The following is a 216,855-nucleotide window of genomic DNA, read 5'->3' as shown; positions in this document are numbered from 1 at the left end:
TCCGGGACGCGGATTGGCGGCGCCGCGTAAGTTCCGGGTTAGGAGGCTCCGCCCCCGGGCCGTGGGCGGGGCACCTGTCAGCGCCTGGCGCCACGCCCCCTTAAAGGGCTCCACACACGGGTTAAGCCCTGCAATATTAACAAGCCAGACCCACCTGACAAAATTGGCAGTTTTTAACCTTTTCTTTTTTAAAACAGATAAAGGGAGGTGCTATGTAGACCTGGAATTCGAAGCCACAACTATCTGGATGCAAGCCCCTTTATAAATTTCGCTTTATTTATAGTACCAGGGATCAAACTCAGGGCTGTTCTAACTCTGAGATACCCCCCCACCCTCTTTTTACTTTTTTTTTAAATTTTGAAACAGAGTCTTGCTAGGTTACTAAGAGTCTCTGTAGGTTGCAGAGGCAGTCCTCCAACCTGTGATCCTCCTGTCTCAGCCTCCCAAGTGTGGGGAGCCATTAAGGCTTTCCCCTAGATTAGTGTCTCTGACTCAGCTGACTGTCCTTCACCCAGAGTCAACAGGTTTGGGGAGAAGACCAGATAGATGGTGATGGCACGAGGGTACTGATTAACCTATCTGTAGTATATGTGTTTTGTATTGGTCTTTATTGTATTCCGGTGATGATAGCACGAGAATGTTGATTGACCTGTAACTGTGTATAAGCACCTCTGGAAAAACAAACCCAGCGTCGGCGTAATAAAGATGAGATTGACCCAGAAGTAGGCGTCAACCCGTAGGAAATATTGACCCAAGAACAGGGGTCGGCAAGTAGAGATAATAGGCTGGCGGCTCCCCCACATTAGAATTAAAAATTCTTCATTCTCACGCCTCTCTTCAGAACCCGTACTTTTGCCGGCTGGCTCCGGCACCCAAGTACTGGGCTTACAGGCCTGGGCCACCATGCCCATAAATTCTGCTTTGTTTTGGAATTGGAGATTAAACTCAGGGGCATGCTAGCTCTGAGCTACACCCTTAACCCCTTATTTTATTGTATTTTGTCATACTGGGGATTGAACTCAGGGGCATTGTACCTCCTACATATACCCCCAGCCCTTTTTATTTTATTTTGTGGGACTAAGGATTGGGCCCAGGAGCATTCTACATCTAAGCTACACCCCCAGCTCTTTTGATCTGTGTTGTTTTGTTTGGAAACAAGGTCTCCCTAAGTTGCTGAGAGCCTCTCTAACTTGCTGAAGTTGACCTCAAACCTAAGATCCTCCTGTCTCCGCCTCCCAAATACTGGGATTACACATGTGCACCACTTTGTGCAGCTCCTTTGTAAGTTCTGAAAGCTGGGGAGTTTGGCAGTGGCTGACCTCTCGAAGAAATACTGAGATGAGGAACAAAGGAGTCAGAACAGTGGAAAAGTAGAAAATGCTTCTTCAGCCGGGCACGGTGGAGCATGCTTGTAATCCCCGTACTTGGGAGGCTGAGACAGGAGGACCACAATGCACAGCCAACTCTAGCTGCTTAGTGAGGCCCTCTGCAACTTAGACCCTGTTTCAAAATAAAGAATAAAAATTAGGGCTGAGGGTGTAGCTCGGAGGCAGAATGCAAAAATGGATCTGCCAGTGTTGCGGGTGGAGGCTGTGGGACGGCACCACAAAGCCATCAAGGAGCTGGCGCCTCTGGGGTTCTCAGGACTTTTCAATTTATTTTATAATGCTTGCTTTAAGGAATCCCAGGCAAATACCTTGTGGGGTTTTTTGTGTGTTCTTGGTGCTGGGAGTAACCCAGGGGTGTTACGCCTCTGAGCTACATCCCCAGCCCTATTTTATTTTTAGTTTGGAACAGGGTCTCACCAGGTTGCTGAGGCTGGCTTCAATTCTGCGATCCTCCTGTCTCAGCCTCCTGATTACAAGTGTGCGCCACCACGCCCGGCTGAGGTTTTTTTTTTATGTATAAACATTATTTCAGAAGAAATGTCAAATTGAATAAATGATTTGAAAGCCCGCAGCCACTCTGTCACAGATGTCTCCTGTTTTACCTCATTCCGTTTTCACAACCATGAGGCCAGTAAGTCCTTTCCTCATGGTCACCTGGTGTGTGTTAGAACTACTTGGGACGGTCTGATTTCAAACTCCCTCTTTCCTCTTCTTACCATTACAGTACAGAGAGGAAAAATGCAAATGAGTACAGGAAGTGCACTGTTCTGAGAATACGAAGATGAGACTAAAAACTGCCCAAGAGATCACTGTGCGCTCCTAAGAAGTGGTGAGTTGTTTTGTTTTTGCTCTATGGGGGAGTGAACTCTGGGGCATTCAACCTTCAAGCCACACCTCCCAGCCCTTTCATTCTTTATTTTGAAACAGGGTCTCACTAAGTTGCAAAGGGCTCACTAAGTTGCTAAGACTGGCCCCTACCCACCACCCTGTGTCAGCCTCCCAAGCGCAGGGATTACAAGAGTGTGCCACCACGCTCAGCTGGAAGTGGTGTTTGATTATATTCCTTTTTTTTTTTTTTTTTTTTTGGTGGTACTGGGGTTCCTGGAAACCCTTCTATCTCCGGCCTACACTCCCAGACCTATTTTAATATTTTTATTTGGAAACAGGGTCTCTTAAGCCAGTGAGGATGGCTTCAGATCTGCAGGATCCTCCCGTCTCCGCCTCCCAAGCGCAGGGATTACAAGCGTGCGCCACCACGCCTGGCATGGTGTTTGAATATATTCTTGAGCTTTACGGAAACCACCAGACTGAAGGGACCGAGAGGGCCCACTAAGCAGAGACCATTCCCTCTTGGAAAGTCCTTGGCTCCCCATCCCCACCACAGATCTGCCTTCTTTAGGGGTGAGAGAGGAGATAAAAGTGGGTTAGGATAGAGAAAAGCTCATTCTGCCTCTTCTCCCCCTCCTCCACATCTAAGCAAACATGCAGCCGGGAGGCCAGCTCCAGCATCACCCACCCTCGCATTCATCTTTCATCCTATTTTATACCTGACTCTCCTGCAGGTACTGAGGACACAACTGAGCACACAGCAAGTCCCTACTACCAAGTTTCCAGTGGGCCTGTGATGACTCCATGCTGGAGAGCACTAGGAAGGGAAGAGGGTCACCACTTTAAATGGGGGGGAGGCAGTCAAGGAAGGCTTCAGAGAGACAATGCCATGAAGGAAAGACCTAGAGGAGATGAGAGAGTAAGGCACAAGAAAATTGGGGGTCGGGGGTACAGAGGCCAGAGGAACTGCGTCTTTCAGAGAAAAACGAACCCTAATGTCAACCCTAATGCCGCGTGTGGTGGTGCACACTTGTAATCCCAGCATTTGGGAGGCTAAGACAGGAGGACTGCAGGTGTGCGGCCAGCCTCAGCTACTTAGTAAGGCCCTTTGCAACTACTCAGTGAGACCCTGTTTCAAAATAGAGAATAAAAAATAGGGCTGGGGGTGTCACTCGGAAATAGTAACAACCCCCTCTGGGGTTCCATCCCCACTACTGAAAAAAAAAAAAAGAATTTTCAACTCTAACTGGGGCGTGATGGCATGCCTATAATTCCAGTATTTAGGAGGCTGAGGTAGAAGGATCGCAGGAGAGGCCATTCTCAACACTTTAGAGGACCCTGTTTCAAAATAAAATATAAAAGCCGGGCGTGGTGGCACATGCTTGTAATCCCAGTACTTGGGAGGCAGGAGGATCACAGGTGTGTGGCCAGCCTCAGCTACTTAGCGAGGCCCTCTGCAATTTAGTGAGATCCTGTTTCAAAATCAAGACTAAAAAATAAGGCTGGAAGTGTAGCTCAGAGATAGAATGCTCCTGGGTTCCATCCCCATTACCGCAAAATCAAAGAATAAAAAGTAAGGCTGGAGGAGGTGTATCTCGGAAGTAATTTGTAGAATGACCCTGAGTTTAATCTCTGGTACCTCAAAGATTTAATATATATATATATATATATATATATATATATATATATATATATATATATATATATATATTTAAAATTAAAGGGCTGGGGTTTAGCTTGGAGGTAGATTGCCCCTAGGCTCAATCCTCAATACAAAAAAAAACCAAAACCCTGCCAACTCTTGAGGACCCTCCTCCCAATTATGGAAACAGGAGTCTCACAACTATGCCCCACAGAGATTGCACAGTACACGTTTTAGCATCAAGAAGCTGTTCCATGGTGGCCCCTGGAGCAGGGACAAGGCGACCTGGACTCAGGGGCGAGGCGGGACAGCTCTGCACGTTTGCGGTTTCCCTCTGCGCACCCTCCAGCCGGCTGGGCTGCAGCCCCAGGGCCTCAGGTGCTGCCTGGGCTGCAGGTTGCCCGGGAAGCAGCTCGGGGTTGCAGGGCGGGACCGAGCCCTTCCCCCGCGGCGAAGTTTCTGTGGCTGCAACGGAAGCAGGAACTTGCTAAGCACAAAACCCGGCTGCGGCGGGGAGCTGCGGAGCGCGTCCCCGCGGGCCTGGCCAGACCCTGGCGCCCATCCGCGGGTCCCGCTGCCCGCGCCAGCGAGCTGTCCTTGCACCCGGAGAGATCGGGGACCCGGGGTCCTCTCGCCGGCAGGTAAAGGCTTCTCGGTCCTCCCCTGCATGGCTCCCAGAGCATCTCACCTGCTCCCTCCCCCCGCCCCCAGCATCCGAGGACCGGGCTGGGCCGTCAGGGCGGCCAGGATCTCTGGGTGTCTGCAGTATCCCAGAGGCTCAGGTGCACCTGCCCGCAATGCACCGGCCTGGCGAGGTCCTAGGGGAGGCGGACGAGCCCAGGGCGCAGCACGCAGGTCCTCCAAGGAGGGAAAACCTCCCATATGTTCTTGTACGCTTTGTTTTTCTTTTTCCTTATTGAACCGGTTAATCGGCTCATCCTGGGTAGGGGGCGGGGAGGGGCGTGCAATTCCAGGCATCCAGATTCTTGGATTAGTGAGATTATGCTGGGAGGGAAATGATTGCCCAGATTTGAATTCATAATGTCCGGATAAGTTTTATTGACTCTAGAGAGACCGCCTGGGGCTTTCTCTCTGGCCCGCCTGTATCCGGAACCCCCAGCCTCAGCAGGAGCCAGCAGCCGACTTCAGACCTTTAGGGCCAAACTAATAAAGTCAAAGACTTAATGAGCGGAGGCTGTAAGCTCAGTGCCAGCCAAAGGCCTAGGTTCTACTCCCAAAACAACAATAAATTTAAGGCAAAAAAAAAAAAAAAAAGAGACAGGAAGCTTAGCCTCCTATGAAATGTACATTTATTTATTTACTTATTTATTTTGCATCCTACCTCCGAGCCTCAACCCCAGCCCTCTTTTTATTCTTTATTTTGAAACAGGGTCTCACTGAATTGCCCAGGGCCTCACAACTTGCTGTGGCTGGTTGCGAACCTGCCATCCTCCTGTCTCAGCTTCCCAAGAACTGGATTACAAGCATGAATCACAATGCCTGGCCACTTTGGTTATTATTATTTCTTTTTTTGGTGGTACTGGGAATGGAACCCAGGGGCACTCTGCCTCCGAGTTACACCCCCAGACCTATTTCATTCTTTTATTTGGAAACAGTCTAAGTTGCAGATGGCTAGCCTCACTAAATTGCTGAGGCTGGCTTTGAACCTGTGATCCTCCTGTCTCAGCTTCCCAAATACTGGGATTACAAGCGTGCGCCACCATGCTTAGCTTGAAATGAACACTTTAGAGCCTCCAGCTGTCCACAGACTATAAAGATGCTCCCTGCTGGGTGTGGTGGCGCACACCTGTAACCCCAGTACTTGGAAGGCTGAGACAGGAGACTGGCAAATTTGAGGACAGCTTCCGCAACCTAGCAAGACCCTGTTTCAAAATAAAAAAGAAGGCCAGGCGTGGTGGCGCATTCTTGTAATCCCAGCATTTGGGAGGCGGAGACCAGAGGATCACGGTTCATGGACAGCCTCAGCTACTTAGCGGGGCCCTCTGCAACTTAGTGAGACCCTGTTTCAAAAATAAAAAGACTAAAAATTAGGGCTGGGAGGTACTGGGGATGGAACCCAGGGACATTCTACCTCCCAGCTACTCAGAGGTAGAATACCCCTGGGTTCCATCCTCAGTTCTGCAAAATATTAAATAAGAGCCAGGTGTGGTGGTGCATGCCAGTGATCATAGTACTTAGGCTGAGACAGGAAGCTCACAAGTTCGAGGCCAGCCTCCACAATTTAGCAAGGCTCTTAACTTAGTGAGACCTTTTTGACAAATTAAAAGAAAGAAGCTGAGCGTGGTGGCGCACGCTTGTAATCCCAGCATTTGGGAGGCTGAGATTTGAGGATCGCAGTTCGTGGCCAGCCTCAGCTACTTAGGCCCTCTGCAACTTAGTGAGACCCTGTTTCAAAATAAAGAATAACAAATAGGGTAGAGGGTGTAGCTCGGAGGTCATTCCATCCCCAGACCCTCAAAAAAAGAGAAAGAAAACAGTGGTAGGGGTGTAGCTCAGAGGAAGAAAGTTCCTGTGTTCAATGTGCAGTGCCACAAGAAAGTGAGGGAAAGAAAGAAAAAGGAAGGAAGGAAGGGGGAGAGAGAAGGGAGGAAAGAAGGAATGAGTGAATTTGGGAAGTCTGTGAACTTATGTGGAAAAAATTTATTATTTCACCAACTGCTAGAGAAAGGTAGCATTTGCTTGGAGGGGAATGCCAGCCAGAGCCACACCGGTACTAGCAGTAACTGTGATTCTTCACCGATGGACATCACAGGTAATTTTAACGTGTTGCATATCGCACATATCTCAAAATAGTACCTAGACCTAAAACCTCTTCAATCATGGCAGTGATTAGATGCACTTTTGTTATTTAATAATCACGAGCATACATCACACAACTGCTTTTAGTTTTACTATAATCAAACATGGAAATAATACTATCTGTTTCATTAGGATTCTTGTAAAGGATTGAAGGGCTTGCTATGTGAAAAGGGCTTAGTGTGGAGACTGGTCTGTAAGAAATAACAAATGTTGATATTTTACTGAACGCAGAAATTGGACACAGCAGCAAGGGAGACGTTAGACTTATATTCTCTCCTGAGACTGGTTTTGTTGGTGGTTTTTTTTTTAACCTTTTTAGTTTTTTGGGGAGGTACTGGGGATGGAACCCAGGGGCACTCTACCTCCAACCTACACCCCCAGCCCTATTTTTTTTTTTCTTTATTTGGAAACAGGGTCTCACCGAGTTGCAAAGGGCCTCAACAAGTAGCTGAAGCTGTCTGCAAACCACATTCCTCCTGTCTCAGCCTCCCAAATGCTGGGATTACAGGCGTGCGCCACCACACCCGGCTACCCTTTTAGATTTTTTTTTACCAACTGAATTTGACAGTTCACACAGGGTTTGGTCTGTGTGCTGTGCAGTTCTATGAGTCTGCACGATGCCATGTCTCCACCATTATGTATCATATAAAATAGTCATGGCCCTAAACACGCCCTGCACTCCGCCTGTTCATCCCCTCCTGGTACCAGTAAACATGACTTCCCCCCCATCTCTGTAGCGTGGCTTTTCTAGAATGTCAGAGATGGAATCTGTCCTGCTGGACTGGCTTGATCTTTCACTTAGCAATGTGCAGGTAACGTACCTTTAGATCTTTCTGTGGCTTGATATTTCATTTCTTTTTGTTGCCAAATCATATTCTGCAAAATAGTTGGATATTACGTTTATATGTTCACCTATTGAGGGAAACTTTCATTTTTATTTATTATTATAATACATTTTGCAGTACTGGGGATGGAACCCAGGGTCATTCTACCACCCAGCTACACCCCCAGCCCTATTTTTTATTCTTTATTTTGAAACAAGGTCTCATTAAGTTGCAAAGGGCCTCACTAAGTAGCTGAGGCTGTCTGCGAACCGCAATCCTCCTCCCTCAGCCTCCCAAATGATGGGATTACAAGCGTGCGCCACTCCAAATAGTATTTGATTTTTTTTTTTTTTTTTTTTGTGGTACTGGGGGTGGAACCCAGAGGCTTTTCTACCTCCGGGCTATGCTCCCAGACCTATTTTATATTTTATTTGGAAACAGGGTCTCACTAAGTTGCTGAGAGCCTCACTAAGTAGCTGAGGTTGGCTTCGAACCTGTGTGATCCTCCTGTCTCAGCCTCCCAAGCGCTGGGATTACAAGTGTGCGCCACCACACCGGCTCCAAATAGTATTTCAGACGTGTGTGTGTGTGTGTGTGTGTGTGTGTGTGTGTGTGTGTAAGATACTAAGGATTGAACTCAGGGCTACATCCCCAGCCCTTTTTTATTTTTATTTTTTACTAATTCATTATTTTTTGTGATACTGGGGACAGAACCCAGGAGTATTCTACCTCTGAATGACACCCCAGTCCTTTTCTTATTTTTTGTTTTTAAAACAGGTTCAGCACCGGGCGTGGTGGCGCACGCTTATAATCCCCGCACTTGGGAGGCAGAGACAGGAGGATCGTGCTGGTTCGGAGCCAGCCTCGCTGGCTTAAGAGACCCTGTTTCCAAATAAAAAAGTTAAAAAATAGGTCTGGGAGGGTAGCCCATGGGAGTGTATCCCAGAGGTAGAAGGGCTTCCAGGAACCCCAGTACCACCAATAAATAAATAAATAAATAAATACGGGTTCAGCAGGGCGTTGTGGCGCACGCTTGTAATCCCCGTGCTTGGGAGGCAGAGACAGGAGGATCGCACAGGTTCGAAGCCAGTCGCGCTGGCGTGAGAGACCCTGTTTCCAAAAATAAAAATAGGTCTGGGAGTGTAGCCCAGAGGAAGAAGGGCTTCCAGGAACCAGTACCACCAAAAAAAAAAAAAAAAAAAAAAAAACCAAAAAACACTGACATCCTCGTGTCTTAGCTTCCCAAGTGCTATTACAGAAGCGTGCTACCATGCCCAGTTCATTTTGTGTGTGTGTGTGTGTGTGTGTGTGTGTGTGTGTGTGTGTGTGTGTATTGGGGTCATGATGATATTCTAATATTGCCTGCCAGCTTTTTGTTTATTTGTTTGGTACTAGGGATTGAATCCAGGGGCATTCTACCTCTGAACTACTCCCCTAGCCCTTTTTAATTTTTTTTTAAAAAAGGGTCTTGTTAAATTCTTAAGGCTGGCTTTGATCCTGTGGCCCTCCTATCTCAGCCTCCCAGATTGGGATTACAGGCATGTGCCACCGTGCCTACCTTACCTGCCAGTTTAATATTTATTTTTCCTAAAACAACCAGCTTTAACAATGGAGTTGGCGTTGTGTGGAGTCAGACTTTTATGGGGTTTTTTGTTTGTTTTTGTTTTTTTGTTTTGTTTTGTTTTTGGTGGTATTGGGGTTCCTGGAAGCCCTTCTACCTCCGGGCTACACTCCCAGACCTATTCTTATAATTTTTTAAATTTGGAAACAGGGTCTCTTCAGCCAGTGCTGCTGGCTTCGAACCTGCACGATCCTCCTGTCTCCGCCTCCCAAGCACCACACTTATTTATTTATTTACAAGTGTGCACCACCACGCCTGACTAAAACTCACCAATATTTTTTTCTTTCTTTCTTTTTTCTTTCTTTCTTTCTTTCTTTTTTTTTTCTTTTTTTTTTTTGGTACTGGGGATTGAAGCCAGGGACATTCTACCTCAGATCTGCATCCCTAGCCCCATTTTATTCCTTATTTTGAAGCAGGGTTTCACTAAGTTATGGAGGGCCTCACGAAGTACCTGAGGCTAGCTCTAAACCTGTGATCTTCCTGACTCTGCCTCCCAAGTACTAGGATTACAAGCGTGCACCACTACACCTGGCTGACCCTGATTATTTTCTCTTTCTGTTCTAGAGAGAAAATCCAATACCTGGACAGCCTTCCTGAAGCCCTGCGTGACCACAGGGGAGAGAGTCGCCTTCACCTTTGAAGACTAAGATCAACCTGAGAGTAAAAATGTTCTCCAGGGTGGACCGGCGCTCAGCCTGCACTATGGCGTTCATTTATATCCTGACGCTGGGGCTGACCCGCGGTCAGAACTGCCTGTCCCAGAGCCTGGGAAATGTCGTCATTGACATCCAGTCATCTCTGCCTAAAGGGCTCAGAGGCAATGAGCCCACACATACGGGAACGCAGGGAGACTGCATCAGTTCCTGCTGCTCCACCAATAACATAGCAGGTAAACAACAAGCCCCACGAAGCTGGTGCGTGCAGCTGAATAGCTCGTCCTGTGACTCTGGTGGATAAAGTCTCAGTCAATACCCTCGCTCCTAGCTGGGCCTGATGGCTCACCCTTGTAATCCCAGTGCTTGGGAGGCGGAGACAGGAGGATTGCGGGTTTGCAGCCAGCCTCCGCTGCTTAGTGAGGCTCTCCACAACTTAGAACTTGTTTCAAAATAAAGAGTTAAAAATGCGCATGGGAGGCGGAGACAGGAGGATCATGCAGGTTTGAAGCCAGCCTCACTGGCTTCAGGGACCCTGTTTCCAAATAAAAATATAAAAAATATGTATCTGGAAGTGTAACCTGGAGGTAGAAGGGTTTCCAGGAATCCCAGTACCACCAAAAAAAAAAAAAAAAAAAAATAGGGCTGGGGGTGTAGCTCAAAGGTAGAATGCCCCCTGGGTTCCATCACCAGAACTAAAAAAATAAAAAATGAGCCCCCTTCAACCTCACCTGAGTTTGTGCTAAGAAGCCTCCTGTTGACAGGCCCCTTGACAGCTCGCAGATGGACACAGGTCCCAAAAGTCAACTTGATCAGAGAAGCTTGGGACTTTCAGCCTCACCCCTGACCTCCAGGGAGAGCCTGGGGGTTGAGTTCAATCACAGTGGCCAATAACTTAATTGACCCTGTAATGACATCTCCATGCAATCCCACACATAATGGGGTTCCAGAGTTTCTGGGTGGGTGAACCTCAATTCTATAGGAACAGAGGCCCTTGCAGTCGGGACCCCTCTGGACCTCATCTTCTATGTCTCCTTATCCACCTATTCATATTTGTTTATTTGTTTGTTTATTATGGTACTGGGGATTGACCCAAGGACCCAAGCACAGTCAATCTGTGAGCTATACTCTCAGCCTTATTTTATTTTATTATTTTTTTTGTGTGTGTGTGGTATTGGGGATGGAGCCCAGAGGCATTCTACCTCTAAGCTACACTCCCAGCCCTATTTTTATTCTTTATTTGGAAACAGGGTCTCACTGAGTTGCAGAGGGCCTCACTAAGTAGCTGAGGCTGTCCGTGAACCCGATCTTCCTGTCCCAGCCTCTCAAATGCTGGGATTACAAGCGTGCACCACCACACCCAGCTTCTTATTTTATTTTTATTTTGAAACAGGTCCTCACTAAGTTGCGGGGACTGGCTGAAAACCTGAAATCCGAGGCCGGGCGTGGTGGCGCACGCTTGTAATCCCCGCGCTTGGGAGGCAGAGACAGGAGGATCGCGCAGGTTCGAAGGCAGCCAGGCGTGCTGGCTTAAGAGACCCTGTTTCCAAATAAAAATGTAAAAATGGGTCTGGGAGTGTAGCCCGGAGGTGGAAGGGCTTCCAGGAACCCCAGTACCACCAAAAAAAAAAAAAAAAAAAAAACCTGAAATCCTCCTATCTCAGTCTCCCAAAGTACTGGGATTCTAGGCGTCCGCCACCACACCTGGTGTCATTTATATCTTTTATATACAGTGTGCACAAACTGACCCGAAGTGTGCGCACGCGCACACACACACACACAGAGACTTGTTTATATCCTTTATAATAAACTGGAACCGTAACTAGAGCACTTGCCTGAGTTCTATGAGGTATACCAGCAAATGATCAAACTTGAAGGGCAGGTTTTGGCAGCCCCTGAATTCGTAACTACATCAGGTGGGATGTTTCTTATAACATAGGGACCGTATACTTGCTACTGGCTTCTAAAAGGATGCAGTCTTGTGGATCTGCGCTGCTCCATGCCAGAGGATAGTGCTAACTCAACGTAGAATCAGAATTGAATGGAACTGAAGCTGGGCATAGTGGCACACACTTGCAATTCCAGGATTTGGGAGGCTGAGACAGGAGGATCACAGGTGGGCAGTGCCCTCTGCAACTTAGTGAGACCCTGATTCAAAACAAAGAATGAAATGGGGCTGGGGTTGTAGCTCGGAGGTACAATAGCACTGTATTTCTTTCTTCCCCCTCTCTCTCCTCCTCCCTCCCTCCCTCCCTCCCTCCTCCTCCTCCTCCTCTTCTTCTTTCCCTCTCCCTCTCCCTCTCCCTCTCCCTCTCTCCCTTTCCCCCCCCCCCTTGCTCATGAAACTGCAGGATGTCTGGTTTTTGTCCAAGAGCCACAGCACTGTTGTGAACGAGATAGCGTACACTTGGAATCAGTAGGAAAAACCCTTCAGTGATTTTGAGTTGAGCAGTGTGTTTTTAGACACTGTTTATGGAAGTAACTTAAAGAAATCGGAGATCCAATGTAGATGTCTACCATTTTTTTCTAAATGTTGATATAAACGTTTATGTGAAATAGAAGCACCTGTAAAGCTGGGCGTGGTGGCGCACGCTTGTAATCCCCGCACTTGGGAGGCTGAGACAGGAGGATCGCACAGGTTCGAAACCAGCCTCGGCTACTTAGTGAGGCTCTCAGCAACTTAGTGAGACCCTGTTTCCAAATAAAATATAAAAAAATAGGTCTGGGAGTATAGCCCGGAGGTAGAAAGCCCCTGGGTTCCACCCCCAGTACCACACACACACACACACAAAAAAAAAAACACCTTTAAATAGGACTGAATGCTCTAAGTGAAGCTTTTTCCTGGCCACCTAAGAAACTGCATTTCTCATTTCCAAGAAATGGGGGTCTGCAGCTTTATTCTGTCAGCAAAAGTGTCATTGGTGCTTTACTGTAAGCAAAGGTACCTGAGATCTGGAGCATTTTCCTCTCTCTCTCTCTCTCTCTTTTCCTTTTAGTAGTAGGAATTGAATCCAGGGACACTGTACCTCTGAGCTACACCCCCAACTCTTTTTATTTTTCATTTTATAACAGGGTCTCCCTAGGTTGCTGAGAGTCGCACTAAATTGCTCAGGCTGGTTTCGAGCCTGAGATCCTCCCGTCTCAGTCTCTCAAGTACTGGGATTACAGGTGTGTGCCACCACGTCTGGCACCCTCACTTACCTCTTTCTTTTTTTTTTTTTTTTTTTTGCGGTACTGGGGAAGGAACCCAGGGTCATTCTACCTCCAAGCTATACCCCCAGCCCTACACTTTATTCTTTATTTTGAAACAGTCTCACTGAGTTGCAGAGGGCCTCACTAAGTAGCCGAGGCTGTCCGGGAGCCGTGATCTTCCCGTCTCAGCCTCGCAAATGCTGGGATGACAGTGTGCGCCACCGCGCCGGGCGGACTCACTCCACTGTGACTCACGTTTATAGCCGGCCCCAGTTCCTTCAGGATATAGGAGATGCATGAAATCATTAGGATTAGAGTCATTTCTGCAGCCTCTGGTAGGAAGTGTAAATATTGCCAAGTCAGTGTATCACTGTATGCATTTTAACAAATGGAAGGCCTATTTCTGGAGAATTAAACGTAAGACTAAGGACTGCCTTTAGAGTTGGGCATGCTGGTGGCATGGTTTTATCCCCTGTACTTGGGAGGCTGGAACAGGAGGCTCACAGGTTCAATACCTGCCTCAGAAATTTAGCAAGACCCTCAGCAACCTAGTGAGACCCTGTTTTAAAAATAAAAAATAAAAAGGGCTGGGGGTAGCCTGGCGTGGTGGCGCACGCTTGTAATCCCAGCATTCGGGAGGCTGAGACCAGAGGATCGCAGTTCCCGGACAGTCTCAGCTACTTAGTGAGGCCCTGTGCAAATTAGTGAGACCCTGTTTCAAAATAAGGAATAAAAAATAGGGCAGGGGCTGTAGCTCGGAGGTCGAATGCCCCTGGGTTTCATCCCCAGACCCGCAAAAAAAAGGGGGGGGGGTTGGGGGTGTAGCTCGGAGGTAGAATGTTGCTGGGTTCCATCCCATCATCACACACACAAAAAACTGTTTTGCCAAAGATCATCTTACCTCAGATTTGTAAACCAGTGTCCTTTAAAATTGCTTTATGCAACCGAGCTAAGGAGAAGGAAATAACTGCGCGGCCAGGAGGCGAGTGCAAGCAGTGAGCGGCTGTGTTTGTGTTGGACTCCAGAATAAAGGCACCCCAGCACTTGGGAGGCTGAGACAGGAGGATCGCGGTTCACAGCCAGCCCCAGCTACTGAGTGAGGCCCTCGAAACTTGGTGAGACCTTGTTTCAAAATAAAGAATAAAAAATAGGGCTGGGGATGGAGCTTGGAGGTAGAAGGCCCCTGGGTTCCATCCCCAGACCCACACAAAAGAAGAAGAAGAAGAAGGAGAAGAAAAAGAAGAAGGAGAAGGAGAAGGAGAAAGAGAAGAACAGAACATTCTTTCTCAAAACCTTGCTTACATAATCTTTCATTGCAGGGGATAAAGCATGTAACTTGATGATCTTCGACACTCGGAAAACAGCGGGACAGCCCAACTGCTACTTATTTTTCTGTCCCAGCGAGGAAGCCTGTCCCCTGAAGCCAGCAGAGGGACTGATGAGCTACAGGATAATCATAGGTAATAAAGGCACCGTTCTTTTTCTATTGTGATTGGAATCAAGGGTACGGTTTCTTTTTTCTTTTCTTTCGTTTTCTTTTTCTTTCTTTTTTGCAGTACTGGAGATTGAACCCAGGGGCATTCTACCTCCGAGCTACACCCCCAGCCCTATTTTTTATTCTTTATCTTGAAACAGGGCCTCACTGAGTTGCAAAGGGCCTCACTAAGTAGCTGAGGCGGGTCGAGAACCTGCAGTCTTCCATCTCAGCCTCCCAAGTACCGGAATTACAAGCAGGTTCCACTACGCCTGGCAAGATATGGTTTCTGTGAAATATTTTCTACCAGAGTCTAAATAAAACTACCAAGCTGGGCACAGGGGTACACACCTGTAACCCCAGCGGCTCGAGAGACTGAGACAAGGGGATTGCAAGTTCCAGGCCAGCCTGGGCAACTTGGAAAGACCCTGTGTCAAAATAAAATTGAAAAAGAGCTGGGTGTAGCTCAGTGGTAAAACACTTGCCTAGCATGCGTGAGGCCCTGGGTTCCATCTCCACAGCAAAACAAAAACAAAAAAAACCATAAGTAAAACTACCAAAAGGATACACAAATACTTTATGATTTGAAGTTCAATTTATTATTAAGTCAAATTTTTTTTCCAAGAAAAGGCCTCTGAGTGATAGTGTTTGTTTTATTTTGGTTTTACCTTCATGTGATTAAAAGGTACACAGGTCCTTTAGGAAACTTTGTGTGTGAGTGGTACTAGGAATTGATGCCAGGACCTGCAATCCTCCTGTCTCAGCCTCCCAAGTACTGGAATCACAGGCAGTGGCCCCTGGGAATGAGTCCTCTTTTTTCTTTTTTCTTTATTTTACACACACACAAAAACCACACAGTTCCTGTGGCAGCCAGCAGGGGGGCATCATAAGCCCAGAGCAGGCTGATAGATCTCTATGAGGCAAAGGGCACCATCGGAGGAGCATCAGGCCCAGGACTGTTAAAATTTATAAGATATGTACGAGTTATGTTCTTAATTCTATTTATGAATCTACCCATGTTGGTGGATTGAGATTATCTCATTAAAAACAAATTGTCTGCTGTGCATGGTGGCTCAGGCTGGTAATCCCAGCATTCAGGAGGCTGAGACAGAAGGATCACGGTTCGCAGCCAGCCTCAGCTACTTAGTGCGGCCCTTTGCAACTCAGACCCGGTTTCAAAATAAAGAATAAATTGCCGGGCGTGGTGGCGCACGCTTGTAATCCCCACGCTTGGGAGGCAGAGACAGGAAGATTGCACAGGTTCGAAGCCAGCCGCACTGACTTAAGAGACCCTGTTTTCAAATTTAAAAAATATTAAAAATAGGTATAAAAAATAGGTCTGGGAGTGTAGCCTGGAGGTAGAAGGGTTCCATCTCCAGTACCACCAAAACAAAAAACCAAATAACAACAACAAAAAAAGAATAAAAAACAGGGCCGGGCATGTAGCTCAGAGGTAAAATGCCCCTGAGTTCCATCCCCAGTACGGTAACAACAACAACAACAACAACAAATTGCCTGCCAGGCGTGGTGGCGCATACTTGTAATCTCAGTACTTGGGAGGCTAAGACAGGAGGATCACGGGTTCACGGACAGCCTCAGCTATTTAGTGAGGCCCTCTACAACTTAGTGAGACGATTTCAAAATAAAATAAGTCTGAGGATGTAGCCTGGAGGTAAAAGTCCCCTGGGTTCCATCTCCAGCACCCCTCATACACACACATATACATTAAAAAAAAAAATTCTAGCACACTGGTGGCTATCTATTGTCCTGGTTACTCAGGAGGCTGAGGCAGGCCAGCATGGGCTATGTGAGGACCCTATCCCAAAATGAAAAGGGCTGTGGTATAGAAAAGTTGTCCAGCATGTGTGCAGCCCTGAGTTCAGTCCCTAGCACTGCAAAAACAAATAATTTGCTTCCTGCTTGGAGTGAAAATTGTTTCAGAAAGCACTTGAACTCTTATTTCCAGCCGTTTTATGTTTTTTTTTAATTTTTATCATATTTATTTATTTATTTATTTATTTATTTATTTATTTATTTATTGGTGGTACTGGGGTTCCTGGAAACCCTTCCACCTCTGGGCTACACTCCCAGACCTATTTTTATATTTTTGTTTGGAAACAGGGTCTCTTAAGCCAGTGAGGCTGGTTTCAAATTTGCGTGATCCTCCTGTCTCTGCCTCCCAAGCGCGGGGATTACAAGCGTGTGCCACCACGCCCGGCCCTTTTTATTTTTTAATTTGAGGCTGGATCTTGCTAATTTGCCCAGGCTGGCCTTGGTCCTCCTGCCTTAGCCTACCCAGTCACTGGGGCTGCAGGTATATACCACCACACCTGGCTGAATTCTTATCTTTTGTGTGTGTGTGTGGCACTGGGATGGAACCCATGGGCATTCTACCTCTGAGCTACATCCCCAGCTCTATTTTTTATTCTTTATTTTGAAACAGGGTCTCACTGAATTGCAAAGGGCCTAAGTAGTAGATGAGGCTGTCTGCGAACCATGATCCTCATGTCTCAGCCTCCCTAATGCTGGGATTACAAGTGTGCGCCACCATGCCCGGCTCATCTTTATTTTTCTTTTTTCTTTTTTGCAGTACTGGGGATTGAACTCAGGTGCATTCTGCCTCTGAGCTATACCCCCCAGCACTATTTTTAATTTATTTTGAAACAGACTCTCACTAAGTTGTAGAGGGCCTCACTAAGTATTTGAGGCTGGCCATGAACCTGTGATCCTCCTGTCTCAGCCTCCCAAGTACTGAGATTACAAGCCTGTGCCACCACGCCTGGCTGAATTCTTATCTTCTGTACCTAGTTAACTAATATTTACAGACTGAAAGTTTGAAAGATGACAGTGGACTTTGTTCATTCTATAAAACCATAACAAGCCAGGTATGGTGGCGCATGCTTGTAATTCCAGCATTTGGGAGGCTGAGACAGGATCATGGTTTGCGGACAGCCTCAGCTACTTAGGCCTTCTGCAATTTAGTGAGACCCTGTTTCAAAATGAGGAATAAAAAACAGGGCTGGAGGTGTAGCTTGGAGGTAGAATGACTCTGGTTTTCATCCTCAGTACCGCAAAAAATAAATAAATAAAAATAAAATAAAACCATCAGCTTCGCATTATTTAATATTTTCTTTTATAGCTTTAAGGTTTGTTATTTCTACCAAGGACAAGAAGAATAGGAGAGTTCAGAGATAGAATCAATTAGCCGGGTGTAGTGGCACATGCTTGTAATCCCAGCACTTGGGAGATTGAAACAGGAGGATCACAGGTTCGAGGACAGCCTCAGTAGCATATCAAGAATCTCAGCAACCTAGTAAGACCCTGTTTCAAAACAAAGAATAAAAAATAGGGCTGGGGGTGTAGCTTGGAGGTAGAACACCCCTGAGTTTGATCCCCAGGACCAAAAAAAAAAAAAAAAAAAGGAAAAGAAAAAAGATAAAGAAATAGAATAAATTTGGAGTCTGTTTGCGAGCTGATGGGCAAGCCCATTTTTGGACTCAGTGACATCTCCTGGAAAACAAAACTCCAAAGGAGTTTGAGAGCACAGGGTTGTTCCTGCTTCTGGTGGTTCCTTTCTGAGACCAAAAGCGGCTCTCCCCAGAGCACAGGGCCGCGGGGAGCCAGCCGGGCAGGGCGGAGGACCTCTGTGGTTCTAGGATCTTTGCCAACAGACAGATCTTATCAAGAAATGGGACTGGCCCTGGCTCTACTTTTGAGCTTGAAAGCTTGAGAAAGAGGACATCTATCATTCTTCTTGATAGCTTTATTTAACTTTTGATATCACATTGCAGGGTGTTTTTTTTGTTTGTTTGTTTGTTTTTGATTTTGCTTTTGGTATTAGGACTGAACTCAACCAGGGGCATTCTATCGCCAAGCTTCACCCCCAGCCCTTTTTATTTTTTTTTAAATTTGAAACCGGGCCTCACTAGTTGTTAAAGGTCTTGCTAACTTGCTAAGGCTGGCCAGGAAACTACAGTTCTCCTAGTACTCAGCCTCCTTAGTACTGGGAGATTATAAGCATATACCATCATGTCTGGCCTAAATAGTATTTATTTATTTACTTGTTTTTACTTTGAACTGAAATATGTTGTCTTTTTATATTTATCTATTTATATATTTATACTTTTTTTTTTTTTGCAATACTGGGGGTGGAACTCAGGGCATTCTACCTCCAAGATATATCCTCAGCCCTATTTTTATTTTTTATTTATTTATTTTTTTTGGTGGTACTAGGGGTGGAACCCAGAGGCTTTCTACCTCCGGGCTATACTCCCAGACCTTTTTATACTTTATTTGGAAACAGGGTCTCACTAAGTTGCTGAAAGCCTCACTCAGTAGCTGAGGCTGGCTTCGAACCCGTGCAATCCTCCTGTCTCAGCCTCCCAAGTACTGGGATTACAGACATGTGCCACCATGCCTGTCTTTTATTTTATTTTTTATTTTGGCGGCATTGAGGATTGAACTCAAGGTCTCAGGCGTGCTAGGCCAAGTGTGCTACCACTGAGCTACCCCAGGCCTCTTCTTTTCCCTCAAATACCTGATCCTCTATAAAGACTTACATGGTGTTTATCTATGTAAACAACAATGCTATAAATGAAATATATTCTGTATTGTTTGAGGAAAAAGAACTTTAGGCATCCTAATTCTGTTTTAGAGTAGAACTCAAATTATGTCTGCCAACTTTCTCTATCAAGATCCAAATAGTATTTTAGAAGCCAGGAATGGTGGCGCACTCCTGTAATCCCAGTACTTGGGAGACTGAAACAGGAGGACCAGAGTTTCAAAGCCAGTCTCAGGAACTTAGTGAGACCCTGTTTCAACATAAAAAATAAAATAGAACTGGGCATGTAGCTCAAAGGTAGAATGTCCGTGGGTTCAATCCCCAGCACCAAAAAAAAAATTTTTTTTAAAGTAAAAAGGGCTGGGAGCTGGGCATGGTGGCACACGCTTGTAATCTCAGTACTTGGGAAACTGAGACAGGAGGATCACAGGTTTGAGGCCAGCCTCAGCAACTCTAGTGAGGCCCTCTGCAACTTAGTGAGACCCTGTTTAAAAACTAAGAAATAGGGCTGGGGCGGTAGCTTGGAGGTAAAATACTCCTGGGTTCCATCCCCCATACTGAAAAACAAAACAAAAAAAAAAGGACCAGTCTGAAGTGTGCGGCTTAGAAAGTAGGTACAAGATGTTAAGTATGCAATTGCCTCTGGATCTGTTAGGAGAGGCTTTCCAACAGGCGCGGGCTGAAGAAAATGAGAGAATGAACCTTAAATGCTAGGAAACTCCTCGGCGTCTTTCCTGGGTTGCCTGCGGTTTTAGACTAAGCAAAATGCTTAGCCCAGCCGCAGAGTAATTCACGTGACTGGTCAGCGCTGTTGTCTTAACCAGCTTTTCCAGTTTGTGGTGGGGAGTGTGTGGCCAGGCTCTCTCAGCAGGAGCAGGAGCAGAGCTGAGACTGGCTCCTCGCCGGCAGGAATCAGGACCCTGTGGCTCTCTGCAGTTGTGTCCTCGGTAAACCATCGCGATTTCAAACATGATTTTGAAACATGATCAGCCGGGCGTGGTGGCGCACGCTTGTCATCCCAGCATTGGGGAGGCTGAGACAGGAGGATCGCGGTTCACAGACAGCCTCAGCTACTTAGTGAGGCTCTCTGCAACTCAGTGAGACCCTGTTTCAAAATAAAGAATAAAAAATAGGGCTGGGGGTGGAGGTCAGAGGTAGAATGCCCCTGGGCTCCATCTTTAGTACCACAGAAAAAATGAAAAAAAGGGGCGGGGGCTGGGCATGTAGCTTGGAAGCAGAGTGGCACTAGGTTCAACCTCCAGGATAAAATATCAAGTATCAGAGGCTAACATGTAGCTCAGAGTCAACATGTGCCAGGGCCTGGGTTTGACCATCAGTACCCATTTGGGGTTGTATAGAACAAGCTGATATGTTGTGCCTTAGCAAAGACTAATTTATTTAGTTATTGCAGAACTAGGGATTAAACCTGGGGCATTTTACCTCCGAGTTACACCCTCAGCCCTACTTTTAATTTTTTTATATTTATTTATTTATTTAGCAGTACTGGGGATGGAACCCAGGGGCATTCTACCTCCGAGCCACACCCCCAGCCCTATTTTTTATTCTTTATTTTGAAACAGGGTCTCACTGAGTTGCAAAGGGCCTCACTAAGTAGCCGAGGCTGTCCGTGAACCACTATCCTCCTGTCTCAGCCTCTCAAATGTTGAGATTACAAGTGTGTGCCACCACACCCAGCTTTTATTTTTTAGTTTGAAACAGGGTCTAAGTTGCAGAGGACCTTACTAGGCAGCTGAGGCTACCCAAGACCCTGAAATCCTCCTGTCTCGGCCTCCCAAGTACTGGGATTACGAGGGTGCACCGCCACCGCCGGCTAGCATGCACATGGTTAAATCTCCTTTGTATTTTCTTTTCAGATGCCCCATCTTCAGCCAGAGCTGACTTGCCACCCCAAGGGTTAGCACAAGAAGGTTCTCCCTTAAACAGCCAGTTTTCGCACACGGTCCTTCCCACTCTCCCTCCTCTGACGGCTCATCCAAAGCCCACAGGCTCCTTGCAGAATGACGCACTTTCGCATAGGACGGGATCTCCAGATCCGCCGCAGGAACTCCTCAAGGGGGACCAAGTGGGTACACGGGTCCCCGTTTATACAGAGAGCTTCCGTTCCCAGAGTTCACAGTTTTCCTCCGAATTAGGAACAGCTCATCCTCTGTCTGCAAACGCAACCACCTCGCCAGCCGCTCTGCACACGCTCGCCACTGCTCCCAAGTCTGCGCTCCTCCCGCACGCCGGTGCCTCAGTGGTCCCCTCGGTCACTTTTCAGCCACGGGCGGGCACCACGGCTCCTCCTGGAAACGCTGTCTCGTCTCAGCGCCCAGCAACCCCCGTTTCTACAAATTGGGTTACAACCCAAGCCAAGACCACAGCAAGAGTCCTGACTACGATCATTCAAGTGTCTCTGGACTCAAAAGGTGCCCCAGAAACGGTGCCTTTTAGAGAAATGTCCACTCTAACGTCCAACACGGAGCCTGTGCATAAGCCTGCCACCCTTTCCTGGTCAAATGTGGAGACTTCAGCTACAAATAAAAGCGCTTCTTGGGACAGCGGGAAGGCCCGCGCCGGCAGTTCGTCCCTGAGCCGTGTTCCAGCACTGCAGCCGGGCCTGCCATTCGAAAAGTGGCTCCTCATGGGGACCTTGCTCTTTGGGGTCCTGTCCCTGATGATCGGCCTCGTCCTCCTGGGAAGGATGTTCTCCGAATTCCTCCGCAGGAAGCGGTACTCGCGACTTGATTATTTGATCAATGGCATCTACGTTGATATCTAAGGACAAGAGTTAGCTTTCGATTCATTTTGTAGCTAGAAGCCTGATGCGCTCGGTTTCTGCTGACTTGCCCGTCCCAACAGGAGGCTGTATTGGGAAGACAGGAAAATGTCCCCAGCCACCTTCTTTTGGTTGTTTTTTGAGGAAGGAAGGCGAAAAGGAACTAAATTAGGTAATTTGAGTGATCTGTTCCTAAAATACCAGCTAAAAGTAAAGCTGTACTTAAAGTAATAGTGTAATTGCCAAATAAATGGGAAAATTTGGTTGGCTTCACCCAAGAAAAAAAGGTTAAGATAGCCAGGCAGAGCCGGGCATGGTGGCGCACGCTTGTAATCCCTGTGCTTGGGAGGCTGAGACAGAAGGATCGGGCAGCCTCAGCTACTTACACCCTCTGCAACTTAGTGAAACGCTGTTTCCAAATAAAATATAGGTCTGGGAGTGTAGCCCAGAGGTAGAAAAGCCCCTGGGTTCCACCCCCAGTACCACAAAAAAAAAAAAAAAAAAAGCCAGGCGTGGTGACATATTCTTGTAATCCCAATACTTGAGAAACTAAGACAGGAGGGTCGTGGTTCGCGGACAGCCTCAGCTACTTAGTGAGGCCCTCCGCAACTTAGACCCTGTTTACAAAATAAAGAATAAAAAATTAAGCTGGGTGTGTAACTTGGCGATAAAATGCCCCTGGGTTCAATCCCCAGAAACACACACACACACACACACACACACACACACACACACACACGCTTAAGAGGGCTAGGTTATCATTTGTTAATATTTCTGGTTCCAGATAAAGTCGACTGTTTATGATATTAGTTTTAATGGATTCACTTTTCCTTTTACATGAATTCCAATAAAACTTATTCCAGATGTATTTTCTTGCAGTTAAATATTCGAATCAATCCTTTGTTTCTCAGAGGAGTTCTTGGAAGTCACAGGTCCAGCTGGAAAGCCGTCAATTTATTCCCACCAGCCAAATGATGCAGTGGCGAAAATATGTGTTCTTAGGAAAAGTGACAGACCCCCTTCCCGTCAAGAGCAGGGGTGCCTTTGGGAGAGTCTTAGCAGAACATCAGCCGACCTGGAGACAGTGATAAGTTCATTCTAATAAATGACAAACTCTACTTGGAGTGTGTGTGTGCGTGTGCGTGTGCGTGTGCGTGTGCGTGTGCGTGTGTGTGTGTGTGTGTGTGTGTGTGTGTGTTTTACTGGAGATTGACCACGGGGAGCATTCTACCTCCAAACTATACATACCTGCAGCCCTTTTTATTTATTTATTTATTTTTAATTTTTGCAGTACTGGGGATGGAACCCAGGGGCATCTTCCTCTGAGCTACACCCCCAAAAGCCCTATTTTTTATTCTTTATTTTGAAACAGGGTCTCACTGAGTTGCAAAGGGCCTCACTAAGTACCCAAGGCTGTCCGCAAATTGTGATCCTCCTGTCTCAGCCTCCCAAATGCTGGGATTACAAGCATGCGCCACCACGCCCAGCTATTTTTTTTTTTTTTTAAACAGGGTCTCACTAAATTGCTGAGGGCCTTGCTAAGTTGCTGCGGCTGGCATCAAACCTGTAATCCTTCTATCTCAGCCTCCCAAGTACTAGGATTACAGGTGTGCACTGCCATACTCACCTCTAAATTATTATTAATAATATTATTTTTGCAGGACTGGGGATGGAACCCAGTGGCATTTTACCTCCAAGCTACACCCCTAGCCCTATTTTTTTTAATTCTTTGTTTTGAAACAGGGTTTTCACTGAGTTGTGGAGAGCCTCGCTAAGTAGCTGAGGCTGGCCATGAACTGTGATCCTCCTGTCTCAGCCTTCCAAGTGCTGGGCTTACAAGCGTGCACCACCACAGCTGGCTTCTAACTTATTTTTTTCCTTTTTTTTTTGGCGGTACTGGGGATGGAACCCAAGGACATTGCACCTCCGAACTACACCCCCAGTTCTATTCTTTAGTCTTTTTATTTTTTGAAAAACAGGGTCTCGCTGATTTGCAAAGGGCCTCCCTAAGTAGCTGAGGCTGTCCACGAACTGCAATCCTCCGGTCTCCGTCTCTCGAATACTGAGATTACGAGTGTGCGCCACCACGCCCGGCTCTAACTTATTTTTTAAGTGTTAACGTTTTTCAAATTTGTACCGATTTTTAACATGTAACGATATTATTTATAAATCTCTATGTAAACTCGACCAGAGATCCATTTTAACTTTATTTGGAGCTGCTTTGGAAACAGAGCACTTAGATTTGTTTTGTTGTCATTTTTATTGGCTGTTGAAAATCTCTGAGAAATGCGTATCAGGGTTTGCCAGAGCCAGGCTTGGTGGTGCAGGCCTGTCATCTCAGCACCTGAGAGACTGAGAAAGGAGGATCCCAGGTTCGAAAATAGCCTCAGCAATATAGTGAGATTGTTGGCAACTTAGCAAGACCCCGTTTCCGAATAAAAAACAAAATAGGGCTGGGGATGTAGCTCAGAGGTAGACTGTCCCTGGGTTCAATCCCCAGCAACACATACGGAAAAAGAGTTTGTCCATTTGGGCATGGTGACATAGCCCTGGAATCCCAGTACTTGGGAGGCTGAGACAGAAGATCACAGGTTCAGAGCCAGAAACTTAGAGCTGTTTTCCAAATAAAAAAATAAAATAGGGCTGGGGGTGTAGCTCAGAGTTAAAATACCTATAGGTCCAATCCCCAGCACCACCACACACACACACACCAAAAAAAAAAAAAAAAACTAGATGTGGTGGTGCACACCTATAATCCTAGTACTCGGGAAGCTGAGACAGGAGGATCACAGGTTCGAGGACAGCCTCAGCAAGTCGTGAGACTTTCATCAACCTGGTAAGATCCTGTTTCCACGTAAAAACAAAGCATGAGGTGTAGTTCCGCGGTAGAATGCCTCTGGGTTCAATCCTCAGTGCCACACACACACACAAAAAAAACCATTTTCCAGACAAGTGAAAGGTGGAGTCACAGAGTCCAGAAGGCCGCCTGGGCCAGTTTGCCATCTCATCCCTCTAGACTTGAGTGGGTATCTGTGAAACAAAAGTTTGGCCCCTTTCAGATATAAACAGGATTTTTAGGGGGGGGGGGGATGGATTTCAGATGAGAAGTTTATGCAGTGAACACTAGAGGGCAGCACTGGTTGACGAGTCAGCAAGGAAAAGTAGAAAACACAGACTCCTCGTTAAAATTAAGGGGTTTTTTTAGCCATGCGTGGGAGGCTGAGACAGGAGGATCATGGTTCGGAGGCCAGCTTTCAGCTACTTAGGCCCTTTGCAATCAGTGAGACCCTGTTTCAAAATAAAGAGTAAATTATAGGGCTGGGGGTGTAGCTCAGAGGTAGAATGCCCCTGGGTTCCATCCCCAGTACTGCAAATAATAATAATAGTGATAAATAAAATTAAACTTTATGTGATACTGGGATTGAACAGAAGGGCATTCTACCACTGAGCTACACCCTTAGCCCTTATTTTTTTATTCTAAAACAGGGTCTCACTAGGTTGCTGAGGGCCTCACTAAGTAGCTGAGGCTGGCTTGGAGCCTGTGCGATCCTCCTGTCTCGGCCTCCCAAGCGCTGGGATTTTCAGTGTGTGCCACCACGCCCGGCTAGAGAGGAGGCTCTAGCATCCGGATGAGAGAGGCTGTTGAGGTGTGTGAGGTAGGGAAACGCCTGGATTGAAGGCCACAGTCACGGGGGGCGGTGGAGAAGCCTGTGCCTATGTGTATACATCCTTTCTCTTTCTGGGATCTCACTATGTTGCCCAGTATGGCCTTGAACTTGGGATGTTCCTGCCTCAGCCTCCTTAGTAGCTGGAATTACAGGTGCACGCCACTGTGGCTGCTTGCTTTCCTTTTTTCTTCCTTCCATTTATTTGCTTGTTTGTTTATTTATTTATTTATTTGTGGTAGGGGGGATTTAACCCAGAGGCATTCTACCTTCGAGCTCACCCCTTCCCTATTTTATTTTTTATTATGAAATGGTGTCTTGCTAGGTTGGTGAGAGTCTCTTTTCTCAGTAAAGCTGTCTTCAAACCTGTGATCGTCCCGTCTTGGCCTTCCAAGTCCTGGGGTGAGGGACGTGCTCCGCCACGCCCGGCTTGGTCCCTCTCTTTTAGATGGGCTTAACAGTGATTAGCCCAGTTAACCGTTTGGGCCGGTGCCCTGAATCATAAACCCTTTCCTGGGTGTATTCATTTCGAGTCACTCCTCCATGCCAGTCTGGTATGGGGCTGTATTTCTATTTTCTGTATTTCTATCTTTTAATAAACTTCTTTAAATCTTAAAAAAAATAAAAAAATAAACCCTTTCCTTAGGGTTATGGGAAGCGAAGGTGAGAGCCTTGAGCAGGTAAGAACACTGGGAAGGTCCCTGTGCTCAAAAACACCCTCTCAGCCAGGCGTGGTGCTGCACACCTGTAATTCCAGTCCTTGGGAGGCTGAGACAGGAGGGTCGCAGGTTTGAGGCCAGGCTCAGTAACTTAGCAAGACCCTGTTTCAAAATTTAAAAGGCTGGGGATGTAGCTAAGTGGTAGAATGCCTTAGTTTCTATTTCTAGTTGTGCGCGCACATGCGCGCATGCACACACACACACACACACACACACACACACACACACACCAAAAATTTAAAAGGCTGGGGGTGTAGCTCAGAGGAATAACACTCCTGGCTTCAATTTCCAGTACCCACACACACACACACAGAATTATAATAAAGGCCTACAGATGTTGGTCTTCTTACCCTCTAGAACTGTAAGAAATCTCCGTTTATTATTATCTCCAGTCTTACCAGGCACAGTGGCACACACATGTAACCTGAGGCCGGAGGATTGCAAGTTTGAGGCCAAACCTGCACAACTTAGTGAGACTCTGTCTCAAAAACAAGCTGGGTGTGGTGGTACATGCCTGCAATCCCAGTACTTGGGAGGCTGAAACAGGAGGATCACAGGTTCAAGTCTAGACTCGGCAATCTGGTAACTTAGCAAGACCCTGTTTAAAAAAAAAAAAAGCTGGGGATACAGCTTAGAGGTAGAGGGCCCCTGGGTTCAAGCCCCAATACCCCCAAAAAATATGTATGTATATGTATATATGTATATATGTATATATGTATATATGTATATATGTATATATGTATATGTATATGTATATATATATATATATGAAGGTATATATCGAGACCAGCCTCATCAATTTAGCAAGACTGTTTTTTGTTTGTTTTAGCTAGTACTGCTAAAAACAAACAAACAAAAAAACAAACCCAAGGGCATTCTATCTCTGAGCTTCACTCTCAGCTCTGTTTTTTATTCTTTATTTTCAAACAGGGTCTCACTAAATTGCAGAGGGCCTCACGTTTCTGAGGCTGCCCATGAATCTGCGATCCTCCTGTCTCAGCCTCCCAAGTACTGCGATGACAAGCGTGCGCCACCACGCCCCCAAGACCCTGTTTCAAAGGAAAAAAAAAAAATCCAAGGATGGTGGTGCACGCCTGTAATCCCAGTACTTGGGAGGCTGAGACAAGACGATTGCAGGTTAAAAATGCCAGCCTCTGCCATTCAGCAAGACCCTGTTTCAGAACAAAAATAAATAAATAAATAAATAAATAAATAAATAAATAAATAAATATAGGACTGGAGGTGTAGTTCACAAGTCAAATGGCCTTGGGGGTTCAATCCCCTGTACCACAAAATAATAAGTAATAAAATCAGGTCAGGAGTGCAGTTCAGAGGTAGACCGCCCCTGGGTTCAATCCCTACTAGCAACTAAGTAAGTAATAAACTCAGGTCAGGAGTGTAGCTCAGAGGTAGAATGTCCCTGGGTTCAATCCCTACTACCACCACCACAAATAAAAATAAAAATAAAGACAGCTATCCTGTCGCAGGAGACTCCAGTCTGCAAAGAATAAAAGCCAGAGGCCGGATGAGGCTAAAGCAGGTCTGTGCACTGAGTGGTGAGGCTCAGGGAGAGCTCTGGATGGGAGCCCCTGGACTTCAGGGAAACAGGGCTTTTATACAGCTGCCACTCAACGTTCAGAAGGGAGGCGTGAGTGGAAAACTCTTTTCCTGGCATAAGCAAGGTGCAGAGGCAGTGCAGCACTGAGCCTGTGCATTTCTCTTCTCCAGCAGCTGGCGTGTCTTATTTTGCGGTTGCGGCTGCTGGGAAGGTCCCCGTTCTGTCCACCACCTTGGGAGGGGGCCGGGAAAGAGGTTTCATTCCCCTGGGTAGTCCCCAGGCTTCCAGCTAAGGGGGTCTTCAAGGACATAGCCAGGCTCCTGTCTAAACCCGACGCCTTACTGCTCCAGCCCATAGATCCCCCGTATGAGGTCCAATGAGGCTCAACAAGGCTCCCCACGACCCAGCCGCACCTGCTTCTCTCCCCCTCATCCCAGGCAAAATTCCTCCCATTCTTCAACGCCAAGATCAAGCAGCATCTCCTCCATAGTCTTCCAGACTGTCCCAGAGGAGCCTCCTGGGTTTCCGGGACAGCTCTTCACTGATACTAGGAGCAAAACACTTCCACGGTCTCTTCCAGCTTAGAGCTGACATGTTACCTTGTTGGCCTGCTCTGAGAAAGACAGCAACATGTCTGCGGGGCCCCCAAGCTCGATAGTGTGCCTGGTCCCCATAGACACTCCATACGCAAGCACGAGTGTGAAAGCTGATCGCTGAAGGCTGTTCCTCTCAGCCACGGGCCCTAACGTGATTCTGCCGCGTGTGCAACAGCTTCTAGACCATGAAGAGGAAAACAAGTCCAAGTTCCTCTTGCAAGCGTGTTTCTGGAGAACGGGGTAAAGTCCAGATGTGTGGTCTCACTGAGCAGATGTACTTTAACTGAGATGGTGTGCAGAGGGATCGGTAGATAAGGAGTTGACTTTGCTGGTTTCTCTGCTAGCAGAGCACGGTCTACTCAGCCCCTGGAAAGGATGAACTGATGGGATAAGTTTTTGTGCTCTTATATTTTTGATTTTTTTTTTCTTTTGTGGTACTGGTGATGGAACCTAGTTTGCAAAAAGAAAGGCTGACTTACTTTTGCTTTTTTTTTTTTTTTTTCCTTTTAGTACTGGAGATTGAACCCAGAGGTATTCTAATTCAAAGCTACACCCCCAGCCCCATTTTTGTGTGTGTGGTACTGGGGAGTGAACCCAGGGGCATTCTACCTCCAAGCTATACCCCCAGCCCTATTTTATTCTTTATTTTGAAACAGGGTCTCACTAAGTTGCACAAGGCCTCACTAAGTAGCTGTGGCTGGCTGCAAACCTGTCTCAGCCTCCTAAGTACTGGGACTACGAGCGTGTACCACCACACCTGGCTCCATTTTATTTTTTAAGCAGGGTCTCTCTAAATTGCTGAGGCTGGCCTTGAACCTAAGATCCTCCTGTCTCAGCCTCCCAGGTACTGGGATTACAGGCATGTGTCACCACGCCTGGCTCTTCTTGTTTTTTTTTAAGGTACTGGGGATGGAACTCAGGGGCATTCTACCTCCGAGCTACACCCCCAGCCCTATTTTTTATTTTTTTATTTTGAAACAGGGTCACACTGAATTGCAGAGGGCCTCACTTAGTAGCTGAGGCTGTCTGCGAACCTCAGTCCTCAGGTCTCAGCCTCCCAGTGCTGGGATTACAAGCGTGCGCCACCATGGCCAGCTCTTTTTACCTTTTTATACGGGTAATTTGTCCTTCTGGCAATGTTGGAAGTGCCTGAGAGATTAGTAACTCCTGTCCCATTTCTTTTTATAGGTTAGAGTCATTTATTGTTTACCACCTGTGGCTAGAGTTTATAACTATTTTTCTCCTCATCTAGTTCTAATTACAGTGCTGTAAAGGATAAGAAAACTACATCTCAGAGAGCGGAAGGACTGGTCCAACCCGGTCCTCCACTTGTCTCCCCTGCGTTTCTGCTGTGACAGGTCCCCTGGCCTGTGTGGTGAAGGCGTGGTCAGCAGAGCCTTTGCTGAGTTTTAGCATCATCGAGACTCCAGGAGCTCCAAGGTCTGAGCTTCTGAGAGTCAGGAGTGGTGGGATGCTTCAAGGTCAGTCCCACGCCGCGGCCTCCTCCTCCTCCTCCTCCTCCTCCTCCTCCTCCTCCTCTCCTCCTCCTCCTCCTCCTTCTCTTTCTCCTCCTTCTCTTTCTCCTCTTCCTCCTCCTCCTCCTTCTCTTTCTCCTCTTCCTCCTCCTCCTCCTTCTCTTTCTCCTCTCCCTCCTCCTCCTCCTTCTCTTTCTCTTCCTCCTCTTCCTCCTTCTCTTCCTCCTCCTCCTTCTCTTTCTCCTCCTCCTCTTCCTCCTCCTTCTCCTCTTCCTCCTCCTCCTCTTCTCCTTTTCTTCTCCTCCTCCTTCTCTTTCTCCTCCTCCTCTTCTTCCTCCTTCTCCTCCTCCTCCTCTTCTCCTCTCTTCTCAACACCAGCCTCCACTGCACACACCCTGAGACCCGTACTTCCCTCAGCAGGTGGAAAGGTCCGGCTCCGTCTGAGCCAGCCAGCAATTCAGACCCTGCTGGTTCTCAGCCCCTGAATGCTTGCTTCGGCTTCATTCACTCCATCAAAAGAAAAAGAAGAGGCAGGAGGAACCCACGTTCCAGACCAGCCTCAGCAACTTAGCAAGACCCTGTCCCAAAATAAAAAAGGGCTAGGAGTATAACTTGGAGGTAAAGTGTCCCTGGCTTCAATCCTGGCACCAAAAAAATAAACAACAAAGGAAGGAAGGAAGGAAGGAAGGAAGGCACAGAGGTGTATTACTGTATACGAGCAACTCAGGAGACTGAGGCAAGAGGACCACAAATTCAATGCTAGCTCAGACAATTTAGCAAGACTCTGTCTCAAAATGAAATAAAAAGGACTGGGGATGTGGCTCAGTGGTAGAACATCCCAGGCTTCAAACCCTAGTACTGCAAAAAAAAGTAGTAGCCGGGCGTGGTGGCGCACGCTTGTAATCCCAGAATTTGGGAGGCTGAGGATTGAGGTTCGCAGATAGCCTCAGCTACTTAGTGAGGCCTTTTGCAACTCAGTGAAACCATCTTCCAAAATAAAGAATATAAGAAATAGGGCTGAGGGTGTAGTTTGGAGGTAGAATACCCCTGGGTTTCATCCTCAGTACCGCAAAAAAAAAAAAGAAAAGAAAAGAAAAGAAAAGAAAAGAAAAGAAAAAAGAAAGAAAGAAAGGAAAGGAAAGAAAAAGAAAGAAAAGAAAAGAAAAAAATAAAATAGGGCTGGGTTGTAGCTCAGAAGTAGAAAGTCCCTGGGTTCAATCCCCAGTAATAAAAAACAAAAACAAAAACAAAACAAAAAAAAAAGATCAGGTGTGGTGGAGCACACCTGTAATTCCAGTACTTGAGAAGCTGAGACAGGAGGATCACGGGCTCTAAGCCACTCTTAGCAATTTAGAAAGACTGTTTCAAAATAAAAACTTTAAAAAAGGGTTCAGGGTAGCTGGGCATGGTGGCGCATGCTTGTAATCCCCGCACTTGGGAGGCTGAGACAGGAGAATCGCACAGGTTCGAAGCCAGCCTCAGCTACTGAGTGAGGCTCTCAGCAACTTAGTGAGACCCTGTTTCCAAATAAAATATAAAATAGGTCTGGGAGTACAGCCCGGAGGTAGAAAAGCCCCTGGGTTCCACCCCCAGTACCACAAAAAAGGGGGTTCAGGGTATAGCTCAGAGGTAGAATGCTCCTGGGCTCAATCCCTAGTACCAAAAAAAAAAAAAAAAAGGAAAGGAAAAAAGAAAGAAAGAAAGAAAGAAAGAAACCAAATGAAGAAACAGGAAAGTATAATGTAGAAGAAACAGAATTCAGAGCTGAGCTGTGTCTAAGTTTACAAGGAAGTGAAAACGAACGGGTGTGCGAGAAGATCCCAGGGGCGCAGAGGAAGCCCAGCAAGCAACTGGGTGTACTCGTCACTAGTTAATGAAACTGTACCTGGTGCTAAGTTTAATAGGCTCAGCCAGCGCCCCCCGAAAAGGCCAGGAGGGCATCCCACAGTGGGTTGGCCAGGTAGAGCGGTACCCAGGCCCAGTCCTGCTGTTACTAAGCCTCCTTTTCCACAGCCCTGGAGAGGAGGGGCCAGGACAGCCGCCTCTGCAGACAGTGAGGGACGGCCGCCCCACCCTCCCAGCAGACAGGGTCTCACATCCAATGGGTGTTTCTTTCTGTCTTTTGTTTTCGTCCTTGTTGTACGGTACTGGGGCTGGAACCCAGGGGCATTCTACTTCCGAGCTATACCCCCAGCCCTATTTTTTATTCTTTATTTTGAAACAGGGTCTCACTGAGTTGCAAAAGGCCTCACTAAGTAGTAGCTGAGGCTGTCTGCGAACCTCGATCCTCCTGTCTCAGCCTCCCAAATGCTGGGATGACAAGCGTGTGCCATCACGCCCACCTTATTCTTTATTTTTGAAAGAGGGTCTCACTAAGTTGCAGAGTCCCTCACTCAGTAGCTGAGGCTGTCCGTGAACCTGTGATCCTCCTGTCTCAGCCGAGATCACAATCCTGTGCCACCAGGCCCGGCTTATTTTTTTATTTTGAAGCAGGGTCTCACTACATTGTTGAGGCTGGTCTCAAACCTGCAATATACTGGGGTTCCACCCCAGTACCATAAATAAGTTAATTAATTAAATAAAATTAGGCTGGGGGCATAGTGAGGTACAGATGGGCTGCTTAGAAGGGGGGTCTTGTGGGATCTGTTTGAGGAGCACATTAGGCCTCGCATGGTCACCCCACTTGCAAAGGGGATGGGGATCCTGGGTTGGTATATATATGCCTCCCAAGTACTGGGATGGCAAGCATGCACCGCCACAGCCGGCAACCCAGGAATTTTAAAATTGGGGGATGAGGGTAACTAAAAGGCTTCTTATCTTTAAAAATAAATGAATAGTGTGGTGGCACATGCCTGTAATTCTAGTACTTGGGAGACTGAGACAGGAGGATCGCAGGTTCCAGGACAGCCTCAGCAAGCAGCAAGACTCTCGTTAACCTAGCAAGATACTGTTTGCAAATAAATAAAACTGTAGCCAGGTGTGGTGGCGCACACTTGTAATCCCAGCATTTGGGAGGCTGAGATAGGAGGATCATGGTTCGTGGACTTAGTGAGGTCCTTTGCAACTCAGTGAGACCCTGTTTCAAAATAAAGAATAAAAAATAGGGCTGGGGGTGTAGGTTGGAGGTAGAATGCCCCTGGGTTCCATTCCGGAAGTAAATAAATAAATAAATAGGGCATGTAGCTTGGAGGTAGAATGTCACTGGGTTCCACCCCAGTACCATAAATAAATTAATTAATTAAATAAAATTAGGCTGGGGGCATAGTTTGAAGGTAGAATGCCTTTGGGCTCAATCCCCAGTATCACATACAAAAAAATAAAAAAATAAAAAGAAAGAAAGAAATAGAAAAAGAAAAAGCTAAAGGAATCCCTGCATTGGAGGGGCGCTGTCCAACACTCTGACTCCCCCGGCCCCTCGCTGGCTGGATTCATGACCTCCCCCTCCCTGCTGGGCAGAGGAAAAGACAAAACTTTTGAGAAAAACAAGTATCTAGCGCTGATGGCGTGTGCTGAACTTTCAAATGTTAAGTGACGGTGAAAAATGTCTTGGCAAAGATACTTGTCCACGAGACTGTGGCTGAACAGTAGAGTTAATGGACCCCATATGTCCCTCCTGAAACCTAGAAAAACAAACCCAAAACAATACTTTCGCGCCTGCCAGGCGGAAATGTGATCCCCTTAATACCTTAATACCGCACAACCCCAGAGTCAAATGCTTTAAAATAGTGCTGATTCCAAAGTGCGGCCCCAGCTCGCTGGATGGATAAACAACAGGCCCCAGAGTTCCTGCCCTTCCTACTTCTGGACAAAACGCTTCCTCGCGTGGTTTCTTCTCCATTTTTCTCCACGCGAAAATGGGGTTGCCAGTGCTTTCGCGGTGTTCATGAAGCGTGCAAAGATCCTCGCGAAAGCCCTTTACAGGTTTTCATAATAACCAATGTTCTCTTATCGTGGCATTGTGATGTGCTGCAGGAGTCTTTCAGGGGCGTGTGGAAACTAGCGGAGACAGCCCAAGCCAGTGCACAGGCTGTTTGCTCCGAGCTGGCTGGCCAGGAGGCCACCTCCAGCTCAGGCTTTTAGTAGGGACTCAAGACAAAAAGGGGCGAGGGGGAGGTTTGTGGAGGGAAAGGCCAGGCTTGGGGCCTCCAGGCTTGGAGGTCTTTGATCCCGGGAGGTGCAGATGGGCTGCCTAGAAGGGGGGGGTCTTGTGGGATCTGTCTGAGTAGCGCATTTGGCCTTGTGTGGTCATTCCCAGTTGGAAAGGGGATGGGGATCCTGGGTTGAAAGCCGGTTTGGCGCCCCCTGCTGGTTGCTGCTCAGAGTGGCGTGCTCGTGGTCCGCTATCTGTATTCAGTCTCTCTATGGGAAATCAAAAGGTGAGGCCGCGCCTGGCGGCACACATCTGTCATGCCAGGGCTGGGGAGGCTAAGACAGGAGGGTCACAGGTTCGAGGACAACTCAGTGAGGCCCTCAGCAAGGGAGCAAGACCCTGTTTCAAAATAAAAAATAAAAAGGGCTAGGGGTGTAGCTCAGAGGCAGAATGCTGCTGGGTTCAATCCCCAGTACAAAGGAAGGGAGGGAGGGAGGAGGGGTCTGACCAAGGGGTTGGGGGACCAGACACTTGCCTAATAGCCCAGAGAGCAATTCGCATTTTGACATCACTTAAAAACTTTTAGAAGGAGCCAATTTATTTGTTCAAGTGTGTGTGTGTGTGTGTGTGTGTGTGTGTGTGTGTGTGTGTGTTACTAGGGATTGAATCCAGAAGCCTGCTAACACTGAGCTACACTCCCAGCCTCCCCACCCACCTTTTTTTAAATTTGAAATAGGATCTCCCTAAATCGCCCCAACTGATCTCAAAATGTCAAACTTATTTTTACTGAACCCAGGGACATTTTACTTCTAAACTATACCCCCCCTATTTATTTATTTATTTATTTATTTATTTATTTATTTATTTTGGTGGTACTGGGGATGAAACCCAGGGGCATTCTAGCTCTGAACTACGCCCCCAACCCTATTTTTTATTTTTTATCTTGAAACAGAGTCTCACTGAGTTGCAAAGAGCCTCACTAACTAGCTAAGGCTGGCGGTGAACCCAGATCCTCCTGTCTCAGTCTCAGGAATGCTGAAATTATAAGTATGCACCACCATGCCTGGCTCCTACTTTTTTTTGTTTTATTTGCGGGAACCCAGGGCATTCAACCTCCAAGCTATACCCCCAGCCCTATTTTTTATTCTTTATTTTGAAACAGAGTCTCACTAAATTGTAGAAGGCCTTGATAAATTGCTGTGGCTGATAGCCGGGCGTGGTGGCGCAGGCTTGTAATCCCAGCATTCGGGAGGCTGAGACATGAGGATTGCAGTTCGCAGCCAGCCTCAGCTACTTGGTGAGGCACTCTGCAACGTAGTGAGACCCTCTTTCAAAATAAAGAATAAAAAATAGGGCTGGGGGTGTACCTTGGAAGTAGAATGCCCCTGGGTTCCATCCCCAGTACTGAAAAATAAAATAAAATGCTATGGCTGGCTGTGAACCTGTGATCCTCCTGCCTCAGCTTTCCAAGTAGTACTGGGATTACAAGTGTGTGCCACCACACCCAGTTAGGTCCAGCCTATCTCAGTGTTGGGTTCTGAGGCTCAGCGGCCTACAGTTAATAAAAGGATCCTTATAAAAGAGGCATTTTAAACTCTACAAAACAGATATTTTAGAAGTGCTGGGCTTGGTGGTGCACACTTGTAGTCCGGGTACTTGGAAGGCTGAGACAGGAGGATCACGGTTCACGGCCAGCCTCAGCTACTTAGTGAGGCCCTTTGCAACTCAGACCCTGCTTGAAAATAAAGAATAAGCCGGGCGTGGTGGCGCACGCTTGTAATCCCCGTGCTTGGGAGGCTGAGACAGGAGGATCGCACAGGTTCAAAGCCAGCCTCAGCTACTGAGTGAGGCTCTCAGCAACTCAGTGAGACCCTGTTTCCAAATAAAGTATAAAATAGGTCTGGAAGTATAGCCCGGAGGTAGAAAGCCCCTGGGTTCCGCCCCCAGTGCCACCAAGAAAGAAAGAAAGAAAGAAAGAAAGAAAGAAAGAAAGAAAGAATAAAAAATAGGGCAGGGGGTATAACTCGGAGGTAGAATGCCCCTGGGTTTCATCCCCAGTACCGAAAGGAAAAAAAAAAGCAGGTTTCCTACAGAGACCCAAAGAGACTCCTGGTGGTCTTATCCACTGAGACTGAAAATGGAGGAGCACAGGTGTGAGAAGGGCTGGACCTTGGTGGAGGATGAGGTGGAAAAGAGAAGGCAGGGTCTAGGATCAGGCAGTCTCCCCTACAGGACACAGGAATTCCCAAGACTCCAGCCTTCTAAGTAACAACACTGCACTTTTCTCAAATGCAACTGACTTAGGGCTCTCTTTTTTTTAGTATTTATTTACCCTTATTACCTAATTGCCATGTACAGATAGGAACTTACCTAGTATGAGTTTATTGTTTGTTTGTGGTACTGGGGATGAAACCCAGGGGAGCTCTACCACTGAGCTACTTCCCCAGAATTTTTGTGTGTGGGGGGGTCTGGGGATGGAAGCCAGGGGCATTCTACCTCCTAGTGACACCCCCAGCCCTATTTTTTATTCTTTAATTTGAAACAGAGTCTCACTGAGTTGCCAAGGGCTGCACTAAGTAACTGAGACTGTCCTCAAATGGCAATTCTCTGGTCTCAGCTTCCAGAATGCTGGGATTACAAGCGTGAGCCACCATGCTCAGCCCCAGTTCATTTATTTATTTATTTATTTATTTATTTATTTATTTATTTTTGTGGTATTGGGGATGGAACCCAGGGGCTTTTCTATCTCCGAGCTATACTCCTAGACCTATTTTATATTTTTATTTGGAAACAGGGTCTCTTAAGCCAGCGTGGCTGGCTTCGAACCTGCGTGATCCTCCTGTCTCCGCCTCCCAAGCACGGGGATTACAAGCGTGCACCACCATGCCCGGCATATTTTTAATAAAGCAATAAATTAATTTACCACACTAACATCACTAATCAAGAGTTTGTAGCCAGGCATAGTGATGCACACCTATAATCCCAGTACTTGGGACGTCAAGGTAGGAGGATCACAGGTTTGAGGTCAGCAGTGCATAGCAATACAGTGAGGCCCTGTTTCAAAATAAAGAAGAAAAACTAGGACTGAAGTGTAGCTCGGAGTTAGAATGCCCCTGGCTTCCATACCCAGTACCTCAGAAAGAAAAAAAAAAAAAACACAAAAAAACCCAATATAATCTGAAAACTTAAAATCCTTGGTGCAGTTTAAAATGGTTATAATTTTGCTTTTCCATACCAGTGCAATTCATTTTCATGTCAAATATATCTTGCTAAATGGCCTGTTTGGAGCCGGTATGGTGGCTTCTAATCCCAGTACTTGGAAGGCTGACACAGGAGGATTGCAGGTTCGTGGCCAGCCTCAGGAATTTAGTGAGGCCTTCCACAATTTAGTGATACCCTGTTTCCGAATAAAAAATAAAATGGGAATGAGGGTGTAGCTCAGAGGTAGGTAGTATGCCCCTGGGACAAATTCCCAGTAACACACACACACACACACACACGCACACACACACACACACACACACACGTCTGTCAGAGAAGTATACATTTTGGCAATGAAGAAAATAATGACTGTTCATTGACTGTTTAGGCAAAATTTTCATTAAAATAAAAATATGCGTATGCTTATTAGGAAAGAAATCGTAATAGGAAAAACAATGGTGATATCCGACCAAGTTAGTTAACAGGGATGAAGGGCCTTCCAGGCCCCACCCACTCCAATGTGAAAATCTGAGGTTCCTTTTTAGACTTTGAAGTATCTGTTAACATCTGCAGACATCCTAAGGGAAATTGGCACAAAATAAATACATACATGCTATTTTTAACTCCACCAGGGGAAAAAAAAAAGGGCAAGGAGAAATTAAATTTCTCAACATGAAACTAGGAACAGAAATGTTTTTTCAGAGTTTACCTAAGCAAAAAGAAAATTAGTCTTTCAACCATTTATAACTATCCCCAAAAGCAACAAAAATGATGATCACTATGAATCTCTAATATATATTCAGGAATATTCTGAGCCTCTCTCTCCTCTCTCCTCTCTCCTCTCTCCCCTCTCCCCTCTCCCCTCTCCCCTCTCCCCTCTCCCCTCTCCCCTCTCCCCTCTCCCCTCTCCCCTCTCCCCTCTCCCCTCTCTCTCTCTCTCTCTCTCTCTCTCTCTCTCTCTTTTCCTTTCTTTCTGTACCAAGGATTAAACCTCCAGGGTATCCTACCTCTGAGCTATACATTAGCCCTATTTTATCTTTTTTAAAAAAAAATTTTAAACATAATCTCAATACATTGCAGATGGCCTCATTAAATTGCCGAGGCTGTCCTTTTACCTGTGATTTGCCTGTGTCAGCCTGCCAAGTACTGAGATTACAAGCGTGCACCACCACACTCAACAAATATTTTTCTTTTTTAACATTAGACTTCAAGAAGCTGGGCATGGTGGTGCATGCTTGTAATCCCAGCATTTGGTAGGCTGAGACAGGAGGATCACAGTTCACAGAAAGCCGCAGATACTACTTAGTGAGGCCTTTTGCAACTCAGTGAGACCCTGTTTCAAAATAAAGAATAAAAATAGGGCTGGGCCAAGCGTGGTGGCGCACACTTGTAATCCCAGCGTTTGGGAAGCTGAGACCGGAGGATCACGGTTAGTGGCCAGCCTCAGCTACTTAGTGAGGCTCCTTGCAATTCAGTGAGACCTGGTTTCAAAATAAAGAATAAAAAATAGGGCTGGGGGTGGAGCTCGGAGGTGGAGCTCGGATGGGGTGGGTTCCATCCCCAGTACTACAAAACAAAACAACATTAGGATTCAAGCTTTGAGAGATTTTTTTTCTTTTCTACCTTTCTTTCTTTCTATCTTTCTCTCTCTCTCTCTCTCTCTCTCTCTCTTTCTTTCTTTCTTTCATACTGGGGATTGAACTCAGGGGCATTCTACTCTGTGCTACAGCCACAGCCAATTTTCTTTTCTTTTCTTCCTTTTTTATTAATTTTTATTTTTCTGTGGTACTGGGGGTCGAGCCCAGGGGCATTCTACCTCTGAGCTATACCCTCAACCTTATTTTTTTATTTTTATTTATTTTTATTATTTATTTATTTATTTTTGGTGGTACTGGGGATGGAACCCTTCTACCTCTGGGTTACACTCCCAGACCTATTTTATATTTTTTATTTAGAAACAGGGTCTCTTAATTTGAACCTGTGCGATCCTCCTGTCTCTGACTCCCAAGCACGGGGATGACAAGCGTGCGCCACCACACCCGGCTATTTTTATTTTTTTGAAGCAGAGTGTCACTAGGTTGATGAATGTCTTAGGACTTGCTGAGACTGTCCTCGAACCTGTGGTCCTCCAGTCTCAGCCTCCCAAGTACTGGGATTATAAGCATGTACCACTGTGCTTGGCTGGGCAATTGCATTTCTAAGAATACCGAGCGGGACATAGATGCTAGAGCTGTGTTGTCGAGAGCGACCTTAGAACAGCCCACTGAGATTAACAGCTTCAGCTGCCCACGCTGAATACACAACATTGGCTGGGTGGGATTTGTCTGCAAGTGGACAAATTCTAAGGCACCTGATATAATCAATAGGGTGTGGTCTTTTTTGTCTTCTCCACCCAGTAATATTTACCCTTCCTTCCTCTAAGCTTTTCACAGGCCCACCTCACTGACCTTTTTTTATGTTTGCTGTACTGAGGATGGAACCCAGGGGCATTCTACCTCCAAGTTACACTTTATTCTTTTTTTTTTTTTTTTTTTTGTTTGGTTGGTATTGGGGTTCCTGGAAGCCCTTCTACCTCTGGGCTACACTCCCAGACCTATTTTTATATTTTTATTTGGAAATAGAGTCTCTCAAGCCAGCGCGACTGGCTTGGAACCTGCGTGATCCTCCTGTCTCCGCCTCCCAAGCGCGGGGATTACGAGCGTGCGCCACCACGCCCGGCCTTATTCTTTATTTTTTTGAAACATGGTCTCACTGAGTCGCAAAGGGCCTCTCTAAGTTGCCAAGGCTGGCTGCAAACTACAACCCTCCTGTCTCCGCCTCCCAAAAGCTGAGGCTACAAGTGTGTGCCACCATGCCTGGTTCTCACCGACCTTCTTCATCCTGTCCCATAACAATTAGCCAGCTTCCACGTTTGATTAACTCTTATCACGCCTTGCTTAGAGTTTCTATACAAGAAAAAGCACTGGCTGTAGGAGGCCAGGAGAATCGTCAAGCTACCTCCTCCCCAGCCGACCCCAAATATTAAATATTAAAATAATCTTGGACCTGGAGTCGTTCACGTGAGGGACCTCAGCAAGCAGCAACATGGCACTGGTCCATCAGTGTGTTATTAGTCGGGGTGCAAGTAACAGGATATCTGTGGTGTTTGGGTCTGGAATATCCCCCCAAAGCTTGTGCACCGAAGACCTGGTCTCCCATACAGCCGTGTCCAGGAGTAGGGCTTTGGGGAAGTGACTGGGCCATGTGGTTTCGGACCTCACCAGTAGGCGAATCCATGGAGAGCTGGATGGTTCCGGGAAAGCGTTGGAAACTGCAGGCAAAGGGGCACGGTCAGAGGAAGTGGGTTGCAGGGGGCATGCTCTTGGGGTCTATACCTTGTCCCCAGCCCCTTCCATGCGGTGGCTCTGTTTCCTGGCTACCATGAGCTAATCAACTTAGCTCTGCCACACCCTTCCGCCAGGATGTCCTGCCTGACCTCAGGCCCGGAGCCATGGAGCCAGCCTGCCTTGGACTGGACCTCTAAAACATGAGCCCGAATACATTCTTTTTTTTCTCTCTTTTGTTCTTTGTCAAGTATCTGGGGCACAGCAACAAAGAGCTGACTAATACAATCCTGATTACAACATCTTAAAGTGCTGGGCGTGGTGGCGCCCGCTTGTAATCCCAGCATTCGGGAGGCTGAGACCGGAGGATCGGGGTTCACAGACAGCCTCGGCTACTTCCTGAGGCCCTTCTGCAACTCAACGAGACCCTGTTTCAAAAATAAAGAATAAGCCGGGTGTGGTGGCACACGCTTGTAATCCCCGCGCTTGGGAGGCAGAGACAGGAGGATCGCGCAGGTTCGAAGCCAGCCACATGCGCTGGCTTAGGAGACCCTGTTTCCAAATAAAAATGTAAAAATAGGTCTGGGAGTGTAGCCCGGAGGTAGAAGGGCTTCCAGAAACCCCAGTACCACAAAATAAATAAATAAAGAAAGAATAAAAAATAGGGCAGAGGGTATAGCTCGGAGGTCGTATGCCCCTGGGTTCCATCCCCAGCACTGTAAAAACAAAACAAAACAAAAACATCTTAAAGTGTTATGCGCCAGAGTGTGGTCCCTAGATCAGCTACACCAGCAGTCCCTTGGAATCTGATAGACAGGCAGACTCTAACCCCTACCCCATCAAGAGTGTTCTGTTTCTGAGAGATGGTCTCACTAAATTGCCCAGGCTGTTCTCAAACTTCCGAATGCAAATGAGTCTCTTGCCTCAGCCTCCACCACCAACCTCGGCCCAGAATGTGCATTTTAACAAGATCTCCAGGTGAGGCACACGTATTTTAAAATTTGGGAGGCACAGGCCGGGCGTGGTGGCGCACGCTTGTAATCCCCGCGCTTGGGAGGCTGAGACAGGAGGATCGCGCAGGTTCGAAGCCAGCCTCAGCTACTTAGTGAGGCTCTCAGCAACTTAGTGAGACCCTGTTTCCAAATAAAATATAAAAAAGGTCTGGGAGTATAGCCCGGAGGTAGAAAGCCTCTGGGTTCCACCCCCAGTACCACAAAAAAAAAAAAAAAAAAAAAAAAAATTGGGAGGCACAACAGAGGGCAAGATGGCGGCCACCGTAAAGGACGTGCATTTCTCAGAAAAGCCCTGGACACTAGATTTTGGTTTAATATCTGATTGGGACAACTTAAGGAGACATTTCCAGCCGGGACTTTCTATCTAGAATACAGGAGAGAGAGTGGAAATCGGCAGAATTAGAAGCAAGATGACACGGAGGCGCATGCCATGCAAGAAAAGTGATTTTTGGAAGAACATCCCAGAAGGGATTAGAGAAAAGACCGCTTCAGCCGCGCGTGCTGGGGACTCTTAACAACATACCTTGTAAGAAAAATGACCCGGGCGTGGTGGAGGGAGAAGCCATGCGTCATGGGAAACTCAGTGCGCCTGGCCAATGCGCACCGCTATGCTACGCTGGGGTCTTGTTGCATTCGAAACAGCAGATCCTGCTCTACGCGGTGAGGCTGTGGGCCTCCGCTCTTGGAGGGGAGATAAAATTCATTGCTGCCGAGTGATCAATCCCACAACCTCTTCAAAACACACATACTGTCTTCTCTTATTAAAAAAATATATATATTGGAGAGGGGCCAAGATGGCATTGGCAGCCAGGATTCAGGAGGTGCAGACAAATCCTATCCAATTCACCTAGAACTTTTGGAAAAAAAAAATCCCCACAAAGGGGGACTGCTCCTACTGCACATGCTCAAGAATTCTGGCCATCATACCATATAAGGAAGGAGCTCAGAGGAGAACCAGGAGGAAGGCGGTGGTGGCTGTGGAGGCTAGTATTTGGGAGAGGCAGAGATTTGATCCAACCCACCCTGATCTTCTAAAGAAATAGTCCCAAAGGTAGAATGCTACTGCCGCGCACGCTCAGGAATTCTGGACAACATGCTGTGTGGGAAAAGTATTTGGGAGAGAATTGAGATGGTGGAGGCAGTGGCAATGGCAGAGGCCAGTATTAAGAAGAGGAAGAGATCTGATTCAATGCACCTCGATCTTTTGAAGAAATCGCCCCAAAGGTAGAATGCTACCACCACACATGCTCAGGAGTTTGGGACAACATGCTGTGTGAATAAGGTGCTCGGAAGAGAACCAAGATGGCTGTGGCAGCAGCAGTGGTGCTCTGTATTTGGTAGAGGCAGAGATGCAATCAAATCCACCTCATAATTTTAAAGAAATATCCTCAAAGGTATACTGCTACTGCTGCACATGCTCGAGAATTCTGGAAAACAAACTGTGTGGGAAAGGTGTTCTGGTTCAGGAGAGAACCGAGATGGCAGTGGCAGCAGCGGCGGTGGTGGTGACCAGAATTCAGAGGGGCAGACAGACCCAGTCCAGTCCACCTTGAACTTTTGAGGAAATCTCCCCAAAAGTAGACTGCTCCTGCCACACATGCTTGAAAATTCTGGACAACATGCTAAGTGGTAAAAGGGTTTAGAGGGTTTCAGAAGGATGGACCGCCACGCTGCGTGTTCTGGGAGTCATCAGCCCTCATGGCCACCACGCTCCTCTGTGCAGAGCAGGAGACCAGGGTGCATGTGGGGCAGAAAAGCCTGCTCTCCGAAGCAAAGCTGTGGACCTCTGCTTTTGGAGGGAACACAGAATTCACTGCCACTAGGTATTTGGGGTCCCATCTTTCACAAAAGACGTGTACTGCTCTCTCATATTTAAAAAAAATTTTTTTTTAATTTGGGAGGCACAAGCTGGGTGCAGTGGCGTACATGATCCTAATACTTGGGAAACAGAGACAGGAAGGTCCCAAGTTGGAGGCCAGCCATAGCAAGTCAGTGAGACTGTCAGTGAGTTAGTGAGACTCTGTATCAAAAAATAAAAATAACTAGGAGTATAGCTTAGAGGTAGAACACCACCACCTTCAAGTCCCCAATATTAAAAAAAAAAAAAGGAGTTTGAGAAGCACTAGTTCAAAATAAAGAAGAGTTCATTATTTCACATAGCAAGAAATCTGAAGATAGGTCATTTTGGTTATCTAGTTACAAAATGAGCTAGCCTAGGACTTTCCAACTCTTTGCTTTGACATCCTCAGTGTGTGTGGCTTTTTATTTCAGGTATAATCTTTCCTGGTAACAAAATAGCTGCCATAGCTCCAAGAATCATCACAGCCTCACAAAAACTATATTCAAGGTCAGAAAAACATGCTCGTGTGTGTGTGTGTGTGTGTGTGTGTGTGTGTGTGTGTGTTTTGTGTATGTGTGTGTGTGTGTGTGTGTGGTACTGGAGATGGAACCCAGGGGCATTCTACCTCTGAGCTACACCCCCAGCCCCCCTTTTTTTTTTTTATTCTTTATTTTGAAACCTTGTCTCACTGAGTTGCAAAGGGCTTCACTAAGTGGCTGAGGCTGTCTTGTGAACTGAGATCCTCCGGTCTCAGCCTCCCAAATGCTGGGATTACAAACGTGGGCCACCACACCCGACTGTGTGTGTATTTTCTAAAGGAGAAAAATATCCCGTAGAAGCAGCTGATTTCTCCTCGGTCTCATTGGCCAGAACAGAGTCATAGACTGTCATCAAACTAATCATTGGCAGTGAGGAACAGGATTACCAAATTGGCTTAAATCAATCATGATTCATTCCCTGGAGCTAGGAAGAGGCCCTTCCTTCTCTGGGCACATCACCAATGGATACCTGAACCAATGAGGATTCCATTAACAGAGGGTACCAATCTGTACTGGATAAGTACTAACTGGGTATGATAGGAGGGATAAAGGAGCATTAGGAAAGAGAAACATGAGGCCTGGGTACATAGCTCAGTGATAGAGAACTTGCTTCACATGCAGGAGGCTCTGGGTTCAAACCCCAGCATGGAGGAGATGGCAGGGACCAAGAGAAACAAAATCAGTTAGTAAAAGTGACTTGTAGGAAGTGAGCCAAACCAAAAGCTTTTCTCACAAATAACCAGGACAAGGATGGAATCTGTGTCCTGCAACAAGTTTAACAAGCAGTGGCTGGACCCGGCGATTGAGTTACAAGTCACCATTATAAATCAGAGTGGCGGGGTGGCGCACGCTTGTAATCCCAGCATTCGGGAGGCTGAGACAGGAGGACTGCAGTTTGTGGACAGCCTCAGCTGCTTAGTGAGGCCCTTTGCAACTCAGTGAGACCGTATTTCAAAATAAAGAATAAAAGGGCTGGGGCTGTAGCTCGGAGGTAGAATGCCCCTAGGTTCCATTCCCAGTATTGCTTAAAAAAAAAAAAAAATCCCTAGTACCACACACACACAGAAAAAAAAATGTACCTTTTGAGGCCACACCTCAAGCCTACTAAATCAGACATTCTAGGGACAGGACTCTGCAATCTGCATGTTAAGCCCTGAGGATCCTTCTGATGCATGATCAAGTTTGAGAATAACTGTGCCAAGTCATTGTTTACACAGTACCTACCTGCATGCCGCCTCTGCAGTGAACTTCTTTTGAATTTTTTAGGCCAGGGAATGTTTCCAGTTTGTTCTCCAGGGTTTCCTCCAGCCAGCTACCCTTGTGGGCTCAGGGAAACTCGGGCTGAGGCCTTTCTAGCCCTGAAGAGGGTGTCAAGAACTCTAGATAAAGCCAGGCATGGTGGCCCATACCTGTAATCCCAGTACTTGGGAGGCTGAGACAGGAGGATCGCACAGGTTTGAAGCCAGCCTCAACTACTTAGTGAGGCTCTCAGCAACTTAGTGAGACCCTGTTTCCAAATAAAATATAAAATAGGTCTTGGAGTGTAGCCCAGAGGTAGAAAGCCTCTGGGTTCCACCCCCAGTACCACAAACACAAAAAAAATCTGTTTCCAGATTAAAAAAAAATTAAAAGGGCCAGGGGTATAACTTGGAGGTAGAATGCCCTGGTTCAATCCTCAGGAAAACACACACACACACACACACACACACACACACACACACACACACACTGTTAGTAACTACTATTACTATTTGGGTAGACTCTAAGGTCTCTAGCAGCTCTGCTTCTCCTGTTCTCCTCCTTCTTCTTCTTCATTTTGGGGATTGAGCCCAGGGCTCGTTTTACCTCTGCAACACACCCACAGCCCTATTTTTTATTCTTTATTTTGAAACAGGGTCTCACAAAGTTGCTGAGGGCCTCGCTAAGTGGCTGAGGCTGTCCGCGAACATGGGATCCTCCTGTCTCAGCCTCCCGAGTGCTAGGATTATCAACTGCTCACTCTTTGAGTTTCCTACCTTGCTGCCAGGAAGGAAACTTCTCTCTGGCCAGAGGTCTGTGGAAGGGAATTGAGAAAAATTCTTACAAAGACCTAGCACTATTTGATCTGCTCGAGAGACTTTGTGACCTGCCTACTATATGCCTGAAATTCTGGTAGGGACTGGGAAAAAAAGATACTTTACAAAGAAGTATAACAACGTGGTAGTGTATGCGTGTAATCCCACTGCTTGGGAGGCTGACACAGGAGGCTCACAGGCTCAAGGCTGGCCTCAGCAACTTAGTAAGAGTCTCAGAAACCTAATGTGACCCTATTTCAAAACAAAAAATAAGCCAGGTGTGGTGGCGCACACTTGTAATCCCAGCACTTGGGAGGATCGCACAGGTTCGAAGCCAGCCTCAGCTACTTAGTGAGGCTCTCAGCAACTCAGTGAGACCCTGTTTCCAAATAAATATAAAATAGGTCTGGGAGTGTAGCCCAGAGGTAGAAAATAAAGAATAAAAAGTAGGGCTGGGGGGGTAGCTTGGAGATAGAATGCCCCTGGGTTTCATCCCCAGCACTGCAAAAAAAAAAAAAAAAAAAAAAAAAAAAAGTCGTTGCTAATATTCAGTTCAGGGTTGATATAGTTGAGTCATGAAGACTGTAATCCTAGCAGTAGATGTATTTATCAGGGTGGTGCTGGGGAGGTGGGTCCGTGGTGCTGCAGCCTTGGCAATTATATATGGTTCCTCTCATCACACTGTCTTTTTCTTATTTCTGGTTCCATGATGTGAAGAACACAGCCCACTCTCTCTCTCTCTCTTCGCCTGCCTCTGGCCGCCATGCCCTGAGATTCACAGTCCCCGACCTCATGTGGACTGAACCTGAAACCGTAAACCTTCTTTCCTTTAAGTTATGTGGTCAGTCTTTAGATTATAGCTGCAAGAGTGCTGACTGGGACACACGGGAAGGCAAAATCAAGTCTCCTGCCTTTTGTGGTCCTACTTTGGGGGAAGGATGAAACCACATATAAAGAAACGCTGTTAAACCGGGTGTGGTGGCTCACGCTTGCAATCCCAGCATTTGGGAGGCTGAGACAGGAGGATCTCGGTTCTTGGACAGCCTTGGCTACTTAGTGAGGCCCTTTGCAACTCAGTGAGACCCTGTTTCAAAATAAAGAATAAAAAATAGGAGTGAGGGTATAGCTTGAAGGTAGAATGCCCCTGGGTTCCATTCCCAGTACCCAAAACAGACAAACAACAAGAACAAAACAAAACCCCACTGTTAAAGAGGCAGAGGGTAAGGACAGGGATGAGAATTGATGCTCAGAGTCCCGCGTTTCTTCTTTCTGGTTACTCATACAACTCTCCAAGCTTTGTCTCCCACATCTGTGAAATGGGATAATACCTACCTCCCTGGTTGGTTTTGATGATCAAACATCTGTGTGCCCGTGAAAAAGCTTGGTAAACTATAAAACACTCTATGAGTATTACTAAGAGGAACCACTGTCACACTCAAAATGTGTCCGGCCTCATCAGTCTGGAAGGTAGTTGTGATTGTGATGGCATCGCATGGCTCCTGCTTTTCAGCAGGACGATGTCATTGCCAGTAACTCCCGGGGCATCACCCAGCTTGGAGGAGCGGCGAGCTGCTGGGGAGGATGGCTAGAAAAGAGGCGATCCAGAATCTTCCTTTTCTTCCTTACCGCCATAAATATTTAAACCAGGTGAAGTGGGATTAAAAAGAATATGAGAAGTGGGGCTTGGTGGTGCAGGCTTTTCGTCCCAGTATTTGGAAGGCTGAGACATGGGGATCGCAGGCTCAAGACCAGCCACAGCAACTTAGTGAGACCTCGCTTTAAAATAAAAGAATAAAGCCGGGCGTGGTGGCGCACACTTGTAATCCCAGCATTGATTACAAGACATGAGGATCGCAGTTCATGGACAGCCTCAGCTACTTAGTAAGGCCCTTTACAACTCAGTGGGACCCTGTTTCAAAATAAAGAATAAAAAAATTAGGCTGGGCGTGGTGGCGCACTCCTGTAATCCCTGCGCTTGGTAGGCTGAGACAGGAGGATCACATGGGTTCGAAGCCAGCCTCAGCTACTTAGTGAGGCTTTCAGCAACTTAGTGAGACCCTGTTTCCAAATAAAATATAAAAAAGGTCTGGAGTATAGGCCAGAGGTAGAAAGCCTCTGGGTTCCACCCCCAGTACCACAAAACAAACAAACAAACAAACAAACAAACAGGGTCTCGCTAAGTTGATAAGAGTGTCACTACTTACTGAGGCTGTCCTTGAACCTGCGATCCTCCTGTCTCAGCCTCTCAAGAGCTGGGATTACAGGCATGTGTCACCATACCCACCTTCTACCACCACCACCACCACCATCATCATCATATTATTATTATTATAATATTATTATTATTATCATCATCATCATTATCATCCTTTTCTTTTTCTTCTTTTAAGACATGGTCTCTTATGTTGTCCAGGCTATCTTGAACTAGCAATCCTCCTTCCTCAGCCTCCTGAGTAGTTTGGGACTACAGGTGTTTAGCACCATGCCTGGCACTTATATTCTGTGTGTGTGTGTGTGTGTGTGGTGTTTGTGTGTAGTACTAAGGATGGGAACCCAGGGGCATTCTCCCTCTGAGCAATATCCCTATCCCTATTTTATTCTTTTTTTTTTTCTTTTTCTTTTTTTGTGGTACTGAGGATGGGACCCAGGGGCGTACTACCCCCAGGCTACACCCCCAGCCCTATTTTTTTTTTTTTTGGTGGTACTGGGGGTGGAACCCAGAGGCTTTCTACCTCCGGGCTATACTCCAGACCTTTTTTATATTTTATTTGGAAACAGGGTCTCACTAAGTTGCTGAGAGCCTCACTAAGTATCTGAGGCTGGCTTTGAACCCGTGCGATCCTCCTGTCTCAGCCTCCCAAGTGCGGGGATTACAAGCGTGCGCCATCACGCCTGGCTGCGAGACCCTGTTTCAAAATAAAAATAAAAAATAGAGCCAGGCATGGTGGCGCACTCTTGTAATCCCAGCATTTGGGAGGCTGAGATGGGGGATTCAGGTTGACAGACAGCCTCAACTACTTAGTGAGGCCCCTTTGCAACTCAGCAACACCCTGTTTCAAAATAAAAAGAATAAGAAATAGGGCTGGGGGTGTTGCTCAGAGGTAGAATGTCCCTAGTACTGCAAAAAAAAAAAAAAAAAATCAGTGTTTTACAATTCAGATTAAGGCTGGAAAAAAAAAGGCACTTGAAGCTGTGTGTTTTTTTTCTGGGAGTGAAAAGTGGAAAAGAAGGGCCTGTCAGGGCAGAACTACATGGAAACTTCAACATCAGAAAACCTCCTTTTCACAGCAGGACAGAAAATAATGTGTACCTTGAGAAAGGCCAAGCATGCTAAGACGCCCTATGCAACTCAGTAAGACCTGGTTTCAAAATAAAGAATAATAATTAAAAAAAATAGTGCAGGGGGTGTAGCTCAGAGGTCAAATGCCCCTGGTTTCCATCCCCAAACTCGCAAAAACAACAACAGCAACAACAACAGGACCTTGAATCTGAGGGGCGGCTCATCCTGCTGCTTTGCTAAGGGTGCAACTTTCAACGTACTTAAATTGGGAAATTTGTTATCAGCTGACTCAGCCAGGTGGGGAAATTCGGTTCACTGGTGTGAAAGATGAAAGAATGAGATTAGGTATTTAAATGCTAGGTGTCCAGCCAGTCTTGTGGATGAATTGCTGTGATCTTGGACGGGGAGAACACAGGGTTAGTTACTCACCAATCTAAAAAAAAGTTAGAGAGTGCTCTGAATTTAAATAACAAAACCTTAGACTTCTAACATGTTTATCTTCCAATTAGCATAAGTACTTTTATTTCGGAAACACTCACAAAGTTAGGCAAAAAAAAAATGTTAAGTACAGTACAAAGAACTCTTTGTCCTCTATCATTTAAGAATGAGGACTGGATGTTCCACCCCCCCCCCAAACATTTTATTTTATTTTAGCTACTACTAAAGATTGAACCCAGGGGCATTCTATCTCAGACCTACCCCCAGCCCTATTTTTTATTCTTAATTTTGAAACAGGGTCTCACTGAGTTGCAGAGGGCCTCACTAAGTAGCTGAGGCTGGCCGCGAACTGTGATCGTCCTGTCTCAACTCCCGAATGCTGGGATTGTAAGTATATGCCACTATGTCGGGCTTTATTTTTCATTTGGAAACTGGGTCTTGCTATGTTGCTGAGGATCTGACTAAGTTGTTCAGGCTGATTGCTTATCTTCCCACATACTGGGATTACAAGCCTGTACCGCCATGCCAGGGCTGGCTGCCATTTTTTATTATTTTATTTTATTTTACTTTTGCAGTACTGGAGATGGAACTCAGGGGCATTGTATCTCTGGGCCATATCCCCAGCCCTATTTTTTTTTACTTTTTATTTTTGAAACAGAGTCTCACTGAGTTGCAAAGGGCCTAAGTAGCTGATGCTGTCCTCGAACCGAGATCCTCCTTGTATCAGCCTCCCAAATGCTGGGATTACAAGTGTGCACCACCATGCCTGGATACCATTTTTAATTCTTCTTTTTTTTTTTTTTTGCAGCTTTATAACTTTTATTTGGCTTTCAGTGGTTAGTTCTCATCTGCGTTGACTGTCTGCAAATTTTTGAAGTTGGTAACGGGAACGTAGGTGACCAAGGTGTAAAGTTTTTTTGGGGGTCTTCATCCTCATTCCGCTTTCTGGACAATCGCACACGAATCCGACATGGAAGGTTCCTGATTCCTTAGGCCCAGAAGCTTTGTTGAGCCCGGTATCAATGCGCACATCTGGAGTCCCCATCTCCTTCTTGGCAAATTTCCGGATCTCCTTGAGTGCCCGAGAGTCACGCTTCTTGAAACCCACTCCGTGGATGCGCTTGTGAATATCGACGGTGTACTCCCACGTCACCACCTCGTTGATGGCTGAATGGCCCTTCTTCTCGCCACCCTTTTTTGCGGGAGCCATTTTGCCAGGCCCAAGTTGGAAAGAAAGCCATTTTTAATTCTGATGCTGACGTTGTTCCTCAGCCAGCCAGTGGAAGTCCCTTCAGGCAGGTTTCTATGAAGTCATTTTTGTTTTGTTTTGTTTTGCAGAGCTGGGATGGAACCCAGGTTCCTGTGCATGACAGGTGAATGCTCTCCCCAGCTATACCCTCCAACCCTTTTTATTCCTTTTCACATATTCCCGTCATTCCTTGAGCCTTCCTTACTCTCTGTCACAATGAAGTGTTCGAGACTCTTCTTTTCCTCTCCTTGCCCCAGATGTGGAATCAGCCATTTTCCCAAGAAGGCCTGCTTACTTTTACAGGGAAATATTACTTAGTCCCCAAGGTTTCCACATAGCTGTCCTCATAGCTCACTACTCCAAGCCCTACTATGGAAGGTGTGCAATTGACTGCCAGCCCGGGTGGGGCCAGGGCTGTGTAGGCCGGCAGTGACTGCGTGGCCCCATGCAGCCCGCTGGGGACACCCGGGTATCCTGCACGGTCGCTGTGCATGGGGTCCCTGCAGGTTGGTGGCTGGTGCGCACACCCCCAGGGTAATAGTGGGTGCGCCCACATCTCCTACATGTGCATTGCACATAGTTTAATATGCAATGATTAAGCAAAGCGTATCACCCATGTGCAATAACTATTCAAAGTGTAACACGCATGTGCACGGCCTACTGAGGTGGGCGTGCACTATTTTTTATACAACCCTCTACAAGGAACTGGGCTGCAAGTTAAGCTGCTGTTTGATGTTTGTTCTCCTCCAGATGGCGACTCTGTGTATTTTCCTCATCCTGGGGATATCACTGCCTACAGCCACAGCTGGCCCCTGATCAGGACCCTGACACCTAACTCCTGTCTCCTGAGTCTCCCACCCTGTTACTTGGAGTTACACTGCCCAAGGGCGATCTCCACTCAGTCCCAGAGCACAGCAGGGGTTCTACGGTAGCCCATTCCAGGGAGACACGGGAATCCTCCAGTGTCTGGGCATCTTTGGCCTAGCTCTCCCTCTGCCTGGCAACTCCATTCTGGGAGCTGAGCTCAGATTCAGGATGTTTCCTAGTCGATCCTGCCTCCCTTCAGCAAATAGCAGGCCTGCATCTCAGTCTGAAGGCTCTGTCTGCCTTCCCTCGCCTCCTGCCGTAATACTTACCTGTCACTGTGTGATAATTGCCCCCCAACTGTAGTGTTTTAAAACAAAAAGAGTGTTATGGTTTCACAGTCCTGACTTGGAGTCTGTCACGGTGTAGTCGTGAGGATGTCCCTCAGCACAGTGGTCCGATGGTTTGATTTAGGCCTTAAAGACCTACTTGCAAGATGGCTCTCTGGGCTATGGGCAGGAGGTCTCATTCCCTCATTATGTAGATCGTTCTATAGGGATTCTTCCTCTTCTGTCTCCTTCCTCCTTCCTTTTTCCTTCCTACCTTCCTTCCTTCCTTCCTGGATTGAATCCGGGGGCATTCTACCTCTGAGCCATACCCCCCAACTCTTTTATTTGGAAACAAGGTCTTGCTAAGTGGCTGAGGGTCTCACTAAATTGCTGAGGCTGGCCTTGAACTTGTGGTCCTCCTGCTTTAGCCTCCCAAGTACTGGGATTACTGGCTCGAGGCACTACACCTAGCTTTCTTTTTTTTTCTCTACAGATATTTATTTTATTTTTTGTGGTGCTGAGGATTGAGCTCAGTGGTAGCGTACACGCTAAGCAAGCACTCTACCACTGAGCTACACTCCTAGCCATCTTTATATTTTGAAACAGTGTTTTGCTAAATTGCTGCAGCTGGCTTCGAACCTGTTATCCTCCTCTATCTCGGCCTCCCAAGTACTGGGATTACAGGTGTGCACCACCATGGCCCACTGATTTTGATAGGCTTTGCTAGCTAGTTATCAGTGTCCTGAGTAGGAAGACATCCCTAGAATTCTCATTGACTTTGGCACCAATATATTGCCCTGATTCTTGTTAACTCCCTTTTCCAATAGATAGAAACCCAGATTCCATCATCTTTAATACAACTACTGATTACCTTACTCCTCTGTATGTAACCAATATTCTAACTCTGCCACTCTCCTCTCCCTTGCACGGACATCTTCTCTCTACATTCTGGCTCTGATTCCTTATTCCAGGCTACACTCTACCATTCATGTCCTTGCATCCTAGTAGGGGCTAAAATCAGAACTTTAACATGAAGTATTTTCACTTACTGCTGTGTGTGTGTGTGTGTGTGTGTGTGTGTGTGTGTGTGTGTGTGTGTATTCCTGGGGATTGAACCCATGGATACTCTACCACTGAGCTATAATCCCAGCCCTAATTTTTTTTTTTGGCACTGGGGATAGAACCCAAGGGCATTCTACCTCCAAGCTACACTTCCAGTCCTGTTTTTAATTCTTTATTTTGAAACAGGCCTCACTGAGTTGCAAAGGGCCTCAGTAAGTAGCTGAGGCTGTCCTTGAACTGTAATACTCCTGTCTCAGCCTCCCAAATGCTGGGATTACAAGGGTGCGCCACCATGCCAGGCCCCCGAGCCCTATTTTTTATTCTGTATTTTGAAACAGGTTCTCACTAAGTTGCAGAGGGCCTCACTATAGCTGAGGCTGGCTCTGAACCTGTGATCCTCTTGTCTCAGCCTCCCAAGTACTGGGATTACAAGCGTAGGCCGTCATGCCCGGCTCCACTACATCCTTTCTTGATTCAGCACATTGACTTTACTTTTCACTTATTAAGAAAGTAAAGGCCATCAAATCTTGTCTCTACTATCCCTTCCCCCTAAACAAAACAAAAAAAAAAAACTATTGATAGCTGCCAGAGGATAATTTAGGTTTTGTGGCACATACTGTCAGGGAAGGGGATATTTTATTTTATTTTATTTATTTATTTTTTATTTATTTATTTATTTTTTGTTTTGGTGGTACTGGGGTTCCTGGAAGCCCTTCTACCTCCGAGTTACACTCCCAGACCTATTTTATACTTTTTTATTTTTGGAAACAGGGTCTCTTACGCCAGTGCGGCTGGCTTCGAACCTGCGCGATCCTCCTGTCTCCGCCTCCCAAGCGCAGGGATTACAAGCGTGCGCCACCACGCCCAGCTTAGGGAAGGGGATATTTTAAAGAAAATAAATAATGATAATTTTAAAAAAACCCTGACTTTTGTAAATTTTGTAAAACTCATGACCAGGCTGAATTATTGCCAAGGACCCTCCCAAGGCCTCTGAAAGGAGTCTGAACAAGGGGTGAAGGGAGGGGGCTGAGGATCAAGTATCTCCTCCCAGCCCCAGGCCTGCTCCTCTCCTCACCGGGGGAGTCCTCCCTGCTCCCCCCCCTCCCCTCCTCCTCCCTGCTCCCCCCCTCCCTCCCCTCCTCCTCCCTGCTCCCCCCTCCCTCCCCTCCTCCTCCCTGCTCCCCCCCTCCCTCCCCTCCTCCTCCCTAGGCCAATCCCCTGCCAGGTTTCAGATCCCCCATAAAATCTCGAGTCCACTTTTCTTTCCTCTTTCTTCATTGGATCACTCGCTTCAGGTTCTAAATATGATCCTGCTCCTCTCAGAAAAACATGGGTAAGCAATCAACCAAGTCAACTCCCAGACTCCTCCAGCCCCAAATTCCTTTCCAGACAGCCACTTGCTTTTTCCTTTAGCAACAAGATTTTTGGAAAAGACTACTGTCCTCCCTTCCCGTTTCCTCTCCATTTCTCAACGTCAATTCATTGCTGACTTAAAAAAAAATACACACACACACACACATTGTACTGGGGATTAAACCCTCCAATTCTACACCCCCAGAAGGATTTCATATTTTATTTGGAAACCGGGTTTCACTAGGTTGCTGAGAGCCTCGCTAAATTGCTGAGGCTGGCTTTGAACTTGTGATCCTCCTGTCTCAGCCTCCAGCCTCCCAAGTAGTGATATTACAAACGTGTGCCACCACAGCGGCTAACAACAACAATAATGGCAAATACAGTGTTTTGTGAAATTTGCTGAGACGTTCTGAAAAGAATCATTAAGACTTAGAACTTCCAAAAGGATTGTTAATTCCAGCACTTTAAGAAGACAATCTGGTTCGCGGACAGCCTCAGCTAATTAGTGAGGCCCTCTGCAACTCAGTGAGACCCGGTTTCAGAATAAAGAATAAAAAATAGGGCAGAGGGTGTAGCTCGGAGGTAGAATGCCCCTGGGTTCCATTCCCAGTACCGAAAAAAAAAAAAAAGACAATATTAACAATATATTAATAATATAATGTATCTTAATAACAGTATTATATAATAAATAATGATAATAATTACTTGGAATTTGGTATTGAATCTAAGGGTATTCTACCTGAGCTCCCCTCTCAGCTCAATGTTATTTTTGGTTTTGAAGCAGGGTCTGGCTAGGTTGCGGACAGTCTCGTCTTGCTATGCTGCTGAGGCTGGCCTTGCTGGAGCCTGCGATCCTCCTGTCTCGGCCTCCCAAGTACTGGGATCACAGGCGTAAGACACCGTCTACGTCCCCTAGTGACTAGGCCTCCTCCTGTGGCAGCGCTGACAAGCAGTTTTCCACCCGTCTCTTTTTGGTCTCTTTCCCTAGCTCTCTTCTGCCTCTAGATACTGTACACCCCGTGCTTCTGCCTTGGCTCATTTTCCTAGTTGCAGGAAACGTTCTTCTTAGGTAAGTGCATGGTCCCAACGGTTTATTTACTTTTGCATTCCTGGGGATAGAACCTAGGGCCTCCTGCATGCCAGGCAAGGCCTGTACCACCGGAGCTACATCCACGTCCTTCCGGGTAGATTCTCAATCCCAGCCCACCGCTGGCCCTAAGGGCGACTTCACTGCCATGAGGAAAGGCTCCCTTCCTTAATTAAGATGTCCTGCGGCCATTGACAGAACCCTGTGGTAATGGCTATTCGGTAGTCTGTAAGATACCACTGAGTCGTGTGGTGTAACATCCCCAGCTTCATTCGTGTTTTGTTTCGTCCTAACTCACAACATCTATATTAAATCTGCCCGCTGTCAAGTTCCAACAGGATGTTTTAAAGTGCGTCCACCCCGTTGCGGTGGTGCACGCTTGTAATCCCAGTACTCAGGAGGCGGAGACAGGAGGATGACAGTGGTTTTTTTTTTTTTTTTTTTTTTGGTGGTACTGAGGGTGGAACCCAGGGGCTTTTCTACCTCCGGGCTATACTCCCAGACCTATTTTTATACTTTATTTGGAAACAGGGTCTCACTAAATTGCTGAGAGCCTCACTAAGTAACTGAGGCCGGCTTTGAACCTGTGCGATCCTCCTGTCTCAGCCTCCCAAGCGCGGGGATTACAAGTGTGTGCCACCAACCTGGCAGGATTACAGTTTTGAGGACAGCCTCAGCAAGTAGTGAGACTCTCATCAATTTAACAAGACCCTGTTTCAAAATAAAAATAAAAATTGGGCTAGGAGTATAGCTCAGAGGTAGAATGCCTCTGGGTTCAATTGCCAGTTACCACAAACAATCAAAAAACTGTAACTAAAATGCATGTATATCTATCTGGGCTTGGAGGCATACACCTGTAATCTCAGTATTTGGGAGGCTGAGATAGGAAAATTGCAGGTTCGAGGCCAGTCTCAGGAACTTAGTGAGACCCTGCTTCCAAATTAAAAAAAAAAAAGTTAAAAGGGCTGGGCGGCCAGGCGTGGTGGCGCATGCTTATGATCTCAGCATTCAGGAGGCTGAGACTGTAGGACCACCATTCGCAGACAGCCTTGGCTACTTAATGAAGCCCTCCGCAACTTAGCAAGACCCTGTTTCAAAAATAAAGAATAAAAAATAGGGCAGGGGTTGTAGCTCGGAAGTCAAATGCCGCTGGGTTCCATCCCCAGACCCACAAAAATAAAGCAAACAAACAAACAAACAAACAAAAAAACCCAAGGGCTGGGGGTAGCCGGGCCGGGCATGGTGGCGCACCCTTGTAATCCCAGTACTTAGGAGGCTGAGCCAGGGGGAGGATGGCAGGTTTGGGCCAGCCTTGAGGAAGATCACAGGTTTGGGCCAGCCTCAGCTACTTAGTGCCCTCTGCAACTTAATGAGACCTTATTTCAAGATAAAAAAAAATAAAATAGGGCTGGAGGGGTAGCTCGGAGGTACAATGCCTCTGGGTTCAACCTCCAGCACCAAAAAGAAAAAAAGGGGGGGGTTGGGGATCTAGCTTGGAGATAGAATGCCCTTGGGTTCAGCCCCTAGCATCAAAAATAGATGTATAAATAAATAAATAAACAAACAAAATAGTCGGGTATTGTGGCATACCCTTGTAATCCTAGCATTCAGGGGGCTGAGACAGGAGGATCGTGGTTCATGGACGGCCTCAACTACTTACTGAGACCCTTGCAACTCTGTGAGACCCTGTTTCAAAATGAAGAATTAAAGCCGGGCGTGGTGGCGCACGCTTGTAATCCCCGCGCTTGGGAGGCTGAGACAGGAGGATCGCGCAGGTTCGAAGCTAGCCCCGCGCGCTGGCTTAGGAGACCCTGTTTCCAAATAAAAATGCAAAAATAGGTTTGGGAGTGTAGCCCGGAGGTAGAAGGGCTTCCAGGAACCCCAGTACCACCAAAAAAAAAAAAAAAAAAAAAAAAAAAAAAAAGAAGAATTAAAAATAAAATATAGCCGGGCGTGGTGGCGCACGCTTGTTAACCCCCCCCCCCCACTTGGGAGGCAGAGACAGGAGGATTGCGCAGGTTCAAAGCCAGCCGCGCTGACTTAAGAGACCCTGTTTCCAAATAAAAATATAAAAATAGGTCTGGGAGTATAGTCCGGATGTAGAAGGGTTTCCAGGAGCCCCAGTACCACCAAAAATAAATAAATAAATAAAATAAAATAAAATATAGGCCTGGGGTTGTAGCTTGAAGGTAGAATGCCCCTGGGTTCCATCCCCAATACTGCAAAAATAAAAAAAAAAATGCATTACATTTTCATTCTTTTTTCTTTTTGGCAGGGCTGGGGATTGACCCCATTAAGCATGTGACTGCTATACCACTGATCATAGCCCCTAGCCCCCACTTTCACTTTTTCGAGCTTTGTGGGGAGCCATTAAGGCCTTCCCCTAGATTAGTGTCTCTGACTCAGCTGACTGTCCTTCGCCCAGAGTCAACAAGGTTTGGGGAGAAGATCAGGTGGTGATGGCACGAGGGTACTGATTAACCTATCTGTAGTTTATGTGTTTTGTATTGGTCTTTATTGTATTCTGGTGGTGGTAAAACGAGGATTTTGATTGACCTGTGACTGTATAAATACCTCCGGAAAAACAAACCCAGCGTCGGCGCAATAAAGATGAGATTGACCCAGAAGTAGGCGTCGGCCAGGAGCGTCGGCGCGATAGAGAATACTGACCCAGGCATAGTCGTCGACCCATAGGAAATATTGACCCACAAACAGGGGTCCGCCAGTAGGGATAGTGGCTGGCGGCTCCCCCACGTTAGAATTAAAAATTCTTGATCCTCACACCTCTCTCCAGAACCGGTAGTTTTGCTGGCTGGCTCCGGCAGAGCTTAACTAACTGTAAACATTTTCTTAGGTTTTTGCACAATCCTCTGGATTGGACTAGCTGCGTCCTGCTCTTCACCACCGGGCGTGGCTTTGGGTAAGTCATTGAGCCTCTCAGGTTCTTGCTCATTTTCCTCCCTCTTTGCAACGAATATAGTAAGTAGCAAAATTCATCTCTAGATTAGGTAGCTTTGAGTGTCAACTCTGATCGTGGATCAGGCAGTCTCCAACATCAGGATGATATATATGTATATTTTTTTGGTGGGCTACATTCCCAGACCTATTTTATATTTTATTTGGAAACAGGGTCTCTTAAACCAGCGCGGCTGACTTCGAACCTGTGCAATCCTCCTGTCTCCGCCTCCCAAGCCAGGGATTACAAGCGTGAGCCACCATGCCCGGCATCAGTGCGATATTTTATTTTTTGTGATACTGGGGACTCAATTCAGGGGCCTCCTACCTCTGGGCTACACCCCCAGACCTACTTTACTTTTCATTTAGGAAAAGGGTCTTGCTAAATTGCTGAGAGCCTAAGTTGCTGAGGCTGGCTTCGAACCTGCAATCCTCCCATCTCAGCCCCCCAAGCGCTGGAATTACAAGCCTGTGCCACCAGGCTGGTGGTGTTATTTATCCTGAAACAGGGACTAAGTTGCTGAGGGCCTCCCTAAGTTGTTGAGGCTGCCTGCGACCTTTCAGCCTCCCAAGCACTGGGATTACAAGCTTGTGCCACCTGGACGGCGTTCTTTATCTTGAAAGAGGGTCTAAGTTGCTGAGGGCCTAAGTTGTTGAGGCTGCCTGCGAGCTTGCAATTCCTGGCTCAGGCTCCCGGCTCTGGGATTACAGGTGTGTGACATCTTTGTAGAAACTGCGCTCCCATGCCCATCTGCCTGCAGGTAAGGGCGGTGACAGCTGAGCCGACTGCACCTGATGGCTCCATTACGGTTAACTGCTAAGTGCCTCAGCCTACCCTGAAGGCTACCAGGTGATTTCAGCGGGCATCTCGGCCATTACTCCTGAATGCCCAGTGCAGCTGGAGCGGCAGAGCCTGTGCAGAGTCTTAGACGCTGGAAAATTCTTCTTTCTCAGGCAGAGAATTGATCATCAAAGCACGCCAAACACTGTAATAGCCTTGTAAAAAATCCCCAGGATAGTCTAGTCCAAATGTCCCTTCGTTTTGTGCTAGGGCTGCTGACGCTTTATATCTTGGAATTTTATCTGCCAGTTTAGAAACCTTGAGTATTTTCTCCGGTTGAATTCTGGAAGCTGGTCTGTGTTGGGAAGTAGGAGAAAATAAAGGTCTGTTTTGAGTTAGGAATCCGGACATCCTTCACCTGATCCACGTCCCAAGCTAGAGTTAGCAGCATTTTTATTTTTTATTTTTAAAGAAAGAAGCCCGGTGCGGGCATGGTGACGCATGCTTGTAATCCCAGCATTTGGGAGGCTGAGACAGGAGGATCCCGGCTCACGGGGCAGCTTCAGCTACTTAGTGGGGCCCTTTGCAAATCAGCGAGCTCCTGTTTCAAAATAAAGAATAAAAAATAGTGCTGGGGGGTGCAGCTCGGGGGCAGAATGCCCCTGGGTTTCATCCCTGGTGTTGAAAAAAAAAAAAAAAAAGAGAGAGAGAGAGAGAGATTGGTAAATATATGCCAAGAGTGGTGGTGCGTGCCTGTAATCCCAATACCTTGGGAGACTGAGCCAGGAAGTCCGCAGGTTCGAGACCAGCCTCAGAGACTTAGCAAGCCCCTGGGTCAAATACAAAAAGATGAGGGCATACAGCTCGGAGGTATATCCCCCAAAACCCAAGAGTACTGAGCCCGGGGGTTCCATCTCCAGCATAAATATCCTCGCTTTACACATCTCTAGCAAAATGCCGAAACCGATGTCCAGCCCCAGAGACGAGGCCCCGCGCGCGCGACCCGCCGCCGGGCACCCGGCCCGCCTGCGTGGACGCGGAGCCCCACAAAGCGCGGGCAGGCGGCGACCGAGCGGGGCCGGGCAGAACCGAGCGGGGCCGAGCAGAACCGAGCGGGGCCGAGCAGAACCGAGCGGGGCCGAGCAGAACCGAGCGGGGCCGAGCAGAACCGAGTAGAACCGAGCGGGGCCGAGCGGGGCCGACGAAAGTAGTCCCGGCCACGCGGCGTCGTGCTTCCGACGTCGCCGCGCTCCCTCCGCCGGGGCCCGGCCGGCCAAAGAGTCCCTCAGGAATGCGCCCGGGGGCGACGCGGCCCCCGCCGCCGGGCCCGGCCGGTGCGGGCCCTGGGCTCGGGCTCGCGGAGCGGCGGCCGGGCGCGGCGGCCCGGGGGCGCGGCGGCCCGCGGTCGGCGGGGCGGGGCGCGCGGCGCGGAGGGAGCCCGCCGCCGGGGCGCGCTGCGGCCGGGCCGAGGCCGGAGGAGGCGCTGCCGGGGGCGGCGGCGGCGCGATGGGAGCGGGCGGCGGCGGGGCGGGCGGCGCGCGGCCGGGACGCGCCCCTTCCTTTCTCCTCGCGCCGGGGAGCATGAGCGCGCAGACCCGCCGCCGCGGCGGCCGCCCGGGCCCCTCGCCGTGCGCTGCGCGGGCGCCTCGCCGCTGAGCCGGGGCGCCGGCCGGGAAGATGGGCGCCGTGCTGCGCAGCCTGCTGGCCTGCAGCTTCTGCGCGCTGCTGCGAGGTGAGGGCCGGGGCGCGGGAGGCCTGCGGCGGGGGGCGGGAGGGCCCCGCGCCCCCGGCCCGGGCTCGGGCGCCCCGCGTCTCCGTGGGTGCGGGCTTTAAGGACTGGGCGCCCGGGGTGCCGACGCGCGGGCCCGCGCCCTCCGGCCCCGCACCTCTGGCTTTATTTTCTCTCCCCTCCGTGTGGCTCTGTCGGCAAACTTTTAAAACCCACCTACTCTTTTTTATTGGTTTAATTTTTTCCCTTCCCCACCCCCAGTCCCGGTTACAGCGAGTCACTTGGCTTCCGTTTTGGGGGGTGAGGTCCCCCGGGGAGAGCACGGTGGGGAAGGGACTCCGAGGTCAGAGGTCGAGGCGCCCGGCCTCGGGGACCCCGGGGGGCTGCGGCCCCCGGGAGGACGCGCACGCTGCCCTCGCCTCCCGCCGTCTCCAGGGCTCGCCCCTATTTTCGGAGCGTGCAAGTGTACAGTTGGCAGCGCGTCGGGAAGTCATCCTTGTGTGGCGAGCAGTCCAGGCTGGGAACGAAATTATCATTTGCTGTGCACTCCCGGGGACTGCTTGGCACTTTGGTAAATAACACAGACCGCCCCGGGTAATTTGCTCTCCGGGAACCGCTGACATGCAGTGGCCCTGGGATGTTTTGATGGGACCGCAAAGGTGGCGCCTGTGCGGTGACTTTTTATTTTGTGACAGGTCACAAAGGCTTTTGGCTCGCTGGCCACATCGTTGGTAGGGCTTCTTGAGTTGATGAGTGTTGAGGCTGAGACGAGACTGTCGTCGAGCTTTTGCTAGCAGGGGAATTTAAGTGCCACTTGGAGCAGGGGCGTGCAGTTTTTTGGTGTCCTTAATTTCATTTGTGCTGTCAGTTCTTTTTAGGTCTGAGGCCTCTTGAGTCGCTGGAGATTTTTAGCTAGTTAACAAGTTCAACTTCTGTTAAGTCCTCCAGATCTTACCAAGTTTGCAGAACATAATAGTAGCCTTGTGGTATAAATGTGACAGGTGTTTCATTTCTGTGTGTAAATGTTTTTTTTTTTTTTAAGGTGGGATTATTTTCTGTGGGTACTCTTCGGCACCATTATTATGTTTGCATATTCTGTTATAATTAATAATTAGGACTCATCGTAAGCATATTCCAAACTAATCCCATATGTAAACACCAGAAAGATAGTGCTTGCTTAGTTTTCATGGTAGAGAACCTAATATACAGTATTATGTACATGAGAGATTTAATAAGTATATGCTTATTATAGTATACTCCAGTGAAGTATTTTGCTATAGCTGTAAGAAAGTTATATATGACATAAGAATATGTTTTTAAGAAAGAGGTTGGTAGAGTTAACAAATGTGAGAGTCAGGAGATTGCTTAGTGTCTTGGGGAAATCTAAACTTGTAACCTGCTTGTTTCTGGTAGTTCTTGGAGGGGAAAGGTGTGATATAAATGCTTGGTTTAATTAATTTGTTTAGTGGTACCCGGACGGACTCCAGGAGCATTCTACCTCCCAGCTACACCCCCAGCCTTATTTTATTCTTTTGTTTTAAAAAAAAACAACAGGGTCTCACTAAGTTGTGGAGGGCCTTACTAAGTTGCTGAGGTTGACTGTGAACCTGCTATTCTCCAGTCTCAGCCTCTCACGTACTGAGATTTCAAGCATTATCTTGCAGCCTGGCTGTTTGTTTTACACCAGGTTTGAGCCGAGTTAGTTTGTATCTTGAGTTCAGAGAAGTTGCATTTGGAATAATATATTTTAAAGTATATTATGTAACAAGAAGTGGGAGAGTTAATAGTTTGTCTCATTTCTACTATCAAAGGTTTCAAAAGTGAAGTCCTTTTATTTATTTTTTCTTCTCCTTGTATGGGGGGGGGTGAACCTGGGGACAGCATTTCCACACGACACCCCCAGCCCTATTTTATTTTATTTTATTTTATTTGGAAATGGTCTCGCTAAGTTACTAAGGATCTTTCTAAGCTGCAGAGACTAGTTTCAAACCAGCTACTCTCCTGTCTGATCCTTCCAAGAACTCCCAGTGGAGTTATTTTAAATGTAGCATAATTATAGCCAGGCTTGGTGGCACAGGTTTGTAATCTCAGCATTTGGGAGGCTGAGACCGGAAGGATCCCGGTTCGTGGACATCCTTAGCTACTTAGAGGCCATTCACAACTCAGTGAGACCCTGTTTCAGAAAATAAAATCACACACACACACCACTAAAAAATAGGGCGGGGGGTTGTAGGTCGGAGGTAGAATGCCCAGGTGTTCCAACACCAGTACCGCAAAAAAAAAAAAAGCATAATTATAAGGTGGTATTTCTATTTGACAGTACTTAGCTCTTAGTATATATCCTTAGAACTAAAACTGGGTTTTGACGTAAGAAATGTGATTTATTTGTTGTATGAAGGCCATTCTCTGAAGAGTTGGAGCTTTAACCTTGGGTGTGTTTTGTGTGTAAGTTGAGAAGACCTGTTTTCCTGTTGCCGTGCTTACTCAGTAACTGAGAGCCAGGGGATACTGTCATGATCCAGTCTGCATCTCTTTCAGCAAGTGAGAAGATAGAATGGAAAAATTGAACTTCAACACCAAAGTCTTGGACTTAAAGCCCAAGCCTTACTACTTCAACTCGCAGGGTGGCACATGCCTGTAATCCATACTTGGGAGGGGAGACGGGAATCTCAGGTTCAAGGCCAGTCCCAGCAACTTGATGGGATCCCTTTTGCAGCTTAAGGAGGTCCAGATTCACCTCAAAATACACATACACATGTTCTCACGGGTGGTACTGGAGACTGAACTCGGGTGTTCTACCTCTATACACCCAGTTCTACTTTACTTGTTGTTGTTGTTGTTGTTGTTGTTGTTGTTGTTGTTGTGCTGGAGATTGAATTTAGTAGTCTTCTACCTCTGAGGTACATCCCCAGCCCTATTTTATTTTTCATTTTGAAACAGGGCTAAGTTGAGGTTGGTAGTGAACCAGTGACCCTCCTGTCTCAGCCTCTGTAGTACTGGGATCACAAGCGTGCACCTTTCCAATACATTCAGTAATTTGAACATATTGGAAAAACAAGTAACATAGGTTGTAGTGCTACATCACCTGTGGGTATCTGGGAAATTAATTTTCATTGTGGAAGTTTTACTGCAAGCTGACATTTGGAGACCATTGTAAAGAGAAGTGCTAAGCTGGGTACCGTGTTACATACCTGTAATCTCCTACTTAGGAGGATGAGATGCGAATATTGCAGGTTCAAGGCTAGTATGCCATAACAAGACCCTGTTTAAAAAAAATAGTAATAAAGCGGGGTGTGATGGTACAGGCTTGTAATCCCAGTACTTGGGAGGCTGAGAAAGGAGGATTTCAGGTTCTCAACCAGCCTCAGTTAACAATTTGTGAGGCTCTCCGCAACTTAGTGAGTCCCTGTTTCAAAATAAAGAATAAAAAATCAAACTGGGAGTGGAGCTCTGAGGTAGAATGCCCCTTGGTCAATCCCGTGTGTGTGTGTGTGTGTGTGTGTGTGTGTGTGTGTGTGTGTGTGTCTGTCTGTCTGTCTCTCTCTCACACACACACACACACACACACACACTCCACAAACAAAAATGGCTTGTAGCTCAGAGGTGAAATGCCTTTGGGTTCATTCCTCAGTGCCCCCTCCCACATTTATTTTAAAATACAATTTTTCTGTAAGTATGTAAATACAAGGAAGGCACTGTTTTTTTTCTTCTTCTCCCTCAAACTGTTATTTGTGGCAGTGACTACATCCCCCAAAGGTTCAAACTGTTCAGACATGAGGTTAGAAAATATTAAAATGTGCTTAGGCTCTATTTGGTTAAAATTGCTGGTACTTTGATGCTATGATGTTATTAGCTATAATATAACTTGCTAGTTTTAGTTTCTGTGACACTTTGGCCCATAGAAGGGCTACATGTAAGTGCTTATATATTTTGGAACTAATTTCAGGAGGAGATTGGGGAATGCAAGATGACATATTTTTAGGAAAAATACTTTGTTATGTAAATTATTGATACCAGGCCTAAAGCTGTTGGTTAGATTTTCAAAAGAATAAAAAGGCAGAGATGAACATGATTAGCAAGTCGTTTTCCCCCCCTAGTTACCAAAATAAATGGTATTTTTCTCAATTTGATGTTTGACTAGGAGGCCTTTTCTGTGTTGGCCGTGGTCAGCCATTGTTTTAACAATATTGGACCCAGACAACACCAGGTGGATTTAAGTGTGTCCATACATCCAGTTTAAAACACCCATGGTCTCAGCCTCCCAAGCACTGGATTACAAGCATGTGCCCCAGGCCCAGCTTAGACTGTAGTTTATTAACTCAGTGTTCTTGAGCTATGACTTATACACCATAAAAACCCATTCTAAAGTCTTCAGTTCAGTCGTTTTTAGTAAACTCAAAGTTGTATAGCTGTTCCCACTATTTTATTTCAGAACATTGGGAGAAAGGCCTGACTAAACTTTGGTCAAGTCAACAGTAAGTAATGGGCAGCTGTGCTGAGCATTTGTCAGTTCCCACGTTGCTTAGTATAAAACCTGTTAGAGCTGGGGATTGCCCACCCCTGTGACCCCAGTGCTTCCAGAGCTGAGGCAGGAGGATCGCAAATTCGAGGTCAGCTTTGGGAAACATAGCAAGACTCTGTTAATAAATAAGGCTGAGGGTATAGAGCGCTCCCAAACAATACAAAGTATCCTAATAACGAAAACAAAGCCTTGTTATTATTAGAAATAGAACAAGTCATTGTGCATTTGGTCTTAGATTTGGCCTGAATGTTTATGTAGGTATAGGAAGAATAGTGATCTACTATATAGGCCTTTACATTTGCTTTGCTGAAAGTGTTTTAAGGACTCTGATTGGACCTTTTTTTTGGTGGTACTGGGGAATTGAACCCAGGTACATTTTACCTCTGAGCTACACTCCAGCCCTTTATTGTTTATTTATTTATTTATTTTTTTAAACTTGCAGTACTGGGGATTGAACCCAGGTACATTTTACCTCTGAGCTATACCCCCAGCCCTTTATTTATTTTTTAATTTTGTAGTACTGGGAACTGAAATCAGGGGCATGCTACCTCTGAGCTGTACCCCCAACCCTTTTTTTAATTTATTTTGAAAGAGGGTCTCGTGGAGTTATGGAGGGCCTCTCTTAAGTATCTGAGACTGGCCTCCAACCTGTAATCCTCTTGTTTCAGCCTCCCTAGTCCTGGGATTACAAGCATATGCCACCATGCCTGGTTCCTTTATTGTTTTGAAACAGGTCTTGCTAGGTTACTGAGAGTCTCACTAAGTTGCTGAGGCTGGTCTTAAACCTGCTATCCTCCTGTTTTAGCCTCCCAAGTACTAGATTACATGTGTGTACCGCCTTAGGTCAAGAATTTACTGGCAGGTTTCATTTCCATTATCTATAGGTTTGGGTTACTACTTGTTCTGGTGAGGTTTCCAAGATATTTTAGGGTTTCTGGGCCTGCCAAAACTGACCATTTTTAATTCCTCTGTGAGGCTGGGAACTCTATACTCCAGTTACCAGGACAAGTTTCCCAAGAGGGCTATAGGCATGGCTCATAAAGTCAGCTGTAGCTTCATAAAACTGCCTGGTTGTATCTGGTTAAGCGAGGAGCACTTGCAATGTGGCCTCCAGTAAAGTGTTCATTGCATGGCAAGTGTTTCCAGCTAGATGGCGGGCTTAGTGAACCAACCATGTTGCCGTGAAACAAGAGTATTTAAGAAGAGTTTTGCTGGATGTGGTGGTGCACACCCAGTACTTAGGCTGAGACAGGAGGAACACAGGTGCTAGGCTACCTCAGCAACCTAGCAAGACCCGCTGGGGTGTAGCTCAGAGGTAGAATGCCTCTGTGTTCAATTTCCAGGAACTCCCCTCACCCAAAGAAAAAGTTTTTGAATTCTGGAGAAGACAAGGAAAATGTTTCTCTTAACAAAAGCATAGTCTTGTAATACTGTTGAGTATAGATTGCTTAAGAGAAGAAAAAGGAATTTTTTAATAAAAAATCCAAAAAATACAAATGAAAGCATTAGTGATATTTTAAACAAAACCCATAAGCATCCTTCACCAATTTATTCAGTCCTATCTGTTTTTCTCAGTCGTATGAACCCATTAACTTCTCTGCTAGCTTTTTGGAAACCCTGACTCAGTCTGCTTGCGTGGCCTCAGTGTTATTTAAGCGCTGCCATCAGAAGCCTGTGCCCAAGAGTACCTGGCATAGTTCTTTTTCAACAGTACTTTTTTGTTGAAGATAAGCATTCTACCTCTAACCTACCTTCCCAGCCTTTTATTTTTATTTTTTATTTTTTATTTTTTTAGTGGTATTGGGGGTGGAACCCAGGGGCTCTTCTACCTCCGGGCCATACTCCCAGACCTATTTTATATTTTATTTGGAAACAGTCTCGCTAAGTTGCTGATCCTCATTCAGTAGCTGAGGCTGGCTTTGAACCTGTGTGATCCTCCTGTCTCAGCCTCCCAAGAGCTGGGATTATAAACTGCGCCACCACACCCGGCTCAGCCTTTTAAAATTTTGAAACAGGGCTTCCCTGAATTGCTGAGGCTGGACTATAATCCTTCTCTCAGCCTCCCCAAAACTGGGATAATAGGTGTGTGTCGGTGCATCCGGCTCGCCATTTGCTTTTGACTAGGAAACTGGGTTTAGCTTGGGTAAAAGGGAGTTTCATGGTGTACCTACAGATGAATGGAGTTCACATTCCTTACTCCATTTGGCAGACATAATGTGAAGGTTGCACTTCTGTAAGTGTTCTAACATTGTGCATGTGTGGTGTGGGAGAGATAATGTCCTGGGGATTGAACCCAGGGGCAGTCTACCTCTGAGCTAGCCTCCAACCCTTTTTATTTTCAATTTTGAAACAAGGTCCCGCTGAGTTGAGGGTCTGGCTCAAACCTGGGGTGCACCTGTCTCAGCTTCCCAAGTACTGGCATCACAGGCATGTGCCACCCTGCCTGGAGGGCCTGGAGCTACTACATTCTGCAGGGGAGAGGACATTTCCATTATGGAAAGTTCTGTGGGACAGCTATACTCTGGATTTTAGTGCTATTTGATATTAGAAGAGTATACGTCATAAGCTTGAAATAGATTTTTTTTTTTTTGTGGTACTGGGGATGGCACCCAGAGGCATTCTACCTTCGAGTTACACCCCCAGCCTTATTTTTTATTCTTCATTTTGAAACAGGGTCTCACCGAGTTGCAGAGGACCTTAATAAGTAGTATCTGAGGTTGGCCATGAACCCGGATCCTCCTGTCTCAGCTTCCCAAATGCTGGGATTACAAACATGTGCCATCACGCCTGGCTAATAGATATTAAAAACTCATAAAAGCCATATAATTTATGCTATTTTAATCCTGGTAACTTTAATTTTCTCAGTTAAATGTTATTTAAGATAGGCTTTATATTTAGTTTTGGTAGTAGGTCTGTTCATAGGTCATTCTAATAATGTAGAACAGAATTAACTAGTTATGTTAAACTCTAGCTCTGCTAGACTTTTTAAGATATGCAATGCATTGCATTTATGTAAAGTGTAAATTTTAATTTTTTGGGGGGGCTACTGAGGATTGAACCCAGGGGCATTCTACCTCTGAGCTATATTCTTAGCCCTATATTTTATTCTTTATTTTGAAACAGGGTCTCACTAAGTTGAAGAGGGCCTCACTAAGTAGCTGAGGCCAGCCTCGAACAATCCTCCTGTTTCAGCCTCCCAAGACCTGAGATTACGAGCTTGTACCACCAAGCCCGGCTCAGAATTTAATGTTTTGACAAATATATACCCCTGGAAAAATCACCATAATTTAAATAACATATTATCCACAAATGTTTCCTACTACCCCTTTGTAACCCCTACCTCCTGTTCTTTTCCACCCCTTCACCTCAAGACAGCCATTGATCTGCTTTTTGTCATAATAGATTAATTTGCATTTTGTATAATATTATATAGATGTGAGTTTCACAATATATAATCTCTTCTTGGCCTGGCTTTTTTTACTCTGTTGAGATTAATCTGGATTTTTTTTTGTGGGGGGCTGGTCTGGGGATGAAGCGCTGAGCTACACCCCCCCCCCATGTTAAAGTGACTTTGCATGGCAGTGGTGCTGCATGAGCATTCCAGAAGTTCTATATTCTTGCTCATTCTTGGTATGGCTAAGCTTTTAAATTTTTATCTCAGACTGTTTTTATAAGAAAAGACTTTCCCAGTGGAATTAATGTCTTCTATTATGTTTGCACTTAAAGTGCTACAAAAGCTGGGCGTGGTGGCACACACTTGTAATCCCAGCATTCCGTTCATGGCCAGCCTCAGCTACTTAGTGAGGCCCTCTGCAACTCAGTGAGACCCTGTTTCAAAATAAAGAATGAAAAATAGGGCTGGGGTGTAGCTTGGAGGTTGAATGCCCCTGGGTTCCATCCCCAGACGCCCCCCCCCCAAAAAAAAAGTGCTATAAAAATAATATATTGTGTGTGAAAAGATTTTGGGCATTGCCCTATTGGTCTGTTTACCGTTTTCTTATTTTTGGTAGTATTTGCTTACTAATGCTGATTTGAAACCCAGCTTATAAGAACCATTGCATTTCTTTCTTTTTAACTTTTTCTTTTTTGCTCCAGCGGCCCCTTTGTTGCTTTATGCAAACCGACGGGACTTGCGGTTGGTGGATGCTACGAATGGCAAGGAGAACGCCACGGTCGTGGTGGGAGGCCTGGAGGATGCTGCCGCGGTGGACTTTGTGTTTGGTCACGGCCTGATCTACTGGAGTGATGTCAGCGAAGAAGCCATTAAACGCACGGAATTTAACAAAACTGAGAGTGTACAGAATGTTGTTGTTTCTGGACTATTGTCCCCTGATGGGCTGGCATGTGATTGGCTTGGAGAAAAATTATACTGGACAGATTCGGAAACTAACCGGATTGAAGTCTCGAATTTAGATGGATCTTTACGGAAAGTTCTATTTTGGCAAGAGTTAGATCAGCCCAGAGCTATCGCTTTGGATCCTTCCAGTGGGTAAGTTTCTGGGTGCTGTCCGAAGGTCATGGCATTTCCTTTTCTTGGTTTTTCCTCACTACCAAGCTAAAGAAAGATAAAACAGGAATTTTGATTCTTCAGGCTTCTTTGCCAAGTAGTCTTTCTGTCCGCTTGTTGGGGACCAAACCCAGCACTCACGCCCGCTAGGTAAGTGTGTTACCACAGCTGTATGCCCAGCCCTGTTGAGTCAGGTGCTCTGTAGCTTTGTGTTCCTAATAGCCATGTTCATAGTTGTTTTTCTCCTGCACTTAGTTTTTGTGATTATGAGAGGGTGACTAGAGGGGAGAACAGGAATTGTGACCTAACAAGAGTAGCAGTTGGGTAGTTTTTTTGTGTGTGGTCTGGGGATAGAACCCAGGGGCATTTTACTTTTGAGCTACACTCCCAGCCCAGTTTTATTTTTATTTTGAAACAGGGTCTTGCTAGTTTGATATGAGAGTGACTACTTGCTCAGACTATCCTCGAACCTGTGGTCCTCTCGTCCTATTCTTCCAAGTACTGGGATTAGAGGCATGCATCACCATGCCCAGCTGTAGTTGGTAGTATTTTAAAACAGGGTTAAAAATTCTACATCTTATAACTTCATTATATACACAGTAATTTTGCAGTTGTGGGGTATTTATATTAAACTTGAAATGTTATTTGTCAGTATTGGTTTTTTTTTTTTTTGTTTTTTTTTTTTTGGTGGTACTGGGGTTCCTGGAAGCCCTTCTACCTCCGGGCTACACTCCCAGACCTATTTTATATTTTTGAAACAGGATCTCTTACGCCAGCGCGGCTGGCTTTGAACCTGCGCGATCCTCTTTTCTCCGCCTCCCAAGCGAGGGGATTACAAGCGTGCGCCACCACGCCTGGCTATTTGTCAGTATTGAATAAGAATTTCAGTTACTAAATAACTTCTATTTCTTGCCAACTAAACATGCATTCTCAGGTTTTTTCCTACAGATAAAGGAAACTTAAAACTTTGGATAGCCGGGCGTGGTGGCGCATGCTTGTAATCCCCTCGCTTGGGAGGCGGAGACAGGAGGATCGCGCAGGTTCAAAGCCAGCCGCGCTGGCTTAAGAGACCCTGTTTCCAAATAAAAAAGTATAAAAATAGATCTGGGAGTGTAGCCCAGAGGTAGAAGGGTTTCCAGGAACTTCCCCTAATACCACACACACACACAAGAAACTTTGGATAAGTCCCATTACAAGGTGTGAACTGTTCCCTCAGTCTTACTACATACCATTTGTGTGTGTGTGTGTGGTCTGGGAGTGGAACCCAGAGGCATTCTACCTCCGGGTTATACCCCCAGCCCTATTTTTTTTGGTGGTACTGGGGTTCCTGGAAGCCCTTCTACTTCCGGGCTACACTCCCAGACCTATTTTATATTTGGAAACAGGGTCTCTTAAGCCAGCGCGACTGGCTTCGAACCTGCCTGATCCTCCTGTCTCCGCATCCCAAGTGCGGGGATTACAAGTGTGTGCCACCACGCCTGGCCAGCCCTATTTTTTATTACTTACTTTGAAACAGGGCCTCGCCGAGTTGTGGAGGGCCTCACTGAGTATCTGAGACTGGCCCCAAACCTGCGATCCTCCCCTCCCAGCCTCCCAAGTACTGGGATGACAAGTGTGCGCCACCACGCTTGGCTCTACATGCCATATCTTTATTGAAAAATTGTCATTTCATCTGTCATGGCCAAGGATAGGTAACTAAATATGGAACCAGAAATGACCAAGTAATACTTGGTTAAAGTCTAAAGATAAGCAACGATTATTGTAATATGCTTTTCCTTCTCTGTTAAATATGCTGGAATGCTTTAGGGCTCATTTCATTTATAGGACGTAGTAGATTAATTGTATGTAATAAAGTAGAACTAGGGGAGGATGAAAGAAAAGTTTGTACGTGTCTCTTCGTGTGGGTATTAGTCCTGAGTTGGTGACAAAATCAGGGTGTCATGTAGAAGAATGAGATGGGTTTGATTGTAGTAGACAAGAAAGGAGATAATACATTGAAATTTTAGGGTTAATGTTCTGGAAAGCACAAATATATGTATTTTTAGAGTGTTTGTGGAAGTCAGATGGTGCTCTTAAAGCGCCAGGAGCTGCTGTAGAGGCTGCGGTGGTGGGGGAGCACTGGGGTGTGAGGGGGCGGTGTCGGGTTGCATGTATGGTAGAATTTACCAGGCACTTTTAGGATATTTTTGAGAAATGGAGTCTTTTGCCAGCAGCTCACGGGTTTGAGGGGTGCTGAAGTGTTCCTGAGGTTACTGCTTTGTAGAACACAGAAGGCTGGTGCTTTCATTGGTCAGTAGGGAAGAATACTGTGGTGAAAAGATATTTTTTCTGCTTTTTGACAAATTCAGTCTTATCACTGTAAAGGTAATGAAATATACTAATTTCTATTAAATAAGTGGTTGGCATATTCCGCTGTGGCATTATGTGTTCTGGTTAGCAAGAAAGGGGGTGTGTCTTTAAAGATTTACTTCTATTTGAGGACAGAAAACTTAGACAGCTTATTTTTCTTCAAAACTTGTTTGTTTGCATTATGTCATATGTGTCATCAGGAGGGAAATACTGTTAAAGTAGAAGGCAGCGGGTGTGGTGGCGCACACTTGTAATCCCAGGAGTTGGGGGTCTGAGACAGGAGAATCACAGTTTTGCACCAGCCTCAGCAACTCAGTGAGGCCAGCTGTGACTTAGTGAGGCACTGTCTCAAAAAGAATAAAATGGGGCTTGGAGGTAGACTGCCTCAGGGTTCAATCCTCAGCACCACACACACACACACACAAGATAAATAAAAAAAAGAGGGCCCACCGAGCTCTTAGGGAGGATGCCATGATTACTACAACCCGTGGCTTGAAGGCGTGATTATTTTTATAACTTTGTAGCTGCCTCTTGATCATTTTGTAAGGGATTATAATTGATAGTGCTTATTAGCATACTGTATATGCAGTATTTTACATATGCACACAACTCTCGTATATGCAGGATCTAGTAATTTCATAATCAAATTGATCATTACCCATTTTGGTCCTGAAGGCGAATAAGCTTAGCCGGGCGTGGTGGCGCACGCTTGTAATCCCAGTACATGGGAGGCTGAGACAGGAGGATAGCAGGTTCAAAGCCAGCCTCAGCTACTTAGTGAGACCCTGTTTCCAAATAAAATATATATAAAAATAGGTCTGGGAGTGTAGCCCGGAGGTGGAAAGCACCTGGGTTCCATCCCCAGTACGACCAAAAAAAAAAAAAAGCTTTACTGCTTGGTCTGGTAAATGTCTGCGAAGGTTAAGCTTGCCAGCCAGATGCAGTGGTGCTCAGCTAATCTCAGTACTTGGGAGGCTGAAACAGGAAGGTCCCCAGCACTGCAGAGGGTAGTGTCAAGAACTTAATGACATCTCAGCAGTTTATCAAGATCCTGTTTCAAGATAAAAAATAAAATAGGGTTAGTGCTGTAGCTTGAAGGTACAGTGCCTTTGGGTTTAATCCCAGAACTTTAAAAAAAAAAAAAAAGGAGGAAAGAAACTATTGCCATAGAATTAGAATGTACATTAGAGACTTTATTTTATTCATGTTCCTTAGTATTAAATGTGAGATTCACTAGAGACTCTGCTGGTATAAAAGATGATTGGAAGCATTAGTAATGATGTGCTTTGTAGTTAGTCATAGTGTTGGTTAGCTTCTAAAAGTGGTTTAGTGAAGAATACCTCTTTTTTCTTAGGCCTAAAAGTTTGATCAAACACTGAGTGAAATATCTTATTTTTTTATATCTTTAGTTGCCTTTAACAGTTCTCAAAATTTCTTTTGATTCTTGGGAAGTTATTTTGAGTCTATGGTAGGGAGTATATTTGGAATTATATTTTAGACTTATGCATTTACATATATGTTCTATCAAACTCTGTTAATGATTGTAGATTGTGGTTTCAGTAAAAATTATAAGGAGGGTGTAACCATTTGTCCAAAGGAGCAACAATTTCCTGATTTGCTTTTTTGAGGGAAATAAGTTTGCTTTTTAGACAAAGTACATGAAAACAGTGCTAAGGAAAGATGTAGATTTTTAATTTATTAAGAATTCCAAGACCCTGGGCTGTGAAGTTCAGAACAGCTGGCTGAGCTCCCACGTCAGTTTACGGAAAAGGAGAGCTGTGGAATGAGGGGCATGGTGTGCACCCTGGGAGCTGGTGCCCACAGCGCTGTGCTTTTGGCCTGCACTGAAAGAAGATTTATTGCTCTCTCCGAATTTGGCCTCTATTAGTCTGATTTTTTTCTTCTTATAATGACTGGCAATTGAAAATGTATATGAAAATTGTTCTAAAAATTAACAATTGTAGTTACAGTAAGCAATGTTACTTTGTTTTAATGAGTAAAGATAATTCTGTGTGGCGGTCCCAATGATAAAGTTCCTCAACCTGATTCCATAATTACTATGTTTATCCTGGTGATGTTGGGAACCTATTTCAGCCACAAATCTGTAAGTAGTTCAGGGACTTTTTGTTGAGAATCCTTTCCTATTCTAAGTCATTTACACAGAACACACACACATACACACAATTTATTTTTTGTCGTACTGGGGGTTGAACCCAGAGGCATTCTATCTCTGAGCCACACCTCCAGACCTAATTTTTATTTATTTTGAAACAGGGTCTCATAAGTTAGGCCTTACTAAGTTGCTGAGGCTGGCCTTGAACCTGCTGTCCTCCTGTCAGACTCCCAAGTACTGGGATTACAAGGGTGCACTACCACGTTTGGCTCCAAGTGATACATATTTTGTTTTATTTACTTATTTTTTTGGTGGTACTGGGGTTCCTGGAAGCCCTTCTACCTCTGGGCTACACTCCCAGACCTATTTTATATTTTTGAAACAGGGTCTCTTACGCCAGTGCGGCTGGCTTCGAACCTACGCAGTCCTCCTGTCTTCGCCTCCCAAGCGCGGGGATTACAAGCGTGTGCCACCATGCCCGGCGTGATATATATTTTAAAGATAACATTTTTTATCATTAAGTATAATTTTCTTTTTTTGGTACTGGAGATGGAACCCAGAAGCATTCTAATTTTGGGCTATACCTCCAGCCCTATATTTATTTGGAAACAGTATCACTATATAGTTTTTAATATATTTTGAGATAGGATCTTGCTAAATTGCTCTAGGCTGGCCTTAAACCTGGGATCCTCTTTCTTAAGTCTTTGGAATAGCTAGGATCGCAGATATGGGTCACCACACCCAGCTGTCATTATTCTTGAAATAATAATTAGTTGACTATAGAATTCTAGGTGATAGTTATTTTCACTTAGTCCTTTGAGGGTGTATGCCTTTAATTGTTATTAGAAGTCTGCTATTTTCTAATTATTGTTGCTTTGTTAATGTCTTTCCCTGATTGCTTTTAAGAGCATCCCTTGATTTTTGTTATTTTGTGGCTTTTTCTATTTTCTGTCTAGGTAGGGGTATATTCTTTTTTTCTGATTAGAACTCATATTTGAGCTGGGCGTGGTGGCGCACGCTTGTAATCCCAGCATTTGGGAGGCTGAGACCGGAGGATCATGGTTCGCGGACAGCCTCAGCTACTTAGTGAGGCCCTCTGTAACTCCGTGAGATCCGGTTTCAAAATAAAGAATACAAAATAGGGCGGGGGGGGGGTGCCTCAGAGGTTGAATGCCCGTGGGTTCCATCCCCAGACCCACAAAACAAAAGCAAAAACAAAACCCTCATATTTGTAGAATCTAAGCATTTTTGTTAAATCTTGAAAATCATCCTTTTTAATATTTTTGTGTTTTATTCTGTTTTATGTGTGTTGGACCTTTAATTCCCTGTTTCTTCACTCTTCATCTTAATCTTCATATCTTCTCTTTCTTTCTGGGCTACTTTCTGATTAATTCTTTACCTGCCTTTTGAATAACAGTTCTTTTTTTCAGTTGAACCTGTTTTGCAGAGTTTTCTTTTCGGTACTGAGGATGGAACCCAGGGGCATTCTACCTCTGAGCTATACCTCTAGCCTTCACTAAGTTCCCGAGAGCCTTGCTAAATTGCTGAGGCTGGCCTTGAACCTGTGATTCTCCTGTTTTAGCCTTCCAAGTACTGGGATTAAGGACATGCACTGCCCCACCTGGCTTCAGCCTCTTGGTTTTTTAATCTTAAAGTATAACATATGGTAAAACTTGCAGATCTTAAGTATTCTGTTCCAGCTGGGTGTGGTGGTGTATGCCTGTAATCCCAGTACTTGGGAGACTGAGATGTAAGGATTGCAGGTTTGAGGCCAGCCTCAGTAAGTACGAGACTCAGTCATTTAGCAAAACCCTATCTCAAAACTAAAGAGCCGGGGTGTGTCTTCAAGGTGGAATGCCCCAGTTCAATCCTCAGCATCGCCCCCCTCACCGTGTTGTGGTGTTTGGGTTTTGACAAATTAATATACTCATGTTATTATCCTGTTCAAGCAGAGGTCACTTTTTTATGTTTAGTGTTTAAGTGAGGAGTTTCTGTACTACGTAGATGGAGTCGACTCAAATCCTAAGACCCATGTGAGGGTGACCTGGTGGCTACAAAGTCTCTGGTGATTTTTCATATTCTACCTTTTTACATCCTGGGCCAAGACAGAAAAGCTTCCTTTGCCTGTGGGCAAAATTTTCTGCCCCCATTATATTTTGGGAGTCTGTGCTTTGTGCAGAAATCCTTTACCTATTTATTTTTGTGGTACTGGAGATTGTGTTCAGGGTTTCACTTATGCTACGAAAGCACGTTACCCGTCGGGTACATTCCCAGTGTTTTTAAAAATATTTATTTGCAGAAGTCTGAGTTGCTCAGGCTGGCCTCAGATCTGCTCTCCTCCTGCCTTAGGTCCCTGGAGTAGCTGGGTTAGAGATGTGCCACTGTGCAAGAGCCTTCTGCCACAGTCCTGTGTGCCAAGGCGGAGCCTTCTTTCCTGCTTGGCCACTGAAACAAATCCCTCAGTTTTTGAGGTCAGAAAATTCTACAGGCTTGCGATAGCATCGGATCCAGAGTGAGCTGCTTTTACTCTTGCTCGCTTTTGATCTCTGGAGATTTCTCCTACTTTATAGATACCTCAGCTCTCTGAAGAGGTGTTTATATTTTATTTTGTGTATGTATGTAAGAAGAATTAAAAGTTAAACTAGTAGTTCTAGGTGTTTTATAAAAGAGGTGAGTTTCTTTTTTTTTTTTTTTTTTTTTTTTTTTACCAAATTACTAGAAACAGTTTTTTTCTTTTGTGGTAATGGAGATTGAACCTAGGGGTGTTCTGCCTCCAAGCTATATCCCCAGCCTTTTTATGTATTTAGTTTTTTTTAAAGTTTATTTTTATTGGTGCATTGTAATCATATATCACATTGGAATACAAGACTTGAGAGGATATACAAGCACACATCATCCAGTTAGCCCTCATCCAGCCCCCATCCCATTCCCTCCCCCTCCCTCCATCCCATGCTTGTTTGGTGATTAACTTTGATACATTTTATGTACCTCCTGAGTTTTAAAGAGGCCCCATCCTCCCCTATTCCGTACCCTCTGATTGGTCACCTTAATTGCTTCACTATAGGGCCCTTTCTATAGCTCGACCTCTTCCTAGTGCCCCTTTCCTCCTAGTTATTGCTGATTAGGGGAAGCATATGGTTTTTATTTTCTGTGATATTGCTCTGTGCATGCCGCATTGCAAGTACCAGTCCCACTCTTGACGGCCCCAGTACTGGCCTGGCTACCCGGTGGACTGATCCAGACCTCACTGGCTCAAGCAGTGGCCTTGCCTCATGGGAGGCCCTGATTCTGGCCTCCCCGGCCCCCACACCGGTCTAACCCTTCAGCTGCTCCGATCCCGGCCTCGGTGGCCCCAGCACCAGCCTAGCCTCAAGGCAGGCGCCGTCCCAGCTTCGCTGACCCTGGCACCTGCCTAACCCCTCGACAGACTCCTCTCCTGGCCTTGGAGGCCCCAGCACCAGCCTTGCCTCACGGTAGGCTCCGATCCCGGCCTCGCTGGCCCTGGCACCGGCCTAACCCCTCGGCAGGCTCCGATCTCGGCCTCAGAGGCCCCAGCACCGGCCTTGCCTCACGGCAGGCTCCGATTCCAGCCTCGCTGGCCCTAGATTGAACCTAGGGGTGTTCTGCCTCCGAGCTATGTCCCCAGCCTTTTTATTTATTTAGTTTTTTTATGTGTTTAGTTGAAACAGTGTCTTGCTAGGTTGCTGAGAGTCTCATTAAGTTGCTGAGACTGGTCTTGAGCTTGCAATCCTCCTGTCTCAGCCTCCCAAGTATTGGAATTACAGGCGTGGGCCACTAGGCCCTGCTAGAAATAGAAATTCTTATTTTATGTTTTAAATTTTCTGTTCTTGCTAGGAATACAGGTATATGGTACTTGATCATGGTGCATTCTGTGTGTGTATGTGTTTTACTGGGGATCGAACCCAGCGACATTTTACTTTTGAGCTACACTCTTGTTTTTATTTTTTATTTTGAAACAAGGTCTCACTAAGTTCCTCAGATCTGTAATTCTTTTGTCTCAGCCTCCCAAGTTCTGAGATTACAGCTGTGTACTACCATGTCTGGCTGGGCATGTTGCATCTTACTAATATGTCTGTAAATGATTTCTCTTAAATATAGGTAGGGTTATTTAATGTCAGGGATCAGAGTGAGTTATAATCTAATATAGATCTGGTTCACTTCATTTTTATGACTTGATTCTAAATATTGTCTAAATTACCTAAGTTACCCTTCGAATTATATCTTGTAAAGGTCAAAAATTTAGATTTATCGAAATTGAATATTTTCATTATGGGAAACTGGGTTCAGATTCAGTGTAAGTACCAAATTAGGAACTTGTGAAGATTTTGAAAAGGTATTATTTTATCCTTAATCATGGTATGATACATTTTGTATTATAATAAATTTGTCTGAAATAAATTTGTATGCCGGGTGTGGTGGCGCACGCTTGTAATCCCAGTACTTGGGAGGCTGAGATGGGAGGATCACAGGTTTCTCAGCTACTTAGGCTCTTGGCAACTTAGTGAGACTCTGTTTGAAAATAAAGAATAAAACTAATAGGGCTTGGGGTGTAGCCCGAGGGTAGAATGCCCAGTGCCACAGTAAATACATACGTACGTACATACATACATACGTACGTATATCGTGGCTGGTGTCTTGTCTGATTATCAGTTTGAAATATTTTTACTTTCCTGGCATAAGAAATGTCGATGTTTTCAAAACTGAATAAGTGCTTGTTTTAATTCCCTCTCAGTTGAAATAGGGCCTTTTGCCCCTCATTCTATTTCAAAATTATTCTTCAGAAAGCATTACAAATGAATATCAGACCAGACACAAGCACTAAAATTACATTCGTATGGACACTAGTGAGCAGCTTGTCACAGCCTGGTGCTGGTTTTTATGGCTTTTGATGAGTAACAGATGTGCATACTGTTGCAAAGTGGAGTTGTAACCACACGTATTTAATTCTTCGCTATCAACTAAATATGTTTATCTTCTCTTAATTCAAAGACAGAGTAGAACCCATGGAGGCCAAAATAAATTGAGGGCCAAGTAGACTACATAATTGGAGAGTCAGTAATAATTGTCTGCTCAGAGACACTTATTTAAATTTATTTATTTTTTTGATACTTGAGATGGAACCCAGAGCCATTCTACCTCCAAGCTACATCCCCAGCCTGATTTTATTTGTTATTTGGAAACAGGGTCTCACTAGGTTGAGAGCCTCTCTAAATAACTGAGGCAGGCGTTGAACCTGTGAGCTTCCTGTTGTAGCCTCCCAAGTGCCGGAATCACAGGTATGGGCCACCACGCTCTGCTGAGACATTTCTCTTGTATCTATTGCCTGGCTTTTGAGAAACCAGGGGAGATATTTATTATATACCCTGAGAGTTTCCCAAAGCATGCTAAAATGGGCTTTTAAATATGTTACTGATAAAAAGCTCTTGTAAAATATATATTTTTTTCTTCTAAATCTGGAGTTTGAACCCAGGGTTGCTCTGTCATCAAGCTGCATATCCTACCCATTCTTTATTTCACGTGTGTGTGTGTGTGGGGGGGGGGTCCTGGGGATGGAACCCAGGGGCATTCTACCTTTGAGCTACACCCCCAGCCCTATTTTTTATTTTTTATTTTCAAACAGGGTCTCACTAAGTTGTGGATGGCCTCACTAAGTAGCTGAGGCTGGTCATAAACCCGGACCCTCCTGTCTCAGCCTCCCAAATACTGGGATTACAAGTGTGTGCCACCATGCCTGGCTCCCGTTTTTCACTTTTGAGGCAGGGTCTCCCTTAGTTGCCAAGGCTGCCCTTGAACTTGTGAACCTCCTGCCTGGACCTCTTGAGTTGCTGAGATTATAGGTGTGTGCACAACATCAAAATATATTACTCAACTAGTTGGATTTAGTAACTTTATTAAGTACTTGTAGATATCTATAAGTTTTTAAGGTAGGTTAACTTTTTTTAAAATTTATTTTTATTTTTATGTGGAACATATTGAAAATGGCATACATTCAGACTGTGCTTGGTGCCCCCCCACTTCCCTATACCCCCCTCCCCAACAGTGAGTATCCAGGTCAATCATGCTATATTTATATTTTTACACAAATTCAGATGTAGCTCCTTCATTAATCACTCTCAGCCCTCTTCCTCTCCCCTCGTTTGTTCTAGCTTTGGTGAGGTTTCTCCTCCATTGTCTGAGTCCTCTGGGATCCCTTATGCTCCCTAGTTTGGGCATGTTAGAGAAAACATAAGTCCCTTCTGTTTCTGTGCTTGGCTGAAGGTAGGTTAACTTTGAAAACAAACAGCCGGGCGTGGTGGCGCACGCTTGTAATCCACGCGCTTGGGAGGCAGAGACAGGAGGATCGCGCAGGTTCGAAGCCAGCCGCGAGCGCTGACTTAGGAGACCCTGTTTCCAAATTAAAAAAAAAAAAAAAAAAAAAGGTAAAAATAGGTCTGGGAGTGTAGCCCGGTGGTAGAAGGGCTTCCAGGAACCCTAGTACCACAAAAAAAAAAAAAAAAAAGAAAGAAAGAAAACAAACAAACGAAAAACAACCAGGTTTACTCCTTCATCTCTCATACCAATTTTTACTTTTGGAATGATGTCAAAACAAAATGGTGAGGTACTCAGGGAGCCTGCTTGTCCAATTTTTAAATGGGAAGTTTTCAAGTCTTAGTGTCAAGTTCTTCATTTTAATAATAGAAATGTTTATGCCATATCCTAGCAGAGGATTTGAGCATGTTTACTCTGGAAATTTTCTTTTTTCCCCTGTAGTGGGAAGTTTCTGTTCTGTTTAGCCATCTGATGTTTTCCTTTCCAGTAGCTGATCTCTAGATACAAAGTTTACAACTTCCTTTTTTAAGGGGTAGCTTGTTTTAAAAGTAACAGCCTCTGAATAATTGCTCCTTATTGAGCCTTATACGTATGTCAGTCAAGCTTTCAGCAGGTGTCCTTTACGTGGCAGCCTGATTTTCTCAAATCCTCCGTACTGTATGTTGCCAGCGGTCTTCCCTCTCCTCTGTTATGCATATAGCGGGCTTGACATTCATTGCCCCATGATGCTTTCAGTGGGCAGCTGAACTCTGGCTATGTAATGTTTCTGGAAATTTTGAAGATGTACAATTATTTTGAAAATGACAAAACTCTTATGAAATCCAATTCTGTTTATTTTTGGTGGTACTGGGGATGGGACCCAGGGGGCATTCCTTCTTGGAGCCCCAGCCCATTTAAAAATTTTTTTTTTAATATTTTGAAACAGAGTCTCACTGAGTTGCAAAGGGGTTTTATTAAGTAGTAGCTGAGGCTGTCTGCAAACAGATCCTCTTGTCTCAGCCACCCAAATGCTGGGATTACAAGTGTGCACCACCACGCCCGGCTCTATTTTGTTTTTACGTTACCTTTATGACACAGTGTTGTGAAAAATTGACAAGTTACTTTGCTGCAAATTTTTAAAGCTCTTTGGTAAACTTGTATTTTTTTTCTTGGCCACACAATCTGATTCAGAGAGGATGTTTAGTTCTGTGCCTAGAAGGGGGTTGAATCTGTATTTACAGGGTACTGTGTAGTGTGTCTAGATTACACGTATCTGAGGGCTTACCATGCAGTCTTGCTTGGCACTGCACTTGCACTAAAGGGTATAAATAGGTGTTCACTTGATGGTGTTGAAATACTGTTAATTCAACTTTGTCTCTCTTCTGGCCCGGATAGTCATCAAGTAATGATCACTAGCCAGGTGTAGTGGCAAATGCCTATAATTCAGTACTCAGGGGGCCTCCTCAACTTAGTGAGACCCTGTTTAAAATAGGGCTGAGGTGTAGCTCCTAGGTAGAATGCCCCTGGGGTCAACCCCCAACACACACACACACACACACACACACACACACACACACACACACACACACATCGGCATCCAAGGTACAGAGTAGGAGGCCAGGTTGCTTTAACCCACAGGGGATGTTGTCTGTTGTCTCTTCTCTTGGGCTTTCCTTTCTGCTCATGCTGGCTTAGGTTGGCAAATTGGACTTCCCGGGGAAATGGTGTTACCGTCCGTCCTCTGCGCTGCTCTCTGGTGGCTCAGTAGTCTGTGGTCCTTGGATCAGCGTCCATCTGCGTCCTTGAATGCTGTGAGTGCCTTGGCTCTCTTGGCATGTTGCCATTTATCTGCTTTCTCTGGAAAAGGACAAAATCTCATAAGATGGATCCTCAGACTGAGTAGTGGGTAGAAACAGAGTGTGGTTACTGTGAGAGCCAAGCAAAGAACTCATTCTGCTATACAGCCCAGCAGATCGGAGACCCTCCTCCTCTCAGGCTGTTTCTTTTCCTGTCCTTCTGTTGAATACATAGTTTAGCTGTCCTTGGGGAAGTGCATGAACAATGAGAATTTGCCACCAATTTTATTGACCACTAAAAAGGAGTTCTAAAAGCTTTACAGAACAGCAAACTGAAGCAAACAGGGCCTTGACTTTTAAAAAGTAAAGACTATTTTAGAGCAGTTGGAGGTTCATAGCAAGGCTGAGTGGAACAGAATATTTCTAATTCCTGCCTTCTGCCCTTATGTCATTTTTCTTATACACAAGTTATAATCATTGAATACATCATTGTCATTAATTGTTTTATTCACTTATTCCTTCTTAATGGTTCCTTTTTCTTTGTGGATCCAATTTCTGACCTATATTCTTTCCTTCTAAAGAAGTACTTTTAACATTTCTTACAGGGCAGATCTACTGGGCAACAAATTTTCTCAAATTTTGTTCTTTGAGAAAGTATTTCTCCTTCCCTTTTTTTTTTTTTTTTTTTTGTGATACTGGGGATTGAACCCAGGTGCAGTCTACCTCTGAGCTATGTCTTTAGCCCTATTTTTTATTTTTTATTTTTGTAAAAGGGTCTCACTAAGTTGTGAAAGATTTCACTAAGTAACAGGCTGGCAGCAAACCTGCGATCCTCCTGTCTCATCCTCCCGAGCACTGAGATTAAAAGCATGTGCCAGCTGAGGGGGTGTGGGAGTAGGGAAGAGGGAAATTCCCTAATGTACATGATATGCATTCACAAACATATCAAAGTGAATCACAGCGCCAACATGAGGAGGGAGGCAGTGGGGTGGGAACTGGGCAAGGGCTAGCCAGTGCTGTGTGCACGTAGGCCTCTGCCACTTGTACTCCGTTAAGATGTATGACTGCAGTGCACCAAAAAAATAAAAAAATAAAAAATAAAGATACCGAGGGGAAAAACGTGTGCTACTGCACTTGGCATTTGTTTTCATTTTTAATTATTTTTTTGTGACACTGGAGATTGAACCCAGGGACATTCTGCTTCTGAGCTACACCAACCAGCCTTATTTTATTTTATTTTAAAACAGGGTCCCACTAAATTGTTGGGGGCCTACAAGTACTGTGATTACAAGCGTGCACCACTACACCTGGGTTCTCTTTCACTTTTGAAGGATACTTTTGCAGGGTAGAGAATTTGACTTTTTTTTCCGGAATTTTAAAATATTTCATGCTCTTCTTTCTTGCATGGTTTCTAAGCAGGAGTTGAATGTGATTCTTACCTTTGCATCTGTGTACGTAAGATATTTTTCCATCGCCGGGCGTGGTGGCGCACGCTTGTAATCCCCGCGCTTGGGAGGCAGAGACATGAGGATCGCGCAGGTTCTAAGCCAGCCGCGCGCGCTGGCTTTGGAGACCCTGTTTCCAAATAAAAATGTAAAAATAGGTCTGGGAGTGTAGCCCGGAGGTAGAAGGGCTTCCAAGAACCCCAGTACCAAAAAAAAAAAAAAAAAAAAAGATATTTTTCCTGACTTCTTTAAGATTTTTCTTTGAATTTCTGCGGTTTAAGTATGATGTACCAAGACAGTTTTTTTCTTTTTCTTTTTTTTGTGGTATTGGGGATGGAACCCAGGGGCATTCTACCTCTGAGCTACACCCCCCAGCCCTATTTCTTATTCTTTCTACCTCCAAGCTACATCCCCAGCAGTATTTATTCTTTATTTTGAAACAGAGTTACAAAGGACGTTACTAAGTGGTAGCTGAGGCTGTCTGCTGGACCCCAGTCCTCTTGTTTCAGCCTCCCAATGCTGGGATTACAAGTGTGAGCCACCATGCCCGGCTCATAGTTTTTTCCTTGTTGTTGTTTTGTTTTTACATATTATTGGCTTGGTAGTCTTTGAACTTTCTGGGTCCGTGGGGGTCTGTGGTTTGGTATCTGACATTAGTTTTTGAGAAATTCTAAGTCATTGCTTCAAATATTTCTCTTTTCTCTTTTGGTAATTCCATTGTGTATATTTAAACCTGTAGTAGTTGTCTCACCATTCTTAGATGTTCTGTTCCATTTTTCTTTCCAGTCTTCTATTTTCTTTCTAGCTTTGGAAATTTCAATGAACATATTTTCAAGCTTAGAGATTCTATCCATAGTAAAGTCCATTCTATTAATGAAGCCATCAAAGGCATTCTTCATTTCTGTTCAGCGTTTTTTTTTTATCTTTAGCAGTTCTTTATTTTTTCTTAGAATTTTCATCTCTTGTTTATATTATCAATCTGTTCTTACATGCTTTTTTTTTTCCTAGTAGTGACCTTAGCTTATTAATCATAATTGTTTTGAATTTTTGGTCTCGTTGCAGTGTCTGCTATATCTGAATTTGATTTGGAAGCTTGCTCTGTCTCTTCACCCCCCCCCCCACTTAGTATGTCTTATGTTTTGGTGAAGAATGTATGTGATATACTCATTAAAATGGACAGTGGCGTGGAAGTCTTTACTAATGGAGTAGTATTGGGAAAGGGACAGCCTGCAGGACTATTTCTCAGCCTTTTACGGAGCCTGGGCTGTAAGCTTCGCAAGTGCTTCTAACTTTTCCCCCGCCCTCTTATGTGGTACAAGACGGTTAGAGAAGACTGGAGTTAGTTCTCTTCCTACACATGAAAGGCTTGAATTTACTGAGTTGGGTATTTTCCTATTTATAGGTCAGTGAGGCTCTGATAAAACCTCAGTAGAGGCTGGTATGGAGGCGCATGCTTGTAATACCAGTACCTGGGAGGATTGGATCACAGGACAGCCTCAGCAAGTAAAGAGACCTTCATCAACCTAGTGAGACCCTGTTTCAAAAAAAAAAAAAACAACAAAAAAACATAGGATTGGGGGCATATTTTAGAGCTAGAATGCCCTTGGGCTCAATCCCCAGTACCAACAAAACAAAACCCCCCCAAAAAAACTCAAATAACAACAAAACTCAATAGGTTAGGCTCTGGTAAATCATCTTGAGGTCAGGCCTTGATTAAGAATACACTACTGTGGCATATTTTAAAAAGGTTTATTTCCTCTCCCTCTGCTTGAAGCATTGGGGACTTTTCTTCTATCTTTACTAGAACTCCTGGAGGTAAATCTCTCTCACACACATCCCTTTCTGGAGTTTTAAGCTTTCAAATTGGTTCATACTAAGCCTTCATATTAAGCCTCCACTTCACCAATTTTGGTTTAAATTTTTCTAGCCCAATGCTCATTGCTCTGGAGGGTTCCACTCTGGTAAATTATGATTCTCTGCCTCATGTTTTGGGGGCAGAGGTTTGCTCTATAACCTTACTTCTCTGATGGATCTAAGATAGCTTTTTATTTGCCATTAGTCTGTTGACTTCTAAATGCTGATGAGGAAAGTGAATCATAAAATCAAAAAATCAGAATACATAAAACATGGGTGAAGAACAGTACTGTATGTAGGACGTGGAAGAGTCTTACCTAGTGTGGTCTGTCAGGGATTTTCAGCATATTCAGGGCAGGCATCCAGGGCGCAGCCTGTAGCTTCTTACCTTACTTGTATCCTTAGCTTAGCCCTCAGGTTGGTTCTGTTATTATTTTAAACTGCTTGCTTATGGTAAGCTGGTACTATTCAGTGGTTTAGACTGATGTTGCTTAAAAATACTTGTAAGTAAATCCACAGGATCCCAGTTTCCACATAGGAAGGTCAAAGTGGAGGTGACAGCAGTGTAACAGAATCATAGCTGCTGATTTAAGGTTTCACTAATTTATTACTCCTAGACAGGTAAGTGGCACCTCAGAACTTGGTTGTAAAATAAGGATATGCCGTCTCTCTTATGTAACTCGGACATAGGAAACGTAGGTAACTCTGACAGAAAGCCCAATCATGATCAGATAACTGTCATTAATCTGGAAGTGAGGTGTTCTGAAATTAATTTCCTGGAAATTGTGAAAAGATGTTATGTTTATGGAAATAAGCCTGCAAATATGTAGACTTGGGTTTTTTGTTAGAATTGAAGACTTTGAAAGCATGTATGTTTGTCTGAAGAATAGATGGTAAAATTATTTGTTATATATGTAGAGGATAGAAACCTAAAAATGCACGTTGCACAGTTGTCAAAACCTGTAGACTGTAGCGGAAAGAATCAACCCTGATGAATAAAAATAAAACCATTCAGGAGGTTGAAGGACCCCAGGATGGCAGCAGGCCAAGGCAAGTCTTCATTGCCTCAGAGGCGATCAGGCCGCCTCCCTGAAGGTGGGAAGGTGTTGGCCTACGCAGCTCTGGAATGCACAGCTGCGTAGCGAGAGGGCGGGCCTGCGCCTGCTCTCCAGTTGCAGCTGTCCAGTTGGAACAGCGCTTCCGTGGAGTCACAGCAACAATTCTGATGCCTTCCGTAATACACACCAGACTTAAGCAATCAAGTAAAAGGGTGGCAAGTGGAGGGAAGCCACAGGTGAGCTAGGAGAGGCGGCTAGCACTGTGTTTGGTGGGTTAGAATTGGAAGGAGGTGTTATGTCAGCAGTATTCATCTAAGTGAGACTTTCCTATAGAAGTTACCAGATCACCAGGAGCTGGCCAGCTTCCCTTTGGGACTGTTGTGCACAGTGTCTGTCCATGCCACTCCCAGATGCACTGGTTTCCTTGTTTCTCCTTCTGTAAGAAGTCCTTGAAAATTAACCGCCTGGGTTAGATTGTAAGAACACCTCACTTCTCCAGCTGATAGAGAACACTGTAGTGGCCTTGGTGTTGGGGGTTAAAAGGCTGAGCAGCTGCCTGCTAGCGTGCATGCACCCTCTGTGCAGAAGTAAATTGTATTGCCGGATTACTTTAATTTCATGCGTTTTTATTTGTGATTTCTCTCAAATTTGTTTCTAAATAAACAAGCAAAAAAGCCTCAGTCCTGGAATTAACACATTAAAAAAAACTAGATAATAATAGTAGGAGAGTGTATTATAATTAATACCATCAGCGTGTCATTTAAGAAATAGATTTGTTAGTTTTTTGGGTTTTTTTGTTTTTTGTTTTTGGTACTGGGGATGGAACCCAGTGGCATTCTATCTTTTCAAGCTATACCCCCAGCCCTATTTTTTTTTTTATTCTTTATTTTGAAACAGGGTCTCACTGAATTGCAGAGGGCCTCACTAAATAGCTGAGGCTGCTTGTGAACCTTGATCCTCATGTCTTAGCCTCCCAGATGCTGGGATTACAAGCGTGCGCCACCACACCTAGTTGATTTGTTAGATTTGAGAGCCAACGCTCAAACCTATGTATTACCAGCTCTGTTGAATGACCTCCAGTATGAAAGAGATTTGTATTTATACAAAAATATAAATCTCTTGGTCCTGGAGTGATTGTATTTTGCAGTATTTGCAGATTTTATCTAAATTACACTGAGTATATGTCATGCATTTTTCTCTTCCCTTATTTCTCCTGAGAAACACCGCAACCGTTTTCAGCATAGCTTATATTTGTACCTGATTTTCAGTTAAACAGTTGGTGGCAAGACTGGCAGTGTGGTCATTTCCAAGATGTTCCGAGAGGTTCTGATAAGTGACCACCACATACATACACATAAAGGTCTAGGGAATATTAGGCCTTTTTGTTTTCTAATGAAACGAAAGATTTCAATGAAATACTTAGATATTGCGGAAAAGCCTTGGGACATCTTTAGTTTTCTTTGCTAATAGCATGCAGAATTACTACATTGTCTGTTGGCAATTGACTGGTGTTTTGGTATTGGACTGTGTCATCTGTAATTTTGGGTTCAGAAAATAAAGTTAAATATGATTGAGATTTAATTGGTGGTTTTTCTGAATTGACCTAGGAGCAATTTGCCAAATGCTTTATAGACCTCTCCTAAAAATGTTCCTTAATGTTTTTAGCACTTTATGTTCTTTATTCTGTTTTTACAATGTAGATTTTGATTCTGTAGCACTAGGGTGGAGCTTGAGGTTTTGCTGAGGCCTTTGCAGGGCGGTGGCTGCGTTGGCAGATGTCTTCTATAAGGCTCAAGTCATGAATATTTTAGCCTTGGCCGGCCACGGAGTCCTTACTGCATGCTTCTCTTCTTTCCTTTCCCTTCTCTCCTTCCTTCTTGGAGCCATATAAGACAGGGCATGGGCTAGATGGAACCTACTGGTCCTTGCCTATCTCTGAGAGAAAGGATGTTTGCGGGTAGATATTGATACAAATAAAAATTATACACCGGGTGGTGGCATGCGTGTAATCCCAGCATTCGGGAGACAGACTGGAGGATGGTGGTTTGCAGACAGCCTTAGCTACTCAGTGAGGCCCTCTGCAATTTAGTGAGACCTTGTTTCAAAAGAAAGAATAAAAAATAGGGCAGGGGGTATAGTTTGGAGGTCAAATACCCTTGGGTTCCATCCCCAGACCTGCCAAAAAAAAAAAAAAATCTACAATTGGTTTTCATACGATTTTTTTTTTTTTTTTTTTTTTTTTTTTTTTTTTTTGGTGGAACTGGGGATTGAACTCAGGGCCATTCTGCCTCTGAGCTATGCCTTCAGACCTTTTTATGGTTTGTTTAGAACTGGGGTCTGGCTAGGTTGCTGAATCTGGCCTTGAACCTGTGACCCTCCTGTCTCAGTCTCCCAAGAACTAGGATTACAGGCATGTGCACAGCACCTGATTGAATTTCTTTTATTGGAAGATTTTATTTTTTTATTATTATTTATTATTATTATTATTTTGTGTGTGTGTGTGTGGGGGGGTACTGGAGTTCCTGGAAACCCTTCTACCTCCGGGCTACACTCCCAGACCTATTTTTATATTTTTATTTGGAAACAGGGTCTCTTAAGCCAGCGCGGCTGGCTTTGAACCTGCGCGATTCTCCTGCCTCTGCCTCCCAAGCACAGGGATTACAAGCGTGCGCCACCACGCCCGGCTTATTGGAAGATTTTAAACTATAGATTTAATTTCTTTAATAGATTTGGAACTGCATTTATATTTGCTCTGAGTTTTGTAGTATGTATATTATTTATCCATTGATTGATTGTGATAGTGAGGACATTCTACCTCTGAGCTACACTTTCATTGAGTCAGTTCTTACTCGGATCCACAGGTGCCAGGTCCCCTTTGGTTAGTAAATGGATAAGAACGATATTAACAGGAGGTGAGGCGGGGGAAGGGGTAGGCCAAAAGTGTACTGGTATTGGGAAGAGAGTTTAAAAAGTATTAATGTGTCAATACTGGGAAAGATGTCCAATCTTAAAATATGTCTTCTTTACTAAGAAAGCCAGGGTTAAGCTAACATGTCCTTGCATTCCTAAGAACAATTTAACACATTTTGGGGGAGAAGACGAAAGGTAAAAGCCTGTGTCTGGAGATAGAGATGCCTCCCTCTCAGGCCATAAATCTGGGCCTGTGTTTGGAGACAGAGATGTCTCCCCCTGTAGGCCATAAATTCGGCTGGAGAGATAACAGAAGCAGAGCCGGGGCTGGCGATAAGGTGTAACATGATCTCCAAAAATCAAAGGGACCTGCTGGACTTAGACAATATAAAAATTCAGGAAACTGGAATTTGTTGGCATTTTCGTTCGAATTGCCCCCCTGTGTCTGCTCTGGCACAGGGCTGTGACTATCTCTATATTTCTATCTCTTAATAAACTTCTTTAAATCTGCAGCAGCTGTCCAAGCAATGAATACTTATTCTTAGCTTAGGACAAGAATCCACGGTTTTTCTGTTTGTCTCTGTGTGTCTGGTGGTGGGGGGGATTATTTCACACCACACACCTTTCCCCCCCAACCTATCCCCTGCAACAAAAAGAGGAAAAGTGTCAGCTTTGAAACAGGCCATCTGTCATCAGCTCTCCTCATTGCACTTTTAATATTTTTGCGATCTTTCATTTCTGACTTTAATAACTTGTGGATTCTCGTTAGACTGTCTTTGTCTTGGTGAATCTAGTTGGTGCTTTATCAGTTTTATAGGTTTTTTCAGTGTGTTCTCTATTCATTCTTATTGTCACTGGCTTTCTTTTCTCTTTGTCTTTGCTCTTTTAGATTGTTAGGATAGAAGACTAGAGTCCCGCCCCCCCCCTACCCTATACATATTTTTACTTAGATTTAAACCAGTAATTGTGAACTTCTGATATTCCCTTTCTCAATGTATAAAGCTTATGCAAGGCTAATTGAGAAGGAATTCATTTGGGCATTGCTGCTTTTAAGGTTTTGCACTTCCTAGGGGCTGAGTACCACCCTGGGCTAATGTTTAGCCAGTGTTTTGGGCCAGCTGGTTAATGAATTAAACACATTAACACCGTCTGTACCAGAACAAAGGCTGTGGATAAACAGGTGCTGCACATCACATTCCTCTATCTTGGTTTTAAATCTTGTCTGACTGTGGGACAGGACCACCACGGGGACAAAGGGCAGATGCACTGGGAGCCTTGGCTCAGGGCCTGAGGCAGACCCAGAGGCTTGGCGGCCACCCCGCCAGCGGCAGCTTTGCGTTGCTGCGGTCAGGGCGCCCTGTGTGTGTTCTGAACAGCTGCAGTGCTTATCTTTAGCACAGGGCAGAAAGCGTGTGTTGAGTACGCTGAAAGCCAGTCGACATTCCCACTCCTGCGAGTAACCAATGAGATGAGCTCCCTTCTTTCGTGCTGATGTCGTCGTTGGAGCTGTGTCTCCCTTTCAGAAATGGGAGCCCGGTAAAATCCTCGCTCACATGTTTGTGTGCCTGCTTGGATGGATTTCATTTCTATCTTCATTGGGTCAAAAGATCAGTGTCCGGCACCAGATGCCTTAGGATTCCTTGAGGGGACTTTTGAAAAACGTTGATTCTGGGTCCCAGCTCAGAACAGTTTAATCAGAATTTCTAATAAAAGAATCCAAGTTATTGATATTTTTAATGTTTCTTAGTTTAACCTCAAGTGCCACCAAGGCTGACAATTTTCTCTCACCCCCATTGCTTCAGATCAAACCCAGGGTTGAACCAGGCAAGTCCTTTACCACTGCTTTACCGCCAGCCCTCTGTGTAGGGGTTTGGTGTTCAGAGAAGGGAGGGTGCACAATCAAGAACCATTGTGTTCAAGATAACTTAATTGTCTATACTAATCTAGTTTCTTAGTTTTTAAGAACATTGACTGTCTCATGGTCATTGTGTATGTATGGGTGTGTGTGTGTGTGTGTGTGTGTGTGTGTGTGTGTGTGTGTGTGTTACTGGGAATTGTACCCAGGGACATTCTACCCCTGATACCACCAGCCCAATTTTCTTTTTTGTTTTGAAATTAGGGGCTCACTAGGTTGCTGAACGTCTTGCTACATTGCTGAGGCTGTCCTTGAACCTGTTATTCTCCTGTCTTGACCTCCTAATACTGGGATTACAGGTGTGTGTCACCATGCTTCTCTGGTTATTGGGTCTTGAAGTCATGAATGCATGAATAAAGCAAACAATCTGTGTTTTTCTGTTTGTTTTTTGCTGTACTGGGACCCAGGGGGCATTCTACCTCTGAGCGACACCTCCAGCCCTATTTTTTTTAATTCTTTATTTTGAAATGGGGTCTTACTGAGTTGTAGAGGGCTTCACTAAGTATCTGAGAACTGTGATCCTCCTGTCTCAGCCTCCCGAATGCTGGAATTACAAGTGTGTGCCACCACACCCAGCTTGTTCTTTTTTTTTTTCTTTTTTGGTGGTACTGGGGTTCCTGGAAGCCCTTCTACCTCTGGGCTACACTCCCATGGGCTACACTCCTAGACCTATTTTTTAACTTTTTTATGTGGAAACAGGGTCTCTTAAGCCAGCGCGGCTGGCTCCGAACCAGCGTGATCCTCCTGTCACAGCCTCCCAAGCGCAGGATTACAAGCGTGCGCCACCACGCCCGGCTTGTTCTTTTTTTTTTAATACTCCATTGTTTCATTGATTATGGCAGCATAAATATCAAATTTTAATGTGTTGACTTTTTCATCTTCCATAAATTGTTTTTTTTTTTAAATCAGTTTTTATGAAGAAACGGTTTCAGAGACTGTTGAGAAGTCAGGGTCAGCATGTGATTTGGCGAAGCATGGTGGCACACACCTGTAATCCCAGTATTTAGGAGGTCAAGACAGGAGAATAACAGGTCAAGGACAGCCTCAGCAATAGGACGTCCTATAATGAGATGAGTAACTGTTGATGGTGGGAGGAGCTGAGAGACGTGAAACAGGACATTTGTAAGAAGAAAGGGAATTCTAAAGTGTGTATAGCTGGGCATGGTGGTGCACGCTTGTAATCCCAGCATTTGGGAGGCTGAGACAGAAGGATCGTGATTCGCGGACAGCCTCAGCTACTTAGTGAAGGCCTCCGCAATTTAGTGAGACCCCGTTTCAAAATAAAGAATAAAAAACAGGGCAGGGAGTGTAGCTCGGAGGTCAAATGCCCTGGGTTCCACCCCCAGACCTGCAAAAAAAAAAAAAAAAAAAGTGTGTATTTGGCATTTGGTTCTAAGGCTGTTCGTTATTCATAGTTCTAAGCAACAGAAATCTCATTAATCACCATGAGGCTTGTGGTTAAAGGGGATGTTGGGTTATTCATAGAATATCCTAACTCGAAGAAGCAGTGAGCTTGAGTCTACAGCCAGGAACAAGGCCACATACACCCCGGAGCTGGCCGTGGTGGCACTCACCACTGCTGTCACTCTCCGACACGAGGTGACAGACGCCCCTCAGGCCGCTCAGTGACCCTTCAAAAGTGAGTCGCAGACTTGGTGTGGCAGCGCGCTTGTGATCCTAATATTTGGGAAGCTGAAACAGGAGGATTGCGGGTTCTTGGCCAGGTTTAGCAACTTTGTGAGGCTCTTCACAACTTAGTGAGACCCTTTCAAAATAAAAAAGGTAAAATAGGGTTAAGGGTGTAGCTCAGAGGTAGAAGAATTCCCCTGGGTTCAGTCCCTAGTACCCCCCCCCCCCCACACACACACACGACAGAGGGATTAATTAATTGGACAAGCTACTGAACAAGCTGTTGCCTTCAGTCACCCTGGATGAACTGCTGGTGGTGCTTGCCAATACTTTTCTTCCTGTTTTTGAAACAGGGTCTCAGTAAGTTGTGCAGAGCCTCGCTAAATTGCTGAGGCTGGCTGTGGACCTGTGATCCTTCTGTCTCAGCCTCCTGGATACTGGCATTACAAGCATGCACCACATGCTCAGCTTCTATAGCTTTCTAAGAAATTAGATATAATGCACCTATATAAAAACCACTTTTGGTTGTATATAATTCAGTGCTTTTTTTTTTTAAAGTATACGTAAAACCTGGCAAATCATTGCCGCTATTGAATATCAGAATATTTTCATCACCCCCCAAAAGAAATTCCTTACCCATTAACAGACTGTTCCCACTGTCTCCTCCTTCTAGGTCCTGGCAGCCATTAATCAGCTTTTTGCCATGAATTCTGGATGTTGCCTTTAAGTGCATACTTATGTATCCTTTGTGCCTGGTTTTAGTTATTATGTCTTCAAGATTCATTCATGCTGTAGAATTTTGGGGGGCAGTGTGAGGATTGCACCCAGAGCCTCATGCATACTAGGCAAGCGCTGAGCCACCATGCCACTTCCCCAGCCCTGACGCATGGTTAAGTATGTCATTCCTTTAGAAGCCAAGCGATATATTTCATTGTATAGAAATGCCCTGTTTTGTGTATCTGTTCACCGGTTGATTCATGTCATTTATACTTTTTGGCTACCACGAACAATTTTGCTGTGAACATTCGTGTCCACATTTCGTGTAGACATATGGTTTTGATCTTGTGTGCATACCTAGGAGTAGGATTGCTTGGTCATATGGTAACTTTGTTTAGCTTTTGGATGAACTGCCAGACTGTTTTCTAAAGTTGATATGTCACCTTATAATTCCAGCTCCAGTGTAGAAAGCTTGGTTTTCTGCTTCTTGCAGGACTTTTGATTGTCTTTTTACTTCTTTAATTATAACAGTCTTGGTGGGTATGTACTGTGCTATTGTAGTTTTGGTTGACATTTTCCTACTGACTAATGGTGAGCATATTGTTTGGCTGTAAATTTTCTTTGGTGAAATACCTAATCTTGCTCATTTTAACATTGGGCTGTCTTTTTTTTATCCCCCCCTCCTCACCATCATCATCATCATTATTTATTTATTTATTTATTTTTGATACTAAGGATGGAACCCAGAGGCATTCTACCTTTGAGCTATACCTCAGCCATATATATATTTATTCTTTATTTTGAAACAGGGTCTCACTGAGTTGCAAAGGGCTATCTTGGATACCATGTTCTTGTCAGATGACTTGCAGATATTTCTTCTGTTTGGGGCATTATCTTTTCACTTCCTGATGGTGTCTTTCAAAACACAAACACATATAATGGAGTTTTAAATTTTTTTTTTTTTTTTTTTTTTGTGGTACTGAGGGTGGAACCCAGGGACTTTTCTACTTCCGGGCTATGCTCCCAGACCTATTTTATATTTTATTTGGAAACAGGGTCTCACTAAGTTGCTGAGAGCCTCGCTAAGTAGCTGAGGCTGGCTTTGAACCTGTGTGATCCTCCTGTCTCAGCCTCCCAAGTGCTGGGATTATAAGTGTGTGCCACCATGCCCGGCTCTAATGGAGTTTTAAAATGAATTCCTTTATCTATTTTCTTATGTCACTTGTGGTTTTCATGTCATGTCTATTAAACCATTGCCTAATTGGGGGTCATGAAGATTTATTCTTCTGTGTGCATGTGGTACTGGGGATTGAACTCAGAGGCATTCAACTTTTGAGCTACACTCTCAGACTGATTTTTATTTATTTGGCGAGGGTCTCCCTAAGTTGATGTCTCATTACTTGCTGAGGCTGTCCTTGAACCTGTGGTCCTCCTGTCTCAGCCTCTCACGTACAGGGATTACAGGTGTGTGCCACCACGCCTGGCCGAGATTTACTCTTTATTAAGAATTAATGTGTGGGAATTTATAAGCCTTAGAAAAAGGAAGACTTTATATCAGAAAGTGAAGAATTAATCCTTTACCTTTTTAAAATACCTTTCTTAGCCAGGCGTGGTGATGCACGCTTTTAATCCCAGTACTTGGGAGGCTGAGACAGAAGGATCGCACAGGTTCGAAGCCAGCCTCAGCTACTTAGTGAGGCTCTCAGCAACTTGCTGAGACCCTGTTTCCAAATAAAATATAAAATAGGTCTGGGAGTGTAGCCCAGAGGTAGAAAGCCCCTGGGTTCCATCCCCAGTAACACACACACACACACACACACACACACACACACACACACACACACCCTTCTTAATTTAGAAAGATGCACAGATCATAAACCTGTTAGGAGTAATAAATGGTAAACATTAAATAAACAATCATAGCTATATCATCTCTGAATATAAGGTACTCTGAAAATTCACAAGAGACCATATGACCTAATGGGATTTAGAGAAAGACCTGTAACTTTTATTTTTTTGGACTGAAGATTGAACTCAGGTTCATTTTACCCCAGCCCTATTTTTGATTCTTTATTTTGAAATAGGGTCTTGCTAAGTTGTTGAGGGCCTCACTAAGTAGCTGAGGCTGGCCATGAGAGGGCCTGTGATCCTTCTGCCTTAGCCTTTAAAGTACTAAGATTACAAGCGTGAGTCACCACACCGGACAGGGGATGGCTTCTTAAAGGAAGTAATATTTAAGCTGAACTCTGAAAGAGAAAGGTAACAATCAGAGAGAAAGTCTGTGCAGCAGCCAGTGTGGAATGGGGACTGGGTGTCTTGAACAGGTGCAGCTCAGCTTGCGCAGCCTGAAGAGATGGGAGGAGCCAGGTTCCGCAGAGGAAAAGGCAGTGTGAGCGAGTGCCCCTATATTCTGAATCTCCCCCCCCCTTTTTCTTGCGGTACTGAGGATGGAACCCAGGGGCATTCTACCTCTGAGCTACACCCCTAGCCCGATTTTATTCTTTTATTTTGAAACAGGGTCACTAAGTTGCAGAGGACCTCATCAAGTTGCTGAGGCTGGCTGCAAACCTGGGATCCTCCTGCCTCAGCCTCAGGTGCTGGGATCACAAGCGTGTGCCCCACGCCGGGCTTATTCTGAATCTTAGAAGCAGTAGACAAGGGGGTTAGGACATAAAAGAGCAGTAGCTCAAGTACAGGTGGAGCTTCCAAGGGCTCTGCTTTCATTCTCACACCCTGTGAATCAGGTCTGTTTACATCCTGGTGTTGAGGATAAGGAGCTGGGGGGACAGAAGTTAAAGCACTTGCCCAGGAGCAGCACCCTTGCCCACCAGTCCTGGCCGCGTGGAGTAGCCCAGCTCTAGAATCTGTGTACGGCCAGTGTGTTCTTAAGTGGTCTGGGGAGATACACTGAGATGGTGGACGTGCTCTTTTTCTTACTAAACTTTAACCCAGGAGTCTTTTGCGTTCATTGATGATGCTTGCCTAAATTGGGCCACATCATGGTAGTTGCAAATAGATGATTAAATTTTCAGCTGGGCGTGGTGTGGTGGTAGATATTTGTAAACCCAGTGCTTGGGAGGCTGAGACAGGAGAATCTCAGGTTCAGCAGCCAGCCCCAGCGACTTCGTGAGGCACCCCTGTTTCAAAATAAAAACTAAAATAGGGCTGGGGGTGTAGCTCGGAGATAGGATCCTCACAAAAAAGAAAAAACTCACAAACCAATTCTAGGGATTTCAGGCTTAGTGTTCCCAAGAGGGCTTTCTTTAATAGTGATACTAATAACGATAAGTACAGAATACCTTGTGTGCTTACAATGCCTTTAATAATTTCTACGATCTTCAGGTTCATGTACTGGACAGACTGGGGAGAAGTGCCAAAGATAGAGCGTGCTGGGATGGACGGCTCAAGTCGCCTCACCATCGTCAACACTGAGATTTACTGGCCAAACGGGCTGACGCTGGACTATGAGGAACGGAAGCTCTACTGGGCCGATGCAAAGCTCAACTTCATTCACAGGTCAAACCTGGATGGAACGAATCGGTGAGATCGTCATATAGGTTGTGTTCTTCTTTTAACATTAAGAAAATCCTTTTGTGCTCCAGTAAGATATGTGACTACATTGCATGAATAAAAAAGTTTAAAAATTATAAATTTAAGAAAACACATGTGGGCTTCACATATTAAAATATAAATCCTGTTTTTTTTCCCCCTAAGAAATTATTGTATTTTTGGCAGGGTGTCAGAGAGGAAGAAAAGACTTTTAACTTTGTCTTTAAAATGTAATTACATTTCTTATCTGTTGTGGCAACTTTTAGAATTTATGGACTGTATTTTCTCCTTCCTTGGTTTCAGTTAACTAAATTCTGTAGTCATTTTCAACCAGGGATAGTATTTCTACTTTATCCAGAATGTTTGGGAATGTGTGGTGAATTTTGGGTAACCCAGTGACTGGAAGTGCTGCTAGCCTTCTAGTTTCTTGGGAAGCGAGGAATGCTAGATATCTTAGTGTGCTGGACATCAGTGCACTGGCTTTTCCATCCAGATTACCAGTAAGCACTGCTCGTCTCTGTACTAGAACAGAGCGTCTTAGTTTGTATTAACAAGAATACCAGGGATTGGGTTATGTTAGGCATGGTGGCATACACCCATAATCCAAACATCTCAGGAGTGGGGCAGGAGGAGAGCAGGTTTGAAGCCAGTCTAGACAACTTAGCGCGCCCCGGAAAGGCCTGGGATGCAGCTCAGTGGTAGAGTGCTTGCCCAGCACATACAAGGTCCAATTCTTAGTCCCCTAAAAAGGTCGGGGGAGGAGATGAGAGAATGAAGGAGGGGTTTGCTTTGGCTTGCGGTCTAAAGACTCAAGACGTCCACGATTAGCAGTCCTATCTGACAAGGGCGTTATGGTGCACTGTACTGTGGATGAAGGGCAGGCCAGCTACACGCTCAGAAGGGAGGAGGGGCCCAGGAGGCCAGCGCTCTGCAGTAAGCTCCTGGTGATGACCACTCTACTCTCCCGGCAGCTTTATCCATCCTCCGTGAAGGCTGAACCTCCAGTGACTCCACCCTCTTCCTGCTGTCTTGGTGCCAGTTGAATTTCAACATGAGTTTGGTTGGGGCGCGAGCCACATTCAAACCGCAGCACAGGGCTCAGCCAGCTTTTCCTGCAGAGGCCCAGACATTAAATAATTTAGACTGTGGGCCTTAGGAGATCTTGTTCAGCTACTCACCTCTGCTCCCTCCTATGGTTTGAGAGCACCTGTAGATAATAGAGGGGTAGGCACGGACATGTTCTAGTAAGCCTTTATTTATAAGATAGTGACGGGCCTGGTGGCAGGCATGCTTGTAATCTCAGCACTTGGGAGGCTGAGACGGGAGGGTTGCGGGTTTGAAGCCGGCCTCCACAACTCAGCAAGGCTCTCAGCAACCTAGCGAGACCCTGTTTCCAAATAAGAAATAAAATTGGGCTGGAGATGTAGCTCAGAGATAAAATGCTTCTGGTTCAGTCTCCAGAACAACAACAAAGGTAGGGAGCCTCTGGGCTGAAGTTTGGCCCTCCAGTAGGAGAACACCTGCTGTGTGTGCCCTATATCCCAGTTCAAGGAAACAAAGGCTATAATTGGAAATGGAAGTTCTTCTCAGATCATGTTTAGATTTTTCTTTCATTCTCCTGGGGGTGGCACCCAGAGGGATTCTACCTCAGAGCCACACCCCCAGACCTATTTTTTTATTCTTTATTTTGAAACACTGAGTTGCAAAGGGCCTCACTAAGTAGCTGAGGCTGTCCGTGAACCGCAGTCCTCTAGTCTCAGCCTCCCGAATGCTGGGTTGACAAGTGTGCGCCACCGCGCCCGGCTCATGTTTAGATTTTAAAAGAAACTTTATATTAACTTTTTGTGTTTGATTATGTGGGATTTTGCTGGTCTCATTCTAAAGCTCTGTCAAAGGTGAGTTGTAGGCAGTTAAGATTATTCAAACTTTTTCTTTTTTCTTCCCTGGAATGGGGAATGGAACTCAGGGGCATTCTGTCTCTCAGGTACATCCTAGCCCTATTTTTTATTCTTTATTTTGAAATAGTCTCAGTAAGTTGTGGAGGGCCTCACTAAGTTGCTGAGGCTAGCCTCGAACCTGAGATCCTTGTGGCTTAGCCTCCCAAGTATTGTGATTACAAGGCTTAGCAGCCAACCGAGTCGTTATGTTTTGAACACTACGTGAACCAGAGGAATGGATTCTCTGAAGTTAGAAAAGCTACCTTGAACACATTTTTTCCTGAAGGGTCACGAAGATGAATTTATTGCAGACATGAGATTCAGAACATTATCAGGATACAGTCTCATTTGAAGTTAGTGTAAAGGAAGAGAGAATGAGAAACCGAATCCCCACATAAGAAGGCATCCCAGAAAAACTGACCGTAGACGAGATCCACCCTCTGTTTAGAACTGTGCCAGAGTGGGAGAGTAACCGAAAGTAGGCAAGTCCAGAAGTGAGATGACGAAACTCAGGAAGGGGAAGGGAAGCCTGGCGCGCGGCGCGCCCACGCCCAGCCGCTCGGGAGGCCGAGGCAAGAGGCTGGCAGGGGTGAGGCCGGCCTGGCAGCTTAGCAAGGCCCTCTCCCCAAAGGAAAAACAAACACACATTTGGGGAGGGGAGAAGGAAAAGAAAACTAACCGGATAGGACACAAGGGTGAATACACAGAAAAGGGTGATTAAAAAAGACAAACCTACAGAAACCGTCCCCAAAAACACCTGTGGAAAATCTGTTAGGCTTTCAAACAACTGTGCAAAGATTCTCAAAGGACTAATGGAAGAGCTGGAGAAAGTCAAGAAAATCCCGGGTTCAAACAGAATGGAGATGTTTGAAGAAACGAAGCAAAGAGACAAGCAACTTGAAAATAAATTCTGGAATTGCAAAGAACAGTAACTAAAACCAAGAACTCACTACATGGTCAGTGAATTGGAAGGCAGTAAGAGGGAAATTATGAAGCCCGAGGAGCAGAAAGATCAAAGATGAAAGGGAAGTGAGCACAGAGGGAGGAGAGAAAAGAACGGGGCACAGGGACTTCTGGAGGATGTAATGGCTGAAAATTTTCCAAATTTGATGAAAGACATGAATATAAAGACCTTAGAAGCTCCAAGTTAGAGGCCTGAAAGAGCCCCACCTAAAGACTCCAACCCACAAAACCCAAAGACGGGGGACTTTCAGAGCCTTGCATTTTCGAGGCGGCCTCACTGAGCTTAGGAGCAGCTTCTCACCAGACACCTGGCGGCAGAGCGCGGCGGCCAGCGCGCCGCTGCTGCTTACTGACTCAACTCCGCCTCTTGTTAGGTGGCAGGCTGGCCAGCTTTACTAACTTAGGAATTCATCTCTTTGGCTAGTTGGTTCCCCGTTATGCTTTAACTATTTTAAATAACAGAAAACAGTTTTTCATTCCTTAGTAATTGAGAACTGCTTGTATTTGTATACGTTTACATGTATATGTATATAATGTACATGTGTATATAATAAAGGACTGAAAAATATACACTACATGTATCATTATATATATATATTTGTCCATTTCCAAATTTTTATTTTATTTGTTCCTTCATACTGGAGATTGAACTTGGGTGCTCTACCACTAAGCTACAGCTCAGCCTTTATATTTTATGTGGAGACAGGGTCTCGCTAAGCTGCTTGTGATCTTACTGCTTTAGTTTCTGAGTAGTGGGATTGCAAGCACCGTGCCTCGCAGTTGCTCGAGTTTTATAGTGAAAATGCATACATGTATTCCTTTTATAATGAGGAAAGTTAGTATTTTGGAAGAAAGGAATCTAATTTACCAGAGTTGGCCAAAATGGTTTTAGGTCCTTATACATCTCTCTTGTTTCTTTCTAGTACACATTCTTCTTGTACTTTTCCTTTCTCCTTTTGGTATTGAATCCAAGGACATTCTCTCTCTGAGCTATACTCTTACCAACCCTGTTATGCTTTAACTATTTAAACAGAGCCTCATGAAGTTACTAAAGGCCTAGCTAAGTTGCTGAGGCTGACCTTGTGATTCTCCTGTTTCAGCCTCCCAAGTACTGAGATTATAGATCTGGCTTAATGGTATCTTTTGAAGCATAACTTTATTATTAATTAATTATTATTTTTGTGGTACCTAGGATGGAACCCAGGGGCGATCTACCTCCGAGCTACACCCAGCCCTATTTTTTAGTCTTTTATTTTTGAAACAGGGTCTCATTGAATTGCGAAGCGCCTTGCTAAGTAGCTGAGACTGTCCGAGAACTGCGATCCTCCAGCTGACATTTTTTATTTTGATTAAATTCAGTTTATTAGTTTTTTGTTTTGTTGACATTGCTTTTGGCTGGTTGTGGTGGCTCATGCTTGTAATCCCAGCATTTGGGAGGCTGGGACTGGAGGATCCGGTTTCATGGACAGCCTCAGCTATTAGGCCCTTTGCAACTCAGTGAGACCCTATTTCAAAATAAAGAATAAAAAAGTAGGGCTGAGGATATAGCTCGGAGGTAGAATGTCCCTGGGTTCCATCACCAGTACTGCACAGAAAGAAAGGAGGAGAGAAAGAGAAAGAAAGAGAAGTTGCTTTTGGTGTCCTCAGAAATCTGGGCCTAAGGCGTGCGTGCGTGGTGTCGTACTTTTGTAATCCCAGTACTTGGGAGGCTGAGACAGGAGGATAGCAGGTTCTCAGCCAGCCTCAGCAACTGTGAGACTCTCTGAAACTTAGTGAAACCCTGTTTCAAAATAAAGAATAAAATAGGGTTGGAGGGTAGAATAAATCTCTGGTTCAGTCCTCAGTACCACCAAAAAAAAAAAAAAAAAAGAGAAAAGAAATCTGCCTAACCCAACGTAATAAACATTTACTCTCCTATGTTTTCCTCTAAGAGATTATGATCCATTTTAATATTTTTATGTATGGCAATTCTTATGGCCTTTTACACAATTGAATTATTTCTGATGATTGTTTCGGTCAGTGTCATTAGAAATAATTTTAATTTATAAGCTGAGCGTGGTGGCGCACGCTTGTAATCCCAGCATTTGGGAGGCTGAGCCAGGAGGATCGTGCAAATTCAAAGCCAGCTCAGCTACTTCCTGAGGCCCTTTGCAACTCAGCGAGACCCTGCTTCTCATCTCGAGCCTCTGTCTGGAAGGCGGTGCGCGCAGTGGCGTGAAGTGCAGCCCCGTGGGTGACAGCGGGGCATATCGCAGCCCTGGCTCTTAGAGCCCCAGACTCTCCCTGCGGGTTGTTTCTGCGTGGTGTGCCGTGCCTGCAGTGCTGTCCCTCCTCTGCCTTTGGACTCTAGACCTGCTGCTGCCCTTGTGCTTTCTTTGAATCCTTCTGCAGAGCTGCTGATCTCAGCCAGGCCTTCTGGCTCTTAGTAGTTTTCCATAACTTTTTGTGGTAGAGTTGCCCTTTTCCACTTATCTTAATGTCTCGGAGTTTTGGGTTGTGCTCTCTAGTCTGTTTTCATGTAGAGGATTTGGGGCGATTTTTTTTGTGTGTGTGTGTGGTACTGGGGTTCCTGGAAGCCCTTCTACCTTAGGGCTACACTCCCAGATCTATTTATACTTTTATATTTGGAAACAGGGTCTCTTAGGCCAGCGTGGCTGGCTTCGAACCTGCCCAATCCTCCTGTCTCCGCCTCCCAAGCACAGGGATTACAAGTGTGCGCCACTGCACCCGGCTTGGGGCGATTTTTCAAAAGCCGTCATCTTAGGTGTTATAATAGCCTGCCTACAGTGTGGAGAAGCTTCTTCCCAAATAGGTTCGATGTCAAAACTGCATGATTGTCCCATAGTGTGGTTCAAGAATGCTTGCCAGCCTGGCGTGGAGGCTCCCTCTTGTAATCCCAGCATTTGGGAGGCTGAGACAGGAGGATTGTGGTTCACAGACAGCCTCAGCTACTTTGTGAGGCCCTCTACAACTCTGTGAGACCCTGTTTCAAAATAAAGAATAAAAAGTGGAGCTGGGGGTATTGCTCGAAGGTAGAAGAATGCCCCTGGGTTCCATCTGTCGTACCGCGGGGGTTGGGGTTGTCCACACAGGTGGCAGTTCTAAGATGGGACAGTCTTTCTTGGAAGTTGTCTAGAAACAGAATGCAAATGAAAGTATGGAGACATTTTTCTTTACAAATTTCTTTTTTTTTCTTTTTTTTTTTTGTGGGTTTTGGGGATGGAACCTAGGGACAATTCGACCTCCAAGCTACATCCCCTGCCCTATTTATTTTTATTCTTTATTTTGAAACAGGGTCTCACTTAAGTTGCGGAGGGCCTCACTAAGAAGCTGAGGCTGCCCGCGAATCCTGATCATCCGGTCTCCGCCTCCCAAATGCTGGGATTATAAGCATACGCCACCACTCCCGGCTCTGGAGACATTTTTTAAAGGGCAAATTTAGTTGGTGAAGAATTTGAAAGAAGCCTCTGGCAGGTTCACAGAGAGCTCGTGTACTCATAGCGTATTAGTGGGAGTGGGCTTTAAGGTGCAGAAAATAGCAAAGGGTGGAAGATTCAGAGGTTGCTTGCCCTAAATCAAAACAGTGGCAGTGGGCTATCTCTGCTTCTTTCCTGTGTTGTCCATAGTTCAGGCCCACCATTGATTGATTGATATAGATAATGGGGCTGGAACCTAGGGGCATTCTACCTCTGAGCCACACACCCCAGCCCTATTTTTATTAATATTTTGAAACAAGGCTCACTAAGTTGCTGAGGCTGGCTGAGAACCTGTGATCCTCCTCTCTGAGCCTCCCACGGACTGGATTACAACACGTGCGCTGGCACGCCCAGCTCAGACTCAGCGTCTGGATCAGTTACTGTGGCATCCTGCTCAAGAAGTTTTGATCTGCCTGCCACTTTTGTCCTCCGTAGCTATGATCAAATCCTCCTGGACATAGCTTATGTTTCTAAGGGAGAACCAGGAGGTGGGCCTGCTTGCCAGTCCAGGCCAGAGATGGGAGGTGAAGACTATATAGGTGTCTCTGCTTTCTGGATCAAGCCACTATTGGCTAGACAGATTAGTAAAGGACTCATGGATGAGTCTTCCTAGTTCTGTTTTTTGTTCAGCTCTGTTAATTATATACTTTCCATTTAAAACATTTAAATTGCCAGGCGTGGTGGCGCACGCCTGTAATCCCTGCACTTGGGAGGCAGAGACAGGCGCTGGTTCGAAGCCAGCCGTGCTGGCTTAAGAGACCCTGTTTCCAGATAAAAAATATAAAATAGGTCTGGGAGTGTAGCCCGGAGGTAGAAGGATTCCATCCCCAGTATCACAATAAATAAATAAATAAATAAATAAATAAATAAATAAATAAATAAAATTTATGAAACATTCACTAAGTATTTAACAAGTATACCTAAATTATGCACATCACACGAGATCCTAGGAATATACATAGCCAAAGCCTCTTTTCTAAAAAAGGTTCAGTTACAGAATTGTTGAGCAAGTAAATACTTAAGCAGTATTCAGTGATGTCTGTAAACCTAGAAGAAGAAAAGCAAGTTGGCATGCAAGGAGGGACACTAACAGAGGCTGTGCAAAGGGAGCCACAGTTGAGTGTTATTTACTGACTTAAAACTACGTGGGATGTCTACAGTATGAGATACTAGCTGTTTATCAGAAATACTAAACTACTGACAATGTATACCCTGAAGTTGAGGGCTCGTTTATGAACTGTTAGCGAGCACAGTGCAGAATGCTTTCTTTGTATCATCTAATCTTCCCAGGCCTCGGTGAGAATAGGCTGTCATCTTCCACTTCACATGAGGAGGGTGAATCTTGGAGAAAGGGTATTAGTAGAAATCTTGGGTCACTTAGACTCAGCTCTTATCTGGTTTCTAATTCTTTACTTTCAGCCAGAGCACATACACTCAAATTACAGCATTTAGAGAGGGAATTTGCTTTTTCCATCTGTTTTATTTTTTTGTTTTAGTTCATTAGAGTGAGTTTTAACTTTTTACTTAAGGAAATACAGGTGGCACACACTTGTAATCCCAGTACTTGGGAGGCTGAGATAAGGAGGGTCACAGGTTCTTGGACATCCTCAGCAACTTAGCGGGCCCTCTGCGACTTAATGAGACCTTGTTTCAAAATAAAGAATAAAAAATAAGACTGAGGATGTACTCGGAGGTAGAATGTCCCTGGATTCTACCTCAGTACTGCAAAAAAGAAAGACAAATGACTTAAGGCTTTTTTTTCTCCAGAGTTTCTCCAAAGATCTGAACATCTAATTTGCAGTCTTTAAGGATAGTTCATGAACTACTATATACTTAGTTTTTACTACTCTTTATTTTTCATCTATATTACTTTTCTGTTTTGGCAGCATCTCAGAACTCTTTGTGTCTGACCATAAAGAATTTTGAGTCAGGTGTGGTTATAAACGCCTCTCCTCTCAGTATGTGGGGCTGAGACAGGAGGATCTCGGGTTTCAAGCCAGCCCCAGTAGCTTAGCAAGACTCTGTTTCAAAACTTAAACAGTGAAAAGGACTATGGGTGTAGCTCAGAGGTAGAATGCCCCTGGGTTCAATCACCAGTACCAAAAAGAAAAACAAAAATGTGGAGGCTGCAGTATAAGATATTTAATATTGGACTTCCACTGTGATACAACTCCTATACTTAATAGTTACTTTTAGCAAAAGCCATCCATTTAAAAAGAGGAAGAAAGCCCTTAAGGAGTGGCTACTGTGACAGTCCTTTGGAGAAATGAGAAGGAAAAGTAATCTGGGGAAGAGTTAAAAAAATGAAAGGGGAACAGTGTGGTAACGCGGCTGGCAGAGTGGAGACGAGGCTCTAAAATAGTTTGTTCAGTAAACGGCATGCTAATTCTATATTCAGTTTTAAAATAAATCTGACTTGAATTCGTGACACTTTAGGCTAGGACCATTTTATATCCAAAAACATTAATTTTGCTTACAAAAATGTTAATGCTCTTGAATTTAATATGCTAGCAATCTGTTAGATATTAGACATCTTCACAGACTTAAGCATTGAATTATCTTCCTTGACATGTTATGTTTGTTTGTTTATTTACTTATTTTGGTGGTACTGGGGTTGCTGGAAACCCTTCTACCTTTGGGCTACACTCCCAGACCTATTTTATATTTTTATTTGGAAACAGGGTCTCTTAAGCCAGCACGGCTGGTTTCCAATCTGTGCGATCCTCTTGTCTCTGCCTCTCAAGCGCAGGGATTACATGCTTGCGCCACCACTCCCGGCATGTTTATTTTTATGTGTAGTAATTCCCTCCCTCCCTCCCTCCTTTCCCATAGGCTTAAGCTATTAGAAAACTTGCATTTATTAAAATATTAAAATGTTAATTTTTTTGAATATTATTTTTACTCAAAATATGATTATTTTAGAACATGTCTTAATTATATAACTGACACTGCAAAGATCTGTCCCCACTGCAAAAGTCTCTCTACTTTTCCTTTTATATAATACATACTGCTTACAAAAATTTCATCTGTTTTCCCCCTACTACCCCTTTCCACCCCCATTGGGTCGCCATATTTTCTTATCTGCAGTTTCTCCCTCTTCTTCCAGAGTTCTTCATATGGCCCATTTTTTCCCTGGCTTTGCACATTAGGGAGAGCACCTGATTTTCTTACTTTTTGTGACTAGCGAATTTCACTTAGAATAAGGTTCTTCTGTTTCATCCATTTCCCTGTAAATGAGGTTAATTTTGATCTTCTTTATGGCTGAGTAAAATTCCATTGTGTACACATCCCATAGTTTCGTAATCCATTCATTTATTGATGGACATCTTAGCTGGTTTGATAGTTTGGTGATTGTGAATTGTGTGGCTGTGAACATAGATATGCAAGCATTAGTCTGGTAGTTTGGTTTCCATTCTTTTGGGTAGATACCCAGAAGTGGTATTCCACGGTTGCGGAGCCCGAGTCTCTCTGAGCCTCTGCTCTGTCCAACAGCAGACTGCACCCTCACCTTCGCTGGGTTGAGCCCCAAAGTGTCAGATCTTGGTTATGCACTCCCTATGCCACCCTGGGCAGTCACCTCGGGGATGGCGGGTTCACGCATGGTGCTGTTGAGCACTCTTCGGGATCTCCGGAGGGTGTGGTGAGCTCAGCCGTCACTGCTGCAAGTCATAGCTGGTGTTTGGGCAGAAGGAACTGATCTTTTGCTTTGTTTTATCTCCTATATCCTGCCGGTAGCAGGACTTCCAGTTTGCTGCCTGAATAACAATCTAGCAGCAAAGCCAGATGAGATGACTATTTGCTGGGGGTTTGCAGGGAGAGGTCTACCTGAATGTCATTTTAGCCTTCATGTCTGTTTTCACTAGCAGTCATAAAAACCACAAGAAGCGGGCCCAGAATCTTTGTTCTTCCACATCAGGAAAGGATAAGCCTGTTGCTGATCTGTATGTTTCCTGGTGCCAGCCCTAGCCCTTGGGGTGTCCCTTACTGCACACCTTTTCCTGACCATACAAGTTATGCGAAAGGTTGGAAGACGTGTGTCCACAGACGGTAGTTGGGAGGGAGAGTCAGCAGCACCAGTGCTGTTGCCCTGTCTGTCTGGGCTTGATGGTGAGCCTGGGCTTGCTGCCGAGCAGAGCCCATTCTGAAGGGCTTGGTTGGGGTTTATGGCTATCGTGAAAACATATTTGAGTTTATCGTAAATATTTTATTTATTCATTTTGGTATTGGGAATGGGACCCAGGGAGGTTCTACATCCAAGCTGGGCCTCCAGCCCTATTTTCATTCTTTATTTTGAAACGGTCTAAGTGCAGAGGGTCTCGCTTTTAGCTGAGGCTGGCCTCAGCACCCGTGATCCTTCTGTCTGTCTCCCAAGTACTGGGATTACAAGCAGGTACCCACGCCCAGTTCATAGTATTATTATTGTGTGTGTGTGTGTGTGTGTGTGTGTGTGTGTGTGTGTGTGTGTGTGTGCGCGCGTGTGTGTGTGTGGTGCTGGAGGTTGAACCCAGGGGCTATCTACCTCCGAAGCACACCCCCAGGGCAATTTTTTTTATTCTTTATTTGGAAACAGGGTCTCAACAAGTTGCGGAGGGCCTCACTAAGTAGCTGAGGCTGGCTGAGAACCTGGATCCTCCTGTCTCAGCCTCCCGAATGCTGGGATTACAAGTATGTGCTACTATGCCCAGATAAGTATTATTTTTATAGATGTATTTGACCTAAGGCATATGACAGGATTTGTATGTGTTAATGTGAACTAAGACCATTTTAAGGAGAACAATGATATTATCATAAAAGAATAATTAAAAATAAGTTTGAGTCTTTCTTTTTGTGTTTATAGACAGGCAGTGGTTAAAGGTTCCCTTCCACATCCTTTTGCCCTGACGTTATTTGAGGACACACTGTACTGGACTGACTGGAATACACACTCTATTTTGGCTTGCAACAAGTACACTGGCGAGGGTCTGCGTGAAATCCACTCTAACATCTTCTCTCCCATGGATATACATGCCTTCAGCCAGCAGAGGCAGCCAAGTGGTAAGTGATCGTGATTTTTAAATTGTCGGTTGGAACAGCTTTGCGGCACTCTGATGCCTGACTTGAGGCGGAGGAAGGGCATGTCTGAAGGTACCGGAAAGAGTTGAAAAGAGGGACAACATGGAGTAGGATTCAGGTTAGATAGTAGCCTGGACCATGTGTGGCCCTCGGTTTGTCACTGGGGCAGGCATATGGGGGTGGAGGAAAAGAAATAAAAATTGAGACAGCTCCTTGGCTAAGCTTATACACAAATGCATTTTTTTTTATTCCTGTTATTTCTTTCTGTAAGTTCACGTGTGTTTAACAAATACTTTTCTTGAATGCAAACGTCTGCTCCTCTAGCTGGTGGGTCAGTGCTTCAGCTTGCTGGATGCCCGCCTGAATACTTGCTACGTCTCTCCCTCTCCTTTACTTTTTTTTTTTCCGTATATTGTTTCTCTTTTTGGTCATCCTTTACAATGACTGTGTCTGTACCGACAATGATATCTTGTAAGAGAGGAATGGAATTAGGTTTAAGAGGAATATGAGAATGTTAAGTGTTTGGCATTTGTGTGTAAATAAATGTCTGGCATGTGTCTGAGTATATTTCAAGACTGTGTTCTGGGGCCAAAAATGAAAGGCTTTTGAATCACATGATACTTTGTATTAGCTCCTTCCATTTAGGGGGAGGTAATCAAATATTGGAAGTATGATATTGGAAGCTGATTATCATGAGCCCATTAAAAATTTTTAAAATGTGTGAGTTACCCTTTGATAAAAAAGTAAATATTGTGCACTCATGATTTTTTTCTTTTTTTCCTTTTTAGTCTTATGATTAGCCCCAAGGAGATTTTTCTTGTGTATGTGTTTTGGTTGTTATGTTTATTTTCCAGTACTAGAGATTGAATCCAGGGGCATTCTACCTCCAAGCTACATCCCCAGCTCTATTTTTTATTCTTCATTTTGAAACAGAGTCTCACTGAGTTGCAGAGGGCCTCACTAGATAGTTGAGGCTGTCTGAGCCTCCCAACTACTAGGATTACAAACATCTGCCACCATGCCTGGCTTTGTGTGTGTTATTTTAGTGGCATACTTGATCCTTTTGTTTTATTAAAAGAGTTTGAGGCCGGGTGTGGTGGCGCACGCTTGTAATGCCCACACTTGGGAGGCGGAGACAGGAGGATTGCGCAGGTTCGAAGCCAGGCTCTCTGGCTTAAGAGACCCTGTTTCCAAATAAAAATATAAAAATAGGTTTGGGAGTGTAGCCCGAAGGTAGAAGGGCTTCCAGGAACCCCAGTACCAAAAAAGTTTGAGAATTTGCAGTTGTTTTTGATACTGTCCTGTTTTATTTCTTGTGCTGTATTGGTCTGCTTCTTATTTTTTTCTATGAATATTATTTGAATATACCCATTTCCATATTTTATTTTTATTTTTTGTTCTGGGGATTGAACCCAGGACCATTCTTTTTACCTCTAAGCTACACACTCATCCCTTAATATTTTAAATTTTGGACCAGGGGCTTGCCAAATTGCTAAAGGATTTGCCAAGTTGCTGAGGCTGGCCTCAAACCTGCGATCCTCATGTCTCTGCTTCCCAAGTACTGGGATTGCAGACATGTACCACTGTATCCGGCTCATTTCCATATTTTCACAAATTTGCTCATTAGTTTCTCTGCTTTAAAATTTTTCTCCTTTGAACCATTTCTGCAAATCTTCCCCAGGCACGACTTTTCGGCATCCTCACGACTTGTTGGCTTCCAGTACCTTCCGCTGCAGTGTGCCCCTCCCTAGTTCTGCCCGTCAGTGGAGCGCATACCTTCAGTTACAGGCTCACCTTGTTATCGTACTCGGTGAATGGCCTCCAAGCTCTGTTCATGTGCTTTACTACACTTGAACGTCTTGTCTGCTCTTCCTGTCCTTGAAGGCTCTCGCCGTGTCCTACACTCTGTGAAGCCTTTCTTCAGTTCTTGAAACCATAGTGATTTATTTTGGTGCTGTACTTTTACTTATAGTTTGCAAGATTGCCTTTGGTTTCGTTTTTCTGTTTTGTTTTCTTATTCTGTTGATTTTGCCGTTTGGATTAGGTTGTGAGCTCTCTAAGGGCAAGGGTCCGTGTGCTGCTTTAGCGTTTGTTTATTTCTCTTTGGATGTTAAATGTGTAGTGAATTCTCACTGATTAATTCCTTTCCTTGCAGCTGGTGTGGTGGTCAGACACCTGGATGGCATTTGGCAATGATTGTGGTTTATCACAGTGGCTCGTGTTATGGTCATTAACCTTTGTGTACCTCGAGTAAAGGAGGTCATCCACCTCATTGGTATTAATCATTGTGATTTGTACTTGACAGCTACAAATCCATGTGGAACTGATAATGGCGGTTGTTCCCATTTGTGTCTGATGTCTCCAGTTGAACCTTTCTACCAGTGTGCCTGCCCAACTGGGGTCAAACTCCTGGAGAATGGAAAAGCCTGCAAAGATGGTAAGATAATGGTACCCAGAAGGAACAAATGCGTGACAGGAGCCGAGAGTCCTTACGGTCTGTCTTGTTTCTGTGCGGGGAGCTCTGCAGGCGACAGTGCTTTGGGACCTGGGCACTAGCGAATGGCTCTAGCAAGAGCGTTTGTGCTCTACGGCATCTTCTGAGTGCTGTTGGATACGGTTAGTGTTTTAAGTAGTATACTGTGGGGGTTAAGTACTATTTCTGTTCTCTATCAAATTCATAGTCATTTTTACTCCATTTGATTCCTGTGGGGATAAGAATTACATATCGTAAAAATGCATTTCAACAGTAGATAGCACTTAGAAGTAAAGAATCTCAGTGGAGGGGAAAATGTTTATTAAGCTGTTAGTGGGATAGATATATTTTCTAACAGATGATTGAAAAGTATTTTTAATTGCTTTCTCATTACAGAGAAGTGCTTTTAGAAGGAAAATTCCATATTGTACTGTTTAAAACCAACTTCTTTTTCTACTTAACCACCACCCTTTGCCTCTTCTCCTTACTCTTAGTTCCCTGTAGAGAGAGGGCATGTGGAGAAGTGTACTGATTTAGGACATTTCAAGGGACTTCTGATTGGGAAGAACATCAGTTCTTCTCTTTTGCTTCTTAATGAGAGTGTTGTTCTTCATTCTTACCCTATGGATCACCATCTGGTTCTCTAGCAACCAGCAAGACCTGGTAAGGAAATTGTTATATTTAGCAGTGGCTTCTTTATCTAACTCTGAAAAGCAGAAGCTTTTATTTCAGAGTGTGGTAGTGAGTTCCTGGCAAGGAGGTCAGCGAGTCAGAGATGGAATTGAGTTTGTGTGTTGAATGTTTGTTATGACTTGGCATTGATAAATTATCCTCATAGTCAAAGGTGAAGCTGGCTGGCTCTTGTCAGATGGTTTCCATGGAAAAAAAGTAACTTGGTTTCAATTTAAAACAAAAGGGTTTTGTAAGTTTTTAAAAATGTAGCCTGACTCTGAAACAGAGGAGTTGTTTTAGCAATAGCGGTCTCTACTCCCTCACAGCAGTGCAAATGTACATGTTTAACCAGTTTTGAGTTTCAGGTGTAGATTTGGCAGGTAATAGCCTTAAGTTAACTGTTGTGTTTTGATCACTGTGCCCAAATTAACAGCTCTATGACTTCTTTGTTCAGAGTTTGACTTGTTCCTTTTGGCAGTCAGCAGGGGCAGTGAATTGTATGCCTCCTTTGGCATTTTGGGCTGTTTTCTCCAAGTTAGAGTTCATTTATAATTAGCCCTAGAGTCAAATAGCTGTACTGAGAGGTGGCATTCTGGGTAGTTTTGCAACTATGATTTCAGTTGTAGCTTAAAGCTTGCATGCCAGTATTTACTTTTGGACACTTTTTTTTTTTTTTTTTTTTTTTGTCCAGGAACTTTTTCTTGGTCTTCAAGTTGCCAGTTTGTTTAATTTGTGTGTGTGTGTGTGTGTGTGTGTGTGTGTGTGTGTGTGTGTGTGTGTGTGTTTTAGGGGCTGGGGTACTGGGGCTTGAACTCAAGGGCATTCTGTCTCCAGGCTATATCCCCAATTGTTTTTACATTTTATTTCGAGACATGGTCTTATTAAGTTGCCAAGTCTGGCTTTGAACTTGTGATCCTCTTGCCTTAGCCTCCTGAGTCACTGGAGTACAGGTATGCATCACCATGCCTGGCTGCTTACTAATTTTTATTAATGTTTTATTAGGTGTTTTTTTTGTGATGATTTACCTTGAACATTAAAAATGAATGCAAATGATTGGGCTGATATTATTTTCAGTTGTGTCTTTATTGAATCCCAGTTTGGGTTAAAAGCATTTTACAAATAAACTTTACTTAAAATTCAGTGGAAAAAACCCTTTAAAGTCTTTTCTAATATATTAGTTAATACTTATGAGTACTCATGCTTAGTTTCTTGCTGAGTTTTACATTGCTCTTTTAATTCTGATAGCAGCCACACCATGTTTAGGTGATGAGGCTGTGCTGAGGTGGATCCTGTGTTTTTCCTAAGTCTTTATAGGTAGTGGAATCAAGCTCTTGGGATTCGCAAGTCAGTCCTCACCACTGTCGTGTGTGTCTGGTCCTACCTGCGCTGCTCCTCTTTCCCTGTCCATTGCTTCCTCTGTCCGTGGCTCTGTCTGGTGTGACCCTGTACTCTGTCACGATAGCTTTGTTGCAATATAGTTTATATACCATGAAACTCCCATTTCACGTGCGCTCCTGGGTGACTTTAAATGAAACGTGCAGAGTTGTGTAGCCACCACCATCTAATCTTGTGACATCCTCATCACCCACTGAGATTCCTGTCTTATATTTCTGGACCTTTTTAAATGTGCTTCTTGAATAAAGAATCTGTATTATACGTTTTCCTCCTCCTCTGATATTTATTTTATTACCTTTAATAAGTAATTAGATAGCCAGGAGCTATCTGATAGATGAAGCCAGAGAGTGGCTCAGACTTGATTTAGAGTGTGTCGCCATTACAGACCCTTCTTGCCTCCCGGCACTACTTCCCGTGGCCACTTTAAAGAGAGCTGGTATCCTTTTGACTCATTCATCTTTCGATTCTTGAAGTTACGCATTCAGAGTGGCTAAGTTTGCCTGTAGCTTCCAAGCCATTTCATTTCATTTTGTTGTCTTAGGTGCTACTGAATTACTGCTTTTAGCCCGAAGGACAGACTTGAGACGCATTTCTTTGGACACACCGGATTTTACAGACATCGTTCTGCAGTTAGAAGATATCCGCCACGCTATTGCCGTAGATTACGACCCCGTGGAAGGCTATATCTACTGGACCGATGATGAAGTGCGGGCCATCCGCCGCGCCTTCATAGATGGGTCTGGCAGTCAGTTTGTGGTCACTGCTCAAATTGCCCATCCTGATGGGATTGCTGTTGACTGGGTTGCACGAAATCTTTACTGGACAGACACTGGCACTGACCGGATAGAAGTGACAAGGCTCAACGGGACCATGCGAAAGATCTTGATTTCAGAGGACTTGGAGGAGCCCCGGGCCATTGTGTTAGATCCCATGGTTGGGTAAGAAGCTCTGCTGGTAGTAAATCTCTGTGGTCTTTCTGTTTTCCATAGATACCTGAAAACATCAACTCAAGACAACATGAAATGCGTGGTTTTTTCTTAATTTTTTTTATTTTACTTTTTTTTTTTTTTTTTTTTTTTGCAGTACTGGAGATGGAACCCAGGGGCTTTCTACCTCCAGGCTATACTCCCAGACCTATTTTTATATAATATTGGAAACAGGGTTGCACTAAGTTGCTGAGAGCCTCACTAAGTAGCTAAGGCTGGCTTCGAACCTGCACGATCCTCCTGTCTGAGCCTCCCAAGTGCTGGGATTACAAGCATGCGCCCCCACTCCCGGCCGTGCGTGCAGTATGTTGCCTTCCAATAGACAGTGCTTTAGCTGCTGTCCATTTTTAGAATGTAGTGATTGAGATGAAATCTCAAGTTAAAGAACTGCTAGGGTGTTTTTGGTCTTCAATGTTTCTTCTTTCTAAATTAAGTCCATGTTCGCTGATTTTGGGTGTGGTCTGCAGATTGTCAGATTGCATTGTGACCATGAAAAATTTGGAAAGAAATTATTTTCATAATTCTTTCCTTTCCCTTACAAGATTTAATTTTACCCCATTTCAGTACTTAAGGTAATATATCTTATTCATATTTCTCTAAATAAATGAATGACTTTGTTTTCAAAACTTTGTCAGGCCATATAACTTTATTATTTCTTTTTTGGCTATATAAATGATGATAGTCCAGGGAAGCCCGCCCGCCCGCCCTTTTTTCCTTTCTTCTTCCTTCCTTTCTCCTCGTCCTCGTCCTCACCCCCCCTCCCCTCCCCCCAGTACTGGGGATCGAACCCAAGGGCATTCTGCCTCTGAGATACAACCCCATTTTTTTTTTTTTTTTTTTTTTTTTTTTTTTTTTTTGCGGCTCTGGAGATGGAACCCAGGGGCATTTGACCTCCGAGCTACAGCCCCTGCCCTATTTTTTATTCTTTATTTTGAAACCGGGTCTCACTGAGTTGCAGAGGGCCTCACTAAGTAGCTGAGGCTGTCCGCAAACTGTGATCCTCTGGTCTCAGCCTCACGAATGCTGGGATTACGAGCGTGCTCCACCACGCCCAGCTCCGCACCTCTATTTTTTATTCTTTTTTTTGAAACAGGGTTTCACTAGGTTTGCAGAGGTCCTCACTAGGTAGCAGAAGCTGGCCATAAACTTGTGATCCTCCTGTCTCAGCCTCCCAAGTACTGGGATTACAAGTGTGTGTCGTTACTCCCAGCTGGCAAGCACAACTTTCTACACATTTCCCAGTGTCAGTGTTACTGTAAAATTTATTCTAAGGATGAACATAGTGGCAAATTATTATACTTCAGTGTATATACCAGCACCTAAGCACTACCTAAACATCTAGTAAAAACAAGATCACGTAGCACTACAGAAAGAATTAGGGGACTTCAGATTGTCCTCTGCATAGTCACACTAGGTTAACGTTTCAGGTCAGAGATGACAAGCCATCAAGAAAGAAAGAGTTGGTGGGAAGAGACACAAAATATCTTGGGACAATATGAGTAAAAATGGAATCTCATGATTGAGAAGCATTTTCAGGACTAGTTCTAGAAACACTGATGGGAACATTTGCTCTAAGCTTATATGCTGCTCTTATAAATGACCTAAATATAGCCTTTATATATGAAGTCCTATGGTCTTACTTCCTTCTATGGCATTAGCTGATGATAGTGATATAATATATGGGGTGGATCTCGCTTTTATTATCTATTTTTAGCTCGTTTTCTGTAACTTCTCCAGGTACATGTACTGGACTGACTGGGGAGAGATTCCGAAAATCGAGCGAGCAGCCCTGGACGGCTCTGACCGAGTAGTGCTGGTTAACACTTCCCTGGGCTGGCCAAATGGCTTAGCCTTGGACTACGATGAAGGCAAAATATACTGGGGAGATGCCAAAACAGACAAAATCGAGGTTTGCTTCTTTGCTTTTCACTTCAAAACCAGATAGCTATCTAGATATATTTATATGTAAATAATTTTGTATTTGATACAATTTTTTTTAATTAATAGTAATCTGGGGCAAATAATCTTGCCTCTTAACAATTCTCTGGGGTTCCAGAGGTGTCTTTTACAGAAATTTTACTCAGCTTTCATGATTCTATGGATAAAGTATTTGCTTTCACTTAATTTCATGATTTTTGAGTTCTGCTATGAGAAATAGACCTTCATTTATTTCTAATTTTAAAAGCTTAGGTAAGTGAGTCTGCTCGTTTTGGATAAAGCTACCCCCTGAATTTCCTAGAGGCAGTTTCAGGAAATTGAATTATGTAAGATCTATACGGAAAGAAAGAGCTGGCCGTCCTAAGCTGGGAAGACAAAGCACATCCATCCTACAGACTCGTGGCTGTTAATGTATTAAATGTCAAGATGCTTGCATACAAAAACTGTTTAAATTTATTTATACACTGTGTGGGCAAAGCTTGGGAAAAATATTTGCCAAGTGGTAAAATTAGGTTTAACAGTCAAATAGAATTATAGTGAAAATAAATCAGTAGTGAAAATTTTATCACAGAGCTTTGTGAATGGCCTTTGCTATTGAAGGTGACGTTTAAAATGCTCAACTTTGAGTTAGATTGTGCAGAAGATTTTATGGATCACATACTCAAGACAGACTTGGGATCTTTTCCTTGGGGCCTCATCACTTCTCAGATAAGGGATGTTTTTAAATGGCTCTTCCGAGAGCCACTCACACATCTAATCAATAGAAAATACGGCTCCAGAGCAAACGTTTTAGGCAGTTCTGTGAAGTGCCGGGACCTCTGAGGGAATAATGAGTCGAAGGGCTTTCCCTCCAGACTGGAAACTTGGACGAGAAGAAACCCGTTAGTGTTCCAGCAGGCCCAGATACTGAAAACGGCATCTCCTATTCTTGCAGCTGGTTTCTATTAACAGAACATTTTGCCTAGACTAACCTTTAAAAAGTTCTCCCTGTTAGTGTTTCACTACATCTCCCTCCCCTTTAAAGTCCGAGTCAGTGTTTGAGTCTTTAACAGTTGGAGGGCAGTGCTCATGAGACAGGTGACGGTTCATCTTTTCAGAGACTGTTGACTTCCTTTGGTTTTGCTCGCGTTCAAAATGCTCACCTAATCCCAGCCAGCGCACAGTTGTGTACTGTGGACCAGTATTGAATCATACCTAAGTGTATAGGTATTACTACTCTTAAGAGAATAGCTTAAAGCCTGTGTGTCCTACAACAAAGAATGTCTTTGAATGGAAAAAAAGTTTTTTTCTTTTGCAGGGCTGGGGACTAAACCTGTATGCTAAGCAAGTGCTCTGCTCCTCAGCTAAGGCCCCAGACCCAGTAGCAGTGGAATTTACATAGCCAACTTACTGCTTTACACATGACTTCCTAGCCCGTAGATAATTTTGAAATTCTGTTTGCTATGAACTACATTATGATGTGTACCAATAAAAGTACAAAAATTCCATATTTGGGTTTTTTTTTGGTACTGGGGATTGGTCCTAGTGGAGTTCTATTGCTGAGCCACACCCTCAGCCTTATTTCATTAAAAAAAAATTTGAACTAGGAAGCTAGGCGTGGTGGCACATGCTTGTAATCCCAGTATTTGGGAGGCTGAGACAGGACGATTGCAGTTTGCAGCCAGCCTTAGCTACTTAAGCCCTTTGCAACTCAGTGAGACCCTGTTTCAAAAATAAAGGAAAAAAAAACTAGGGCTGGGGGTATAGCTCGGGGGTAGAATATCCCTGGGTTCCATCCTCAGTATCACAAAAAAAAGGAAAGAAAAAGGTTTTTTTTTTTTTTGTTTTTTTTTTTGTTTTTTAAAGAACCAGGGTTTCAGTAGGTTGCTGATTCTCTATGGTTGTCAAAGCCATCCTCGAACCTATTATCCTGTCTCAGCCTCCCAAGTACTGGGATTACAATTGTGTGCCACCACTCCCAGCTCATATTTTGGTCACTTTTAAAGTTAATATGCTGGACTGATTAACTCAAAAATAAAGTAATTGTTTCTTCACAATTTTCAAATCCTAATTTTCTCTACTTTCAGTATATTTCATACTGTAGATACAGAATTTTTTTTTTTTTTTTTTTTTTGGTGGTACTGGGATTCCTGGAAGCCCTTCTACCTCTGGGCTACACTCCCAGACCTATTTTTTATATATATATATATATATATATATATTTTTTTTTTGGAAACAGGGTCTCTTGAGCCAGCGTGGCTGGCTTCGAACCTGCACGATCCTCCTGTCTCCGCCTTCCAAGCACGGGGATTACAAGCGTGCGCCACGACGCCCGGCCAGAATTTTTTTTTTTTTTTTTTTTTTTTTTTTTTTTTAATGGTACTGGGGTTGGAACCCAGGGGCTTTTCTACCTCCAGGCCATACTCCCAGACCTATTTTATACTTTATTTGGAAACAGAACAGGGTCTCACTAAGTTGCTGAGAGCCTCACTAAATAGCTGAGGCTGGCTTCGAACCTGTGTGATCCTCCTGTCTCAGCCTCCCAAGTGCTGGGATTACAAGTGTGCGCCACCACACCCAGTAATGCTATAGACACAGAAATTTAAAATTCACAGGTAGATGTTCTGAATAGCAGTATTTAAGAGTAAAAATGAATATACCTATAACAATATATGATATCGATTAAACTATTCTGATAGTTGGTGGTGCATAAAGTGGTAGATCTCAGTTCTGTATGAGCCGCCAGAGCAGACACGGTGGTGCCCCTCTCCCGCCCTCAAGGGCGCTGCACCTTAACCTGCCTTCCTCAGGCATCAGGCAGAGAGCTGCTCTTTGTTCTTTGCCCTCTTACTGATAGTTTGTTTGGTGCTAGCGGTAAATTCACTGACATCATCAAACCTTGCTTATACAGATGGCCCCTTATTTTTTCTCTAGAGATTATGATGCATTTTCCCTAGCCGGGCATCAGTGCGTTTGCAGACATGTCTAGGGAATAGGAAGAACGGGTATTGCTTATTTCCTTTTTATGATGGTGTATAGAATTGCAAGAAGCAGGGCAAACTAAGGAAAGAGCATGCATCTTCATCTAAGTTAACCCTGTATAATTTGAAGAGAACTTTTCCATTCTGATTATGTAGTGACTTATGTACCACCACAATGTTTCATCTCTTTGGAACTTTAAAACCTTTGGAAAGAGCCGGGCGTGGTGGCGCACGCTTGTAATCCCAGCATTTGGGAGGCAGAGACGAGGATTGCAGTTCAAGGGCAGCCTCAGCTACTACTTAGTGAGGCCCTTTGCAATTCAGTGAGACCCTGTTTTAAAATAAAGAATAAAAAATAGGGCTGGTGATATAGCTCGGAAGTAGAATGCCCCTGGGTTCCATCCCCAGTACCACAAAAACAAAACAAAAAACAAAACAAAACGAAAAAACTGGGTATGGTAGTATACATCTATAATCCTCGTACTTAAAGAGGCTGAGACGGTAGGATTGAAGGTTCAAGGCCAACGCTTGGAAACTTAACTCAGTTTCAAAGTGAAAAATAAGGCAGGCATGGTGGCGCATGATTATAATCCCAGTACTTGGGAGACTGAGACAGGAGGATTAGTGAGACCCTGTTCAAAATTAAATAATAAAAAATAGGGCTGGGGGTATAGCTTGGAGATAGAATGCCCCTGGGTTCCATCCCCAGTACAAAATAAAATAAGGCTGGGGGTGTAGCTCAAAGGTGGAGTTCCCTTGGGTTCAACCCCAGTATTGTGGGGAAAAGTCTGTAGCTGAGGAGATTAAAAAAAAAAACTAAAAGGGTCCAAGGCCAGAGAGGGGTGGGGGAGGGAGAGGGAGAGGGAGAAATGAAGGAAAGCAAGCTTCCCAATTTTTTCATTTTCCGCGAGTGGAAGCTGCTTGTTTCTTAACTGTGAGAAAACATCAAGTCATGGTTGTGATGGTCCCGTTGCATTCTGGAAAACTTCAGAGTTTATTTGGGGTCACACAGCCCCATATGTGTTAATCGTGGACTTGAGAAGGAAAGACAGTTGTTTGCAGTTACCCTGCGGCAGGTGGGTTCCAGGGGAGCCAGCACGGAGCTGCTCAGGAAGCTCTGGGGCCTCCTGTTGGGTGCCCTTGGCCACCTGTGCTTCCTCCTCCCAAGCGTGGCTGTGTTAGGCAGAATGGTTGGAGGGTTAGGGAAAACAGGGAAGAGAAGCAGGAAATCAGGAGTTTCAGACTTGATTTTTTTTTTTTTTCTCAACTGTACAGAGTTGTAGAAAGATCAAGCATATTTACCTCAAATGTAGCATCAGCTTCTGGGAAGAGGGACAGGAAATAGCTTGTTGTTAATACAGAAGTGTGTATGTGAGAGTATATTTGCTATTTCTGCCTGTCAGCTGATGGAGCCACTTATCCAGTGGGTGTTACTTAAAAGGTACTTGCTTATACTTGTTTATGTTTCTTCTTCATTAAGCTGGAATGATTTCAACGCCTTTTACAAGCAAGCTTTCTAGCTTACTTGTCTGTGCTGCCTTCCCACACCCCTCGGTTTTTACTCTAGTGTTCTAAGGCCTCCTGTATTAGCAGAAAAAACAATATCCATTTTTCTGCTAGGAGAAGCCTTTATTTCTATTTTTATATGCAGCATAGTAGGCAGAATAGCATTGTATCTTAAGAACAGTCTCAACTTTTGTTGGTCAGGTTTTACTGCAAAACATCTGCTTTACTTGGGAACAAGTACAGTACTGCTTACTAATAACAAAGACGTCATTGATAATTTAAAGTTTAAAGCATCTCTTGCTGTGATACAAAATTTAAAATGTACTGTTAGCTTGTACTTTCTTGAGGATGCTTTTCTGATTATATACCAGTTTAACTGATTGAAAAAATGGATAGGTTTGGAACACTGGCTTTGTTGAAATCGATAGTATAGCAGCTAAGTTTTTTGCGTTTTCTCCTACCCTTTCTACTTCTGACAGTGCAGCAACACCTGGTGGTGGAGTTGAAAGCGATTTTCTTGTCTGCTGTAAGATTTGCAGATTCGTTTGAAATCTTAGTGTAAGTTTCTTTACTTTAGAGGATACACTATGCATAGGTAGGTTTGTTCAAATCTAATTATACCTGGCACAACTTTGTTGGGAAAATGAGACAGAGATTATTAGAAACTTTAGTGCCAAGAAATTTTGAATAAAGAGGGTATTATTGTCTATGATGTGTGCTGAAAACTTGGCATTGGGTGAATGTTCTATTTCATATTGTAAGCCTGAAATTGCAGGGCTACATTTTCCTCTGGTGACAACTTCCTCTATTTATCAATACCCTAATAAGGAAATGTGTTTCCCAAGCATTCAGATTTCTTTGAAAAGGAATTTGTCTGGCATCTGTAGCCAGTGTATTGTGAAAGTCTGTCAAAACATACAAGGACCTGTGTATGATGCCTTTTCCTGCTGCTGGTTTCTAAGATTAATTCTTTCTTAAAATAAAATAATATAATTGTCTATTGTTGAAATAAAGCTCTTCTGATTATGTGATAGGTCTCAACATTTTAAAATTTTTTCCACAGTCTTCTTTAAAACTGATTATATTGCAGTTTGAGAAATCTTTGAGATACGGAACTTAAATTCCCCAGTCTTTGCTCATTTGTGTGTTATCTCACACGTGTGAGTGCACATTCCCCAAGTCTTTGACATGCGTGACTGGAGAATGGTCAATAAGCCCCATCCTTCCACTCGCCTCAGTCGGGGGCCTGGCTGTGCTCAGTGAGTCCTCAGCTGGTGCTGCCATTTTGCTTTGTTTCTTGGGATGTATCTCATGGTAGTAAGTCTGTGAGCTCCTTCTTGGAAGTTCTTCCCACATACACCATCCTCCCAACATTATTTAACTTGTAACTCACAGCAGCCACAGCCGCACAGTGCTCAGTTATATGCCATTTTCTCATTATCCACTCTGCTTAGTCTGGCTCGAAGCAGAGTTATTCCAAGAGTGTAATAGAAACACACCTGATGGTAGGTGCAAACATGCTATTCGGAGCTGCCTCAACTGACCCTTGAGCTTCACCAAACAAAATGCTTTCCCTCAGAAGTTTTTGGATAGTTCTATCTATAAAATTAGGGTAAACTGATGAGTGTTGGTGCTTAGAAAGCACTTCAGTGATCAAGTTTAGACTTGTTCTTGAACAATATTTTACAATGTTCTTACATTACAGATTTTAATATCCTTTAATATAAAATCATTTCATATGTGTGGATATATTTTTAGTTTCAGTGTTATTTATTTTGATGAAACTGGGGGTGGAACGCAGAGGCTTTCTACCTCTGGGCTATACTCCCAGACCTATTTTATACTTTCTTTGGAAACAGGGTCTCACTAAGTTGCCGAGAGCCTCACTAAGTAGCTGAGGCTGGCTTCGAACCTGAACGATCCTCCTGTCTCAGCCTCCCAAGCGCTGATAAGCATGTACCACCAAACCCGGCTTCAGTGTTATTCTATTTAAGTATTTTATTACTTTGGTTTTTGTACTTCTAAAGAAAAGAATGCTGGTTTTAATGTCCTATTTTGTTGAGAAGGTGAGGTTAGCCTCTTAACAACTTAACAGCATTTTAGTTGTTCGGAGTGATAGATAATGTCTTTGTTTTTATTGAAACATTTTCTGATGTTAGACCCTGCCTGTAGTTTTTGTTTGATATTGCCATTTAACTGAGTGCCCTTAGATAACACACATCTCTGGTCCTTGTATTGGGGCTAGTAGGACCATTTGCATCAGATAATACTTAAGGTCCCTTTTCATTCTAATATTTCTGATGTTTATTGAACTAACGTGCATTTTAGGTTAAGAATCGATAATCTGCTTTTCCTTAGGAGAATTTCTGAAAGAAATTTATAGTAGATAACATGAAGGAAACAGCTTTTCCTTGTAAGCTATCCATTCAGGTTTGTATTGACCTACATATAGTCGATTCCATTACTTACGTGGTTTAAGTGATTTTAAACATGTTGTTTGATCCTTGCCCAGTGTATTGTTGTTGCTTTTGCTTTTCTTACTGATGGAGTAAAACTCTTGTAAAATGTTGTAAATGTAAAATACTGGTTTTCAGTCTGAAGGTTATTTCTTTAGATGTGGAAAGCTACTATAGTTAAAAAGGGTCATATTTATTTCATTTTTGTTTTTAGAAAGGTTGGAAAGGGTAGTTTGAGGACTTACTCAGAAGGAATTTGTAAAATATTGAGTACTTGACAGTGTAAATTATCAACTCATATCTAAAGCTGTCCATAATGAACAAAGTAGTCTTCTTCAGTTTGTTTTCTATTTTACAGGTGGTCTGCAGAAAGTTTAGGCATGCTAATAGACTTTCCAAAGTCTTCATTCATGGTAGTATAATTTTTTACTCTTGTTACATTTGATCTGAACTGAGTTAATTCGGGAAAGATCTAGAAATTCTTTTTGTTGTTGTTGTTTACTTTCGGTGGTGGTGGTGCTGAGGATTAAGTCCAGGGGCATTCTACCCCTGAGCTATACCCCCAGCCCTTTTTCTTTTTTCTTTTTTTTTTTTTTTTTTTTGGTGGTACTGGGGTTCCTGGAAGCCCTTCTACCTCCGGGCTACACTCCCAGACCTAGTTTTTAACTTTATGTGGAAACAGGGTTTCTTAAACCAGCGAGGCTGGCTCCGAACCAGCGCGATCCTCCTGTCTCTGCCTCCCAAGCGCGGGGATTACAAGCGTGCGCCACCACGCCCGGCCCCAGCCCTTTTTCTGAGAGAGAGTCTTGCTAGAGCACCGAGGGCCTCACTGAATAGCTGAGGCTGGCCTCTAACCTGTGATTGATCCTCCTCTCTCAGCCTCCCAAACACTGGGATTACAGGCATGCATTTCCGTTCCTGTCTTAGGATTCCTTTTATTTTACTGAGATTTGCAATAGAATAGTGTTGTTTTAGCATTCCCTTTATAATTTTAAGCTTCAGAATCTACCATACTTTTGGAATTGTAGGTGGAGGTAAAATTAGAGGCTGTTTATAATCCTAATAGCCTCTCTGCTCAGATTTTGGTTGTTGTTCATTTATTTTTAGATTGACTGTGAAGGCTTGATTTTATACCTGGAGATTTATAATATTTCTTACTGTGTTAGAATATGGAAAAAGTAGCCGGGCATGGTGGCACATTCTGGTAATCCCATCATTTGGGAGGCCGGGACAGGAGGATCTGGGTTTGTGGAAAGCTACTTAGTGAGGCCCTCTGCAACTCAGTGAGAGCCTATTTCAAAATAAAGACTAAAAAATAGGGCTGGGGGTGTAGCTCAGAGGTAGAATGCTTCTGGGTTTCATCCCCAGTACCACCAAATAATAATAATAATAATATGGAAAAAGTTCATTAATCCGAATATTATAAACGTTTCATGGATTTTCAAAGTATTATTGGCTTTTAGTAAAAGAAAACTAGTTCATATCTCATAAAATTGGCCATTATTTGTTTCTAGATACACACACACAGTTTGTTCTTTCTATCCTAGGTTTCTATCCTAGGTTTTTCTTTGAAAATTCAGCGGCACTGAGTCCCTTGTGTTAGCACTTTTTCTTTGTACCTTTTTGGTGCTTTGTTTTTATGTCGCTTGTAAGACTCGGGAAGCGTTCATACGTGCCACGTCACCTGGTGTGCTCCACAGTTTCACCTGCTCCAGGTTACATGGCTTCCTTTTGAGAACAACGGGAAGAGATTCATGTCTCCTAATCACAAGTACAGTGGCTTCTTTGTCGTGCTCGGATGCCACGTTCTTAGACTGCATTTGAAATAAATTTTAGACTTTGCAAGAAAATTTTTACTCGGGTCCATTTTACATCATCGTAGTGCAATTATCAGCACCAGGAAATTAACATTGATACCTTTTTCTGCCATTCTGTCTGTATTTATTAGCTGGGATTTTCCTGTAAGGAAGAGCTAGCTATCTTCCCTCTGTTTACTTGATCAGATAAATAAGCATATACTCGTGGGTATTTATTCTAGAGGTTGTATTTCCTTGTTATTATCTTATTGTCACATGAATTTTCCCAGAATTGACATTAGGACACATTCTAGTTGTGTTTTCTCTGAGTCCCTTACACATGTCCCTCCCCCTCCCCTTTTAAATTGTGGTGAAAGCCACATAATACACACTTTGTGATCCTGTCGTTTTTAAAGTCCTGTACGGTAGTGTTGACAGTCTGTATACTGTTGTCTGGATCTCTAGACTGTTTTCATCTCACAGGGCTGGAACGCTAGCCACTGAGCACAGCTCCCCTTTCCTTTCCCTCCTCCCACTGGCCACCATCATTCTACTGTTACTAAGAATTTGACTGCTTTTTTTTTTTTTTCCTGTACTGGGGATGGAACCTAGGGGCATTCTACCTTCGAACTACACTCCCAGCCCTATTTTTTAATTTGAAACAGGGGCTCACTACCTTGCAGAGGGCCTAAGTAGCTTAGGCTGGCATGAACCTGTGGTCCTCCTGCCTCAGCCTCCTAAGAACTGGGATTACAAGTGTGTGCCACCACGCCTGACTTGAATTTGACTACTTTTGATATCTAAGTGAAACCATGCAATATTTTTTGTTTTGTAACTGCCTTATTTCACTCAGCATTATTTCAAGATTCATTTATAGCCTATGATTGGATTTCCTTTTTTTTATTAAGGCAGGATAATTTAATTGTGTATAGATGCATCACATTTAGTTTAATCCATTCATCTGTTGATGTGCATTACAGTTGCTCTTATCTTTTGATGGTAATGAATTGTAACAAATGTAGAAGTACAAGTATCTCCTCAAGATCCAATTTTTTCAGGTTTTTTTGTGTGTGGGATTGGTGCATCATGTGCTAATTCTTTTATTTTTTGAGGAGCTGCCATCTTTATTTATTTATTTTTAATAAGTTTTTATTGGTGCATTGTAATCAAACATCACAATGGAATACAAGACTTGTGTGGATATCCAAGTACGCATCATCCAATTAGCCTTTGTCCAATTTCCATCCCATTCCCTCCCCCTCCCTCAATCCCATGCTTGATTTAGTGTTTAACATTGATATATCTGTTTATGTACACCTTATGCTTTAATGAGATTCCATCTTCCCCCTTCCAATTCCCTCTGATTGGTCACCTTAATTGCTTCTCAATAGGGCCCTTTCTTCCACTAGATTCCCTCCCATTACCCATTTCTTCCTAGTTTCTGCATATTAGAGAGAGCATCTGATTTTTTATTTTTCTTTGATATTTCTCTGTATATGCCGCATTGTAAGTTCTGATCTCACTTGTGAAGGCCCCGGCACCGGCCTGGTCACCCAGCAGTTTCTGTTCCCAGCCTCACTGGCTTCAGCACCAGCCTTGCCTCATGGCAGGCTCTGATCCTGGCCTCAGAGGCCCCTGCACCGGCCTTGTCTTTAGGCATATTCCTATCGCGGCCTCACTGGCTCCATCTACGGCCTCACCAAATGGCAGGCTCCGATCCCGGCCTTGGAGGCTCCAGGACCAGCCTTGCCTCACGGCAGGCTCCGATCCCGGCCTCACTGGCCCCGGCCCCGGCCTCACCCCTTGGAGGTTCTGATCCTGGCCTCGGAGGCCCCAGGACCGGCCTTGCCTCATGGCAGGCTCCGATCCCGGCCTTGTTGGCCCCACCACCAGCCTTACCCTTCGGCAGGCTCCGATCCCAGCCTCAGAGGCCCCAGCACCAGCCTTGCCTCATGGCAGGCTTTGATCCTGGCCTCGCTGGCCCCAGCACCGGCCTCAGCCTTCAGCAGGCTCCGCTCCCAGCCTCAGAGGCCCCAGCACCGGCCTTGCCTCATGGCAGGCTCCGATCCTGGCTTCACTGGCCCTGGCACCCACTTTACCCTCTGGCAGGCTCCCATCCCGGCCTCAGGCCCCAGCACTGGCCTTGCCTCACGGCAGGCTGAGGAGCTGCCATCATTCTTAAAGAACCTCCAGGAACAACATACTCATGCCTCATCTTACATTTCCCTTGCCTGAGCCCTAGAATCGGATCGGCTTTTTCTCCTAGGACCCCTGGTTCATCTAAAATCCAGTATCTGGGTATAAGTTCTGCCCACTGGTGCTGGAGCAATCCGCCTTTTAAGGTTGATTTTTTTTTTATTCTCAAATTCCAAAATAGAATTTATTTTAGCAGTGATTGGAAACAATGAGAGAAAAGTTTCTCTTGTTTACTTGATAATGGCTTCTCCCTTAGGACTTACTTGGCGCGTCATAACTGTGAGGCTCCCAGTGTGTCTTGTGAAGGGATTGAGTATATAATTGACCAAGATGTTGTTGCCATTCATCATAATGATGCCTTTATCTGGAAATCGGTTCCTAATTATATAGTTTGCCTGAGCAATTCAGGCTTTAGGAAAGCGTGATCACCATAGTCATTCTTAGCTCTTTCTGAAAAAGAACATAGTAATTCGAGAGGTTTCATTTTCTATGTATGACCCCTTGCAAAAAAAGATTATATATACGAGTTATAATCAGCTACTTCCCTTCTCTTTCCATACCCAAAGCCACTCTTCTGGACTCACTCAGACACAGTCTGCCTTGAACTGCCCTCTTTCTTGTCACATGCATGGCGTCCCTTTCCTTCATCTGCTGGGCCCAAAGCAGTTTTCTTGTCACCTCAGTGAGACTCGACATGATCAAAATATTATTCCAAAGGTGTTTAATCTATTTTAAGATGTAATTTCTGTGCTCTTATGTTTTATACCTTCATGTGTATCAGAGAAGCAGTAATAGAAATGATATGCTCCAGCTTATGATTACTCTCTCGCTCACTCTCTTCTGCATCCACTCTACTGAACCGCTTGTTTGAGTGGCTGCTGCCCAGCATCCGTGTGTCCTTATGGACTTGGTAGCATCCTGCTGCGGCTCATTTCCTGACGGGTGCTGGTCCTCTGTCGTCTGTGCCGTGGACATGTCTAGTCAAGTGGAGTTGCGCAGCAGCCGTTTGCGTAGCAGACTGGCTGCATTCCAGGATTCATGGTAATCCTGTCTTGAAATTTAATGAGCTGAGGAAACTGCTGGAAAACGGGGTGTGATGTCTGTAGAAAGTTTGCCATTACCTTGTCTTTGTGCTGATAATGGTTTGGTTTACCCACATCTATTTCCTGGTGTAGCCTATATTCTCAGTGTGGTTTATGATATTTGAAAATGCCTCAGAATGTCAAGCCCTTACCACGATGTGGTTGAGGCAGTTGAAATCACTGGAGACTCTAGTTTAGATTTGGAGTTAGATTTTAGAAATGACAGAAGCCTGATTTCAGTTTAACTAATTAAACTGCTCTGAGGTAATGTGATGAACCACACTCTCAAGAGTTGCCAGATTTAATTAACACTGGCTCCGCTCTTAAAGCAGGGATGATCTTTTGAAATCACCTAAATTTGTTCATTTGTTCTGGGTTTAGAATGTACAAACATGCTTTTGCCACAGTTTGCTTTATTTTAAATACAGGGGGCTTAAGACCATATTTATAAACCTAGTAACTTGTCTAAAACTGTTACTTGTTGGGCAGGAGAAGTGTAATAGTGATTTTTTTTTTGAGACTTAGCAGAATATTCTTATTTCATTATGTTGCTTCCAGCCAGGAGAGGGGAAGGAAAGTATGTGACTGGTATCAGAGCAATATTTGGTGAAGAGGCCAGTCTCCTAGTAGGAGCTCTGTAAAAAAAAAAGTAAAGGAAGGAAATAGACTTTAGAAAGTAATCATTGTAATTTGTTTAAAGAGAATTATTCTGGTTCTTTAGATGCAAAGTCTCAGTCAGATTTTGGTTAAGCTTTTGATCCCTTAATCTCGTCAGAGAATCCTTTTAATTGCTTCCATGTACGTTAACAACAAAAATGATAAAGAATATTTATTCGTAATAGCAATATTAACATTATTATTCAAGCACTTGCTCCTTCCTTTTCATCCCTTCATTTTCTTTTCAGTTGTAGAAAACTTCAGACATAGCAGAGTAAAGCTTGTTACGAACCCGTCTGGCGGTTGCAGAGCTTGAGTCTAGGATGTGGCCTGTCTGCAGGGAGGCGCCAACGAGATGCTGGCGCGATTCTCATCAGTTTAACTCTTGCCTTAATGCCACCACTTTGAGATAGCTTAAAAGAATTAGATCTTTATTCTTCTATCTCAGCTAGTGTTTTGGAATGTAAACATGTAGCTGTGACTTAACAAAAATCACTTCACCCTATACTAGAATTCAGTATGGCATAACTAGGAGGACGCAGAGACCACACGGAAGAGCTTTGCTTCTCGGGCTTCAGTGAGTGAGGGCTGCTGGGCAGGCTGGCCGTGCGGGCACGGGGGGCAGTGGGCCGCAGTGGGAAGCAGAGGGCGCCGCTGGAGGCTGTGCTGTGGCCTCGAGCCCCAGGCTGCGCAGTCCAGCCGTCCCCAGCCGCACGGGGCTCGCGGGAAGTGAGGTGTGACTTAAGCATAAGCACAGAACGGAGCAAGCGGCTTTGCCACATTCTCCTCAAAGCGCTTTCAGATGCTTCTCCTTGTCCTGGAGTATACACCTGCCGGGGTACTGCCTCCGCTGTCCCCTTGGCATCCCGAGTATCCTTTTCATCTTGCCCACGGCATATCTTTCATAATCAGACATATTGTATGCATCCTTGATCCCATGCCTTTAAGACGTGCTATTTCTTTTATTCTGGAAAACCCTTCTCTCTGTCAAAATGGTAATTCCTCAAAATGGGTTTCAGTTACTGTGTCTGAAGTTTTCCAGGTCACCTGTGGGCCAGAAGAGGGTGTGTGTTTGCGGTTTTAATGTGATGCTATTTACCTCCCTGGCTAGGTTGTTAAAATCCCGGAGCTGAAGAGGCCCTGTTCTAAACTGTTAGCATCATTGTGTCTTTCGTGGCGATTTGCACTCATCACATATGTTTAATTGTTGCTTGATTTGGGGGAGATGGGGTGGCAGTCTAGTCTAATAGAGCTATAGAAGTAGACACCAGTCATTAAACTATCAAACTGCTATGTACAGTTTCAGTTAAGTAGCAAAAGCAGACAATAAAAATGGGGGACCATGTGGGATTAAAGCGTAGGCCTGTCGTTTTTCCCCTATTGCCAGAATACAGCAAGCTCTCTGTTGCTCCTGTTCTTCAATTTAACAGTGTGTAGATGGTTTTTTTTTGTATCCTTATAGCCTTTTGATTTTATTTTGAAGCACTGCATTCTAATAAAGCTATTTCCATTTAGAGACTATAGTATTTAAATTACTTTAAACCAGCATTTACCAGACACCTGTGTACATCTGATACTGTGTATCTCACAATATTTTGTTCAGTCCTTAAATAGTTGAGTGGTGGTAGTGGCTCCTTCACCATTTTACACGAGAGGAATTGTCTGAGGACATCCAGTGAGTGACAAAGGTATATTTGAAATCCAAATTTCTGCCACAGTAGCATTTGCTGGTCATGCAAGATTCCCTCTCTTTAATAGGAAACATGGGATGAACTTGGGTACCTGCTCTTCTAAAAGTCACATTCTATTTAGATACGTAAACAAATATTTGACTCTTTTTTTGCCTCTTAATACTTTTAAATGCTATTTTGGTTTTTGATCCAGAATAATTGATACAACATATCAGCCTGGCATGGTGGTGTACACTTGTAATCCCAGTACTTGGGAGGCTGAGACACAGGAGGATTACAGTTTGCATACAGCCTCAGCTATTTAGTGAGGCACTTTGCAACTCATTGAGACCCTGTTCCAAAATAAAGAATAAAAAATAAGGTTGGGGGTGTTGCGTGGAGGTAGAATGCCCTGTGTTCTATCCCCAGTACCACAAGAAAAGGTGGGGGCTGGGGCTGATTTTGCAGTTCTGGGGCTTGAAGCCAGGGGAATTCTACTTCTGAGCTACACCCCCAGCCCTGGTTTGTTCTGAAGCAGGGTCTTGCTAGGTTGATGAGGCTGTTTTTGAACCTTCACTTCTCCTGTCTCCACCTCCCAGGCACTAAGATTAGATGTGTGCACCACCACACCTGACTTCATATTTTAAATTAAAAAGTTAATAACTTTAAAACTTTGGGAGGTTGAGATAGAAGGGTCACAGATTTGCAGCCAGCCTCAGCTACTTAGTGAGACCCTCCACAACTTAGACCCTGTTTCAAAATAAAGAATAGGGCTAAGGATGGATCTCGGAGGTAGAATGCTCCTGGATTCAATGTCTAGTACTTCAAAGAACCCCCCCCCCCCCAAATACCAACAAAAAATAACTCTAATGTAGGACTTAGAGTAATATGTAAGGCCGGGCGTGGTGGCGCACGCTTTTAATCCCCGCGCTTGGGAGGCTGAGACAGGAGGATCATGCAGGTTCGAAGCCAGCCTCAGCTACTTAGTGAGGCTCTCAGCAACTTAGTGAGACCCTGTTTCCAAATAAAATATAAAATGGGTCTGGGAGTATAGCCTGGAGGTAGAAAGCCTCTGGGTTCCACCACCAGTACCACCAAAAAAAAAAAAAAAAAAGTAATATGTAGTGGTTTTTTGTTTTGTTTTTTTTTTTGGCTTTTGGGAAATAATTTATTTAAATGCAGATTTATATAGGTGGCATTATCAAAGTCCTGTTGTATCTGATATAGACAATAAACATTAAGTTTCTCTTCATGAGAAATTAGATATTTATTTGAAATCATTATCCTGGGCTCTCATGTTATAATCTGTGTATACATTGTCACAGTGTTGCCAGGAGGGCCAGACTTGAGTCCCAGTAAACCAGGTCTGGCCTCTTGTCCTAGATACCAAATGAAGATGGATTGAGAAGTTAGGAAGGGGATGTGTGCACTGCGGCTGTATTGGGAAGACAGGAACCAGGCATCCTGGGCCTATCTTTGTGGTATTCACATGAGCTTTGGGGTTGAATAGGGAAAGTACTGAGACGGGGGCAAGGGCAGTCTTGGTGAGACTAGTCTGGTTGCTATAATCTCAGGACTGGCCATGTGGGGTTGTGGGCAGCAGTAAGAAAACTGCTGTTGCCTGGGGTAGTTTCAGCTCGTCACCAGATGTTTATATATTTTTTATTTTTATTGTGGGTCTGGGGATGGAACCCAGGGCCAATTTGACCTCCAAGCTACACCCCCTGCGCTATTTTTTTTATTCTTTATTTTGAAACCAGGTCTCACTGAGTTGCAGAGGGCCTCACTAAGTAGCTGAGGCTGTCTGCAAACAGCAATCCTCCGGTCTCAGCCTCCCGAATGCTGGAATTACAAGCGTGCGCCACCACGCCCGGCTTAACAGATGTTATTGATCATGTCTGTTGTTCTGTGGAGAGAGTAACTCAGATCAAAAGAGTAAGATGGCATTAGTTCCTTCAGGTTAGTGCAGTGGCTCCGGACTTCAAGTGCCGCTCTGGCAGTTTGGAACGGGGCATTGTAAAAGCTGCAGTCCTCAGCAGTCTTGAAAATGCCTTAGTTGTTCTTAGTACCTTCAGCCTTGAGGGGGAGAATGACCAGCTTTACCCAAGCAGTAAGGTAATAGGAGACGATGCAAACTAAAGGCAGAGGTTCTTAAGCTTGATCCTGCTTTTGGTGACCTGCAGAACATCCATGGGCCCAAGTGAAGAGTCTGTGCTTCTAAGTCCTCGGGACACTAGGAATAACTAGGGTGGCTCTTGGATTTTTTACAACAGGCAGTTGGATTTGTCCTTTTAAAATATACTGGAGGGATAAGTACCCACCTCATCATCTTCCTTTTCCTCAAATTTAAACAGGTTATGAATACCGATGGCACTGGAAGGCGAGTGCTAGTAGAAGACAAAATCCCTCACATATTTGGGTTCACTTTGTTGGGTGACTATGTTTACTGGACTGACTGGCAGAGGCGCAGCATCGAAAGAGTGCACAAGCAAAGTGCAGAGAGGGAAGTCATCATAGACCAGCTGCCTGACCTCATGGGGCTGAAGGCCACCAGTGTGCATCGGATCATCGGTAAGCAATTCCAGGACCTTAGAAATAGACACTAGTCGTGAGCGGAAATGGAGATGGAACAGTTTGTAGAAGGGCAATGTAAGGCAGCTATTTGAGGCAATGCGGAGCCATCTTTCGCTCCTTGATGTTGGCGTAGTATTCTGGACACCCAGTTTGAATTGTAGGGATAAATACACATGCATAGACACTCGCACCCCTTCATCAAAATAATTTGTGTCACAGGAGTAATGCGGCACTTACCTTAAAGCTTACTGCGGGTGTAAAGAAAAGCATTTCCCATCCTTTTCTGCCCTGTAAATCCTCATACAGAAGAGAAGAGACTTGGAACTGCAGATTGGGAGCAACCTAATGATCGGTCTTTATGAACCACATGTGTGCTCATTTTTAAAAGTGAAGTGTGGTGGTGTGTTTTCAACACGTTTGTTCTTCTCTTCACTTTGTAACTCAATTCCTTTTAGGCTCTAACCCCTGTGCTGAGGAAAACGGGGGATGCAGCCACCTCTGCCTCTATAGGCCTCGGGGCCTGCGCTGCGCCTGCCCCATCGGCTTCGAGCTCGTCAGTGACATGAAGACCTGCATCGTGCCAGAGGCTTTCCTCCTGTTCTCACGGAGAGCGGACATCAGGCGGATCTCTTTGGAAACAAACAATAATAACGTGGCCATCCCACTCACTGGTGTCAAAGAAGCGTCCGCATTGGATTTTGATGTGACAGATAACCGAATTTACTGGACTGATATATCACTCAAGGTTAGCAAAGGATTGGAGTATTAAAGCTGAGGACTAAAAGCGATCCTCTTGGGTTTCTGAATATTCATGCTGTGATCCGCTTTCCTCATTGCTTGAAAGGCAAAGTTCAACCGAAACCCTAAACCTTTGAAAGCAAAGAGGAAGGCCCATTTACAATTTTATTAGATGCCCTTTTATGTGCCAGTCTTTGCTAGACTTTTCTTTATTTTTTTAATTTATTTTTATTGGTGCACTGTATTCATACATCATATTGGGATAAAAAAAAACTTTTGTAGACATACATGCACACATCACCCAGTTAGCCCCTACCTGATCCCCACCCCGTTCCCTCCCCATTCCTTCTTCCCATGCTTGGCTTAGTGGTTGACATCTAGTATTATAGCAATTTATCCAATATTAACAATGATAATCTCACATAGCAGTTTCATTTGTCTGATACCAAGCTTTTGATGACTTAAAGATAACATTTCAATATTTCTTTTTGCTTTCTTTCTTACCAGAGAATATTTTTTTTCTTTTTTTTAGGTGAAACTATCATATATTTTTCAGAAAAAATCTATCCTAATATGAAATATGGACTCTAGATACCCAAAACGATCTCGAAAAAGAACAAAGCTAGAAGATGTATATTTTCTGATTTCAAACCTTATAAAGCTACAATAATTGAAACAGTGTAGTACTGTTCTAAAGGCAGATATATAAACCATTGGAGTTAAAGAAAGCCTAGAGATAGATTCTTCCATATATTGTCAAGTTATTTTTGACAAGGTTTCCACGAACATTTGGTGGAGGAAATAATTATCTTTTAACTTAATATTGTTGAAAAATAATTACATGAAAAAGAATAAAATTGGACCCTTACCTAACACCATATACAAATATTAACTCAAAATACATAAAAGACATAAATAATCTTAAGACTATAAATTTTTAGTAGAAAATCTGGGTCATAAAACCTCACAACACTGAAATAGGCAGTGATTTCTTGGATATAATTTCAATGGCACAGGCAACAGAAGGGTAAACAAACTCCCTAAAAAAAACAATATTGTATATCCAAAGACAATGTATACAGAGTTAAAAGTTACTGATAGAATGGGATAAAATATTTCCAAATGCTATATCTGAAGGTATATTAATATTCCAAATATAAATCCTAAAAATTAGCAACAATAAAAGCAAACAATACAATTTAGAAATAGGTAGAAGACTAACATAAACAATGAATCTTCAAAGATATCCAATCTTAGTTGTCTGTTGGATGGAAAATCTTGTTTCTCTGGTTCTGGTGTGTGTTACCTATTTCTTCTTTGTAGTTGATCTCTTTTAGTATTTTCTCTAGTGCTGGTTTTGAAGACATAAATTCCTTCAGTTTCTGTTTGTCATGGAAGCTTCTTATTTCCCCATCTAATTTTATAGAAAGTTTTGCTGGGTAGGAAATTTTTGGCTGGAAGTTGTTTTCTTTCAGAGTTTGGAATATGTTACTCCAAGCCCTTCTGGCTCTCATGACTTGGTTTGGGAAGTCTGGAGTGATTCTAATTGGTTTGCCTCTGAATGCCACTTGGCCCTTTGTTTTTGTTGCCTTTAAGATTCTCTGCTTGGCTTCCACATTGGTCATTTTGACAATTATGTGGCGTGGGGATCCTCTTCTCCGATCCTGCCTAAAGGGAGTTCTATAAGTTTCCTTGACCTGTGTTTCCTGGAACTACTGCATCCTTGGCTGTGAGGCTGGCGTATCTCCTCTCTGGCTCTAAGCTCTGTTCTGAGTTCCCCTCCTCTCTTGGGTCTGGTGCTGCAAGGGAAGATGGCGCCCGTGCCGCTCCGTGTAGCGGCTCCGGCTGCAGCACCACGGTCTGTTTCCTGGACCTCTTGCTCTATGTTTGGAAAATTTTCTGCTATTACTTCCTTGAAGAGATTGTTGATCCCTTTGGTTTCACCTCCTTTTCCCTCCTCTATTCCAATTATTCTTAGGTTAGCTCTCTTAAAATGGGCCCATATTTCTTCAATGTCAGATTCCTGCTGTAGGCTTTTTTTTTTTAATTAGAAACTATGCATTCATTTTTGGAGTGATCATCTAGGAGCGAGATTCTATTCTCCATGTGGTCCAGTCGGTTGTTTATACTTTGAATTGAGGCCTTTACTTCATTGATTACATCCTTTATCTCTTTTTGGCTCTCTGAATTCTTTTCGAAACACCTCTATTATTTCTACAGTTATTTTCCTGATTTGATCTCCTAGAAATCTCTGAATTTATATTTTATCCAGGTTCTGAAGTTGTGGGGTTGTGGGCATTCATTGCTCCATTGTTATTTCTCTTTCCCATGATTTTGGAAGTTTGTGCCTTCTCTGGGTTCTTCTCTGGGTTACTACGACTTAAGGTGCTCTGGATCTCGAGTCTGTGGTATCTCAGTCACCACTACTCCTTTACTAGGTTGTATCGCAAAGTCTCAGATCCAGGGAGTCAATCGAGGCTGCTTTAGACCATGGGGGGGTGCCAGGTTGGGCATTCTCCTGCTGGGAGTTGTGACTATGGTGTGATATCTCTGCCACCGCCACTCCACTGGGTCAAGTTCCTGGGAGTGCGGTACTGGGATTTCTCCTCTAGGGGCCGCAATTTGACTCACTGTTGTTGAGTGTGCTGATGGAGCTATAGTGGACTCAGTGAATTCGCTGCTGCTGCCGGCGCCGGTGACAATATGGCACCACTGTCACACCCTCGGCCGTGAGGCTGGCGTATTTCTTCTCTGTTTTTGAGCTCCACTCTGAGTCCCTGCAGGGTGTATTGAGCCCAGCCCCTGGGAGCTTTAGACGCTTCCTGTGCCAAGAAATCGGCTGAATTCTGCCCGGCTGATCCGCAGCCGCTCACCTCGGCTCGCTGTCTGCCGCTCCTCTCTGGAGCCTGGTGGGTTGTTGAGTGCGTTGGTCTGGTGCCATCCAGTGAGCTCGCCGCTGCCGTTGGCAGTATGGCGCTGCTGCCACGTCCTCGGTCGTGAGGCCGGCGTATCTCCTCTCTGGCTCTAAGCTCTCTTCTGAGTTCCCCTCCTCTCTGGGGCCTGGTGCTGCAAGGGAAGATGGCACCCGTGCCGCCCGCACTGCGGCTCCGGCCGCAGCACTGCAGTCTGGTTTCTTTCTGTGTCTCGTTTTTCCAGCCCTCTTTTTCTCTGTCCCTTGTATTTACATTCTTTGTTTCTCTGCTGATGGTGTTTTCTGGCTATGAAAGGCGCTGGTTTTGTGGTAATAGAGATTGGTTGTTAGTGGGGCTTGTAAGCCCTGCTTTTCTCCGTCGCCATCTTCCTGGAAGTCCCTAGACTTTTCTAAATGTGCAAGACATCATCTGTCTCCACTTTGTTGCTGTGTGACCCAGGGACATTCTGCCCCTGAACTGTTTTCTTTCTTATTTTGAAACGGTGAGTTGTGGAGGGCCTGTCTAAGTTGCTGAGGCCAGCTGCAAATCTGCAGTGCTCCCATCTCTGCATTCCAGGTTCTAGGGTCGGAGGCGTGGGCCGCCGTGTCCCGCCGCCTTGTCGTATTTAATGATGAATGGCATTACCAGCAGTTAACTTAGTAAACAGTGTATGTTTCCTATAAAGCAACTAACGGATGCTTGACTCTGGAGTTATTTTAAACAAAATATTGAAATTTGACAGAGCTAGAAATGACAATTATGAATTCAGTATCCTTTTATTTTTTTTTACCTAGAGTAAATATTGAGAAGTATACTGGGATAGAAAGGTAAACTCCTAAACTGAAAATCTAGAGAATACTTTTACTATTAAGATAGGCTTGTTCAGATACCCTGTGTAAATTTTTGTTTAATTTGCAAACATGTAAGTTGCTGAAACCAGAGTTTGATTCCCCCCACCCCCAGAGGCATTCTATCTCTTAAGCTATACTCCTAGACCGAATATTTATTTCTTATTTGGAAGCAGAGTCTTGCTAAGTTTCCATGGCTGGCTTTAAACCTGCGTTCCTCCTGACTCAGCCTCCCAAGTACAGGATTTACAAGTGTACACCACCACGCCCGGCTCAAGAGTCAGATTCTAATGGAGTTCAGTAACTGGGTGGCCTTATAAGTTTTCTCATCTTAAACATATGCAGCCCAAACAAGATGTCACATGCCCATAATCCCAGTATTCGGGAGGCTGAGGCAGGAGGATCTTAGTTTCAAGAATAGCCTCAGCAACTTAGGCCTGTTTCAAAATAAAATTGACTGGAGTATAGCCCAGAGGCAGAACACCTCTGGGTTCAATCCTCAATTTTACATACACACACACACACACACAAAAAAAAAGAGGGAGAATGAGAATGCCTGTTTTTCAAAGCTATTGTGGTAAATGAGAAAAATCTATGAACAAAAAGTCCTTGGGACTGTGCTTGGCATCTGAAACAGGAGTGTGCCACCATACCTGTAATCCTAGTACTCGGGAGGCTGAGACAGGAGGATCACCAGTTTGAGGTCAACCTCAGTGATGTAGCTTGAAGGTAGAATGCCCCTGGGTTCAATCCCCAAGTGCCACACACACACACACACCAAAAAAAGAATAATTTTCCCTGAAGTGGCAGTAAACGCACAGCTACAATGATTAGATTGACATCAAATATTTCTGTTCTTATAAACTATGAGTTTTATTAGGAAACAGTATGCCTCCTGACATTTCTGCATTTTTCCACCTTCAACAAAAACCATACCAAACCTCCTTGCTGACGAGTGCCTTTATACTTAGGCCATGTAATATGATTTTCTTTTTGCAGACCATCAGCAGAGCCTTTATGAATGGCAGTGCACTGGAACATGTGGTGGAGTTCGGCCTGGATTATCCAGAAGGCATGGCAGTGGACTGGCTTGGGAAGAACTTGTACTGGGCAGACACGGGAACAAATCGAATCGAAGTGTCAAAGTTGGACGGGCAGCACCGACAAGTTCTGGTGTGGAAAGACTTAGACAGCCCCCGAGCTTTAGCACTGGACCCTGCTGAAGGGTAAATAACGTTATGCGTGCATTCTTACAACAACGTCACACGTTTTGAGGAACGTGGCCTCTTTATGGATTATATTCTCAACTTTTAATTCATACTAATAATCTGATACTATCGCTAGAAAGGCTTTATTTAAGACATTAATTGATTTCACTATTAGTAATTAGCTAATTTTTTGTCATAATTAACATTGAAAAGAGTGAAATAGATTTGTAATCAGCTATTGCCAGTATTTATATACTATGTAAATAGCCATTGAAGGTGTCATTAACCTGTATTTGCTTATACCCCATCTCCCCAGTAACACTAGATTACAACTCGCTGTGGTAAGCCACTAAAACAGTGTTGGGCACTAAGAAATAACTGCAATAGTGCCATCTTATCCAGTTTCACTCCCCACAGTTTCAGTTACTCGTGGGCCAAGAGTGATTAAATGAAAATTCCAGAAATAGCCAGGCATGGTGGCACATGCTTCTAACCCCAGTACCTGGGAGGCTGAGGCAGGAGGATCTGGGTTCATGGCCAGCCTCAGCTACTTAGTGAGGCCCTGTTTCAAAATAAAGAATAAAATATTGGGCTGGGGGTGTAGCTCGAATGCACACTCATGTAGAATGCCCTGTGGTTCAATTCCCAGCAACACACACACACAGAAATAAACAATTCATAAATTTCAAATAATTTGTATTACAGTATTTTTGTTTGTCTGTTTGTTTTTGGTGGTACTAGAGTTTCTGGAAACCCTTCTATCTCCAGGCTACACTCCCAGACCTATTTTTATATTTTTATTTGGAAACAGGGTCTCTTAAGCCAGCGAGGCTGGCTTTGAACCTTCTTGATCCTCCGGACTTCACCTCCCAAGCGCAGGGATTACAAGCGTGCGCCACCACGCCTGGCTGTATTACAATATTTGTTCTTTATTTTTCCTATTATTCATTGTTGTTAATCAATCCCTCTCCCTCTCTCTCTCTCCCTCTCTTTTGTGTGGTACTGGGGATGGAACCCGGGGGCATTCTACCTCCAAGCTACACCCCCAGCCCAATTTTTTATTCTTTATCCTAAAACAGGGTCTCACTGAGTTGCAAAGGGCCTTACTAAGTATCTGAGGCTGGCCACAAACCATGATCCTCCAGTCTCAGCCTCCCAAATGCTGGGATTACAAGCGTGTGCCACCATGCCCGATTGTTGTTAATCTCTTACTGAACCAAATTTATAAATGAAACTTCAGTGTAGGTAGGTATAGGAAAAAGCATATTATGTATATAATTTAGTACTATCATGGTTTCAAGCATCTGCTGGGGGTGTTTTTGTTCATGCATTTTTGGGTGCTGAGGATTGGATCCAGGGCCTTGTGCAGAAAAACAAAACCAAAACAATAAAAACTTGCATTTTAGAGTATCCATTAATTCAAATGGGAGAATTAACTGGTCATTATTATGAACATGGAAAATGTTTGGTATTTTGAGAAACTATTTACAACATCTCACAGTTTAAAACATCGGTGGTCTTTCAAAAGGCTATCAGCTAAGACATCTGAAAAAAGTCAACAAAGCTGTACATGGTGGTATACACTTTTGTAATCCCAGTACTTGGGAGGTTGAGACTGGAGGAATGACAGGTTCGCGGCCAGCCCCAGCTACTTAGTGAGACCCGTTTCAAAATAAAGAATAAAAAACAGGGCTGGGATGTAGCTCAGAGGTAGAATCCCCCCTCCCTCCCAGGTTTAATTCTCAGTACAAGGGAGGGAGGGACAGACGGAGGGAGGATGAGTGAATATATATTTACCGTATTCATAGTTTAAACGTTCCTCTGAATCACCACATTAATTCTTCTGTTAGCTAGGTACCCATCTAGTTAGAAGAACGTACTGAGGACATATCCTCTGCGCTGACACACTGTGGGTGAATATGGTGGTCTTCGCACTAAACATGAGTTGCCAGTCAGATAAATTTAGAAGTTGGAACCGAGGACTCGCGTATAGGTTGCTGTTGGCAAGTGTAAAATTTCTGTCACAGTTGTTCCTCTTTGGCTCTTAAGGTGTACAGGTGCCTGTCAGTTGACATGTTACCAGTACACAAAGCCTAGGAAAGCTGGAACTTTGAGGGAAGCATGCTCGTGCATTTGCTGCGAGGCAGCCGTCCGCTCACAGCTGGAGAGCGACGTCCTCAGGTGTTTCCTCAGAGCTGGCATGTGAAGTGCTGTCTTCGCGTCTCAGAAAGCTAGCGCACTTCTAGTTCAGGTAGAAGGGCATTTGGCTGAGCATTAGGTTCTTGTTTTAGGCTTCCCGTGTAACTGGCTTGGACATAGGAAACAAATCAGAGTTTTTTAGTGCTTTAGCCTCCCCACCTGTAAAAAGCCTGGACTCTAAGAGTGAAGTGACCATCTCAGAAACGCAGAAGCAGAAGACCGCTCTAAAACTTCCCGGGGCTCGTGGCCCGGCTGACGCTCTTCACACAGTGTCCCTGTGACAGTTCATCAGGCTTTGCCTTTGAAGGCTTGCTGCTTATTTTACGTTGATATATGCCTACATTTTGTTTTTGAGGAGAGCTGATTACACAAGGTGAACAGTAAGTTCAGTGTATAAAACATTTGTTTCTGGTGTGCAGAAACACTTAAAAACATTCTAGTCAGAAGTGAACCAGATTCTTAGACCAGAACTTCAATCGTTTGCCGTTTTTGACATTAGTTTCATAATGCCAGCACTGCAGTAAAGAAGCCATTGGTTTGCTTCCAACCCTCGGTTTGGATGGAGCAGAGTCGTTGGAAAGGCTGAGGAAAGCTTACTCACTTCCTTTTGGGGGTGTAAGAAAATAGATTTAGTTGAAAGGGACAAATTGGAAGAATAGTAACCATGATTTTACCCATTTGCTTCATTATCATAGAGTTTTGTTTAAATTAATTACAATGCATGAATACAGCTCTTTTCTCCCAGAAAATGAGCAGCAAAATGTTAACTGTCCATTGTTTTGGATTCAGATTTATGTATTGGACTGAATGGGGTGGAAAACCCAAGATAGACAGAGCTGCCATGGATGGGAGCGAGCGCACCACGCTGGTTCCAAATGTGGGGCGGGCGAACGGCCTGACCATCGATTACGCCAAAAGGAGGCTTTATTGGACAGACCTGGACACGAACTTGATAGAGTCTTCAAACATGCTCGGTAAGCTCTCCTGCCTTTTCTTCAAATTGTATATTCTTTATGCAAAAATCATTGGCTGCTATTCACTGGTTAGATACTATTAATACAACTTTTAAACTTTTTTTTTTATGGCCCTGAAGATTGAACTCAGGTGCCTTCTACCTCCTAACTACACTCCCAGTCCTACTTAATTTTATTGGGAAACGGTCTTGCTAGGTTGATGAGTCACCACTTACCGAGGCTGTCCTTGAACCTGCGGTCCTCCTGTTCAGCCTCCCAAGTACTGGGATTACATGCCCGTGCCACCAAGCTCTGCTCTTTAATACAACTTTATATAAATGTCTAGCATCTTCTGTGTTGGAATTGAATTCCTATTGTTAATAATAATGTTACTTGGATTTATATCTCTTTTGTATGCAAAAATCTTATTTTGGGGGTTCACGATGACCTTTGTAACTCCCTAAATATTGCTGAAGCAATTTTTAACCTCTAATGTATATTTCTGTCTTTTTGTGGAAGGAAGAAGTAATATTGCCCTATGTATGACAAAATAAAAGCACAATCAAAATAGTTTGTAGGGGTTTAAATAAAGCACAGTGATTTGTAGTAGGAATGAGAGTTTGAGGCAGTGGGTCATACTGCAGAAAGATTAATTCCAGAGGACCAGTCTGGTTTTAGAATTGCTTTTAAATGAACTGTTTTAGATTGCTTACAACTATACTCTTATGTTAGTTTTTTGGGCCATCAAGACACTTGTATTTTCACATATTTTCTACTTCTCCCCATCCTCTGCCTTTCTGAAAATAGGACTCAATCGTGAAGTTATTGCAGATGATTTGCCTCATCCTTTTGGCCTTACTCAGTACCAAGATTACATCTATTGGACTGACTGGAGCCGACGCAGCATTGAGCGTGCCAACAAAACCAGCGGCCAGAACCGCACCATCATTCAGGGCCATTTGGATTATGTGATGGACATCCTCGTCTTCCACTCCTCTCGGCAGGCCGGGTGGAATGAGTGTGCTTCCAGCAACGGGCACTGCTCCCACCTCTGCCTGGCTGTGCCAGTGGGAGGTTTTGTTTGTGGATGCCCTGCCCACTACTCCTTGAATGCTGACAACAGGACCTGTAGTGGTAAGCTGCATCCCTCTCGCCCCAAGCAAGCTAGAATTGGAAGAGAAAGCAGCATTTTGAACTTGCTTCATGCTTTTCTAGAGAAAAGGGGGTGAAAACCCAGAGTTGGTCATTTGCTTAGCTAAACAGGGACGGCCAGTGAGGAAGGGATGCAAATTTTTATCACTTACTTTGATGATAGTAAGTTGATATTATAGAAAAGTTTGTCTTTTTCCCTTTGTAATTAAATATTTAGTGCAAAATGTGCATAGTTTCAGAGCCACGCATCCGTGTTGTATATCAATCATTAATTTATTATATAGTAGAGAGAACCGAACAAATAGCACAGCAAAGAGAATCTCCAAATGTGACCTCCTGTCCTTTGAAGTGCGTAGAGTAGGACAAACATAAAATAACTGTATGAGGCCAGGAAGAAAATGCATGATAAATTTTAACCCAGTGTGAAAGGACAGTCAGTAGATAGGAACTAGAGCGCGCCCATCCTCGGGCACGGTAGATGGTGCTACCGCATCTTCTCATCCAGTCCCGAATCCACACTTCATTTAGGTTTTTGTCTAGTGTCTCCCTATTTTAAAATGTTGTCAAGTTATTCACATTACACTCACATGACAATGCTAACAGCAAAGTGTGTAACAGAATATTGTAGGCTAGGAGAAACCTGGCGTATGAGTTAAGTATATATGGAGACCTATACCTTGATGGACCAGCAAGAACAGACGTGTAGGTATATTGGGAAATATGTAGAGATAGGGTATGGGTCAATATGGAAGGAAGTAACAACCTTGTTACAGGATAACAAATATAATTGATTATTAAAATTGTGTTTTGTTTTGTGCCTGAGCCAATGAATCAGAAATCACTCACTTAGGAAAGGCTTTAGTCTATTCTAATATAGGCTTTACTTGTGCAAGAGAAGGGCCATAGCATATAGTTTAATGATTAGGAGGTTATATACTTTGGAGTTTATCACACATTAGCTTTTTGTTTTACATAAGCAACATAAAGTTTGAGCCTTAATTTTTCTCACTTTTAGAATGGGAATAATAATAGTAACTGCCTTATGGGGTTGTTGTAAAGACTAAGTAAGACCCATGACCTGAATTCTGGGAAGAAGACAGGGCAGCCAAAAGGTCCATACCAGCATGGCTGTGCCGCTGGACTTGGACTGCGGTGGCAGCAGTGGTGACGGGGCCTGCTGGTGGACTCAAGGTGTACTTTGAACTAGACTGACTAGAACTTCCTGATGGGCTCTTTGTGGAAAAGAGGAAGCAAGGGTGACTGCAAGAGCAGGTGTCGCAGTGAGTGGAGCACCGGAAGAGGCTGACGAGAGTGGAGCGTGGGTCTGGGAATTGCCAGGGCATTTGAAACGAGTGAGACGGGCCAGGAGCAGGTAGAGTGCAGGACCTAGCACACTCTTCTATAAAGGACCAGATGGCAAATAGTGTGGACTTGGTGGGTGTGCAGGCTCTGCTCAGGTTTGCCCAGCTGCCCACTCTAACATGAAATTAGCCATAGACAATACATTCTTAAATGTGCAGAGCCGAGTTCCAATAAAAACTTAACTGAAAATAGGCACAGACTAGTTTGGGTTTGTGGGTAATAGGTTGGTGAGCCCAGTGGAGAGAAAAGAAGGGATCTGATAATGGAAGGAGGGAGAGTTTGCAGAGGACCCTGAGAAGAAGAGCAGGGAGAATCGCGGCCCTGAAGAGAAGAGCCGAGGTTGTGCCTGGAGAGCTGCTGGCTGCCGTGGAGGTTGGGGAAGGCGAGGTCTAACTGTCCGTTGGGTGGGTAGCCTTGAGGTAATGGTGAAAGGCAGACTTGAGCAGATCGAAAATGTAAGTGAACGTGCAGTAGTGTGCGTGCATCTTCAAGAAGTCTGGCTTGGATGGGAAGAGAGGAGGCTGGGGACCAGAGCCTGGCGAGGCCTCGGGCCTCGAGCTGCGCCCGGTGCCCCTGGTGGCGCCTCCGTGCAGGTGCGCAGCGCTGCGTGTGCTCCTGTGTAAGCGCCACTTGATGTTTGTGTGGAAACGTATTGGACTCCAAGGCGTGCTACAAGAGTTCAGCACGAAGCTCTTGCTCTCAGAAGTTTTCTAACATTGTGTAGCTTGCTCTTTGATCTGTTTTGAAAGCTCCGCGAGACGGTTTTGCTTCTGTGCTCAGACCTTAACAGTGCTCCTGCTCCTTCAAGAAGGCTTGGCGAGCCCTTTATACGTAGTCCCCACCTCTCACTTCACCCCTCCCCAGTTCCTTCTTCGTACTCTCCCACCGCTCTCTCCATAGCGGCCACGCTGGTCTCACTCCTGGTTTGAAGAGTGTCAGTTACTCCTTCCTGCTAACACTTGGTGGCTCCCCTTCACCTCCAAGACTTGGCTTATTTGCATAGTGAGTCCTGGTCTACACTATTCAAGTTGCAGATTATTCTTCCACCCTGTCAAGTGTTGTCAGCCTCTTAGTCTGTGCTTTTCTTTTTTTCCAATAGTGTTTATCATCTTTTTGTGTATGATATAATTTTTATACTCCATTAATATTCCATAATTTTCTTCGTTATTACATTTATTTACTGAATATTAGAATGTAAACATCATAAAGCAGAAATATTTTTTCTCTTCATTGATATATCTTAGGTAAACATTCAAGAAATTATTGTTAGATAAATGAATGAAAAAGTTGGGTGTAGTGGGAGGCTGAGCCAGGAGGACCTCAGACTCAAGGACAGCCTATGCAGGTGATGAGACTTTTCATCAACCTAGTGGAGATCTTGTTTTAAATAAAATAGGTCTGAGGACATAGCTCGGAAGTAGACCGCCCCTGGGCTCAGTCCCCAGTACCACCAAAAAAAAAAAAAAAAAAAAAAAAAAGAGAGAGAGAGAGAAGAAGAAAACAGGATAGGTTATTATTTATTTATTTATTTATTTATTTATTTATTTTTTGGGTGGGTCTGGGGATGGAACCCAGGGGCATTCGACCTCTGAGCTTCACCCCCTGCTCTATTTTTTTTTTTTTCTTTTCTTTATTTTGAAACCAGGTCTCACTGAGTTGCAGAGGGCCTCACTAAGCAGCTGAGGCTACCCGCGAACCGCGATCCTCCTGTCTCAGCCTCCCGAATGCTGGGATTACAAGCGTGCGCCACCACACCCGGCTAACAGGATAGGTTCTAAAAAAACTTGTGCTTTTGCACTCAACAGTTTTGTTGCCTTTGAAAAAACATTGAACCTTTCTGAGCCTCAGTTTGCTCACCCTAAAAAGGAGGTAATTTGGGGGACTAAATAATACCTAGTACCTTCCTCTCAAAGAATTTAGTCTTTTTGTGTGTGTGAGGGTACTGGGGTGGAATGCAGGGGCTTTTCTACCTCCAGGCTATACTCTCAGACCTATCTTTTATTTTGAAACAGGGTCTCACTAAGTTGCTGAGAGCCTCACTAAGTAGCTGAGGCTGGCTTTGAACCTGTGCGATCCTCCTGTCTCAGCCTCCCAAGCGCAGGGATTACAAGTGTGCGCCACCGCGCTTGGCTAGAATTTTATAATCTTACTAAAAAAAAGCAAAAGGCCCTCCTGGTCATAAAATACTTGTTTTTTCACTTTTCCTTATTCTTTCAAGAAGTATTTATTGAACATTTACTGTGCCCTCGGTATTCTTTCAGCCAGTGGGTAAAATAAGCATCAATTCCTGCCCTCATCCAAACAGGGAAGTCCACACTGCTGGGTGAGTGGCGCCTGTCTGGAGAGGCGAGGCAGCAAGCTGCGGGCCACTGGAAACAGAACCTGCTGGTGGGCGCGGGCAGCAAGTGCAGAAGGCCTGGGAGGCCCTGTCTGATGTGGCGGCGGGGCACCTGGAGGCCAGTGCTGCTAGCTGGGTAAAGAGATTTGCTGAGGGAGCATTGGAAGCCAAATCGTGACTCCCTTCTTTAGTGCTGAAGGGGTGTCCCTGGCACCTTTTACCCTCTGGGCAGGGGTAAGCACACTGCACGGCGAGGCTAATGCAACATGGCCAGGTTTCAGTCCCTGCTCAGTGGAGCCACGCACAGGCGGCACAGCAATACATGTGGGCTTCGCCTAGAAGGTTATTCAGTTCTTCCCAAGAGCAACACCCCCTTAAGGTCCCAGTGAACACTGGAGCCTTGGCCACCCAGCCCTGCTTCTGTACGCTGCAGTGTTCACTGTGGCACTATGACTCTTTCACACCCTGTGATCCAGTTCTTAGATGTGGGAGCTGGGTTTAGCGTTAGTAAATTGGACAGGAGGAATTTGGGCTTTTAAAATGGCATATTCTGTGACACTTCAAGCACTGACTGGTGACTGTAAATAAGTCAAAACACCAGTTTCCTTTTAGAAATACTGATTATAATTTGTAATTGCTAATGTCTCTGAGTAGACTTTTTAAACATACATACATACATACATATATATATTGTACTGCAGCCGTCCTCTAGGAGACATGGAGGCAGGCCGATGGACTCCGGGGCCGTGCGAGGCTGGAGGTAATGGTTCAGACCTGCTCTTTTCTTTCTTTCAGCGCCTACCACTTTCCTGCTCTTCAGTCAGAAGAGTGCCATCAACCGCATGGTGATTGACGAACAGCAGAGTCCTGACATCATCCTCCCCATCCACAGCCTTCGGAACGTCCGGGCCATCGACTATGACCCGCTGGACAAGCAGCTCTACTGGATTGACTCACGACAAAACACAATTCGAAAAGCACAGGAAGACGGGGGTCAGGTAATTGAAGGCTCGGTTCAGCTCCTTTCTGAGCCCACCTGCCATGGCCTCTTGTGTGCTAGGCGAGTGCTCCACTGCTGAGCTATATCCACAGCCCTTTTGTCTTACTTGAGGCAGACTGGCCTGGAACTTGTGATTCTACTGTTTCAACCTCTCAAGTAACGGGTTAAGGGCTTAGTTCAAAATCCATTTCTTCTGATTGGTAACCTCACTAACCAACCATCCTGTTTGACTTGACTACCTAAGTGTGTACTGTGTGGAACTGAATTCCTGACTCCTGGTCACTTTCTTTTATTACTGATGATCTTTCTCTGAGCAGTCAATTATTTGACCTTGGTATTGGAATGGAAATTATATTAGGATGATTTAAGCCCATATTTAATAGACATCATTATATTGCTTGTATGTGATGGATAATTACATACATATAGACTTTGTCACTGAAATCGACGTCCATTTATATGGTCTGTTGTGTGATTCCATTAGTATGGAGTATTAGAATATTTTAAGTAGTTCGTAGTTCTGATCCCAGCTTTATCCCTCACTAGGATTTTATTTATTTATTTATTTTTTACCTGAAAGGAATGCAGAGAAGATGGTTGTTACCTGTTATATGATAGGGAATTTATAAATAACAATCATATCACTAATTACCTATTAGGTTCAGAGGACCAGAATCATATAGCACACTCTCAGGAAAGTTAAAATACCTAGTATGTGGTATTAATCCAGTAATTTCTTTTTGTAAATTGGTGAGTGTGGAATGAAAATGAGGATGTTATTAGACATTATTACATACCTCTGTTCAGACTTACTTGCTTTCTGTGTCTAAGAAGTATGAGACTGAAATTTCAATAAATATTTGTTGTCTTTATAGCAGTGGTGTTAAGTTGGATTTTGAATGTATTAAAATTTAGGGAGACTACATTACTAATTTGTGTTGTGTTGTATCTCCCAGCAAAGAGCAAGGAAGTACTGTACTTAGTGCTGCTGAAGGGTTATTTAGAGGTGGGGTCATAGGACATTCTACACGTACCTTCCAGGTAGGCAGGACTGATGCTGATAGCTAGTAGAGGGAAGTTACTATACAGCTAAGGCAAATAGTAACCTCATTAAGGTATGTTACCTCAGAGTCGTGATAAATGAAATTAATTTATTCAGATAGACAAAGTCTCTCTTGCTTGGCTTTGCAAAAATAAAAGGGGGGGGTGTGTGGGTGTGAGTCAGAAGGAAATTTGACTGTCTCTAGAGCAGGTTTCTTAATGTGGCACTGTTGGCATTTGTGTGCTGGACCACTTTTTGTTGGGTTGCCCTGTACATTCCGGGTCGTTTAGCAGCATCCCTGGCCTCTGCCTAGTAGTCGTCAGTGATGCCGCCACAGTCACAGCAGTCAGAGGGATCTCCAAGCAGGGCCACGTGTCTGTGAGGTGCAGACTGTCCCATCCCTAAGGCTCCGTCCTGCAGAGCCCTGGGAAAGAACACAAACGCCGAGTCTGCTGATGATGCTTCCTCTTTAATGCTTCCCCCTCAATGCGCACAGCAGGCAAATATATACCAGTCTCATAACCCCTCCCTCATCACCCCACCAACCCCAAGCTTCCCACAGCTAGGGCATGCACATTTCTAACCCTCTCATAGGCGGGCTGGTGGTAGCACGAGGCGCTGCGTCACTGATCATCCGTAGGGCGCCTGATAGGGCTCACTGCGCAGGCTCAGGGCACCGCCAGCCTCGTGAGCCTTGTGACTTGGCAACATGCCTAGGCGCCATCTTGAGCCACTGCCCCATCCCGGTCTAGCCGAGCGGGCCCCGACACAGACCCGCCCTGGTTGAGAGCTGCCGCTCTAGAGCTATCTAGAGTGGTTCTCACACAGTGGTCCACGGTTACAGGAGACAGCTGCTGCCTTCTCATGCCTGTCTCTGATCAAGGCATCATGGGGCCGAGGAGTAACTGATCTGTCATCAGCTCCCTTCTGCCCCAGGACTGTTTGAGATGCGGGTTAACAGAGAAGCACATTACCCCAAGTGTATCAGCAAAAGAAGCTTTCTCAGACTGAGGGGAAGCTGGATGACAGCCGCAGACTGTGTAATGTGGAGTCTGACTTTCTGTGTGGTTGTCCTCTTTCCCTAGGGCTTTACCGTGGTTGTGAGCTCAGTTCCCAATCAGAACCTAGAAATACAGCCCTATGACCTCAGCATCGACATTTATAGCCGCTACATCTACTGGACTTGCGAGGCTGCCAATGTCATCAACGTGATAAGGCTGGATGGGAGATCGATTGGAGTGGTGCTAAAGGGCGAGCAAGACAGGCCCCGCGCCATCGTGGTGAATCCAGAGAAAGGGTACGTTCCTCAGCGCCGCCCAGACACCTGCGGTGCAGACCCCCCCCTTCCCGCTCACGCTCTTTCACCCCATGTGTCCTGTGCCTGAGAACCGGCGTTCTCTTCAGCTTTCTTGTACTTCTCTCCTTCCACCGCCTAGTTTCCTTCCTTGGTTTCCCTATAAGTTTCACCATGGTGAAGCATTCCCCGTCTCCCTGACCCCAGCCAGATGCAGCTCTCTCCCCCTGTGGATACCAAGCACTCTGAACCAGCGCCCCTGTGGGCAGACTCCCTCCTCCCAGTGTGCCTGAGTTTTTAGTTGTGCTTTTTAAATACACCTTAGGTCCCTTTATGACAAGAATTAGTGTCATTTTTAATTTAGTACAGAGCTTTGCATTTAATTAAAATTCAGTATGCATATGAATGAATTAAGGAATTCAGCGGGCAGAGTAGCTCACTTCAAAAGAATTACAGAAAAGAGATAAAACATTAAATAGAAAAGAAACAAGTTTTTTATCTTAACTTTCTGGTCACTACTCTTTATTGTGTTATTCTGGAGAATGTAGGTATTCCTTTGTATAGCACTGTGTATCTATGAAAGGATTCGGTGTATCCTTTGTTACTATTATTGAAAGTAATAAAGTATCTCATTGCCTTTTTTAAAAATAGATTTTAGCCAGGTAATGTGGCACATGCTTATAATCCCAGTACTTGGGAGGCTGAGATGGGAGAATCACAGTTTCAAAGGCAGTGTGCAGTAAGTTAGTGTGCAGTAACTTAGCAAGACCCTATCTCAAAAGGGAGGGTGCCAAACAAACAAACAAGATGTCTGGTGGGGAGGAAAGAAAGAAGTTCTGTTGCTGTTGCCCGGTAGGGTAACTGACTATAGACGGCAATTATGTGTATCTCAAAAAGCTAGGAAATTTTTATGCCAGGTGTGGGGCGCACACTTGTCCTGCCTTGGGAGGCGGAGACAGGAGGATCGCGCGAGTTGGAAGCCAGCCTCAGTTGGCTTAAGAGACCCTGTTTCTAAGTAAAATATAAAACAGGTCTGGGAGTGTAGCCCAGAGGTAGAAGGCCCCTGGGCTCCACCCCCGGTACCACCAAAAAAAAAAAAAAAGGAAATTTTTAATCTTTTTTCCATAAAGAAATAATAATAAGTGCTTGAAATATGTATGCTAAACATGATTATGCAGTGTACACATGTATTAAACATCATATGTCACACAATTAGTATGTGTGTATCAATTACAAATAGGCTTAAAAACACTAAAAGTAAGATTTAAAACATATTAGTCTCTTTATGGAACCCAGGCCCTCACACATGCTAAAGACGTTCTCTACCATTGAGCTGCACCCCAGCCCACTTTATCTTTAAGAATACGCTCAACCAGGCGCGGTGGCACACGCTTGTCATCCCAGCACTTGGGAGACTGAGACAGGAGGATCGCAGGTCCTCGGCCAGCCTCAGCTACTTAGTGAGGCACTCCGCAACTTAGCGAGACCCTGTTTCAAAATAAAAAGTAGGGCTGGAGGTGTAGCTCAAAGGTAGAATGCTCCTGGGTTCAATCCTCAGTACCAAAACCCAAAAACGAAATTCCCACTTTATGTGTTTTCCCCTTTGATAACTTCTTTTTTCCTGCTCCTCAGGTATATGTACTTCACCAATCTTCAGGAAAGATCTCCCAAAATTGAACGGGCTGCTTTGGATGGAACAGAACGGGAAGTCCTCTTTTTCAGTGGCTTAAGCAAACCAGTTGCGTTAGCTCTTGATAGCAGGCTGGGCAAGCTCTTCTGGGCTGATTCAGATCTCCGGCGAATTGAAAGCAGTGATCTATCAGGTACGCGAAGAGTGTGTTTTCATACTTTGATTTTTTAAGATGATTCGTGAATAGTATTTCTATTTTTCTTGCACTGTATTATTTCTGTACACATTCTGTTTTTTTCGCTTATTATAGTAAACATCAAGTTTGCTGGAGAAGAGGTTTTCCTTTAGCTTTCAGTGTGCTTACTCCCTCTGTTATCTAATTACTTGCCCTTTATTTTGGTAAATTGTGTATTTTAGTGTGTCGCCTCCTTTTCTAGTTCTTCTGCTTTGGTTTATATTTTCATTCATCCCTGGCCTTAATTCTAGCATGTGGCTGTTCTCCTCCCCGTTGGATTTTCTTTATGAAAGCTTCCATGCATAGACTTTCACAGACATGATGTATGAAGCATGGTTTGTCTCCTGCCTCCTTCCCTCTCTCCCACTGGTTGCCCAGGCTCGCATGGAACTAACAGTCCTCCTGCCTCAGCCTCCTAGTAACTGGGACTACAGGCACCTGTGCCCTCGTGTGTGGCTGCCATTTGCGGATTTTTGATTCCTAGGAATTTTAAGTATTCAGAGTAATAATGCACTATTAAGTTACATATATATTGGAGGAAAACGCATGTTTCAGAAATTCTTTTTATCAGTGACCATCTAGTGTTCCTCCTTTTTATTTTGGTTTTGGTGAATATTTTCAGCACACCTTCAGAGTTTTTTCTGTAGTGATCTTGGATTTTATTTGCAAATTCATAGGAGGTGCTTTTTGCTTTTAAAACAAAGATCCTTAGCTTTATTTTAACAACACTGACTCAACAATCCATCCTTTGCATTGTCACGAGATACAACTTTTTATTATAAGTATGATTCTTATATACGCATGAGCCTATCTCTGAGTTTTCTTGCTTGAATTCATCCTGTCGCCTAGCTGCAGCCCTCCTGTCCTTGGAGGCTGTGTCCCAGGATCCAGGTGAATGCCTCAAGCCAGGGACTGTTCACGGGACGATGTGCCCTGCAGCTAAGCCACATGGCGCCAGAGTCCACTGCTCTCTCCCTGCCTGCCCTGGTGCCTCCTCACTTTGGGGGCAATATCAAGAAAGTAAAGGTTATTTGAAAACAAGTACTCTAATACTATGACAGTCTATCTGATTACTGAGGTGATTATCAAGTGACTAATGGCCGTAGCTTATATGGTGAGACTGAACGTTCTTAACTGTCACTGGATCTTTCTCTCCTATTATCCATCTCTATCTTTTCTGCTTTCTAGAAGAGCTTCTTAAAGTTATCTCCTAGCCTCCTTGTTGAGTTTTATTTTTTAAATTTCCGAGTGTCAGTGCTTTTAATCTGCAAAAGGCTGGTGTGTGTGTGTGTGGTACTGGGGATTGAACCCAAGGACATTCTACCTTCCAGCTACCTCCAGCCCTGTTTTTGATTCTTTACTTTTATTTTTGTTTTATATTTTTGCGGTACTAGGGATTGAACCCAGGGGCATTCTACCTCCACACTACACCCCCAACCCTATTTTTATTTTTTTTATTATGAAACAGGGTCTCACTAAGTTGCAGAGGGCCTCACTAAGCAGCTGAGAATGGCCAAAAACCTGCGCTCCTCCTGTCTCAACCTCCAGGGTACTGGGATTGCAAGCGTGCCCACCACACCCGGCTTATCATTGTTTTTTTTTTTTTTTTTTTTTTTGTTTGTTCTTTTCCTGAAAGCTCTGCCTTCCAAAAGCATCCTGTTCTCTAGGATTTTAGTTGCTATTTTTTTCTGCTTTTAATTGTATTTTTGTCAAATTATAATTTAATTAATTTCAAACTTTAGTGTAGAAATTTTCTTTAACTATTTGGTGATTCTTTATATTTAGTATGAGGCCCTAAAATTCCTAACTTGCAATGTTGCTGCTTGTGATCCAGGGAGTTTCTTCTAGAGACCTAGAGTCCAGCTGGGACTTACAAGTTAAACTGTCTGAAGTTCTGTTTCAGGGGTCTTCAGGGGTTTTCTTATTCTTTTAATTTTTTTTCTAGTTTTTTTATACAGAAAAATCTTACTGCTTCATGCATTAGGGTAATGTGGGCTCTCTGGTGTTCTTCAAAGGTGTCTGAAGGGTCTTTTCGTTCAGGAATTAGACTTTTAATTAATTCTCATGTGACATTCCACTTATGATAGTACCTTGTTGTCTGGCTCAACAACCTCTTTAGAAATTACATTTTTGTTCTTGTGTCCAGCCAAGAGAAGAGGTCCAGGAGCTTTATAACTTGAATGTATTTTCAGTTAATACTCGCTTTTTCAGCTCCAGACACATAAATCCTCCCTTTGCTCTCTTCTAAAATACCTGATGCTTCTAGAGCCGCAGCCAATTAATTTCATTGTTGGCTTCATTGTAGGCATTTAGCTTTCTTTGGACTACTATTTCATAATTTTTTTCTTTCCTTTTGCGGTATTGAGGGTGGAACCCAGGGGCATTCTACCTCTGAGTTACACCCCCAGCCCTATTTCATGTTCTTTATTTTGGAACAGGTCTCACTGAGTTGCAGAGGGCCTAAGTAGTAACTGAGGCTGTCTGTGAACCGCGATCCTCCTCTCAGCCTCCCGAATGCTGGGATCACAAGCGTGCCCACCGTGCCCCCAGCCCAAATTATATAATCACCTTTTTGCTCTATGTACTCTTCTGTTCCCTTTGTTTTTATGGTTTTATACTTTTTTTTTCCACTACCAACATTTTAGCAGAGTTTGAGAAAGCACAAATATACTTCTTCTTAATTTCCCTTGGTTATGAGTATTGACTTAGGCAGAGCTTTCTCATCTGGAATATCTTCCCACTTTTCTCCATTTATTGAAACTTAACATTATGCTTGCCTCTTTCTTGGAATTTTCCTTTTTTTTTTTTTTTTTTTTTTTTTTTGCGGCACTGGGGATGGAACCCAGGGGCATTCGACCTCTGAGCTACACCCCCAGCCCTATCTTTTTATTCTTTATTTTGAAACTGGGTCTCACTGAGTTGAATCCTACGGGAAGGCAGAGCAGTAAACTGAGCTCACCCCATGCTGACCTGGAAACGTACATTTCTAATCTGTTTGATGTTAGAGGTGTCCATAAAATTTAATTTGAAAATTGGACTCTACTAAAAGAAAAAACAAGAAACCTGCCCTCTTCCCCATTTCTATGAGTTAGAACATTTACTGTGTATTGGGCACCTATTTGCCCCCACTCCCACCCCTCCTCTTTTGAGATACTGGAGATTGTGGGGGTTGAGCTCAGGGGTGCTTTACCACAGGGTTGCACCAGCCTTTTTATCTTACACCTGCAGACTGTGTGGCTAGTTGCCTGAGCTGGCCTTGATCTCCTGGCTCTCCCCAGCCTAAGCGCTTAGTAGCTGGGTTTAAGGGTGGGCTTCACCACACCCATCTCACCTAGGTACTCTTTTGCACTTACTCTCTTCTGTGTGTGTGGTACTGGGAATTGAACACGGGAGCTCTGAGATACGCCTCCAGCCCTTTTTATTTTTGAATTTTGAAACAGTTTTAATTTGCCATGGCTGACCTACTAAAACTTGGTGTCCCCCTGTCTTATCCTCCCCAAAGTACTAGGATTTCAAGCTTGCACCACCGCAGATGCGTATTTAGTCTTTTGATGTCATATGAGTGTCTGATTTATTACCTGTTTTCTGATGTGTGTATATCCTGTCAGCATGGCTTTTTAGTTTTGTGGTAAAGATCTTATATTTTTTCTTTCCTGTACTTCTACCTAGTTTTAAAAGAAATACTTGTCAACAGTACGATTTGTCGCCACGAGTCATTGATGGTGAATGTTCTCCTTCCCCAAGGTGCCAATAGGATCGTGCTGGAAGACTCCAACATCTTACAGCCCGTGGGACTGACTGTGTTGGAAAACTGGCTCTACTGGATTGATAAGCAACAGCAAATGATCGAAAAAATTGACATGACAGGCCGCGAGGGCAGGACCAAAGTGCAGGCTCGGATTGCCCAGCTCAGCGACATCCATGCAGTGCAGGAGCTGAGCCTGCAGGAGTACCGTAAGCCTCCCTTGCCCTTTCTCTTTCTACTGTGCAGTGCAGTTACGTCTTGAAGGTGAGGGTGATGGAGGCGTGCATGCACCCGCACTCACGGGCCTCCCCAGGCCCGCCTGTCCCCCTGCCACGCAGGTGCACATCGTGGTCTTGGAGGCCCACCTCCCTCTGGTTCCTCTCCTCACTCAGCTGAGGCTCCTAATCTGGAGTCCCTCCTGTCTCCCAGTTTCTCCCTAGCTTCCTCAAACGAGGCAGAACATCCAGCTTCCCACTTTGTGACTGACTAATCTCATTTAGTATCGTGTTCTCCAGTATATAGTAAGTATTGACGGAGCAATGCTAATTAGAGGACTTTTTTTTCTTTTAGAAGCAGATGTACTTTTATGTCTTGGCCTTTTATCTTCGAGATTTTCATATACTCTTAGTTTTGCATTTAAAAATTAACTCAGTGTTGCCGGGCATGGTGGCGCACGCTTGTCATCCCCGCGCTTGGGAGGCGGAGACAGGAGATCGCGCAGGTTTGAAGCCAGCCGTGCTGGCTTAAGAGACCCTGTTTCCAAATAAAATATAAAATAGGTCTGAGAGTGTAGTCCGGAGGTAGGAGGATTCCATCCCCAGTATCACACACAAAAAAACAAACCTCAGTGTTGTATGGCATCTCTAAGTATCTCCATAAATTAGGTGTCTGGGATACTCAGTCTTGCTCATGTTAAAAAATTGGGGGCAGGGAAAGATCTCAGCAGCAAAGTACTTGCCTTGATGCATGGGTTCTGGGCTCTGCCCCAGCACCACAAAATAAAACTGCAGGTGCACCAGTAATTTTGTCAGGCCTGTTTTGTTTTGTTTTTAATCTCCGTCAGTCTTTTTGAGAATTGGTAGTATAAAGAATTTATTCATTTTTGTCCATGCCCCTAGAGTTTGAACAAAACCCAAGATTATGTCTTATAATATATTTATGGATTAATCATATTCTTAAAAGCAAAACAAACTAAAATTAGTATGTAAACATACAAAGACTGTTTCATCAGTGCTTATTTTTTATTTTCAGTTTCCAACTTAGAAATATAATTACAATTTTTCCTTTTATCAAAAACTTGAAAATGGCTAGGCGCCTTGGCCTAACCTCTTTGTGGTGCCCGTGTGTGATCAGAAGTGTCCTCAGAGTTGCCGGCGCCAGGTCTCCATGCCGGGCTGCGCTGCTGGAGAGCTGCTGAGCTCGGACCCTCTCGGCTCTGTGCTGTCGGCAGCTCGAGGAGCAGGAGCACTCTGATGGCTTGTTCAGTCAGGTGTGCGTCGTGCTGCCGTTGTCCACGAGCTTAGAGAAGCTCGAGGTATTTGAGAACTGGAAAGCTGGGAGTTTTGTCAGGCTGGACGTTTGATGGTAGCAAGATGTGATTATAGTGCCTTTGTTACTCACTTGATAAAGGTTTGTTTTTGCAAAAAATTTCTGAATATTTCCAGAATTTTAGGGGAGAACATCTTTTTATATAACGGCCTATTATGACTCTATTGGGAAAACATGCTTTGAATTTTCTAATATGAGACTGAGGGTTTTGCTTAAGTGTCGTGGAAGTAAGGGCTGTGTACATAAGTTGTGTATTCCGATATGATCGGTGGTGCCTGTTTTGGAGAGTCAGTTCGTTTGTAGATGCTGACTCTCAGTCTCACCGCCCCCTTTATTTCAGAAGAGTCAGATGTAAGTGGAGGTGTGCTAGGTGTTGGCATTTCGTAACCAAGCTAAAGAGGACCTTCCGAGCCGGGCTCCTCTGAGACCCAACGTGGGAGACAGGTTTTGGAAAATCGCCCAGTGGCTTGTTTCTCTAATCTAGCCCAAGCACGAGGGAATTAGACATGTGTAATAATTGCAAGTTACCTTTGCAAATAATAAGCAAAGAATTGTCTCTGAATAGTTTTTTATGTGTCTTTTAAGTTTTCTCTTTAGGTAACTAATTTTCAGTGGATTCCTTCTTAAAATGCTATTTAAGTGAAATCATTTACCTTTTGGGAAGATAGAATTTCTGAGTTAAAATTTTTTAGAGAAGAGTTCTTAAATTTAAAACAATAATATCCAGATCTCTCAGCAGTTACACGTCAACTTTTCTTCCTTATAAAAGTTTAAAATATGGCCGGGCGTGGTGGCGCACGCTTGTAATCCCCGCGCTTGGGAGGCGGAGACAGGAGGATCGCGCAGGTTCGAAGCCAGCCGTGCTGGCGTAAGAGACCCTGTTTCAAAAATATAAAATAGGTCTGGGAGTGTAGCCCGGAGGAAGGAGGGCTTCCAGGAATCCCAGTACCACCAAAAAAAAAAAAAGTTTAAAATATGGATATAGACATACAGAAACAGTGGCTAGACATACATATTTCCTTGTAGGCTGTATGGGATGGATTAAAAATTCTGTTGTGTAGAAATAAAGTCCCAGCTGATTTTGTACTTCGCTTTCTTTGTGGTTCCGAAGTACGTGATTTTGACAGATGTCTCTTTCCCCAGGGCAGCACCCTTGTTCCCAGGATAATGGCGGCTGTTCCCATATTTGTCTCGTAAAAGGAGATGGGACGACAAGGTGCTCCTGCCCCATGCACTTGGTTCTGCTTCAGGACGAGCTGTCGTGTGGAGGTAAGTGCATTGTCACTTTCCTGTACAGTCTGATGTGCTCTGTGCTCCACACTCTGGGTCTGCTTAGCCTAGCTGGACACTTGGGTCCCATTCGTCTGCACCGCGTGAGGCTTTTGACCTCCCTCCTTTGAGAACTGTTTCAGTGAGCTTGACTTTACAACCTACATATAAGTAAAATTATGTGGTATTTGTCTTTCTGTGTTTTTCTTATTTCATTTAACACTGTGGTCTCCAGGTTAATTAATTTGTGTTGCAAATGATAGGGTTTTCTTTTGTTAGGTGAATAGCATGTCACTGTGTGTGAAATATACACAAAACCATTCATTTATTTATTTATTTATTGCAATACTAGGGATTGAACCCAGGGGCATTCTACCTCCAAGCTATCTATACCCCTAGCCCTATGTTTTATTCTTTATTTTGAAACAGGGCCTCACTAAGTAGCTGAGGCTGGCCATGAACCTGTGATCCTCCTGTCTCAGCCTCCCAAGTACTGGGATTACAAGTGCGCACCACGCCTGGCTTACAAAACCACATTTTAACCTGTGAGTGAATGTGTTTCCTAACGACATGATCGCTTCCTCATATCCCCAGATAGTAAGAAGATAATTAACTTACCTCTATCATTGATGGGAATATGAACTATGTCTGAGAAAGTGGTCTTTTGTTCAAATTCATCAGTATTTTCCTGTTATTTTTCTTACCTACTTACTGTGCCCCCTCAATAAACAAAAAAATTAATGTTTGTTTTTTTTTTAATAACACAGCCAGGCATAGTGACCCAAGCTTGTAATCTCAGTACTTGGGAGGCTGAGACAGGAAGATCTCAGTTTACAGACAGCCTCAGCTACTCAGTGAGGCCCTCCACAACTTAGTAAGACCCTGTTTCAGAATAAAGAATAAAAAATCGGGCTGGGAATGTAACTCAGAGGTAGAATGTTCCTGGGTTCCATTCCCAGTACCACACAAAAAAAGATATCACTAAATATAGTGATGTTATTGTAGTGAAGTTGGTTTAATCACTATGGGGCATAACAGATTGGTACATTTCTTTGTTAAATCCTGGTATGACAGTACCAAGCACATGGTAATATTCATACCCTAAATTGAGAAGTTCTTTTGGGGATGTTTCTAAGTTAATTTAAAGAAAAAGACTATACACCGTGCTGTTTTTTATAGTGACAGAAATTTTAAAACAATCTAATTTCTATTGTTTGGGAAATTATTAGATAAAATAACTGAGTTTATCCTATTCGGGATAACGATCAGCCAAGTGTGGTGGCGCACGCTTGTTATCCCAGTACTTGGGAGGCTGAGACAGGAGGATCGCAGGCTTGCAGCCAGCCTCTGCAAGGAATGAGACTGACACCAACCTCGCAAGACCCTGTTTCAAAATAAAAGTAAAATAGGGCTGGAGGTGGAGCTCGGAGGTAGAATGCCCCTGGTTCAATCCCCAGTACTGGGGGGGAAAAAAAAAAGCTGTGATCAGCTGGGTATGGTGGCACATGCCTGTAATCCCAGTACTTGGGGAGCTGAGAGGTGGAAGGTTTGAGCCCAGCCTCAGCAACATAGTGAAAAGGCCGGGGGTATATGTTGGAGAGAGAATGCCCCTGGGTTCAATCCCCAGTAAAAGCAGCATACGTTACACAGTAATGCAAATGTATTTTCATCACTGAACTACACTCTTGGTTAAATTGGTAAGCTTTGTTAGTTATGTTTTACTAAGTAAAAAACATATTTTTCATATCAGAGTGCCAGACTGTTACTTTAAAGGCAAATTCTAGAAAAAATTCCACTTATTTATGGTAATGATAACATAGTAAAACTGAATCGAGGATCTCATCTTCTAGCTAGAAAATGTCTTTTAAATAGCCTTTGTTTTCAGCCAGGCGTGGAGGCACATGCTTGTTTTATCCCAGCACTTGGGAGGCTGAGACGGGAGGAGCTACTTAGTGAGGCCCTTTGCAATTCAGGGAGACCCTGTTTCAAAATAAAGAATAAAAATTTGGGCTGGTAGCTGGGCGTGGGGGCGCACGCTTGTAATTCCTGCTCTTAGGAGGCCGAGACAGGAGGATCACACAGGTTCGAAGCCAGCCTCAGCTACTGAGTGAGGCTCTCAGCAACTTAGTGAGACCCTGTTTTCAAATAAAATATAAAATAGGTCTGGGAGTATAGCCCAGAGGTATAAAGCCCAGGGTTCCACTCCCAGTACCACATACACACACACACACACAAAAAAAATTGGGCTCATGGTGTTGCTTGGAGGTAGAATGCCCCTGGGTTCCATCCCCACTACCACGAAAAAAAAAAGCCTTTGTTTTCATTTGCACATTAACTAGTCAATTCTCCTCTTCAACCACTATTCTAATTTTTAGTCTTATAAACTAATTTTTCTTTTCTTGAACTTTGAATCATTGGAATCATGACATGTAATCCTTTGTGTCTAAATTTCTGTGGCAAACATTTTGATTGTTTTCAGTCCCGTGCCCCCCCCCCCCCCCCCCGCTGCCTCCGTCAGTACTAGGGATTAGACCAGGGGCATTCCACCTGAGCCTCACCCCCAGAACAATTTTTGTTTGTGTGTGGCGGTGTCGAATACAGTGACTGCTATCAAATACAGTTTGGTACAGTTCCCTCAAACCGACCAAGGTGCCAACACCTCCAGTTACCATTCCTTTTTTAGCCTCAGTACAAATGTAGTGAAAAAAACCAATGACATGTTAGAATTATAATTAAAATAGTTGTGACCTAGTATACCCACTAAAAGGAGATGTCAGGCCAGGCGTGTGGTGCACACTTGTAATCCATGCTCTTGGGAGGTGAAGTCAGGAGGATCAAGAAGGTTCGAAGCCAGCCTCGCTGACTTAAGAGACCCTGTTTCCAAATAAAATATAAAATAGGTCTGGGAGTGAAACCTGGAGATAGAAGGGTTTCCAGGAACCCCAGTACCACCAAAAAAATAAAAATGAAAATAAATAAGTAAAAGGTGGTGTCAGGGGTTCTCAGCAAGTTGCAGGCCTCGTTTTCAGAAGTCCAGAGTTAGAACACTTAAGAGCTCTAGGCTAACTGAGATCTTTGGAGGTTGGTGGTTACCGTAATCATTCCAAGGTGTGTGTGAGATCGTAATGGTTGCAGATACAATCCTGCTTCAGTTTTAGGACTGGTAAGCAATCTTCTGGTATTGTAAAGCGCCCGGATGTGTTCATTAAGGGAACTCAGCTCGCGTGGACGTGCGTGCCCTGCGTGACCTTTGTTCTTGTGTGTCCCGTGTCCCCCCCCCCCGAAGAGCCGCCCACGTGCTCCCCGCAGCAGTTCACTTGCTTCACCGGGGAGATCGACTGCATCCCCGTGGCGTGGCGGTGCGACGGCTTTACTGAATGTGAGGACCACAGCGACGAGCTCAACTGTCCTGTGTGCTCGGAGTCCCAGTTCCAGTGCGCCAGCGGCCAGTGCATCGACGGCGTCCTCCGCTGCAATGGAGACGCGAACTGCCAGGACAAGTCAGACGAGAAGAACTGCGAAGGTGCCCACCACGGCCGCGCCTGGCCGCCTTTTCTGCTCAGTCTAAGAACTCTGGCTCTTTCAAGTTTATTTCGCCTTGTTGTGAACATAATTCTATGTTGTAAAGTATTTTAATTACGTTCACTTGCATAAGGTTTTACAGAGTCATAGTGTTTTCACTCAGTTTTTGGAAACTAGGGTGAACTAGCTCAGCTGGGTTACTTGATGGCCAGGTGTGTCGGCTCGGGGTCTGCAGGGTCCAGGCTGGCTCTGGTGACGGCCTGTGGGGGCAGCACCTGGGCAGGAGGCTCACGCCCGGCAGAGTGCAGGCCAGGCTAGGCCGCTGCGCTCTTACAGCAGTCTGTCTCAGGAAGTGGCTCGGGGTCCCGGGTGAGCTGACTCTGTCCACCCACGGCCGGTCCCGCAGGTGCACCTCCAGCACAGCAGCCTTCGCATGAGCTCAGAAAACTGGACGGACGGCGGAAGATCAGGCCGTCGCTGTGGAAAATGCTCCATTTCCAGTGAACCTTAATATATGCTAAAAGCCTCATTATTTCTTTCCCTCACTAACCTTACACAGCATAAATAAGCCCTCTAGAATTTTTCAGCGCACATGACAAAATTTTATTAATAAAGGAGGAAACTTAAAGAGCAAAGTAGGAGCTCCCCTGTCAGGCCCCTTCCCCACGCGCTCTCCTCCTGCCAGTAGGGAGCCGAGGGCGCAGTGCTGAGGTTAAGCTGAAGGTCTGACGAGTGTCGCTGTATTAGAGTGCGTCCTGGGCCTCCTGTGGGCTCTGCGTGTTGGTAACGTAGGACTGTTTGCCTTTGCAGTGCTCTGTCTCATGGACCAGTTTCGCTGTGCCAACGGGCAGTGTGTGGGGAAGCACAAGAGATGTGACCGGAGCGTGGACTGCAGCGACAGCTCTGACGAGCTGGACTGTTGTGAGTAGCTGAGGCTTGTGACTGCGTGTAGGGCGCTCGGAGGCTTGAAGTGCTTTCTGTTTGCTTAGTGTAAGTTTTACTTATAGTCAAGGGCTCCTTATTAAGAACAGGTATTAATGTTAAACTAGTTATTTAAGCCAGATATTTCTTTGGTTTTGCTTTTAATAATTCCTTAGAGTTTTTGTGGGGGGTGGGTACTGGGGATTGAGCCCAGGGCATTCTACTTCTGAGCTACCCCTTCCGCCCTATTTTATTTTTATTTTGGAACAGGGTCTCAGTAGGTTGATGAGTCTCACTGTTCGCTGAGATTGTCCTTTAACCTGAACTGATTTCAGGCATGCGCTGCCACACCTGGCAAGATAGCAGTTTTTATGCACAAAAATATTGACAGAGCTAAGCATGAAGCCACACCCTTGTTATCCTGTACTCGGGAGGCCGAGATAGGAGGATTGTAGGTTCGCGGCCGGTGTCAGCTACTTAGTGACGCCCTTTACAACTCAGTGAGACTTGTTTCAAAATGAGGAATAAAAGATAGGGCTGTGGTGTAGCTCAGGTAGAATGCCCCTTGATTTAATCCCCAGTACTGCCCCCCCCCAAATTTTTTTCCACCATAGAAATATTTACTAACATTGCCATACTGCAGCTAAAGTCAGAAGGTTCTCAATTTAGACACATGGACATCATTGGGTGGTGTGGACTTCATTTCTGAACATTAGTCAATGCTTAACTAGCTCTCAATGTTTTCTTGAAGTGTTTCCAACATTTTCTTAGAATGTAACCTGAGAGTACTTGAACCAATATATACCTTGAGAATTAGTCTCTTGGCTGAACAGCCTGTAATTTCTTCAAGGTTCATTTCTATCGACCATTGCCCTGATATATCCCAAACCAATAAACTTGATTCTGCGTAGAATTCGGCATAAGCCAGGGTTTACACTTTCAGAACTGGTTTGATGGAATTTGGAAAAGTTCAAGTGAGATATTTAGACTCGAGTCTATCCATTCATTCAAGTGTTTACTGCCTGATGCTGCACTCGGCTACTGCTGTATACGTAGTACTGCACCAAGGTTCCCAAGGTCTCGTATTGCCTGGGCAATATACCATTCTCAATGGGGAATCACTTAAAGTTTCAAGAAAAAGATTAGCATGGCACCATAAATGCAAAGGCTGTAAAGCAGATGTACTAGAGGTGATAAGAGTGTAGGCAGGGAAATCTTTTAGGCTGGTTGTTTTCAAATTTCTTTGGACCACATCAAGAGGAATATAAAGATAGGGTTACATGCATAAAGAAACACAAGTGTCACACAGAGTGTTTACTCCTACGATGTAGACTGCATCCTGGTGTTTTCTGTTTTTTTTTTTAAATGCTAGTTGCAACACATTAAATTGTTTTCACCATCTACTAATGACTTGCAGTCTGTAATTTAAAAGTGCTCAGGAGGCTCTTACAGTTCAACCAAAGATGGAGATCTAAGTCAAGAGAGGAGGTGGTGTTAAAGGAAGGCATAGATTGCAGATCTATTTCAGAAACAGACTAAGGCTTTGGCAGCCAGTCAGCTACAGTGGCAAGCCTAAGATGGCCCATAGGTGCCTTACTGAGTGTCAGGACTCATAACTAGAATAGATAGCAGCAACTCAACTGTCCCATATCCTGGGTGTGGGCGGGATGTTCAGTTGATGCAGCGTTTCTGTTCATTTGTCTTTGTTTTGATTTAAATGCCTTCAGGCAGGCACCCGCATCACCTTCTTACCTGCGGCCATCACTGTCGCCCTCCTGGGCTGCATCATTCACTTGTGATCTTCCCCTTTGGAATTGGGGAGAAGTGACAAGTGGTAGTAATGACGAGTTCGGTTTGGGATGTATTACATCAAAGATGTCCGTGGACTATCAGTGAAGCTGTTAGGAAGTTGTTGATTATGAGTCTGTGGCTTGGCACTTTTCACTTTATTGATAATAATTAAAGCTGCAACAGTAGATAAAATCTCCCAGGAGAGTAAGGACAGGAGGAAGATAGCAGGTGGTAGACAGAAGTCAGGGAAACACCTACAATTAAGTGTCAGGAGAGAATGAAGCCAAAAAAGGAAGCAGAGAAAGAATAATCAAACATGAAAAGCTGAAGCCAGGCCTGGCGTGCACATGTGCAGTGCTAGTACTTGGAGGCTGAGATAGGACCTCAGAGTTGAGGCCAGCACACGGCAACTTAGCAAGACCCTACTTCAAACAAAACCTGAAAGAGGTAGAGCCCCACTGGGTCCAGTCCTCAGTTACCCGAGTGGTGGGGGACAGAAAGTGGTGTCTTGGAAGGACACTGACCAGGCGTTTTGGAAAGAAGAGAGCACGGGCCGGCAGTACTGAGCACGTGGGGAGGCCAGCGAGATGCAGAGCTGTATGAGCGCGGTGGGGACAGAAGCCGCTCCCCGGCTCGGGTGGCTGAGGAGACAGCCAGAGGCTAGAGGGTGTGTCAGGCGTCTTGAAGTGTGCACTGGAAGAGACGCCAAGGCCCTAGAGGAGTGGGGCCGATGGTGTGGCTGCTTAGTGAGACAAGGAGTGGTCACGGGGCGCTGCCTCTCGGGAGCTCGTGCTGTCATGTCCTTTCATTCCTCTGTGTAATCTCTGGGGATTAGGTAGCTGTGCGAATTGGAGATCTGAGGTAGGATGAAGCGGAAGGAAGTTTTTAAAAAGTCTGCAGTTGTGTAAGTTGGCTGGTCAAGAGTAGAATGCTTCTGAGCTAAAGGGCACTGCTGCCACCTTTACATGCCCTCTGAGGCGGGAGCCCTTGTGTGTTCACGGCTCGTAGCTCAGGGAAGTGGGAGCGTGTGTCTGGCCAGGCCTGCGGCAGTGCCTCCTTTACCACGGGCCCTCTAGTCCTCCTGCCGCGCAGGCCTGTCTTCCCTGCTCCCAGGCAGCCTGAAGGAAGCATCACCCGGATGCTTCCTGCATCCTGGGGCTCCCCTGCAGTTCCCTCTACCAGGCCCAGGGGTCACTATTCAGACCTAAAACCCTGCAGGTGCCAGAGGTGCCACTGGCTTCTTCGCCCTTCCCTGGGAAGCATCGGGGGACCTTCTTGCCCATCCCTTCAGTCCTAAAATGCTCCTTGCACTTCCAAAGTAACTTTGTTGGTTTTGTGATAAACAAAATGGAGTTGATTTCTTATTTTCCAGTACTGAGGGGGGAACCCAGGGGCTTTCTACCTCCGAGCTACACCCCAGCCCTGTTTTTTGTTCTTTATTTTGAAACAGGGTCTCACTGAGTTGCAGAGGGCCTCACTAAGTAGCTGAGGCTGTCCACAAGCCGCCATCCTCTGGTCTCAGCCTCCTGAATGCTGGGATGACAAGCGTGCGCCACCACGCCCAGCTTGGAGTTGATTATATTAGAGTTTCTTAATATTTAAATCTATGCTTCATTTGCCATCTTTGTTTCTGACAATTTATAGCTATACTTCCCAACACATTATTTTACTTAGTTCATTTTGATTACTAATTATAATTAATTTATAAAAGAAAAAGTCTTATGCATTATCTTCACCAAGTATGTAGCTTCACGTTCTGTTGGGCCCTTTCTTATCACTGTTCTGAACATATAGTTTCTCTTAGATTTTTCTCTTAGATAACTGTACACTGTTCTGTTTTAGATCCAACTGAGGAGCCAGCGCCACAGGCCACTAACACAGTAGGTTCGGTTATTGGCGTAATTGTCACCATTTTTGTGTCTGGAACCATATACTTCATCTGCCAGAGGATGTTGTGTCCACGCATGAAGGGAGACGGGGAAACTGTGACGAACGACTATGTGGTCCACGGGCCTGCTTCTGTGCCCCTCGGCTACGTGCCACACCCGAGCTCTCTGTCAGGGTCTCTCCCAGGTGAGTTAAGGCTGGTCAGAATCCCGGAAAGATCACTAAGCTTCAGTGGTGGTAACGGGATACTACCTAGAGTCTGTCTCAAACTTGATTACTTTGGATTTTTACAAAAGTATGAAAGCCTGGCGTGGTGTGGTGACACACACTTGTAATCTCAGTACTTGGGAGCCTGAGACAGGAGGATCACAGGTTTGAGACCAGCCTCAGCAACTTAGTGAGATCATGTTTCAAAATAAAATATAAAATAGGTCTGGGAGTATAGCCTGGAGGTAGAAAGCCTCTGGGTTCCACCTCCAGTACCACCAAAAAATAAATAAATAAAAATAAAATAAAATAGGGCTGGGGGATAGCTCAGAGGTTAAATACCCCTGGGTTCAATCCCTAGTACCACATACACACACAGAACAAATGTTCTTCCTTTTTTTTTTTGTTTTTTGTTTTTTGTTACTGGAGATTGAACCCAGAGGTGCTGTACTTCCAAGCTACACCCCACCCCAAGCCCTTTCAGTTTTTTATGTTGAAACAGGGTCTTGTTAAGTTTCTAAGGCTGGCCTCAAACCTGCAGTAATGACAGGCATGTGCCCAGCTACAAATGTTCTTTTTCACCTTTTATGCTTCCTCCTCGGGTGAAAGAAAGGCCTTAGATATGGCTTGGTAGAGATTACCAAAGGACAGACAGCAAGCACACCTGCCCGCTGGAGGCCTCTGCGGGGCCTGTGGTCATCAGCCTGTGGTCATCAGCCAGCCAGGGCGAGGAGTTACAGGCCACAGTACTGTAGGGTTATTCTTAGGCAGCTCGCGCAGCGTTGAGCCAGGAAGATAAGGCCGAAAGCTGGGGAAGTCTCCCCTCAGCAGACGGAGGCTCGGAAGTAGCTAGGTGATGAGGGAAGGCTGCTGCCTTGTGTTTTCTCCCGACAGCACAATGACAGCGGAGCTAGGGCTGGGTCAGGCGGACCGAGGAGCCAGGAGCTCTAGCGTGGAGGCCACGGGGCTCTAGGGACAGCCTTCCTTTTTCTTTTTTCTTCTTTTTTTTTCTTTTCTTTTTATTTTGAAACGGGGTCTCACTGAGTTGAAGAGGCCTCACTAGTTGAGGCTGGCCGTGAACCGCGATCCCCCTGTCTCAGCCTCCCCAGTGCTGGGATTACAAGCATGCGCCACCACACCCACTAGTACCACTTTCTTTTCAGTGCTTTCTGGTGCTCTTAGTGAAAAGAAATTTCCTTTTAATGAATATGGAGAAGGAAGTACCTGGTCAAAGACCTCTGAAAATAGGAACTTATTCTGGGTATACCTTCTGAGTAACAAACATGGTATTTAGTAAGTGGAATTTGGGGAGTTATTTGGAAAAAATAGAATTTCTTCGTTAGCATCGGTAGTTTTGGTTTTAACAATATTTGCTTCTGATAGGTGAAGAAATATCTTCCATGCTTATGTCTCTGTCCTACAAAATGGCTTTTGTTTCCTTTTGAACAAATCTATTACTGAGTCCTCCCTGCATTACCACCTCTACCCTTCATAGCCTCCCCCTCTCCGGCCTTCGGCTGTTAAGGACTCACTTTGAAGGGCTCTGCTTCACGCAGGGGAGAAGGAGGCAGGGGGTTCTGGGCAGCTTGCAGGGGAGCCATTCACCATGGAGAACCTTGGCCTCTTGTCCTCACTCACTGTGTCCAGTTGTTATTGAGAAAAGGAGCTAAGGTGTGAAAGTGTCTGAGTGATGTTGATGATGTTCGTGTTGAAATGAAGCTTTCGTGCATGTTATAGGTGTCACTCATCTCGATTCTCGTCCCCTTCACATTAGGGATGTCCCGAGGTAAATCCATGATCAGCTCCCTCAGCATCATGGGGGGCAGCAGCGGGCCCCCGTACGACCGAGCGCACGTCACGGGCGCGTCGTCGAGCAGCTCTTCAAGTACCAAAGGCACTTACTTCCCCGCGGTAAGCGACTGGCTTGCTTTGGTTTTCTTTGAATGCTAAAAGACATGGCATTTTAGATTAAACTGTTTAAGCATGGGTGCTTAGTGATGGTAATGTAGAAATAGTTTTTTTTAATAAGGAATTTAGGCAAATAAGGTTCAAAGAAGAACTTGCCACCACTGCGCCTGCTTATAAACCTTAAATTCACTTTGTCATTTGCAATATTTGGAAGCACTAGCATATTTGAACGTACTCGGTATTAATTTCATATTTCACAAAAAATTGAAACCACAAAACAACCTTCATTTCGTGACCTCCCCAAAGAGGAAACACCTCGCATTTCTCCTAAATTAGTCATTTTTCTCTGAACATGTAAAATTGCTAAGTCAGAACCTAGATTTGCTAAACTTAACCAGTGACTTGTAGATTACAGATCTTTGTTTATTGCCTGCTCTTTGGCCGCGACGAAGCCCTCATGGGAAGGGGAGCCCGGCACAGTGCTGTTTGACGTTCTTTAGGAAAAGGACTGTGCTCACAGTGTAATGGAAAGGGTCAGGAAGAGGTCACGGACAGAAAATCCACGCCTGCTGGGGTGGACTGCTGCTACTTTCGTGTTCTAATTTTAATTATTTTTCCTTTTAGATTTTGAACCCTCCACCATCTCCTGCTACAGAACGGTCCCATTACACTATGGAATTTGGATACTCTTCCAACAGTCCTTCCACTCACAGATCATACAGGTAACGCTCACGCGTCAGTGCGAGTGAGGCTCTTGCCAGAAGGAAGAAGCACTCTGGCCGCGGGCTCGCAGAGGCTGCAGATGAGTGTGCGGCTTGCCTGAGTAATGCTGGCAGTGCCTTTTCTTTCAGGGCTTTTTAGTTTTATTTAAGAGTCACAAATGCTGGCCTTTAGAATACTCTAGAGTCCCAGACTCTTGAGGGTTCTAGGAAAGGTTGTCCACCATGTGACTGATTCCAAAGTAGGTGTCTTCTTTTTTGGGGGGAGGGGGGGTACTGGGGATGGAACCCAGGGGCATTTTATTCTCCCTCTGAACTCCACCCCCAGCACCACTGTTTTTTTACTGGGTTGCAAAGGGCCTCACTAAGTAGCTGAGGCTGTCTGTGAACCGATCCTCCTGTCTCAGCCTCCCAAGTACTGGGCTTCCAAAGTAGTTTTGAGTGTTAGGGTGAGACTGGCTCAGAGAGCTGAGAGAGCTCACACAGCCGGGGTGTTAAGAGTAGGTGCTGAGCTGGGCGTGGTGGTGCATGCTTGTAATCCCAGCATTTGGGAGGCTGAGACTGGAGGATCATGGTTCATGGACAGCCTCAGCTACTTAGTGAGGCCCTCTGCAACTCAGTGAGACCTGGTTTCAAAATAAAGAAAAAAAAATTGGGCAGGGGGTATAGCTCGGAGGTCAAATGCCTCTGGATTCCATCCCCAGACCCGCCAAAAAAAAAAAAAAAAAAAAAAAAAAAGCAGGGGCTGTAAGAGGAGTGTGAGGTTCTCTGGTTACGAGGCCTAAGTCGAGCCTCAGTGAGGTTCATCTGAGCCGTGGCGGGGAGGGCGCCTCTGTCCTCATTCGTGGGTCTCGGGCACATCGTGCAGTCCCTTACGGTCTGCCTGACGCGGCAGTCGCCATGCTGGTGGCGGCGGGCGGCCGTGGCTCTGGGCTGTCTCAACGCCGAGCGAAGGCCTCTGGGCATCCCTCAGCGCCTGTTATCTTTCACATAAGGGGTTTCACAGCATTTTGGTCCAGGTGGCCTGGTATGGCCTTATACATGGATGGAAATTCCTTACAGTATCATTCAGAATTGTCATTTCAGTTTGGATAAGGCTGTTTGGGGTAGACCTGGCTACAGGCTGACTGACTTTTACTGTTTATTGTACCACTGCATTCCCTGCCACAGATTTGTTCCAAAAGTCAAAACAGGTGGTGGCGCACACCTATAATCCTAGTACTTGGGGAGACTGAGATGAGAGGATCGCAGGTGTAAGGCTGGCCTCAGCAACTTAGACCCTGTTTTAAAATTAAAAAGAAAAACAAAAGGTCTAGGGATATGCCTTTAGAGTAGAATGCCCCTGGGCTCAATCCCCATCACCAAAGAAATAAGTAAGCCAAAACAAAAGCAGAAGACTAAAAACTAAAAAAGTTTTATTTTGAAAATCTGCACTGTGGCACGTGCCTGTAATCTCAGTGCTTGGGAGACTGAGACCAGAAGCCAGTGTGCAGTAACTTAGTGAGACCCTGCTCCAAAATAAAAAGGAAAAAGGGTGTAGCTCAGTGGCAGAGCACCCCGGGCTCAGTCTCCAGTACCCCAAAGAAAAGTAATTTCTTTCATTCAAACTGAGTAAAATTGTATGCTCTTGCCAGGCTTGGTGATGCACACCTGTAATCCCAGTACTTGGGGGCTGAGACGGAGGATCACAGGTTCAAGGCCAGCCTCAGCAGCTCATGGAGACTCAGCAACCTAGTGAGGCCCTGTTCAAAAACGAAAAACGAAGAAAGAGGGCTGGCGGTGTAGCTCGGAGAATGCCCCTGCGTTTAATACCCAGCGACACACACACACACACACACACACACACACACACAGCGCGTGCCACCGAAAACTGCCACTTGGTCTTTGCATATTTTCCCCTTTTTTTTTTTTTTTTTTTTGGTGGTACTGGGGGTGGAACCCAGGGGCTTTCTACCTCCGGGCTATACCCCCAGACCTATTATATATTTTATTTGGAAACAGGGTCTCACTAAGCTGCTGAGAACTTCACTGAGTAGCTGAGGCTGGCTTCAAACTTGCACAATCCTCCTGTCTCAGCCTCCATGCACTGGGATTACAAGCTTGCACCACCACGCCCAGCTTGCATATTTTTAATTTTTATTTTTATTTACTGTTTTTTTGGTAGTACCAGGATTTGAACCCAGGGGCATGCTACCTCCAAGCTACTACCCCAGCCCTATTTTTTGTTCTTTATTTTGAAACAGGATCTGATTAAATTGCAGAGGGGTTCACTAAGTAGCTGAGACTAGCCTTGAGCTGGCGTTCCTCCTGTCTTGGGCTCCCAAGTACTGGGATTACAAGTGTGCACCAGCACGCCCAGCTTAGCTTGTTGTTTGTTTGTTTTTTTGTTTGTTTGTTTTTTGTTTTTGGTTTTTTTTTTTTTTGGTGGTACTGGGGTTCCTGGAAGCCCTTCTACCTCCGGGCTACACTCCCAGACCTATTTTATATTTTTGAAACAGGGTCTCTTAAACCAGCGTGGCTGGCTACAAACCTGCGCGATCCTCCTGTCTCCGCCTCCCAAGCGCGGGGATTACAAGCGTGCGCCACCACGCCCGGCTTGTTTTTAAAGACAAATTTACATCTACTATCTCTGTTATGATGAGGAAAATGATTTTTTTGTAAAACTAACTCTGCCCATCTTCATTTCCTCCCTCTGCCAGCTACAGGCCATACAGCTACCGGCACTTTGCGCCCCCCACCACGCCCTGCAGCACAGACGTGTGTGACAGCGACTACGCTCCTAGCAGGAGAGTGGCTGCGGCGGCCACGGCCAAGGGCTACACCAGTGACTTGAACTATGACTCGGAGCCCGCGCCCCCGCCCCCCACACCCCGGAGCCAGTACTTGTCCGCAGAGGAGAACTATGAAAGCTGCCCACCTTCCCCGTACACAGAGAGGAGCTACTCCCACCACCTCTACCCACCGCCGCCCTCTCCCTGCACCGACTCCTCCTGAGGAGGCGCCCTCCTCCTCTGACTGCCTCCCACGAGAACATGTAAATACATTTGGTCGAGATCTGGAGGGGGGGGGAGCTCTTAGAGAAGGACGAGGCAGACCATGTACAGTTAAAGTTTATAAAATGGGTGGGGATACTGGAGATATTTGTACAGAAGAAAAGGATATTTATATATTTTCTTAAAAATAGCAGATTTGCTGCTTGTGCCATAAAAGTTTGTATAAAACAAATTTGTACTAAAGTTTTATTTTTGCAAACTAAATACACAAAGCATGCCTTAAACCCAGTGAAGTGACTGAATACAAAGGAAACAGGAATAATAAAGGCGTCACTGACCAGGAATGTCTGGGCTTTATTGATACCAAAAAATAACTTTTTTTTCAAAAAAGAAGAAAAAATTAAGTTCATCTCAGAGCAGCAAACCATAGATGCGTGGAAGTAGCCAAATAGCCTTCAGGTTAACCAACATTTGAAGGCCAACAAGTTAGGAAATCATGAAAGGAAAGAAAGGAATGAAGACCAGCCTTGGACAAAGGGCTTTGTTTTCTCTTAGGATCCAACCATTTTCATGAGGAAAATAGTGCTATGGGCTGTGCGCGCCCGGCCTCCGTCCCTGCCCCGAGCCCTGGCCTCACTCACGGGAAGCCTCCCTGAGGGGCCCCGGCTGCCTCCCCAGCAGCGCCGTAGGCCACTTTGCCAACCGTGACCTAGCCAAGCTTTTCATCGGAGAAGCTGGTGAAGTGGTACTTTCTCGTCAGGGTTTGATCTTAGTGTCTCCGCTCTGCGCACCCCACTCCCCACGGGCTCCGCGCGTCCGGGCTGCTGTTTGTGCAGAATGATCGAGTCAGCCGTATCGTTGTCCTCTGCACTTCCAAGGTGGTTGTAATGCTCATTAAAAGGTCTTTCTGCAACACGTATAGGCAGTGTTTAAAAATTACAAATCTAACCATATGTCTTTGTTGTAAGTTAACCATATATCCTTGCAATACTTTCAGCATATACTATAACAATATAAAATCATTTTTATATAATTTTCTGAGTAAGACATTTAAGTATGTTCTGGTTAGAGACAATCTGTTTTTAAAAATGGCTTTTGGTTGGGTTCTCCGTATATTAACTGTGTGTGACATTTTCATGTTCTTTAGACCAGTTTTTCTCAAAATGATGTCTACATACATACCTCTTCTAATGTGGCACATGATATTAAGGCCTTCCGGTTTCCCACTGTGAATGTTTGGTTGTTTTCAAATTATCCACAGGTTATTCTTATAATCACCTCGTATATTTTTATGTGTGCGCTCTTATCCCACTATGGATTAAGGTAATTTAACGATGGGGATGAAGTGAGAAGACATCCCGTGAGCTTCTCGCCATCACAGCTGGCTGGGATGGCCTCGGCACGCGTGCACGGCCCTAGGTCCGTCCACTCCGCCACCTCGCCAGAAGGCAGCCTCCTGCTTCTCACGCGTGTCTAGCGCTTCCTGCTAACACTGAATGTGTTTTTAAACTAGTGTGCTTTTACCTTAATAGCTGTTTGATATTCAGCGTTTTTTTAAAAAGTTCTGTCTCAGTGAGGGCTTTCTGGGTTTTAGGGCCCAAGACAAAAACAACAGAAAAAAGATTGAAGTAACTTTTCAAGCAATTAAAAAATACCTAAGTAAACTTTTTAAAGAGGAAAAAAAAGTAGCTTCAGAATATTGGTCAGATTGGTCGGGCAGCTCCTAAGAATCATGTGCACTTGACTTGCATATAAATAAATAAATGTCAGTGTCTTGCATCTCAGTCGGACAAATATTAGCTCTTCCTGTTTGTGGAACAGCGTGCTCACGGCTAAGACAGGGCGGACGTTGAGGGTTTGTTCCGGGGCACTCGCGGGCACTGGGGCGTAAGTGAGGATGGGAAGGTCAGCAGGAGCTGGGCGCCAGTGAGATCTGAGACCTCTGTCTGCATTGTGGATATGTGTCTTCACGTGCTGGGCTTCCCGTGTGGAGACCTGCACCACGGCGCACTGAGGCCGTGCCCGCTGGCCCTCGGCCCGCGCCGGCAGTGGGCTCTTCCGGCACGCGCTCATCTGCGCGCCGGTGTGTTTGGAATCCTTTGAAGGCGGTTCGGCTTAACCTTGGCCTCCTCTTCCTAGGGAGATAGATGGGTTCTTAAAGTTTCTCAGTCCTTTTCAATGAAAGGATTGTCACATTTGGCAAAGACTTACTGATCCTCAGGATACATGGGCAGTTAAGCAAATTAGATCTTGGTTATTAAAAGCAAGAGCTTTAATTGGAAAAACTGAGGTAAAATCATTTCAGACCAAATTAGGAGAAAATGAAAAAGGAGTTTTAGATTTGGTGCATTGCTCGATTCATTTATTCAAGAAGAAAAGTGGGTAAACTTTATTAGAGTTCTTAAATATGCAAGCATTATTACTCTTTCCCCCCCAGTACCGTGGATGGAACCCAGGGGTATCCTACCTCAGAGTACCCCTCCAAACCCCCCCCTTTTTTGTGGGTCTGGAGATGGGACCCAGGGGCCTTCTACCTCCAAGCTCCACCCCCAGCCCTATTTTTTATTCTTTATTTTGAAACAGGGTCTCACTGAGTTGCAAAGAGCCTCACCAAGTAGCTGAAGCCGGCTGTGAACCGCATCCTCCTGTCTCAGCCTCCCGAATGCTGGGATGACAAGCGTGCGCCACCACGCCCGGCTGCAAGTATTCCTACTTACTGATGTGTTAAAATTCTGAGGAATAGACTTTGAGATAACTTTCTCTTTGCGTCATGGTAAGCTCTGCACTGAGTCGTCGCTTTAGCTCTTCAGAGCCTTGGCCCAAAACAAACAAACCCCAGGTTTGGTTGCTTCTGTGACCACTTGCACATTCACAGGGGAGAAAAACCAGTTGGCGGACAGACGTGGCAGCAGCGTCCTCTGAGATCTCACGGCGTCTGCGGCACTTGCCGTAGCTCTTTTTTTTTTTTTTTTTTTTTTACTACATACCACAAGATGGTTTCTGTTTAGCAGAAGATCACGAAGTTACCTTAATTCTACTATAAAGCCATTTCGTGATGCACCACCAAGAGCCAACTGGTCCTTTAATAAGTTTGAGAATAGCTGTTTTAGGACAGTAAGTATTTAGAAGTGAAGGCCTCGGTCTATATTCATCTAATGTAGACCCGTAATTGGGGAGGAGTGGGCACTGAGTACAATTTAAAGGTGGACGAGCCTCATGTTGGTTGATATAAAATACCCCCAAATCAAAACCTATATAAGGGCCGCTCACGTGAGTTGTAAAAATAAGCGCTGCCTGTGTCAGGAAGCAGCCGGTTTTGTGGCGCTGCCTCTTTTGCTGCAGTGGGCGGCTACAGCTCCCCTCGCCTGCTGGCGAGGTGTGTGCGTTTGCGTCCCTGATACCAGTAGTCTGTCCAGTAGAGGCTGGGAGGCTCGCCACACCTGCCTCTGCTGTTTTCCTATACAGACTTTGCTCAGGTCAAATTCTTAGAAATGTAGGACTGTTTTGATTTTAGGGGGTTTGGGTGTGTTCTGCCTCTAAGCCACACCCCTAGCCCTTTGGGTTTTTTTTTGTGTGTGTGTGTGGTACTGGGGTTCCTGGAAACCCTTTTAGCCCCGGGCTACACTCCCAGACCTATTATTTGGAAACAGGGTCTCTTAAGCCAGTCTGGCTTGAGTCTGGCTTCGAACCTGCTGTGCGATCCTCCCGTCTCCACCTCCCAAGCATGTGGATTACAAGCATGTGCCGCCACACCCGGCCCCTTTCTGGTTTTTTTGTTTTGATTTTTACTTTGAAACAGAATCTTACTGAGTTGCTGAGGTTGGCCTCGAGCTAATAATCCTCCTGTCTTAGCCTCCCAAGTTCTGGAATTACAGGTGTGTACCACCATGCCTGGTTTTTCAGTTTTTTGTCTGTTTGTTTTTGCAATTCTTGGGGTGGAACCCAGGGGCGTTCTACCTCAGAGCTCCACCCCTAGCCCTATTTTTTATTCTTTAATTTGAAATGGTCTCACGGAGTTGCAGGGGCCTCAAAGCTGAGGCTGTGAACCGCAATCCTCTCTCAGCCTCCCAAATGCTGGGATTACAAGCGTGAGCCACCATGCCCAGCTCAGAGTTCTTAAACTTAAGAAATTTAATTTTATTTTTTGTTCCTTTTCTTATTCCAAGCCTAAAATAGGCCTGACTTTTGGATGGCATTATTTCATAATAGTGCCAGTGTTAGGCTTTTGAAATTCATGGTTGTAAAGGACTTTGGACCACAAGCATTAAATTATATATTTATAGTTTTTTAAAAACTTAAATTGTGAGCATTGAGAACCCATAATCTATATATTTTTCTTTGACTTGATTTTATATCTCATTGTATTAAACCAGTACGTGAGTGGTGGAGGGGAAAGTAGATTCTTAGATTTATCTTCATGACTTAAACCATTCTTAATTTTATTCCTTAGAAAAGCCCTACCAGTTTAGATAGAGAGTGGGGATGGATTCCTTGTCCTTACAAGCAGACCTAACAGGAAGTGGCCACCAGGTTCCCATGGTCGCTTAATGTGCGTCCAGAAACCACCACCAAAGAACCACAGACAACGTGCTCTTGCTTAACTGTCCATTTGGGTGGTTTGATTTTTCAATCAAATATGAGAAAGTTGGGAGAGTGGAAATATATCTGTATGTAGATACACACCTATCTATGAATGCCTGAATCCGGGTATTAAAAGAGAAATAGCGAGTCCAGCCAGACCCAGGATCCGGTGCCGGGGCTCGCGAGGGGAGTTGGGGGGGAGGGGGAAGTGCGCGGAGCTCGGACTGGGCTGGCCTGACTCGCAGGTGAAGGGTCTAGTGCTGCTCTCAGATGTTCAGCCTTTATGTCCCAAACGTTTCCTTAAGCTTTAATCTTGGTCACTGTCCTGAAGTCCCTGGTGTCTCTGTGTCCCTCGCGTCGGTACGATGGTGCTTTGCAAGGATGTATTTATATTGTAATGGCCAACATTTGGCCAGCCCCGTCCACTTACTCGCTTCCCCTTTTTGTGAAATAAGTGCTTTAATTATAAACTGTATAAAAACACCTTGTAAAAACCCCTTTTGATTATTACCGTAAGCTGGATTGTAACAAATGAAATGTTGATTTTTATAATAAAACAGTGGAAAATAAAAGTGTCATTTCTTTTCAACCAGAAATTGAACAGGTGGCTGTGCTTGGCTGCTTGCACACGAGTGTCTCCCCGCCCCTCAGGAAGGCGGCAGCCTTGGGCACAGGCAGACCCCGTGCCTCTCCCCACTGCCGAAGCCCTGATGTGGGCTCTGAGCGGCCCCGCCCTGCCTCCCTCCCCAGGCTAGCTTAGTAAACAGCAGGAGATGGGGCTCGTGGTTTATGGCTGAGAAGCTGAGCCTCCCGGCCCTCCCTCCGGCCTTGGTGCCAGCGCCGCCGGCTTCCTGGCTTTCCAGAGGAGAGCCGCCCTTGCGTCTCACTGGGACGGTGCACACCTCGGGGTAAATGGAAGCCAGGATCAGTTAGTTGTTCCTTAGCCAGTGCTCTCCAGTGAGCCGCCCTGGCCGCTGTCTCCTCCAGCTCACTCCCTAGGAGGGGAAAATCTTAAAGACCCTGCCGTTCCCAGGTAAGTCAGAGAAAGGGGAGGCAGGATTGTGCTTTGTCTGAGTTAAAAGTGGTCTCAAGAATGGGAAGCTGAGTTGGTTTGGGGTCCCCCTTTCCCCATGCGGGTTTCAGTGAGGCTCGCACAGCCTGAGTATTACGCCTTGACTATGGCTTCCGTGTTTCCACAGATTGAATGCAAGGGCACCACTGGTCAGATCTCTGGCTCTGCTGTTTATACCACCGTGCCATCTGCACAGTCCCTTTCTCCCCACATGGAAAATATTCTGCTTAGATTTGCATTTACTGATTCAGATTTAGTCACAGGGAAAAATCAGTCTTCCTCCAAGAAAGAAGCTAAACTGAAGATAGTTATAAACGCTTGGCCTTCATTGAGTGTGCGCCATGTACTGTGCTAAACTACCCCCAGTAATCAGCTGCTGATGACCAAACGTGACAGGAAGTGCCCAATTTGCATATGAAAAGCCACAGCACAAAATTTTGGTCAGAAACAGGTTGGCAGTGGGCATCAAAGGAAAAGGACATGGGGTGATAGGTTATTTTATTCATTATCGCCTTATTATAGTCTTATTTTGAAACAGTCTCACTAAGTTGCTGAGGCTGGCCTCAAACATGCAGTCCTCCTGTCAGCCTCCAACTGCTGGGATTACAGGGCTGTACTACCACATCCAGCCTATTCTAATCATTTGTTAATGCATGTCTGGATTTATTTTCTCAATATTTTTTATTTTTTCTTATTATATTTTGGTGGTACTGGGGATGGAACCCTTCTACCTCTGGGCTACACTCCCAGACCTATTTTATATTTTATTTGGAAACAGGGTCTCTTACGCTCCTGTCCCCGCCTCCCAAGCGGGGATTACAAACGCGCGCCACCGCGCCCAGTTACTTTTTTTTTTTGTACTAGAGACTGAGCCCAGTGATGTTCTACCTCCCAGCTACATCCCCAGCCCTATTTTATTTATTTATGTTCTGCTTTGTTTTGTTCTGAAATAGTCTCGCTGGGTTACTCTGAGCCTTGCTATTTGCTGAAACTATCCTCAAACCTGCAATCCTCCTGTCTGACCTTCCGGGTACTGGATTTACAGGTGTGTGCCAGCGTGCCCAGCCGAGTATTCATTTCTTGGTCTTAGTCACGGAGTTGTTCCCTGAAGCTCGAGTCTTCAGCCAGCCAGTTCTGGGAGAGGTGCTTATACATAAAGTATCCCATGAATAGCGTTGTAGAGCGTTGGGGCCCAAACCCGTGTGGTCTTCTGTTCTCTGCAGATGCTTATCCGGTGCCTCTTTTCCCTGGACCCCTGTCTGCTTTCCAAAGGAATTTATGCCTCTAAAAGTGAGGCCGCCCGCTGGACACTCATCACCTCTGATCACCTTGTTAAAAGCCACACACACACACACACACACACACACACTACTGCCACTCGATTGTGAAGCCTGGAAGTTTATCACAGGAAGTTTTGGAGGTTTTTTTGCTTTGTTTTTGTTTTCGAGGGGGTGGGATTGGTACTGAGGATTGAATTCAGGGGCCGTCTATTTCTGTACTACACCATTATTGTTATTTTGGGGGGGATATTGGGAATGGAACGCAGAAGCATTCTATCTTCTAAGTTATACCCCCCCAACCTAATTTTATTTCTTATTTTGAAACAGGGTCTTAACAAGTTGCAGAGGGTTGCTGAGGTTGACTTCCAACCTGTGACCCCCCCCCCCCGTAAATACAAGAGTGTGCCACCATGACCAGCTGAGGTTTTTTGGTGGTGGTGGTGGTGGTGGTGTGTGTGTGTGTGTGTGTGTGTGTGTGTGTGTGTGTGTGTGTGTGTTACTGGGGATTGAATTAATTATTTTGAAACAGTCTCACTAAATTGCAGAGGGCCTAAGTAGCTGAGGCTGGCCACAAGCCTGCGGTCCTCCTGTCTCAGCCTCCCCAAGTACTAAAATTTATAAGTGTGCATCCACCCCCACCTGGCTGTACTGAATATTTTAAACTGAAGGAATTCAAGAAAGCCTAGAAGACATAAAATCTAGGAAAGATTTTTTTGTCTGGCCTCAAAGCAGATCCCCGCCTCTAAGTGGAGGGAAAGAGCACCCTCGCCCTGCAGACAGGAGCACAGAGGAGAGGAGGCTGCCCTCCAGGCCGCTGACGTCAGAGCGCAGCCGCGGGGTCACAGGTTCTGTCCACGGCCCTCCCTTCAAGCCGATTCTCAAGCTCCTGATTCTTTTGGGCTTTGTTTTCTTCACGACGGCTCCTACATCCTTAGAACACAAGTGTGGCTGGTTTGCCCTTGAATCTGCCCTCTGTGATGGGGACCTCAGCTCTGAGCCTAGGACGGAGGGAAAGAGAACTGACTGCTCTCTGCGTCTCCTGTTTGGATTAGTCCTGCTGCAGGTCTGTCAGTCTTAAGCTCTTCATGAACTCAGCTCCTATCCTTACTGACGTCCCACTATTACGTGTGCCTCTCCTACGTCATGGATTCCTTACTCATTTCCTTTTTTTTTTTTTTCTTTCAAGATAGAAGCTAAGATCCTGATTGTAGATCTCTCCTCCCTCCCTCCCACCCTCGAAATTTGGTTTGAACCATGCTCATCCACCCATTCTTTTATTGGTGCGTTCTACCCTCCATGTTGGCAGTGATGGAGACACACTCGCACACCGTCCTTGGTCCTTTCCCTGGCTCCCTCCCCACGCCCACGTCCCCTTCAGGGTATTAAGATTGACACTGGGCCGGGCGTGGTGGTGCACGCTCGTAATCCCAGCGCTTGGGAGGCTGAGACAAGAGGACAGCCTCAGCAACTTAGGCCCTTTTCAACTCAGTGAGATCCTGTTTCAAAATAAAGAACAACAACAACAAAAAGAGGGCTGAGGGTGCAGCTCAGAGGCAGAATGCCCTGGGTTCCATCAGTACTGCAAAAAAAGAAAGAAAAAGATTGACGTTGGTGTGCACGTCACACCTCCGCTCATTCCTCTGCCTTACAGAATTAAGGAATACAACTTCTACTGTTTAATGCCTTCTTCTATTTAGTAATTCTGTGATCTGTGTGGTTTCTGATGCGGTTTTCTTGATTTCTCTTCGTTGTTGCTCGTGGTGGTGCTGGGACTTGAACCCAAAGCCTCGCACGTGCTGGGAGGCACCACGCAGCCGCATCACCAGCCTGGATTCTCTTCGCCAGGATCCTATTTTCTCGCTTCTTTTAATCCTTGTGATTTCCAGTTCTACGCCAGACACTGCGCGTTGCTTTGTTGGGTATTTGGGTATTTTGGTAGTCTTAACAAAACTTAGTTTTCTGGTACACGACTGAGTTACTTGATAAGTTTAGTCCTTTCAATTCTGGGTCTTAAATCACTTCTGGACAGGATCATAAGAGTATTTTCAGGCTGGGACCGAGTTTGATTTTTTCTTCCATTTCTGAGTAGAAATTCTTTTGCATACTCAAACTATTGCAGAAATTGGAACCGCTCCTGTTCTTGTATAAGCGTGGAGAATTGTTCTTTTTTTGTTTTGTTTTGTACCAGGGATTGAACCTAGCGACATTCTACCCCAAGCTACACCTCTAGCCTTTTTTATTCTCTTAAATTTTGAAACAGGGTGTCGCTACATTGCCTAGGCTGGCCTCCAGCCTACCATCCTCCTCTCTCAGCCTTCCAAGTGGTGGGATGAAGGCATGCGCCACGGCCTTGATGGGAATGCTTACGCCCATCCAGGCAGTTCTTTCCCAAGTCCTGGGTGCTGGGTGGTCCCTTCCCTGTGTGTGCCTGTTGATGGGCTCTCCTCTGCGAACTTGGGGGATGCTGTCTGCAGGTCTCTGGCACCCAGTAGACCACTCTTCTCCCTTCTCTTCCTGCACACTTCGGTGTTCTGAGTTCCCACCCGGGTGTCTGCTGAGGCTGTGCGCGCTCGCACCTCTCCGGCACGTCCCGGATACACGCAACCCTGCAGACCTACCGGGCTCCCTCAGCATCTCACCCGTCCAGGACCAGTTCTTCCTTCCCTAAGGCCCTCTACCTTCTCAACGATTGCTTTGCTTATTTTATCTGTGCTTTCCTCATTTCCACCAGGAGATGACACCTGGTTAGTGTCAGTTCTTCTTGACTCGAAGCCGCAGATGAAATTGGAAGCGCTCGGACAGCTTGTTATGACTACACGCACCTCAGGCCCCACTCCAGTCACACCGAGTCGCGAGCTAGAGCCGGAGGCTGCGGGCTAGCTCTGCAGTCGTCTGCCAGAAATATGCCTGGCACAAGATACACAGAGCTAAACCAGACATAACACTCGTTTACAAAAGAATTTGCAATCCACCCAGGAGGACCGGGCATGGGCTCTCAGGGCGCGGTGTATTAGTATCGTAGCCGTGTGGAAAGTATTTTGGAACATCCTTATGAGGAAAGGTGTTCAGATGCCATGGCGCCCCAAGACAGCCAGGGAGGGTTAGGAAATGATCCCCGGAGGAGATGGAGAGAGGGGCTGCAATCGGTGCCAGGGGCCTGGCCGGCAAGAACATTCCAAGTAGGATATCTGTATGCGGGCTCCGTGGCGCACAAGGCCGCCTAGTGCATTTGGGAAACTACACGCAGGGTGGAATGCTGGGGCCACGGAAGGGAGGGTTGCCGCGCTCGGCGCCCTCTGTGAACAGAGGCTCCTTTATCCCAAACGTTTATTTATTATTTTTTTATTTTTTCTTTTCTGCGGTATCAGGGATGGAATCCAGGGGCATTCTACTTCCGAGCTACACCCCCAGCCCTCTTTTTTTAGTCTTTTTATATTTATTCATTTATTTATTTATTTATTTATTTTGGTGGTATTGGGGGTGGAACCCAGGGGCTTTTCTATCTCCAGGCTACACTCCCAGACCTATTTTTTAATATTTTATTTGGTAACAGGGTCTCACTAAGCTGCTGAGAGCCTCACTGAGTAGCTGAGGCTGGCTTCGAACCCGTGCGATCCTCCTGTCTCAGCCTCCCAAGCACGGGGATTACAAGCGTGCACCACCACGCCCGGTTTATCCCGAACATTTATGATGTCCACATAGGAGAAAAAAGAAGGCCTCGTTCTGCCGTGATAGGTAGGCCAGCGAAGCACTTGACAACAGGTCACACATCCCCTTGAACCTGAAAGTGTGTTTAACTGACTAATGCATTTATTGTTCATGAAAGGCTAAGCACCTATTGAATATCAGACTCTCCATCGAGTTGCTGGATATCTAGAAATGCACTGAGACTATATTAGTGTGTGTGTGTGTGTGTGTGTGTGTGTGTGTGTGTGTGTGTGCTGGAAATTCAACCCACAGGTATTCTACCTCCAAGCAACACTCCCAGACTATTTGGGGGGCTTTTTGTTTTGTTTTTGCGGTACTGGGGACGAAACCCAGGGGCATTCTACCTCCAAGCTATACCCCCAGCCTATTTTTGATTCTTTATTTTGAAACAGGGTCTCACTGAGTTGCAAAGGGCCTCACTAAGTAGTAGCTGAGGCTGTTCGCGAACTACGGTCCTCCTGTCTCAGCCTCCCAAATGCTGGGATTACATGTTTTGTTTTGTTTTATTTGGAAACCATGTCATTAGGTTACGGAGAGCCTCACTAAATTACTGAGGCTGGCTTCAAACCTGTGATCCTCCTATCTCAGCCTTTCAAGTACTGACTGGGATTACAAGCATGCACTACCGTACCCAGTTTGAACAGTATGAATTTTAAAAAACTTGACCACTTGTTTTTAGTGTGTGTGTTACTGGGGATGGAACCCAGGGGCCTTCATTCTACCTCTGAGCTACACCCCCAGCCCTATTTTTTATTCTTTATTTTGAAACCAGGTCTCACTGAGTTGCGGAGGGCCTCACTAAGTAGCTGAGGCTGTCAGCGAACCGTGATCCTCCAGTCTCAGCCTCCCGAATGCTGGGATTGCAAGCGTGCGCCACCACGCTGGGCAATTTTTATTATTTTGGTACTGGGATTGAACCCAGAGAAATTCTCTCTGAGCATTTCTTTTTGGTGGTACTGGGGATGGAACCCTTCTACCTCCAGGCTACACTCCCAGACCTATTTTATATTTTATTTGGAAATAGGGGTCTCCTAAACCAGCAAGCCTGGCTTCGAACCTGCGTGATCCTCCTGTCTCCACCTCCCAAGCACGGGGATTACAAGCATGCACCACCACGCCCGGCAAGCATTTCTTTTTTAATTTTGAAACAGGGACTCAGGAAGTTGCTGAAGGTCTCACTAAATGACCGAGGCTGGCCTCGAACCTGCAGTGCCTGCGATCCTCCTATCTCAGCCTCCCCAGGTCCTGGGATTGCCGATGTGCATCATGGCGCCTAGCGACTTCTTTTTTTTTTTTTTTTTTTTGGTGGTACTGGGGTTCCTGGGAGCCCTTCTACCTCCGGGCTACACTCCCAGACCTATTTTTACATTTTTATTTGGAAACAGGGTCTCCTAAGCCAGCGCGCGCGGCTGGCTTCGAACCTGCGCGATCCTCCTGTCTCTGCCTCCCAAGCGCGGGGATGACAAGCGTGCGCCACCACGCCCGGCGTAGCGACTTCTTATTTTCACACAAAGCACTCTTCTCACAGTGGTCTTTCTATATATTTATTTTACCAGCTACCAATCATTTCGCCACCACCAAGAGTAATAAAGGCAGTCCCAGGAGCCTCACAAGGTTGAGGTCTATCACGAAAAAGAGCCGGTGGCGGTGGTTCTGTATCCAGTGGAAGTTTTTCAAACCGCCAAGAAATGTTTTCAAGAGAAGTAGCTCAAAGAAAAAAAAAAAGAAAAAAAAGAGGCCGCCTCTCCCTGCACTAGCAGTACACTTACAAGATGTTTCTTTAAGCTCTATCTGTTAAGATAAAGGGCAGCACCTTCCCAGAGGGAGTCTGGAAGCCGAGCCGCCGTGTTAGGCCATCCTGAGTGCGGTTGAGAAAATAAATAGGACTAGAAACTAAAAAGGTCAGTGCAGACCAGCTTATCGCTGCACAGACAGTCACGCCCTTCCTCTAGAGTAGCCGACGACCTGGAGGGGGTGTCTGTCCTCAACCTTTGAAAGCAAAACGACCACTCGTCTTTCTAGGCTTCCACACGTCAACAGCGAGGCCCGGCCGCCACGTCCCAGCGAGCCGGCCCGGCCGAGGAAGGCCGGTTTTGAAACCCTCCATGATGCTTGGACACTGTGCTTTGCTGGGACCTGCGTCCCCAGGACCACACGGCACACTGAGGATTCCAGCTGACAGACCTGATACCTCAGTCGACTTCTTCATGTGAGAGCCCGAGTATTTTTTCCTAGAAGGGGGAGGAGAGAGAAATGAATTCTTCAAATTCCAAGTTGGATTCACGGTGGAAGTGAAAACAGATGCGGCTAACTCTGCCCTCCTCCCAGAAGGGACCTGCGCTCAGTCCCTGTTGGGATGGAGGAGGGTTTGGGAAGGTGAGAGCATTCTTGTAAGCCTGCAAGGAAAACGGTAGCTGAGGTCTTCTGTTACACACCCCAGGGCTAAGAGGCTGGGGCTTTTCTGGAGGACGGGAAGGCTACAAGACTTAAAATTCAAAAAAGTAGGTACTGAAAGGTCAGTTGGTAATGGAGCGTGAAGAATTTATTTTTATTTTATTTTATTTTATTTTTTTGTGGTACTGGGTATTCTACCTCTGAGCTATAATCTCAGCCCTTTTTGTTTTTTATTCTAAAACAGGGTCTCAGCTGGGCGTGGTGGCGCACGCTTGTAATCCCAGCATTCGGGAGGCTGAGACAGGAGGATCGCGGTTGACAGCCAGCCTCAGCTACTTGGTGAGGCCCTTTGCAACTCCGTGAGACCTTGTTTCAAATTAAACAATAAAGAATAGGGCTGTGTGTCCCTCAGAGGTAGAATGTCCCTGGTTCCATCCCCAGTACCACAAAAAAATAAATAAGTAAGTAAAAATAAAACAGGGTCTCCTTAGGTTGCCAAAGGTCTCCCCAGTTTGCTGAGGCTGGCCTGGAACCTGTGATCCTCCTGTCTCAGCCTTTTAAGTACTAGGATTACAGGCGCACACCACACCTGGCTAGAACTCAGACCTCTCCTTTTTATTTATTTTTTGTGGCACTGGCGGTGGAACCCAGAGGCTTTCTACCTCCGGGCTATACTCCCAGACCTATTTTATACTTTCTTTGGAAACAGGGTCTCACTAAGTTGCTGAGAGCCTCACTAAGTAGCTGAGGCTGGCTTCGAACCTGCGCGATCCTCCTGTCTCAGCCTCCCAGGGGCGGGGATTAAAAGCGTGCGCCACCTCGCCAGGCTTCAAGGTAGGTTTCGAGCCTGCTTTTGAGGTGGAGTTGCTAGTCATTCTTTAGATTCCTTCTGTACTCGGCAAGTACCAACTAAATATCAACTCTGAGTGTAACATGGTAGGAGCTATAGGAATCAAAGGACACATAACACACATCCCCCCCTTGCAGGTGTATCTGTAGTTGAGCTGGAAAGCTTAGAAGCACTCATAGAATAGTGGATACTGAGCTAAGAGGCACTGGCTTAGGAAGGACTTCCCCTTTCTATCAACATGAAGACGTCAAACAGGGCGTCCAAGATCACAGGGGCCAATGGAAGCCCCGGTTGCTGTCCAGGAAGGCTGAGCACAAGTTCTTCCCTTCCTTCCTTCCTTCCTTCCTTCCTTCCTTCCTTCCTTCCTTCCTTCCTTCCTTCCTTCCTTCCTTCCTCCCTCCTTCCCTCCCTCCCTCCCTCCTATTTCTTTCTTTCTTTCTTTCTTTCTTTCTTTCTTTCTTTCTTTCCTTCCTTCCTTCCTTCCTTCCTTCTTTCTTTCTTTCTTTCTTTTTTTCTTTCTTTCTTTTTCTTGTGGTACTGGGGATGGAACCCAGGGGTATGCTACCTCTGAGCTACACCCCCAGCCCTATTTTTTATTCTTTATTCCTAAACAGGGTCTCACTGAGTTGCAAAGAGCCTAAGTAGCTGAGACCATTGCAAACCGCGATTCTCTGGCCTCAGCCTCCCAAGTGCTGGGATGACGAGCCCGCCTCCACGCCCGGCTTCCCTTCACATTGTCATAGCACGTAGCTGCTCATAGGTATTTCTTTCCTGAGCCGGGCATGGTGGTGCACACCTGTAATCCCTGTACTTGGGAGGCTGAGTCAGGAGGACCGCAGGTTTGCAGCTAGCCTCAGTGAGGTTCTCTGCAACTTAGTGAGACCCTTTTTCCAAATAAAGAATAAAAAATAAGGCTGGGGGGAGAACTTGGAGAGAGAATGCCCCAGTGCCATTCAATCCCCAATATCACAAAAATAATTAAATAAATAAATAAATAATAATTTCTCGACATCTTTCATTTTTTATAATATTTTTCTGGCACTTTGGAAAATGCAGTCTTTCTCCTCACATTCTTTTTCTTCTCTCTCCTAATTTCCATTCCCATGCTCCAAATTAAATCTAAGGATGGCCGAGGGTTCAGGTTCAGGTTTATGATTTCCTGGAAAAGTAGGAAAATTTTGGAAATTGAACCAGTGCCATCAATTTCCAAAGCCTTTGAAAACCCCCTGCAGTATTTCAGCCTAACATCAGAAGACAGATTAAAATAATAAAAAACACTCGTGTTCATTCTTCTTTCCACTTGTTATTTGATGACTAGAATCAGAACCACCATTTACATTTACTAAAATATAATTATCCCGTCTAATTTACCCTGCTTAAGTGCAAAATTCAGTTGCTTTTTCTGTATTCAGAGCCTGGCAACCATCATATGGGATTAAAGAGTTTTTTCACCACTCCAAAATGAAACTTCACATCTATCAGCAGTTTTTCCCTGACCCCCTAACTCTGACTCCTGCCAAACATGCACCTGCTTTCTGTCCCTACAGATTTGCCCGTTCTATAGCCAGGCGTGGTGGTGCACGCATGTGATCCCAGCATTCAGGAGGCTGAGACCGGAGGATCACGGTTCGTGGCCAGCCTCAGCTACTTAGTGAGGCCCTCTGCAACTCAGTGAGATCCTGTTTCAAAATAAAGAATCAAAAATTGTGCTGGGGGTGTAGCTCAGAGGTAGAATGTCCCTGGGTTCCATCCCTAGTACTGCAAAAAAAAAAAAAAAAAAAAAAAAAATCCACCCTATCCCTACAAAGCTATCCATTTTTATACTTGTTTGGTCCTGAGGATTGAACCCAAGGGGCATTCTACCTTTGAGCCATACCCCAGATTTTTAAAAATTTGAAACAGGGTCTTGCTAAAGTTGCAGAGGCTGGACTCCTGGGATCCTCCTGTCTCAAACTCCCAAGGGCTGGCATTCCAGGCCTGTGCCATCATGCCGGGCAGAAGATTTATGATTAAATAGTATGCACTTAGCTGGGCGTAGTGGCACACGCTTGTGATCTCAGTCGTTGGGACGCTGAGATAGGAGGACGCAGGTTCAAGGCCAGCCTCAGCTACTTAGTGAGGCCCTCGCAATTTAGTGAGACCTTGTTTCAAAATAAAGAATAAGAAATGGGGCTCGGGGTGTAGCTCAGAGGTAGAATGCTCCTGGATTTAATCCTCAGTACCTCAAAAAACAAAAAGGATGTACTTAACCAAACTACCAGACTAATGTATATGTATCTATGTTCATAGCCATACAATTCACCATCGCCAAACTATGGAACCAGCCAAGATGCCCATCAACAGATGAATGGATTACAAAACAGTGGAATATGGACACCATGGAATTCTACTCAGCCATGAAGAAGAACACAATTACGTCATTTGCGGGAAAATGGATGGAACTGGAGGACATTATGCTAATGAGATTAGTCAGTCACAAAAAGTATAAATCAAATGCTCTCCCTAATATGCGGAAGCTGGGGGGGAAATGGGTCATAGGAGAAACCCTAGATGAAGAAGGAGAGACTACGATGAGCAAATAAGGCGATCTGAGGGGATGGCAGGGGAAGAGGGAAACTCCCTAAAGTACATGATGGACATTAATAAACATATCAAAGTCAATCACTGAGCCAAACATGAGGAGGAGGGAGGGGGAGGGACTGGGGCGGGAACTGGGGAAGGGCCAATTGGGTGATGTGTGCACGGCTGCCTCCACCATCTCGTACCCCATTACGATGTATGACTACGATACACTAATTTAAAAAAGTGAAAAATAATAGCCGGGTGTGGTGGTGCACATTTGGAATCCCAGTACTTGGGAGGCTGAGACAGGAAGGATCACAGGTTCAAGCCAGCCTCAGCCCCGTTTCAAAATAAAATAAAATAGAACTGGGGATGTAGCTCAGAGATGGAATGTCCCTGGATTCCATCCCCAGTGCAGGAGGAGGAAGAGGAGGAAGAGGAGGAGGAGGAGGAGGAGGAGGAGGAGGAGGAGGGGAGAAGAAGAGGAGGAGGAGGAGGAGGAGGAGGAGGAGGAAGAGGAAGAAGAGAAAAAAACATAAGCAGGCTGCACTTACCCATCCCCCGTGCTTCTGGACCCAGGGCGAGAAGTTCTCCTTCAGGTACTTGGTTCCAAAGCCCAGCACCCTGTTCATCGGGTGGTTGTCGATGGCCGTGAGCTTGGCCATGGCGTCTATGGCCAGGGCGGCCTTGAAGCCCTGAGCTTTCACTTCCGATTCTCCTCTGGTGTCCACTTCCGCTAGGAACTGGTCTGTGATGGTCTTGAAGAGAGGGTAGGTCAGCCCGTCCTGGAGGCTGCTCATCAAAGCCCTGTCTTTCTTCAACTGTGAGAGAGCAGAGGCGGTCAGGAGAGCAGCTGAGGCCACACGGAGCTACGATGGACAGACTGATGGGTCGAAGGATCGTGTACTGGGGGGCTGACCCCAGCAAGGGCATCCTATTGTGGAGCTGCCCCCGCCCGGCCCATTTTAATTTCTGTTTTGAAACAGGTCCTCTCTAAGTTGCTGAGAGTCTCAGTAGGTTGCTGAGGCTGGCCTAGAACCTGTGACCCTCCTGTCTCAGCCTCCCAAGGACTGGGGTTACAGGCAGGCCACCACGCCCGGCTCAGATGTGGATCCCTGGAATGCCTGGTGGAAAGACCTTGGACTCTTGTTGGTCTCAAAGATGGCTGATATCCTGCAGAACCTGCCCTGTAAAAGCATTTCACCTGCAAAAATAAGTCACGATGAGCCGGGCGTGGTGGTGCGCCCTTGTAATCCCAGCATTCGGGAGGCTGAGACAGGTTGGAGGCCAGCCTCAGCTACTTACTGAGGCCCTTCGCAACTCAGTGAGACCCTGTTTCAAAATAAACAATAAAAAATAGGGCTGGGGGTGTAGCTCGGAGGTAGAATGCCCCTGGGCTCCATCCCCAGTACTGAAAAAAAAAAAGTCATGATGAACTGGAACCGCCCATTCCCTCAACATTTAGCGACAACGTCTCCTGAGCTAGTGCAGGGCAGGCACGCAGGTCTCAACGCCCCAGCTCCAGATCTGAGTGCTTCGCCAGGGGCAGAGGAACAGACAGAAGGCGCCTCCTGAACCTCGGCCTCACCTCCTGCTCACCGCTCAACCTCGGGCAAGAGGCAGGAGCCTCTCAGGCATGGTTTTGTGATTCCTAAACTAATATGCTGAGGGGAGAGGTCCTAAGCCAGGGGACCTGGTTAGACTAAGACGCTTAGCACAGCGTGGGACCGGAGCAGGGGCCTCTGGCTAGGACTGTGGTAACCTTTTATTTGTGATACTGGAGATTGAACTCAGGGACACTCTACCTCTGAGCTACATCCCCAGCCCTTTTTATTTCTTATTATTTACTTTTTATTTGTTTGTGATACTGGGTAGTGAACCCAGTGGCACTCTACCTCTGAGCTACTTCCCAGCCCTTTTTATTTTTGTTTCTTTATTTATTTATTTTTAAAGGTGGGGCATTTTCTTTTTTTTTTTTTGTGGATCTGGGTATGGAACCCAGGGGCATTTGACCTCCAAGTCACACCCCCTGCCCTACTTTTTTTATTTTTTATTTTTGAAACAGGGTCTCACTAAATTGCGGAGGGCCTAAGTACCTGAGGCTGTCCATGAACCGCGATCCTCCAGTTTCAGCCTCCCGAATGTTGGGATTACAAGCATGCGCCACCATGCCCGGCTTATTTATTTATTTATTTATTTATGGTACTAGGAAGTGAACCCGGGGGCCTTCTACCTCTGAGCTTCATTCTCAACCCTTTTTTTAATTGTTGTTGTTGTTGTTGTTATTATTATTATTATTATTATTATTATTAATTATTTTGTGGTACTGGAAATGGAACCCAGGGGCATTAATTCTACCTCTGAGCTACACCCCCAGCCCTATTTTTATTATTTATTTATTTTCTTGAAGAACTGTGGATTGAACCCAGAGGCATTCTACCGCCATGCTATACCCCATCCCTATTTTTTATTCTTATTTTTTTTTTAAATCAGGGTCTCATTGAGTTGCTGAGGGCCTCACTAAGTAGCTGAGGCTGTCCGAGAACTGTGATCCTCCTGTCTCAGCCTCCCACATACTGGGATTACATAAGCATGCGCCACGGCGCCCAGTTTAAATATTTTATTTTGAAACAGAACTAACCTGCCTCCCTGGCTGAATTGCTAAGAGACATACAGGATACAGGCCCAGCAACTCCAGTGGAAACGCGTTCAGAGAAGACAGCGACTGTGGGACCGTGCGACCGTGGGACCGTGGGACTGGCCACCCCAGCTGCCGGCTAATGCAGCAGTCCAGTCTGAGCTTCGCTGAGGATCAGTTACACGGGGGAACAGAATTCACAGTCCTGTTCAGCACATTTTAATGTAGTGGGGTCTTTTTTTTTTTTTTTTTTTTTGCAATAACACAGGGACTTTCTAGTTTCCAGAAATTCCAGAGAGGCTCCAGAAAGTTTTCTCGCATTTTCCAAAGGGATTCATTTTTGAGACGTGGCCAGCAGGAAGACCGTGAACTCTAAGGGAAGAACTTTGAAAAGGAACTGGTGGTGGTGGTGGTGGGGACAGAGAGCACATTTCCATTCTGCGTGCCAGGACGCCTACCCCCCCAAAAAAAAACCCCAAATTTTATCAGTTCAAACCTCTCTGTCCATCTGATCTCCAGAACACTTCAGCAGCTCGACAATTTTGGCCACTATTTGGTCTTCATCTGTTTGGGGACAAAAGAGAAGCACAAAATAATCTGTGTGTGTGAGCGTCTGTGTAGTATTAGGAATTGAAGCCAGGGGCCTTCTACCTCTGAGCTACACCCCCAAAAGTATTTTATTTTAGTTTTGAAACAGGGTCTCGCTAGGTTGCTGAGGTCGCTACTTGCTGAGGCTGGCCTCTAACCCTCCCAAATACTGGGATTACAAGCATGTGCTACCGCCCTGGCCCACAAGATAAAATGTAAATAGGTGTTTCTCTCTCTCCCTCAGTAGACTTTTGAGTTTGCAGAGAGCGTGGCCTGTTGGCTCCACCTGCTGGTACAGCGCCTGCGCCTTGGGGAGTATCTCCGGCTCCGCTGAGCAAATCCAGAAATACTCAAGACCCTCCGCCCGTACACACGCAGCCCACACAAACACAGGCACGGGAAAGTTTACCTTTCTTAGAACTGGAGACTGTGGTGTTTCTAATCTCTTTGCCTTCGAGGCGCCAACCCTGTGGTAAGATTTTCCCTTTGGCCCCCAAACCTCCAGGCCCCTGAAAGTGGAGCTCCTCTAGGGGTGGCCAGGAGTAAACAATTTCAGCCACTCGGTTGGCAATGGAAGCGACTTTGGGGTCCACAGCTAGAAAAAAAGAGAAGAAGACGACAAACCGCTGCTGAGTGGTACTTCACAGAAGGACCATGTCCAGCTCGTTGGTACACAGAATTCTCTGGAAAAAAGAGGCCAGCCCAGGACGAGAGGAAGCTGCCCAGGAGCCTGAAGGTACAGGGCCGTTCTTCAGAAAGGCCTGGCGGTTGCCTGCAGAGACAAGGATGGGGGAGTGGGGGGGGGTGAGAGTCGCCTTTGACGAGGCCTTTGACGCCTTTATTTTGATGTCTTGAAAAATTATGTCCCCCTTTGAAAGAGAAGGAACAGAAAAGGGAGAAACGCAAAGCTCTGCTTGAAGGAATGCTCATTATGATGTTATTTTTATTCCTTTTTTTTTTTTTTGCAGTACTGGGGATGGTACCCAGGGGCATTCTACCTCCAAGCTCCACCCCCAGCCCTATTTTCTATTCTTTATTTTGAAACCAGGTCTCACTGAGTTGCAAAGGGCCTCACTAAGTAGCTGAGGCTGTCCTTGAACCTGCGATCCTCCTGTCTCAGCCTTCCGAATGCTGGGATTACAAGCGTGCGCCACCACGCCCGGCTTCGGTTGGTTTTGTTGTTGGAGTTCCTTTGCAGAGAGCTGGCCCCTGTGAGCTGGGAGGACGTTTAATAGTTTGGCAAATATTTGAGGATCAGACACTGCAGAAAGGGAAGTATCCCTGTTCTTGGGGCCATAGTTATCACCCCTATTCATTACCAAGTAAACACCTAACACCCCTTGCTCAGATAGCCAGAGTTCCCCGTCTGCTGGAAAGTGTCCAGTTGATGCTGATAAGTAAACAAAGATGTATGGACAGTCCTGTAGTCCCCCTTCAAGAACATGTAACCCATAGCCGGAGGTGGTGGCGCACGCTTGTAATCCCAGGATTTGGGAGGCTGAGACTGGAGGATCACGGTTCGCGGACAGCCTCAGCCACTTAGTGAGGCCCTCTGCCACTTAGTGAGACCCTGTTTTAAAATAAAGAATAAAAAGCCGGGCATGGTGGCACATGCTTGTAATCCCAGCATTCAGGAGGTTGAGGCAGGAGGATCGCGATTTGCAGTCAGCTTCAGCTACTTAGGCCCTCTGCAACTCAGTGAGACCCTGTTTCAAAATAAAGAATAAAAATAGGGCTGGGGATGCAGCTCAGAGATCGAATGCCCCTGGGTTCCATCCCCAGACTTGCAAAAAAAAAAAAAAAAAAAAAAAAAGTAACTCATCATTAGCACACAGAGGTGCAGAGTAAAGCATTTGGGGTCAGGAAGGTTTCTGTGGCGCCGGCCGCCTGAATCTTGCAGGCTGTCAGAGGCAAGTCCACTCTGCACCTGGGGGGCGAGGCAGGCGTACGGCTAAGTTGTTGGGGAGTACAGTCTTCATCGCTGAGTTCTCCCTAAGTTTTTAACTTTTGCGAGTGTGCCAGATGGAGCAGCTGAGTCGTATTCTGCACACCTGCAGAGTTAACACTGGTTCATTCACAAGACTCGAGGTTAATAATGGCGTTTTGGCCAGAAGGGTGGTGTGCCCAGGGGAAACACTCCATTCCCAGCGCACACTTGTCATCCCTGTGCTTGGGAGGCTGAGACAGAAGGATCGCAGTTCGCGGACAGTCTCGGCTATTTAGTGAGGCCCTCTGCAACTTAGTGAGACCCTGTTTCAGAATAAAGAATGAAAAATAGGGCAGGGGGTGTGTTCAGAGGTAGAATGCCCTGGGTTCCATCCCCAGCACCACACACACACAAAATGTCTTATCTGATACAACTGATTTTGTCAAAACAGGGGAAGATTTTATCAAACTGCGACTCCACTTTCTAGTGTGACTGATGTTTCTGAAAAGTATTTTTGTATCTATCCATCTATCTAATCTTACTACCAGCCTTAAGAGGTGAGGCAGGAGACCCCTCCCCCAACACGCAGATGGAAAGTCCTTCCGCAGGGCAGCCGAGCCCCTAGCTGGACCTCTTTCCTTTATATTTATTAGGGGTTTGGGCAACAAGCTTATTGTGTGTGTGTGTGTGTGTGTGTGTGTGTGTGTGTGTGTGATACCGGGAATGGAACCCAGGAGCACTCTACCTCCGAGCTACACCCCCAGCCCTATTTTCTAGTCTTTATTTTGAAACTGGGCCTCACTGAATTGCGAAGGGCCTCACTAGGTAGCTGAGGCTGGACTCTAACTGCGATCCTACTGTCTCAGCCTCCCAAACGCTGGGATTCCAAGCCTGTGCCCCATCTGTGGTTGAATACTAACACTACTATAATTTAATACCAAGGCCATGGTTCTTCCCAAACGGGAAGACGTGAACCGGCCGCACACCCAGGGGAGAGACGCGGGCGCGGGTAGAGAGGATTCCCCCAGCTTACCTTCACTCTCCAGACGCTGCTCCACGTTGGAAAGGGACCTGGACCATACCTGGCCCTGAAAAAAGGCCTGGGGGCCCGCCGACGGCCCGCCCTGAGCGCAGAGCTCGGGCGAGCTCTGCGAGTCCTCCTCCTTCTCCGTCACTCCAAAGAACGTTTTCCAGGATGACTTTTTCTTGCCGAGGGCGATGTGCCTCTCACTGGACGGAGAGTTCCGGCACGGCCAGGACACCTGTGTCCAGGAATCCGCCGACCAACTCCCCAGCCCCTTCTGGGACAAACTTCGGGTCCTCGGCAGCTTGGGCGAGAAGGCGGGAGGGCCGCTCTTGAAGACATGGTGCCGGGAGTAGACGGCGAGGATCTTGAACTCTATGCTGCTGGGGTCGTCGTCGTCCAGGGGGATGTCTTCCAGCTCGCACGGGCTGCCGCTGCTCATGTCCGGCCTGAAACGACAATGTCCACACGAGGCCCTGTATGAGTGGAGGCCTTCGTTCTTTGTGGCTGAAGAGAGATGGGTGAGCCGGGCGTGCTTGGGAGGCAGAGGCAGGAGGATCACAGGTTCACGGTCAGCCTCAGCTACTTAGTGAGGCCCTTTGTAAATTATGGAGAGACCCTGTTAAGTTTATTTTAGTACTGAGGATTGAATCCAGAGGCATTCTACTTCTGAGGTCTACGCCAACCCTCTTTTTAAAAATTTTTTTTGTGTGTGTGGTACTGGGGATGGAACCCAGGGACATTCTACCTCTAAGCTACACCCTCAGTCCTATTTTTTTATTTTTATTTTTTTGGTGGTACTGGGGTTCCTGGAAACCCTTCTACCTCCGGGCTACACTCCGAGACCTATTTTATATTTTTTATTTGGAAACAGGGTCTCTTAAGCCAGCGAGACTGGCTTAGAACCTGCGCGATCTTCCTGTCTCCGCCTCCCAAGCGTGGGGATTACAAGGGTGCACCATCACTCCTGGCTTTATTCTTTATTTTGAAACAAGTTTACACTAAGTTGCGGAGGGCTTCAAAGTAGTTGAGGCTGGCCTTGAACCTGCAATCCTCCTGTCTCAGCCTCCCAAGTAGTGGGATGACAAGGGTGTGCCACCATGTCCGGCTTTATTTATTTATTTATTTTATTATTCTTTTTTGAAACAGGGTCTCATTAAGTTTCAGAGAGCCTCACTAAGTTGCTGAGGCTGGCCATGACCCTGCGATGCTCCTGTCTCAGCCTCCTCAGTACTAGGATGACAAGCGTGCACCACTATGCCCAGCTGAGACCCTGGGTTTTTTAAATTTATATATATATTTTTATTTTTTTTGGTGGTACTGCGGGTGGAACCCAGGGACTTTTCTACCTCTGGGCTATACTTTCAGACCTATTTTTATACTTTATTTGGAAACAGGGTCTCATTAAAAGACTAAAGAGCTGGGAGTGTGGCTTGGAGGTAGAATGCCCCTAGATTCCATCCCCATCCCCAGTACCACCGAGACAGAGAGAGAGGGTGGGGGGAGGGAGGAAGGGAGGGAGGGAGGGAGGGAGGGAGACAGAGAGAGAGAGAGAGAGAGAGAGAGAGAGAGAGAGAGAGAGAGAGAGAGAGAGAACTGTTGTTGCTGCTGGTGCTAGAAAGAGAAAGAATCTACCTTCTTTGAGAGATCTAAGAAGAACCCCTGGGTACAGTATAGTGGCACAGAGCAAAGAGCAGACGCAGGCGGGAGGGCGCATCCTTGGTCCTGTTGAATGACCCGAAGGTTTGCTTCCTTCCAAGCCTCACTATAAGAAAAGGAAGCCGGGTGTGGTGGCTCAGGCTTGTAATCCTAGTACTTGGAGGCTGAGGCTGAGGCTCGCAGGTTCAGAGCCGGCCTTGGCAACTAAGCAGGGCTCGCAGCGACGCAGGGCGACCCTCTTTCCAAATAAGAAATAAAACTGGAGCTGCGGGTGGTGGTGTCATCCCAGCGCTTGGGAGGCTGAGACAGGAGGATCGCAGGTTCGCGGCCAGCCTCAGCTACTTAGTGAGGCTCTCAGCAACTTAGTGAGACCCTGTTTCAAAATAAAGAATTAAAAAGTAGAGCTGGCGGTGTTGCTTGGAGGTAGAATGTCCCCCCTCCCCCGGGCTCAATCACTAATACTGCAAAAATAAAAAGAAATAAAATTGGTCTGGGAGTGTAGCTCAGAGATAGACTGCCTCTGGGTCTATCACAAACACACACACACACACACACACACACACACAGAGTTAAGGAAGAACTATAGGTAAATGAAGAGCTAAGTCTTCCTTTATTTATTTGCAACACTAAGGATTGAACTCAGGGGCGTTCTACTCCAAACTACACCCTCAGCCCAATATTATTACTTTTTATTTTGAAACAGGGTCTCACTAAGTAGCTGAGGCTGCCCTCCAAGCTGTCATCCTCCTGTCTCAGCCTCTCAAGTACTGGGATTACAGGTGTGTGCTACCACACCTGGCATCATTATAATAACAATATTATTATTATTATTATTATTATTATTATTATTATTATTATTATTATTATTTTGAGACAAGGCCTCACTCACCAAGTTGCTGAGGCTGGCCTCAAACTTGCGATCCTCCTGCCTTGCCTTCTGAGTCTCTGCGGTGACAGGTGTGTACCCCCACCTCTGACTTAAGTCTCACTTAAAAGCATGTTGGACCTGTCTGCTCTCAGCCACTCCTTCCGCATTTCCCGTCCTAGGAGCCTGACTTCTGGCCTTAAGGAAACACAGGCTCTAAGTGTTTTGGCGAGGGATGCTTCAGCACCTGGAGGGAGATTTGGGCTCCAGAGTAAGACCCATGAGGTTTATGCTAATTCAGTGCCCGATTATGCTAATTCAGTACCAGGGAAGGGGAGACCTCAATACATTTGCGTAAATTCTGCTTATCAGCAGCAAACCCGCACTATCAAAAGCCTGTTCTATACAGAGCTCCTTTTCCTTCCTGAGGGCTCCTCCCTGCCCTCCCCAGCTGGCCAAGGCCTCCCGCTGTCCTTTGGGGACAGTGGTCCTCTGGGGATGTCCACACACACTCGGGCGATTTCTGGCTTCGTGGAGGCTGGCTCCCTTCCCTTCCCCAGACAGAGTGACCCGGGTAGGTAACGGGTCAGCACACAGAGCCATGGCCACGGCTCAGCTTTGTGTCCCCAGCATGACTGGGTGCCCATGGGGGATAGAGAGAGTCAGGGGCTACCCTGGGTTTGCTGTCCCAGAGGTGGGGACATGGGGAAGCCCTGGTGTCGGGCCCAGCAAGGGAGCTGGCTTCCATCTGCTCTGCGCAGAATGCAGCCACAGCTCACTCCTGGGTGTCCAAAAGTTCCTCGAGGTGTTCCTAGACCCCATCGAGGTGCTCATCACACACAAGGCAGGGTGAATATGGAAGGGGGTGGGCTCCGGGTGTGGTGCGCACGCTTGTCATCCCCGCGCTTGGGAGGCGGAGACAGGAGGATCACACAGGTTCGAAGCCAGCCGCGCTTGCTTAAGAGACCCTGTTTCCAAATAAAAGTATAAAATAGGTCTGGGAGTGTAGCCCGGAGGTAGAAGGGTTTCCAGGAACCCCAGTACCACCAAAAAGAAAGAAAAGAAAGAAAGAAAGAAAGAAAGAAAGAAAGAAAGAAAGAAAGAAAGAAAGAGGTGGGCAGGGTGCTCTGGGGGGGCCTCTTGGGGTTGTACTGGATCTCACCTGGGCTTGAAGCTCAAGGAAGTGCCAGGGATCAGCCTGGACCAGGATGTGGGCTGCGGAGTCCTCCTGGGGAAGATCAAGGGAGTCCTCCTGGGGCCCCACTCCTGCTCCAGGGGAGATCCAGGGAGTCCTCCCTGGGCCCCCTGCTGCTCCAGGGGAGATCCAGGGAGTCCTCCTGGGGCCCCACTCCTGCTCCAGGGGAGATGGAGGGAGTCCTCCCAGGGCCCCCTGCTGCTCCAGGGGAGATCCAGGGAGTCTTCCCGGGGCCCCCTGCTGCTCCAGGGAGTCTTCCCGGGGCCCCCTCCTGCTCCAGAGGAGATCCAGGGAGTCCTCCCAGGGTCCCTGCTGCTCCAGGGGAGATCCAGGGACTCCTCCCGGGGCCCCCTCCTGCTGCAGGGGAGAGGTCAGAGCTGCCCGGGCTCCGGCTGGGCAAAGGCACCTGGTCCCTGAACAGCCGCACACACCCTGGCATACGCACGAGGGCGGAGGACCGCATCATGGGAAGAGGGGCCCGAGCAGGGGTCACATTCCTCCCTGAGCTGCCCCAAGTCCTCTGCAGCAAAAAGTAAGAAAGAAATGAAAGAGAAAGCATAGCCTTTCTCTCCCTTTCCTGGAAACCCCAACTAGACTCTCAGTGTCACTGTGCCTCTCAGTGTCACTGTGGGGCAGAGGGGATAGGACCTCCGTGACCACCGGCCTGGGCTAGAGTGCCTCTTGGCACACCGGAGCCACCCAGTCCTGGGTCCTACCTGGCCTGGAACCTGTCCGGCAGCTCCGGCTTCAGGTCAGGCGGCTTCAGGTCAGGCGGCAGCGAGGCGGTTTCTAGCCCCGCGTCTCTGTCCCCTGCGGAAGGTTAGGAGGAAACCTGCCGCAGGTGGGCCTGGCTCCTGCAGAGCAGACAGCAGCTCTCAAGTGACTCTGCCCAGAGGAGACACACTTCCTTGTTAAGCCCCGCCCCCAGCTTTTCAACCGAAGTTCCTACCAACCTTTGCTTATGTAATTTGACTTTAAAAGGAATTATTCTGTGCCCATTACTGGATGCTTTGGTAGCCCTTGGCGACGCCTAGGTGGGATACCCCTTATTCTCTGATTCATAAGTTGAACAGGTGCTGATTGACTGTGGAGGTATTGACCACTACAGGTAATGTACACAGATGTAATCTTTTTGTTTGTTTGTTTGTTTGTTTTGGTACTGGAGATGGAACCCAAGGACATTCTACCTCCAAGCTACAGTCCCAGCCCTGATTTTGTTTTTACTCTTTATTTTGAAACAGGGTCTCACTGAGCTGCCAAGGGCCTCACTAAGTAGCTGAGGCTGTCCGCGAACCGCGATCCTGCTGTCTCAGCCTCCCAGTGCTGGGATGACAAGCGTGCCCACCACGTCCGGCTTCCCTTATATTGTTTCCTAAGTTTCACAGGTGTTGACTCCTGAGGTCTTGACCACTACAGGTAATGTACACAGATGTAATCTTAACACCAAGGGGCAGGTGTTAGGAGTCCTCTTTTTCCAGACGAGGTGTCTGAGGCTGAGAGAGAGGTGGACAATCTTGCTGGGTCCCAGCGACCCAGATCCTGGTCCTTCTGGCTGCACGCTCTCCTGGGAGATTCAAAGATTTTATCAAGCCGGGCGTGGTGGCGCACGCTTGTAATTCCTGCGCTTGGGAGGCAGAGGCAGGAGGATCGAGGCCGCGCTGGTTTAAGAGACCCTGTTTCAAAAGTACAGAAAATAGGTCTGGGAGTGTAGCCCAGAGGTAGAAGGGCTTCCAGGAACCCCAGTACCACCAAAAAAAAAAAAAAAAAAGATTGTATCAAATGGAGCCACGGGAGAAGCTTCCAGATGCGTCTCACCCTGGCATCTCACGACGGGAAAAGCCACAGGAACATATATCTAGACACTATGCCACTAGTTAAGGGAGAGAAGAGCTCTAGGTGTAGGGAATCAGAAACAGTTCATTGATTTTGATTTTGCCGTCTCTCTGGATTTTGGCTGAAGTAGATATTTGTGGGTCATCTTCGTGACCAAGAAACCGTGGGCTCAGCCGGTGGAAATGTGCGGATGAAGGGAGTAGGGCTGGAGAAAGGGGAACTGAGGAGATTTTCATCCAAGGAGGGGAAGGCCTGGAAGGCCTGGCCATTTACATTTCGGGCAAACTGACCCTCTTGAGAGAAACAGAGGGTGGTTGTGGGAAAGGTAAAATCGCGGTGACTCAAAGTGAATTTTCTCCAGCAATGAAATACTAATTGAATATTCCAGGCACCAGTCCCATCAACTTAGGGGAAGGCAAAGAGGCTAAACAGATATGAAAGCCGGGCGTGGTGGCGCACGCTTGTAATCCCAGTCCTTGGGAGGCCGAGACAGGAGGATCGCGGGTTCGCAGCCAGCCCCAGCTACTTAGTGAGGCCCTCTGCAACTCAGTGAGATCCTGTTTCAAAAAAGGGATGCTTCTCTTTCTCTTGGTATGGAGGAGTAACGCAGGGGCATTCTATCTCCAGGCTACCCCCCCATTTTATGTTTTATTTTTGAAATAGGATCTCATGAAGTTTCAGAGGACCTCACTAAGTAGCTGAGGCTGGCCACAACCCCGCGATCCTCCTGTCTCAGCCTCCCGAGGACTGGGATTACAAGCGTGCGCCACCAGACCAGTCGAGCTTTTTAAAACAAGCTTAACCCCAGGGCTGGGGGTGTCATTTAATGGCAGAGCGCTTGCCTGGTGTATGTGAAGCCCTCGGTTGAATCTCTGACATCAAACAAAGCAAACACAAAAATGTCCCCAGAACCCTAATTTTGGGGGAGGAAGATGCGATATTGCATATTTATTTGAACAACTCAAGAATAACAAAGTGCAGCCGGGCGCGGTGGGCACGCTTGTAATCCCCGCGCTTGGGAGGCGGAGACAGGAGGATGGCGCAGGTTCGAAGCCAGCCACGCTGGCTTAAGAGACCCTGTTTCCAAATAAAAATGTAAAAATAGGTCTGGGGGTACAGCCTGGAGGTAGAAGGGCTTCCAGGAACCCCAGTACCACTACCAAATATAATAATAATAATAATAATAATAATAAACAAAATGCATATCATCACTAAGTAAATTACATTCTATGACTATGGCTGATCATGGAGCTTACAGTCAGGTAGCCATAGTGCTGGTTATAGAAACAAGCCAGGATTCCAGAAGGTCTTGGCGAGGCTTCCCTAACCCTAAGAAGCCACAGTCCCCACAGGAAGCGACATCCCCACTGGGGATGGGACCTCCCAGGGGTGTCTTGCCTTCCAGCCTCCGGAGCTGGCCAGCCAGCGCATCCCAGTGACCGGGCCCAGCAGACGCGCCACATATTCAAAATCCCGAGACAAGCGCCAACATAGCAGAGCAAGAGCAAACACGTTTCTCCTGATTCTAAAAAGATAAGTGAGAGTGCGGCTCAGTGGTAGAGCGCTTGCCCAGGATGCTAGAGGCCCTGGTTTTGATCCTCAGCACTGCAGGAAAAAAACAAATGCAGGCTTGTCATCCCAGTACTTGGGAGGTTGAGACAGGAGGATCGCAGGCTCAAGGCCAGCCTCAGCAACTTAGTGAGGCCCTCTGTAACTTAGTGAGACCCTGTTTCAAAATAAAGAATTAAAAAATAGGGCTGGGGGTGTAGCTCGGAGGTGGAATGCCCCTGGGTTCCATCCCTGGTACCACACACACACACACACACAAAAAAAAAAAAAAAAAAAGAAAGAAAAGAAAAAGAAAAAGAAAAAGAGTGGAGGAGTGTAGCTCAGAGATAGAATGCCCCTGAGTTCAATCCCTAGTAGCATTAAAAAAAAAAATTCTGCCGGGCGTGGTGGCGCACGCTTGTAATCCCCATGCTTGGGAGACTGAGACAGGAGGATCGCGCAGGTTCGAAGCCAGCCTCAGCTACTTGGTGAGGCTCTCAGCAACTTAGTGAGACCCTATTTCCAAAGAAAGTATAAAATAGGTCTGGGAGTATAGCCCGGAGGTAGAAAGCCTCTGGAGTTCATCCTCAGCACCACAAAAAATAAAATAAAAATAAAATTCTGGCCTGGTCAACTTTTGTGTGTGTGTGTGTGTGTGTGTGTGTGTGTGTGTGTGATACTGGGGGTAGAATTCTGGGTGTTTTTTTTTTTTAACCTCTGGGCTATCCCACACCCCTATTTTATTTTTTATTTGGAAACAGGGTCTCGCTAAGTTGCTAAGAGCCTCATTACTTGTTGGGGCTGTTCTCCAACCTGTAACCCTCCTGTCTCAGCCTCCCAAGTACTGGAGGCGCACTGGAATACAGGTGTGCACCACCACGCCCAGCTCCGGTCAACTTTTAAAGTAAAGATAGACATGATTTATGGCTGCAGGCTCCAAAGAGACATTACAAGAATAGCTGGCATTTTACTGCGTTCCTGTTAATGGCTAACTCAACGGTATAGTAGGCACTTCACCTGTGTGCATCTTACAGGTGTAGAAACTAAGTCACAGACGGGTTAAAATTGCCCAAGGCAGACACAACCACGTGGAACCCACTGTGGCAAAACTGGGATTTGAGGGAGCCTTTAAGGTCTTTAGAGCCCAGGACCTTAACGCTTTATTGTTCTTATTTATTATTATTATTATTATTATTATTATTATTATTATTATTTGCTGTACTGGGGATTGAACCCAGGGGCATTCTAACTCCAAGATACACCTCCAGCCCTATATTTTATTCTTTATTTGGAAACAGGGTCTCGCTAAGTGGCAGAGGGCCTCGCCAAGTTCCTGAGGCTGGCCTCAAACCTGTGATCCTCCTGTCTCATCCTCCCAAGTACCAGGATTACAAGCGTGGGCCACCACGCCCGCCTGACCCTAACACTCTACATGTGTCTTCCCCCCACCCCTTGTTAAAGCTCTTTGTCTTTTTTTTTTTTTCCCGGGACCCGCTGTCATTGCCATGTGACTTAAGAAAAACTGGAAGATTGCAAGTGGGCCAGAGGGACCCCGGGACGTCCCGCTCTGGGTGCATCTGATTTCTAGAGAACGGCCGCCCTGCCTCACTTAGCCCAGGCTGTTCCGAGGCTCTGGGGAGACGCGCTCTACCTTGGAGAAAGCCAGTAAGTAAGCAAATAAGGCCTCCCATCACGAGCAAAGCCGCTCTGGAGGAACGCAGGCCTTGACTGCCCTGCAGATATTGACTGGCTTTTCCAGTTCGGCTCTTGCTCCTCGATTGATTCCAGGGTTTCTTATCTGACTGGAATGTGGGGGTTGGCGTTCTCCTTTGAGCCAGATGTACTGTTTTATGGGTTTCCGTTAAATGAGTTATAGCAAACATTTTTATATCAAGTGAGTCATGGTTTTACCTCAAAAAACTTTATCTTTTAACATAGGTTAAGTCACTTATTGACTTACATTCTCTGGATCGCAGGATCTGTTTGGTCTCTTCTTGAACTACATAACTTTTTTTTTTTTTTTATACTGGGCATTCTCCTTCCAGGGCTACCCTTAGCCTCTTTTATTTTATTTTGCTGTAAGCATAAGCAATTTTATTATTACAAAGGTGGGAAAAGAGGGACAGAATTATAGAGCACCACATCAGAGGTATGTAGTGGAGTAACAGGAAAATAAGTTACTTTATTTATTTATTTATTTTGCAGTACTGAGGATGGAACCCAGGGGCATTCTACCTATGAGCTACACCCCCAGCCCTATTCTATTATATTATTTGGACACAGGGTCTCACTAAGTTGCAGAGAGCCTCACTAAGTAGCTGAGGCTGGCCGCAAACCTGTGATCTTCCTGTCTCAGCCTCCTTAGTACTGGGACTACAGGCGTGAGCCACCATGCCCGTATCTTCCCGTGGGTGGCGGCTTCTTTTTCTTCTCCTCCTCCTCCTCCTCCTCCTCCTCCTCCTCCTCCTCCTCCTCTTCCTCCTCCTCCTCCTCCTCCTCCTCCTCATGTGGTCCTGGGGATCGAATCCAGGGGCATTCTACTTCCAACCAATGCTCTCAGCTTTATTTTTTATTCTTTATTTTGAAACAGGGTCTCACTAAGTTGCAGAGGGCCTCACTAAGTAGCTGAGGCTGGCTGCGAACCTGCGATCCTCCTGTCTCAGCCTCCCAAATGCTGGGATTACAAGTGTGAGCCATGGCACCTCCATTTTTTTTTTTTTAAGATTGGTACTGAGGATTGAATCCCAGGGGCATTGTACTTTCAAGTTACACCCCCAGAACTATTTTTAAAATTTTTATTTTGGAGCAGGGTCTTGCTAGGTTGATGAGAATCTCACTACTTGCTGAAGCTGTCCGCGAACCTGCGATCCGCCTGTCTCAGCCTCCCAAGTACTGGGATTACAAGCGTGCGCCACCATACTCGGCTTCTCTGATTTCAAAACTCTTTTTCTTGGAGGGTTTCAGGATTTTGACGTATATTTTAGGGACTGACCTCAGGTGCATTCTACCCCTGAGCTACAAACTGCAGCCAAACACCTTCCAAGCCAGCTAGGAAGCAGCGGGCACCCAAGCTAAACGACTTCCTCTCCCCCTGTGATCTGCGGTCCTTATAATCGTTTACGATTTCTTGGTGGACATTTGTAAGCTGATAAGAATAACCACCGGACCATGTCACGAGGCCGGTAGAAAGAGTTATAGGAAGTCGACGCACGAAGGGCTCCCAAGGCTTGTAGACACGCAGAGAAAGGTGGCCGGTCCCGCTGCTGCCGGTGAGACCGTGAGGAAGGAAACTGTCAGGTCCCCAAGAGACGGGCAGAATGGTGACCCGCGCCGCATCCGGGGGATGGGTCCATGTGGTCCAGACCCCGGCCTGTCTCCACCTTCCCTGCTTCACAGACACACACTCCACCCTCTCTCCACCTGCGCAGGCTCGGCACTGGGGGGCTCCTACCGCGGGGGGGGGGGGGGGATGCTCACACCCACACTCTTTGTTTTTTAAGTACTGGGGATGGAACCCCCAGGGGCATTCCACCTCCGAGCTATACCTTCCTTCCTCTTTTTAAATTCTTTTCTTTCTTTTTTTTTTTTGAAACAAGTTTTCACTAAGTTGCAGAAGGCCTCACTAAGTAGCTGAGGCGGGCCGTGAACCCACGATCCCACGATCTTCCTGTTTCCAAGTCTCCCAAGTACTGGGATTACAAGCATACACCACCAGGCCTGGCTGGGCCCTTTCATATTTATTTGTTATTTATTTATTTACTTATTTATTTACTTATTTTTGTGGCACTGGGGATGGAACTCAGGGGCATTCTACCTCTGAGCTATACCCCTGTCCCTAGTATTTATTCTTTATTTTGAAACAGGGTCTCACTGAGTTGCAAAGGGTCTCACTAAGTATATAGTAAGTACCAAGCTGATCCTCCAATCTCAGCCTCCCAAATGCTGGGATTACAAGTATGTACCACTACACCCGGCTTCATTTTTATTTATTTTTTATTATTATTTTATTTTATTTTTTGCAGCGCTGAGGATGAATCCCAGGGCCATTCTACCTCCAAGCTACACCCCCTGCCCTATCTTTTATTCTTTTATTTTGAAACGAGGTCTCACTGAGTTGCGGAGGGCCTCACTAAGTAGCTGAGGCTGTCCTTGAACCGCGATCCTCCAGTCTCAGCCTCCCGAATGCTGGGATGACAAGCCTGCGCCACCACGCCCGGCTTCATTTTTATTTTTGAAACAGAGTCTAAGTTGCTGAGGGCCTCACTAAATTGCTGAGACTGGCTTCGAACCTATGATCTTCCTGTCTCAGCCTCCCAAGTACTGGGATTACAGGCGTGGGCCACCGCGCCCAGCTGCCGGAGTGCATTTTGGATGCTACTCACCAGCCTTCTTTAGAGACGGCCGCCCGCGCCTCTGCCGCGGTCTCTGTCCCTGAGAAGAGAGGAGAAGCCCACTTGAGGATCCCACTCAGCATGTGTGTGGCGTGGCGCGTGCGCCGTGGACTGGCGATTAAGCAGGAGATGCCGACCGTCTATCCTAGAAGACAGAAGGTTCAGGAGAAGCCAGTGGACTCACGGGGAGGAAGGATCAGGTGTAGAGTCACAGCCTGGAGAGCAGGAGGGGACGGGCCGCGGCCACCAGGGCAGGTCTAATCTGTGCGGAAATAATTCCTGACGACGACAACCACGGAGTGAGACAGACAGACAGACAGCCACCTCCGGAGAAGTCAGCTCTGGGCTTCCTTTTCCTTTTCCCTTTCCTTTCTCCCTTCCTTTTCTTTCTCCATTCCTTTTCTTTCTCTCTTTCTTTCTTTCTTTCTTTCTTTCTTTCTTTCTTTCTTTCTTTCTTTCTTTCTTTCTGCTGGGGATTAAACTCAGCAGCATTCTCCCTCAGAGTAACACCCCCAGCCCTATCTTATTCTTTCTTATTTTTATTTTTAGATACTAAGGATGGAACCCAGGGCGGGGGAGAGTCTCCCTCTGAGTCACACCCCCCAGCCCTATTTTTTTATTCTTTATTTTTTTTTATTTGGAAACAGGGTCTCACTGAGTTGCATAGGTCCTCACTAAGTAGCTGAGGCTGGCCACAAATCTGTGATTCTCCTGTCTCAGCCTCCCAAGTACTGGGATTACAGGCATGTGCCACCATGCCCAGGTCTAAGTTAAGGATATTATTTTTCCAGTACTGGGGATGGAACCCAGGGGCATTCTACCTCCAAACTATACCCTCAGCCCTATTTTTTATTCTTTATTTTGAAACAGGGCCTCACTGGATTGCAAAGGGCCTAAGTAGCTGAGGCTGTCCTTGAACCGCGATCCTCCTGTCTCAGCCTCCCAAATGCTGGGATTACAAGCGTGCGCCACCAGGCCCGGCTTCAATTTTGGAACCTGATTTGTAAGGGGTTGTCTGAAGCTCACAGGCTCTCCTGGCTTGGTGTTCCTCATGATGGCTAGCTTGGCTGGGCTGGTGGAGAGGACCCCATTTCACCTGTAGGATGATGCTGGAGTCCTGGGCCAGAGAATCTTCAGGGGCAGTAATAGTCGTGTAGAACAGGATCACAGTGTAGAACCGTGTTTCCATGGAGACATAGTTTCAGAGTTCCAACTTGGAATGCTGGGGTCTCTTTAACAGGACTGCGAGGCTGAGTATACCCTATCCCCTAGGAGATTTTTTATTCTTTATTTTTAAGCAGAGCCTCACTAAGTAGCAGAGGCTGGCTCGAACCTGCGATCCTCCTGTCTCAGCCTCCCAAGTACTGGGATTACAAGTACGCGTCACCACGCCCAGCTGCACCCAGGTCTTTTACTTCCAATATGCATTGTACTTGAATCTGTTATAGACGGCATGTATACTTGGTTCATATTTTTAAATCTAATCTCCCAATCTTTGTCTTTTAATTGATATATATATATATATGCATATATATTATATACATATATATTTATTTTTTGTGGTACTGAGGATGGATCCCGGGGACATTCTACCTCTGAGCAACACCCCCCAGCCCCATTTTTTATTCTTTATTTTGAAACAGGGTCTCACTGAGTTGCAGAGGGCCTCACTAAGTAGCTGAGGCTGTCTGCGAACAGCGATCCTCCGGTCTCAGCCTCCGGAAGGCTGGGATGACAAGCGTGCGCCGCCCGGCTAGTAACTTACTTCTTAGGTGGGTGGTGCCTCTCTGTCTCCGGACAGTGCACTTACTAAGCGCAGGGGTCAGTAATCTACCTGCCCTGGCCTCTATCGTACCGGGCAGCAATGGCTGCTCGTCAACTCTGGGTGTTTTGAAGCAGCCCACAGTTTACCTTTCCTATATCCAGGCCAGGTCACAGAGGAGAGGAGGTAAACAGAGGCAGTAATGCCTCTCTCTATTTTTTAGGGCTAAAGGCTTTAATTGTCTCTAAGGCTTTTTACTATAAATTAATCATTAGAACGGTGGCAAAGAGAGAGGGGGACTCTGCATTGTGACAGCCGCCGCCCTCCCTGCCAGAGCGCCTGCGTGACACCCAGGCTCTGACTACTGTTTACAGTTTGGAAATTAATACCAAAGCAATTTTCCTATACCGGCACAGAAATCCTACTGTACTGCCCATATTTCAGCGGTTGGCTTCTTTCACCAATTTTTTTTCTGTTTAAGAAAACATCTTCCCCATCCAACAGGTGAAAACTTATTTTAGTTTTTCTTCACGATATTCCTGAGAATATTGTGATTTCTCCCTAATTCTGGCAGGATATTTTCGCCGGGCATCGGATTCTGGGTGGAGAGTCCTTTTCTTGCAGCAATGAACTCATATTTTGCCATTTCTTTTCAGCCTGCACGGTTTGTGGTGAGAAATCTATTGCTAGCTGGGCGCGATCCTCCTGTCTCAGCCTCCCAAATGCCGGGATTACAATAGCAAGCCACCAAGCCCGGCTTGCTTGTTTATATTATTTGCATTTTGTGCCTGTGAAGAGAAAGGCGATCTTCAGCCAATGCAAACCCACAAAGTTCCAGAAGGGAACTTCTGACTGGAAGCGGAAGGGAACGGTGTTGACGAGTTGTGACCACCAGGTGGCGCTACACACACACGCGATCAAACCAAGCAGTTTTTCAGACCCAGCAAGGGTGAGAAAAAAACCTTACAGGTCCAGTATTTCAGCTAGGAATTGTCACGAGAGCATCTTTCCCCGACTTATTCCTTGAGGGGGGAGGGAGTCCTCGAGGACCAGGCCCCCGCAGTGGCTGTCGCTAGTCTGTGCTATTTCTTTACTACTGACCTTAAGGGAGAGGCCATCTCCCTTTGGACACAGGGAGCTCATTTCCTTTGTGGCATCATCTTTTCTCTTCCTGGACGGGGTTGGATCCTGGAAGGAGGGGTGGGCAGAGCGGTGAGTCCCTCCCCTGCGGACCCCTCAGCACTAACTGTGCCTATCCGTCTGGCCAAGGGAGAAATGCCTGTGGTATATCCACGCCTTCCCACATCTTAAACTTTCCTGTCCATTCTGATTTTAAAATATCCTGAAAATTCGCCTGCAGGGACTACTTTGTATTAAAAGGAGATAAGCAAACAGACAAATATCCCATGCCTCTAACCCTAAAGCCCTTTTTATTTATTTATTGTACTCGGAATTGAACCCAGAGGCATTCTACCTTTAAGCGATACCCCCAACCCTTTTAGTTTTTATGTATTTTTTTGCGTGTGTGTGTGGTACTGAGGGTGGAACCCAGGGGTTTTTCTACCTCTGGGCTATACTCCCAGATCTATTTTATACTTTATTTGGAAACAGGGTCTCACTAAGTTGCTGAGAGCCTCACTAAGTAGTTGAGGCTGGGTTTGAACCTGTGCCATCCTCCTGTGTCAGCCTCCCAAGTGCTGGGATTACAAGCGTGCACCACCACGCCTGGGTAGTTTTTATGTATTTTTAAAAGTAGGGTCTCACTCACTACCTTGCTAAGGCTGTGCTCAAACCTGTGACCCTCCTGTCTCAGCATCTCAAATAATGGAATCACAGGCATGCGCCACCACGCCCGGCTCCTTTTCTTGGTACCATAAAAAGCAACCTAGTGATCAGCCCTCTGGCACCTCCGATTCCAGGCTGAGGGCCGCTGCACCCAGGTGACCACTGTTGGCCGCACCCTGGTTGGCGCCCTCTGCACCCCTGATGACTAAGGGGTGACTCCACCTGGCCCTACGTGAGTCCCTGCATGCCCAGAGCCACACCTAAACACTTGCTTTGCTGCAATTTGGGATCATCGCTGCAGAGTAGTGTTTCCTAAAACTTTAGCATGCATCATTTTCTGGGCCCCACTTCCAGAATTTCTGGTTCAGTAAGGTCGAGGTGCAGCTGGGAATTCTGCATTCTTAATAGTCTTTCCCTGTGGCTGTTGGTCTGGAACCGCTGTTCCATAGTTGAATGCTGGGGGTCTTGAGGGAGGGAGGCTGCAGGGGAAGTTGAGGACCCTGGCTGCCCTGATCTGTTCCCTAGGGATGTGTGTGCCGGGATAGCAGAGTCACCCAGGGCCCGTCCTCTTGAGTATGCTTTCAATCCTTATCTTTCTAGACAGGTGGTTCAGAAACTTGGCAGCACCCTGGAATCACTTGGGGAGATTAAAAAAACCAAAAAACATACATAGCTGGGTGTGGTGGCGCACGCTTGTAATCCCTGTGCTTGGGAGGCGGAGACAGGAAGATTGTGCAGGTTCGAAGCCAGCCGCGCTGGCTTAAGAGACCCTGTTTCCATATTTAAAAAAGTATAAAATATGTCTGGAGTGTAGCCTGGAGGTAGAAGGGTTTCCAGGAACCCCAGTACCACCACACACACAAAAGAAGAAGAAGAAGAAGAAGAAGAAGGAGAAGGAGAAGGAGAAGGAGAAGGAGAAGGAGAAGGAGAAGGAGAAGGAGAAGGAGGAGAAGAAGAAGAAGAAGAAGAAGAAGAAGAAGGAGAAATAAAATAAAAAACATACACATACTGAAGCCCCAGAAAGCCTGATTTAATGGGTTCTGAATGTAGTTTGGACACAGGAAGCTTTAAAAGCTTCCCAGGTGTTTCTGATGTGCAACCTGGGTTGAAAAGCCAGGGTTCTCGGCTCTGCACTTACTGCATTCCTATTTTATTAATTTATTTTTTTGTAATAGGGATTGAACCCAGGGGTGTTCTACCTCTGAGCCCTGTTTTATGTTTTATTCTGAAACAGGGGCTCACTAAGTTGCTGAGACTGGCCTTGAGCCTGCAATCCTCCTTTCTGAGCCTCCCAAATACTGGGATTATAGGCAGGCATTGGCTCTTACTACCTTCTTATACCCACTCCCCTTTGAAGATAATAACTCACCATCCATCTTTGAGCACTCCTAGTCGGGCATGGTTATGCGCACCTATAACCCCAGTGCTTGAGAGGCTGAGGTAGGAAGGTCACAGGTTCAAGGGTGCATCGTCAACTCAGTGAGATTCTCAGTAACCACCTAAGACCCTGTTTCAAAACAAAAAATAAAAGAAGGACTGGAGATATAGCTCAGAGGTAGAATGAGCCTGAGTTCAATCTCTGGTACTATAAAAACAAAATAGGCAAATAACATTATTACCGCTCTCATTCCTTACAACTCTGCCCATCCTCAAGCTGAAAAACTCTTGAATCAGTTTCTGACAAATGAATCCTTCAAAACCCAGTTCCCAGGTGGAGAATTTCTCTGTTTCCCCTGACAGTTCACTGCCTTTTTTCCTCTTTCCTAAAGCACCTTGGACACACTTGAATTAAAACCTTTATTTTACTGTAATTATCTGCGTTCATTTCTTCCCTTCCTACTTGATGGGGCGCCATAAGGGAATGAATCCTATAGTTGGATAGGCTCTGGATAAGACAGCTGATTGATTTCAATTTTTTACAGCGATCAGATTGCCCGCTCAGTGGGCCATACTCTACCCTATTCTCCAGAATAGGTAGACCCTGTCCTTGAGATATTTCTGTTGGAGTTGGGGGTCCCTTCAGGTAGTTGCGTTCTCATTAAATTCAGCTTGGAAGATGGGCGTGGTGGCACATGCTTGTTATCCCAGTATTGGAAGGCTGAGACAGGAAGATCACAGGTTCGAAGCCAGGCTCAGTAATTTAGTGAGGCTGTCAGCAATTTAGTGAGACCCTGTTTCCAAATAGTAAAATAAAAGGGGCTAGAGATGTAGCTTGAAGGTGGAATGCCCCTGGGTTCAATACCCAGTACCATAGAATCAATCAATCAATCAATCAATCCACCTTGTAAACTGCTTTCAGAGAGATCAACCTGGAACACAGAGTGATCCTGGGTCTCCTTTTCAGCACCCTCTTCCATGGCTCTCACCTCCTATAGGACAAAGTAGGCTATGTAGCAAGCATCTCTTCCACGAACCTGCCTTTGTCTTCTAGGCATGCATTTCCCACTCATTTCACACTTGTATTGCAGTTCTCTGCACACACCATGGATCTATCAACGCACACCTTTCAGTTCCCCTGTAATGCATTTCTTATCCTTGTGTGGCTAGCTTATGATCCTCAGGTTTCCTGGCTGGTTGCTTTCCCTCTGTGTTCTTGCTGTTGTTTGGATGGTATTTGGAGGTGGGGTTATTGGGACATAATTTGGAGGAGAAGAGATCATGAGTATGGGCCCTCTATAACAAATTAGTAGCTTTATAAGAGAAAGAAGAGAGCCCAACACTAGCATGCATGCTCAATGTCTTAGTACAATGCCATCTACCATGGCATGACGCATTAAGAAGGTCCCACCAACCACTGAGCAACGGCAGGTGACATGCTCTTGCACCTTCTGGCTTCCAGAACTGTGTGCCAAATAACATTTTATTCTCTTTGAATTACCTTATCTCAAGTGTTTTGTGATAGCAACAGAAAACAGACTAAGACAATGTCCTTACCACTATGTGGAAATAATCCAAACACATTTTTTTTTTGTGTGTGTGTGTGTGGTACTGGGGATAGAACCCCTCCTGCCTCTGAACGACACCTCCATACCTGTTTAGTTTTTATTTGGAAACAGGGTCTCACTAAGTTTCTAAAGCTGGCCACAAGCCTGCAATCCTCCTGTCTCAGCTTCCCAAGTACTGCAATCACAAGTGTGTATACCGCGCCTGGCCAAACATGTTTCTAATAAGTCTGGCACACAGTGGGTGCTTCATAAATGTTGAGCTAAGGCAAATGTTGACACCATAATTCTCAAGCTTTTTTCTGCCTATGTATCAGTCACACAAAAAACATGCATCTCTCATGACACGTAGGAATTATCCATCCAGGGTTTTGAGTTTGGAATAGATAGACACATTCTCCTGGGGAAATCAGGATACACAGAAGGAGGGAGTCAGGGCATTGTTAGAAACAGCTTCAGTAGGGCACCGTGGCACATGCATGTAATCCCAGTACTTGGGAGACTGAGATTGGAGGATTGCAGGTTCGAGGTCAGTCTTAGTTATTTAACAAGACCTTCAGCAACTTAGCGAGACCCTGTTCAAAATAAATAGAGCCGGGCGTGGTGGCGCATGCTTGTAATCCCACTATTTGGGAGACTGAGACAGGAGGATCACGTAGGTTCGAAGCCAGCTGCAGCTACTTAGTGAAGCTTTCAGCATCTTAGTGAGACCCTGTTTCTAAATAAAATATAAAAACAGGTCTGGGAGTATAGCCCATTGGTAGAAAGCCCTTGGGTTCCATCCCCAGCACCACAGAGAAAAAGTAAATAAATATATAAATAAATAAATAATGGCAAGAGAGAACAAAGACACATGTCCTAGAAAGAAGTCTAATCTAATCCATGACATCAAAAGTGGGTAAATATGAAATTAGAATCTGCCAAGGTTTTTAGTAGGCAGTAGGCAGAAGATCAGTCAAAATAGGATGCTGATGTGATAGCATCTTTGAATAACAAGCCTGGTTACTTGACCCAGCGAAGGCCCTAGGGGATGGAGACACAGCCCCGCTTGGTCTGAGCGCGTGGTCCGAGCCAGCATCTGTAGCCATTGCCAGCAGTGGCCAAAAGTCACTCACCTCAGCGCGCTGCTTGTCTATGAAGACCTGATCGCTCTGCACCAGGAAATGGGAGCACGAAAACTTAAGCCTAAGTCCACGACTCCAAGAAATGCCCCATTCTGGGGGGTGGGGGGGGGTGGAGAGGCAAAGGAGCTAACCAGAAAGGGCCGTGGCGGTTCTCCATCCACCACCTGCCAGTTCTGCCCTCCAGGCAAATCGCTTAACCACAGGGTAGTTTTGTTGTTGCTTTGTTTTCTGACACTGAAGATTGAACTCTGGGGCATTCTACCTCTGTGCTATACCCTCAGCCCTATTTTATTTTTTTATTTGAAAACAGGGTCTTGCTAAGTTGCGGATGGCCTTGCTAAGTTGCTGAGGCTGGCTGTGAACCTGTGATCCTCCTGTCTCGGCCTCCCAGGTACTGGGATGACAATTATGTGCCACCATGTCCAATTTTATATTTTATTTTGAAACAGAGTCTCGCTAAGTTGCTGATGGCCTTGCTAAATTGCTGAGGCTGGCCCAGAACCTGTGAGTCTCCAGGCTCAGCCTCCCAAGTACTGGGATTACAAGCATACACCACCATGCTTTATTTATTTAATTAATTAATTGTTAATTATTTATTGGTGGTACTGGGGTTCCTGGAAGCCCTTCTACCTCTGGGCTACACTCCCAGACCTATTTTATACTTTTTATTTGGAAACAGGGTCTCTTAAACCAGCGCAGCTGGCTTCGAACCTGCGTAATCCTCCTGTCTCCGCCTCCCAAAGGGATTACAAGCGTGCGCCACCACGCCCAGCTTTAATTTTTTATTTTGGAACAGAGTCTCTAAATTGCTGAAGGCTTCGCTAATTTGCTGAGGCCGGCCTCGAACCTATAATTCTGCAGTCTCAGCCTCGAAGTACTGGGATTACTGGCAAATGAAATGTTTTCTGTCTATCCCATAGACTTACGCATCTGACACCCTCCTTTGAATATGGGGCTATCAAATGTCCTTTTCCTTTGCCCTGAAGAACTTCCTTTAACATTTTTTTTTTCACTCTGTAGTTTTGATGATAAGTTCTCTCAGCCTTTGTTAGCCTGAAAAATGGCTTTATTTTGCCTTCATTTTGAGGATGTTTTTGCTGGATATGCAAATAAGGTCAACAGGTTTTTTTTTCCTTTAGAACTTCAAAGATGTCATTCTATTGTTTTTTTGATATCCAGTCTGATGAAAACTCAGTGATAATTCTTACTATTGCGTCATTATAGTAAGGTGGTGGATTTTTCTTTTTGTCTCCTGGGTACTTTTAAGATATTCTCTTTATCTTTGTTGGTGATTTGACTTTGCTGCACTTAGATTTGTGGATTTTTGTTTTTTGTCTTTCTCTTGTATCTGATACTTTGGGATATGTTTTGGATCTATGGATCGATGCTTTTCATCCCAGTAGGAAATTATTTTTAAAAAATATTTCTTCTGCCGGGCGTGGTGGCGCACGCTTGTAATCCCCGCGCTTGGGAGGCGGAGACAGGAGGATGGCGCAGGTTCGAAGCCAGCCGCGCGTGCTGGCTTAGGAGACCCTGTTTCCAAATAAAAATGTAAAAATAGGTCTGGGAGTGTAGCCTGGAGGTAGAAGGGCTTCCAGGAACCCCAGTACCACCAAAAAAAATTCTTCTGCCCCAATTTATCTTTGCTTTCCTTTTGAGACCTCAAATACATATGTGTATGCATGTGTGTGTGCATGCACGCGCACACACACACACACACACACACACACACACACTAATTGACCCATATCCACTACATCTAACTCTAGTTCTGTTCTTTTTTTCTGTGTGAATCAATTTAGATAATTTCTCTTTTCTTTCTTTCTTTCTTTCTTTCTTTCTTTCTTTCTTTCTTTCTTACTGGGGATGGAACCCAGGAGCACTCTACCTCTGAGCTACACCCCTACTTCTATTTTTATTCTTTATTTTGAAACAAGGTTTCACTAAGTTGCAGAGGGCCTCACTAGGTAGCTGAGTCTGGCTGCGAACCCGCGACCCTCCAGACTCCCAAATGCTGGGATCACAGGTGAACGCAACCACGCCTGGCTGAACTGTCTTCTTTTGAAGGGCATCATACTTGTTTTGGCAGCGGCTTGTCTATTGGTGGACCCGCCTGCTGGATGGGGTGTTTGCTGGCTGTTGGCTTAGCCATGGTTGGTGTGAGGCAGCCCCTCTCTAGAGCTGGGCCGGCCAACTCCAGAGCCATGGCCTTTTCTGGATCTCAGATGAATGCTCGGAGTGTTTCAAGTTCTCCCCACTATGGCTCCTAAGAACAGGCATGTGTCTCTCTCTCTCCGCAGTGTGACCTCTGGAATCTCTCTT

At 45.4% G+C, this 216,855-nt stretch overlaps 3 protein-coding genes and 1 pseudogene across 8 annotated transcripts; 2 read left to right on the top strand and 2 right to left on the bottom strand.

Annotated features, from left to right (window-relative positions):
* Positions 1 to 9,825: 9,825 nt before the first annotated feature.
* On the top strand, positions 9,826 to 21,785 carry MANSC1 (MANSC domain containing 1; the record flags this gene model as incomplete). Its single annotated transcript, XM_080705035.1, has 3 exons — positions 9,826 to 10,012; positions 14,288 to 14,428; positions 20,878 to 21,785. 3 exons carry the CDS (start codon positions 9,826 to 9,828, stop codon positions 21,783 to 21,785), a joined length of 1,236 nt encoding a protein of 411 aa, XP_080561161.1.
* A 28,466-nt stretch (positions 21,786 to 50,251) lies between these two features.
* LOC308270425 (large ribosomal subunit protein eL31-like) lies at positions 50,252 to 50,783 on the bottom strand (annotated as a pseudogene). The gene has a single exon. The product of its transcript is annotated as a large ribosomal subunit protein eL31-like (transcript).
* A 10,087-nt stretch (positions 50,784 to 60,870) lies between these two features.
* LRP6 (LDL receptor related protein 6) lies at positions 60,871 to 172,806 on the top strand (the record flags this gene model as incomplete). 5 transcript variants are annotated; one of them, XM_080705690.1, is made up of 23 exons in its annotated part: positions 60,871 to 60,925; positions 69,540 to 69,933; positions 97,389 to 97,586; positions 108,809 to 109,005; positions 111,329 to 111,460; positions 114,105 to 114,501; positions 116,287 to 116,458; positions 133,165 to 133,381; positions 133,840 to 134,129; positions 138,882 to 139,108; positions 142,079 to 142,263; positions 143,050 to 143,376; positions 147,890 to 148,092; positions 150,222 to 150,433; positions 152,063 to 152,253; positions 156,040 to 156,249; positions 158,732 to 158,849; positions 162,250 to 162,380; positions 163,190 to 163,300; positions 166,934 to 167,164; positions 168,960 to 169,096; positions 169,718 to 169,815; positions 172,512 to 172,806. In XM_080705690.1, the coding sequence occupies 23 exons, from the start codon at positions 60,871 to 60,873 to the stop codon at positions 172,804 to 172,806; spliced, it is 4,728 nt and encodes a 1,575-aa protein (XP_080561816.1). The 5 variants fall into 5 exon arrangements, with proteins under 5 accessions (XP_080561816.1, XP_080561815.1, XP_080561817.1 ...); XM_080705689.1 differs by having other exon boundaries at positions 158,732 to 158,857; positions 162,144 to 162,380; XM_080705691.1 differs by lacking the exon at positions 97,389 to 97,586 and having other exon boundaries at positions 158,732 to 158,857; positions 162,144 to 162,380.
* Positions 172,807 to 185,442: 12,636 nt separating this feature from the next.
* Positions 185,443 to 195,871, bottom strand: BCL2L14 (BCL2 like 14; the record flags this gene model as incomplete). The annotated part of the gene is made up of 5 exons (XM_080705034.1): positions 185,443 to 185,677; positions 189,807 to 190,073; positions 192,387 to 192,487; positions 192,888 to 193,073; positions 195,439 to 195,871. 5 exons carry the CDS (start codon positions 195,869 to 195,871, stop codon positions 185,639 to 185,641), a joined length of 1,026 nt encoding a protein of 341 aa, XP_080561160.1. The 3' UTR covers positions 185,443 to 185,638.
* Positions 195,872 to 216,855: the final 20,984 nt, after the last annotated feature.

This window comes from Muscardinus avellanarius (genome assembly GCF_963383645.1).
Source record: "Muscardinus avellanarius genome assembly, chromosome: 11".
Classification (NCBI taxonomy): domain Eukaryota; kingdom Metazoa; phylum Chordata; class Mammalia; order Rodentia; family Gliridae; genus Muscardinus; species Muscardinus avellanarius.
The sequence above is the reverse complement of the archived record's forward strand: the minus strand, read 5'-3'. Positions and strand labels throughout refer to the sequence as shown.